The 288358-nt window shown below is 43.2% G+C and overlaps 2 long non-coding RNA genes and 1 pseudogene across 3 annotated transcripts; all 3 read right to left on the reverse strand.

Annotated features, from left to right (window-relative positions):
- Window positions 1-13112: 13112 nt before the first annotated feature.
- LOC110199807 (NADH dehydrogenase [ubiquinone] 1 beta subcomplex subunit 3 pseudogene) lies at window positions 13113-13590 on the reverse strand (annotated as a pseudogene).
- Window positions 13591-33376: 19786 nt separating this feature from the next.
- On the reverse strand, window positions 33377-177639 carry LOC144454981 (uncharacterized). Of its 2 annotated transcripts, none has more exons than XR_013483568.1 (3): window positions 177556-177639; window positions 152022-152120; window positions 33377-35443 (listed from the first exon to the last, which is right to left on the reverse strand). It is a non-coding gene; the product is annotated as an uncharacterized LOC144454981 (long non-coding RNA). The 2 variants fall into 2 exon arrangements; XR_013483567.1 differs by lacking the exon at window positions 33377-35443 and adding an exon at window positions 143210-144865.
- Window positions 69661-73813, reverse strand: LOC144455002 (uncharacterized). Its single transcript, XR_013483635.1, has 4 exons — window positions 73585-73813; window positions 71375-71530; window positions 70613-70715; window positions 69661-69997 (listed from the first exon to the last, which is right to left on the reverse strand). It is a non-coding gene; the product is annotated as an uncharacterized LOC144455002 (long non-coding RNA).
- Window positions 177640-288358: the final 110719 nt, after the last annotated feature.

Consider the following 288358-nt stretch of genomic DNA (forward strand, 5'->3'; position numbering starts at 1 on the left):
GAAGAAACTGAGGCTTACAGACATGACATGAGGTTATATGACCTGGCATTTATATAGTGCTTTAAATTCTGCCAAGTGCTATCTACACATGATGTCTCATTTGATCCTCACAACAACCCTTTGAAGTAGGTGTTATTATTATCTCTGTTTTACAGATGAGGAAACTGAGGCAGACAGAAGTTAAGTGACTTACACAGGGTCACATGGCTAGTAAGAGTCTGAGGCAGGATTAAAACTCAGGTCTTCCTGACATCAAGTCCAGCACTCTCATCCACTGTGCCACCTAGATTATACTCGAATGTCCTGACTCCCAAAGGATCCCAGATTGCCTATCAGTTCTTCCAAAGGGGCCCTTGGCTGAATATCAAACATTACAACTGGCAAACACCTGGACATGCTTTCCCTACAAAGATACATATATATGGACAGAACATGGCTGAAACCTTGGATCTTACCTGGGGACTTTCTGTTCCACTGAGGCACACTGACTCATAAGAAAAAAATTCAATGAAGAAATACACATGAATGCAAAAAATCTCCATCAATTTAACTTAAAAAAAAAACAAATCTAGAAATTAGACATGATTTGCCTGATCTTTAAAGGAAAAGAAACGTAAAAACTTGTTCAGGTTTTGAAGGAGAGGTTTTAGGACTAGATAGAGAGATCTAGATCATTTGGAGAGATATAGAATTAAATCCTTAGGAGCTTATAATGTTAGGATAGTATATGTATGTATATATATATATATGTGTGTGTGTGTGTATATATATATATATATACACACATATATATAATTTATAAATATATATTAATAAATTTATAAATGTATTTTATTATCATATATTTATATATAAATACAAATACAATAGATATTTTAAAATTTTTTAACTTTCCACTGGGCTGATTTGAAAAGACAGAAAAGAAGCAAAAAAAGGTAGGTTAGAAAGAAATGGAAGAGCACGGGGCCTTTCTTGTTGCTTATAAACACTCTGAAGTCTCTCCCATTTGTTAAAACCACCAACAAAACCCAAAACCCTTAAATGGATCCTGTCAACCACTCATGCATTCTTCCTATCTCTCCCTTTTCTCAGCCCAAATCCTACAACAAGCTGTCTACTCTTGCTGCCTCCATTTCTCTCTTATCCCTTTTCTCACTAACCTTTACAGTCTGATTCCACTTCATCATTTAACTGAAACTGTTCTATCCAGAGGTAACAATCATCCCTTAATTGCCAGATCCAATGGCCTTTTCTCATGACTCGTTCTTCGAACCCTTTGACACTGCTGACCCCCCCCCCCTTCCCCCATGGTTACATGCTCCTCTCTGGCTCTTATGTAACCCAGATCTCTCTTGGTTCTCCTGACCAAAATTGTGACTGTCCCTTCTTGGTTTTCATGGCTGGATCATAATACATATTATATCCATTCATTTCTAGTGTTTCCCAAAATTATGTCCAGGGCCCTCCTTCTATATTCTCCCAACCATATCAGCTCCTAGGGGTTTAATTATCATCTCTATTCAGATGATTCTCAGATTCCCAGAGATCCATTCCTGAATCACCCACTGCCTGGTTGACATTTCTCAATGGTTGTCTCATGCATCTTAAACTCAACATATCTAAAATGGAACTCCTTATCTTTACCTCCAAATGCTGCTTTCAAACTCCCATATTTCTTTCTTTCTGCAAGGCAATCTGGGTTAAGTGACTTGCCCAGGGTCACACAGCTAGTTAAGTGTCAAGTGTCTGACGCTGGATTTTAACTCAGGTCCTCCTGACTCCAAGACTGGTGCTCTATCCACTGCACTACCTAGATGCCCCCAAACTTGCATATTTCTATGGAGGGAGCCACCATCCTTGTCTCCCAGGTTCAAAATTTCAGTACCTTCCTCAACTCCTCATTCTCCCTCCTCCCATGTGTCCAATTAGCTGCCAAATTATGCTTCTTCTACCACCACAACATCTTTTGCAACCATCTCTTGGTCCCTGCTCACACAGCCACAACTCTAGTCTCTCACCACTGACCGTCTGGACTATTCCAGTAGTTTTCTAACTGGTTTCCCTGCCAGAAGCCTCTTTCCAATCCATGTTCCACATCTTCCACATGTCAAAGTGATTTCCTTAAGTACAGATTTGACCATCTCTCCTCCACTCAAACTCTAGTGGCTCTCTATTACCTCTAGGATAAAAGATGAACTCCTCTGGCATTTAAAGCCCTAACCTCTTTCTAATTATATTATATATCACTCCCTTCCACACATTCCGAGTCCAGCCAAACTAACTTTCTTGCTGAGCCTTTAACATGGCTCAACAGTCTTTCTATGGGAAAGCGTAGCTTATTCCCCACAGAAACTATTTCACCTCTTCTCCCTGTCTCCCATCTAGGGCCACCCCAAATCCTACACTTAAAGAAAATGACCTAGCCTCCTACTTCCAATTTAATAATTGTTTTTATGAAAGACACCGAGGATACAAAGACATACATTCCATTGAGTGAAATCAACACATTCAAAAACAAGTATAGCAAATGCCAAATATATGCAAAGTTATTATGAGGAGAAGAGGGGCACTAGAAACCAAGAGGCTGAAGAAAGGCCTAAAAATGTAGGAAATGGCATTTGAAGAAAGCCACACCAAGAGGTAGAAGTGAGGAAGGATAATCACCAGCTGTCTAATGGACATTTCTCTGTTTCATAGACATCTTAAACTCAACATGTCCAAAACGGATTTTGTTATCTTTCTCTCCAAACCCCGATTTCAAACTTCCTTATTTCTATGGAAGGAGTCACCATGTTAGGAGGACAGTCTATGCAAAAGTATAGGGGCAGGACATGGAACACTGTGCCCAGAGAATTGTAAGTGGGCAGTAAGTGACTCCAGCCCAAAGCACTCTTCTTAGTTCTAGACCCATAATGAGCATCTGGCATGAGCTCACTTGTCAAATCCCTCTCTCTAATCCCTGTTTCCAGAGTTCTACTGGTTAACTATGCACACATTTTACCATTGGCCTTTGTCAGTTACTTCTCAATCTCTCTTTTTTTTTAAATTTTCTTTTATTTTCAGTTCCAAATTCTCTCCCTCCCTCCACCCATTGAGAAGACAAGAAATACAATGCTCATTATCCACATGAAGTCAAGCAAAACATTTCCATACTTAGCCATGTTCTGAAAAAAAAAAAAGAAAGAGGGAAAAAAATATTGTTTCAACCTTTACCTTGAGCCTATCAGTTCTCTATCTGAAGGTGGATAGCAGTTTACATCATGAGTCCTTTGGAATTGTGGTGGCTCATTCTACTGAGGAAAGTTACTAAGTCTTTCACAGTTGATTATCTTTACAAAATTGATATTAGGGTATAAATTGCTCTCCTGGTTCTGCTCACTTCACTTTGCATCAGCTTCCAGATTTTTCTGAAACCATCCCCTTCATAATTTTTACAATGCAATAGTATTCCATCATATTCATATGCCATAACTGGTTTGGTCGTTCCCCAATTGATGGGCATCCCCTCAGTTTCCAATTCTTTGCCACCACAAAAAGAGCAGCTATAAATATCCTTGTAAATACAAATCCTTATCCAGTTTAAGCCTATTTTTCTAAAGCTTTTAAACTTATTTTTAGAAATTAAACTATTTGAAAATATATTAGAACGTGGTAAACAGTATATTAAACTCTGAGAGCAAATAATCTCAGAGCTGGCCAATTCAGGGTCTTTATTTTTCAAATCTTCTTCACAGACTTTGACAATGACTGAAAAGCTGGACTCTTTCTAAAGGAGGGTCATTTTTCTTTTTTTTTTTTCCACTCCTTGTTAATGTGAAATTAAAATAGTAATTATTCAAGAGCTAATGCAATATTAGGCACAGCAGTTTACAAAACACTCTATTCATGACCAAACAAGGGATCAAGAGAATCACAAAAGTTAAGCCAGACAATTTTGATTACTGTATAGTATGACATAAAAGATTTTGCACAAACAGAACCAATGCAGCTAAAATTAGAAGGGAAACCATTAACTGGGGGAAAATACCTTGCAGCAAGTTTCTCTGATAAAGGTCTCATTTCCAAGATATATAATGAGCTAATTCAAATGGATAAGAATAAGAGCCATTCCCTGAGATATGGTCAAATGATATGAATAGGCAGTTCTCAAGGGAAGGAATCCATGCTGTCAACAGGCACTTGAAAAAAATGTTCCCAGGAACTAAAAATTACAAAAATACAAATTAAAACATCCTTGAAATTTTACTTCATACCCACCAGTTTGGCAAATATGACAAAAGAGGGAAATGATGATCATTGGATCATGGATATGGGAAAAGAGGCACATTAATGCATTGTTAATGCCATTGTGAATTGATGCAGCCATCTGGGAAAGCAATTTGAAACTATTACTCCCCCCCCAAAAAAAATCACTAAACTATGCATGTCCAGGGATAACTCTACTACGTCTGCATCCCAAAGAGATGAAAGAAAGTATAAAAGAACCTATATGTAAAAAAAGTAGTTGTAGCCGTTCTTTTTGTGGAGGCAAAGACTTGGAAACTAAGTAGATACCCATCAATTGCAGAATGCCTAAACAAATTATGGTATATGAATGCAATAGAATACTATAGTGCCATATAAAATATGAAAGGGACAGTTCCAGAAAAATCTGGGAAGACTGGAATGAATTGATACAGAGTGAAGTGAGTGGAACCATGGGGAAAATGTATACTATAACACTATAACATTCAACACTATAAAAATGAACAAACTTTGTAAGACTTAAGGACAATAACAAACCATGATTCCACAGGCCTAATGAGAAAACAATGCTACTCATCTCCTGACAGAGAGGGGATAGATTCAAATATGCAAAATGACAGACATTTTTGAACATGGCCAATATGGGAAATGGTTTTGTTTGACTACGCATATTTATAATAAAGGTTTTGTGGGTTTCTTTTATTTTCTTCATGGGGAGAATTAGCAAAAAAAAAATGATTGCTAATTGAAAAGAATTTCTTAAAAAATATTCTGCTTACATTTTGGAGACCTAGAAATTACCTGAGAGATTATCTAGCCCAACACCCTCATTTCATAAAGGAGGTAACTGAGGCCCAGAGAAGTTAAGAGTTGCCCAAATTACACAGCTAATAGGTAGCAAACTCCAGGTTTGAATCTAGATCCCTTGACTCTAAATCCAACAGAAGGTTATATTCTAGTCCTGACTCTGCATGAACTAATTGTGTGACCTTTGGAAAGTCTCTTTCCTTCTCTGATCCTTAATTTCCTCCTCTAAAATGGGCAGGTCTCTTTCAGTTCCAAAACTGGATGAGGATTTGTTTCATACAAGGCTCTTTGACAAATGCCTAACGTGAAAAAATGCCAAGAAACAGTCACATTGGCCATCTTTAGGTTCTCTAGTTAGTTTCATTCTCTTTTACTTAATGCGTTTTAAGCACATAAGCAGCCATCAACCATGAGGACTGTTTTCCATGAAGAATGCTCTTCGAGTGTATTAGACAGCCTTTCTGCCAGACTGACAAGAGCCACAAGACCCATATCAGTTTGCTTTGTGTTGTCTGCCTCTCTCCCCAGTCAACACTCCATAATGCCCTTTGAGAAGACATGATACTACACTGCCATTGCACTTCAATGCCAACTCTGGGCATTCAGAGGGGCTCCAGGAACTAACCAGCTCCTATGGGCCTCCCTTCCACCACTAGTTTCCTATCCCTCAAATGAATGCGATGATCAATAAGCCCTGGCCTGCCTACCACACTGGCTGGATGGAGTGTCAAATGATATCATATATATAAAATTCTTGGCAAAATGTAAAGTTCTGTTCACATATAGAGGTTATGATTGAGTCATAGGAGTAAGACCTTTGAGATTATTTAATTCAACCCTGAGGCCCAGGAAGTGGAAAGCTAACTGCCCACGATTATAAAGGCAGTATAGCACAGAGCTGGAATTTGGACCCATTTTCTCTGACATCAAATCCACTGCTCTTTCTACTACATTAGTTTCCCTTGAGTGGAAATCAAGCCCTTAAAAGTAGAGGCAGTTTTCTTTTCATCTCTGTTTCCCCAGGGCCTCCCACAGAGCCTGCTAATAATCACTTAATAAATTTTTGCTGAATTCAATCGAGTTGAATAGATTGTCAAATATATTGTCTTAAGTAGACTGTAAGTTTCAAGGGCGGAGACCCAGTCCCTTGTTTTTTCAGAATACCTGATAGAGTCTGGCACTTTGTATACTCATGTACCAGTCATTTATATGCTGAATGAATACAGAGTAAACAATTTCCATGAGCTCTGCCCTACGAGATCAGGAGGGGCATCTGGGTTATTACTTGGGTGCTGCACCAGTCCAACATCTTGTCTAAGCTATATTTCTTTTCCTCTGGCCAGCTATCTTTATCCCAGCATTGGAGAGGAGTAGTGGCTAGCCACAGCCCTGAAAACCTTTGTCAATAGGGGAGCAAATTATCCATTAACAGTCTTCCAAAAGGAATGCACTCCATCACCCATTGGCTTAACAATCATTTACAAGTTTTTTTAAGTAAAATTGCTTCAGGTGGGATGCAGTACAATGTGTGAAAAATGTCAGATTACATATAACACCTTTGAGGCTGCCATGAGATAGCTAACTTCAATCTAAGGAAGGGAAGAATTTGGACTGAGGATGGGGTGGGGTAGAAAAATCTATTAGAAGAAAGGGTCATTTGAGGTCATTTCAGTACATAATAAATCATTATTGCAGGCTGGTAATAAGGAATAAGGAGGTTGGGAAGACCAAGACAGAAAAGCAACGATCCTGACTTTTTCATGTTGTGTAACTAGGTATTAGGAACAGATGGGAATGGTACCCTCAGCCAAGACTCACTGAAGAGCAAGGTGCATTCTAGATTTTAGCTTTTCCTTTCTTAATTTCCTAAATTTGTTCCAATTCTTGGCTGCCATTTAACTTAGATCACGGGATTAAGACATGAGAGATGATGTAAGCCAAACCCCTCACTTTACAGAGGAGGGGTATGTAAAGTGCTGTACTTGGGAGCCAGATGGCTGAGTTCCAAATCCACCGAGGATACTAGCTGGGAATCTTGGGATAGGTCACTTCTCCTGAGCCACAGATTCCTCATCTACAAAATGGGGAACCAGGGGTAGGGAACCTGCAGCCTCGGGGCCACGTGTGGCCTTCTAGGTCCTCAATGTGGCCCTCTGACTAAATCCAAGCTTCACAGAACAAATCCCCTTAATAAAAGGATTTGTTTAGTAAAACTTGGACTCAGTCAAAAGGCGGCACCCGAGGACCTAGAAGGTCACATGTGGCCCCCGAGGCTGCAGGTTCCCCACGCCTGGACTAAACACTCACAGCATCTATATCATAGGATTGCTCTGAGGCTGAAATACACCAGTGTATGCAATGAACTTTGTAAACCTTAAGTCACTAAGTCAGTTGCTATTGATTCAGGTGAGCAAAGTGAGGCCCAGAGAAGCAGGTGATTTGCCCAAGGTTCCATAGCTATTTAGCTATTCTAGTGGACCACTTATTTTGCACTTGTAAAGACAGTACCCTGTGGGGAAAAAAATGTTCAAATCACTAAAATAAGTGAAATGCAAATTAAACAAGTGTTAGGTTCCACCTCACACTCATCAGGCTTGGTGAAGAGGAATGTGCCAATTGTTGGAGAGTCTTCGAAGAACATCCATGCACACAGATGTTGGTGGAACTGTGAATTGGCCCAACCATTCTGGAAAGCCATTTAGAACTATGTCCCCAAAATGACTAAACTGTCCAGACCCTTTAACCCAGCAGTACCACAACTGGGCATTCCCTAAAGAGGAAAAGGACTCATATGTTCAATAATATTTATAATAGCAATTTTTGTGGTAGGAAAAACTGGAAATAAATTAGATGCCCTTCAGTTGGGGAACAGCTGAACAACCTGGGGTTTATGAATGTGATAGAATAAATTTGCATCATAAGAAATTACAAGCATGAGAGATTCAGAGAAACTTGGGAAAACTTGCATGAAATGATGCAGAGTGAAATGAGTAGAACCAGGAAAACACAATGACCACAGTAACAGAAATGAAAACAACTCTAAAAGACATCCGGAACTGTGATCAAAGCAGTGACTAATCTCTGTGCTCGGATAAGTGATGATGACTCAGGCTTCCTGCTTCCGGCTTCCTGGCAGAGAGGTAATTTATTAAAGGTGCAGATGAGAAAATACATTCTCAGGCAGAGCCAATGTGCTACTGTGATTTGCTTGACTCTACTTGTTAGAAGGGAGGAAGGGCTTCTATTAGGGGGGAGGGAGAAGCAGGGAAGGGTGAGTTAAATGGTGATGATAGATGCAGAGGAAAAAAGCATCAAGAAAACATTTTAAAACACAGAAAAAAATACAAGAAAATTAGGGAGGGGACCCAAATAGAACAATTTTGTTCAATTTTACCATTGTACACAGGTGTATAGGCTCAAATAAAATCCTCATTTTTGTTTTGTTCTCTGTAAATTGAAATGTTTGTTTCTGTTGATAACTAGTAAGTTCACAATTTGACAAAGAAAAGGAAAAAGAAAGAATAAGAATATTTCCGGCTTAATCTAACACACCAGTTGTTTCTGTGAATCCTAGCATCGCCGTCTTATAGCTGGAAGGGAACCACTGTATAACATCCAGTCTGAGTCTGACTCTTTCATTTTACAGATGAGGAAACTGAGACCCAGAAAGGTTCAATGATTTATCCAAGGACACACAGTATTCATTCAGTGCCAGAGCCAGGATTCAAACCCAGGGCTTCCAACTCCAAGGCCAACATTTTTTCCGACTTGCCACACACCAATCCTGGCCCCTTGGGAACAGAAACCCTTCATGATCATTTACAACAATTTAAAAATCGGCAAATGATTTTCAAGTTTCTTATTGTACCCTCTCAAACTGAGGGGTCCTCAACAAATTTATTTTTATTTTTTATTTTTTTATATTTATATTCATTTATATTTACATAATTTATATGATAAAAGGATTTATTATCCTTTTATTTTTCTTGCCATGAGTGCCTGTATCCCATCTGTGCCTTACAAGCTTTCTATCTTAGTGGCTTCAATACCAGCCCTTTATATGTCCATCCGTCAGTTCTCATTATTTTCCGCTCCCTTTTTCGCCTCTAATTATTCTATTTTGTCTTAAGAGCTGGCTCCCATTACTGCTCCATTACTTCAAATGAGCTGTCTTTTAATGTCAGCCTCCCTGTTTCCCTCACCACCAATCCTTAAGTGACAGACATATATTAGAGAGGAAAAAAAAAAGCTTTGTGGTTAGGGTTTGTCTTCCTCCCCATATTTCTGGAGTTTTAGAAAGCTTTCCTCTTCCCCCAGGATGTCCCGTTATTTCACCTGCTCACTATCAGAGTCCTTTGCCTTCCTCTTGCTGTGTGCCTTTATTAGACAATCTCTTTCTGTGCCTGGGGCCTTTGGCAATGTAAATTATCCAATTTGCTACATTCTCCTGGCCAGGAACGCCGAGGTATCAAAGATGGGGTCCTTGGCGCACGCACCCGCACCAAGACCCCTCAGGTCATTTTCCTTCAGAGACTCCCAAGTAGGAAGGTTAATGAGCTGCAGCCACAGCCCTCTGAGAGCTCAGACACTATACTCCTGGCATTTGCTGCTTTTGAAGGTTCAGCTCCCCTGGTTTCCATGACAATCACTCCAGCTCTTTTAGACCCTTAGTTAAAGACTGACTCCCACCATCCAAATCGCCCCCACATTCTACTCACCTACTACTGCTTTGGTCGAATATCAGGCAAAGATAACTCCCTTTTTGTGGGCTGGACAAATTCAAAATAGGAAGAGTCTCCCAGGGCAACCTGGACACTTCTCTATTCCCACCCCCCAAATGGGGATTCTGTGCAAATGTTTCATTGCCTTCTGGGATAGCCCAACCTTCCGGGTTTTCAGGAGACTTGAATCAGCTGGGTCATCAGCTGCAAGGTCATGATTGGAAGATAAACAACACCCTTGCTTGCTGGCTCTTAAGGGCTGAGGAAGAAAGATTCCCTTTTGTAAATACAGGCTGATGGGCTGAATTCACCCATGTGGGAACAAAGAAGGTTTAGCAAGGTCCTCTAATGCCAAACCACTTGACTGAGTTTCCAGAGATGCCAGTGGATTCTTCTGCTATCTTCTCTGCACCCTCCCAAAGTGGGAAAGGTGATAAGCCACCAGGAATAAGAAGAGCCACTGCCCTGGGGGAAGATGGGCCAAAATGAACTGTCCTGCAGACCTCCAGGCTCAAACAGAGAATGAGAAAAGGATTTCCTGGGCAAGCTTTTGTCCTTCTCATCTTCTGTGTAATCAGAAAAAGAAAGGGATTCCTTCCTCCAGGTTGTTTTCTGGGAGTATGGTCCCCTTTTGAAAACAAAAACACAAAACTACAGAGGATCACAGGGGTTAGAGCCGGAAGTGACCTTAGAGATGATCTGGTCCAGGGGTTCTCTACCTGGCCTCTCTGAACTTGTGTCTTAAAAAATATTTTGTTAACTGTATTTCAATACAATGGATTTCCTTTGATAATATCACACACACACACACACACACACACACACACACACACACACACACACACATTTTATTCTATCCATTTAAAACTATTATTATGACGATGGATCCGCGGATTGCACCAGACTGCGAAGGGACCCAAGACCCACACAAAAGTGAGGTGTCCCTGATCTAATGTGATCTCCATTTGACTGAGGAGGAAACAGAGAACCAGACAGGGGAATGGCTATGCTCAAGGTCACACAAGTAGTAAGTGACAGAGCTAGAATTTGAATGCAGGTCCTGGGACTTGAAATCCTAGAAATTCTTCCTACTGTATTGCTCTGCTTCCATCTTCTGGCCCTGGCTCACAGTCTTTGTCTCTACCCCAATTCCTTTCCTCATTCTAGGGGATTTCAATTTAGATGTTGCTGCTCCTTCAAATGTCCTACCTTCTCTGTTTCTCAGTCTATTCAATATCCACAACCTATCCCTCCAACCCATCTAGGCTACACAGAGGGATGGTCACAACTTTGATCTTGCATCATTCACAGGTGTTCCATTTCCACACTCAGGAACTCCAAAATTCCTTCATAAAACATAATATTTTTATCTTTCCTTCTCTCCTCACCCTGAACTTCTCCTAAACCTATTCTTTATCCTTGCCCTCTAATTTTTCCAGCTCTCAGCATGATCCCTGGCCCTCACCTCTGCTCTGGCTATAGCTGCCTACTGCTGAGCCCATTCATCTCTACTCTAACCTCTCCTCTGGAATCCCTCATTCCCCTGTCCTAGCACCAGTTAAGCCTTGCCAAACCTCGATCCTGGATTCCTCCTACAATGCCTTCTGGAGGAAATTACAAAATTGTGCCGACTGCATCCACTACAAATTTATGCCAGCTAATCTCAACCACCAGACACTCATAGTCCTCCAGAATCGCTACCCTAGCATACTCACCATGGTGGCTATTCTAAACCCTCTCTTCTTTCCTCAAGACTCCCAAGTCACCCCCTTCTCCCACTAGCTCAGCTGAGTGATTCACCTTATACTTCACTAAAAAAAATTGAAGCTATTCACCAAGATCCTTCTCTTCTCCCCTCTTCCTTTTCTCACATCTCTGTGACATTATCCCCAACCATTTCATCCTATGCTCTGGTATCTGATTAGGAGGTAGCCCTTCTCACCAAATCTAAGCCCCCCTACATACACTTTCTATCCTTTTCCTTCCACTTCTTCCAGCAGATCACTCCAGTCATTATCCCTACTTCTTGTTGTTCAGTAGTTTGTCAGTCATGTCTGACTCTCCATGACTCCATTTGAGGTTTTCTTGGCAGAAATCCTGGAGTGGTTTGCCATGTCCTTGTCCAGCTCATTTTGCAGATGAAGAAACTGAGGCAAACAGGGTAAAGTGACTTGCCCAGGGTCACCCAGCTAGTAAGTATCTGAGGCCAGATTTGAACTCAGGAAGAGCCAAGTTCCTCCTTCCTTAAAAACCATCCCTATCTAGATGCTAACAAGCTCACCAGTTACTGCTTGTATCTCTCCTCTCCTTCTCAGCTGAACTCCTTGAAAACAACCTGTCTACATTTGGTGCCTCAATGTCCTGACTTCTCACTTTTAAATCCTCTGTAGTCTAGCTTCCAACTGCAACTGTGCTCTCCCAAGTTACCAATGAACTCTTATTTTCCCAAGCTAACGACCTTTTCTCAGTCCTCATCCTTCTTGTGCTATCTCTAGGGTTTAACAGTGTGGAATGCCTTCTCCACCTGGCTACTCTAGTCTCTGTGTGTTTGGGGACATTGTTCTCTCTTGCATCTTTTCCTCCATTTCCAACAGCTCCTCAGTCATCCATATCACACCCCTGAACCATGGGTATCTCCTAAGGCTCTGGCCTAGGCCCTCTTCTCTTTTCTGTCTCTGCTCTCTTGCTTATCAGCCCATTAGCTCTCATAGCTTTAAAGATCTCTACACAGATGATCCTCTGATCTATTTATCCAGCCCTAGTTACTCTCCAGAGTCCCAGTTCTGAATCATCAGCTGCCTAGTGGACCTTTCCAAATGCATGTCCTGTAGAAATCTCAAATTCAGTATGTCCCAAACCACACTCATCATCTTTGCCCCCAAATCCACCCCTCTTCCAAACTTATCTATGACTATGAAGGACAACCCCATCCTTCCTATTGCCTAAGCTCAGCCTTGGTGTCATCCTCAACTCTTTTTCTCTTGTTGGCCCACCAATTACATCAGTTTCCACGTCTTTCTCTCTCGGGCTCATTTTCTCTTTTCTCCATGCCCATAGCTATCGTGACCAAATGTCACCTGGGCTATTTTTATAGTTTTCTAATTTGATTCCCTGCCTCAAGTCTCTTCTCACTCTAATACATCTTCCACACAGCTTACAAAGTGATCTTCCTAAAGCACAAGTCTGATCTGACCATATAACTCTTCCCCAAACTCAATCAATTTTTTTTTCTTTCACCAAGTGAAATTTTAATATTAATCTTTAACATGGCAAGGAAGCAAACTACAGAACAGCAAACATTCACTCTAAATAACTAGCTATGATTCCTCTATGTCTTAACTTCAGTGTTCCTCCTCATTCTTTGGTGCAGTTAGGAAATATTCTACTCCAACAGCTAATAAGAATGCTCCAGAGGCAGCTAGGTGGCGCAGTGGATAGAGCACCAGCCCTGGATTCCGGAGGACCTGAGTTCAACTCTGGCCTCAGACATATAACACTTACTAGCTGTGTGACCCTGGGCAAGTCACTTAACCCCATTGCGTAGCCAAAAAAAAAAAAAGAAAGAAAACAAAAAAATGCTCCAAAACCCCATTTGAATCCTCTTGTCAAAGCAGCCCACAAAGTAGCAGGTTTTCCATAACGACCCATGTATCCCCAAGCTTCATTGCGGCCCCATGGATCCCTGAGACCTTGTCTAGCCAACCTCTCCTGGACTCGCTATAGTGGTGTTCCTTGTATCTTCCACTGTTTGCAATCAGGGAGTTCAATTTTTCCATGACCATGTCCATGTGCCATGCCTGACAGGAATCTTGACCTCCCAGGGACACTGGAATCTCAATACCACCCCCCGCCCCCTCCCCCAGCCAGAGCCAAGAGCAAACTCAATCAATTTTAATGACTCCCTATTACCTCTTGAATCACATATAAACTCTTCTGTTTGTAATTTAAAATTTTTATAATCTGGTCCCTTCCTATGTTTACAGCCTTTAATATGTATATTAATCCTCTCCACAATTTCCTGTCTTTGCATTAATTGTTCTCCATTGCCCAGAATGTTCTCTCTCCTAAGACCAGAATCTTCGAATCCCTCAACAAGTGGATTTCAGACACAACCTGGAAGGACTTACATGAACTGATGTTGAGTGAAATGAGCAGAACCAGGAGAATAATGTACATAGTAACAGCAACACTGGGCAATGATCAACTTTGATAGACTTAGCTCTTCTCAGTAATACAATGATCCAAGACAATTCCAAAAGACTCACGATGGAAAATCCTATCCACATCCAGAGAAAGAATTTTGGAGTCGGAACGCAGATCGAAGCGTACTATTTTCTCTTTTTTTTTTTCATCCTCGTGTTTTTCCCTTTTGTTCTGATTTTTCACTCACAACGTGACTAATGTGGAAATATATTTTACATGATTATACATGTATAACCTATATTAGATTGTTTGCTGTCTTAGAGAGGGGGAAGGGAGGGAGGGACAAAAATTTGGAACTCAAACTCTTATAAAATGAATGTTGAAAACTATCTTTACATGTAATTGGGAAAAAATAAAAATACCATTAAGAAAAAAAAAAGACTCAAGTACCACCTTGAGAATGAAGGACCACCACCACCCCCTGTCAATTTGTCTTCTATTTATATGCATCAATTTATGTATAGGTTGTCTAATTTATTAAAATGTAAGCTACTTGAGGGCAGGAAAAGGTTTTGCTTTTGCTTATCTCCAGTGACTAGCACAGTGTCTGACACACAGTTAGCGCTTAATAAATGCTTATTTTTTTTATTAATGGGTTGATTATTCTCCTATACAGTCCTCTAGGGGAAAAGCAGAGAAATTGAATCCTGTCTATACCTGATCATCCTTTAACGAGAGGCATCACAGTAGAATGGAGAGATGGTTCTCTAACACACACTGGGCCTGTGACTTAAACCAGGGGTGGGAAACCTGTGGCCACCACTTCTAGGTCCTCAGGTGCGGCCTTTTGAGTGAGTCCAAGTTTTACAGAACAAAGCCTTTCCTTAAGGGGATTTGTTCTGTGAAGTTTGGATTCAGTCAAAGGGCTGCACTTGAGGACCTAGAGGGCTGCACATGGCTCCCCACCCCTGGCATAGTCTCTTACAGATGAGGAACCTGTGGCTCAGGAGAAGGGAAGGGACCTATCCCAAGATCCCCAGATAGTATCTTTGGTGGATTTGGAACTCGGTCCTCTGGCCCCCAAGTACAGCACTTTACATACCCCTCCTCTGTAAAGTGAGGGGTTTGGCTTACATCATCTCTCATGTCTTAATCTTGTGGCCTACGTTAAATGATCTAAGTTAGTGTCTTAGTGCCCCCAAACCATTCTCAGAGGCCATAACTTGCAGATCAAATTGCCAGTTTGTATTGGTAGAGGGGCTTTCCTTGCCAGGAGCTTTCTGTACTAATGAAAACAGAGGTTGTGACTCAGATCCCAAGAAATACAGAGACAGTTATCATGTTCTCTCTGAGTCTTCTCTTCTCTGGACTGAACATTCTCAGTTCCTTCAACTGATATTCACATGGTATGATCTTGAGACCCTTCGTGGTCCCTTCATGATCTCCCTCCTCTGGATGCTCTTCAGCTAGTCATTGTCCCTTCCTACCTTTTATATGTGGGAGAAGGCAGGAGGAGCAGGTGGAGGGATGCAACTTTCCTAATGTGAAGGCATCCAGGGTTTCCTAACAAGGATTTGCAATGCTCCTTGCCTCTAATCATCCAGTCCGTGGAATTTGTTGTTCATCCTTCATTTTCAAAGAGATCCAATGACATCAGGGCATGCAGTGGGTAAAGTGCCAGGCCTAGAGTCAGCAGCACCTGAGTTCAAATCTGGCCTCAGATACTTACTAGCTGTGTGACCCTGGACAAGTCACTTTACCCTGTTTGCCTCAGTTTCCTCATCTGTAAAATGAGCTGGAGAAGGAAATGACAAACCACTCCAGTGTCTTTGCCAAGAGAACTCAAAATGGGGTCACGGACAGTCAACAAGCACCTGGCCTACAAATCAGGTCCCTCAGGCCAAGATACTTAGTTGGTGGAATAGGGCTATGATGAATAAGCACAAGGCTGGGGAGCCCCTATAGTCAGTCAACTAATCAGTCAATAAGCATTTATTAAGTGCTTACTATGTATGAAGCACTGTGTTCATCAAAGGAGATTAAAAAAAAATAAAAATATAGTGGCCACAGGAGAGGGAGACATGGCAACAGGAAGGCCCCTTTTTCAGAGGATCAGATCTCTTGAAATTAACAAAGGGCAAGAAGGACTCTTGAGAAGTGCATGTTGGGGGATCCAGAAATAACAATGATATTTGTTTATGAGTTTCCCACAGCCCTATGGCCTTATGCCAGTGGGCATTCAGACATCCCCCATTTGCAAATGCCAGGGTAAAACTTTATCTTTTGATGCTCTTTATACTTCCAAATGTCTAATATCTACCAGTAGCCTGCGTCACTCATTGGGATGATAAGAACAAGGTCAGGTGACACATTAAAAATATGAACTGTCTCAGAAAGTGCCTAAAAAAATGTAAAGATGAAGCCTTCAGTTAAACCATGAATCATGTGAGTTTTTTTTTAAAGCCCTGCTGTACTAGTATAATACGTGAAACAAACTTCATCTTCTATTTTGTGTTGGCTGACCTCCGTCATCATTTCACAGGACCTTGGAGATTCACTCCATCAGCCCCCAAGACCTTCTTCCTCATTTCTTAAGGAGTTCAGTATATGGCATGCAGTCTTCTTCTCTACAGCCCCTACCCCTGCCCTTATACTTGGGGATTTCAATATCTGCACTGATGTCTCCTCAAACGCCCTGGTCTTCCAGTCTATAATCTCATGAATTCCCATGACTTATATTTTTAGGCCATCTCAGCCACATAGAGCCCTTGGAATTATGAAGACCTGAGTTCAAAACCTGCCTTGAAGACTTACTGGCTGTGTGACCCTGGGCGAGTCACTTCAGCTCTGTCTGCCTCAGTTTCCTCAACTGTAAATAGGGATAATAGTAGCACCTACCTCACAAGGGTTGTTCTAAGGATCAAATGAGACATGTAAAGCACATCGCAAACCTTAAAGCATTATAGAAATGTTGGCCATCATTATCATTAGCCCTGACAAGCGGGGGATTTTTATTATCACCATCATCCCCTACAATTCCACCTCCTTTATTCAAAACTCTGAAATTCCTTGATCTTACCACAACCTCATATCCTCTCATCAATCTTGGTTCTCACTTAGTATACATGGCAAGCACTTAATAAATGCTTGCTGGATTTGATTATTTTAAGTCCATCCATAGTGTTGCCTGCACATCTACAACGTCATATGTATGTACAGGAGGGGTACAAAAGAAGTTTGTCCAATCTCCATTGCTCTGAGTAGCTTTCCATGACCCCTACCTTTCCAAAGCTCATCAGAAACCCCATTATAGGCTCAGAAAATCTAGGGTTGCAAGGCATCTTAGAGATCATCAGGTTCAACCCCCTAATTCTACAGATGATCAAAGTGGGAGCCCAAGGAAGGCAAGTGACTTGCTCAAAGTCACACAGATAAATAACAGGACTCCAATGGTCGTGGTTTCAACCCAGGTCCCTCTCCCCCGCCTCACAATCCAGTGGACTCTGCCACCACACCAAACTACTAACTGATCTTTTTCCCCTCTACTATTTGCCACACTTTCACGTTTCCCTTTCTCATATTTTTATTTTCTGCTCTTATTCATAATAAAGGGATAAGGATTTATACAACCTAGGTTACACCCATAAGATGGGATCCTTCAGTAGTCAATCAACATCTATTAAGGGGATTAAAACACAAAAGAAAGAATTACATATAGTTGTTGTTTGTCCGTCCTTCTCTAAGAAGGCCATGATATCTGGAAAAGTGATGTCATGATTTGCAAGTGAATTGGATTTAAGTAAGGGAGGTCTGCATAAAGTTACCAGCCTCACTTTCTCCTCCAGGGCCATCTGGGTCCAGTGGCCAGACACAGATCAGGACGACTGGAGATGGCCCTGGATTCAGTGGCAGACCTCAGCCTCTTTAAGCTAAAGTCTTTCCCAGATCTCAGTCTGTCTGAGGCAATGCCCATTCAGTGATTAAGGCTAGTAAAGAAATGACTCAAAGAATGGGATGGGAAGACCCTCATGAGTCTTCTTCCAGTATGAGCATATAAATTTACACTGGAAGAGGACATTGATTTATAGGCCACTTTCAGGTATCATACAGGCCAAGTTTGCAAGAGGGAAAGTACAGCCTATATTCAGACTTAAAAAGTTATTTCCCTGGCATAGTTTTCCACACACATTTATCTACTGCCAAGATATTCTGAAAGGAACATGAGCTGTCCTTTTCAGGGTAGACTGAGGATCATTACAAAGGAAAGTCAATTGCTTGCCACTGATAAAACTACATTTATTCCTCTACCCTTACCAAGATGCCTCTTTCCTCCCACCTCCCCTATCTCCACTAGGCTGGAAGGACACAGTTATTATCTTCAACCCCTCCAACAGGTCTGCAAACCAAAGAGCAGATGCAAGCAGTGAGCTGGGACTGATGAAGCTGTCTGGTCCTCCTTCAGGAACAAAACACAAAAGTGTGCAAAGCCCAAATGGGAAAAGGAATGGGAATCTGAAATGGGAATATGAACTTTGAATCATGTCTCCCCCTCTCTTTTACCAAGACAGGAAAGCTTCACTAACTGATAAAGACAAGCAATTCCATGGGCCCCTCTGGCTGTCTGGCAAAGCATATAGACCTCTTCACAGGAGCTTCTTTTCAAATAATTGAAGGAAATGCTCGATTTTAGTGGAGCTTACTAAAAATAAAGATGTAATTTTTCCCATCCAAATTCACAGACCCCCTAAAATCTATCCATATACCATGAATTAAGAATCCTTACTTTAAGAGATCTTCAAAAATGGAGAAGAAACAAGAAGGCATCTAGATTCCAATTAGCTTTGCCACCAAATGCTGCATGATTCTAGGCAGGTCATATCTCATTACTAAACAAGAATAAGGAATTCAAAGATGAACAGAGGCTACTGAAGGTGGCAGGTTACCAGGGCACTGAAACTTTTATCCTTTCTCTTATCCCTATTTCATTTATTCTTTAGGAAAATCACTTTGGCATCTGAGTGAAGGAAGGAGTAGAGACAGATTTGAGGCAGGGACATCAATTAGCAGCTATCGCACTAGTCTGGTTGGAAGATGATGGGGGCCTGTACCAGGGTGGTAGCACCAGTAGAGGAAAGAGAAGGGGGAAAAAAGCAGAGATGTTAGGAAGATAGAAACCACAGGATTCAGCAACTGATTGGATATAGAGGCGAGAGAGAGCAAGGAAGGAGTTGAGGATGATGCTTAGCTTGCCTGCCAGGATGACAAGTCATTAATCTTCAAGAAGAGCCTTGAATACTTTCAGATGGTACTTTGACATGCAATAAATCCAATTCCAATTGACTCGCTTACTTCTAGGGATGATAACATGTAGCTTCTTTCCTTCTAATAATTTTATAGTTTTATTTATTTACATTTCTCACCTAACCCATGACATATATCAAAAACCCAGGTACTCAAAGGCAGTTACCATTTAGGTGTATTAGAGGTAAAAACCACTGTCCTTAGTTTCCTCTTTCTTTCTTTACTTTTTCTTCTCTCTCCTTTTCCTTCTCCTTCTCCCTCCCTTCATTCCTTTTTCTTCTTTCCCTCTCCCTCTCCCTCCCTGCTTTCCTTCCTCTTTCTTTCTTTTCTCTCTCTTCTCTCTCCTTCTCCCTCCCTCCCTCGCTTCCTTCCTTCTTTCCTTCCTTCCTTCCTTCCTTCCTTCCTTCCTTCCTTCCTTCCTTCCTTCCTTCCTTCCTTCCTTCCTTCCTTCCTTCCTTCCTTCCTTCCTTCCTTCCGGCTTTCTTGCTTCCTTTATACCTCATCCAAGCCTGTGATTTCATTGCTTTAAGGAGCTCCCAGTGAGGAAACTCCCCCTACCAAGACACAAATATATGAAAGCTACTGATGCAATTTCTAATCTTAATAAGTTGCCTCTGGGCACTGCAAGGTTTCATTTAGGGTCAAGCCCACACAGCCAGGATGTGTCAGAGGTAGGGTTTGGACCCTTCCTAACTGAGGCAGACTGGTTATCCACAAGGTTATGCTGCCTTTCATTTCATGGAAGCTTTCCATTTGGATATCTATTAAGATACTGTTATTATTACAGCATATGTGTAATTGATTTAAAGTGAAACCAGAAAATTTTCAAGCGCTTGCTGCTAATGCCATCTGGCCCTTAAAGACATCCTCCCTCATGCCAGTCAGTTAACACCATGCCCCCCCCTCCAAGGCCAAAATGTCTGATTAAGAAAAGTCAATTACTGAACTATGTGAAATAAAGACAGAAGCCCAGATCATTTCTGAGCTATTTCAAAAGATACTTGAGAATCAGAAAAGAAACTAATACTTCATCTGAGTAGAATATGATTTTGACCCTAATAGTGATTTTTCTGTATTGCCTGGAGACCTGATTCTATCAACTGAGGTTCAAGAACTGAAACAAGAAATGCAAAGGGAGGGAAAACATAGTGAAATTTGTCTAATAAATCTAGAGTAGTCTGAGGGGAGGAAAAAGGCCTGATCTATACAATGAGTTTGGCTAGCCAGCCCCACATTTCTCTTTTGCACAAAATGCCATTCATTTATGCCAAATGGGGTCTAGCATCTAATAGCAGGATAATTGTTCCCAATTTGGCATAGTAAGAATATCAGCTAGCTAATATTAAACATTCGAAGTGACAGTCTGGTTTTGATCATTTTCCCAGGGTTTAATTAATTCAATTGAGAAATAAATCTTCTTAACTTCTAAAACTATACAAATCAGAAAGATGTAAAACGAGCTAATATACTTTTAGCAATATGAAAATGCACGTGGTCATTGTATGGTGTCTTACCACACCAGAGACCCCATTAAAATGGTGGTCAAATCATGTCCTCTCTATACATGGTGATGTATCTTGTCTCTCCGTGTCTTTCTGTCTCTCTATGTCGGGATCCTGTGACTGACAGCCATGGACCAGGTACTGCTGGCCCAAACAGGCCTTATGGACAGGAAAGTGGCATATTCATTAAACCCAAACATCCCTAGCTTTTGGCCCACAGACATGGGAAGAGATATCTGTACACGTCCCTTCAGGGAATACACTTCACAACCTCCCCTTACACCATGCTTAAAAGCAAGATAATCGGCAGAGCATATGAAGGGCACGGCATCTGTGCTACCCAGTTAAGCCCATAAACCTTGCCTGCCTGCTCCTGTACTCTGGTCTCATTTGCAACTCAACAGCCTGGAAGGTGGTTGGCTTAGTCTAAGATACGTGAATAGTTTTCATTCTTTCCCCTTTCCTTAAATACCCTGGGCCAGGACACCTGGACAAGGAAGGACCAACACAATCAGCTGGCCTTGGCCCAGCTGCTCCTGGGAGGCCTTGTTATGGTATCACCTTTCCAGGGCAGTATCCAGATAGAGGAGCATGTGGTCCAATTTGCAATTGTTTCTGGGGAGATTCTCTTCTCACCTACCCTCCACCATGCTGATGCTCTCTTGCTAGAACTACTGCACTGGGGAGCAAGCTATAAACTCCAATGTGTGACAATGAAGTCAGCAGTCAGTTTGGGTTATAGGTTGGCTGTATCTCTAAGAACATACTGGAGGTCCAAGGAATGACAGGAAAATCGTGCATACCACAGAGTGAAATAAATTGTAACCAACATCGGGGCCATATTTGGATAACCTCATGGAAAGATAGGAAAGTCCCACAAGACATGCAGGTATGGATGGCAAGTTATCTGCACCAGTGAAGGGAATGCCTAAATCATGAAGGCCACACATCTATTGGCGGTATGTGAAAATATGAGAGTTAAAGAAATAACCAATGAAATGAACCTATTAGAGAATATGTATAGGATATATGGACATTGAGGACTTTGCTGATGGGACTTTGAAAGACAGAGAAAAGCTTAACTTCCATATAGGTGTCTCATGGTTAGGCCAATCATGATTTATAATCACCAACTACTCTCCTATGCCACTAACCAAACATCATGACAATCCCACAAGCTAGCTAGTGCAGGCATTATTAAGGCTCTTTTACGTATGAGGAAACTGAGAGAAGTTAAGAAGCTTGTCTAAGGCCCAAGTTAACTTGGTAATGACATGACTAGTGACAGATCTATCTTCTTTTAAAATATATTGAAGTGGGGGCAGCTAGGCAGTGCTGCAGTGGATAGAGACCAGGTCCTGGAGTCAGGAGGACCTGAGTTCAAATGTGACCTCAGACACTTACTAGCTGTGTGACCTTGGGCAAGTCACTTAACACCAACTGCTTCCCCCCAAAGAAAACCCCAAAACCAAAAAAAGAAATACTAAATTGGCAGTTAACTTGGAATGGCCCTATGAATTTAGAGTCTTATCAGTTTGTGAAGGAGGGGGTTTCTGCGTGTGGGACATACAGAAACAACCTGCACACTATGAGAGACCATATGGGATTGAAAAGTAAAGGAAGCAGAGGTAAATCTGAGTTCCAGGCTTGCCTCTATCATTTCTTCCTGGATGACATTGTACAAATCATTGCAATTCTCTGGGCCCTATTTTTCTCATCTATAAAATGAGGCAGATGGGTCAGATGCCCTCTTGGGTTTCTTTCAGCTCTTAACGGATGATTCTATAAGAGATACAATGGAGATCACTCTAGCTATATGTCCCTCCAATAATTTTCATTTAGATGAGAAGGCTGGCCTGTTTTGTTACCATCATAGAAATAAGGAGACCTAGGTTCTAGGTGAAGATCTGCCCCTCACTAACCATGACCTTGAGGCAATCTGCTCTCTAAACTATAACTACTTCATCTATAAAACAGATCTCTAAAGTAGAATTGTGTTTAAAAAAAATCCAAGAAAATTGCATGAATTTTCGGCCCCAAATCATTGTCATCTTCTCTTGCTCTATAATTTGAGCTCCATCCCAACAGGACCACTCTCTGTTGCCTGATCTTACACTGCACTCCCCTCTTCCTAAATCCACACATTAATGTAGGTCTATCCCAATGCTTCAAAGATGCTCTTTCCTGTACCTCTGGAAATACTCTTTTTTGAGGCCTAGTTTATGTCCTATGAAACCTCTTCACCCTCCTCCACTTCCTAATGGTGGTGGGGCAGGCTCCCACCTCCACTTTATTGAGTAGACATAATATCTTCACATCATTTGGATAATCAGGGAGTCACCACTAATAATCCAGGTAAGATGGAAGATGACCACCTGCCCTGCCATTACCTCGTAAGATTCTCTGGTCCTCCATAATCCCAGGTGCTGCTCTCTGACCTTCCAATGCACCCGGAGCCCTGGGCCTTGCTCTCCACCCTACTCATGAACCCTTAGAACTTCCAGGCAGAGACCCTGTAGCTCTGATCCTCAGTGCTAAGGAGAGTGGTTTGCACATAGTAGGCATTTCATTCAGCTTTGATGTCAATGCCTTTTCTTAAGGACATGTCATCTTCCCAGTCAGATCATATTCTATTTCTGAAGATGAAGCAAGTTCATCCACTCTTTTAATTTCTTCAGTACCTAGTATGGAAGTATGTGACAGAACCATGGTGTCTGAGATGACTGCTCCCAGAAAAACTTAAGAATAACATAAAGTTAAATGCGCCACTTGACTTTGGAGACCTCTCTAGACCCAAGTGGTCTTTGGGCACAGAGCCTCAGAGCTCAATATAAAAAAAACAAAACCCTCCCCCCAAAAAACCAATTACATATTTGCCTTATCAGAGAGAGGCATTTTATTAATATTCATTCTAATTTATTTCCTAAATCCTGGAAATAAAGCTTTGATCCTTTAATACCAAAGGTTCCTGCGGATTTTTTTCTTATGAATCATGAGCTATACTTTATTATTGGTCGTTCAGTCATTTTGGTTGTGCGTGACTCTCTGTGACTCCATTTAGAGTTTTCTTGGCAAAGATACTAAAGTGCTTTGCCATTTCCTTCTCCAACTCATTTTACAGATGAGAAAATTGACACAAACAGGGTTAAGTGATTTGCCCAGAGTCACATAGCTAGTAAGTGCCTGAGGCCAGATTTGAACTCAGGTCTTCCTGACTCCAGGCTCAGTGCTCTATTCACTGTGCCACCTACTTGCCCTTTTATTATTTGGGATGGGGTTGATTTTTATACATTAAGTCTGAAAAATCAATCAATGGCATATGAAGTAAATAATTATTTTTTAACTGGACAAGCTGTTGTTCAATCCTTCTTTCTCAGAGAGGACCACTGATGTCTTGACTTGCACATGAATTGGATTTCAGTGAGGCAGAGTTGGCCTGACTCATCCTTTTGTGACCTATGACCCAAAGGGACCCAGTTACTTATTCACAGGTCATGGACATAGGGATGCTTCCTGAAAGTAGGCCAAAGACCACAGTATGGTACAGTAGAAAGGCTGCTGGGATTGGAAATCAGATGACCTGGGTCTGAATCTTGACTCAGCTACTTGCTACCTTGTGAACTTGGACAAATCACTTCACTTTTCTGGGCTGCAAAATTCATCATCTCTAAAATGAGGGGGCTGGGTGAAATGATCCCCAAAGTCTCTTTCAGTCACACATCTATGATTCTGTGACAGAGGTGGTAACTTTTCTATCTGGATGATCTTGCCACTGACTAGATACACCCTACATCTGCATTCACAAGGCAAAGAGGAAAACAGAGGAAATCAAACAGATATTCCAAAGAAAGATTGGGGAGAGAAGGGTGGGAGTGGCACAGGAGTAGAATTGCCTTTTTTTTTTAATGTACCTGTGATTTCATTGGGATAAAGAATTGCAAGAGAGGAAACTACCTCTACCAATACAGATTAGCAAACTGCTTTGTGACTTCAAATCTTAGACAGTTTCTCAACTGATGAACACACACTAAAATCCTAGAATCTTATTTCATATCACCCCCTTCCATATATTCTCTGATTTAGTAAAACTCCTCTACTCTCTCGCTCTCTTTCCCTTCTCCCCAAATGCTCTGTATTCTCCCACCTCCCTGCTTTTGCTCACACCGCTGCCTTTGCCTAGAATGCCTCCCTTCCACCCCTTCGACTCTTGAATTCCTATCCATCCTTTCAATACCAACCAAAATGTCACTCCTTTTCTGCTTCCTCCATCCTCCCCCAAGAGAAGAATGATCTTCCCACTTGGACCTCAAATAGAATTTTGTCTTGCACCTCTTTAATATACTTATGTAATGGTACATTCTAGGTGTCCAGGTCTTACTCCCCCCAAGATGGCACGTGGTAGAAAGAACACTGGATTGGGAATTAAGACAAACTAGAAATCATGGTATCTAGGTCCAGATCCTATCTCTGCCACTTACTAGCACTGTCACTGTGGGTAAACCACTTCTTTCTAGGCCTCAGTCTCCTTGTCTGCGAAATTACATGTGCTGACTAAATGACCTCTAATCTATAGCTCTAATCTATATCCCTCTGACTCCCTAACTCGACTAAGCTCCAAGAAGGCAAGGGCCAAGTCTCATCTGAAGTTTGTAACTCCCCCTAACGCCCCATGCAACATTCTGCCTATAGAGCAGGCTTTCCATTTGTGAGCCTTAAGCTCTAGACCACGGGTAACGCGAGGCTCTGAGGTTCAATACATGGGGCCTTGTTGAGCCAGGGCAACGGCACAAGGTCCAAACATTACCTGGATGTTGGATGTACTCACAGAGTGGAATGGGCATTTGATTTGGTCGCAGAGGACATGGGTTCAGGTTCCAGTTCTACCACTTACAACCTCTGTGACCTTGGGCAAATTATTTAACATCTCCGTCTCTCAATTTCCGCATTTGGAAAAAGGGAGTTAGAGTGGCTGGCCACTATGTTTCCTTTCATCTCTGAATCTACAATCTTATAATCCCATAAAGTTTCTTGAACAAATGACTGGAAATCTTAGAGCTACAAAAGGGTCTTAGAAACAAATTATCCAACTCTGGTTTTACAGAGGATGAAACTAGAGCCATGGGTGAGTTGACTTCACTGGGCCTACTTATAAAATAAGGGGATCATAGTGGATGCTTTCTAAGTACCCTCCCACTTCTCAAATTCTAAGAGGTCCAGAGAAGGATAAGTGACCAGCCCTAGGTGACAGTAGCTGCTCAGTGAAAGAGCGGGGAATCACCCCTAGACATCCTGATTCCTCATGTGACATTCTTTCTACTATTGGAGGAGAGACCTAGCTCTATCTTTGATCCTCAAGATAGCGCTGGGGGGGGGGGCGCTGTCAGGAATGAAATTCTAGTCTGACAAGGGGAATGAAACTGACCCAGAACTACTTTCCATATGATAGCATCTGAACCTTAACCAATATCTAGATTTTACCCATGGGGGCTCCTGAATGTAATAGACCAATACCAGTTCTGCAACACTATTTGAAGGAAATGAGCAAAGAAGCCTTTTGCAGGGAAATCATAGGATTAGAGATTTAGAGATGAAGGGGAAAGTAGATATTATCTTGCCAGCTCCTCTTATTTTATACATGAGGAAAAGGAGGCCTGGAGAGGGTGACTGACCCAATATCATACTATTATTAAGTAGCATGATTGGGCAGAGACATAAGTAGGAATATTTGCAGCTGGGGCAAGCACAGTTGTGTGTGTGGTTGGTGGGGGGAGTGTGGTCGCAGCACAGAGGATAGTCTAACCATAGACATAGAGACAGTCACATGAGGGCGGTCCTACCTATGCCGCTTTGGAGGCCCAGGGGAAAGACGGTCTACTATGCTGCAGGGACCCTGGGGAAATGGCCCTGGGTTAAAGGGGGATAGTCACACCTTAAAGTAGTCCATGCCAGCACTGGCCTGGGAGACAAAGCAAGGGAATGGAGCTCAGCACAGATAAGAAACTGCATACACCTCCCTCCCCAGAAAGAGTACATGCCCCATAGATGCTGGCACCCTAGAGTCATTTGATCAAGCTGGTTACATCTCTGTAGCCAGGATGGAAATTCAGGACCTTGACTCCCCAAATCAGGAACTCATTTTGCTATGCAGTGTTCATAGACAGAGGACTACATGTCCTCGGCAAAATCCCACATAAAGAGGGCTGCTTTAGCAGAGCTCAAAGCAAATCAGGCAGAAAAGCAAGAGCGACAGCTTTGGCCTCCAGGAAACACAGATAACATTCATTTAGTTGGAAATAGATTCCTTAGCAACTCCTGCACCTTTAGGGAACAAGCTGCATTTCCCCCCCCCTTTAGATAAATGCTAAATAATGAATGTGCTCACCCCAGCCACCACGCTGCTTTTTATGCAATAGAAATAAGCTACTTCATTGCCATTTATAAACAAGATAAAGAGGTGAACAAACAGCACCTTACAACATTTAGTCAATTTCAGCACTGACCAGACACAATGCATTAGTCCCAAATAAAAGAGAACAGAAATAGTTTTTCGAGGTCTAAGAAGAGGAACACACTCGTGTGGAAATGCCATGGTTTCAGCTTTAGGTTACCTATGGAATCGCTAGGTATGGCATGGGCACATGCCCCCAGGCATGCCTGCTATTTCTAAAGTTAGAGCGAAGCAGCCAAGAAACTCGTCTTGGAATTCTAACCCAAGGCCCCGATCCTGCTTCCCAAGAGAGACAAAAGTGAACAAATTAGGAGGGCTTTTCGATGGTTGGGATCTGCTGCATGGAGGCAGGAGCACAGCCTAATGACCTATTCCTTTCCCAGTTTTAAGGGCTCTTTTGTTTGGGACTTAAGGGGAATCTTTTTTGCCAATCAGTTCAAAGAAAAAAAGTCATTTCACCTGCAAGGCTTCTACTAGGCAGAGCCCCAAAGTGGGACGATTCTTGCTGAATGAGGCTGCTTTGGATGGTCACGTGCCAACACCATGCCTTCCCCTCCTAGCAATTCCTTTCTTCCCACTTCCTTCCTTCCTTCTACTTCCTCCATGAAGACACAAGGCTGTGCCTGCAAATGCCGTAAGCAGAGAACCGCCCTCCCCCTCCAGATTCCCATGGAAACAGGAAGGAGCAGCAGAGACAAACACCCTTCGATCCTTCGGATGATCTGCTATACTTCCCTGATGTGGGCACCCCCTCCCTGGAAGCCAATCACCACTCCCTCCATGGCTTAGCTGACAGTTTGGGGAGTTGCTCTGCCCCCAGGAAAACGACAAAAAGCGTCGCCTGGTGGCCGACCTTCTTGTAATGAGCCCCTCTGAAGCTGATCCTTAGATGAAAGCACACCCGCCATCTCTCAGCCTGCACTTAGTAGATGCTATCAGAGCTTGGGCTCCACTGACAGAGCCTTTAAGAAGCCAGGGTCATCTCCATGACAGGAGGAAGCCATAGAGTTCGACTTGAGCTGAATGCATCTATATCTCTGTGTATGTATATATGTAACATACACACACACACAATAAGAACTCTGTACCTTTGTGTACATGATTTGTGTGTGTGTGCATGTATATTATATCTATCTATCTAGATATTTTTGTGAAGGTCAGTCATCAGGTGATGTATGTATATACATATGCACACATACTAATACATACATGTATATACACATGTATATACAGATATGTGTGTGTATACATAGATACCCATATATACATGCATATACACATACATATATGCACATATTTCAGGAACTTGTATTCATTCTTTTTAGGTCTGTTTTTTTAGCCCTGGGCATATGATGACTTGCTTATTTTCATTTCTGATAAAAAACAAAAGGAAATCAGCCCCCCCCCCAATGTGCCTAAATGGGGGCAAATGCTATTGGGTTCCAAACGTACAGCCAGAAAAGACTTTCAGTGTAGGGAACAGGTGGGGGGGAGGGGTATATTGGAAAGATCGGGAGACTGAGTCACAGAACCTGACTCTCAATTAGATGGCATCTCATTGACACTTTAGGTAAACTGATATCTGAAGAATCCTCTGTAAAATGAGTGGCCATCCAGCCCTTAGCCTAAAAACATCCATTGAGGTGCCCCAGCCTGCTTTTTTGAGGCAGCCCCTTCCATTTTGGGACAGCTCCAACGGTTAGGAAGCTTCTTTGGACATTAAGCCTATTTGCATCAGGTCCATTACTCCTGCTTCTGCTACCTGAAGCTGAACAAGGCAAGTCTTACCCCTTTTTCCTATGATGGCCCTTCAAAAACTTGAAGACAGCTATCATCTCCCCCCACCCTAGTTTTCTCTTCCCCAAGCAAAACATCCCCAGATCCCTCCATTGATCTCCATTTGACTTGTACTCAAGGCCCTTCAACAGACTGATGGTCCTTCTTTGGATTCTCTCTAGCTAATCAATATCCTTCCTAAACGACAGTGGCCAGAATGAGGACAGTTCCTCTATCTAGGCTCTGATCAGGGCAGAGTATAGAGGAATGATTGCCTTCTTACTTGTTTTGTGACTGCCACAGCTGGAGACTTGGGCTCTAGTACTGGCTCTGCTTTGAAGCAGCTCTCATAACTTTATGCAAGATACTTTCTATCTCTGGGTCTCAGTATCTGTTCTAAAAGAATAAGACATTTGGGCTAGATGATCTCAAAGTTCCTTTCTGACCCTGACTTTTTGGAATTCTATGATTAATGAATCACCCATACTACCCTTGCAGACTACAGAAAGCTCATTAAATCTGGACTGGGTGCTGAGACTCAGATTTCCTATGAGATAATAGTATAATTAGATTGGCAGTGACATTCCTCTTCCCATTTGACTCCAAGAGAACCTTTCATCTCTACCTGCATTCTACTGTCACATGCTGGGTGGGTAGATGGCTGGATACAGACAAATACACATGCGTACACACACACACACACACACACACACACACACACACACACACTTATACACACACACACAACCCTCCTGAAAATTCCCTTTTCTTTAGATTCCTTGCCTTCGGACTGGAGGCAGGCTGGTGACGGTGAGATAATGAATGTGACACCCACAGTATTTGTGTTGTAAGTAATTCTGCATCCCTCCAGGTACTCAGCCCAACGTTAATTAAGTATGTCCTATATAGATCCTCAGTGTGGAAAGAATTAGCAGTTCGACCAAATCTACTCTCTCACTCAAAATGAATACAAAAGGAGCTAGAGAGGTTAGCCACGTACCCAAGAATTCACAGAGAGATGCTCAGCTTGAGAAAAATGTGTGATAATAAAGCAAAAGGATAATTAGCCAGGTCCGGTTATATAACTGCAAGGAAAGGAGCAATGTTACTGAAAACCAAAGGGTGGCAGTAGAAAGCCAATTATATCTGAGGTTGTATAGAAAACCAGCCAAGAAGAAGGGAGGAAATGGAGACGGGGGGTTTGGAGCATAGACAACATTTCATAAACCAAGCATCCGGCCTCCTTACGATATTTAATGACAGAAGAAGCCTCATTTTCGATGTGACTGAAAGCTAGATCTCTATAATTGGTGAGAACTCTGCTACCAATCTGGGCCTTACAGACTAGCCAATATCTTCCCCATCGTTCAATTAGTAAACTTAAATATAGAACAGCTAAAGATATATTATATTACTCCTGGCATCGGCCCATGGGGGTGGGTGGAGCAGTGGGCATGGGAAGGAACCTAGCTAGGGGAAAAAAAGAGAAACCGTTCCATCAACTCCAAAATTACCCTAGTAGCTAATGGGTTGTCTGGCAACAAAGGAAGTTTTCATTTTAATGAAATTTAATGAGAATTTCTTCCACCTCCCAACTTGACATGTGGAATTGTCTTTTGAAGAAACAGAATGGTACCTAGCTGGCTTTTCTGGGAGACAGACATTTTATGAGTAGCCAGGAGTACCTGGGCCCAAATGCCAACAGGTGCACATGGAATGGAAAATCATTTGGGGGAAGGAAATAAGCATTTGTGCAGTATCTACTATGTACCAGGCGCTTTACAAATATTGTCTCAGTCGATCCACCTGTGATGCAGGTGCTGTTTTATCCCTATTGCACGGAAGAGGAAACAGAGGCAGAGAGAGGTTAAGTGACTTCCCCAGCTAGCAAGTATCTGAGATACAATTTGAACTTGGCTCTTCCTGACTCCAAGCCCAGCCCTTCATTCACTGTGCCAATCAACAGCATCATTGCTTCAGGATAGGGCATGTCAACTGACTGCCCTTTCACCATCCCTCTGACTTCCCAGACCAAAACACCGTTGCTCCATGCTCCCGTATAATGCATGTGGTTCCCTGCCACCATCTTTGAAAATAGCTCCTTAGAGTCTACAGAGACTGTTGGTTTTATACTTGCAGGCCCACCTGCACAGTCATTGATACATACAAAAGATAACAATGCTTTTTTTTCCCCCCAGTGACACTGAATGGTTCTAAATAAATGCCTTTTCATTCATTCATCTATCTTTCGATCCATTCGGTCACCTGCTTGGATTAGCGTATGTTATATGCTTTACATTATTTATTAAGTACATACTATGGGCTCAATCATAGAGTACTAAGTACAGCTGGAGAATCTAAAGGAAATGGGGGCATGGACCCTTTAAGCAGAGAGGGAGATAGTAAAATCCCAAAAGAACTAGAGAGGATCTGGGTTCATATCCTGCTCAGATGTAAGCTTAATTAGCTGTGTAGACTTGGGGAAGTTACTGTCACTGGGTTTTATAGATGAGAGGGGACTAGCTCTAAATCAATGACCCTTTAAGGACTGGGGCTGGATATGGGATTTCAGATGAGGAAACTCCTCCCTCTTACCAATGCAGGGCAGTATCTTTTCTATAACTTATGTCTTTGAGCGTCTTCTATACCAGTGGTATCAAACTCAAATAGAAATGGGGGGGGCACTAAGCCTTACCTAAGAAAAACACATATTAGCATATCTGTGTTCTACTCTATTTTTATTTACTTTGCTAAATATTTCCCAACTACATTTTCATCTGGTTCAGAGGGAGTATGGTGGGCACAGCAGGCCCTGTTTGACACCTCTGTCTAGACAGTGGAAGGATAATTTGCCTACGACTGGACTCACCCAGACAATATTTGTCAGAGGCAGAATTTCAACTCAACTCTGGCCTTCCTGGCACCAAGCCCAGAACTCTTCCCACTATGTAACACTGCCTCTTTTTAAAAAATACAATTTTATTTTATTTTCAGCTCCGATTCTCTTTCTCTTCCCACCTACTCTACACTGCCTTTCCAGATCCTATATACCAATAAGCATAACAGTACAATCTTACAGACTGAAATATATATAGTGCTGAGTTCTCGCAAAGCACAGGCTTCCCAGTTAAGGATTCATGTAGGTAGGCCAGGGAGTCTAGAAAACCGGTTCACTTCCTCATTCGATCTTTCCCTGATATCTGTAACATTTGTAGACATGGAGGCAGTTTGTGCAGGGCTGGGGGAAAGCATTAAATAGACAAACAGGTAAAGGAAGCACTTTTTGAAGCTTGGAATGAGATCAGAGGACCAGGGTCCATGTCTTGGCTCTGTCACCTGGATGAATTTGGGTGAATCACTTATTCTCTGTACCTCAGTTTCCCCACCTGTAATGTATGGCAACATTTGGACGAGGTGATGTGTCATTGGCTTCTCTTTCAATGGAATGGGAAAACACTAAGTGTGACTCCCCCCAGGGGCAATAAAATGTGCCTGGGGTGTTACAGGAGGAAGGTTTGAAGGGGAAAGGAAACCTCCCTCCTGACAAAGCTTTTCTTGTGTTCATCCTTTCCTGTGCAGTGCTAGGACAGCATCAAGCTTGTTGTCCAACATTCCAAACTGAAATGTTACTAAGGTTCTAACTTTCCTGAGGGATGAGGGTGAAGCAGAGCCAAGTCATGTAACCCTAAGAAAAGTGTTAGTTTCAAGGAACACATTGAAGTCAGAAAGACCAGGTTTCCTGGCTCAGCTTTCTCTAACCTGCTGTGAGGTTCTTCCTGTACAGAAGTAAACTGTCTTCCCAACAAGAAAATTGGGGCGGGGGGAATAATAACAATATAATAATAGCATTTATCTCTCATTGTGATCCTAATTTAATACCCTATGAGGTGAGCCCTGTATTATTCCGTTCCCACCCACACTTACCCATTTTACAGATGAGGAAATCTAAGGATGAAAAAAGTCATTACATTCATTGCTTAAGCTAATCTGACTTCTAGTCACACTTTTGGAGTCCCTATATTAGTGCTGTTGTGATATGATAAAAAAACTCACTAAAAAAGCAAAACAAAAATCATGTTTTCTTTGGTTTTCTTGAAAAGGACTTGATTTTTGAAATAATGAGCATGGATCTTAGATGATAGGATGTTTTATAGCCATGGTCTCAGAGGACACAATAATTCCCTGAAAGATCCTAGAGACAATTCTATTGGAAGAGGCAATCACAATAATAATATAGCTAACATCTGAGGTTTACAAAACATTATACACATATACATATATATATATATATATACACACACACACATACATACATATATACACACACATATATATGTGTATATGTTTCATTTGATCTATTCTTATCTCCATTTTACAGATGAGAAAACTGAAGTAGATAAAATTAGGATGATTTTTATTGGGCATGTATTTTAAATGAAAGACTATATTTACAAGCCTTGGTCCTAGGGTACAACAATTCCCCAAGAAATCTCTGAAACAGTTGGACTGGACTAGTCGATCTCATATTAAGAGCTGGCATTATTTACATAGTGTTTTATTGTTTGCAAAGTACTTTACATATGTTATCTCATTGGATTTTTACAACAAGCCTGAAAAGTAGGTGCTACTATTAGCTCTGTTTGATAGGTGAGGATATTAAGACTGAAAGGGGTTGGGTGACTTGATCAAGGTCACATAGCTAGTAAGGACTTTGAGGCAAGATATGAACTCAGGTTCTCCAGATTCCAAATCAGCACTCATTCGTTATACCAGCCATATGTAGCAGGGGCTACATATTAATTAATTAATTAATTAATTAATTAAGGAGTATCTTTTACATGTTTAGTCAGATGAGATGAACAGGAAAATGGCTAGCGAGAATATCTGATATATTAATGGGGCTGCTTATCTCTACCCCACTCTGGCTGCTGCAAATGGACACAATCTCCCTACCCTCAGCTCCAGAATTCAGAGCCTCTCACCATGTCCAAGACAGAAGGGACTTCTGAGCTCATCTAAGTCATTCTATCAGCCTGGCTCATAGTCTCTCTCTCCTCAACTCTTGCCCCCATGACTTCAACACATATACTGATACTCCCTGATATACCTTAAGGGGCTAGCTAGGTCGCACTGCGGTGGATAGAGTGCCAGGCCTGGAGGCAGGAAGATTCACCTTCACGAGTTCAAATTTGGCCTCAAACATTTTTTAGCTATGTGACCCCTGGGAAAGTCCCTTCACCCTGTTTGCCTCAGTTTCCTCATCTGTAGAATGAGCTGGAGAAGGAAATGGCAAACTATTCCAGTATCTTTGCCAAGAATACCCCAAGAAAACACAACTGAACAACAACACTGAAGCCACCCGCCCACTCTGTTCTCCCCTTGTCATCTCTCAAAACCCAGATGCCTTTGGCCACTATCCCTACCTTCACCACTGCCTCGTATGTAGAACTGGATCTGCTTCTTGCCAAGTCAAAACTCTCTACATGCACAAAGGGGAAAGTAACAATAAACACGGATGACAAGGATAAGGATGATGATGATGATGATGATGATGACGATGATGACGATGATGACAGCATTTTCTTGGTAGCCAAATATCTTCCAAACCCCAAATTTTCTAGAATTATCAACATCAATGTTTCACAGACTTCATTTTCTCTTTGACAGGAAATGGAAATGAGTTACGTTCACTGATAACACTTTAGCTGCCAACATCAGCAGTGTGTGGCATCCATTCGTGAGGTAGGCACATGCCAATTTTTAATGTGTGGAGGAGGATTCAGGCAGCAAATGGCCCTATTGTGGCACAACTGACTCCCTCCAAGATGATCCTTCTAGCTTTTATCCGGGTCATGACCTCTCCAAACCTTAAAAGTATATTGAGATGAAGAAGATACGGAACAGCTAATTCTGTGGATACGAGTCGGAGGCATCAAGGTAGAGGTTTCCTAAAATCACTTCTAAGGCATGCTGGTACCAATGTGGAATGTGCAATTGGTAAAATAATGAAAAATGAATTTCCAAAAGGTTCAGAATTCATGAATATGATAATGACCCATATGGCCTGCTTCTCATCCAAACTACAAAAATGGACAAACTATATTTATTCTACCATGCCTCCTAGGCATTTTCCATTGACCAGGACACATCAGACTCCTCCCCAGTAACAAATCCTCACACCTCTTTCTAATCCTTAGCATTAATGATTGTGATAGAGGCATGTCTTCTTCTTACCAACAATAAAAATTGGGAATTTTTAACCCTTTCAATCCCTTTTATTTGATGATGTGAAGGGGCCCTTAATACTTAACTGTAGATAACAAGCGATAGAGACTTACTCTTGACTTGCCTCAGCAGGTGTCCCAAAGATGATGGTATCTGTGACTCTCTTCCCCATGAAGCATGCTGTTCAGAGCATCTCTGCTGTTGTCCAAGATAACAGGTGTCCACAGCCTATGAGAGCAGTTGGCAGCAGACAGAGCACTGGGGTCCAGAAAGACCTGATTTTAAATAAAGTATCAGAAACTTATCAGCTATGAGACCCTGGCCAAGTCACTTAACTTCAGTTTCCTCCACTACAAATTGGGGAAAATAATAGCACCTACCTCCTAGGGCTCCTGTGAAGATTAAATGAGATAATATTTGTAAATCACTTCTTACTATGGCTGGCACATAGCAGGCACTATGTAAATGCTAGTTATCTCACTTCAAGAGGACACAAAGCCCTGGGGTGCTTGCTGAGGGTAGGGCACTGCAGCCCTGATTACTGGGCTTGTCAGTGCCTAGACTTTGAGTAAGCCTGGCCTCCAGGCTTCTAAAGCTCTCCCTCAGTCATTGTGACCTGACTTTGCCCCCCACCCTGCTCAAAAAATCACCTCAAATGTGCTGATATCACCAGCCAACAATGTCACCCTGAGGAAGAAGCTGTAACATCTTTGATTTGGGCTGGGCAGAGGGAGGGAATTCTGGTTTGGGGCTTGTTTTTTCCCCTCCAAGATGAAAGACACTAAGAAATCTCATTTATCTATATTCTATATTACTGTACAAAAATGCCAGCAGAAAGATGATTTTCAGGGAAACAACTGAAACAAAAGGGAAAGAAAATATAATTTAAGTTGGAATATATTTAACCAGGGCACCTGGGTGATGCAGTGGCTAGAGTTCCAGGCCTGGAGTCAGGAAGACTCATCTTCATGAGTTCAAATTTGGCCTCACATCCTTACTAGCTGTGTGACCCTGGGCAAGTCACTTCACTCTATTTGCCTCAGTTTCCTCATCTGTAAAATGAGCTGGAGGACGAAATGGCAAACCACTCCTGTATCTTTGCCGAGAAAACCCCAAATGGGGATACAAAGAATTGGACATGACTGAATAACGTCAGAACAACCACAAATACTTAACCAGACTTTGACTATAATAACCATGATCTCAAGATCATTGTCATCCACAAGCCTGCAACCTCCACCCCACCTTTTAAGGAATTCTGGAGTCCCTGGTGGGGTGGGATAAGAAAACTTTCACTTTTTACTAAAGTAGGCCTTTCTCCTGCTCTTCCAGAAAGGTCAGTATGTTCTGGGGCTTGTGAGGTAGTGCTGAGCTCCATGAGGTCATCTGTCCAGGACTTAGCCCCTTCCCCAAATCTCCTCAGAGAATCTGTGTTAAGCCCAGAGTATGTCTATTTCCATTCAGACCTCCTGCTGGGATGGACGCTCCCTTCTCTGATGGAGAACATGCCATTCCCTTAGTCTGTTTTACCCAGCCTGGTCCCCGTTCTGGCTCTTGTCCTTGGAATGGTGGTAAGCACACCCAAGGGAAGCTTTCTTAAAAAACACAGCCAATGGCAGAATATTAAGAGGAAGGGCAGAGATTTAATCAAGCAGGTTCAGGATCCTAACCCTTAGCTTCCTGTCCCTCAGTAGGGATCATCAGGGACACAAGGGTGGCTAGGAGGGGGAGCACAGATATACTGATAATCTTTTCAAATGTGAAGCCTTGAACTTCTCCCAGGCTATTTCTGGACTAACCTGGCCTCTATAACAGAAGCACCCACTGACCAATCTCCAGAATTCTTGGGTGGGGATGAGGGGCAAGAAGGAGGGGGTGCTCAGGTACTGGTATGTTTCTGGATTGTCTTCTCCTCCTTAATCCATTCTGTCAGGAATTCTGGAAATGCTATGTCTGCCCCCTAAGAGCCATCGGGGGAGGCATAGGGGAAGCCCCTCCCCAACTAATTCCCTCTCGTACACCCACAGTGAAATGATGCTACAAGTGTGTGTGTGTGTGTGTGTGTATGTGTGTGTGCGAGAGTGTGTGTGTGTGTGTGAGAGTGTGTGTGTGTGTGTGTGTGTGAGAGAGAGAGAGTGTGTGTGTGTGTGTGTGTGTGTGTGTGTGTGTGTGTGAGAGAGAGAGAGAGAGAGAGAGAGAGAGAGAGAGAGAGAGAGAGAGAGGGAGCGTGAATGTGTGTGTGAGAAAGAGTGTATGAGTGAGAGTGAGTGTAAGAGAGATCAGCCAGAAGGTGATGGAGGAGGGGGTGGGAGTTGGGGGTCCTTGGGGATTAGGTGGCATGAGGTCAGGTTGGAATCAGCGCCAAAGAAGGGTGATGGTTGGAGACAATAAGGATGATGGAAGCCTGAATATACCTATCCCCCCCCAGATACCTGGCAATCCTACGTGCTGCTCATCCTTGTCTTAAAGGAGCCATATTCTACAAGCAGAGACCACAAGCACTCACTGGATGCCCACTGTGTGCCACTACCTCTGTTGGGTACTAGGGAGCCCAGAAAAGGCAGAAAAGCTTGGACCCTGGCCTCTGGGAGCTCAGTCTAAAGGAGGAGGAGAGAACCAATTTAAAAAAAAAAAAACAACTATGTGATCTAGGCTGGATGCCAGAGAGGCCATCACAGAAGATGAAGGCACTAGCACCCAGGGGGCACCTGGGAAATCCTCCTGCTTCTAGAAGGTGATGCATGAGCTGAAACATGAAGGAAGTCAGGGAATGACCCTGCTCCTTCCTCCATCCCATGGAGCTCAACTCCTACATGCCACTCATAGCCACCCTCCAACTGTACCAAGGCCCTCCCAGTTATACTCTGGGAGCTGGTGGGGGAGGCTGTAAACGGTTTTCCATTTGGATAGCGATCTTTCCAATCCCCCAGAGAGGCTGATGGGATAGTGAGAAACTACCTGGGTCCTCTTTAGTGGACTTACTGGTGGGGAGGGGGTGGGGTTGTGAGGGAAAGGAAGTGAGAAGAATTGGGCCTAGGAAGTAAGCAGCCTCAGCACTTGCTTAGAACATTCAGAACATAATGAACTTTCTACAAGATCAGAAGAAAGGTATGGCATGGGGGAGGAGGCCCCCGAGAGGAAAGATATTCCTCATCTACCAAGGTGTCATCACACCATTGCTCTCTAAAGGGAGTGTTTAGCTTGGGAGAGTCAGGGCAATGCCTGACAGGGATTACCATACCATGAGACAGGTTCATTCAGATATTTTCATTCTTAAACTATCTTCCTTTTTCACTTTAATTTTAGCAGTTTCCACAAAAAAATCCTCTTGCTGCTGGCTTTTTTTGTGTAACACATGAAAGGAGGAGAAATAAAATTGCTTGGATTCCTCCTGCAAGGAGTGAAGAAACCAAAATCAAACTTGTCCCCCTCCTTTTCTGGAAATTATACAAAGACTGTTAAAAGTATGGCAAAAAACCTTTTGTGTGTGTTTTGGCAAAAATCCTTCAAGAAATAAAATTTGCAAAGCCTCTCTTATCAGGCTGACATGTCTCTCTAGTGATGTCATAGATTTTTAGCAAGTCAGGCCTACTGTTGGGTAGGGGATGGGGCAAAATGACTGAGAGATCTAGAGAAGGAGGCTGGAGGCCAGGCTTGTTTGAAGCCCAGACACTGACAAGCCCTGAAATCAGGGCTGCAGGCCTCTACCCTCTGCAAGTACCCCACGACCTTATGGTCTTTTGAAACGTGCAGTCCTAGGGATGGATTTTGTATTTTGTAGGGAGGACTCCAGCTGGTACCAGATCAGAGGCACTCTATGAAAATCTACCTTTTTCTGCTGGGATTCTCAGTGACTGATTTGGACACAGAGTCTCACTCCCTCTGGCCCACCTTTGAGAGCTACTTCCCAATTTAGAGGCTTGCCAGCCTGTAGGACAACAACCTAGAATCACTGCCTGAAAGTTTGCTCCTATGGGTGATTTGCAAGCTGATCCAGTACAAGGTGGCCCTGGAGCACACACAGTTAACCTGGCCAACCAGGGGGCACAGATGACTTTCCAGAGACACCCATGAAGAGGGTAGACGTCCCTTGGGGAGAGGTTCAGCCTCATCAGAGCTTCAAAAAAGGAAGCCCTGATCCCCAGGCTTTTTGGCTGCTCCAAACAGTAGGCAAAGATGGTTTCCCCCAGGCACCCATGGAGAGGGCTCCAGCAAACATCCCCCTGGGGCAGCTCTGTGCTCACCATCCCTTTCAAAAGGAAGCCCTGATCCTGAGGTTACTGGCAACTGTCATTCAGGTGATGCAGAGCTGCCCCAGATGCCAGGTTTTAAGGGGAAGAGAGCCACAGGCACTGACCTCCTTAGGGCACTTACTGAGACAAGGCAAGGTTTGTCTACGTAATTGATCCTCCTGCAGATCTGTTATAAGGCCCACTTTATTCACATTATCAAATAAAGGGATTGAAAGGGCTCAGAGATTGTAGGTGTGTATCATTCTTTTTGGTGAGCCATAAGACCCATCTCTAAAACAATCCTTAACGCTCAGGCCCACAATAAAGAGAGGGTCTGTTACCAGAGGCCTGATCAGACCTGTCTGAAATCCTTAACACTTCTGCATGCACATCATCTTCATCCTCTGACATCACACAGCTAAGGATCCGCTCACACAAGGCAGACCAGAATCTACATCAGGTCTACATTGGGATTCCTTCCCTTATTAGGACTTGGTCCAATCCTGAGTTTGGGCCATTCAATCTTTGAGGACAATCAGATGGCACTGCCATCATCCCATCCCCACAGGAATAGTGATGTTTGAGTTCAGACACTTCAGTATATCCTCAAATGCCTAATTTCAAAACTTCTCTCGTCATTTCCTGACATTTTTTTCCCCCAGAAAACAGCTTGGTAGGTGGATTCCAGAAAAATCTGGAAGGACTTACATAAATTGATGCTAAGTGAAGTGAACAGAAAGAGGAGAACAGTGTGCACAGTAATAGCAACATTATGTGATGATCAACTATGATGGACTTAGCTTTTCTCAGCAATGCAATGATGTAAGACACTTCCAAAAGACTCATGATGGCAAACGCTGTCCACATTCAGAGAAAGAACCATGGAATCTGAATGCAGATGAAAGCATAATATTTTCACTTTCTTCCTTTCTTGTGTTTTTCCCTTTTGTTCTGATTCTTCTTTCACAACATGACTAATGTTGAAATATGCTTAACGTGACTGTACATGTATAACCTATATCAGATTGCTTCCTGTCTTGAGGAGGGAGGAGGGAAGGGAGGAAGGGAGAAAAATTTGGAACTCAAATTCTTACAAAAATGAATGTTGAAAACTATCTTTACATGTAATTGATAAAAAATAAAACACTATCAAGTAAAAAACAAAAAGACAAAAAATAAAACTAAGCTTGGAATAAAACCTGGAGATTACAGTTCTCTGCACCCCATCTGCAACTCAGCTTTTAGAGACCTCCAAAGTACATGGGGGTGGACGACTTTCCCTCAAAATCAGAACTTTCTTCTGCTCTCCCAGAAAGTCTAATGCTCATTTCTCAGATGCAAAAAAGTAATCATAGCCCTCCCCTCTCCTCAAGCCCCCAAACTGCAATTGCACTGTTTAGGCACTGTCCTGGGGGTATAGGTGACTGGATTGGGCTGCATGAGGAGGAAGGCACAGAGTCATTCTCTGATTTCTTTCATGTTTCTGCCCAGGTACCATCTTCCTGAGGCAGGAGGACTGCCCTGGTACCCCTAGATGTTAGTGCCTTCTTCTCCCCTGAGGTCACCTATCATCCAGTCTTGCCTACATCAAGTCTGCACCCAGGTATTTACATTTTATCTCCCCCCCCCATTAGTGGGTGAACCGTCTTAGGGTAGGGACCAAGTGGTTCTGGTTTTCCTGTATTCTCCAGGGACTGGCACATGCTGGGAGCCAAGTACACGCCGGTGGTCTCACTGCTTGCAAGACATGGCACCTCGAAGTCAAAGATGGGCAAGTACCAGGGATTAAGGGGGGAGAATGGTGGCTTGGAAAAACAGAAGTATTCATGCCTTCTTCATTCTCAGTGCCTTGACCTCCCCCCACTCTCATTCCTCCTTGGCCATCCTGCTCATCTGATCACAACAGTCCCCAATCCCTTAACACCTGCCCTACGGGGCCTCCTCGAGCACCTTCAGCCCAACCTATCCAAACCAAGACTGCACCCACCTTGCTCCCCTCTTCTGAATCCTGCGGGTGTCCAACCCCGCCCCACCATCTCACACCTAGCCTAACTCCACCTTCCAAAGCAGCGGCTTCTTGCTCCCGGGGAGCCTCAGCAAATGCACAAACTAGGGGCGAGGCAGGCCCCTTTCCCGCATCTCCTCACCCAGGGGAACAACAAAGCCTTCCCACAATTCCTGATAGAATGAATTCAAGAAAAAAAGCAATCCAGAAGCACCCCAATTCTGGAGAGCCACCTCCACCCCCCAAATTAAACCAAGAGGTGGGTCCTACATGAGAGAAAGGGAAAATTAGCCCAGAAATTGCCAGGCAGAAGTTCAGGGTCTCCCATTCCATACTTACATCAGTGGGTCCCTGCCCACGTACCAGCCTTACTTGATGGTCCCCTCCCCCCCACCAACTGCAGGGACCCTAAACCAGCTTAAATCTCGGACCTTCCCCTTACTCTCCTACTAAACACTATATTAAAAAAATAAAGAAGAATCCCTGGCGTCTGCTTGCCACCACCCAGAGGAAAACCAAAACCGGGGCCAGGCTGGGCAGGACGCATTAAAGGAGGGGCAGCATATTCTCCATCAGGAAAGAGAGCTTAGCTTCCAAACCACCGAACGGGGGTAGGGTGCGGCAGTGTTGATTAGAAAGAGAAAAAATTCAAGGTTCATCTACACAGACTTCTGGGGCTGGGTTGAGGATAGAGGTTTTAGGGAGGGGCGTAAATCCTTGGTAGATGACCTAGATAAGTTCAACACAACCTCGAGACCCCCAGAACACACTGCTCTCTTGAAGATCAGTAGAAAGGCCTGGATTGGTCAAAAGACAAAGCTGGCTCATTCTCCTCCCCATCCCCACCTCAGAGACACCCAAAGATGAGAGAAATGCTTAAAAAGGCAGTGGAAGACAGTGGTTTGGTGACCCAAGCACGTGACCTTCTAGGTCTGGGGTCCAGCCTTTTGACTGAGTCCAAGTTTTACAGAATGAATCCTTTTATTAAGGGGATTTGTTCTATGAAGTTTGGATTCAGTCAAAGGGCTGCACTTCAGGAACTAGAGGGCCTGGGTGCCTCAGGCTACAGGTTCCCCACCCCTGCTCTAGATCATGGTATCACAGGAAAACTGGTGAATGGGATGTCCCAGTAAAGACTGCTCAGTGTAATTAAGGTAATGAGTTCAGAAGTAGTAGTGAGAAATGAACTCTCAGAAGTGAAGGCTCCTCAAAGGGTCAAATAATTCTTGATTACTACTTTCAAAATCCTCCCCCACTCAGACCCTGTTTTTAAGCACTTAACAGAAAGAATAAGCCCTGCCCCACTCCCAACCTGAGCCTTTTCTCCTTGGCTTGAATTTTGAGCCTGGAATGTAAGCCCCACCTCCTGGTTAAGGGGATTGGAAGAAACTTTCAAGCTTAGAATGTAAGCCCACCCCCAGTCAAGGGAGTAAGGGATAGTGTGGGTGGAGACTTGTTTCGTGGTGGGGAAGATTTGCTTTAGGTGGTCTCTCTCTCCACGGTATGGGAGGAGCAGACAGCCATCTCGCGAGATTGTAATAAAGGTAACCTTTGCTTTCCACCTTGAGAAGTCTCTGAGTTTAATTTGGGTTGGGGGTCGCTGTCCCACACACTGGTAAAATACAATGTAAATTAATTCTATTTTCTTTCCCTTTTCTTTCCTCTTTCTCCTGGATTTTTTATATAATACGCTTGAATGTAGACAAATGAAATGTCTTGGATTCTTCCAGCTTGAGGTTAAAAAGTATATGACAGGAAAAAATGAATCAATTACTTAAGAAAAAAAATTCAAAGGGGATTTTTCTTTACACTGATTTTTTTTTTAGAGCCTCATCCTTCAGAATGGCACCAGGGCCAATGATATGATGGATTTTCAGCAAGTCAGAGCAATCGTTAGATAGAAGGCAGGTTACAATGACTGACAGGAGATCTGGAGAGGAGGTCCCAGGGATAGCTTCCTCATTGGATACTAGATCACATGGCCTGAATGAACACTGACCTCCCTCTGCTTTGTTTCTCATGGTTGATATGGACCAGGATCCTCGTTGAGGCTTATTCCCCGATTCAGAGGAGTGGAAACAGGAATGGAAGAAGGCTACAGAATCAGAAGTACTGCCTGAAGGCTTTCTCTTGGGGATGGGTGCCCCTAGACCCTGTGAAAGATGGCTCTTATTCCTAGGTTTTCTGGAAGGTCCAAATAATAGTCACATCCAAGAAAGTGGACCTGCCAGGATTTTCCTCTGTGTAGGCAATAATGAGTCCAAATGGAAACAGGGCAGCTAGGCGGTAGAGGGCCAGGCCTGGAGTCAGAAAGACTCTTCTTGAGTTCAAATCTGGCCTCTGACACTGACTAGCTGTATGACCCTGGGCAAGTCACTTAACCCAGTTTGCCTCAGTTTCCTCATCTGTAAAATGAGATAGAGAAGGAAATGGCAAACCACTCCAGTACCTTTGCTAAGAAAACCCCAAACAGGGACATGACTGAAAAATGACTCAATACCTTGACAGGGTCAAGGGACCCTGTCTTGCTCACATCTACCAGCCACAATTACTGACCAACTGTTATACATATGCAAATAATATCACAAGACCCCTTGTGGAAGTAGCAAGCAAGCCCACCCCATACTGCTTCTGACCCAGCTCTGACAGTCATCTTCCCAAGAAGCAGCTCCTGTGGAAAAGGGACCTGTGCTCTCCACTAACTGTCAACCAACCACTACAAGTAAGCCAGGCAACCCAGGCTATCTGGAGCAGCAAGGGACCCTGGGGAGGCCAGGCAGGTCAGGCCTCACCACCACCTTGCCCTCCATCTTCCCTCAGGCACTGATAGAGAGAGCCCAGGACTCTTAGCCCAAAAGCCTTGGGAAGAATAATGGTTCCAGCCTGGTGCCCCAGCCCTCATTCAGGGACAGACCCCCTGTGGAGATGTGCCTGGCAGCAGCTCCTGCAGGGCCTACAGCCTCACCTAAGGAGGACCCAGAAAAGCAAGTTCTTGCCCCCAAAGTCTTTGGCTCTGTCCAATGGGTTAAGCTCAGATATGGACATGACTTTTATCACTGAAAATGACTTTAAATTAGTGGCATTAGCATCTGCTTTGCTGCTGTACCCCAAGGTCCATGGGACCTCTATAAGGGAAGTGCAGCTAAAACCACCCCTGTGATCACTCCCCATTAAAATGCAAGCTCCTTGAGGGCAAGGTCAGTCTTACTTTTCTATTTGTATCCTCGGTGCTGAGTCCAGTGATTTGGCCATGAAAAGGGTTATGAATATAGATGTCATTCATTGGTTCGTTCATTCATTCAAACACCCAGTTCATCTGCCCAGGAAGGGTTTGTCCATTTCCAGTCAGACACCACCCCCATGCCCTGCACCAAAACAGAAGTTCACATTCCAGGATGGAGGAAAGGGCAGCTTCTTAGTCCATCCTGCCCTGGTTCTACTTTTGGTTCATGTCCTTGGGGTGTTGGCTAGCAGCTCCAAGCATCCTATTTTATCTATCTATCTATCTATCTATCTATCTATCTATCTATCTATCTATCTATCTATCTATCTATCTATCTATCTATCGCCTGTAGCAGTTGAGGAGGGGAAGGGCAGGGACTTAAGCAGGTCCAGAGGCCTGACTCTCAGCTTATATCCCTAGGGTGGTGGGGTCATTAGGGACCCAAGGATGGCTAAAAGCAGGGCAAGGACCCTTTGATGTAAGGATTGGATACAAGATCTGGAACTCTAACCAGATGATTTTTTGAGGAACTTGGCCTCTGTCCCATGTACCCCCATTTCATCCAGACCCTGGGGATTAAACAGAGGGAGCTTGGTCACTGGCATGTTTCTGGATTTTTTCTCTCCTCTTTTATTTAATGCAGCAGGAATTCTGGAACCCTAAGTTGTGCCCTGGTTTGGGGAGTCAGTGGAGGGGGCCCTCCTTGCCCCACTTCCTCATGCAAATGCAGAGAACAGCTGCCTGGCGTGGGTATGGAGGATTATGGAGGATGAAAGGGGCATGGCCCAAGTGTGAGATGGGAGGAAGGGCGGGTATGAGTGGCAGAACTGACAGAGGCCCATGGACCTGACAGATTGGGGGCATGAGGGCTCAGGGTCAGGAGAACAGAAGAGTCCAGGAAGGGAGGACATGGTGAGGATCATAGAAGCCAGGATAAAACTTGTCCCCCATCCTCCCTGGCACCTCTCATTGCTGCCACATCCCAGATGTTGCTTACCCTTGACTTTGAGGTGCCATGTCCTACAAGAAATTAGACTGCTAGCATTACTGGGCACCCAAGACATGCCAGTCCTGGTGCTGGACACTAGGGATCCCATGACAACCATAAAAGATTGTTCCCATTCCTAACAGAGCTCACAGTCTAAAGGAGAAGATAACCTGTAAACACAGGAGGTACATGTGTGATCTGGGCAGGATGCCAAGGGAGACCTTCTCAGAGGGAAAGAAAGCCCAAGCATCCAGGAGTACCTGGGCAGTCCTTGGGCTACTAGAAGGTGCTGCTTGAGTGGAAGAATTAAGGAGGTCAGGGAATGACCCTGCAACCTTCCTCCATGCCCACCATGATGCAGCCCAACCTTTACACCCCCAACTCCCAACTGTGCCAAGCCTGAACACCTGCACTTTGAGGCTGGTGGGAATGGCCTGGAAATCTTCCATTGGAGCAGGGAGCTTCTGGCCTTCCAAGGGGTCAGATGGGAAAGAGATAAACTACATCCTGGTCACAGGCTGAACTATGACTGGGCACTCTGGACCAGGCCCTCTCTGGACTTCTTGGGGTACGGGACTTGGCAAAGTCAGGGGGAGAGAAGAAGTGGGCTCATGGAGCAGCCCACTTCATCAAAACATACATTACACATGAACTTTGTGGAAGACCAAAAGAAAGGCCTGGCAAGGAGAGAAGGCCCCTTTGGGGAAAGATGCTGAAGCCCAAGCCTATTAGCAGTTTCAATGCCTACGTAGAGGTTGAGGCTTGGGGAATGGGGTGGGGATGACAGTGATTTCTATATCATGGGGGAGCTTTAATCAAATATTTTTAAAACATGTATCTGGTTCATTTTTCAATGCTATTTTAGTTTTCCTAAAAATCCTTTCTGCTATGTTTTTTTTTTGTTATTGTTGTTAATGTTTGGTTTGTTTTAGTTAAAAATCCATCAATCGATAAACTTGAAAAAAGCCTCTTCCTTCAGGCTGACATCATTCTCAATAATGTCACAGATTGTTAGCAGGTCAGGCCTATTGGGGCAGGTCACAATTACTGAGGGAGATCTAGAGAGGAGGCCTGAAGCCAGGCTTACTTAGAATCTGGACACAGAAGTCAGGGCTACAGTACTCTGTGGAAACCTCTAATCTCAGTGGCTGATCTGAACATGGGTTCTCATTCCCCCTGGCCCACCTTTGAGAACTATTTCCCAATTTAGAGGCTTGCCAGCCTGTAGGACAACAACCTAGAATCACTACCTGAAAGTTTGCTCCTATGGGTGATTTGCAAGCTGATCCAGTACAAGGTGGCCCTGGAGCACACACAGTTAACCTGGCCAACCAGGGGGCACAGATGACTTTCCAGAGACACCCATGAAGAGGGTAGACGTCCCTTGGGGAGAGGTTCAGCCTCATCAGAGCTTCAAAAAAGGAAGCCCTGATCCCCAGGCTTTTTGGCTGCTCCAAACAGTAGGCAAAGATGGTTTCCCCCAGGCACCCATGGAGAGGGCTCCAGCAAACATCCCCCTGGGGCAGCTCTGTGCTCACCATCCCTTTCAAAAGGAAGCCCTGATCCTGAGGTTACTGGCAACTGTCATTCAGGTGATGCAGAGCTGCCCCCAGATGCCAGGTTTTAAGGGGAAGAGAGCCACAGGCACTGACCTCCTTAGGGCACTTACTGAGACAAGGCAAGGTTTGTCTACGTAATTGATCCTCCTGCAGATCTGTTATAAGGCCCACTTTATTCACATTATCAAATAAAGGGATTGAAAGGGCTCAGAGATTGTAGGTGTGTATCATTCTTTTTGGTGAGCCATAAGACCCATCTCTAAAACAATCCTTAACGCTCAGGCCCACAATAAAGAGAGGGTCTGTTACCAGAGGCCTGATCAGACCTGTCTGAAATCCTTAACACTTCTGCATGCACATCATCTTCATCCTCTGACATCACACAGCTAAGGATCCGCTCACACAAGGCAGACCAGAATCTACATCAGGTCTACATTGGGATTCCTTCCCTTATTAGGACTTGGTCCAATCCTGAGTTTGGGCCATTCAATCTTTGAGGACAATCAGATGGCACTGCCATCATCCCATCCCCACAGGAATAGTGATGTTTGAGTTCAGACACTTCAGTATATCCTCAAATGCCTAATTTCAAAACTTCTCTCGTCATTTCCTGACATTTTTTTCCCCCAGAAAACAGCTTGGTAGGTGGATTCCAGAAAAATCTGGAAGGACTTACATAAATTGATGCTAAGTGAAGTGAACAGAAAGAGGAGAACAGTGTGCACAGTAATAGCAACATTATGTGATGATCAACTATGATGGACTTAGCTTTTCTCAGCAATGCAATGATGTAAGACACTTCCAAAAGACTCATGATGGCAAACGCTGTCCACATTCAGAGAAAGAACCATGGAATCTGAATGCAGATGAAAGCATAATATTTTCACTTTCTTCCTTTCTTGTGTTTTTTCCCTTTTGTTCTGATTCTTCTTTCACAACATGACTAATGTTGAAATATGCTTAACGTGACTGTACATGTATAACCTATATCAGATTGCTTCCTGTCTTGAGGAGGGAGGAGGGAAGGGAGGAAGGGAGAAAAATTTGGAACTCAAATTCTTACAAAAATGAATGTTGAAAACTATCTTTACATGTAATTGATAAAAAATAAAACACTATCAAGTAAAAAACAAAAAGACAAAAAATAAAACTAAGCTTGGAATAAAACCTGGAGATTACAGTTCTCTGCACCCCATCTGCAACTCAGCTTTTAGAGACCTCCAAAGTACATGGGGGTGGACGACTTTCCCTCAAAATCAGAACTTTCTTCTGCTCTCCAGAAAGTCTAATGCTCATTTCTCAGATGCAAAAAAGTAATCATAGCCCTCCCCTCTCCTCAAGCCCCCAAACTGCAATTGCACTGTTTAGGCACTGTCCTGGGGGGTATAGGTGACTGGATTGGGCTGCATGAGGAGGAAGGCACAGAGTCATTCTCTGATTTCTTTCATGTTTCTGCCCAGGTACCATCTTCCTGAGGCAGGAGGACTGCCCTGGTACCCCTAGATGTTAGTGCCTTCTTCTCCCCTGAGGTCACCTATCATCCAGTCTTGCCTACATCAAGTCTGCACCCAGGTATTTACATTTTATCTCCCCCCCCCCATTAGTGGGTGAACCGTCTTAGGGTAGGGACCAAGTGGTTCTGGTTTTCCTGTATTCTCCAGGGACTGGCACATGCTGGGAGCCAAGTACACGCCGGTGGTCTCACTGCTTGCAAGACATGGCACCTCGAAGTCAAAGATGGGCAAGTACCAGGGATTAAGGGGGGAGAATGGTGGCTTGGAAAAACAGAAGTATTCATGCCTTCTTCATTCTCAGTGCCTTGACCTCCCCCCACTCTCATTCCTCCTTGGCCATCCTGCTCATCTGATCACAACAGTCCCCAATCCCTTAACACCTGCCCTACGGGGCCTCCTCGAGCACCTTCAGCCCAACCTATCCAAACCAAGACTGCACCCACCTTGCCCCCTCTTCTGAATCCTGCGGGTGTCCAACCCCGCCCCACCATCTCACACCTAGCCTAACTCCACCTTCCAAAGCAGCGGCTTCTTGCTCCCGGGGAGCCTCAGCAAATGCACAAACTAGGGGCGAGGCAGGCCCCTTTCCCGCATCTCCTCACCCAGGGGAACAACAAAGCCTTCCCACAATTCCTGATAGAATGAATTCAAGAAAAAAAGCAATCCAGAAGCACCCCAATTCTGGAGAGCCACCTCCACCCCCCCAAATTAAACCAAGAGGTGGGTCCTACATGAGAGAAAGGGAAAATTAGCCCAGAAATTGCCAGGCAGAAGTTCAGGGTCTCCCATTCCATACTTACATCAGTGGGTCCCTGCCCACGTACCAGCCTTACTTGATGGTCCCCTCCCCCCCACCAACTGCAGGGACCCTAAACCAGCTTAAATCTCGGACCTTCCCCTTACTCTCCTACTAAACACTATATTAAAAAAAATAAGAAGAATCCCTGGCGTCTGCTTGCCACCACCCAGAGGAAAACCAAAACCGGGGCCAGGCTGGGCAGGACGCATTAAAGGAGGGGCAGCATATTCTCCATCAGGAAAGAGAGCTTAGCTTCCAAACCACCGAACGGGGGTAGGGTGCGGCAGTGTTGATTAGAAAGAGAAAAAATTCAAGGTTCATCTACACAGACTTCTGGGGCTGGGTTGAGGATAGAGGTTTTAGGGAGGGGGCGTAAATCCTTGGTAGATGACCTAGATAAGTTCAACACAACCTCGAGACCCCCCAGAACACACTGCTCTCTTGAAGATCAGTAGAAAGGCCTGGATTGGTCAAAAGACAAAGCTGGCTCATTCTCCTCCCCATCCCCACCTCAGAGACACCCCAAAGATGAGAGAAATGCTTAAAAAGGCAGTGGAAGACAGTGGTTTGGTGACACAAGCACGTGACCTTCTAGGTCTGGGGTCCAGCCTTTTGACTGAGTCCAAGTTTTACAGAATGAATCCTTTTATTAAGGGGATTTGTTCTATGAAGTTTGGATTCAGTCAAAGGGCTGCACTTCAGGAACTAGAGGGCCATGGGTGGCCTCAGGCTACAGGTTCCCCACCCCTGCTCTAGATCATGGTATCACAGGAAAACTGGTGAATGGGATGTCCCAGTAAAGACTGCTCAGTGTAATTAAGGTAATGAGTTCAGAAGGTAGTGTGAGAAATGAACTCTCAGAAGTGAAGGCTCCTCAAAGGGTCAAATAATTCTTGATTACTACTTTCAAAATCCTCCCCCACTCAGACCCTGTTTTTAAGCACTTAACAGAAAGAATAAGCCCTGCCCCACTCCCAACCTGAGCCTTTTCTCCTTGGCTTTGAATTTTGAGCCTGGAATGTAAGCCCCACCTCCTGGTTAAGGGGATTGGAAGAAACTTTCAAGCTTAGAATGTAAGCCCACCCCCAGTCAAGGGAGTAAGGGATAGTGGTGGGTGGAGACTTGTTTTCGTGGTGGGGAAGATTTGCTTTAGGTGGTCTCTCTCTCCACGGTATGGGAGGAGCAGACAGCCATCTCGCGAGATTGTAATAAAGGTAACCTTTGCTTTCCACCTTGAGAAGTCTCTGAGTTTAATTTGGGTTGGGGGTCGCTGTCCCACACACTGGTAAAATACAATGTAAATTAATTCTATTTTCTTTCCCTTTTCTTTCCTCTTTCTCCTGGATTTTTTATATAATACGCTTGAATGTAGACAAATGAAATGTCTTGGATTCTTCCAGCTTGAGGTTAAAAAGTATATGACAGGAAAAAATGAATCAATTACTTAAGAAAAAAAATTCAAAGGGGGATTTTTTCTTTACACTGATTTTTTTTTTAGAGCCTCATCCTTCAGAATGGCACCAGGGCCCAATGATATGATGGATTTTCAGCAAGTCAGAGCAATCGTTAGATAGAAGGCAGGTTACAATGACTGACAGGAGATCTGGAGAGGAGGTCCCAGGGATAGCTTCCTCATTGGATACTAGATCACATGGCCTGAATGAACACTGACCTCCCTCTGCTTTGTTTCTCATGGTTGATATGGACCAGGATCCTCGTTGAGGCTTATTCCCCGATTCAGAGGAGTGGAAACAGGAATGGAAGAAGGCTACAGAATCAGAAGTACTGCCTGAAGGCTTTCTCTTGGGGATGGGTGCCCCCTAGACCCTGTGAAAGATGGCTCTTATTCCTAGGTTTTCTGGAAGGTCCAAATAATAGTCACATCCAAGAAAGTGGACCTGCCAGGATTTTCCTCTGTGTAGGCAATAATGAGTCCAAATGGAAACAGGGCAGCTAGGCGGTAGAGGGCCAGGCCTGGAGTCAGAAAGACTCTTCTTGAGTTCAAATCTGGCCTCTGACACTGACTAGCTGTATGACCCTGGGCAAGTCACTTAACCCAGTTTGCCTCAGTTTCCTCATCTGTAAAATGAGATAGAGAAGGAAATGGCAAACCACTCCAGTACCTTTGCTAAGAAAACCCCAAACAGGGACATGACTGAAAAATGACTCAATACCTTGACAGGGTCAAGGGACCCTGTCTTGCTCACATCTACCAGCCACAATTACTGACCAACTGTTATACATATGCAAATAATATCACAAGACCCCTTGTGGAAGTAGCAAGCAAGCCCACCCCATACTGCTTCTGACCCAGCTCTGACAGTCATCTTCCCAAGAAGCAGCTCCTGTGGAAAAGGGACCTGTGCTCTCCACTAACTGTCAACCAACCACTACAAGTAAGCCAGGCAACCCAGGCTATCTGGAGCAGCAAGGGACCCTGGGGAGGCCAGGCAGGTCAGGCCTCACCACCACCTTGCCCTCCATCTTCCCTCAGGCACTGATAGAGAGAGCCCAGGACTCTTAGCCCAAAAGCCTTGGGAAGAATAATGGTTCCAGCCTGGTGCCCCAGCCCTCATTCAGGGACAGACCCCCTGTGGAGATGTGCCTGGCAGCAGCTCCTGCAGGGCCTACAGCCTCACCTAAGGAGGACCCAGAAAAGCAAGTTCTTGCCCCCAAAGTCTTTGGCTCTGTCCAATGGGTTAAGCTCAGATATGGACATGACTTTTATCACTGAAAATGACTTTAAATTAGTGGCATTAGCATCTGCTTTGCTGCTGTACCCCAAGGTCCATGGGACCTCTATAAGGGAAGTGCAGCTAAAACCACCCCTGTGATCACTCCCCATTAAAATGCAAGCTCCTTGAGGGCAAGGTCAGTCTTACTTTTCTATTTGTATCCTCGGTGCTGAGTCCAGTGATTTGGCCATGAAAAGGGTTATGAATATAGATGTCATTCATTGGTTCGTTCATTCATTCAAACACCCAGTTCATCTGCCCAGGAAGGGTTTGTCCATTTCCAGTCAGACACCACCCCCATGCCCTGCACCAAAACAGAAGTTCACATTCCAGGATGGAGGAAAGGGCAGCTTCTTAGTCCATCCTGCCCTGGTTCTACTTTTGGTTCATGTCCTTGGGGTGTTGGCTAGCAGCTCCAAGCATCCTATTTTTATCTATCTATCTATCTATCTATCTATCTATCTATCTATCTATCTATCTATCTATCTATCTATCTATCTATCTATCGCCTGTAGCAGTTGAGGAGGGGGAAGGGCAGGGACTTAAGCAGGTCCAGAGGCCTGACTCTCAGCTTATATCCCTAGGGTGGTGGGGGTCATTAGGGACCCAAGGATGGCTAAAAGCAGGGCAAGGACCCTTTGATGTAAGGATTGGATACAAGATCTGGAACTCTAACCAGATGATTTTTTGAGGAACTTGGCCTCTGTCCCATGTACCCCCATTTCATCCAGACCCTGGGATTAAACAGAGGGAGCTTGGTCACTGGCATGTTTCTGGATTTTTTCTCTCCTCTTTTATTTAATGCAGCAGGAATTCTGGGAACCCTAAGTTGTGCCCTGGTTTGGGGAGTCAGTGGAGGGGGCCCTCCTTGCCCCACTTCCTCATGCAAATGCAGAGAACAGCTGCCTGGCGTGGGTATGGAGGATTATGGAGGATGAAAGGGGCATGGCCCAAGTGTGAGATGGGAGGAAGGGCGGGTATGAGTGGCAGAACTGACAGAGGCCCATGGACCTGACAGATTGGGGGCATGAGGGCTCAGGGTCAGGAGAACAGAAGAGTCCAGGAAGGGAGGACATGGTGAGGATCATAGAAGCCAGGATAAAACTTGTCCCCCATCCTCCCTGGCACCTCTCATTGCTGCCACATCCCAGATGTTGCTTACCCTTGACTTTGAGGTGCCATGTCCTACAAGAAATTAGACTGCTAGCATTACTGGGCACCCAAGACATGCCAGTCCTGGTGCTGGACACTAGGGATCCCATGACAACCATAAAAGATTGTTCCCATTCCTAACAGAGCTCACAGTCTAAAGGAGAAGATAACCTGTAAACACAGGAGGTACATGTGTGATCTGGGCAGGATGCCAAGGGAGACCTTCTCAGAGGGAAAGAAAGCCCAAGCATCCAGGAGTACCTGGGCAGTCCTTGGGCTACTAGAAGGTGCTGCTTGAGTGGAAGAATTAAGGAGGTCAGGGAATGACCCTGCAACCTTCCTCCATGCCCACCATGATGCAGCCCAACCTTTACACCCCCAACTCCCAACTGTGCCAAGCCTGAACACCTGCACTTTGAGGCTGGTGGGAATGGCCTGGAAATCTTCCATTGGAGCAGGGAGCTTCTGGCCTTCCAAGGGGTCAGATGGGAAAGAGATAAACTACATCCTGGTCACAGGCTGAACTATGACTGGGCACTCTGGACCAGGCCCTCTCTGGACTTCTTGGGGTACGGGACTTGGCAAAGTCAGGGGAGAGAAGAAGTGGGCTCATGGAGCAGCCCACTTCATCAAAACATACATTACACATGAACTTTGTGGAAGACCAAAAGAAAGGCCTGGCAAGGAGAGAAGGCCCCTTTGGGGAAAGATGCTGAAGCCCAAGCCTATTAGCAGTTTCAATGCCTACGTAGAGGTTGAGGCTTGGGGAATGGGGTGGGGATGACAGTGATTTCTATATCATGGGGGAGCTTTAATCAAATATTTTTAAAACATGTTCTGGTTCATTTTTCAATGCTATTTTAGTTTTCCTAAAAATCCTTTCTGCTATGTTTTTTTTTTGTTATTGTTGTTAATGTTTGGTTTGTTTTAGTTAAAAATCCATCAATCGATAAACTTGAAAAAAGCCTCTTCCTTCAGGCTGACATCATTCTCAATAATGTCACAGATTGTTAGCAGGTCAGGCCTATTGGGGCAGGTCACAATTACTGAGGGAGATCTAGAGAGGAGGCCTGAAGCCAGGCTTACTTAGAATCTGGACACAGAAGTCAGGGCTACAGTACTCTGTGGAAACCTCTAATCTCAGTGGCTGATCTGAACATGGGTTCTCATTCCCCCTGGCCCACCTTTGAGAACTATTTCCCAATTTAGAGGCTTGCCAGCCTGTAGGACAACAACCTAGAATCACTACCTGAAAGTTTGCTCCTATGGGTGATTTGCAAGCTGATCCAGTACAAGGTGGCCCTGGAGCACACACAGTTAACCTGGCCAACCAGGGGGCACAGATGACTTTCCAGAGACACCCATGAAGAGGGTAGACGTCCCTTGGGGAGAGGTTCAGCCTCATCAGAGCTTCAAAAAAGGAAGCCCTGATCCCCAGGCTTTTTGGCTGCTCCAAACAGTAGGCAAAGATGGTTTCCCCCAGGCACCCATGGAGAGGGCTCCAGCAAACATCCCCCTGGGGCAGCTCTGTGCTCACCATCCCTTTCAAAAGGAAGCCCTGATCCTGAGGTTACTGGCAACTGTCATTCAGGTGATGCAGAGCTGCCCCCAGATGCCAGGTTTTAAGGGGAAGAGAGCCACAGGCACTGACCTCCTTAGGGCACTTACTGAGACAAGGCAAGGTTTGTCTACGTAATTGATCCTCCTGCAGATCTGTTATAAGGCCCACTTTATTCACATTATCAAATAAAGGGATTGAAAGGGCTCAGAGATTGTAGGTGTGTATCATTCTTTTTGGTGAGCCATAAGACCCATCTCTAAAACAATCCTTAACGCTCAGGCCCACAATAAAGAGAGGGTCTGTTACCAGAGGCCTGATCAGACCTGTCTGAAATCCTTAACACTTCTGCATGCACATCATCTTCATCCTCTGACATCACACAGCTAAGGATCCGCTCACACAAGGCAGACCAGAATCTACATCAGGTCTACATTGGGATTCCTTCCCTTATTAGGACTTGGTCCAATCCTGAGTTTGGGCCATTCAATCTTTGAGGACAATCAGATGGCACTGCCATCATCCCATCCCCACAGGAATAGTGATGTTTGAGTTCAGACACTTCAGTATATCCTCAAATGCCTAATTTCAAAACTTCTCTCGTCATTTCCTGACATTTTTTTCCCCCAGAAAACAGCTTGGTAGGTGGATTCCAGAAAAATCTGGAAGGACTTACATAAATTGATGCTAAGTGAAGTGAACAGAAAGAGGAGAACAGTGTGCACAGTAATAGCAACATTATGTGATGATCAACTATGATGGACTTAGCTTTTCTCAGCAATGCAATGATGTAAGACACTTCCAAAAGACTCATGATGGCAAACGCTGTCCACATTCAGAGAAAGAACCATGGAATCTGAATGCAGATGAAAGCATAATATTTTCACTTTCTTCCTTTCTTGTGTTTTTTCCCTTTTGTTCTGATTCTTCTTTCACAACATGACTAATGTTGAAATATGCTTAACGTGACTGTACATGTATAACCTATATCAGATTGCTTCCTGTCTTGAGGAGGGAGGAGGGAAGGGAGGAAGGGAGAAAAATTTGGAACTCAAATTCTTACAAAAATGAATGTTGAAAACTATCTTTACATGTAATTGATAAAAAATAAAACACTATCAAGTAAAAAACAAAAAGACAAAAAATAAAACTAAGCTTGGAATAAAACCTGGAGATTACAGTTCTCTGCACCCCATCTGCAACTCAGCTTTTAGAGACCTCCAAAGTACATGGGGGTGGACGACTTTCCCTCAAAATCAGAACTTTCTTCTGCTCTCCCAGAAAGTCTAATGCTCATTTCTCAGATGCAAAAAAGTAATCATAGCCCTCCCCTCTCCTCAAGCCCCCAAACTGCAATTGCACTGTTTAGGCACTGTCCTGGGGGGTATAGGTGACTGGATTGGGCTGCATGAGGAGGAAGGCACAGAGTCATTCTCTGATTTCTTTCATGTTTCTGCCCAGGTACCATCTTCCTGAGGCAGGAGGACTGCCCTGGTACCCCTAGATGTTAGTGCCTTCTTCTCCCCTGAGGTCACCTATCATCCAGTCTTGCCTACATCAAGTCTGCACCCAGGTATTTACATTTTATCTCCCCCCCCCATTAGTGGGTGAACCGTCTTAGGGTAGGGACCAAGTGGTTCTGGTTTTCCTGTATTCTCCAGGGACTGGCACATGCTGGGAGCCAAGTACACGCCGGTGGTCTCACTGCTTGCAAGACATGGCACCTCGAAGTCAAAGATGGGCAAGTACCAGGGATTAAGGGGGGAGAATGGTGGCTTGGAAAAACAGAAGTATTCATGCCTTCTTCATTCTCAGTGCCTTGACCTCCCCCCACTCTCATTCCTCCTTGGCCATCCTGCTCATCTGATCACAACAGTCCCCAATCCCTTAACACCTGCCCTACGGGGCCTCCTCGAGCACCTTCAGCCCAACCTATCCAAACCAAGACTGCACCCACCTTGCCCCCTCTTCTGAATCCTGCGGGTGTCCAACCCCGCCCCACCATCTCACACCTAGCCTAACTCCACCTTCCAAAGCAGCGGCTTCTTGCTCCCGGGGAGCCTCAGCAAATGCACAAACTAGGGGCGAGCAGGCCCCTTTCCCGCATCTCCTCACCCAGGGGAACAACAAAGCCTTCCCACAATTCCTGATAGAATGAATTCAAGAAAAAAAGCAATCCAGAAGCACCCCAATTCTGGAGAGCCACCTCCACCCCCCAAATTAAACCAAGAGGTGGGTCCTACATGAGAGAAAGGGAAAATTAGCCCAGAAATTGCCAGGCAGAAGTTCAGGGTCTCCCATTCCATACTTACATCAGTGGGTCCCTGCCCACGTACCAGCCTTACTTGATGGTCCCCTCCCCCCCACCAACTGCAGGGACCCTAAACCAGCTTAAATCTCGGACCTTCCCCTTACTCTCCTACTAAACACTATATTAAAAAAAATAAGAAGAATCCCTGGCGTCTGCTTGCCACCACCCAGAGGAAAACCAAAACCGGGGCCAGGCTGGGCAGGACGCATTAAAGGAGGGGCAGCATATTCTCCATCAGGAAAGAGAGCTTAGCTTCCAAACCACCGAACGGGGGTAGGGTGCGGCAGTGTTGATTAGAAAGAGAAAAAATTCAAGGTTCATCTACACAGACTTCTGGGGCTGGGTTGAGGATAGAGGTTTTAGGGAGGGGGCGTAAATCCTTGGTAGATGACCTAGATAAGTTCAACACAACCTCGAGACCCCCCAGAACACACTGCTCTCTTGAAGATCAGTAGAAAGGCCTGGATTGGTCAAAAGACAAAGCTGGCTCATTCTCCTCCCCATCCCCACCTCAGAGACACCCCAAAGATGAGAGAAATGCTTAAAAAGGCAGTGGAAGACAGTGGTTTGGTGACACAAGCACGTGACCTTCTAGGTCTGGGGTCCAGCCTTTTGACTGAGTCCAAGTTTTACAGAATGAATCCTTTTATTAAGGGGATTTGTTCTATGAAGTTTGGATTCAGTCAAAGGGCTGCACTTCAGGAACTAGAGGGCCATGGGTGGCCTCAGGCTACAGGTTCCCCACCCCTGCTCTAGATCATGGTATCACAGGAAAACTGGTGAATGGGATGTCCCAGTAAAGACTGCTCAGTGTAATTAAGGTAATGAGTTCAGAAGGTAGTGTGAGAAATGAACTCTCAGAAGTGAAGGCTCCTCAAAGGGTCAAATAATTCTTGATTACTACTTTCAAAATCCTCCCCCACTCAGACCCTGTTTTTAAGCACTTAACAGAAAGAATAAGCCCCTGCCCCACTCCCAACCTGAGCCTTTTCTCCTTGGCTTTGAATTTTGAGCCTGGAATGTAAGCCCCACCTCCTGGTTAAGGGGATTGGAAGAAACTTTCAAGCTTAGAATGTAAGCCCACCCCCAGTCAAGGGAGTAAGGGATAGTGGTGGGTGGAGACTTGTTTTCGTGGTGGGGAAGATTTGCTTTAGGTGGTCTCTCTCTCCACGGTATGGGAGGAGCAGACAGCCATCTCGCGAGATTGTAATAAAGGTAACCTTTGCTTTCCACCTTGAGAAGTCTCTGAGTTTAATTTGGGTTGGGGGTCGCTGTCCCACACACTGGTAAAATACAATGTAAATTAATTCTATTTTCTTTCCCTTTTCTTTCCTCTTTCTCCTGGATTTTTTATATAATACGCTTGAATGTAGACAAATGAAATGTCTTGGATTCTTCCAGCTTGAGGTTAAAAAGTATATGACAGGAAAAAATGAATCAATTACTTAAGAAAAAAAATTCAAAGGGGGATTTTTTCTTTACACTGATTTTTTTTTTAGAGCCTCATCCTTCAGAATGGCACCAGGGCCCAATGATATGATGGATTTTCAGCAAGTCAGAGCAATCGTTAGATAGAAGGCAGGTTACAATGACTGACAGGAGATCTGGAGAGGAGGTCCCAGGGATAGCTTCCTCATTGGATACTAGATCACATGGCCTGAATGAACACTGACCTCCCTCTGCTTTGTTTCTCATGGTTGATATGGACCAGGATCCTCGTTGAGGCTTATTCCCCGATTCAGAGGAGTGGAAACAGGAATGGAAGAAGGCTACAGAATCAGAAGTACTGCCTGAAGGCTTTCTCTTGGGGATGGGTGCCCCCTAGACCCTGTGAAAGATGGCTCTTATTCCTAGGTTTTCTGGAAGGTCCAAATAATAGTCACATCCAAGAAAGTGGACCTGCCAGGATTTTCCTCTGTGTAGGCAATAATGAGTCCAAATGGAAACAGGGCAGCTAGGCGGTAGAGGGCCAGGCCTGGAGTCAGAAAGACTCTTCTTGAGTTCAAATCTGGCCTCTGACACTGACTAGCTGTATGACCCTGGGCAAGTCACTTAACCCAGTTTGCCTCAGTTTCCTCATCTGTAAAATGAGATAGAGAAGGAAATGGCAAACCACTCCAGTACCTTTGCTAAGAAAACCCCAAACAGGGACATGACTGAAAAATGACTCAATACCTTGACAGGGTCAAGGGACCCTGTCTTGCTCACATCTACCAGCCACAATTACTGACCAACTGTTATACATATGCAAATAATATCACAAGACCCCTTGTGGAAGTAGCAAGCAAGCCCACCCCATACTGCTTCTGACCCAGCTCTGACAGTCATCTTCCCAAGAAGCAGCTCCTGTGGAAAAGGGACCTGTGCTCTCCACTAACTGTCAACCAACCACTACAAGTAAGCCAGGCAACCCAGGCTATCTGGAGCAGCAAGGGACCCTGGGGAGGCCAGGCAGGTCAGGCCTCACCACCACCTTGCCCTCCATCTTCCCTCAGGCACTGATAGAGAGAGCCCAGGACTCTTAGCCCAAAAGCCTTGGGAAGAATAATGGTTCCAGCCTGGTGCCCCAGCCCTCATTCAGGGACAGACCCCCTGTGGAGATGTGCCTGGCAGCAGCTCCTGCAGGGCCTACAGCCTCACCTAAGGAGGACCCAGAAAAGCAAGTTCTTGCCCCCAAAGTCTTTGGCTCTGTCCAATGGGTTAAGCTCAGATATGGACATGACTTTTATCACTGAAAATGACTTTAAATTAGTGGCATTAGCATCTGCTTTGCTGCTGTACCCCAAGGTCCATGGGACCTCTATAAGGGAAGTGCAGCTAAAACCACCCCTGTGATCACTCCCCATTAAAATGCAAGCTCCTTGAGGGCAAGGTCAGTCTTACTTTTCTATTTGTATCCTCGGTGCTGAGTCCAGTGATTTGGCCATGAAAAGGGTTATGAATATAGATGTCATTCATTGGTTCGTTCATTCATTCAAACACCCAGTTCATCTGCCCAGGAAGGGTTTGTCCATTTCCAGTCAGACACCACCCCCATGCCCTGCACCAAAACAGAAGTTCACATTCCAGGATGGAGGAAAGGGCAGCTTCTTAGTCCATCCTGCCCTGGTTCTACTTTTGGTTCATGTCCTTGGGGTGTTGGCTAGCAGCTCCAAGCATCCTATTTTTATCTATCTATCTATCTATCTATCTATCTATCTATCTATCTATCTATCTATCTATCTATCGCCTGTAGCAGTTGAGGAGGGGGAAGGGCAGGGACTTAAGCAGGTCCAGAGGCCTGACTCTCAGCTTATATCCCTAGGGTGGTGGGGGTCATTAGGGACCCAAGGATGGCTAAAAGCAGGGCAAGGACCCTTTGATGTAAGGATTGGATACAAGATCTGGAACTCTAACCAGATGATTTTTTGAGGAACTTGGCCTCTGTCCCATGTACCCCCATTTCATCCAGACCCTGGGGATTAAACAGAGGGAGCTTGGTCACTGGCATGTTTCTGGATTTTTTCTCTCCTCTTTTATTTAATGCAGCAGGAATTCTGGGAACCCTAAGTTGTGCCCTGGTTTGGGGAGTCAGTGGAGGGGGCCCTCCTTGCCCCACTTCCTCATGCAAATGCAGAGAACAGCTGCCTGGCGTGGGTATGGAGGATTATGGAGGATGAAAGGGGCATGGCCCAAGTGTGAGATGGGAGGAAGGGCGGGTATGAGTGGCAGAACTGACAGAGGCCCATGGACCTGACAGATTGGGGGCATGAGGGCTCAGGGTCAGGAGAACAGAAGAGTCCAGGAAGGGAGGACATGGTGAGGATCATAGAAGCCAGGATAAAACTTGTCCCCCATCCTCCCTGGCACCTCTCATTGCTGCCACATCCCAGATGTTGCTTACCCTTGACTTTGAGGTGCCATGTCCTACAAGAAATTAGACTGCTAGCATTACTGGGCACCCAAGACATGCCAGTCCTGGTGCTGGACACTAGGGATCCCATGACAACCATAAAAGATTGTTCCCATTCCTAACAGAGCTCACAGTCTAAAGGAGAAGATAACCTGTAAACACAGGAGGTACATGTGTGATCTGGGCAGGATGCCAAGGGAGACCTTCTCAGAGGGAAAGAAAGCCCAAGCATCCAGGAGTACCTGGGCAGTCCTTGGGCTACTAGAAGGTGCTGCTTGAGTGGAAGAATTAAGGAGGTCAGGGAATGACCCTGCAACCTTCCTCCATGCCCACCATGATGCAGCCCAACCTTTACACCCCAACTCCCAACTGTGCCAAGCCTGAACACCTGCACTTTGAGGCTGGTGGGAATGGCCTGGAAATCTTCCATTGGAGCAGGGAGCTTCTGGCCTTCCAAGGGGTCAGATGGGAAAGAGATAAACTACATCCTGGTCACAGGCTGAACTATGACTGGGCACTCTGGACCAGGCCCTCTCTGGACTTCTTGGGGTACGGGACTTGGCAAAGTCAGGGGGAGAGAAGAAGTGGGCTCATGGAGCAGCCCACTTCATCAAAACATACATTACACATGAACTTTGTGGAAGACCAAAAGAAAGGCCTGGCAAGGAGAGAAGGCCCCTTTGGGGAAAGATGCTGAAGCCCAAGCCTATTAGCAGTTTCAATGCCTACGTAGAGGTTGAGGCTTGGGGAATGGGGTGGGGATGACAGTGATTTCTATATCATGGGGGAGCTTTAATCAAATATTTTTAAAACATGTATCTGGTTCATTTTTCAATGCTATTTTAGTTTTCCTAAAAATCCTTTCTGCTATGTTTTTTTTTTGTTATTGTTGTTAATGTTTGGTTTGTTTTAGTTAAAAATCCATCAATCGATAAACTTGAAAAAAGCCTCTTCCTTCAGGCTGACATCATTCTCAATAATGTCACAGATTGTTAGCAGGTCAGGCCTATTGGGGCAGGTCACAATTACTGAGGGAGATCTAGAGAGGAGGCCTGAAGCCAGGCTTACTTAGAATCTGGACACAGAAGTCAGGGCTACAGTACTCTGTGGAAACCTCTAATCTCAGTGGCTGATCTGAACATGGGTTCTCATTCCCCCTGGCCCACCTTTGAGAACTATTTCCCAATTTAGAGGCTTGCCAGCCTGTAGGACAACAACCTAGAATCACTACCTGAAAGTTTGCTCCTATGGGTGATTTGCAAGCTGATCCAGTACAAGGTGGCCCTGGAGCACACACAGTTAACCTGGCCAACCAGGGGGCACAGATGACTTTCCAGAGACACCCATGAAGAGGGTAGACGTCCCTTGGGGAGAGGTTCAGCCTCATCAGAGCTTCAAAAAAGGAAGCCCTGATCCCCAGGCTTTTTGGCTGCTCCAAACAGTAGGCAAAGATGGTTTCCCCCAGGCACCCATGGAGAGGGCTCCAGCAAACATCCCCCTGGGGCAGCTCTGTGCTCACCACCCCTTCCAAAAGGAAGCCCTGATCCTGAGGTTACTGGCAACTGTCATTCAGGTGATGCAGAGCTGCCCCCAGATGCCAGGTTTTAAGGGGAAGAGAGCCACAGGCACTGACCTCCTTAGGGCACTTACTGAGACAAGGCAAGGTTTGTCTACGTAATTGATCCTCCTGCAGATCTGTTATAAGGCCCACTTTGTTCACATTATCAAATAAAGTGGTTGAAAGGGCTCAGAGAGTCAGTATATGTATGTGTGTTCATTGTGAAAGACCTGCCCCCAAAACTTTGGACCACAATAAAAAGAGTTTTTTAGAAGAGAGGGGCTCTGATCAGACCCATGTAAAATCCCCAACACTCTCGAATGCTCATCTACATCTTCATCCTTCTCATCACCCACACCATCCCCTGACACCATATGGATGAGGATCAGCTCACACAAGGCAGACCAGTGTTTCTATCAGGGCTACATTCAGATTCTTTCCCTTATTAGTATAAAATCTGGTTTGGTCCCCTGTATCTTTCAGGACAACCACTGGCATCAGATTCCTATGGGAACAGAGATGTCTTAGACCCCAGTTTATCCTGCAAAGTCTTATGCCAAAGCCTCTCTGCTTACTCCCTGATAATTTTTTTTCTTAAAACTAAGCTGGGGAGAAAATCTCTTGATCAATGTGCTCCCATACCCCCCCACCTGAAACTCAGCTTTTAGGGACTTCCACCATCCATCATGGAGTAGGGAAAAAGGGCTTTCCCTCATAACCAGCACTTTTTCCTCTTCTGCCAGAAAGTATAATGCACGTTTCTCAGCTGCAAAGAGAGGTGCATCCTCGTGTGAGAGATCCTCCATAGGACCTCCACACCACATGATAGGGAGGTCAACGGAGGCTGAAGGACACCTTTCTACCTCTTGGTTACTGCCCTTACTGCATGAGTTACATATCTCATTTTCCAGACAGATCTGTTTTTTAAAATACAAAAATGATCCCCAGAAGTCAGTATTTGTGTGTAAGATGAACTGAGAACCTTGCCTAATATTTTACAGATAAAAATGAGGCCATTCTCCACAAACTCCCTCTTCTCCCCTAGCCAAATTTCCACTGCACTGTGGGGGAGGGGTGGGTGGGTTGGGTTGCGTGAGGATGAGGATAGTAGAGAGTCATTCTCTGACATAACGAAACAATCATGTTTCTGCTCAGAATCCATCTTGAAGCAGGACAACTACAAAGTTGCCCCCTAATGTTAATTACTTCTCCCCTGAGAATGCCTCCCATGCCATCTTGCCTAGATCAACTGTACACCCCTATACTCACACTGTTAACCCCTTTTTCTTCCATTAGTGGGTAAGCCCCCTTATTAGGGTAGGGACCAAATGTTTATGGAATTTCTGGGCTGCCCAGCACTCAGCAAAGGGACTGCCACCTCCTGGGAGCCCAGTATATGCTGGTGGTCACAGGGCTTACAGGCCATGGCAGGTACCTGGGACTGGGGGGGGAAGGCAGGGCAAGATGTTTGTATTCATGCCTCCTTCATCCTCACTGGCTCCACCTCTCCCAGCTGCCCTCTATCCCTCCTTGGCCATTCTGCTCTTCTGACCCCAAGGCCCCTCGCCCCCATAATACCTACCCCACATGATGCTTCCTCCAGCACCTTCAGGCTGACCAATCCAAACCAGGACTGCGCCCGTGCCGTGCCCCACCCCCTCCCGCCTTCTGAATCCTGCGCGTGCTCTGCCTCCCCCTTCTGAATCTTGTGCATCCCCCCCTCCCCGCCCCGCGCCATGTAGCTCCAGGGCACGCTCTTCCACCTTCCAAAGCTGCTGTTTCCTCTCCAGATGGACAACGGAATTATTCTGCACGTGCACAGGCAGGGGCGAGGAAGGCCCCCTCCCCACGTCTCCTTGCGCAGGGGAACAACGAAGCCTTCCCACAATTCTTGACCGAACCAATTCAAGGGGAGAAAACAATCGAGAAACATCCCAATTTCAGAGGGTCACTCCCACCCCCCACTTAAACCAACGGATGGGTCCTGCGAAATGGGTGTATGTGGGACAGAGGCACCGTAACCCAGAAATAGCCTGGCAGAAGTTCAAGGCCTCCTGATCCATACCCACGTCAGTGGGTCTTTGCCCTAGTACCAGCCGTCCTTGATGGTCCCCCCACCCCCCACCAACTGCAGGGCCAGCAAGCAGAGTGTTGGGCATCCAGACCCTAAGCCTGCTTAAAGCTCAGCCCTTCCCCTTACTCTACTACTAGAGGCTGTATTAAAAATTAAACCATCACCCAATAAAAGAATCCCTGGGGCCTGCTTGCCACCACCCAAAGGAGAATTAACAACACTAGGGACAGGCTGGGCAGGAAGGACTGAAGGGGGGTGGCATGTTGCCCATCAGGGAAGGGAACTTCCAGCCCAGCAGGAGGGCTGGCTGGAGAGAGGTGAAATCCAGGCTCAGTACAAACTCCCTGGGGAGTGATGGGGCAGGGGGGAGTGGGGAAATCCTGGGCAGATGACCTAGCTGAACTCAGTACAACCTTGAGACCCCCAGGACACCATGCTTTCTGGAAGATCAGAAAAAGGCCTAGTTTGGTCAAAAGGGAAAGCCCTCTCTTTCTACCGCCCCACCCACAGACACCCCAAAGACTAGAGAAATGCTTTAAAAAGCAGTTGAGGACAGTGCTTTGGTGATAACAATGATCCCCAGATCATGGTTATCATAGGAAAATTCTGGAAAAAAAAGTTAATTCTATTTTCTTTCCCTTTTCTGTCACTTGTTTCCCTAAAAATCCTCCTTCTCCTATAATACCATTGAATGTAGAGAAATGAAATGTCTTAGATTCTTCCAGCTTAGGGTTAGAAAGCACCTGACAGAAAAATGAGTCTATTATTTTACAAAAAAAACCAAAGAGGTATTTTTGTTGCAAGGATTGTTTTAGGGCCTCATCCTTCAGCTTGGCCTCATGGCTCAGTGACATCAGGTACCTTTAGCTAGATATCACTCATTTCTGGATAAAGAGTGGGTCATAATGATGAGGGAGATCTGGAGAGGACGTCCTAGGGATGGCTTCCTCATTGGATACTGAGGCCCCCAGGATGTTCCAGATCACATGGCCTAAGTGAAACTCAACCTCTCTCTGCTTAGCCACTGGTGGCTGAGATGGACCAGGGCCCTACTCCCCTTTGAGGCTTGTTCTCCAGTTCAGACGACTGGCAACAGGAATGGAAGGCCACAGAATGAGAAGTACTGCCTGAAGGCTTTCTCCTGGGGAAGGGTGACCCCTAGACCCTGTGAAAGATGGCTCTCCTTCCAACGCTTTTTGGAAGATCCAAAGAATGGTGACATGTAAGAGTGGACCAAACAGGAGTTTCCTCTGTGTGGGCAACAATAGGACTCCCAATGGAAACAGGGAACAGGTGCTGGTCTAACATCTGGCAGCTGTTGGGGAAGGGGGGGGCTCAGAAGAATCAGGTCCCATGTCTCACCCACAGTCAGCCAGGGACCCTGAGCACAAGACCTTTTAGAATAGCAGGAGTTCCAGCAGACTTCCTTGTTGTACACTGCCCCCAGCCATCACTGAGGGGAAAATCATTGCTCATGGGGGGCTACCTTCCTCACCTCCCGCGTGCACAACTACTGACCATCTGGCTTTCCCTCATAACCAGCCCTTTTTCCTCCTCTCCCAGAAAGTTTAGTGCCCATTTCTCAGAGGCAGAGAGTCAGCACAGTCCTCACCCCACTCCCCAAGACCCCTAACTGCAATTGTCCTGGCTGGGTGGGTAAGTGGGCGGCTCTTTGGGCTGCTTGATGAGGAAGGTACAGAGTCATTCCCTGACTTGTTTCATGTTTCTGCCCAGGCACCATCTTCCTGAAGCAGGACGACTGCCCAGATGCCCCTGGAAGTTACTGCCTTCTTCCCTGAGGTCACTTCTCATGCCATTCTATTTAGATCAGTTGTACACCCAGGTATTTATACTTTACACCCCCTCCTTTCCCCCCATTAGTTGGAGAGCCCCCTTAGGGTAGGGACCAAGTGGTTCTGGTTTTCCTGGGTTCCCCAGTGCCCAGCAAGGGACTGGCACACCCTGGGAGCCCAGGACATGCTGGTGGTCTCTCTGGTGGTCTCACTCTTACCTCTCCCTCTCACACATGACACTTCATAGTCAAAGATGGGCAGTACCTGGAACTGTGACAGCAGTGGGGAGGAGTGGGAAATAACAGGGTGGGGGCAATATGTATTCCTGCTTCCTTTTTCCTCACTGCCTCGACCTCCCCCATCCCCATATCTCCCTGGCCATTCCATTCTTCTCACCCTGTAGGCTCCCACCTCCATAATACCTGCCCCATATGGGTCCTCCCGCATGTTCAGGCTTTGGCCCGCCCACCTAGCCTTCTGAACCTGGGTGTTCCCCACCCTTCCCCACCATCTCACTTCTAGGCTTGCTCCTCCAACTTCCAAAGCAGCTTTTCACTCTCTCTTGCTGGACGATTCGGCTACTCTGCAGATGCACAAGTTGGGAGAGAGGAAGACCCCCTCCCAGTGCCCCCCCCCGGGAGAACAACAAAACCTTCCCACAATTCCTGACAGAATTCAAGAGGAGAATATGATCCAGAACATCCCCACCACCCAAGTTAAACCAAGGGGTGGGTCCTGCAAAGTGGATGTATGTGGGACAGAGGGCACATTAGCCCAGAAATCACCAAGCAGAAGTTCCAGGTCTCCTGTTCAGTATTCTCATCAGTGGGGCCCTGCCCAGCTACCAGCCAGTCTGGATGGTCCAAGTGCAGAGCCAGCGAGCTGAGGGTCTGTATGCTGAGCCCAAAAGCTCAGCCCTTCCCCTTCCTCTTCCTCTTCCTGTTGGTGTTCAGTCATTCCATAGTGTCAGTGGATCAAAACTTCTCCTCCTGGTGGTGACAAGCAGGGCCCAGGGATTTGCTTTTTACTCTTCTACTAGAGGCTATATAAAAAAGTAAAGGATTAAATTAAATTTTTTTAAAAACTCCCTGGGGCTTGCTTGCCACCACCCAAAGGAAGAGAACCAAAGCTGGGACCAGGCTGGACAGGAAGGATTAAAGGGGGTGGCATGTTCTTCATCAGGGAAGGAGCCTCCAGCCCAGCAGGGAGTCTGGCTGGAAAGACACACACTCCAGGCTCAGTACAGGTTCCCTGGGGAGTGATGGGGACAGGGGGGAAAGGAGAGTAGGTGATCCCCATAGCTCATTACATTTTTTGCAAGAGCACAAGAAAGGCCTTCTTTGGTTTATCCCATCCCACTACAAATTGGAAAAATCCTTACAAGATGAAATGGAGGACAGGGCTTTGATAATGATGATGAAAATGATCATGGTTACTATAGGCAAAGTCTGGTAAAATAGATTGCAACTCAACTCTATTTTCTTTCTCTTTTCAGTTCTTTCCTTAACAAATTTCTTTCTTTTGGCATTTTTTTTTACAATAAAGTGGATGGTAGACAAAGAAAAGTTTTTTGGATTTTTCCTGCTTGATATCAAGAAGCATATAAATTTTAAAAATAGAATCAGCTCTTTCACATAAAAAGAAATGTAAGGTAGTGGTTTTTTTTTTGTTCATTAAACTGAATAGTGTCATTGTTGTTTGGTTGTCTACCACCCTTCGTAACCCCATGAACCATATTATCCATGGCGTTTTCTTGGCAGAGATGCTGGAGGGGTTTGCTATATCCTTCTCCAGTGGATTAAGGCAAACAGGGTGAAGTGACTTACCCAGGGTCACATACAGTGTCTAAGGCCACATTTGAACTCAGGTCTTCCTGACTCCAGGCCCAACACTCTATCCACTGAGGCATCTAACTGCCTTACACTGAATATTAGCTTTCTTTCTTTCTTTCTTTCTTTCTTTCTTTCTTTCTTTCTTTCTTTCTTTCTTTCTTTCTTTCTTCTTTCTTTCTTCTTTCTTTCTTTCTTTCTTTCTTTCTTTCTTTCTTTCTTTCTTTCTTTCTTGTTTTAATGCCTCGTCTTTTTGCTCTGCCATCACAAATCACTAATTTTATGGATTTTTAGCTAGTCAGGTCTCTTGTTGGATAGGGAGCAGGTCACGATGACTGAGGGAGATCTGGAGAAGAGTCTAGAGGCCAGCGTTGTTTGAAACCTGGACACTGACAAGGCCAGAAATCAGGACTGCAGGCCTCCAGCCTCTGCAAGCACCCTAAGACTTTGTGTCCCCTTGAAGCCTGAGGCCCTAGAGATAGCATCCATATTTTGTAATAAAAGCTACAAGTTAATCCAGATGAGATGCCATGGAGGAAAATAGACCTCCCTCTGCTGTGCTCCTCAGTGGCTGATTTAGACAAGTCACCCATCTCCAACCCCAGGTCCCATCTTTGAGCCTTTTCCCTCTATTCAGAGGAGTCCGGCATGACTGCCAGGGCGATCCTGTAAAAAGTGGCCATTGTCCCCAAGGTTTTTGGCAGGTCCATAGAATAGGCACAGATGGCTTCCCAAAGATGCCCATGAAGAGGGCTCTAGATGCCCCTCCCTTTGGGTAACCTAGGATCTCACCAGTGCTTCATAAAAGGAACCCCTGACGGCCAGGTTTTTGGCCTCCCTTTGAGTCCTCTCAGTGCTAGCCACAACTTCAGAAAGAAGACCCTGCAACATAAACAATGGGTAGCTGTCATTTTGGTGAAGCAAGATGCCCCCAAACGCCAGGTTTCAAGGGGAAGACAGCTGGATCTGGCTTTATCCTTGGGACACTTACTGAGAGAAGGCAAGAGCATTTCTGTATTGCCCATGTTCCTACTTATCTATCACAAGGCTGCCCGTTATTCAGATCATCAAATCAAGTGACTGAAAGGGCTCAGGGATTTTATGTGTGTGTGTGTTTATAGAAGGAAGGAAGGAAGGAAGGAAGGAAGGAAGGAAGGAAGGAAGGAAGGAAGGAAGGAAGGAAGGAAGGAAGGAAGGAAAGATTTATTCAACACTTCTTATGTACAAAGTTCTGTGTCAAGCACAGATAGAAAAGTAGGACAGTCCTGGCTCCAAAGAATTTTACATTCTTCGGGGAGAGACAAAAATTAGGGGGGACAGCTACAATTCAGATGGAGAGGTCCCATGGTACTTAGGGTACAGCAGCAAAGCAGATGCTAATGCCTCTTCTTCAATGCCATTTCTCCTGATAAAATCATACCTATTTCGGAAGGTGAACCATTTAATATTTGCCTACGACTTTGAGTGGAAGAACTTTCTTTTCTTTGTCTTCGGTAGCTGTTTCGGGAGCTACTACAGGCTCATGACCAGGAAGCATCTCCCCAAGATGGTCTCTGGGGACCTTGGGTGCTCTTGGACTCCAGGGCCTGGGCTGTCTCTGTCAAGGTCTGAGAGGAGATGGTGGTCAAGGTGATGATGAAGCTTGACCCTCTTGGCATATGCTGGCCCCTCTCTCCCCCCAGGGGACTTTGTTCTTTCAGCTGAGCTGGCTTCTACTCTGCCCTGTGGGAAGCAGTTGGGGGGGGATGGCTGGGCCCTTTTCTATGGGAGCTATTTCCTTAGATGATGATTGTGAGGGCAGGTCTGGAAGCAGAACATATGGTCTGGTGACTAACGCCACTCCCTGGGACTTTCTGTCTATATGCCCATTGGTGGCAACTTGTCAGGACTTGGTGGTGGTTGCATTAGTAAGGAAGGTAGGCCCCATCTCTACAATCACAACTCCCCTTAGTGATAGCTCTGGGTGGTGGCCTAGAAGAGTTCCATGACAATCTCAATATCTCTCTCTCTCTCTCTCTCTCTCTCTCTCCCCCCCCATATATATATCTCCTCCTCTCACTTCTACTCTCACCAGTGATTTGCAAATAGAAAGGATTCATTCTTTGGTTCATTCATTCCACTTATCAATCACCCAGTTCATCTGGCCAGGAAGGGTTTCTCTGTTTCTAGTCAGCTCCTCCCCCCAGCCCCCAGCCCCCAGTCCTCTCCGAAGAGAAGCTCACATTCCAGGATGGAGGCCATGGCAGCCTCTTAGGTCATCCTGCCCAGCCTGCTTCCAGTTTGGGTTCTCCTCCTTGGTGTGTTGGCAAATAGGCCCCAGGGATCCTATTTCAAAAGAAATATAGCCTGTAGCACTGACTGAGAGGAAGGGCAGGGCCTTAAGCAGGTTTAGGGATCTGACCCACCTTCTATGGGGTGGGGGAGTCATCAGAGACCCAAGGGTGGCTGGGAGGACAGCAAGGACCCACTGACATGAGGAAGCAATGTGAGACCTTGAACTTTCACTTGGTGATTTCTGGGGGAGCTTGGCCTCTGTCCCACATACACCCACTGGTCACTGGGTTTTTGGGAATTGTTTTTCTCCTCTTAAATTTATTCTGTCAGGAATTCTGAGGGTGCTTTGTTGTTCCATGTCGGGGAGGTGGGGAAAGCAGGCCTCCCTCGCCGCACCCCCATGTGACAGTGAAGAAAAGTCCAGTTGACTTGCAGGAGTGTGAACAGCTGATGAAGGAGTGACAGGATGAATGGGACATGGAATAAGCATGAGACAGGAGGAGGGGCAGGTTTGGGGGGCAGTAGTGGGAGGGCCTGGTCAGCCTGATGGTGCTGGCAGAAGTACATGAAGGTGTTAGGTGGGGGGCATGGGAGCTCAGGGTCAGGAGGACAGAAGAGCTGAGGAGAGGTGAAGGCAGTGAGGATGATGGAAGCCTGAATATACCTTGTCCCCCCTTCCTCCCCTCCACCTCTCACTGCTGCTTTAATACCTGTTGCTGCTTATCCTTGATTTTGAGGCCATGTTCTGCAAGAAATGAGACCACTCCCATTTACTCGGGGACCAAAATGAGCCAGTTTCTTTACTGGGCACTGGGGAGTCCAAGAAAGCCAGAAATGCTTGTGCCCTGCCTTCAGGAGCTCATAGCCTAAAGGAGGAGGAGAAAACTTGTTAAAAAACTAGATGCCTAAGTGATCTTGGCAGGATACCAAGGGAGGCCTGCTCAGAGTGGACAAGGTACTAGCATTCAACAGCAACGGAGCTGCCCTCAGGATTCTAGAATGTCATACTTGAGTGGAAATGTGGAGGAAGTTATATCGTGATGTTGTCCTTTCCACCACCCTGCAGCCCAACTGGCATATCCTCTCCCACAATCCCAACTGTGCCAGCCTCGACACTTGGGCTTTGGCAGCTGGTGGGAAGGGGCTGCAAACACTTCTTCCATCTGGTCAGGGTGCTTCTGGCACCCAAAGATGTCAGTTGGGGAGACACAAACTATATCCTGGACAAAGAATCCCTGGATAGGGCCTTCTCTGGACTATGAAGTTTGTGAGCTCTGGAGTTCCTTAAAATACTCACTACACATAAACACCATGGAGGATCAGAGGAAAGCCCTGGAAAGGACAGGAGGACAAGTGAGGCAAAGACCTTACACCCACAAGCCTTTCAGCAGCTTCAACCCCCATGGAAGAGTGGGGTGTGAGGTGGAGTTGGAGTAAGGATCACAGTGCTGTCCATATGACATGGTATCTTCAATCAAGCATTTTCAAATTCATGACTTCTTTTTTTAAAATTCATCTCAGTCGTTTTCCTAAAAAATTCTCTTTGCGCTACAACGTTTTTGTTTTTGTTTGTTTTTTGGTAAAAATTCATTGACTTTAAAAAGCCTCTTCTTCCTTCAGGCTGAGATCCCTCTCCAACAGCATCATGGATTGTTGGCTATCCCCTCTCCTGTCACCCATGCTTTTTGCCATTGGTCAACAGACATAAGATACTGAAAAAGTAAGATACATCTTGACAGAGAAGCAGAGACCCGGTGAGGGGAGCAAAGATCCTTACGGATGTTGAGGAAGAAGCAGGGCAGTTATTTCAGAGAAGACCAGGGCTGTGTGGGGCAGAATGGGCTGGGAAGCCCTAGAACTCATCACCAAGGACTGTACTGCTAAACAGCTGTGCAGGAATGTGGAGAAAGGCATTTCCCATATGCTTCCTCACTGTATTGGGGACTGAATGTAATAAGAGAAATACTGGCATCCAGAAATTAAGAAGAAATGGGAAGAACACAGGGTAGTGTCAGGTACTGAGGATACTCTGCTGCCCTAAACAGTAGCTGTAAGGCTCCTTAAACAGATGGCAGCTGGCCCAAAGGTTCTGCACCTCAGCAGCCCCACCTCAGCATATACCCTGCTGCTGACAACAGTGACTCACTCCTGAGTCTCCTCTCCACTGCACTGGTCCACCTCCTTGTCTGTCTCCTCTGCACGTGGCCCAGCAGGTCCAAGGCTGGTCACTGACATTTGGGGATTAGTGAAGGGTGATGGCATGGCCCACCCTTCAGCTTCTGGGAGGTGGGAGTGACCACAGCCCTCCCTACCCGCTTGCTCTTGGGGCAGAGCTCTCAGGCAGAGACCCTCAGACAGCCTCAAAGCCCAGCTCTGAGGCCTTTGCAGAGGGCCCTTCAATCACTGCCTACTAAGAAGATTTGGATGAAATGATTCTGAATCAGAGAAGGACCCAAAAGGAGGCTGTGTGGAGAGGGATGTCAGGATTAGCTGGGCTCCATGTGAAACCTGACTTGAACATCTGCTCCCAGAGGGACAGGATGGGAATGTCACCTGGGGGTGCTCAGAGACAGAATGGACCAAAGAAGAATTTGGAGTGTGTCAGCGATAGATAATAGAAGGAATCCCAGTACAAACAGGGTACAGACGCTGGTCTACGTTCTGGCAGCACGTGGGGAGAGGGGGAACCTCAGAAGATGATGATGATGATGGCACTGATGACAAAGCAAGAGCATCTGGGAATTTTAACAGGACAGATCAGACCCCTGCCCCGTAACAGATCCTCACTGTGATAGAGGCAAGTCTTCTTCTCACCAACAGTAAAGAGGCCGGGAGTTATTGATCCCTTTCAATCCCTCTATTTTATGATGGGAAGGGGCCCCATTACATAATTACTTTATGACAAGCAATGTAGACATACTTTTGACTTGCTTCAGCACGTGTTCCTAGGATGATAACGTTTGTGACTCTCTTCCCTCTGAAGCATGCTGTTCAGAGCATCTCTGCTGAGTTAAAATGACAGGTGCCCATTATCTGTGGCAGCCTGGTATTGCAGTGGATAGAGTCCTGGACCTGGGGTACAGAAGAACTGAGGTTAAATGTGGTCTTAAACTTAGTAACTGTATGACCCTGGGCAAGTCCCTTAAACTCAGTTTATTTTCATTGTCATTCCCAAGTCTCTGAACTTCAATTCAACATTTAAAGAGTTCTGGAGGTAATGGTGGGATGGAATAAGAGGATTTTCCCTTGCCAGCAAACCAGCCCCTGCTACCTTTTTTTTTTTTTTGGCTCTTCCAGAAAATGTAATGGATTCTGGGGGTTTATAAGGCAGAGATGAGTTCAACCAGGTCACGTGCCCAAGAATTACCCACATGCCCAAAACATGCCCATACATTCCACTACTCACCAGGGAGTCTGTGGGAAGCCTGGACTTTGTTGATCTCCAGTGAGACCCCCTGCTGTGGTATACATTCACTTTCTTGACGGAGAAAATGGCCCCCTCTTAGTCCAATCTGCCCAGCATGGGTCTAGTTTTGGTTTTTGTCCTTGAAATGCTGGTTAGCAGGCCCCAAGGATGCTTTTTCATTTCTTTCTTTTTACTTCCTTCCTTCCTTTTTCTCTTTCTTCCTTCCTTTTTTCCCTTCCTCCTTTTTTCTCCTTCCTGCCTTCCTTCTTTCTCATTCAGCCATACATACACTTGAGCTTGGACTGTAGCCTCCCTGGAGATCTCCCTCAGGAGTTGTGACTGTGTGGCCCTACCTAGCAATGGGCCTTACTCACTCAAATTCCATGACACTATTGGCCCATGATGTCAGGTCCAAGAATGAAACTTAAGAAAATATTCACCTTTGATTTCTTGTGGGGTAAAATTTTTTTTACTGAATTGTTTTTAACCTCAAATAGGAAGCCTCAAAGAAATTTCATTTGTTTCCATATGTCATTACAAAAAAAATCAGCAGAAAGAAGATTTTTAGGGAAAGAAATAAAACAAAATGGAAAGGAATTTCAATATAAGTCTGAATATATTTTACTAGCCTTTGCCTAAGATAACCATGACCTCAAGATCAGTGTCATCTGCAAGTCTCTGATTTCTACTCTATATTTTAAGGAATTCTGGTGTCCCTGGTGGGGTAGAATGAGAGGGCTTTCCCTATTCCCCAAACCAAGCCATTCTTCTGCCCTTCCAGAAAGTGTAATGGGTTGTGGGGGTTTACAGGGCAGAGCTGAGCTCTGCCAGGTCCTCTGGCTAGGAATTACCCACCTGCCCTGAAACTCTCCCCACCCTCCACCACTCCCCAGGGAATCTGTGTTAAGCTTGGAGTATGTCAAGTTCCAGTAAGACTCCCTGCTGTGTAGGGCACTGACTGCCCTGATGGAGAAAATGGCCTCCTCTGAGTCCACCCTGCCCAGCCTGGTTCCAGGTTTTGGTTTTATGCTTAGGATGTGGTAAGCTGGACCATGGCAATCGATCCTTCCTCTTCTCCTTTTTCTCCTCCTCCTCTCCTTCTGTCTGTCTGTCTGTCTTTCTCTCCTTTCTTTCCCTCTCTCTCTCTTATTTCTTTCTGTCACCATCTTTCTTTTTCATACATCTTGTAACAGGGGAGCACGTTTTGAAAGGCCCCAGATTTAAGCGGTGTCAGGGATCTGACCCTTAGCTTTCTGTCCTGGGATACGGCAGGTATCGCCAGAGACATAAGTATGGCTCTGAGCCAGGCAGAGTGCCCATCTGGCCAGTATGGCATGTGAGACCTTAAATCCTGTGTTTCTGGATTTTATTCTCCTCTTCGATTCATTGTTTCAGGAATTTTGGAAAGGCTTTTTTTTTCCAGGCTGTGGAAGTGTGGCAGGAAAGATGGGGAGGGCATTTAGAGAGATTCTTGGCCTCCTCTCCCACTCATGAGCAGGTACAGAATAGACTGGTTGCCTGGTGGGAGTGAGAATGGCTTCTAGAGGAGGTAGGGTTCTGGTGCAGGCAGGAGATGGTGGGGGCAAAGTGTTTGGGGTGGTGGTGGTTCTGAATGTGTCCCATGTTGTCATGTTGTGGGGAGAAGGAATGGGCAAAGGGTAGGTAGGGCAGAATGGCGAAAGAATGGGGGGGGTGGATTCAGTGAGGAAGAAGGAAGGCTGAATACACCTTGCCCAGACTTCCTCCCCTCTCCTTCTGATTGCCACAATCCCACATACAGCCCATCCTTGACTTTGACTTACTGTATCCTACAAGTACTGAAACCAGAAGCATGTACTGGGCATTCGTTCTGTGCCAGTTCCTCTATTAAATATTGGGGAGCCGAGGTAGAAGAGAAAGATTGGCTAACTGCACTAAGGGCCTCCCAATCTGAAAAGGGATGGAGGAGGAGGAGGGGTAGACGGCCTTTAAATATCTGTGTGTATACCTGATGTGTCTCTAAAGACGTCAGCCTGATGTGAGAGGCCGTCTCAGGGGGAGAAGAAAGCACTCACATGCAGGGGCCTCTGGGCATTCCACCTGTTTGAGGAAGGTAGTACCTGAGTGGAAACATGAAGTCAGAGAAAGACTGTGCAGTTTCCTCCCCATCATGTAGCCCAACCCAACCATCTACATCCCCTGCCTACAGGGCCCAGCTAGTGATAACAATTTGGGGGCTTGGGGAGTGGGAGTGAAAGTCGGGGGGCTGTGATTGCTTTCTGAATCTGAGAAATGAACATAAATTTTCAGGGAGAATATAACAAATTGTTGGTTCTGAGGGCTAATGCTCTCTCTCAGTTGCTCCATGGATCATGGAAGTCTGTAAAAGGTGGGTGTGTGGGGAGAGGAAGGGGATGACCTTGCTCTTGAGATTGTCTTCCCTTAGCATTTTCCTGAAGAAAATAATTCTCATCAAAAAGTAAATCCCAAGAGAGACTTTGGGATTAGGCTTTTCAGGATAAATTGAGGTCTCTGTGAAACCTGACTGGGACATCTCTGTTCCCAGAGATTAGATGGCAATGCCATCTGGTTATCCTCAAAGTTACAGGGGACCAAACAGGGTTGGACCAGGTAGGTAATAAAAGAAAGAGTCCCATTCTGACCCCAATATTGTCGTTGTTTGATCTTTGGTGACTAGACTGCGGATGTGGAGTGAAGGCACAATATCGATTATGATGTGAATGCAAGGGAATTTGGACATGTCTGATCAGGCCCCTTCCCCCTATAAAAAACCCTAACTCACAGAGAGGTGATCGCTGAGATTCTCTTCCACTTCAGACCTGGCATTGGGGGTCAGCTCTGCTTCAGGATGACGACAGTTGCCAGTAGCTTATGCACCTGCGCGTCCTTTCTGAAACTCTTCTTCCTAGGTGTTTAAGGAAACAGTCTTTGCCCACTGGCTGCAGCAGCCAAACAGCCTGGTGATCTAGGCCTGTTTTGTGAAGCTTTGATGAGAACCAAGCTCACCCAAAGGGACGGCCAAGTGGAGCCCTCTTCCTGGGCATCTCAGGGGTGCCCTCCATGCCCACTGGTTGATCAGTCTCCCTGGGGTCATCTCCTTCGCATCATCTGTGGGAGAAAGCCTTCAGGCCATACAGGCCACCACACCTCTGGATAGAGAAACAGTGATTCAGGATGGACCAGGGAAATGAGAACCTGTGTCCAAATCAGTGAAGAAGAATCACAGCAGAGGAGCAGCATATCTGGAACCACCCGTAGCCCTCAGAATAAAAGGGGAAAAGCATCCTGGGGGATTCAGGCTTCAAGGGGACAGCAGGTTGGGTGGGGGTTGGGGAGGGTGGAGGCCTACAGCCCTGACTTCTCAGATTGTCTGTGTTCAGGACTGAGACCAGCTTGGACTGCAGCCTCCCTGGGGATCTCCCTCAGGATTTGTGACCTGTGTGGCCCTAACTAACAATGGGCCTTACTCCCTCAAATTCCATGACAGCATTGGCTCATGATGTCAGGTCCAAGGATGAGACTTAAGAAAATATTCACCTTTGATTTCCTTTGGGGTGAAAAAGTTGGGTTTTCACTGTAATGTTTTGAACCCCAAACAGGATGACTCCAAGAAATTTCATTGGGTCTCCATGAGACATTATTATACAAAAAATATCAGCAGAAAAAGGATTTTCAGGGAAGGACTGAAACAAAAGGGAAAGGAAATAAAATTTCAGTTTGATTATATTTTACCAGACTTTGCTTTGATAAACATGGTTTTGAGATTCTTGTCATTCCCAAGCTGTTAACCTCTACTATTTCCTCTAAGGATTTCTCAAGTCCCTGGTGGGGTGCTAGGAGGCAAGGGGCTTTCCCTTTTCACCCAACCAGGCCTTTCTTCTGCTCTTCATAAAGGGTCATGTTCTGGGGGCTGCAAGGTCTTGCTGAGCTCAGCCAGGTTGTCTGTCCAGGACTTCTCCACCTCCCCAAAACCTCCCCTCCACCTTCCATGCCTCCTCAAGGAGGCTCTGATAAGCCTGGAGTGTGCCTCCTTCCAGTGAGACCCCCTGCTGTGCTGGACACTGACCTCCCTGGTGGAGAAAATGGCCCCCTCTTAGGTTACCTAGCCCAGCCTGGTCCCAGTTGTGCTTCTTGTCCTTGGGGTGATGCCAAATAGGCCCCAGGGATTCTTTGTTGGAGTTGTTTTTAACTAAATCCTCTGACAGAAGAGGAAGCCTGCAAGGTCAGAGATTTGAGCAGGTTCATGGTTTAAGCAGATTCCCTCTCAGCTTTCTCTCCCAGGGGAGTGAAATGGGGGGATCATCAGACACAAGGGTGTCTGGGACCTGTGTGGTGATGGGACAGACAGGAGGTTGGGAGCAGAAGAGAGACTATGGGGGGCCTGTAGGAAGGAGATGGTGGTCTGTCTTGGGGGGCACCAGGAGTGGGGCAGTGGCTGGTCAGCTTGAAGGTACTGGAGGAGGCCAACAGACATGGTGTTTTGGGGGTGCAGGGACAAAGAGTCAGGACAGCAACAGATCTGAGGAAGGGCATAGGCAGAGAGGATGGTGGCAGCCTGGACACACCTTGTCCCATCTTGCATCCTTCCACCTGTCACTGCTGCTGCAAAGCCAGGTGCTGTTCCCCCTTGACTTTGAGGTGACCTGTCCTGCAAGAAAAAAGGCCACTAGCACTTCCTGGTCACCCAAGAGGTAAAAGTCTCTGTGCCTAGCCTAGAAAGCCCAAGACATCCAGAAAGGCTTCTTCCCTGCCTTCTGAGAGTCCAGAGCATAAAGAAGGAGGACACAACCTCTAAAACTCTAGGTCCCTGTGTAATTCAGGCACTCTCTCACAGTGGACACAGGCACTAGCATGCAGGGGGCACCTGGGCAGTCCTCAGGCTCCTGGAAGCTGGTGCTGGAGTGGAAACATGAAGGAAGTCAGGGAATGAACTTGGACCTGCCTGAGTCCTCACCAGCCTGAAGCCCAGTCCCCACATCCTCACATGCCCTCACTCCCAACTGTGCCAGACCTGTACACTTGTACCTTAGGGACTGGAAACAATTCTTCTATCCGAGGGGGGAGTTTTCAGCCCCGCAAGGTGTCCGATTGGAGAGATACAAACTACACCCTGGACACAGCTTTTCTGGAGTGGGCCTTTCTGGATTTCAGGGGATGGGGGGGGAGAATTTAGGGAGATCAGGGGGAGAGAAGAACTGGGCCCATGGAGTAGCTGAGCTCAGCATGTCCTTAGAACACTCATTACAAATGAACTCTGTTAAACACTCTAAGATAGGCCCAACAAGGGGAGGAGGCCCCTTTAGGGAAAGACCCTGTACCCTAAATCCTTTTCCCAGTTTGTACTCCTAATTAGGGGGTGTCGCCTAGGTTAGGAGGGGGTGATGACATTCATCTCCAAGTCATGGAGTAGCTTGAATGAAGTAATTTCACACTTAAATGTTCTTGGTTTTTTCCCACTTCTATTTTAATCATTTTCCTAAAAATCCTGTGCTCTACCTTTTTTTGGTTTGGTTTTGGGGTGTTTTGGTGAAAATTCATCAATGAATGAACTTTAAAAAAGCCTCTTCTTCCTTCAGGCAGAGATCCCTCTCCAACGGCATCACAGATTGTTAGGCTAGTCAGGCCTATTGCTGAGTAAGGGGCTGGTCACAGTTACTGAGGGAGGTCTACAGAGGAGGCCTGAGGCCAGGCTTACTTAGGGTCTGCAGACAGACAAGGCCAGAAGTCAGGGCTTCACCTGTTCCTTCACCCCAACCAATCCCATTAGGACCTAAGGTCCCTGGGAAGCCTGAGCCCCCAGGGAGAGCAGGCTCACTTCAGAGGGAGGTCTGCACATTGTCCAGCTCATCAGATCCCCGGGATGAAACCCCACCTGCCTCTGCTTTGCTTCTTCTTGGCTGAGTTAGATCCAGATCCAGGATCCTTCTTCTCCTGGTTCGTCTTCCCATCTTCTTTCTCATCCAGAGCCACGGCTACCTGCACACACAGCAGCCACAGCCCCAGAAGCAATCCTGGAAATGATTCTCCTAGGGATGAGTACCCGGAGGACCCCATGAACAAAGGCTGCAGTACCGACATCCTGTGGGTGGTCCAACCAGTGGGCGAGGCAGAGCTGCCCCCAGGTGCCAGTTTCCAAGTCAATGTGAGCAGCAGCCCCAGTGACCCTTGGGACTTGCTGAGACAAGTCAAGGTTATTTCTGTAATTGCTCATCATCCTACAATTCTGTCATAGGGGCCTCCTTGATTCTGATCATCAAATAAAGTGATTAAAACTTCTCTCTACGTGTGTGTGTCTTGAATGAATGAATGAATGATGCATTTACTGAAGCAGTTCAGTGTACAAAGTTCTCTGCCAGGCACTGGGGTGACTGACAGAAATGTAAGACTGTCCTGGCTCCAAAGAATTTTAAATTCTCATAGGAGAGATAAGACTTAGAGGCGGTGACAGCTACAATTCATGGAGAGGTCCCATGGTCTTTAGGGTGCAGTGGTTAGAGCACACACTAATGCCTCTTCTTTAATGTCATTTCTACTGGTAAAATCATACCCATTTCCTAGGCTGACCCATTTCACTGTGTCAAAGGCTTTGAGTGTGAGAACTTTCTTTTCTGGATTTTCAGTAGCTGTTTCTGGAGCCCTGCAGGAGCCTTGGCCAGGCTGCTTCTCCACAGGGCTTCTTCCCACAATGATCCCTGGGCACCCTGGGCTGCTCCTGGATTCCAGGGCCTGGCTGTCTCCACCAAGGTCTGAGAGGAGGTGGTGGTCAAGGGGTGATAGAAGCTTGACCCTCCTGGCACATGCTGGCCCTTTCTCCCCCAGGGGCCTTGATTTTTCAGCTGGGCTGGCTGTTTCTCCATCCTGTGGGGGGCAGTGGGTGGTCAGGGCTGGGCCCTGATGCATGGGAGTTATTTCCTTAGATGATGACTGAGGGCTGAGGTGGAAGCAGGACTTGTGTTCTGGGGGGCTGCTGTCATTCCCAGGGCTCTTCTGTTTACATACTGGTTGGTGGCAACTTGTCAGAAGTTGCTGGTTGTGATGAGGAAGGTGACCCCCATCTCTATAATCATGTTTCTCTTTAATGATGCCTATGGGGGCATGGCCAAGAAAGCTGTATGAGAAAATCAATCTTTCTCTCTCTCTCTCTCTCTTCTCTCTCTCTCTCTCTCTCTCTCTCTCTCTCTCTCTCTCTCTCCCTCTTCCATTTTATTCCTATCATATCTTTCCTCTCTTCTCACCTGTCTTCTGTATCTTCTCTCCTCTCTGTCTCCTCTAATCCTTTGATGTTAGATTTTTCTGCTCAAATGATATCTTGAAGAATTCCTCCCTAACATCTCCCACATCACCCTTGTTTCTGAGCATCACCCAACAGACAGAAGACACTGAAAAAGTAAGATACAGCTTGACATGGAACCAAGGACCCAGTAAGGTACAGCAAAGATCCGTGTGCTGAGGAGCAAGCTTGGCACTAATTGCACAGAAGAACAAGAGAGTGCTGGGCAGGAAGGGCTGGCAAGCCCTTCAGAACTCTTCACCCAGGACTGCACTGCTGAGCACCTCCCCATTTTATTAGGGATAAGAATAATAACTATACTTGGGACTGAACATACACACACACACACACAAACACACATATACAAGCAAATATAAATGACATACTGACTTCTGGAAATCAAGAAGAAATGGGAAGAACATAGGGTAGTGTCAGGTACTGAAGACACTCTGCTGCCCTAAACGGTAGCTGTAGGGCTCCTTAAACGGTAGCTGCAGGTCTCCTTAAACAGATGGCAGCTGGCCCAAAGGTTCTGCACCTCAGCAGCTCCCCCAGCATACACCCTGCTGCTGACAACAGTGACTCACTCCTGAGTCTCCTCTCCATTGCACTGGTCCATCACCTTGTCTGTCCCCTCTGCACGTGGCCCAGGAGGTCCAACGCTGGTCACTGATATTTGGGGATTGGTGAGGGTGATGGCATGGGCCACCCGTCAGCTTCTGGGAGGTGGGAGTGACCACAGCCCTCCTCATCCCCTTGCTCTTGGGGCAGAGCTCTCAGGCACAGTCTGGCCCCAAGACCCTCAGACACCTTCAAAGCCCAGCTCTGAGGCCTTTGTAGAGGGCCCTTCAATCACTGCCTTCTAAGAGGATTTGGATGAAATATTCTGAATCAGAAAAGAACCCAAAAGGAGGCTGTGTGGAGAGGGATGTCAGGATAAGCTAGGCTCCATGTGAAACCTGACTTGCACATCTGCTCCCAGAGGGATGGGATGGGAATGTGACGGGATGATCCTCAGAGATAGAGTAGACCAAACCAGCGTTGGGATTTCGAGGGTGGTAATAGAAATCCCAGTACAAACAGAGAACAGGTGCTGGTCTAACATCTGGCAGCTGTTGGGGAGAGGGGGGAGCTCAGGGGATTCCTGTTGATGGTGATGCAGAGATGTTGGGGGATCAGGACAGGGCTCACCAGGTTCCCCCCTGGTTACAAAGCCTCACATCATTCTGAGCCTGAGCATTAATGATTACTGAAGAATCAGGTCCCATCTCTCACCCACAGTCAGCCAGGGACCCTGAGTACAAGAACCTTGGAAATAACAGGAGTTCCAGCAGACTTCCTTGTTGTACATTGCCCCCAGCCATCACTGAGGGGAAAAATCATTGCTTAAAGGGGGGCTACCTTCCTCATTTCTAGTAGCCACAACTACTGACCAATTGTCCCCCACAGACAATATTCCAAGACCCCTTGTGGAGGCAACAAGCCCAGCCCTGTCCACTGTGCTTCAGGCCCAGCCCTGACAGTCATCTTCCCAAGAAGCAGCTCCTGTGGAGAAGAGACCAGCCATCCCAGCTAACTGACAGCCAATTGCTCCACAAATGAGAGGAAAAGCAAGCTATCTGAAACATAAGGGACTCTGGGGAGGCCAGGCAAGTCACGCCTCACCACCACCTTGCCCTCCATCTTCCCTCAGGCACTGATAGAGAGAGCCCAGGACTCTTAGCCCAAAAGCCTTGGGAAGAATAATGGTTTCAGCCTGGTGCCCCTAGCCCTCATTCAGGGACAGACCCCCTGCAGAGATGTGCCTGGCAGCAGCTCCTGCAGGGCCTACAGCCTTACCTAAGGAGGACCCAGAAAAGCAAGTTCTTGCCCCCAAAGTCTTTGGCTCTGTCCAATGGGTTAAGCTCAGATATGGACATGACTTTTATCACTGAAAATGACTTTAAATTAGTGGCATTAGCATCTGCTTTGCTGCTGTACCCCAAGGTCCATGGGACCTCTATAAGGGAAGTGCAGCTAAAACCACCCCTAACTGTGATCACCACCCATTAAAATGCAAGCTCCTTGAGGGCAAGGTCAGCCTTACTTTTCTATCTGTATCCTCGGTGCTGAGTCCAGTGATTTGGCCATTGAAAGGGTTATGAATATAGATTTCATTCATTGGTTCATTCATTTAATCAACCACCCAGTTCATCTGTCCAGGAAGGGTTTGTCCATTTCTAGTCAGACTCCTTCCCTCCAGCCCCTGCTGGGATAGAAGCTCACATTCTGGGATGGAGGAAATGACAACCTCTTAGTCCACCTCACCTAGCCCCATTCTAGTTTCGGTTCTTATCCTTGTCATGGAGGCAAGTAGGCCTCAGGGATCTTAATTTTTAAAATGTATATAAATATTTATTATATATAAATACATAATATAAGTAATATAATAAATATAATATTATAATAAATATATAATATTATATATTTATATAATGTAATTTATATCTAATATATAAGTATATTAGATATATACATACATATATATATATATAGCCTGTAGCAGTAGAGTAAGAGAAAGTGCAGGGACTTAAGCAGCTCCGGATTCTGACCCTCAGACCCTGCCCTGGAGGAGCATTGGGGACACAAGGGTGGCTAGAAGCAGGGCAAGGACCCCCTGATGTGAGTATGGAACGTGATACCTGAACCTTTGCCCTTGTGATTGTGTGAGGAACTTGGTCTCTGTCCCAGGTACACCCATGTCACCATGTCCAGACCACTCGAGTTCCGGGGGGGCTTTGGTCACCGAAGTGTTAAGGGATTTTTTCTCCTCTTTAATTTATTTCATCAGGAATTATGGGAACACTATGTTGTCCTCTGGTTTGGAGAGTCAGTGAGAGGGAGCTCTCCTTGCCCCACCCCCTCATGCAAATGTGCAAAAGACTAGGTGATTGGTCTGAGTGTGAATGGCTACTGAAGGAGTGGGAGGGGATGGAGGGGGCGTGGCACAAGAATGACATGGCAGAAGGGGCCCCTCTGATGGGCAGTAGTGGGAGGGCCTGTTCAGCCTGATGGTGCTGGCAGAGGCAAGTGGAGCCCTTAGGTTGGGATCACAGGGTCAGGGTCAGGAGGGCCGAAGAGCAGAGAAGAGATGGAGGCAGTGAGGAGGAGGGAGGCCTGAATCACCTGGCTCCCCCCCCACACACACACTTCTCACTACTGCCACAATCCCTAGTGCAGCTCATCTGGGACTTGGAGATGCCATGTACAAGAAATGCGACCACTAGCATATACTGGACACCCAAGAGGTACCAGTCTCTGGACTGAACATCAGAGATCCCAAGACAGCCAGAAAAAGATTGCTCCCTGCCCTCAGGGAACTCACATTCTAAAGGAGGAAATAACTTGTAAAAACAGGAGGATGCCAAGGGAGACCTTCTCAGAGGGGAAGAAAGCCCAAGCATCCAGGAGCACCTGGGCAGCCCTCGGGCTACTAGAAGGTGCTGATTGAATGGAAGAATTAAGGAGGTCAGGGAATGACCCTGCAACCTTCCTCCATGTTCACCATGACACAGCCCAAGCCCTACATCACCATGTCTCCACTCAAACCCCCAAACATACCAAGGCTGTACACTTGCATGTTTGAGGCTGGTAGAAGGGGGCTGGAAGACCAGAAGAAAGGCCAGGCAAGGAAAGCAAGTACCTCTGAGGAAAGACCCTGTTTAAAAAAGGCTTTTATCAGCTTCAGTCCCTATAGAGGGGTTGGGGCTTGACCTGGGCAGTGGGGATGATAATGACCTCCATGTCACAGGGAAGCTTCAATCAAATATTTTCACACTTATATCTTGTTCCTTTTTCATTTTATTCATTTTCCTAAAAATTATCTTTCTGCCTTGGTTCTTTTTGTTACTGTTACTGTTTGTTTTGGTAAAAATCCATCAATGAATAAACTTTAAAAAGCCTCTTCTTCCTTTAGGCTGACATCACTCTCCAGTTGGCAAGTCAGGCCTACTGTTGGGCAGGGGCAGGTCACAATTACTGAGGGAGGTCTACAGAGGAGGCCTGAGGCCAGGCTTCCTTAGAGCCTGGACACAGACAAGGCCAGAAGTCAGGGCTTCAGTCCTCTGCCCACCCACCAAGCCCCTCTGCCCCCAGAACTTTATGTCACTGTGAAGCCTGAATCACGGGGAGGGCTTCCTTATTTCATAATCAGGTCTTCATCTGATCCCTTGGATACAACCCCCCTCCCTCTGCTCTACCTCTTGGTATCTAAATTAGACCCTGGCTCCTGCTCCTCCTGGTCTATCTTTTTTTTTTTCCTCCTGGTCTATCTTTAGATCTTCTTTCCCAATTCAGAGCCACACCAGCCTGTATGTACATACACCACAGAGTCGGAAGCAAGGCCTGAAACATTCTCCTTGTGCATCCCCTGTGAATGGAGGCTGAGGTGCTTAGATTCTGTGGTTGGTCAAAAAGGGTTTCCCAGAGGAGCCAGTGAGGCCAGAAAGGAGGCCCCAATTCACCTGCCAATGCAACTGTCGTTGTCATGAAGCACAGTTGCCCCCAAATGCCAGGTTTCAAGTAGAAGTGAAGGGAAGAGGATGGGGCAAGGGGGAAGGAGCAAGAGGGAAAGGAGAGAAGGGAGAAGGTAAAGGGGCAAGGGGACAAGCAGAAGGGGGAAAAGATTAAGGGGAAGAGAGGGAAGGGAAAAAGGGGGAAAGAGAGAAAGGGGAAAAGGGAAGGGTAAGGAAGAAACAATAAAGGGAAAAGGGGGAAGGGAATTAAGGGAAACGGGGGAAGGGGAAGTGAGAAGGGACCAATGTAAAAAGGGCCAAGCGGAAAAACGGGGGAAGAGGAACAGGGAAAGAGACAAGGAGGGAAGCAGGCACAGTTGTCCTTGGGATGCTTTGCTGAGACAAGTCAAGCGTATCTCTGTATCACTCGTCATCCTACAGTGCTGTCTTAGGGGCATCCTTCTGATCATCAAATAAAGGGCTCAGAGATTATGTTGGTGCTTTTGTTTTGAAGGAAATACAAGAACTGCTTCTAGAGCAAACCTCAATGCTTAGGACCACAAAAAAGTGAGGGATTTTTTTTTTTACAAAGGAAATATCTGATCAGACCACACTCTGGCATCCACGTCTACATCTTCATCATCCTCATCATCCTCTGACACCACCCACGTGAGGACCTGGGCACACGAGGCAGGCCAGTGGCTAGGTTAGGGTTCCATGGGGATTCCTTCCACTATTGGGAGTTGGTCCAAACTTGGCTTGGGTCCACTCTACTTGATCTTTGAGGACAACCAGATGGGATCCATCCCTTTGGGAAGAGAGATATTGAAGGGAGGTTTCAGAGCAAACCCCAGTTTATCCCCAAACATCTAGTGCCTCTCTCTTGCTTACTCCCTGATGAGAATTTTTTTTTTTTCAGAAAACTAAGCTTGCGGAGACAATCCTGCAATCCCTGTTCTCCCCTACCAATCACCTGAAACTCAACCTGGAGGGGTGGGGACAGAGGGCTTTTCCTCAAAACCAGCACTTTTTCCTCCTCTCCCAGAAAGTTTAACGCTCATTTCTCAGATGCAGAAAGTGATCATAGCCTTCCCCTCTCCTCAAGCCTCCAAACTGCACTAGTACTGGCTAGGCACGGTGAGGGCCGGGTGGGACTGACTGCATGATGATGAGGAAGGTACACAGTCATTCCCTGACTTCCTTTTTCTGCTCAGGCACCACCTTCCTGAAGCAGAAGCACTGCCCAGGTGCCCTGGGTTGTTAGAGGCTTCTCTCCTGAAGTCACCTCTCCATCCATCTTGCCTAGACACCAGGTGTGCACCCAGGTATTTACACATTATCTCCCACCCCCCATTTCCCCCATTAGTTTGAGAGCCCCCTTAGGGTAGGGACCAAGTGTTTCTGGTTTTCGTGGGTTCCCCAGCACCCAGCAGAAGGACTGGCACATCCTAGGAACCCAGTGCGTGCTAGTGGTCTCGCTGCTTGCAGGACTTGGAGCCTCATATTCAAGGGTGGGGAGTACCTGGGAATGTGGCAGCAGGGAGGGAGGAGGAGGGAAAAAGGTATGGGAGCAGGATGTATTCATGCTTTTTTCATCCTCACTGGCTCGACCTCTCAACCCTCCCCTCCATTCCAACTTGGCCATTCTGCCATCCTGACCCCAAGGCCCCTCGCCCCCATAACACCTGCCCCACATACTTCCTCCAGCACCTTCAGGCTGACTAATACAAACCAGGCCCGCGCCCGTGTCCCCCCTCCCCCGCCCCCGACTTCTGAATCCTGAGCGTACCAAGCCGCCGCCCATCTCACTCCAGGGAGCGCTCCTCCACCTTCCAAAGCCGCCGGTCCCTCTCCAGCTGGACAACGGAATTACTCTGCACATGCACAGGTGGGGGGAGGATGGCCCCCTCCCCACGTGTCCCCGCCTAGGGGAGCAACAAAGCTTTCCCACAATTCTTGACCGAACCAATTCAAGAGGAGAAAACTCAGAAACACCCCCATCCTGGAGGGTCAACCCCCAATTAAAACAAGGGTTGAGTCCTGCAGACTGCGTGTACATTGGACAGAGGCAACATTAACTAAGAAACTGCCAGGCAGAAGTTCATGGTCTCCCCTCCCATGCCTACATCAGTGGGTTTCTATCCACCTACCAGCCGTCCTTGATAGGTCTTCCACTCACCCCCACCTCCCGCTGCAGGAACAGGTAGCTGAGGGTCAGGACCTAAGTTTGCTTAAAGCTCAGCCCTTCCCTTTATTCTCCTACTAGAAGCTGTATTTTAAAATAATAATAAAGAATTCCTAGACTCTGCTTCCTTCCCCCGCCCCCATTCTTTCCCCATACCAAAGGAGAAGAACTCAAAGCTGGGGCCAGGCTAGGTAGGCTGTCATAAGGGGGCAGCATTTTTTCCATTGGGGAAAAGAACTTCAGCCCAGCAGGGGGTCTCACTGGAAGGAGACAAACTCCAAGCTCACTGTACAGATTCCCTGGGGAGTGATGGGGGCTGTGTAGAGGCAGGAGGTTTGGGGAGTGGGGTAAGTCCCTGGCTGCTGATCTGCAGATGAGGCCCAGAACTCATTACACTTTCTGGAAGAGCACAACAAAGACCTGGTTGGGTTGAAAAGGAAAGTCCTCTCATCCCACCCCACCACAGATGGGAAAAATCCTTCCACAATAAAGTGGAGGTCAGGTTCTTGGGGATGATGAGGATCTCCAGATAATGGGAACCAAAGGCAAAGTCTGGCAAACTATACTGCAACTCAATTATATTTTCTCTGTTTCAGCTGTTTCCCTGAAAGGATGGAAGCCACAGATGACTTCCCAAAGGTGCCCGTGAAGAGAGTTCTAGGTGCCCATCCCTTTGGGTCACCTAGGATCTCATCTTCATTCATAAAAGGATTCATAAAAGGAGTTCACACTGGCCAGGCTTGTTGTCTGGTCAACCAGTGGGGAAAGATCGTTTCACTAAGGAGCCATTGAGGAGGGCTCAGGCAGCCTTCCCTATGGGACAACTCAATGCTCACCACAACTTCAGAAAGGAGATCTCAATACCTAAGAACAGACAGCTGTCATGTTGGTGAAGTAGAACTGACCTCAAAAGCTAGGATTCAAGGGGAAGAGGGCCGGATCCACCTTCACTCCTGGGACACTTACTGAGACAAGTCAAAGGGATTTTCCTGTATTGCTTACCTTCCTACAGCTCTGTCACAGGGCTGCCCATTATTTAGATCATCAAATCAAGTGATTGAAAGGCCTCAGAGATTGGATGTGTGTTCAAGGAAGGAATGAAGGAAGGAAGGAAGAAAGGAAGGATTTATTAAACACTTTCCATGTGCAAAGCCGTTTGGTAAGCTCTAGGGACACAGACAGAAAAGCAAGACTGTCCTGGCTCTCAAGGACCTTAAACATTTAGGGGCAGTTTAAGCTGTGATTCAGATGGAGAACTCCCATGGTCCTTAGGGTACAGCAGCAAAGCAGATGCTAATGCCTCTTTCCACTGATAAAATCATACCTATTTCTGAAGTTGAAACATTTGATATTGCTTACGGCTTTGGGGGTAAGAATTTTCTTTTCTGGGTCTTTAGTAGCTGTATCTGGAGCCCCTTCCAGAGTTGGGGCCAGGCTATATTTCCACAGGGATTCCTTCTCAGGGTTACCTCTGGGGGCCCTGAACTGTTTTGATAAGAATCTGAGGAAAGATGGAAGTCAAGGTGGCTGCCTGACCCTCCTCATACATGCTACATCTTTTCTCCCCCCAAAGGACCTCACTGCTTGACCTGGGCTGGCTTCTCTGTCCTGTGGATAGCAGGATCCTTCTTCACGTGAGTTGTTTCCTTAGATGATGAATAAGAGGAGTGGTCGGGAAGCAGGACAGGTGGTGAGGGGGGGCTGCTGCCACTCTCAGGGCTCTCTCATGTTCCATTGGGAGGCACTTGTCAGCAGTTGTTACTGATGGATAGGAGGAACATTGGCCTAATCTTCACAATTCGTCCCTTTAAGGGAGACTGGGGGGGGGGTAGCTCAAAGTTCCATTGAGAATCTCTCTCCCTTCTTTCTCTGTTTGTCTTTGTCTCTCTGTCTCCTCCTCCTCTTCCCTCTCCTTCTTCTCTATCTGTCTCTTTGTCTCCCTGTCTCTGTCTGGCTCTGTCTCTCTTTCTCTCCCCTTTGCCACCAAAGCTTTGGTCACTGTCAATTGGGTAATTGGGTCAACTTCACAAACTGATATAAATATATAAGTAGAAATAACAGTATAGAAGAAGCCTTATCATCTGTTTGCTGCTGTGCCCTAAGGACCACAGGACCCCTCTATTTGAATTGCAGTGAAAACCTCCCCTAAATGTCTCCCCAATGGGAACTTAAGATCCTTGAGAGCCAGAAAAGTCTTGCTTTTTTATCTCTGTCCCCAGAGGCTGGCACAGAGCTTTGCCCATAGCAAACCTTTTATAAATCATTCACTGATCTGTTCCTTCAATCAATCATTCAATACACCACAATCTCAGAGCCCCTTTAATCACTTTATTGTATGATCAAAATAAAGGGGGCCCTATGACAGATCTGTAGGTTGAAGAGCAATAGAAACACATCCTTGACTTTTCTCAGGGAAAGTCACAAAGATGCCGATGGCTGAGGCTCTCCTCCTCTGAAATCTGGCATTCAGGGGCAGCTGTTTCACCAAAAGGAGAGTTGCCAGTAACCTGTGGGTCTGGGCCTCCTTTCGGAAGATATAGTGAGCATAGAGCTGCCTCAAAAGGTTGTCTACTGGATCTCTCTTCATGGATAACTTGGGGAAACTCTTTGCCCACAGGCTGGACCACCCCAAATGTCTAGGGAATTCATTCTCTTTTCACTTCTGGATCAGTGGCCTACAGGCAGGCACACCTCTGGATTGGTAAACCATTCTCAAAGACCCAACAGCTGGAGGAATACCCTTGTCCAAATCAGCCGCTTGCAAGTACAGCAGAGAGAGGCAAATTTTCATCCAGGGTTTCTGAACTGAAATAGCCTGTAGCCCTCATTATCAAATGTGAAAGCCAGCCTTAGGCCCTCAAGCTTCAAGAGGACACCATGTTCTGCAGGGGTTGGGGAGGCTGCAGCCCTACAGCCCTGAATTCTGGTCTTCTCAATGCCCAAGCTTAAAACGAGCTTGATCTCAATCTCCTCTTTAAATTTCCCTTAGTGATTGTGACCTTCCCCCTAGCTTAATAATGGGCCTGATTTGCTAAAAATCTGTAATGTCACTGGCCTAAGAATGACGCCTTAGACGTGGTAAAATACGTTATTTAAAAATCTCATTTGATTTTGTTATTGATAAAGGAGATGATTCTGTTTTTTTCTATTATTGTCATGTCACTCAAAGCAGGAACAGTCTAAGATATTTCATTTGTCTACATCTCAGTGTAAAAAAATGCCAACAGAAAGAATTTTTAGGGAAACTACTGAAACAAAAGATTGATGAAACATAATTTGAGTGTGAATATATTTTGGCAGATTTGGCCTATTAGAAGTACAGTTTTTGGTCACTGTCATTGCCAAGCCCTTCCTTTTAGGCATGTCTCTAGTTTGGGGGAGGGGCTGTAGGGTGATTAGAAACTTCTCCTTCTTATCACTAAACCAGGCCTTTCTTCTGCTCTTCCACAAGGTACGATGTGTTGAGGGGGTTGCAGGGCAGTGCTGAGCTCTGCCAGGTCATCTGCCCAGGAATTACCCACCTCCGCTAACCTCCCATCCCCTCCATCCCTCCTCATAGAGTCTGTGTTAAGCCTGCAGTGTCCAGTTCCAGGCAGGCCCCCTGCTGGGCTGGACACTCCCTTCCCTGATGGAGAACAGGCCATCCCCTTAGGCCATCCTGCCCAGGCAGGTCCCAGTTCTGGTTGTCCCTGGGATGGTGATAAGGAGGCCCCAGGGATCCTTTTGTTCTTTTAAAAAATAAATACAGCCTCTGGAAGGAGAGTAAGAAGAAGGGCAGAGACTTAAGCAGATTTAGTCCTAACCCTCAGCTTTCTGTCTCTCAGAGGGGAATCACCAGGGACATGAGGGTGTCTAGGAGCAGGGAAATGCCATCAATAGCATCAAATGTGAGGCCCTAAACTTCTCCCAGGCTCTTTCTAGATGAATTTGGCCTGTGTACCAGCTGCAGCCATTGACCCACTTCCAGAAGCCTTGTCATAAGCCCCTCTTTAGTCATATTATCACATAAAGTGATTGAAAGGGCTCAGAGATGGTGTATCTTTATTTTTGGTGAAAGATTAAGACCCACTTCTAAGGCAATCCTTAATGCTTAGGACAACAATAATGTGAGGGCTTGTTAGAAGGGAGGGGCCTGATCCAACCCATCTGAAATCTCCAACTGTAGCAGCAGCAGCAGCATTCTCTGACACCACACAGGTAAGGACCTGCTCACACAAGGCAGACCAGTGTTCACACCAGGCCTACATTCAGATTCCTTTCATTATTGGTTCAAACTCTGCTTTGGTCCACTCTATTTTGAGGGCAACCAGATGTCACTGCTATCCAATCGGTATGAGAACAGAGATGTGCAAGTCAAGTTTCAGACAGACCTCAATTTATCCTGACATGCCTACTGCCAAAGCCTCTCTGCTTACTCCCTGATGAGAATTATTTTTTTCCAGAAAATTTAGCTGGGGGAACAATCCTGGGATCACTGTTCTCCCCTACCTCCCACCTGAAACTCAGCCTTGTGGGACCTCCACAGTGTATGAAGGCATAGGGAGAGAGGGCTTTCAATCAGCAGCAGCACTTTTTCCTCCTTCCTTAGAAAGTTGAATGCTCATTTCTCATATTCAGAAAGTAATCGCAGCCCCCCAACACCTCCCACTCCCCAATCCCACTACTTGCAATTGCACTGGCTAGGCACTGTAGTTGAGGGGGGATGGGTGGGTGGCTGGGTTGGGCTACATGATGGTGAGGAAGGTCCAGAGTCATTCCCTGACTTCATGGTTCTGTTCAGGCACCACCTTCCTGAAGTAGGAGCACTGTCAGGTGCCCCTGAATATTACTGCCTTCATCTCCCCTGAGGTCACCTCTCAAGCCACCCTGCCTAGCTCAAGTGTACACCCAGGTGTTTACACTTTACCTCCCCTCTCTTTTCCCCCATTAGTTGGTGAGCTCCCTTAGGTTAGGGACCAAATGTTTCTGGTTTTCCCTAGAAACCCAAAATAGGGACTGGCACATCCTGGTAGCCCAGGACATGTTTGTAGTCTCTCTGCTTGCAGAACAGGGCACCTTGAAGGTAAGGATAGACAGTATTAGGGATTGGGGGGGTAGAAAAGAAAGGAGGGAGTGAGATGTATTTATGCTTCATTTATCCCCAGTGATTCCCCCCCATCCCTTCTTGGTCATTTTGCTCTCCAGACCTGGATGGGGGAGGGGGACATAATACTTGCCCCACATTTCTCATCCAGAACCTTCAGGCTGACCAATCCAAACCGAGACTGTGCCCGTATGCCCCCTTCTGAGTCCTATTTGTGCCTCACCCCGCCCTACCATCTCACTCCTGGGCTCCTTCCTCCACCTTCCAAAGCCACCATTCACTCTCTGGCAGGACAAGGAGGCTGCTCTGCACTTGCATAAGCTTGGGGCCAGGAAGGCCCTCTCTTGAGATCTCCCCACCCAGGAGAACAACAAAGCCTTCCCACAATTCCTGACAATGAATTCAAGAGGAGCAAACAATCCAGAAACACATGGATTCTGAGGGGCCACCCCCTATTTCCTCTACCCCACTCAAACCAAGGGGCAGGTCCTGAAAAGTGGGTATATATGGGACAGAATCAAAGTTAGCCCAGAAATCACTAGCTAGAAGTTCAAGGTGTCCTCTTTCATACCCACATCAGTGGGTCCCTATCTTCGTACCAGCCAACCCTGACAGTTTCCCCAATACCCACCAACTGCAGGGACAGCAAGCTGAGGGGTTGGGCCCTGAGACTACTTAAATCCTAGGCTTTTCCATTACTCTGCTACTTTTAAACACTATATTAAATTTTTTTTTTAAAGAATTCCTGGGGCCTGCTTGCCACCATGCAAAGAAGAAACAACACTAGGGTCAGGCCCAGCAGGAAGGATTAAAGGGGGGTGGCATCTTTCCCATCAGGGAAGGGAGCTTCCAGCACAGCAGGAGGGCTGGCTAGAGAGAAGTGAAATCTAGGCTCAGTACAGACTTTCTGGGGAATGAGGGGGGCAGGGTGGAGGGGACAGGTTTTGGGGAGAGAGGAAAATTCTGGGCAGATGACCTGGCAGACGAACACATTTGAATTTCTAGAAAAGAAGAAAAAAGGACTAGTATGCTGCAAAGGGAAGGCCCTCTCAGTCCACTGAAACTCTCTCCCGTCCTCCACCCTCCCCATACACATAAACATTCACATACACGCGTGCACACACACACACACACACACACACACCCCACAAACTACAGAAATGCTGAAAGATGAAGTGGAGGATAGTGGCTTGGTGATGACAATGATCATGAGGTTTTGGTTATCATAGAAAAACTCTAGAAAAATAGATTCCAAATTAATTATATTTTCTTTCTCTTGTTTCCCAAAAATCCTCTTTCTGCAGCATTTTATATACTACAATAGATTGTAGGCCCACCATATGTCCTGCATTCTTCTAGCTAGAGGTTAAAAAGTATGAAACAAAAAAAATCCATTGTTTTAAGCAAAAAGAAAACAAAAGACGATTTTGTTTTTCTTTACAATGTTTTTTTAAGCTTCATCGTTCAGACTCATATCAGGGCCCAGTAATATCACAATGACTGAAGGAGATCTGGAAAGGAAGTCCTTGGGATGACTTCCTCATTTCATTCTGAGGCCTCCAGGTTGTTCCAGATCAGACATCCTGAGTACAAGTTGACCTCCCTATGCTTTGTTACTAGGTAGCCACCTTTGAGGATTTTCCTCCAGTTTAGAAGAGTGTTACTAGGAATAAAGGAAGGCCATAGAATCCGAAGTACTGCCTGAAGGCATTTTCTTCGGGATGGGTGCCTGGGAGACCCTGAGAATGATGGCTCTTCTTCCAAGGCTTTTTTATTTTTGAAGGTCCAAAGAGAGGGAACAGGTGACTTCCAAGAGACACCCATGAAGAGGGCTACCGTAGCCCTCCCTTTGGGGTAGCTCAGTGCTCCCCACATCTTCAGAGCAGAGTCCCTGATCCAGAGGCTACTGGCAGCTGTTCTTTGTAAGGAGCAGAGCTGTCCTGGAACACCAGGTTTCAAAGAGGAGAGAATCCCAGCCACAGTTGTCTTTGGGACACTTTCTAAGACAAATGAAGGATATTTCCTTATCATTCATCGTTCTACAGATCTCTAACAGGGTCCCCCTTTATTATGATCATCAAATAAAGGGACTGAAAGGGATCAGAGAGACTATATGCCTTTATTAACTGATTGAAATGACAAAGAAATGAATGAATGAATGAATGATGCATTTACTAAACCAGTCTACAGATAGATAAAATAAGTACCTTGAATCAAGAATCTTAATTTCTCATTGGGGAGACCAGACTTAGGGGCAATTGCAGTTATACTTCAGATGGAGGGGTCCCATAGTCCTTTGGGTGCAGCAACAGAGCTGGTGCTTGAGTGGAAACATGAAAGAAGTCAGGGAATGACCTTGGACCTGCCTCAGTCCTCACCATCCTGAAGCCCAATCCCCATATCCCCGCATCCCCAGCTGTGCCCAATCTGTACACTTGCACTTTGCAGGTCTGGTTAGAGGGACTGCAAACACTTCTTCCATCTGGGTGGGGAGTTTCTAGCCCCTCAAGGTGACACATTGGAGAGAGACAAACTTCACCCAGAACACAGATTCTCTAGATTTGACCTCTCTGGATTTCAGTGGGTGGGGGGGAGGATTCAGGGAGATCAGGGGGAGAGAAGAACTGGGCCCATGGAGTGACTGAACCCAGCACATCCTTAGAATACCCATTACATATGAACTTTGTTAAACACTCTAAGAAAGGCTCAACAAGGGGGGGAGGCCCCTTTGGGGAAAGACCCTGTACCCTAAATCCTTATTCCCAGCTTGTACTCCTAAATAGGGGGTGTCGCCTAGGTTGGGAGGGGCAGATGACATAGGTTTCCATGTGATGGAGTAGCTTGAATGAAATATTTTCACACTTGACCTTGTTGCTTTTTCATTTATTTAAGGCATTTTCTAGTTTTTTGTATTTTTGTTTGTTTTGGTGAAAATCTATTAATGAGTAAACTTAAAAAAAGCCTCTTGTTCCTTCAGGCAGAGATCCTTCTCCAACGGCATCACAGATTGTTAGGCTAGTCAGGCCTATTGCTGAGTAAGGGGCTGGTCACAGTTACTGAGGGAGGTCTACAGAGGAGGCCTGAGGCCAGGCTTACTTAGGGTCTGCAGACAGACAAGGCCAGAAGTCAGGGCTTCACCTGTTCCTTCACCCCAACCAATCCCATTAGGACCTAAGGTCCCTGGGAAGCCTGAGCCCCCAGGGAGAGCAGGCTCACTTCAGAGGGAGGTCTGCACATTGTCCAGCTCATCAGATCCCCGGGATGAAACCCCACCTGCCTCTGCTTTGCTTCTTCTTGGCTGAGTTAGATCCAGATCCAGGATCCTTCTTCTCCTGGTTCGTCTTCCCATCTTCTTTCTCATCCAGAGCCACGGCTACCTGTACACACAGCAGCCACAGCCCCAGAAGCAATCCTGGAAATGATTCTCCTAGGGATGAGTACCTGGAGGACCCCATGAACAAAGGCTGCAGTACCGACATCCTGTGGGTGGTCCAACCAGTGGGCGAGGCAGAGCTGCCCCCAGGTGCCAGTTTCCAAGTCAATGTGAGCAGCAGCCCCAGTGACCCTTGGGACTTGCTGAGACAAGTCAAGGTTATTTCTGTAATTGCTCATCATCCTACAATTCTGTCATAGGGGCCTCCTTGATTCTGATCATCAAATAAAGTGATTAAAACTTCTCTCTACGTGTGTGTGTCTTGAATGAATGAATGAATGATGCATTTACTGAAGCAGTTCAGTGTACAAAGTTCTCTGCCAGGCACTGGGGTGACTGACAGAAATGTAAGACTGTCCTGGCTCCAAAGAATTTTAAATTCTCATAGGAGAGATAAGACTTAGAGGCGGTGACAGCTACAATTCATGGAGAGGTCCCATGGTCTTTAGGGTACAGTGGTTAGAGCACACACTAATGCCTCTTCTTTAATGTCATTTCTACTGGTAAAATCATACCCATTTCCTAGGCTGACCCATTTCACTGTGTCAAAGGCTTTGAGTGTGAGAACTTTCTTTTCTGGATTTTCAGTAGCTGTTTCTGGAGCCCTGTAGGAGCCTTGGCCAGGCTGCTTCTCCACAGGGCTTCTTCCCACAATGATCCCTGGGCACCCTGGGCTGCTCCTGGATTCCAGGGCCTGGCTGTCTTCACCAAGGTCTGAGAAGAGGTGGTGGTCAAGGGGTGATAGAAGCTTGACCCTCCTGGCACATGCTGGCCCTTTCTCCCCCAGGGGCCTTGATTTTTCAGCTGGGCTGGCTGCTTCTCCATCCTGTGGGGGGCAGTTGGTGGTCAGGGCTGGGCCCTGATGCATGGGAGTTATTTCCTTAGATGATGACTGAGGGCTGAGATGGAAGCAGGACTTGTGTTCTGGGGGGCTGCTGCCTTTCCCAGGGCTCTTCTGTTTACATGCTTGTTGGGACTTGGTGGTAGTGGTGAGGAAGGTGGGCTCCATCTCTACAATCAAGTCTGCCCTTGTGATGGGGGTGGCCTAGAAGCTCCATGAGAATCTCAATGTCTCTCTCTCTCTCTCTCCTCTGCTGTCCTCTGCTCTCCCCTGCTTCCTGTCTCTTCTCTCTGTCATTTGCAAACCCTCAGCTTCTCCTGTTAAATCGATGCATTAAAGCACTCCTCACTCGAGGAACTCTTCACAGTTTCTCACTAAGTCAGCCTTGGTTTTAGTCATTGCCCAACAGACATAAGGCATTGAGACAGTCAGATACATCTTTACAGAGAAGCAGGGACCCAGTGTGGGCCAGCAAAGATCCCTGTGCTGAGGAGGAAGCACAGCCATTATTTCAGAGGAGACTGAGGCTGTGCTGGGCAGGATGAGCTGGGAAGCCCTTCAGAACTCATCACCAAGCACTGCACTGTTCAGTGTCTCTACAGAAATATGGAGGGCTCAGGTGGAGGGCATTCCCCACCTCCTTCTCCATTCTTCAGGTAGTGCCACACACTACAGACTGCTGGCCTAAAGGCTTCTTGACCTGCTGATGTCTCATCAGAGAACCACCCAAGAGGGAGGCTTTGTGATGAGGGAAGTCCAAATAACCTGGGCTCCATGGGAAACCTGACTCCAACATCTCTGTTCCCACAGAGCTGGGACAGGAGGGTCACCAGGTGGTCCTCAAAGAGCCAGTAGACCAAACAAGAGTTTGAGCTGTGTGGGCAAGAAAAGAAGGAATCCCAGTGGAAACAGGGTGCAGATACTGGTCTACCTTGTGGCAGAAGGTGGGGGAGATGGGCACATTCAGGGGATGATGCTGATGGTGATACAGAGGTGTTGGGGGATTTGGGCAGGTCTCATCAGGTCCCTCCCCAGGTACAGAGGACTTGCAAATGATGGCAGACAGCCACCACTGGGGGAAGAATCATTGCTTAGAGGAGGCCCACCTTCCTCACCTCCATCAGCCACAACTGCCGACCAACTGGCACGTACAGACAAAGGCTATCCCAAGACCCCTTGCAGTAGAAGCCAGCCCAGCCCACCCCAGCCTGCTTCTGGCCCAGCCCTGACAGTCACCTTCCCAAGAAGCAGCGCCTGTGGCAGAGGGACAGGCGGTCCCCACTAACTGCCAGCCAACTGCCACACACGGGACTGGCAAGCCAGGCAAGGTGAAGCAGCAAGAGACCCTGGGGAGGCCAGGCAGGTCAGGCCTCCACCACCTTGCCCTCCATCGTCCCCCAGACACTGATGGAGAGAGCCCAAAAGTCTCTGTCTCTGTTCAATGGGTCTTCCTCATTAACGGACATGAGTTTATCACTGGAAATGACATTAAAGTAGAGACGTAAGTATCTGCTTTGCTGCTGTACCCCAAGGATCATGGGACCTTTACAAGGGATGTGGAGTTAAAACAGCCCCTAACTGTGATCACCACCACCTCCCGCCCATTAAAATATGAGCTCCTTGAAGGCAGGGGCAATCTTACTTTTCTATTTGTATCCTCAGTGCTTAGCCCAGTGATTCACACATAGAAATTGTTATAAATAAAGGGCTCATTCACTGATTCATTCAATCAATCAATCAATCACCCAGTTCATTTGCCCAGCAAGGGTTTGTCTGTTTCCAGTCAACACTCCCCCTCCCCTCAGCACCCTCCTCCCCCATACACACCACCTGCTGGGACAGAAGCTCATATTCCTGGATGGCAGCCTCTTAGTCTGTGCTGCTCAGCCTAGTTCCAATTTTGATTCTTGTCCTTGGAGTGTTGGCCAGTAACCAATATTTATTCATTCAGTTATCTAATTATGTATGTATGTATTTATTTATTTAGGCTGATCTTTTAAAACATTCAAAATTTTATTTTTCCATAATTATATGTAAAAACAACTTTTAACATTCCTTTTTTAAAAATTTGAATTAAAAATTCTCTCCCTCCCCTCCCATCTCTCCCATCTCTTTGAGAAGGCAAACAATTTGTTATAGGTCACAGATAAGCAGCCATGCAAAACATTTCCATATTTTTTATGGTGTGAAAAAAACATAGACCAAAAAAACAGCAAGAGAAATAAAGTTTTTTAAAAAAAGTATTCTTTGATCTGCATTCAGACTCCATCAGTTTCTTTCTCTGGAGGTGGACAGCATTTTTTGTCATAAATCCTTTGGAATCATATTGAATCATTGTATTGCTGAGAACAGCTAAGTCATTCACAGCTGATTATAGTATAATATTTCTCTTAATCCCCTAGTTCTGCTCATTTATTTCACTTTGCATCAGTCGTGTACGTCTTCCCAGGTTTTTCCGAAACCATCCTGCTCATCATTATCATATACTGTAATTTGTGAAGCCATTCCCCAATTGATGGGCTGAATTTCCAATTCTATGCCATTACTAAAAGAACCGCTATAAATATTTTTGTACATATGGGTCCTTTTTGTCCAGTGATCCTATTTTAAAAAATATAGTTTGTACCAGTTGAGTAAGAGGAAGGGCAAGGACTCAAGCAGGTCCAGGGTCCCAACCCTCAGCTTCTGTTCCCAGGGTGAGAGATGGGTCATCAGGGACACAGGGTTAGCTGGGAGCAGGGCAAGCACCCACTGATATGAGTATGGCACAGGAGACCTGGGAGTTTTACCTGGAGGAGGTATTAGGGAGACCTGGAGAAGAGACTGGAGACCAGGCTTGTTTTAGGCTTGGATACTGACAAGCCAATAAATCAGAGCTGCATGCTTCCACCCTCCCTGACCCTCATAGAATCTAGTGTACCCTTAAAGCCTGAGATCCTAGAGATGGCTTCCACATTTGATAGTGAGGCTTACAGGTTATTGCAGTTCAGAGACCCTGGATGAAACTATATCTCCCTCTGCTGTCCTTCTCAGTGGCTGATTTGGACAAGGGTCCTCCTCCCTTTGATCCATCTTTGAGGACAGTTTCTCAATCCAGATGTGTGCCTGCCTATAGGCCACTGACCCATAAGTATTGCCTTAAGTCATTCTCCTCAGCCTGATTACTGGTGCCAATCTTGTGACAGGAAGCTGCATTCTAAAGATATTTTGACTGGTACAACCAGTGGGCAAACATGGTTTCCTCAAAGTGTCCATGAAAAGGCCACCAGTAGCCATCCCTTTCAAGCAGCTCCATGAGCACCCCATCTTCAAAAGGAGGCTACGTACCACAGGCTAATTGTAACTGTCACGTTAGTGAAGTAGAATTGCCCCTCAATTCCAGATTTCAAGATGAGGATAGTCACCTTTGGGACACTTGCTTTGAAAAGTTGAGGGCATTTCTGCATTGCTCATCCTACTGATCTATAATAGGGCCCCACTTTATTCTGATCATCAAATAAAGTGATTGAAAGGGCTCTGAGACTGTGGGTGTCTACTGAATAATCTATTGAAGGAATGGATGAATGATTTACAAAAGGTCTGCTATGGGCAAAGCTCTGTGCCAACCTCTGGAGCTACAGATAGAAAAGCAAGATTGTCCTGGCTCTCAAGGATGTTAAGTTCTCAATGGGGAGAAAACACTTAGGGGAGGTTTTAGCTGCTATTCAAATATAGGGGTCCCGTAGTCCTTAAGTCACAGCAGCAAAGCAGATGATAAGGCTTCTTTACTGTCATTTCAACTCACAAAATTTTATCAGTTTGTGAGGTCGACCCAGTTGATAGAGACTAAGACTGTAGTGGCAGGATTGGGGGAGAGGGAAAGGGGGGAAGAGGGGGAGGGGGGAGAGAGAGGAGAGGAGAGAGAGAGAGAGAGAGAGAGAGAGAGAGAGAGAGAGAGAGAGAGAGAGAGAGAGAGAGAGAGAGAGAGAGAGAGAGAGAGAGAAGGGGAGGAGGGAGGGGAGAGGATAGAGACAGATAGAGGGGCATACAGAGATAAAGAGAGTAGGGAGAAAGCAGGAGCATCCAGAGAGAAAGAAGAGAGCAGAGACAGAGATTCTTCTAGAATTTGTACGCCACCTCCCATAACCATAATGAAGGGACACATGATTATGGATATTTGGTCCATTTCCTTATCACTGTCAATAACAAGTTCTGCCAGGCTGCCAGAACCAATGATTTAAAGTGAAAAGCACTGGGTGTAGCAACAGCACTGTGGAACACCCATCCTGGTTCCTGACCATCCCTCATATTCATCATCTAAGAAAACAACTAGGGATCCAGCCATCCCCACCAACTGCCATCCACAGGACAGAGAAGCCACAGCAGCTCAAGCAGAGAGACACTTTGTGGGGAGAAAGGAGTTAGCATGTATGAGGAGGATCAAGCTACTACTACCACCTTGACCACCATATTCCATCAGACCCTGACGGAGAAAGCCCAGGCATCCAGAGATCATTCTGGAAGGCTATCCCTGTGGAGATTCAACCTGGCTACAGGGGCTCCAGCCACAGCTACTGAAGACCTAGAAAGGTAAGTTCTGACTCCCCAAATTCTAGGCAACTGAGAATTTAAGGTCCTTGAGAGCCAGGACAGTCTTACTTTTCTATGTGCATCCTCAGTGCTTTGCACATAAAAAGTGGTAAATAAATGCTTCAGTCATTCATTCATTCCTTCGTTCAATAAACACTCTCTCTCTCTCTCTCTCTCTCTCTCTCTCTTTCACACACACACACACACACACACACACACACACACACACACACACACACACACACACAATCCCTGAGCCCTTTCAGTCACTTGATTTGATGATCTGAATAATGGGCAGCCCTGTGATAGATAAGTAGGAACATGGGCAATACAGAAATCCTCTTGCCTTCTCTCAGTAAGTGTCCCAAGGATAAAGCCAGATCCAGCTGTCTTCCCCTTGAAACCTGGCATTTGGGGGCATCTCTGCTTCACCAAAATGACAGCTATCCATTGTTTATGTAGCAGGGTCTCCTTTCTGAAGCTGTGGTTAGCATTGAGCGGACTCAAAGGGAAGGATGCCTGAGCCCTCCTCACTGGCTCCTTGGTGAAACCATCTTTCCCTACCAACAGAGGTTCCTTTTATGAAGCAGTAATGAGATCCTAGCTGACCCAAAGGGATGGGCACCTATGGGAGCTCCTAAGTGCCACAGTTTAGAACACCTAAAAAACCTGGGGACAAGGGCCACCTTTCAAAGGGTCTCCATGGCAGCCATGCCTAGGAGAATGCCTTCAGGCAGTAGTACTTTTGGGTCTGTGGCACACCACTGATGCTGGACTCCTCTGAATTGGACAAGAAACCTCAAAGATGAAACCTGGGGTGAAGAGGGGAAGGATTCTTGTCCAAGTTGTCCCCCAAGAAGTACAGCAGTAGTTCATCCTGAGCATCTAACCTTGAACAACCTGTAGCCATCGTTATAAAATGTGGAAGTCATCCCTAAGGCCTCAGGCTTTGAGAGGTGCTTGGAGCACCTGCAAAGGATGGAGGTCTGCAGCCCTGATCTCAGGCTTTCTCAGTGTCCAGGCTTCCAACAACCCTGGCCTCCAGCTTCCTCTCCAGATTTCCTTCAGTCATTGTAACCTTTCCCCAATCTAACAAGGTACCTGGCTAGCTGAAAATCCATGAAATCAGTGGTTTATAATGCCAGAGCAAAGGGTGAGATTTTTTTTTTAAAAAAGCTAATATTCAGTGTAATACAAAAAAAAATCCACTTTTGATTCCTTTTTTTGGTGAAATAGTTGATTCTATTTTTTATTTTTATATAATTTTTAATCTCAAGCAGGAAAAATTCAAGAAATTTCATTTGTCTATGTTCCAAATGCCAAAAAAAGAGGAATTTTAGGAAAACAAATGAAACAAAATGGAAAGAAAACATAATTAATTTGAAATATAGTTTACTAGAATTTGCCTATGATAACCATGATTTCAAGATCATTGTTACCTTTTAAGGATTTTTCCTGTCTATAGTGGGGTGAGATGCTTTTCTTGGGTTCTTCCGGTTATATGCCCAGGATTTAGCCCCTCTCACCCCACCCCCATCACTCCCCAGACTGTCCCTATTGAGCTTGGAATTTGTCTCCTTCCAGTGAGACCCCCTGCTGGGCTGGAAGCTCCCTTCCCTCATGGAGAACATGCCACCCCTTAAGACACCTTGCCTAGCCTGGCCCCAGCTTTGGTTTTTCTCCTTTGAGTGGTGGCAAGGAGGTCCCCAGGAATTCTTTTTAAAAACATTTTTAAATATAGCCTCTACTAGGAGAGTAAGGGGAAAGTCTGAGATTAAAGCAGGCTCGGGGTCGAGAACTTCAACTTTCTGATCTTACAATTGATGGGGGTGGGAGGTGGGGGGACCATCAAAGACGGCTAGTAGGTGGGCAAGGATGCACTGATGTGGGTATGTATCAAAATATCTTCTGCCTTGTGATTTCTGGGTTACGGTGCCTCTGTGCCACATACACCCATTTCGCAGGACCCATCCGTTGGTTTAAGTGGGGGGTGGGAGTGACCCTCTGAAATTGGGATGTTTCTTGATTGTTTTCTCCCCTTGAATTGGCTCGGTCAAGAATTGTGGGAAGGCTTCGTTGTTCCCCTGCGCAGGGAGACATGGGGAGGGGGCCTTCCTCGCCCCTACCTGTGCACGTGCAGAATAATTCCGTTGTCCATCTGGAGAGGGAATGGCAGCTTTGGAAGGTGGAAGAGCGTGCCCTGGAGCTACATGGGGGGAGGGGGGTGGGGGCGCACGCAGGATTCACGGGGGGGGCCGAGGACGTGGCCCTGGTTTAGATTGGTCAGTCTGAAGGTGTTGGAGGAGGCATGTGGGGCAGGTGTTATGGGGGGTCTTGGGGTCAGGAGAGCAGAATGGCCAAGTAGGGATGGGTGGTTGGTGGGGGAGTCAGTGGGGATAAATGAATACATCTTGCTCCCTCTATCCCACCCCAATTTAATCCCTGGTACTGTCCATCCTTAACTCTGTGTCCTGCAAGCCGTGAGACCACAGGCATGTCCTGGGCTCCCAGGATGTGCCAGTCCCTGTGCTGGGCACTGGGGAATGCAGGAAAACCAGAAACACTTGGTCCCTACCCTAAGGGGGCTCACCCACTAATGGCGGGGGGAAGAGGGGATGGGAGACAAAATGTAAATGCCTAGGTGCACAACAGATCGAAACAAAGTGACATGAGAGGCAATGTCAGGGGAGAAGAAGGTACTAACTTCTAAGGGGCACCTGGGTAGTCCTCCTACTTCAAGAAGGTGGTGGTGCCTGGGCAGAAACATGAAACAAGTCAGGGAATGTCCACACGTATATCTATATCAAATGCTGGCCTTCTCTAATGCAGAGTTAGGAGGGAGAGAACTTGGAACCCAAAATATTACAAAAATATATTTTTTTTAGAAAAAGAAGTACAGGAATGACTCTGTACCACCATCATCATCATACAGCACCTCATCCCCCCACTCTGGTGCCTAGCCAGTGCAACTGAAGTTGGGGTGCTTGGGGAGAAGAGAAGGCTATACCTATTCACCATATCTGAGAAATGAGCATTAGCAGAAGAAGGTGCTGGTTACGAATGAAAGCCCTTTCTCCCCACCCCACCATGGACCGTGGAGGTCCCCACAAGCTGAGTTACAGCTGGAACATAAGGGATAACATTTATCTGGAGACTGTCTCCCCAGCTTAGCTTTCTGAAAAAATAATTCTCATCAGGCAGTAAGCAAAGAGGCCTTGGCATCAGGCATTTCAGGAAAACCTGGGGTCTGTCTGAAACCTGACTTGAACATCTCTGTTCCCATATGGATGAGATGGCAATGTCATCTGGTTTTCCTCAAAGATACAGTCGACCAAACCTGAGTTTGGTCTAGGTTCCAATAATGGCTGGAAGGAACCCAAGGTAGAGCCCTCTTTGTAAGTGTCTCAGGGAAGCCATCTGGCCTACCTATGTGGGTTCCAGCGCCACCTTGCACATGATCAGCTTGAAGATACTGTACAGGAGCAAATGCATAGGCAATAATTCTGGGTTACTGGCCTACAGGCTGACACACTTCTGAACTGGGAAACAAAGCTTAAAGAAGGACATGAAGGAGTGAGAACCTGTGTCCAAATCAACCGCTGAGCAGCCCAACAGAAAAAGGTCAATTTTCATCCAGGGCCTCTGATCTGGAACCACTTGCAGCTCTTATTATACCATATAGAATCCATCCCTAGGACTGCAGGCTTCGAGAGTGCTCTGGGCTTTGGGGTACTTGCAGAGAGTGGAGGCCTCCAACTCTGACTACTGGGCTTGTTTGTGTTCACACTTTGAAGAAACCTGGGCTCTGACTTCTCTAGAACTCCCTCAGCAATTGTGACCCACCCGCTACCCAAAAATAGGCCTCACTTGCTAACAATCTGTGGTATCACTGGAAAGAAATGTCAGCCTGAAGATAATTTTATTATTATATTATGTATTATCATTTAATTATTATTAATTTTATTAATATTTTATTATTGTGGATTTTGTTAATGAATTTTTGGAAAAAAACAAACAAAAAAAGCTTATGATGGACTTTTAAAAACCTTTGATTTTGCTCTTTCCAGAGGAAGAGGAAGAGATTTGGTTTTAGTTTCTCAAGCCCTTATAGGAGGAATCCAAGCAATTTTGTTTCCTTTTTTTCATGTGTTACAAATAAAATCCAGCAGAAAGAGGATTTTTATGGAAAAGGCTAAAATAAAAGTGAAAACGAAAGTTGTTTTAAGAATGAAAATATCTGAATGAACATGTCCCATGATAAGGAAATCCTTAGCAAACCCTGTCCTGACTCTTCCAAGTTTCACCCTCTCTTTTGGGACCACTGATGTGAAGAGGCCTTGTGGGGGGAGGTCTTTCCCCTGGGGGCCTGTTCTCCTTGCCAGAGTTTTCTTCTGAATTTGCAGAAATATAATATGCTATGGACGTTCTAAAATCAGGCACTTCATCAGCCCAATTCCTACCATCCCCCAACACCTCCCCCCCAAGAAGTCCACTAAAAAGGGCCTAATCCCGGCAGGCTGTGTTAAGGTTTCTCTTTCTTTCCCATAAACCATTCTGGGGGATTGGGAAGTGAGCTTCTCAGGGAGACAAAGAGTATTTATAGAGCCTGCCATCAGCACCCAGAGTACATGGGCACAGCTGGAGGCTGGGTATGGTGGTCCTGTGGGGGTTGGCTGCACGATGATGAGGATGGATGAAGAAGCTGGGGTCGTTTCCTGACTTCCTTCATGATCTAGGAGGACCACCCAGATGCCTTCTGGATGCTGGTGCCTTCTTCCCCTCACTGATGCTGTCCCAAGCCATCTTGCCTAGACTACAGGTACACCTAGGTTTTGGGTTTTTTTTAGAACAGATTGTCTCCTCCTCCTTGAGGGCAGGGACCAAGCTTTTCTCTCTTTTCTGGGCCCTTAGCACCCAGCACAGAGATTGGCACCTAGTGGATTCCCAGTGAATGCTTGTGGTCTCAGTGTGGCAGGACATGGCACCTGGAAGTCAAGGATGAGCAGCACTTCGGGTTGGAGGGCAGCAGCTTCCATCATCCTCATTGTCTCTAACCCTCCCCCTGTTGCCCTCCTAACTCTGTGTCCCTTCTCCCCAAACCCTGCCCCCAGACCACGGCTCTTCCAGAACTTTTGGGGTGTTCATCCTAAGCACCCCAAGTCCTGAAGCAGTAGTTCACACTGGCATCAGTGCCAGTGCCCAAGGAGTGGCGAGGAGGAGTTCCTCATCCCCCACCCCTAGGAAGACAACACAATATTTATAAAATTGCTGCCAAAATGCATCAATAAAGAGAAGAATACCCAGAAACACACTAATACCGGAGAAGCCACTTCTGTCACCCCAACATATCTACCCAAGTGATCTGGTGATAGGAGAGTGGGTGCTTCTGGTACAGAGGCCAAGTTAGTCCAGAAATAACCTGGAACATGTTCGAGGCCTCACATTTGAAAAGATCAACAGTGTGTCTGTGCCCTACCTCTAGCCACCTGTGTACCCCTAATGATTCCCTCTGAGGCACTGGCAGTTTAGGGTCCTGACCCCAACCCTGCTTAGGTCTCTGTCCTTCTTCACACTCTCCTTACAGAAGCTGTATTAAAAAAAAATTAGTAAGGATCATTGAAACCTGCTTATCACCATCACAAATACAAGAACCAGAACTAGCCAGGATAGAGTAAAAGAGACCCTTCCCCTCCATCAGGGGACTGAGCTTCCAGCCCAGCAGGGGGTCTGACTGCAACTGGACACACTGAAGGCACAACACAGACTTCCTGGGGAGGGATGGGGGGGAGAGGTTTTTGAGGAGGTCAGTAATTCCTGGACAGATGACTTCGCTGAGCTGAGCACTGGCTTCCCACTAATTATACTTTCTGGAAGAGCAGAAGGCCTGGTTTGGTGAAAAGCGAAAGTGCTGTTATCTCACCCCACCAGGGACTCCAGAAATCCTTAAAAGATGGAGTGGGGGAGGGGCTTGTGGATGCCAACAATGTCAAGATCACGGTTATCATAGGCAGACTAGGCTAAAGTAGATTCCAATTTAAATTAGGTTTTCTTTCCCTTTTGTTTCAGTTATTTCCCTAAAAACTCTCCTTCTGCTCTCATTTTTGGACAATAACAAAGAATACAGACAAGTACAAGTGTTCTTCTGGCCTCAAGGGAAATAAAAGCAAACAAAGAACAAGACACAACCTGTGCCACTCCCCCTCATCACCCCCAAGATCAAACATGAATTATGTTACAGCTTCTTCCTTCTGGCTGATATCATTTTCTGGTGATATCAACACAAATAGGCTTACTTTTGATTCATGCAGCAGGTCCTGATTGCTAAGGTAGAGCCAAAGAGGAGGCTTCAGGCCAGGTCTGTTCAAAGCCCCAGACAGAGACAAAATCCTCCTAGAAGGTTTCTCTGCAGGACCCTCTACAAAGGCCTCAGAGCTGGGCTTTGAGGCTCTCTGAGGTCATGGGGCCAGACTCTGCCTGAGAGCTCTGCCCCAAGAGCAAGGGGGTGAGGAGGGCTCTGGTCACCTCTACCACCCAAGAAGCTGACGGGTGGCCCATGACATCACCTTCACCAATCCCCAAATGTCAGTGACCAGCGTTGGACCTCCTGGGCCACGTGCAGAGGGGACAGACAAGGTGATGGACCAGCCCAGTGGAGAGGAGACTCAAGAGCGAGTCACTGTTGTCAGCAGCAGGGTGCATGCTGGGGGGGCTGCTGAGGGGCAGAACCTTTGGGCCAGCTGCCATTTGTTTAAGGAGCCCTACAGCTACTGTTCAGGGCAGCAGAGTATCCTCAGTCTCTGGTATTATCCTGTGTCCATTCCATTTCATCTTGATTTCTGGATGCCAGTGTATCTCTTCATATGTTCAGTCCTCCAGACAGTTATTACTCCTGCCTTTGATCAGTCAGACAAAGAAGAGAAATGCTCTCCACATTTCTGCACAGCTGTTCAGCAGTGCAGTGCTTGGTGATGAGTTCTAGGGCTTCCCAGCTCATCCTGCCCAGCACAGCCTTGGCCTTCTCTGAAATAACTGCCCTGCTTCTTCCTTAGCACAGGGATCTTTGCTGGCCCTCACCAGGTTGCTGCTTCTCTGTCAAGACTTACCTAACTTTTCAATGTCTTATGTCTGTTGGGCAATGACTAAAACCAAGGCTGACTTAGCGAGAAACTGTGAAGAGTTCCTCGAGTGAGGAGTGCTTTAATACATCGATTTAACAGGAAAAGCTGAGGGTTTGCAAATGACAGAGAGAAGAGACAGGAAGCAGGGGAGAGCAGAGGACAGCAGAGGAGAGAGAGAGAGAGAGAGAGATATTGAGATTCTCATGGAGCTTCTAGGCCACCCCCATCACAAGGGCAGACTTGATTGTAGAGATGGAGCCCACCTTCCTCACCACTACCACCAAGTCCCAACAAGCATGTAAACAGAAGAGCCCTGGGAATGACAGCAGCCCCCCAGAACACAAGTCCTGCTTCCATCTCAGCCCTCAGTCATCATCTAAGGAAATAACTCCCATGCATCAGGGCCCAGCCCTGACCACCAACTGCCCCCCACAGGATGGAGAAGCAGCCAGCCCAGCTGAAAAATCAAGGCCCCTGGGGAAGAAAGGGCCAGCATGTGCCAGGAGGGTCAAGCTTCTATCACCCCTTGACCACCACCTCTTCTCAGACCTTGGTGGAGACAGCCAGGCCCTGGAATCCAGGAGCAGCCCAGGGTGCCCAGGGATCATTGTGGGAAGAAGCCCTGTGGAGAAGCAGCCTGGCCAAGGTTCCTACAGGGCTCCAGAAACAGCTACTGAAAATCCAGAAAAGAAAGTTCTCACACTCAAAGCCTTTGACACAGTGAAATGGGTCAGCCTAGGAAATGGGTATGATTTTACCAGTAGAAATGACATTAAAGAAGAGGCATTAGTGTGTGCTCTAACCACTGCACCCTAAAGACCATGGGACCTCTCCATGAATTGTAGCTGTCACCGCCTCTAAGTCTTATCTCTCCTATGAGAATTTAAAATTCTTTGGAGCCAGGACAGTCTTACATTTCTGTCAGTCACCCCAGTGCCTGGCAGAGAACTTTGTACACTGAACTGCTTCAGTAAATGCATCATTCATTCATTCATTCAAGACACACACACGTAGAGAGAAGTTTTAATCACTTTATTTGATGATCAGAATCAAGGAGGCCCCTATGACAGAATTGTAGGATGATGAGCAATTACAGAAATAACCTTGACTTGTCTCAGCAAGTCCCAAGGGTCACTGGGGCTGCTGCTCACATTGACTTGGAAACTGGCACCTGGGGGCAGCTCTGCCTCGCCCACTGGTTGGACCACCCACAGGATGTCGGTACTGCAGCCTTTGTTCATGGGGTCCTCCGGGTACTCATCCCTAGGAGAATCATTTCCAGGATTGCTTCTGGGGCTGTGGCTGCTGTGTGTACAGGTAGCCGTGGCTCTGGATGAGAAAGAAGATGGGAAGACGAACCAGGAGAAGAAGGATCCTGGATCTGGATCTAACTCAGCCAAGAAGAAGCAAAGCAGAGGCAGGTGGGGTTTCATCCCGGGGATCTGATGAGCTGGACAATGTGCAGACCTGCCTCTGAAGTGAGCCTGCTCTCCCTGGGGGCTCAGGCTTCCCAGGGACCTTAGGTCCTAATGGGATTGGTTGGGGTGAAGGAACAGGTGAAGCCCTGACTTCTGGCCTTGTCTGTCTGCAGACCCTAAGTAAGCCTGGCCTCAGGCCTCCTCTGTAGACCTCCCTCAGTAACTGTGACCAGCCCCTTACTCAGCAATAGGCCTGACTAGCCTAACAATCTGTGATGCCGTTGGAGAAGGATCTCTGCCTGAAGGAAAAGGCTTTTAAAATTTTATTAACTGATGGATTTTTGTTAAAATTCAAGACAAATCAAACCAAAATTTTAAAAATATAGCACAAAGAGAATTTTCAGAAAATGACTATAATAAACTGAAAAAGGAACAAGATATAAGTCTGAAAATATTTGAAGATACCCCATGATATGGAGATTACTTTCATCCTCACCCTTGTCCCAGCCCCCACTCCCTATATAGAGCTTGAAGCTGCTAAAAGGCTTTTGAGTTTGAGGTCTTTGTCCCCAGGGGCCTGTTCTCCTTTCTGGGGCTTTCTTTTGGTCTTCAACACAGTGCTCATGGGTAATGAATACTTTAAGGATGTTTGGAGCTCAGGCACTTCATTGGCCCAGTTCTTCTTTCCTCCTAATTTCACAAGCCCCCTACTCCCTACTAGTATACAGAAGGCCCCATCCAGAGAATCACTGTCTAGGTTAATCACTTCAGGGGGTTCTTGTCCTACTCTGAGCCACCTCTGTGTCCCTGCTGACCCCATCTCAGTCACACTAAGCACAGAAGCTAAGGGTCAGGGCCATGGCCGTGCTTAAGTCCCTATCCTTACTCTTACTCAACTGATAGAGACCATATTAAAAAAAAATTGGATCCCTGGGGCCTATTTTCCACCAAGCCAAGGACAAGGACCAAAACTGTAAAAGAAATGTTAAAAGTTGCTTTCACATGTAGTTGGGGAAAAATAAAATATTAAACTTTTTTCAAAGGGCAGTCAAAATAAACAAATAAATAGGAGCTCTGGGAGCTTCCTGCCAACACTCTGAGGACAAGAACCCAAATTAGAAGCTGCCATTTCCTCCATCCAGGAACACCAGCTTCTGTCCCAGCAGGTGGTGTGTATGGGGGAGGAGGGTGCTGAGGGGAGGGGGAGTGTTGACTGGAAACAGACAAACCCTTGCTGGGCAAATGAACTGGGTGATTGATTGATTGATTGAATGAATCAGTGAATGAGCCCTTTATTTATAACAATTTCTATGTGTGAATCACTGGGCTAAGCACTGAGGATACAAATAGAAAAGTAAGATTGCCCCTGCCTTCAAGGAGCTCATATTTTAATGGGCGGGAGGTGGTGGTGATCACAGTTAGGGGCTGTTTTAACTCCACATCCCTTGTAAAGGTCCCATGATCCTTGGGGTACAGCAGCAAAGCAGATACTTACGTCTCTACTTTAATGTCATTTCCAGTGATAAACTCATGTCCGTTAATGAGGAAGACCCATTGAACAGAGACAGAGACTTTTGGGCTCTCTCCATCAGTGTCTGGGGGACGATGGAGGGCAAGGTGGTGGAGGCCTGACCTGCCTGGCCTCCCCAGGGTCTCTTGCTGCTTCACCTTGCCTGGCTTGCCAGTCCCGTGTGTGGCAGTTGGCTGGCAGTTAGTGGGGACCGCCTGTCCCTCTGCCACAGGCGCTGCTTCTTGGGAAGGTGACTGTCAGGGCTGGGCCAGAAGCAGGCTGGGGTGGGCTGGGCTGGCTTCTACTGCAAGGGGTCTTGGGATAGCCTTTGTCTGTACGTGCCAGTTGGTCGGCAGTTGTGGCTGATGGAGGTGAGGAAGGTGGGCCTCCTCTAAGCAATGATTCTTCCCCCAGTGGTGGCTGTCTGCCATCATTTGCAAGTCCTCTGTACCTGGGGAGGGACCTGATGAGACCTGCCCAAATCCCCCAACACCTCTGTATCACCATCAGCATCATCCCCTGAATGTGCCCATCTCCCCCACCTTCTGCCACAAGGTAGACCAGTATCTGCACCCTGTTTCCACTGGGATTCCTTCTTTTCTTGCCCACACAGCTCAAACTCTTGTTTGGTCTACTGGCTCTTTGAGGACCACCTGGTGACCCTCCTGTCCCAGCTCTGTGGGAACAGAGATGTTGGAGTCAGGTTTCCCATGGAGCCCAGGTTATTTGGACTTCCCTCATCACAAAGCCTCCCTCTTGGGTGGTTCTCTGATGAGACATCAGCAGGTCAAGAAGCCTTTAGGCCAGCAGTCTGTAGTGTGTGGCACTACCTGAAGAATGGAGAAGGAGGTGGGGAATGCCCTCCACCTGAGCCCTCCATATTTCTGTAGAGACACTGAACAGTGCAGTGCTTGGTGATGAGTTCTGAAGGGCTTCCCAGCTCATCCTGCCCAGCACAGCCTCAGTCTCCTCTGAAATAATGGCTGTGCTTCCTCCTCAGCACAGGGATCTTTGCTGGCCCACACTGGGTCCCTGCTTCTCTGTAAAGATGTATCTTACCTCTGTAGTGTCTTATGTCTGCTGACTAACTCAACATTGAATGGGCTAGTGAGGAAGTCTGTAATGTACCAATTTAGCAGTAAATACTAAAGCCAAGGGCTTAGAGTAGACAGAGAGAAGAGAAGAAACAGGAAACACGGGAGAAGAGAGAAAGACAGGAATGGAAAGAGAGATAGAGACATACAGACACACATACAGAGAGAGAAAGAGAGAGAGAGAGAGAGAGAGAGAGAGAGAGAGAGAGAGAGAGAGAAGTAAACAGAGATAGATAAAGGGAGAGAGTGGGAAAGGGAGAGGGATGGGGAGAGGGAAAGGAAGAGGGAGAGAGACAGAAAGGGGGTAGGGAAGGGGAGGGGAAGGGAGAGAAGGACAGGGAGAGGGAGAGAGACAGAGACAGAAGGGGAGCAGGAGAGGGGGATAGGGAGGGAAAGGGAGAGAGGAAAGGAGAGAGACAGACAGAGATAGACACACAGAGAGAGATTCTTATGGAGCTTCTAGCCTCCCCCAGTCTCAAGCATCATTAAGGGGAGACATGATTATAGAGACAGAGCCCACCTTCCTCACCACCACCAAGAAAATAAAGAGAAAATCCCTTGGGAGTGGAGTAGCCCAAAGACTACCTATCCAGTTTCCAGATCATCCATCAGACATCATCTAGGGAAATAACTTTCATGGAGAGAGATCTAACCATCTCTATCAACTGTCACCCACAGGACAGAGAAGCCAGGCCAGCTGAAATAGCAAGACTCCCTGGGGGAAGAGTGAAGTCAGGATGTGTCCAGAGGGTCAGATTACCACCACCACATTGATTACCACTTCTCCTCAGGCCCTAATCTAGACATCCTAGGACCTGCAGCCCAGGGGAAGCCCTAGGGCTCCAAGAGATCACCGTGGGAAGGAACCCCTGTGGAGATGCAACCTGGCCACAGGCTTCTGCAGGATCCAGCCACAGCTCCTGAAGACCCAGAAAAGAAAGTTCTGACCTCCAAACACTTTACAGCTGTCCAAAGGGTCAACCTCAGCAATATGACTTTATCAGTAGAAATGATACCAAAGAAGAGGCATTTGCTTTGCTGCTGTAACCCAAAGGACCATCTGAATTGTAGCTGGAACCACTCCTAAGTGCTGTCTCCCCAGTGAGAATTTAAGATCTTTGAGAACATAGCCTTTCTTTTCTCAGCACAGAACTTTGCACGTAGAATTTCTTAGTAAATGCTTCATTTATTCATCCATTGATTCAATAAAGACACAAGGACACTTTGAATATTTTCAATATTTTTATTTGATTATCAGTATAAAAGGGGGCCCTAAGACAGATCTACAGGATAAGGATTGATATAGAAATGCCCTTGACTTGTCTCAGCAAGTGTCCCAAGCTCTCTTCCACTTGAAATCTGGCAGTCAGGGGCAGCTCCTTTTCATCAAAACAATAGTTGCCAGTGGCCTATGAAGCAGGTGCCTTGTTTTGGAAGGCATAGTAAGCACCAAGCTTCCCCAAGGGGATGGCCACTCAGGCCCTTCTTCACTTGCTTCACCTGGAAACCATCTTTACCCTCTGGTTGGACCAACCACACAATTTGGGTACTTTAGCCTCCTTTCACTGATTCACCCAGGCACTCATCCCTAGGAGAAGGACTTCAAGCATTGCTTCTAGATTTGCAGCCAACATGCATACAGGCTGGTGTGCCTTGGAGTTAAAAAGAAGCTTTGAATACGGACCAGGATGAGCAAGAGCCTGGGTCTAATTCAGCTTTCAAGAAGCACAGCACGGGGAAGGTGCTTTTTACCTAGGAGATTCGATGTAGGCCAGCCTGCAGACCTCACTCTGAAATAAGCCTGCTATCCCTGAGGACTCAGGCTTCACAGGAACACAGGGTTCTGGGGGGTTAGGGAGTAGGAGGAGGGCTGAAGCCCTGACTTTTGGCCTTGTCTGTGTCCAGGCTCTAAATAAGCCTGGCCTCAGGCCTCTTCCCTAGATCTTCCTCAGAAATTGTGACCTGCCCCTACCCAGCAATAGGCCTGACCTGCTAACAATCCATGATGTCATTGGAGAATGATGCCAACCTGAATGAAGAGGCTTTAAAAACTTTGATTAATAAATCAAAAAAACAAAACAGAACAAAACAACAGCAATGGCAGCACAAAGAATTTTTAGGAAAAAGCTAAAATAAAAGTGAAAAAGGAATAAGTTTTAAGTGTGAAAATATTTGATATGGAGATCACTGACATCCCTAGCCCTATGCCCCAAACTTCACACATCCTACAGAGGTAATGAAGCTTTTCAAAAGCTTTGGGCTACGGGGTCTTTCCCCAAAGGGGCCTATTCTCCTTGCCAGGTCTTTCTTCTGGTCTTCCACAGAGTTTACATGTAATAGGTGTTCTAAGGAAGTGCTGAGCTCAAACACTCCATGGGCCCAGTTCTTTTCTTCCTCTGACCTTCCTAAACTCTTCTCCCCATTCCCCAAGACCAGAGAGGGCCCAATCTAGGGAAGCCGTGTCCAGAATATAACTTGTCTCTTTCACATCTGACATTTTAGAGGGCCAAAAGCTCCCTGCCCAGATGGAAAATGTGTTTCTAGCCCATTCCCACCAACCCCCAGCAGGAAAGTGTATAGGCCTGGCCCAGCTGGGGGTCTGGGAGGTGAGGATGTAGGGGTTGAGCTTCAGGATGGTGAGGATAGAGGAATCATAAAGGTCATTCCTTGATTTCCTTCATGCTTCATCTGGCATACCACCTTCTAGAAGCCTGAGAACTGCTTAGGTGCCCCCTGGGTACTAATGCCTTCATATATTCTGAGAAGGCCTCTCTTGACATCCCGTCTAGATCACATATACATCTAGTTTTTCAATATGTTGTCTCTACCTCATTTAGAGTGTGAGCTCCCTGAGAACAGTGACTAAGCTTTCCTGTCTAATGTGTACTGCTTAGCGCCCAGCACATGGACTGGCATATGATGGCATATGATGGTATTCCAGTAAATGCAAGTAGACTCAATGCTTACAGGATGTGGCACCTCAAAGTGATGAACAGTACTTGGGATAGTTGGAGGGAGAAAGAAGGGACAAAGGGGATGAAGTATATTCAGGCTTCCATCATTCTCACTGTCACCAACTCTCCTTGATTCTTCTCACCTCTTGACCCTGAGCCATTGTAACCCCAAATCAACACTTCTGTGGGCTTCCTCCAGCATGTTCAGGTTGACCAGCCTGCTCCCTCCCACACTACCTCATCCTAGGTCCATGCCCACATCCCCTATTAACAATCAATCACAATCCTGCCAGACACTCGGGCTACCCCATTCACACACATCAAGGAGGTGAGGTATGCCCCCACCCCCTGCTTCCCCAATGTGAAGGACAACAAAGTGTTCCCAGAATTCCTGACAGAATGAAAGAGGAGAAAAAATCTGGAAACACAACAACGTCCAAGGGCTCTTTTAATCGTGGGGTTTTAACCATAGGGAAGGGGGTGTACTTGGAATAGAAGCCCAAATACCTGAGAAAATGCCACGTAGAAGTTCAGGGTTTAAAATTCTATATTCACCTTGCTCCTAGCCACCCTCATGTCTCTTAGGATTCCCTCCTTACTCTCCAACTATTGAAAGCTAAGGGTCAAAACTCTGAAACTACTTAAATCTCTATCCTTCTTCTTACTCTCTTGTCAGAAGCTGTAGTTAAAAAAAACTCTGGGCCTGCTTACCATCATCCCAAAACCAAAACTGGCATCAGGTTGGGCAGAGTGGAATAAGATGATGCCAATTTCTCCATCAGGGAAGTGAGTGTCCAGCCCAGCAGGGGGTCTGCCTGGAACCAGACATACTCCAGGCTTAACACAAACTATGTGGAAATGGAAGGAGTAGGGGCAGCAGAGGGAAGGTTGTGGGGAAGTGGGCTATACCTGACCCTATGCACTGTCTGAGCTTAGCACTTCCTTGTAACACCCAGAGCACATTACACTTTCTGGAAGAGCAGAAGAAAGGCCTGGTTTGGCAAAGAGGGAAAGCCCTCTTGTCCCACCGCACCAGGCACTTGAGAAATACTTTTTTGTTGTTGTTCTTTTTCCTTTTTTTGCCAGGCAATGGTGACATGCCCAGGGTCACACAGCTAGGAAGTGTCAAGTGTTTGAGGTCATATTTGAACGCAGGTTCTCTTGACTTCAGGGCCGGTGCTCTATCCACTGTGCCACCTAGCTACCCCTTTGAGAAATTCTTAAAAGGGTGGAGTTGAGATCATGGCCTTAGGGATGACAATGACCTCAAAATCATGGTTATCATAGGCAGAGTCTAGTATAATATGTTCAAACTTAAATTTCTTTCCCTTTTGTTTAAGTCATTACTCTAAAAATCCACTTTCTGCTGGTGTTTTTGTGTAAAAATAAAATTTTGACAACTCAAATTTCTTGGAGTATTCCTATTTGGAGTTAAAAATATAACTGTAAAAAAAGAAAGTCAAATTTTTTAACCAAAAACAAACCAAAGGTGGGTTTTCCCCCTTTACACTGAATTATAGCTTTTCTTTGGGTTTTTTTTTCTATTTTTTAAAGCCTCATCCTTTCCCCTGACATCAGTGGCCAATGCTGTTATGGACTTTTACCAAGTAAGCCCTGTTGTTAGATACAGGCACAAGTCACAATAACTGAGGGAGGTGTGGAAAGGAAACAGGAGGCCAGGCTTTTTCTACACCTGGACACTGACAAGCCCCCAAATCAGGGCTGCACGAATCCATCCTCCCCGATCCCCGTGGCACCTGGTGTTCCCCTGAAGCCTGAGCTCCTAGAGATGGCTTTCGAATATGACAGTGAGGCTATAGGTGGTTCCAGATCTGAGGCTCTGGATGAAAACTGATCCACCTCCACTGAGCAAGAATTCTTGTTCACTGATTTCGACACAGGGTCCCACTTCCCCTGGTCCAGCTCTGATAAATGTTTCCAATCCTGATCAACTCAGAAATGGATGCATTTATACACAGAAATTCCAGTAAAAAGGCTTTAATGTCTGCTTGGCTGCTGTCCCCTGAAGACCTCTCCATCTCAACAGCAGCTGAAACTACCCTCAAGTGTTGTTTCCCCAATTAGAATTTAAGATTTTGAAGAGCAAAGGCAGTCTTACTGTTCTATCTGTAACCCCGGTGCTTGGCACACAGCTTTGTACATGGAACTTATTTTGTAAATAATGCTGCATTCATTCATTCATTAAAGACTCAAACACTTTCAGCCCTTTTCATTAACTTTTATTTGATGATCAGAGAGAAAAGGAGACCCCTACGACATATCTATAGTATGAGGATCCATACAGAAATATCTTGGACTTGTCTCAGGAAGTGTCCCACGGATACCAGAAGCTGTGGCTCCCTCCTCTTGAAATCCGGTAGCTTGGGGCAGCTTTGCTTCTTCATGACAAGAGTTATCAACATTGCCTACAGATTTGGGTCTCCTCTCTATATGTGTGATGACCACTGAGATGCCCCGAAGGGATGGCTGTTGGAATCTTCTTTGCTGACTTCTCCTGGCAACCATTTCTGTTCGCTAGTAGAAGCACTCACAGAATCTGGATACTACAATCTCCTCGAAGAATGATTTCAGGAATTGCTCCTGGATCTGTGGCCAATGTGGTCTGGCGTGGCTCTGGATTGCGAAAGAAGCCTGAGGCTAGACCAGAAGCAGGAACCTGTGTCTAATTCACCTCCCAAGAAGCACAGCAGAGGTAGGTTGATTTTCATCAACGAGATCTGATGTAGGACAAAATTCAGACTTCACTCTCAAATGAGCATGCTATCCCTGGGGACTCAAGCTTCTCAGGAACATAAGGTCCTGGGAGGATTAAAGAGGTGGGTAAAGGGCTAAAGCCCTGACTTCTGGCCAGATCTGTGATCAGGCTCTAAATGAGTCTGGCCTCAGGCTTCCTCTCTAGATATCCCTCAGTAATTGTGACCTAGCCCCTACCCAACAACAGGCCTGACTTGCCAACAATCCATGATGTCACTGGAGAGTGATGTCAGCCTGAAGGAAAAGGCTTTTAAAATTTTATTGATTGATGGATTTCCTACCACCCCCCCCCCAAATAGTACAAAGAGAATTTTAGGGCAAAAACTAAAATAAAAGTTAAAAAATAGTATTTAAGTGTGAAAATATTTGACTAAAGTTATCTGATCGTATGGAGATCACTGTGATCATCCCATGTACCCCTAAGCCTTATCCCCTCTTTATGGTCTGAAGTTGCTAAAAGACTTTGGGGAATAGGGCCTTTCCGTAGAAGGGCCTGCTGTCCTTGCTAGGCCTTTCTTCTGATTTTCCACAAAGTTCATGTGTTATGGGTGTTCTAAGGAAGTTTTGAGCTCAGTTACTTCATGGCCCAATTCTTCCTTCTCTCTGTCTCTCTGTCTCTCTCTGTCTCTCTGTCTCTCTGTCTCTCTCTGTCTCTCTCTCTCTCTGTCTCTCTCTCTGTCTCTCTGTCTCTCTCGCTCTCTCTCTCTCTCTCTCTCTCTCTCTCTCTCTCTCTCTCTCTCTTTCTCTCTCCCGCTCGCTCCCATGACCCGTTCCCCAAATCTCCCCCATTGCCCTTCTAAGGGAAGTCAGAAGAGGTCACAATATAGGGACCCTGTGTCCAGGATGTACTTGGTCTCTTTACCATCTGACTCCCTGGGTAGCACAATGGAAAGTGTTTATAGGGCCCTCTTACCAACCTCCCAAGTGCAAGTGCACAGGCTTAAAAGTCAGGTTTGTGTGCATGGTATGTCAATGTGGGGGTAAGCTCTGGCAGGATAAGGATGCAGGAAGGTACAGGGTCATTTCCGGACTTCCTTCACGTTTCTGTTCAGGCATCACCTTCTAGAAGCAGGACTTCCTGGGGCCCCTTGGAAGCTTTTGTTTTCATCACCTCTGAGATGGTCTCCCTTGACATCCTGCCTAGATCACATATGTATGTATTTTTTTTAAACAAGTTGTCTCCTACTACTTTGGAGTATGAGCTCCCTGAGGGCAAGGACCAAACTGTTTTGCCTTTCCTGGGGTCCTCAATGCCCAGTGCAGTGATTGGCATATTGTACCTATGCAGAAAATTTTGTGGACTCAGTGATTATAGGAGGTATCACCTCAAAGTTCAGGATGAGCTACAGCTGGGATTGGGGCTATAAGATGGGGAGAGGAAGAAGGAGGGACAAGGTATATTCAGGCTTCCAATACCCTCTCTGCCTCCTTGGCTTTTCTTCACTTCAGACTCCATGGGCCCATACCTCAAAAGTACCACTTCCACTGGACCAGGCATCACCCCACTCCTGCCCCCCTAAGACCAACCATCACATCATTCTTACTTTCGCTCTGATCATGTCTCTTCAGCAGCCAACCTCCCTTCCCTCTTCACAATCCACAGGTAGGTGGGGTACTCTGCTCATAAACATGGAGGGGGTAAGGCATGACTATTTCCTGCCCCCCCCAACCAGGGAGACAAAGTTATCCTGATAGAATGAATTAATAAGGAGAAAAATGATTGGCAGAAAGACACCAATGCTGGAGGAACACCTTTCAATCTAGGGTTCTGGAGCCACGGAGCAGGTGTACTTGCAATAGAGTACAAGTTACTCCAGAAATTGTCAGGTAGAAGTTCAAGGTCTCACATTCCTTACTCATCTCTGTGGGGCCCTGTTCTTTTCCAAGCCACCCTTAGGTCCCTGATCACCCCTCTTCACCTCACTCCCCCGTGACAAAAAGCTGAGACAGACCCCGAACCTGCTCAGATGTCTGTCCACTGTATTACTTTACAACCAGAGGTTGTAGTTTAAGAAAAGAAAGAATCCTTGGGGCCTATTAAGCAACGCTGCCGGAACAAGAACCAAAACTTGGACCAGGCTGGGCAGGGTGGACGCAGAGGGGGCCATCTGTCCATGAGGGCAGCCAGTGCCCTGCACAGCAGGGGGCCTCACTGGAACCTGACACACTCCAAGCTTAACACAGATGCCCTGAAGAGAGTTTCTGGGGAGGTGGGTGATTCCTGGGCCAGAGTGAGCTCAGCTCTGCCCTGTAAACCCCCACAACACATTACACTTTATGGAAGGACAGAAGAAAGGCCTGGCTTGGAGAAAAGGGAAAGCCCTCTCATTCCACCCTACCAGGGATTACAGAATTTCTTAAAAGATACAGTGGAATTCAGAGACTTGGGGAGGGCACTGACCTTGAGATCACGGTTATCTTAGGCAAAGGCTGGTAAAATATATTCATACTTAAATTGAAATTCCTTTCTCTTTTGCTTTAGTCCCTTCTCTAAAAATTCTCTTTCTGCTGACATTTTTGTATAACAACATACCATGAAGACAAATGAAATTTCTGTCTTCCTGTTTTCAGTTAAAATACAAAACACTAAAAAGAAGAATCAGCTTTTTCACCCCACAAGAAATCAAAGGTGAATATTTTTTTTAAAAGTCTCATCCTTGGACCTGACATCCTGGGCCAATGCTGTCATGGAGTTTTAGTGAGTAAGGCCCATTGCTAGGTAGGGCCACACAGGTCACAATTCCTGAGGGAGATCTCCAGGGAGGCTACAGCCCAAGCTGGACTTAGTCTTGAACACAAGACAATGTGAGAAGTCGGTGCTGTAGGCCTCCACCTTCCCCAACCCCCAAAGAACCTGCTGTCCCCTCAAAGCCCAGGTAACTCCAGATGGTTTTCAGCTTCTACAATGAGGGCTTCAGGTGGTTCCAGCTCAGATGCTCTAGATGAAAATCCACCCTCCTCTGCTGTGATTCTTGTTCATGGATTTGGCCAGAGGTTTGCACTCCCCTTGGTCCATCTTGGGATAGCTGTTTCTCTATCCAGAGGCTGGCAGCCTGTATGGCTTGAAGACTTTCTCCCACAGATGATCTGCAGGCTGATCCTGTGTGAGATGACCCCAGGGAGACTGATCAACCAGTGGGCATGGAGGACACCCCTGAGATGTCTAGGAAGAGGGCTCCACTTGGCCGTCCCTTTGGGTGAGCTTGGTTCTCATCAAAGCTTCACAAAAGGAGGCCTAGATCACCAGGCTGTTTGGCTGCTGCAGCCACTGGGCAAAGACTGTTTCCTTAAACACCTAGGAAGAAGAGTTTCAGAAAGGAGGCCCAGATGCATAAGCTACTGGCAACTGTCGTCATCCTGAAGGAGAGCTGACCCCCAATTCCAGGCAGCAAGAGAAAGAGATCATTCACAGTTGTCATCTTTGTGACATTGGCTAAGACAAGTCAAGCATATTTTCTATCATTCATCATCTCACAGATCTGTCATAGGGCCCATTTTTATCAGACCAACTAATAAAGTGATTGAAAGGGTGAGGATATTGTGAGTGTGTCTTTGTTAGTGGTGAAAGATAAGATTTATGTCTAAAGCTATCAACAATGCTTAAGAAATGAGGGTTTGTTCCCAAGGGATTGGCCTAATCAAACTTGCCCCAAATCCCCAATATAGCCCTGCATGCACGTCCTCATTATGGACATCATGGCTTGACTCCACTTGCCTACCAGGTCACAAGAAAAGAAAATCAATGTCTTCATTGGGTTTATATGGGGATGACTTCCATTACTGCCCACCTGGTATCCAAACTCCCGTTTGGTCCCCTGCATCTTTGAGGAAAACAAGATGACACTGGCATGTAATCTCTATGGGCAGAGACCCCGATTTGTTTTGAAAAGCTTAATCCAAAAGCCTCTCTTTCAACTTACTATTTTATGAAAATTTTTGCTCTTCAGAAAAATGATCTGGGAAAACAGTCATGAGACCAGGGTTAAACTCTTCCTCTCTCCTAAATCCCACATTTTAAGGACTCTATAGTCCATGGAACTGCTGGAAGAGAGGACTTGCTTTCATTACTAGCACTTTCTTCTCCTCCTGCAGAAAGTTTAGTGCTATTTTCTCAGATTCAGAAAATTATTCCAGCCTTCCACTCCCACCCCCTAAGCTCCCAAAATGCTAGCACTGGTTGGAAATGTAGGAAAGGGAAGGGGTATGGGTAGATGGCTGGTTTGGGCTACATGATGGGGACAAGGTGCACAGTCATTGTCTGACTTCCTTCATGTTTCCACTCAGGTACTACCTTCCTGAAATAGGACAAATGCCCAGGTGCTCCTGCATGTTAGTGCCTTCTTCTCCCCTAAGATTGCCTCCCATGCCATACTGCCATCTTTACAGACACATCAGACATATGCCAAGGTATTTACAGGTTGTCTTCCCCATTGCCTTTAGATTGGGAGCTGCCTTTGGGCAAGTATTTCTCTATCCTCCTTTTCCTCAGCTCCCTAAGACCTAACAAAGTGACTAGAACATTGTGAATGCCCAGTACATTCACGTGCTCTCAAGGCTTTTGGGACATGGCACCTCAAAGTCAAGGATCATCTGTACCTGGGACTGTGGCAACAGGGAGGGGAGGGGAAGAAGTCTGGGCAAGGTGTATTCAGGCTTCCTCAGTCCCCACTGAATCCTCCTCCACCCATCAAGCTTGGCCATTTTCCTTACCTACCCTAAGCCTCCCCTTTTCCCTAACACCTTTAGTATGACCACCATGGTCAACACTTTGCCCCTGACCCCTGCCCCTGTTGCCCTCCCAGGTGCGCCCCACCACCTCCTACAGAAGCAGTTCACACTCCTGCCAGGCATCTGATCTATTCTGCACTTGCTCATGGAGGGTGGAGGAGGGCCCTCTCTCTGCCTCTCACCTCCACACCCAGGATAAAGACAAAACCTCTCCAGAATTCCTGACAGAATGAATTAAAGAGAGAAATATTAAAAAAAAAACCCCACTACCGATTCTGGAGGGACACCCCTACCCCACCTCCTTTAAACTAACTGGTCTGGAGATGGGCAAGTAGGTGTAGAGAGGACAGAGGCAACCTTGGAAATCCCCAGGTAGAAGCTCAAGGTCTCCCATTCCTTACTCACCTAAGGGGGTCTCTGGTGACTCTTAGCCACCCTTGTGTCACTGATGATCCCCTCTCCCAGGGACAGAAGGCTGAGGGTCAGGACCCTGAGCCTGTTTCATACCTGCCCTTCCCATTACTCTTCTGCTACAGAATGTATGAAGAAAGGAAAAGAAAAAGGGAGAGAAAGGAGGAGGAGGAGGAGAAGGAGAGGGAGGGAGGGGGAGAGAGAGAGAGAAAGAGAGAGAGAAGAGAGACAGGGGAAGACTGTATCAATCCATCCTTGGGGCCCAATTACCACCACCCCAAGGATAGAAACAAGAACTCTAACCACGCCTGGCAGGGTGGACTGAGAGGGGGCCATTTTCTCCATCAGGGCAGTCAGTGTCCTGCACCGCAGGGGGTCTCACTGGAACTCACCACACTCCAAGCTCAGCACATACTCCGTGAGCAGGGATGGAGGGTGGGGAGAGAATTTGGAGAGGAGGATAACTCCTGGGCAGGTGACCTGAATGACCTCAGCACGGCGCTCTAAACCCCCAGAACACATTATACTTTCTGAAGTACAGAAAATGCTGAGGTTTGGTGAAAATGGAAAGCCCCTCACCTCACACCAATTCCAGCATCTTCAGATTGGCCTGCTTCTTCTGCCCCCAAACTCTCCCTTGCCAAACCACTGGGATGCTCTGAACACCATGGAGGATTCAGAGAGGGCTCCCTCCTGTTGCCACCCCACTCAGAGGGAAAGCAAAATATTCCCAGAATTCCTGACAGATTTCAATGCCCACCCCCCACTCCCCACCCCTGACCCAATTCAACTAAGGGCTCAGGACAAAGGGAAGAAGTATTGGCATGGAAGCCAAGTTTGCCTGGAAAAAGCCTGGGTGAAGCTCAAGGCCTCATGTTCCAGGCTCACATTAGTAGGTCCCTGTCCCATACCTAGCCAACCTTGGGACTCTGATGATCACCCAGAGGCAGAGGATGCTAAGGGTTAGGACCTGCTTACATCTCTGTCCCTACTGTTGAAGGATGTTTGAGAAGAAAGAAAAAAGAACCCCTGGGGCCTGCCTTCCACCACCCTAAGGACAAGAACCAAAACTGGGTCCAGGCTGGGCAGGGTGGCTTAAGAGAAGGTCAGGTTCTCATCAGGGAGGTGAGTGTATGGCACAACAGGGGGTCTCACCGGGAAAGCAACACACCGCAAGCTTAAAGACAGACGCCTTGGGGGGCAACTGAGCACAGCGATGAGGTTTCAGGAATTTTTTGGCAGATGACCTGACTGAACTCAGCACTTCCTTGCAACTCCCAGAACCCATTACATTTTCTGAGGAGCAGAAGAAAAGCCTGTTTTGGTGAAAAGGGAAAGCCCCTAACCCCACCCCACCAAGGACTCAAGAACTCTTTCAAGGATGGAGGGGTGGTCAAGTGCTTGGGGATGACAATGACTTTGAGATCATGGTTATTCTAGGTAGAAATCTGATAAAATATATGCAAATTTAATTATAGTTTCTTTCCCTTTTGTTTCATTTGTTTTCTCAAAATTCCTTTTTCTGCTGGCATTCATGGATGGTAACATAAAATGAAGACAAATGAAATTTCTTGGAGTCTTCCTGTTTGAAGAAAAAAACAGTCAAAAAAAATAGAATCAACTACTATACCTAAAAAGAAATTAAAGGTGGCTTTTTCTTTCTTTACACTTTTTAAAAAGTCCTTCAGCCTGTTATTTTGGCCCAGTGATATAAATATATTTTTAGCAAGAGGTCTGCTGACAACTACTTCACTGATAAAGAAATCAAATGGGATTTGTTTTTCTTTAAACTGAATTTTAGCTTTATTTATTTATTTTAGACTTCACCCTTTGGCCTGACAGCAAGAGCCACCGATGTTATGGATTTTTAGCAAGTAAAGTCCACTGTAAGATAGGGGTCAGATCATAATTACTGAGGGAGATCTGCAGAGGAAGCTGGGGGCTGGGCTTGTTTTAAGCCTGGCCACGAAATCAGGACTGCCTCACCCTGTACAAGCACTCCAGGATCTTGGATCTCCTGGGGACCTGAGTTTCTTGGGAAGCTACAGGTGGTTCCAGATCCGAGGCTCTGAATGCAAATCTACCTTCCTCTGTTGTGATTCTCATTCAGTGATTTGGACACGGCTTCTCATTTCTCCTGGTCCATCTTTGAGGATTATTTCCCAAACCAGAGGCTGACAGGCCTGTAGACCATTGAGCCAGAATTACTGCCTGAAGGCTTTTTTCCTACAGGAAATTTTCAGGCTGAACCAGCACAAGGTAGTCCCAGTTCCCAGAGAGTTTACCAGGCCAACCATTGGCACAGATGGCTTCCCATGAGGAGAGCCTCCAAGTAGCCATCCCTTGGGGTGGGGTTAGGGGCTTTCCCTTTTTACCAAAACAGGCTTTTCTTCTGCTCCTCAGAAAATATAATGGGCTCTGGGAGTTGCAAGGAAGTGCTGAGTTTATTCAGGTCATCTGCCAAAAAATTCCTGAAACCTCATCCCTATGCTCTGTTGCTCCCCAAGGATTCTATGTTAAGCCTGAAGTGTGTCTCTTGCTGATGAGACCCCCTGCTGTGTGGACACTCACCTCCCTGCTGGAGAAACTAGCCCTCTCACAGGCCACCCTGCCCAGCTTGAGTCTCCTCATAGCTTCAAAAAGGGAGGCCCTTATCCCTAGGCTTTTTGGCTGCTCCAACCACTGGGCAAAGATGGCTTCCCCTAGACTCTCATGAAGAGTTCTCTAGTAGACCTCTCTTTGGACCAGCTTGGTGCTCACCACTTCCAAAAGAAGGCCTTCATTGACAGGCTCTTGGAAACTTGGAGGCAGATGTGCCTCCAAATGCCTGTTTTCAGGGAAATAGAGCTATGAGCACAGTTATCTTTGAGACACTTGCTGAAAAAAAGTCAAAGCTATGTCTGGATCACTCATCATCCTCCAGATCAGATCATCAAATAAAGTGACTGAAAGGGCTCAGATACGTGTCTTTATTGTTGGTAAAAGATCAGATCTGCCTCTAAAGCAGTGGTTAGTTCTTAGGATAACAAGGAAATGAGGTTTGTTACAAGGGAGGGGCCTGATCAGACTTGTCCAAAATCCCCAGCCTTCCATCATCATTATCATCATCCAAACCACACAAGTGGGGACCCACTCATACAATGTAGAGCAGTGTCTACATTCAGTTAACATTGAGACTCCTACTATCACCCACCTGGTCCAAAGTCTTGTTTGCTTCACTGTATCTGAGGACAAATGGAAAATTGCAATCCCTTGTCTACGGGAACAGAGATGGGCAAATCAGGTTTCACTTAGACCCCAGGTTACTATGAAATGCTTAATTCCAAAGCCTGTTTCCTTAATTTCTAATGAGAATTTTTTTTCAGAAAACTAAGCTAGAAAGACAGTCTTGAGATCACTACCTACCTTCTACCTGCAACCCACCTTTTAAGGATGTCCAGATTACATGGTGGGTGGGGAGAGGAGACTTTCCCTTTTTAACCAGCACTTTCTTCTGCTTTCCCAGAGAGTTTAATGTTGATTTCTCATATTAAAAAAAAAAAAAACAAAACCAAACCCTACCAACTCATGGTCTCCCTGCCCTGTACCAAGCATCTAAATTTCAAGTATACCGGCTAGGCACTGTAGGAGGTGGGGATGGGGGTACTTGGGTTGGGCAGCATGATGGTGAGGACCAGACAGTCATTTTACCGATTTCCTTTATGTTTCTTCTCAGGCACCACCTTCCTGAAGGAAGAGGCCTGTATCCAGATGCCTCTGGATGTTAGCACTTTCTTTTTTTTTCTTTTTCCTTTTTTTTTTTTTTTGGCAATTGGGGTTAAGTGACTTGCTCAGGGTCACACAGCTAGTAAGTGTCAAGTATTTGGTCTGAGGCTGGATTTGAACTCAGGCCCTCCTGACTTCAGGGTTAGTGCTCTATCCACTGCGCCACCTAGCTGACCCCAGATCTTAGCACCTTCTTATCCCCTGAGATCACCTTCCATGCATTTTATCTAGATCAGGTATTTATACTTCTCTCCCACTCCCTTGTTATCATCTGTTATTTGGTGTGCCTCCTTAGGCTAGGGATCAAGATTATGGAGGGAAGAGGAAGAATTGGGGGAAGCCAGGTGTACTCAGGCTTCCTTCCTCCAAACTACCTCCACCCTCCACCACTCCTTGCTCATTCTGCCCTCTTGACCTATGTCCCACATCCCCAAAACATCACTACCACCTTCATGAGCCTCCTCCAGCACTCTGAGGACACCCAGCATCCCACCCCTCACCCCTTGTGGCCGTTCTCACTTGGGTAAGGTATCTGGGCTACTCTGCACCTGCACAGGGGGGCCCCCTTCTTGCCCAAGAGGAAAACAAATTATTCCCAGAATTTCTGAGAGACTGGATTAAAGAGGAGGATAAAATCCAGAAACATACTGATGCCAAAGGGCCAGCTGCACCCCTTCAGACCAAGGGGTCTGGACATGGAAAAAGTGGCTATAACTGGGAAAGAAGCCAAGTTAGCCCAGAAATCCCCAGGTAGAAGTTCATGGTCCCACATTCCATACTCGCCTTGGTGGCTCCCTGCTCTGCTCCTTAGGTCCCTTATGATCTCCCCTTCCAGGGACAGAAAACTGAGGATCAGGACCCTGAGCCTGCATAAATCTCTGCCCTTAGTCTTTCTCTCCTGCCTGAGGCTGTATTAAAAGAGGGATCTCCGGGGCCTATTTGTTGTCACCCCAAGGACAAGAACCATAACTAGGACCAGGCTGGGCATGGTGGCCTAAAAGGGGTCCATTTTCTCCATCAGAGAAGTGAGTGTCCAGCCCAGCACGGGGTCTGACAGGAAACAGACAAAGCCTAGGCTTAGCAGAGACTCCCTAGGGAGTGATGGGAGGACTGAGGGGTGTTTGAGGGAAGTAGGTGATTGTCTGGCAGGTGAATTGGCAGAGCTCTGCACTGCCTTCAAATATCCAGAACACATTATACTTTCTATGACAGAAGAAAGGCCTGGTTAGGAGGGAAAGCCCTTTTTTCCCTCCCCACCATAGACTCTGGAAGCTCTTAAAAGGTAGGGTGAAGGGGAGTGGCAGGGAGGACAGCCATCAGGACATCATGGTTCTCATAGCCAAAGGATCCTCAAATATTTTTGGATTCCAATTATGCTTTCTTTCCTTTTGTTTAAGTCTTTTCCCCCAAAATCCTCTTCTGCATTATTTTACAACATAGAACAGAGATAAATAAAATTACTTGCATTTCTCCAGGTTTGATGGAGAAAATATAAACCAAAAAGCAGAAACAATACCCACTCCATTAAAGAAATAAAACATGGGTTATTTTAAAGACAATCCTAGCTTTTCTTTCTTTTTAGCCACTTCATGATGACGTCACTCTGTAGTGATATTATAGATTGTTAGTATATTAGGGAAATTAAATTGGTAGGTGGGGGGAGCAAGTCACAGTATCTGAGAAAATTCTACAGAGGAGGCTGGAGCCCAGGCTTATTCAAAGCCTGGATACTCATAAACCCAGAACTGAGGGCTTGTACCTCTGTACCCCCACAAACTCCCAAGAGCTTAGATCCCTGGGAATCCTGAGTCCCTTAAGGATGGCTTCCTTGTTTCATGGTGAGAGCTGCAAGTTGTTCCAGGTGAGATTTCCTGTGGAAATCTATCTCCCTCTGCTATGCTTTTACGGGGCTCAATTAGACAGAAGTTCCTGTGCCCTTCAGTCCATCTTTGTTTCCCAGTCCACAGAGGGGCCAGCCTACAGAGTACTGACCCAGAATTACTGCCCGAAGGCTTTTTCCTCCAGGTGATTTGCAGGCCGATCCTGTGCGAGGTGGCTCAGGTCCCCAAGCAGTTTGCTTGGTCAACCAGTCGGCACAGAGAGTTTGCCAGAGATGCTCATGAAGAGGGCTCCATGTGGCCACCCCCCTGGGTGGGCTTGGTTCTCATTGTAGCTTCAAAAAAGGCCTCTATCCCCAGGCTTTCTGGCTGCTCCAGCCAGTGGGCAAACATGGTTTCCTCCAAACACCCAAGAAGAAGACTTCAGCAAACATCCCTTTGGGGCAGCTCTGTGCTCACCACACCTTTCAAAAGGAGGCCCTGATCTTAAGGTTACTGGCAAGGGTCTATCTGGTGATGCAGAGATTCTCCGCGTTGCCAGGTGTGAAGGGAAAGAGCCTCAGCCACCATCATCCTTGGGACACTTGCTGAGACAAATCAAGGGTACATCTGTATCACTTTTATCCTACAGATCTATAACAGGCACCCTTTTATTGAGATCATAAAACAAAATGTTTGAAAGGGCTAAGATTATGTGTTTGTATCATTATTATCTGTGAAAGAGAAGACCTGTCTTCTAAAGCAATCCTTAATGCTTAGGACCCCAACGAAGTGAGGGTTTGTTTCTCAGGAGGGGCCTGATCAGACCTGCCTAAAATTGCCAACACCCCTGCATCCTCCTCCTCCTCCTCCTCCTCCTCCTACCTTGACACCACACAGGAGAGACCTGCTCCCAGTATCTACATTGAGTTTACATCAGATTCCTTCTGATATTGTCCACTGGTCCAAAATCTGGTCTGGTCCACCAAATGATATTGTTATTCCTAAGCAATGAGAACAAAAAGGTTGAAGTCGGGTTTCACATAGTCTCCAGTTTACCTTGAAAAGTCTAATCACATGGCAAAGAACTAGAAATTGAGGGGATGCCCATCCATAGGGGAATGGCTGAACAAGTTGTGGAATATGAATGTAATAGAATACTATTGTGCTATAAGAAATGATGACCAGGCTGACTTCAGAAAAACCTGGACTTACATGAACTGATGCTGAGTGAAGTGAGCAGAACCAGAACACTGTACAGAGTAACATCAACACTGTGTGATGATCAATTATGATAGACTTAGCTCTTCTCAGCAATGCAAGGATCCAAGGCAATTCCAAAATACTTGTGATGGAAAATGCTAACCACATCCAGAGAAAGAACTATGGAGTCTGAATGCAGATCAAAGCATGTTATTTTCACTTTTCTTTTGTTTTTTTTTCTTTCTCGTGGTTTTTCCCTTTTGTTCTGAATCTTCTTTCACAACATGACTAATGTAGAAATATGTTTAACATGATTGTACATGTATTATAACCTGTATTAGATTGCTTGCCATCTTGGGGAGGGGGGATGGAAGGGAGAGAGGGAGAAAAAAACTGCAACTCAAAATTTTACAAAAATGAATGTTGAAAACTATCTTTACATGTAATTGGAAAAAAATTAAATGCTTATAGTGAAAAAAGTAACCACAAGCCCTTTGTTTTTCATTATTGCCTGATGACAATTTTTTGTCAGAAAAATAGGGTGGAAATAAAATTTTGAAATTGTTGTTCTCCCATATACTCCACTTGTAACCCTCCTTTTAAGGACCTCCACAGTTCACCTGGGATGGGGAGAAAGAGCTTTCATTCATAACCAGGACTTTCTTCCCCACTCACAGAGACTTTAATGCTCATTTCTCAGCTGCAGCAAATTAAACACATGCTATTCGTGTTCTCTCTCTCTCTCTCAGTGGGTGATTGTTGGGCTACATGACGATAAGAAACGTATTCACATTTTTGCTCCATCACCCTCTTACTGAAGCAGGAGGACTGCCCAGGCACCCCTGGATTTTACTGCTTTTCCCCCTGAGACACACTTCCATTCAATCTTGCCTAGACCAGGTGTGCACACACCGTGTGTACAAACACGTTGTCTTCCCCCCCCCAATCCCCTTTCAGATTGGGACCCCCCTCAGGGCCGGTAACTCTTGGTTCTCCTTTTCAGGCTCCCCATGCCTAACACTGGGACTAGCACATCATGGGCACCCAATAAATGCTGGTGATCTCTGCGCTTGCAGGACATCGCACCTCCAAGTCAAGGATGAACTGCACTTGGGACAGTAGCAACAGGAAGGGGAGAGGAAGAACTGTGGACAGGGGCCCATGTGTATTCGGGGTTCCTTTATCCTGCCTCCACCCCTACCCCTCCTTGGCCATTCTGCACACCTGACCCCGAGGCATCCCATCACCTATCCAATCACCACCTCCTTCTGCCTCCTCCCGCACCTTCAGGCTGACCAATCAAAGCCAAGATTGCGCCCCCACCCCATCTGCCTCCTGCATTCTCCCCGCCCCCCTCTCCACGTAGCGCTGAGCACAGGCTTTGTAGCCGCCCTTTAAGGTGGAGCCCGACCAACTGATTACTCCTGCACGTGGATGGCCCGCCCAGAGAACAACAAAACTTTTCCAGAATTACTGAAAATGAATTCAAAAGGAGAAAATAATCCAGAAACACACTAATGCTAGAGGGCTTCCCCTACCCTTTAAACCGAGGGGTCTGGACATGAGATAGTGGGTGTAGAGGGGTCAGAGGAACCCTAGAAATCGCCAGGTGGAAGTTCAAGGTCTCACATTAAAGAAAAAAAATTGAGGATGGAGTAATCCCAAAGAGAAGGTCTCACATGCCATACTGGTCAAATGGGCACTCTGCCAGGCCACACTTTTGTCCCTGGTGATCCCCATTGTATCCCAGGACAGAAAGCTAAGGGTCAGATCCCTGACACCACTTAAATCTGGTGCCTTTCAAACCTTGCTCCCCTGTTATAAGATGTATGAAAAAGAAAGATGATGACAGAAAGAAGGAAGAGAAAGGAGGGAAACAGAGAGAAAGACAGAGAGAGAGAGAGAGAGAGAGAGAGAGAGAGAGAGAGAGAGAGAGAGAGAGAGAGAGAGAGAGAGAGAGAGAGAGTGAGTTGAGCACAAAACCAAAACCTGGAACCAGGCTGGGCAGGGTGGACTCAGAGGGGGCCATTTTCTCCAACAGGGCAGGCAGTGTTCTGCACAGCAGGGGGTCTCACTGGAACTTGACATACTCCAAGCTTAACACAGATTCCCTGGGGAGTGGTGGAGGGTGGGGAGAGTTTCAGGGCAGGTGGGTAATTCCTGGCCAGAGGACCAGACAGAGCTCAGCTCTGCCCTGTAAACCCCCACAACCCATTATACTTTCTGCAAGGGCAGAAGAAAGGCCTCATTGGGGGAAAAGGGAAAGCCCTCTCATTCTACCCCACCAGGGACTCCTGAATTCCTTAAAAGACAGAGTGGAAATCAGAGACTTGCAGATGACACTGATCTTGAGATCATAATTATCTTAGGCAAAGGTTAGTAAAATATATTCAGATTTAATTGAAATTCCTTTCTCTTTTGTTTTAGTCCTTTCCCTAAAAACCTTCTTTCTGCTGATTTTTTTTATAATGACATATGGAGATAAATGAAATTCCTTTAAGGCTTTCTGTTTGGGGTTAAAAACCATTCAGTAAAAAAAAAAATTCACCCCACAAGAAATCAAAGGTGAATGCTTTTTTTAAAAGTCTCATCCTTGGACCTAACATCCTGGGCCAATGCTGTCATGGAATTTGAGTAAGGCCCATTGTTAGGTAGGGCCACACAGGTCACAAATCCTGAGGGAGATCTCCAGCGAGGCTACAGTCCAAGCTGGTCTCAGTCCTGAACACAGACAATCTGAGAAGTCAGGGCTGTAGGCCTCCACCCTCCCCAACCCCACCCAACCTGCTGTCCCCTTGAAGCCTGAATCCCCCAGGATGCTTTTCCCCTTTTATTCTGAGGGCTACGGGTGGTTCCAGATATGCTGCTCCTCTGCTGTGATTCTTCTTCACTGATTTGGACACAGGTTCTCATTTCCCTGGTCCATCCTGAATCACTGTTTCTCTATGCAGAGGTGTGGTGGCCTGTATGGCCTGAAGGCTTTCTCCCACAGATGATGCGAAGGAGATGACCCCAGGGAGACTGATCAACCAGTGGGCATGGAGGGCACCCCTGAGATGTCCAGGAAGAGGGCTCCACTTGGCCGTCCCTTTGGGTGAGCTTGGTTCTCATCAAAGCTTCACAAAAGGAGGCCTAGATCACCAGGCTGTTTGGCTGCTGCAGCCACTGGGCAAAGACTGTTTCCTTAAACACCTAGGAAGAAGAGTTTCAGAAAGGACGCGCAGGTGCATAAGTTACATACATATGTATGTATGTACATTCACATCACAAGTGATGTCATCCCTTGATTCCACACCCCCAATGTGGTCACCAAACCAACGTTGAACAATGTCTATATTGGGTTGACATTGGGGCTCTTTCTTTTATTGCCCACCTGGTTCAAACTTGGTTTGGTCCCCTGTATTTTAGATGATACCCAGAAAACAATCCCAACTTATTTCAATAGGAACAGAGATAAGGGAGGGAGACAGAGGGACAGGAGGGAGAGTGGGAGAGGAGGGAGGATAGGAGGGAGACAAGGAGAAGGGGGATAGGAGGGAGAGGGGTGGGAGAGGGAGGGCGAGATGAGGGAGAGAAGGAGGAAGGGGGATGAGGGAGAACAGGGAGGAAGAAGAGGGTGAGAAGGGGGAGAGGGGAGCAGACAGAAGGAGGGGGGAGAGAGGAGTAAGAGAGGGAGGGAGAAGGGGGGTAAGGAGGGGGAGGGGAGGGAAAGAGAGGGAGAAGAGGGAGAGACAGGGAAGAAGGGAGGGGACAGGAGGAAGGAAGGAGAGAGGGGAGGAAGAGAGGGAACAGGAGGGAAAGGGGCAGGGAGGGAGAGGAGGGAGAGAGGGAGGGAGATGAGGGGGGAAGGAGGTGATCAGAGGGGGAGGGGAGAGAGACAGAGGGAGAAGGGGGAAGGAGGGGAGGGAGAGAGAGAGAGACAGCGTCTCTGGGAACTACTTGCCTCTAGGACAAGAAACCAAACTGGGTCCTGGCTGGGCATAGTGGACTCAGTGGGTGCCAGTTTCTACCTCAAGGTAGTGAGCTCCTAGGACAGCAGGGGTCTGCCTGGAAGTGCACATACACTCCAGGGTTAACACAGATTCTGGGGGTAGTGACGGGGTGGGGGGAAGTTTTGGAGAGGTGGGTAGCTGCTGGCCAGATGACCTGATGGTGCTCAGACCTTGCAACCCACAGGACACACTTTCTGGGACAGCAGAAGAAAGGCCCGGTTTGGTAAAAATGGAAAGCCCTCTCTAATAGGTCAACGTCAGAACTGCATATGATTCTATCAGTAGAGATGACTAATAAAGATGAGGCATTAACCTCTGCTTTGCCACTGTACCCTAAGGACCAAGGGACCTCTCCAACTGACTTGTAGCTGAACATGTCCCTAAGAGTTGTCTCCTCAATGAGAATTTAAGATCTTTGAGATCAAGGACAGCCTTACTGCTCTATGTGTACCCCCAGTGCTTGACCACCAGCACACCAAAAGGGTTATTAATAAATGCTTCATTCATTGAACACACACACACACACACACACACACAGAGCTCTTTCACTTTATCTGAAGAGCAGTATAAAGGGGGTACCCTATGACAGACCTGTAGGATGGTGAGCAGTACAGAAACACCTTCTCCCTTAAAATCTGGCAGTCAGAGGTGATTCTGCTTCATCAAAACGACAGCTGCTAGTCACTTAAGAATCACAGCCTCTTTTTGAAGGTGTGGTGAGCACCTAGCTGCCCCAAAGGGAATCAGAGAACCATTGGTGAAGTCATCTTTCTGCACCAGCTGGACCAACCACAGAATCTGGGTGCCACAACCACCTCTCACTAGGTCGACCAGGCACTCCTCCCCAGGCCAGCAATTTTAGGCATTGTTTCTAGGTCTTTGGCTGATGTGCACACAGTCTGGTGTGTCTCGGATAGGGAAAGAAGCCTTGAAAACAGACCAGGAGGAGCAGGAACCTGGGTCTTAATCCTCCACCAAGAAGCACAGCAGAGAGAGGTAGATTTTCATTTAAGGGATGTGATGTAGGACAATCAGCAGACCTCCCTCTGACAGTAGCACGTTACCAGGGCCTCAGGCTTTATAGGACCTCAGTCCCAGGATGATTAGAGGGATAGACAGAGGGGACCTCCCCTTACCCAGCAGATGCCAGTCTGAAGGAAGAGGCTTTTTAAAATTGTGACTGATGGATGTTTACCTTCCAGAAATAAGTACTGGCCATCACAAAGAGGATTTTTAGGAAAATGACTTAAGCCAAAGTGAAAAATGAACATGTTTTAAGTATGAAACTATTTGACTGAAGCTAGCCCATGATGTGGAGACCACTGTTGTCCCCACTCCCACTCCTCACCCCCCTCTACAGGTTGGGTTATGAGATCCTACTCCAGAAGGATTTGCTCTCCTTTCAAGGCCTTCTGGCCTTTTACGAAGTTCATTTGTGATGACTGTTCTGAGGATGTGGTGAGCTTGGCCACTCCATCAGTCCAGTCCAGAGAGGCCCCAATCCAGGAATGCTGTACCCAGGGTGTCATTCGTTTCTTTTCCATCTGACACCCTGGGGAGGGCGGAAGCTCCCTGCCCAAATGGAAGAAGTGTTGCCAGTCCTCTCCCACAAGCCTCCAAAGTGCAAGTACACAGGCCTGGAGGCTGGGGAAGTGTGTGTGTGTGTGTGTGTGTGTTGGGGGGGGGGGTTAAGCTGCATCATGGCAGAAAAGAGGAAGGTGCAGGGTTATTCCCTGAGTGTCTTCATGTTTTCAGCCAAGCATCAACTTCCAAAAGCTTGAGGACTGCCCAGGTGCTGCTGGACATTTTTGCTTTTTTCTCCTCTTAGATGGACTCCCTAAGCATCCTGCCTAGACCATCTATGCACCTGCTTTTTTTTTTTTAACAGGTTTGTCTCTTCCTTTTGACAGTGAGGTCCCTGAGGGCAGCTTCCAAGCTTTTCTGCCTTTCCTGGACTGCTTAGTATCTAGCACAAGGACTGGCATATCATAGTCCCCCAATATATGCTTGTGGACTCGATGCTTACACAACATAGTACCTGAAAGTTACTGATGAGCAGCCCCTGGGAACACAGTGCTGTGGAGGTGAGGGAAGGAAGGTGGGACAAGGTCTATTCAGGCTTCCATTATCTTCACTGCCTCCGGCCCTCTTTGGCTCTTCTGTCCTGACCTTGAGTCCCTGCACCCCCAAATCACCACTTCCGTGCACCTCCTTCAGGACCTTCAGGCTGACCAAGTCTTCTGACTGCCAGCCATCTCCCTTCCCCATAGCAGCCATTCTCACAGCTGCCAGGCACCAGTGTGGGTCGAGGAGGGCACCCACCGCATTCCTCCCAAACCAGGAGGACAACAGAGCACTCCCAGAATATCTGACAGAATGAGTTAAAATCCAGAAACAAACCAAGGTTCAAAGGAATCCCTCCTTTAAGCCTAGGGGTCTGGACCCAGGGAAGAGGGTGTATTTGAAACAGAGTCCAATTTACCCCAGAAATCATCAGAAGTTCAATGTCTCATGTTCCATACTCAACTCAGTGGGTCCTTGCCCCACACCTACACACCCTGTGTCTCTGATGACCCACCTCAGGGACAGAAAGCCATCAACCTGCTTTAATCTTTTCCTAGTGGGTCTATGTGCCACCATCCCAAGGACAGGAACCAAAACTAGGACCAATCTGGGCAAGACAGAGTAAGAAAGTGGGATTTTTCCATTAGGGCAATGAGCTTCCAGCCCAGCAGGGGGTCTGACTGGAAATGGACAAACTTTAGGCTTCATGCAGGCTCCCTGGGGAGCGATGGGCTGAGGGGAAATGGATAAGGAGGCTTTCAAGGATCTGTAGGACACCTGGGCCAATGAATGGGCTAAGCCCCACACTGACTTGGAGCCCCAGGGCACACTACATCTTCTGGGAGATGAGAAGAAAGCCTGCTTTGGTGAGAAGGGAAAGCTTTCTCATCCCACCCAGGCAGGGACTGAGAAATCCTTACAAGATGGAGGAGGGGTCAGAGGCCTGAGGATGACAATGATCTCGAGATCCTGGTGGCTATCACAGGAAAGTCTGGGAAAACATATGCCAACTGAAATGTTTTCTTTCCCTTTTGGTTCCATTGTTTCCCTGAAAAATCCTCTTTCTGCTGGCGTTTTTATACATGAACATAGAATTTAGACTACTGAAATTTCTTGAAGTCTTCAGACCATTTTGGAGGGAAAAAAAAATTCAGAAACCCTACCGCCCCACATGTCACCAAAAAAAATCAGATATGGATTATGGTACTGTAGACCTTCTTCCTCTGGGCTAACATCATTCTCTGATGATATTTAGGTTTATTTATAAAGAAGGGGCAGTCACAATTACTGAGGGAGCCTAGAGGCCAGGCTTCTTCAAAGCATGACACTGAGAAGCCCAGAAATCAGGGCTGTAACACTTCTGCCTCTGCAAGCACCCCAGGGCTCTGTCCCCTTGAAGCCAGATAATTTGCATTTACGTAGTGCCTACTATGTGTTGACATAGGGCTAAATGCTTTACAAATATTATCTCATTTACTCCTCACAACAATCCTGGAAGGCAGCTATTTTTTGTAAGGCAATGGGGATTAAGTGACTTGCCCAGAGTCACACAGCTAGAGGTGTTATGTGGTCTGAGGCCGAATCTGAATTCAGGTCCTCCTGACTCCAGGGTCAGTGCTCTATCCACTGCACCACCAGGCTGCCACAGGCAATGGGCAACTGTCATTTTGACACATGCTTTGGAGGGAAGAGAGGCACAGACATCATCATCGTAGGGACACTTAATGAAGAAAATCAAGGGTTCTATGTCGGTTGTCATCGAACATTATGTAATGGGCCCCTTCATATCGCCAAGGAAACTGATTGAAAGGGTTTAAAAATTGCCAGTACCTCTGCTCTTGGTGAAAGTCAGACTTGACTCTAGAATAATTTTAATGCTAAGGATAGAAAGGATTTAAAGATTTGTGACTGGGGAAGGGCCTGATGTGTCCTGTGAAAATTCCCAAACCTCCTGCATCACCACAGCCTCTCCCCTGTTTGCAGAGGAACTCCTATTACGGCCCCCGCTTGGTTGGTTAGTTCTATGTCTGAGCACCACCCAGTGCCATTCCCATCCTATCCTTCTGGGAGAAGAGATTTTTATGTCAGATTACACACGGAACCCAGAATATCCAGACTCTTTCTGGCTGGTCTTGGATGAGGAATTTTTTCATCAAAAACAGCCTGTGTTTGCAGGACCCTCTAGAAAAGCCACAGAGCTGGGCTCTGAGGTTGTTTCAGGGTCATGGAGCCAGACTCTGCTTGAGATCTCTGCCCCAAGAGCAAGAGGGTTGGGTGGGCTTTGGTCACCTCCACCTCCCAGAAGCTGAAAGGTGGTCCATGGCATCACCCTTCACCAATCCCCAAATTACTGCGACCAGACCCAGACCTGCTGGGCAACATACAGAAAGTACATACTTGGTGAGGGACCAGTGCAGTGGAGGGGAGGCTCAAGTGTGAGTCAGTGTTGTCAGCAGCAGGGTGTATGCTGGGAGGCTGCTGAGGGACAGAACCTTTGGGCCAGCTGCCATCTGTTTAAGGAGCCCTACAGCTACTGTGTAGGGCAGCACAGTATCCTCAGTCCCTGGCACTATGCTGTGTTGTTTCCATTTCATCTTAATTCCCAGAGGCCAGCATGGCTCTGGATATGTTCACTGCCAGTATATTTATTTCTCCAACCCCAGAAGAATGAAGAAGGAAGTGGGGAGAGCCCTGCTCCTCAAATTCTTGCAAAGGTATTCAACACTACAATCCTTGGTGATGATTTATGAAGGGGTTTCTAGCTCATCCTTCTTAGCACATTCTTGGTCTCAGAAATCACGGCCATATCTTCTCCTTAGTACAAAGTTATTTGCTAGATTTATCACATATTTGTAATATCTTACATCTACTGACTAACGGCCAAAACTAAGGTCACATGGAATGAGATAGTGAGGAATTCTTTAATGTACCAATTTTGCAGCAAAAGCTAAAGCCAAAGCCTTCAAACGGGCAGAGAGGAGAAAAGAGACAGGAGAAAGGAGAGAAGAGAGGCAAGAGAGGAAGGGGAAGAGATATAGAGATAGACAGAAAAAGAGGGAGACAGAGAAAGAGAAGGAATGGAGAGAGTGGAGAGGCATACACAGATGAAAAAAAAAGATGGGAGAGACAGAGGAGAACAAGGGACAGAGAGAGGGAAATATAGAGAGGAGGAAGAGGAGGAAAAAGAGATAGAGGATAGAGAGACTGACAAAGATAGACAAAAAGAGAGTGACAGAGAGAGGGACATTCACAAAGAGCTTCTAGGCCACCCCCTCCACCACCAGACAACATTATGGGGAGAAATGATTGTAGAGATGGGGCCCACCTTCCTCACCACCACCACAACCAACTACTGATAAGTTGCCACAAACATATGTCTAAACAAAGGAGTCCTGGTAGAGGTAACAGCCTCCCAGAAACCTCTTAGCTTCAACACCAACCATCAGGGTCAATATCTAGGGAAACGACTCTCATGAAAAGGGGTCCAGCTATCTCGATTTTATGGTACCCACAGCACAAAGAAACCTGCCCAGCTGAAAGAGCAAGACCCCCTGGGGGCAGGGTTGGCATGTTCCCAGTGGGTCAGGCCACTACTTTGACCATCTCCCTGTAGACCCTGATCCAGACAGCCCAGACACTGGGGCCCAGGATCTCCAGAGATGCTGGTGGGAAGGATCCCTTGTGGAGATGCAGCCTTGCCACAGGCTCCTGGGGCTCCAGACACAGCTGCTGAGGATCCAGTAGAGTTCTGACCCCCAAACTCTTGGTTACTGTTCAATGGGTCAACATTAGAAACATAAGTGATTATATCAGTAGCAATGGCAATAAAAAAGAGGCCGACGTCTGCTTTGCTGGTATAACCCAAAAGACCTCTCAGGACTTCTTCATTTGAATATATTAACTGAAATTTTGGGGAGACTCTCTGATCTAGATAATCAGTTCCCTGGCATTTCCTGTATCACATCGCCTGATCCAGTCCTGGTGTCCTGAAAGTACCCCTGCTCCTACAGCTGGTTTCCTATTCATTTCTGACTCACCATATTTACCAACACGAACCGCCATCAAAGGCAAGCCAGCTTCACTGAAGCAGCAAGGTATCTTGAAGGAAAGACAGCAAACAGCATGTACTAGGTAGGCCAAACCATAGCTACTTGCTTGACCACCACCTCCCCTTAGAGCTTTATGTAGACAGCCCAGCCCTAGATGGAAATACTAACCTTGCTTCTTTTTCATCGGAGGCAATATGGCCCTAAGTGTTGAATTTCCAGTGAAAATTTAAGAGCTTTGAGAACATGGACAGTCTTTCCTCTCTATCTAAATCACCAGTGCTTGGCACACAGCGCTGCACACAGAATTTGTCACTAAATGCTTCATTTATTCATTCCTTGCTTCCATAAGACATACAGGGACGCTCTGAGCCCTTTCAATCACTTCATTTCATGATCATATAAAGGGGGACCCTAAGACAGAGCTGTAGGATGATAAGTGATACAGGGGGAAGATGGGACAAAGTACATTCAGGCTTTTCTCATCCTCACTGCCTCCACTCTCCCCGATTCTTCTGACTTCATGACCCTGAGCACCCACAACCCCAAATCAACCCATCTTTGGGCCTCCTCTAGCACCTCTGAGATGACTAGCCCCCCCCTCACTCCTGCCACCCCACTTACCTCCACCTAATGCCTATCTCCTTCCTCTGGCTGCTCCCACACCCACCATTAGTAGTCAATCACACTCCTGCAGACAGTGGGGCTATACTGTTCACACACATAGGACAGGGGAGTCAGGAGGCACTCACAGCTGTCGCCTGACAACAAAGTTTTCCAAGAATTACTAAAAGAATGAATTAAAGAGGAGAAAAACATTCACAAAACTCTCAAGAGAGAAGGTGCATGAGCTCATGTGTGTGCATATAACACAGACACACTTTTTAATACTAGTGGGTCAGATAGTGGATATACCTGGGACAAAGGCCAAGTTAGCTCCTAAGTCCCCAGGTAGAGCTTCAATTCCTCACATTCCTTACTCACCTCAGTGGGGCCCCAGGCACTCTGAGCCATTTTTGGGTCCCTGATGATCCCCATTCACCTCAATCCTCAGGGATAGGAAGCTGAGACAGACCCTGAACCTGCTTAGATGTCTGTCCATTGTATTACTTTACAACCAGAGGTTGTAGTTTAAGAAAAGAAAGAATCCTTGGGGCCTATTAAGCGTCACCCAAAGGAGAAGAACCAAAACCGGGATGATGCAGGGCAGGGTGGACTCAGAGGGGGCCATCTGTCCATCAGGGCAGTCAGTGTCCTGCACAGCAGGGGGCCCCACCAGAACTTGACCCACTCCAAGCTTAATACAGATTCCCTGGGGAGTGGTGGAGGGTGGGGAGAGTTTCTGGGCAGGTGGGTAATTCCTGGCCAGAGGACCTGACAGAGCTCAGCTCTGCCCTGTAGACCCTCAGGCCCTGACCCACAGATTTTGGTCCCTGATATGGGGGTGTATGTGAATCATTGGGAACACAAGGGTGGCTAAGGGATGGGCCTACTTGCAACCATCCCAAAGACAAGAACCAAAACTGGGGCCAGGATGGGCAAAGTGGACGAAGAGGATGACATTTTTTCCATCAGGGAAGGGAGCTTCTAGCCCAGCAGGGGGTCTGCCTGGAAATAGAAAGAAACTCCAGGCTTAACATAGACTTTGAGAAGAGTGCTTGGGGCAGTTCTGAAGGGATGATATGGTTGAGCACAGCACTGCCTAGCAACCCCCAAAATACTTTATACTTTCTGGGAGGGCAGAAGAAAGACCCAGTTTGTTGAAAATCCTACCCTACCACAGACTCCACAAATCCTTAAATGAGGGGGTAGAGATGAGTGGTAGAAGATAACAGTGATAACAAGGCTACCTTCCCAATGGATTTGTTTAAAAATAATCAGAAAATAGGCAAAAAAGAAAGGATTTGTGTTGAGGCATTTCAGGATAAACTGGGGCCTAAGTGAAACCTGACTTGAACATCTCTGTTCCCAAAGGGATGGGCCAACAACATTATCTGACTGACCTCAAAGACACAGGGGACCAAATTCAAGATTGGGCAAGGTGAACAAAAACAAAGGAATTTAACATAAACCCAATTCAAGATTGGGCAAGGTGAACAAAAACAAAAGAATTTAATATAAACCCAATGCAGACACTGGTCTTTCTGGTGTAAGCAGGTTTCACCTGTGTGGAGCCAGGGTATGAGGAAGAGGAGCAGAAGGAGGAGGAGGAAGAGGAAGATGCAGGGGTGGTGGAGATTTTAGGCAGGTCTGATCAGGCTCCTCTCTTGGAACAAACCACTTGGAACCACTTCATTTGTGGCCCTCAGCATTAAGGGTTACTTCAGAGGCAGGTCTTATCTTAACTAATAAAGACACAAACACACAATCTCTGAGCCCTTTCAGTTTATTTGATGAGCATAATGGAAGGCCTATTACAGAGATATAGGATGACAAGCCATGGAGAAGGATATGTGATTTGTCTTGGCAAGTGTCCCAAGGATGATGGTGGCTGAGGTTTTCATCTCCTCTACTCCTAGAATTTGGGGGCAGCTCTGGATCACCAACATGACAGTTGCCAGTAACCTCAAGACCACGGCCTCCTCTTGGCAGGGGTGGTGAGCACAGAGCTGCCCCAAACAGATGTCTGCTGGAGACCTCTTCATTGGCTCCCGGGAGTAACCATGTTCACCCTCTAGTTAACAGCCACAAAGTCCTTTCTGAAGATCTGATGAGACTAAACCTCACTCCAAGGGAAGGCCATGTGGAGCCCTCCTCATGGGCGTCTTGAGGACCCACCTGTGGCCACTGGTTGACCAAGCCAACGGTCTGGGGACAGGAACCACCTTACACAGGATCAGCCTGCAAATCACCTGCAGGAGAAAGTCTTCTGACAATAATGCTGGCTGGCTAGATTGGGGAACAATCTCCCAAGATGGCCCAAGGGGAGTGGGGAGCTGTGCCGAAATCTCTGAATGAGAACCTCAGCAGAGGATGGGAGGTGCTCATCCAGAGCCTCTGGTCTAGGACCACTTGTGCTCCTCACTGCAAAGTCTGTAAGGCATCCCTAGGGATGCAGTCTCCAATGTGCTGGGGGATCCTGGGTGCTTGCAGAGGGGGGGACACAGCAGTCCTGCCTTCCGGGCTGGTGGGTGTCCAGGTTCAAAACGAGCCTGGGCTCTGGCCCCTCTTCACCAGACCAACTAACAGAGTGATCAGAAGGTAAGTTCGTCTTTATTGTTGGGGAAAGATAAGACGTATTTCTAAAGGAACCAGCAATGCTTAGGACCACAGTGAAGTAAGGGTCTGTTCCAAGGAGTGAAGGAGAGGAGATAGTACGAGTCAGTATTGACATCATCAGTGCATGTGCTGTGGCTACTTAGGGACAGAACCTGTGGTCAGTCAGTCAACACACACTTATTACATGCCTACTATGGGCCAGGCACTGTGTTTTGCTCTCAGGATACAAAGAAAAGCCAAAGGCAGTCCCTGATCTCCAAGGGCTCATTTTCTAATGAGGAGACAATATGCAATCAACTATGTACAAACAATAAACACACAAGAGATATTTGAAGTAATCAACAGAGAGATGCAACTAGAATTAAGAGGGATTGGGAAAGGTTTTTTATATAACATGGGATTTTTCACTGAGGCTTCAAGTAAAGCCAGGGAAACTAGGAGGCAGAAAAAAAAAGTGAGCATTCTAGTGTGGGACAGCCAGTAGAACTGCCAGGATCTGGGAGACAGGGTGTTTTGTTTAAGGAACAGCAAGGAATACAGTGTAGTTAGACAGCAGAGTACATGAGGAGCAGCCCAGGGGCAGAGTGAGAGGTGTAAATGACTGGAAAGTCAGGAGCAGATCACGTTAGAGAAGATTTTATATTTGATCTTGGAGGCGACAGGGAGCCGCTGAAGTTTACTGAGGCAGTGACATGGGCAGAGCTGTGCCTTAAGAAGATCATCCTGACCGCTGAATGGAGGATGGATTGTAGTGGGCTGAACAACTCGGAGGATAATGCAACAGTCCAGGTATCTGATGATGAGAGCCTGCACCAGGAGCAAAGGGGGCACATTTGAGACATGTGACAGTGGTAAAAGTCAACAGGCCTTGGCAACAAAGGACTAGGTAGGGAGAGACAAGGAGAGAAAGAGGAAGTCAAGGATGACACCTCAGTTGCAAGCGTGGGTGATGGGGAGGATGGTGTTGCCCTGAACAGTAAGAGGCAAATCAGGAAGAAGTGAGGGTTTAGGAAGAAAGAAAAGCAGTTCAGTTTTAGACATGTTAAGTTGCACATGTTTACGCTATCTCCAGTTCAAGATGCCTATGACATAGAGACATGAGATCAGCAATGAGGACAGGACTGGATTAGTCAATTTGAGAACCATCAGCTTAACGGTCAGGAATATTCTTCCTGTGTGCCTCTAATTCAGCTCTGCACAATTCATCCATTCCTTGGTCATCCCTGTGCTGTTTGGGGCTCCACAGTGGCCTTTGATAGTCTAGAGATGCTCTGGATCCAACTTGGATAGACAAGTCTTCTCTTTATAGTACTTCCTGACCTTTCTGCAGGAGCTCAGACCATTCACCATCTTTTTTGCCCCTGGACATTCTCTCCTCTCTAGAATTTTGTGATCGTGCTCTCTCCTGGATCTATTTTTCTAACCCCTCCTGTGCAGTCTCTTTTGCTGGTTCTTCATCTCTTATACCCACTAACTGTGGTTGTTCTTGAACGTTCTGTCCTGATACCCCTTCTATTTTCTACCTAAAATATGTATATGATATACATCTTGGCTATCTCGTCAGCTGTGATGCCTTTAATTATTGCAGATAATTATTCAGAGCTCAGCTCCAGTCCCACATCACCAATTGACTCCTGGATATCTCAGGCTGAATTGGTGTCTCATGGGTGTCTCAAACAGAACTGATCATCTTCCCCCCTGTCCCAAACTCTCCTCTCTTCCCAACTTTGCTATCATTGCTCAGTCTAATCCATAGGGCTTGGCCTGTTTCTTATGTCCTAGTTCAATTCAATTGACTCCAACAAATATTTATTGAGAGCACACTATGAGTCAGGCTTTAGACTGGGAGCCGGAGATGAAAAATAGACTGCTTTTAGAGGAAACAACATGTATACAGATTAGTAAATAAAAAAGAATTATAGAATAAAAACAAAGTAATTTCTACCAAGGGAGAGCATGAACAAACGAGGGTGGGGCAGGGGATTTAGACACAGATACAGAAATTCAAAGTTTTACAAAATTCAAGACTTTTTGTTATTATCTTAGCTCAACTCTCATCCCTTTTCTCTCTGTCCAAACTCGTGAGTTCATTAGTATAGGCTCAGCTTGGAAATCCTCTCCCCTTATGGAAATAGACAACTGGTCTGAAATGGTATAGTGAGGTTAAATGACTTGACAATGGTCTCACAGTCATGCCTGGAGCCATTCATCCCCTACAACTAGTGGAATCAAACTCACATAGAAATCACGGATTACTGATCCTTACATAAGAATCCTAGTGGGCCGCATAGAAAACCACAAATTAACAGTATCTGTGTCATGACGTATTTTTATTTACTTGATTAAACATTTCCCCATTACATTTTAATTGGCTTGGGCCACCTGTAAGCTTTAACCAGCCTCGAGTCTGACACCTCTGTCCAATACCACACTGCCTCCAGCATTCCATAGATACTCCAATGTGAAGCTGATTCTATAGCTTCCATAATCACTTAGCTACCACTGACTAGAAAGCCAAAGCACAATTCACTCACTGACTTCTGCTGATCAGGGGTCAGACTTTCCAACCCAAGCCAGAAGGTTTTCTGGCTATTATACCTTCCCCTTCAGTGAAGCAAACAGTAGACAGTGGCAGGATACATTCTCAATCTCATCTAAGAAAATACACTGGTTGAAGTCTTGGGTATATTATTTACTTTCAGGATTCTTTTATTGCCAGTGAGAAGTAAGAGGTTTGCAAGGGGGAAAAAAGTACTCAAACCAAAGTACAACACAAAAATAATATATGAGTTACAAGAAGAAAGAATTAGCTCTTTGTGAACAGAATTCAGGGAGAAGAACAAGGACCAGGATTCCTGAGTCAATTTCCACATTTATTACGGCATTTTGAAATTATTATTTTAGTATATTCATTGGCAAACCAGATTAAGTAATTCCACTACAGCAAACAAAACTCAGACCCTGCATATGACAAGCATGATGAGGAAAATAAAAAAAAAAACCTTCTTATTTTAGTTTTCAAAAACAAAATTAAGAAATTGTCATAATTAACTTACTATAATGGAATGCTTCCTCAGGGTTATAACAATACATAACTACATGTTGTCTTTAGCATGAAAAGAAACTCAACACCATTAATCTTAACAATTTCCTCTAACACCCTGTAATCTTACAGCAAAGGCTGAAATTAGCCGAACTATCACGAAATTATCTGGAAGAGAAATTTCAGAACAGGCAGGTAGCGTCCACTCAACTATGTAAAAACACACCATGTGACACTTTACTAAGAATGGATTCCATAAGAAGGGGAAATCTGGTTCCTTTTCAGAACACATTTCCAAGTCAATGGGAAATATTGAAACAATTTGCCAAATGGTCAATCACACATTTTTAAAAATGCCACCATGTGGCAACGAATTGGAAATTGAGAGGATGCCCATCCATTGTGGAATGGCTGAACAAGTTGTGGTATATGAATGTGATGGAATACTATTGTGATATGAGAAATGATGAGCAGGCAGACTTCAGAAAAATTTGGAAGGACTTGTATGTTCTGATGCTGAGTGAAGTGAGCAGAACCAGGAGAACGTTGTACACAGTAACAGCCACGTTGTGCGATAACTAATATTGATACACTTAACCATTCTCAGCAATACAAGGATCTAAGACATCTCCAAAGCCCTCAAGATGGAAAATGCTATCCACACACAAAGAAAGAACTACAGAGTTTGAATGCAGATCGAAACATACTATTTGCTTCTTCTGTTGTGTTTTGTTTCCTCTTTCTGGTGGTTCCTCCTATTGGTTCTAATTCTTACTTACAACATCACTAATGTGAAAATATGTTTAATAGGAATACATAGCCTATATCAGATTGTGTGCTGTCTTGGGGAGGGAGGGGGAGAAAAATTTAAAACTCAAAAGCTTGTGGAAGTAACTGTTGATAATTCAAAATAAATTAATTAAATTTAAAAAAAATTTAAATGCCACCATGATGGCTAAGGACCATGAGCCAGGATGACATTTCTTTGGTTCTAAGTGCTTTAATGTTCAGTAAAAGACTCCACTAGCTTAGAGGAAAAAAAAAAAAAGAAAAGAGAAGAGAATGCGACAAGTTGGCAAAGAAAAAGGAAATGTCTTTCGCATAGTAGGCACCGAAAAATAGTTGTTCAATTGAATAGTACAGCAAGTCCTGATAGAAAAGACTCACGCTGTAGGAGGCCACAAAGTGAGTCAAGAACTCATATCTCCTGACCTCCAGTCCAGTGTCCAGGTTCAGTCTCTCGGTTCTGTATGAAGCTCACCTGACAATTAGCTGGCTAATACTCTCCAAATTCCAATGAGATTGTTTTATATCAGAAAAACAAAGCAAAACAGCTAGGAAAGTTAAATGTAGAATATGACACAGACACATTCACATACATTCAATGCATTTGCGGTTCTGCCCTCTCCATACTCCATCCCTACCTCCTACTTTTCCATCTTTCCCATGGAGACTACTGTGGGCTCAGAACTACATCAGTTAGATATAGCATCTCTCAGGGTTTATAATCACAGAATCATATTGCCTTGGGATGTAATAAACTCTGGAAGTGTTTAAGTAGAGGCAAGACAGTAACTTTTTAGGGGTGTTACAAGTCAGGTATAAGTTGGACTATGTAGCCACTTCCTACAATAAGATTATGTGATTCTAAAAGGCACGAGTGACTTCTGAAGAGGACTCAGGGTTCAAGTCCCAGGAAGGTTGTAGAGCGGATAAGGGAGAGAGTTAAATGTGGTTCATGAAAATGAGTTCAATGATATCTCACCAAGGTGTTAATAGCACTGGAACCTTGAAAAAAATGGGGGAAGCAGACAACAGTGACAGTCCAATATCCAAAATTGCCAAGGAAGCTGCCCTTTTCCAATTTTATCCACTTCTAAGATTTGGCTGATACTGACTGTTAGCACCACTGACCCCTCTTGATTAGCCATGTCTAAAGGCCAAAATGAAGTCTTTTCCATATCAGTGATATACTTGATTTCTACTTCTCAACCACATTCACTAGACCCCCAGCAACTAAAAGCTCTCTTGGCTAGGGTCTTCCTGACTCAGCTAACCCCTTGTTTCCCAGGATCCCCTGGGAAAATGAGTTTTACATGAAATCAAATACCCTGAGATTTTCATCCTACCTAGCTCTTTCTTGCAATTCTGGAAAGGACTGGCTGCAGCCATGTATCACAATCACTGATATCAACTAAAGATAAGCTACTCCTGTATAACACAAAATATCATTCAGGACAAATGACTGAGAGGAAAAATACATTTAATAATTTCCAGTGGTTGAGAAGGAGCAATAATTTATTTCCACATTAAATGCTAAAATACTTCCACATAACATAAAAGTAGATTTCTTATAAAGTGAATTCTTTTAGCAGGTAGGAAGACCAGGCAGATTAAGGATCTACAAAAGTATAATCACAGCCTTAGCAAAGAAAATAAAATTAATATTCTTTGCATCTAAGTGCTAATAGAGTGGATGGTTGAAGGTTACTCTTAAACACCTATTGCTACAATGGATGGGAAATATTCATTTGAAGCACAAGTAATAGAGAGCGGAAAATGTCATAGGTGTAGAGAGTCTCGAATCAATATTATGCCACTGAGGCAATGCCTGTGGGTAATGGCAAACATTTTAGGAGAGAGAAGAAATTAAATAGAGTTTGAAACAATAATCATTAGGTAAATCCTCATATCCATTTTAGGCAATGAAAGCTCTTTACTTCCCAATCTCGTTCCATAAAAATGAGACTGAATGGAAATACAACCGATCCCCGTTATTCACAAATTCCATATTTGCAAATCTACCTACTCACTAAAATACATTTGTAACCCCAAATCAAAACTCCCAACACTTTGCCTGTTATTTGCAGCCTTGTACAGAGCAGCAAAAAATTCAAGTTGCCCCATATTCACATTGCCAACTAAAGTCGAACAAAGCCCTACTCAGCCTTCTTGTTTCAGGTCTCATGTAAACAAGTATTTTTTTTGCAGTCTACTTAGTGCCACATATTTCCCACATTTGTGCTTTTCGCTTGTGCTTCTGCTGTCTAAAATGGTTCCCAAGTGCAGTGCTGAAGTGCTATCTAGACAGCCTAAGACGACTGTGATGTGCCCTACAGAAAAAATATATTATGTTAGATAAGTGCCATTCAGGTATGAGTTATAGTGCTACTGGTTGGGAGTTCAATATTAATCAATCGACAATATGGCACACCCAGAAAAAGGAAGAGGGAATTTGCATATAATTAGTCATTTGTAATATATACATTAAATAAGGTGTCTTTAAACAGAAACACAAGCAGCTAGGTGTTGCAGTGGATAGAGCGCTGGGCCTGGAGTCAGAAGGTCTAATCTTCCTGAGTTCAAGTCTGGCCTCACACACTTACAAGCTGTGTGACCCTGGGCAAGTCATTTCATCCTGTTTGCCTCAGCTTCCTCATCTGTAAAATGAGCTGGAGAAGGAAATGGCAAACCACTCCAGTATCTCTGCCAACAAAACCCCAAATGGGGTCATGAAGAGTCCAGACAGGACTGAAAAACAACAAACAGAAACACCCACAAAACAAGACTGGCTGATGAAAATGTGACCAGAAGCTTGCAATAACCCAACTCTTTATTTCCCTTCAGACCAATGCTTCAGAATTCAGTAATTTAGTGTTCACAGCAACTTAATAAAATATAAGTATGGCAAACAACGAGAATAGACTATAAATCCCCTTGTTCACTGTGACAAAATTGGATAATACATAGACTTTAAAAAAAGTTTTAAACTGGGCATTTATTGGATTATTGTTTCAAAATATTTCAATTAGATCTAGTAGTCAGACAATTAAAACATTAAGCATTGTATTGACTAATTATGAAAACCTGTCTTGTTTATCCCGATTTAAATAAACATCAACCACAAAGACGTTCAGTACGAACTTTGAAAAATGCTCCACACATACTTATCAGCTCTCAAGAAGGTGGGGAATCTTCCTAGGAATTCCTGGAGAATTCCGACAAGCCATAATCTTTACTAAGCATCTTTAGTGTCCGGTCAAGTGTTTCAGAATAAGAAGGGGAAAGGGAATGACAGCAAGCAAAAGAAATAAACAACTCCATGGCCTCTCCTCTACCCAAACAACTTTTCTACAGAATCAATTGGGGAATACCAGCCTGAGTCAAGCTAGAGAGGGAGGGACGTTGAAGGCAGGGCAACTCTGCTCAGCCCACCAGTGTCATGAATCTCACTCCAAGGAAACCAAAGCCTACTCAGGGATAGAGTGCAGGTTCAATATGTCTACAGGAAGCAAAAGTGGTGGAGTTTCACAAAACTTTTTTTTTTTTTCTGGTCTAGCCAAGATGTCGTCTCTGACCCAGTATTCTGTCTCCCTTCTACCCTGCCTGTTCTCAGAAACACCTTATTTTTAGAAACTTGGACATTCCAGGCAAGAAACTTCCAGATTCCTAGGTGATTGGCAACTCTGCAGGGGACCTAGGACCTCAGGGGTAGAAAATCAATGAGACTCACTGGGCAATCCTCCCCCTCACCACATACACGTACTTAAAACACCTGAGTTAGTCTGATCACAACAAGTCATGTCCAGAGAAGTCTTTGATCTGCCCAACATCATGGACTCAGGAGTCCTAGACCTTCTTGGTCTCTCTTCCCAAAGCCCAGAACTATGTGGCCATACCTGGCACCATTCAGTTTTTGATGGAGTCTTTTGGAGCTAGTCTGGTGTCAACATTTTTTAGATTTCATACTAAAAAACATTTTCCCATAAAATAGCAGCTCTTACCATAGCGGTTAGAGAAGGAACTACGAAGCGTCTAACCTCAATTTTTTTCTTAGCTCTTTTACAAAGTAATTGGATTCCTTTGCCTGGTATTTCCCAAGAGTGTAGATACAAGTGTATGAAAATATCGATTTCTTACCTTTTGGAGGATCTTCTTTAATTAAAGGAACTTTCCATTCTTAGGTTTGTTGGCCAGAGTGAGGCCCAGATTTTCAGCTGATCAGAGATGAGGCCTTACCTGAGGAGAGAGGGAAAGAAAATGAGGTTAAGTACAGTGATGGTGTCAGTTTCATGGTGAGTTATCACAGCTACCCTCCTGCTGAGAAAAGAGGTTGGACTGGGTTTCCTCTTGTTGGAGGAATGGCAGCCAGTACCAGTCATTTCCTTTTCCCGACCATAGCCTTTTCATGTTTGGTAATTCCCCCGCAGTGCTAGTGAAAGAGTCTCCCACACAGTGCTGATTTTATCACAATCTGTGAGGATGGCAGTGCCCAGAGCCATCACTAGCAACTTTAGCACCAAAGAATGTAGCAGAAAAGCCATCCCTGATTCAACTTTTTAAAACCAATTCAGCTGGGTGGCACAAGGTCCCAAAGTAGGAGGCAGAGATCACAGGATACAATTCATGGCAGAGGTCACAACTGGGGAAGGGAAGATGGTCACCTGATAGTTTCCTATTCGAATGCCTTATTCTTACTCAGTTTTTTCTACTTTTGTAAAGAACAACTACTGTTAGGGCCCTGTAAATTTCAGTGTCCTGGCTAGGTCTTCATACCACAGCAGGAGGAACATGGTGGCATATACTGCTTTGAAAACTGAGGGTTCTGTTTAAAGAGGACAGCGGATGCATATTTTCCTGTTAAGATGGAACAGAAGCAAAACAACAACACTCCCCTAGTCAGTTATTAATGCCCAGGATGGAAGCCCTGTCTACAGTCCCCCCTAGGAGGATCAAACAGTAAGGTATTCCCTTTCTAACTGAATTCCATGCACTCCATTAGGGTTTGATTAGAAAAGAGCTTCCCAATCTCTGGCTCATGACAAACTTTTATGCCCAAGGTCCTTACTTCTCAAATTAGCCAAATTTATATGAAGTCAATATAGACAAGCGGTACAGTGAACAGAGAGGGGTAGCCTTAGAGTAAGAATAACCTGTGTCCAAGTACCATCTCTAACACCTACTACCTGTGCGATCATGTTCTCAGGTCCTCAGTTAGCTCCTTCAGACCAGAAGATGCACAGAACTGAAAATCTGCATAGGTGGAGGGAGTTTCCCCATTGGAAATTCCCTACAATGAAGCACAGGCCTGGACTGAACCAACAGAAAAGAATCAAGTCAAAACTAGGTCCTGCTTTTCCCCACATCTTCCTCCTTACACTCCCCACCTCTCTTGCCCAGCTCCCCAGCCCTGCCTCTGTGAGTCATTGTGTAGAAGTTTTAGAAGGTGGACCAGTTTATAGGAGAAAATGTAGGTCATTTACTCTCCCACATACAATTTGGCACATACTCTGCCCTTCCCCTGAGGCTGCTTAACATTTGCTCTTTATATATTTTTATATTTACTGATCTATGTTCACACTGTCTCCTCCTAATAGAGTGCTTCCATAAGTATAGGGTCTGGCTTTTTTTGTTTCTATATCCCCAGTTCCTACCACACAGTAGGTGCTTAAGAAATGCTTCTTGAATCAAAGTCGAGTGAACCTTTGAATTAGATGGTGTCTAGGGTTTCTTTGAGCCCTCATGTTCCAAGTCTTAGACCCAGGAGTCCTCAAGGAAAACTTGGATTTCCTATACCTAACCCATGGAATGGACCAGATATGAGGAATTCCTACCACCCTTACCCAGTGGGTGGTGCCTTGTCCTCCACCTCTGACTTGAAAGATTCCCTCTTGAGGCTAAAACAACCCACCTCCTCCAGTGGCCCTCCAAAGTATACCATCTGGCTACAGGGTTTGTACAATTTGTTGGAATGAGAAAAAATAAAATATTGAACATTGTTTATCTAAATCTAACCAATTAAGCTCAATTCCATGCTGTCTACCTCCAGACAGAGAACTGATGGATTTTGAGTGTAGACTGATGCATTTTTTTCTCTTTATTTTTCTTGCTTCTCTTTTTATGCAACATGGCAAATATGGAAATATGTTTTGCAGGACTTCATACGTCTAGTAGGTATTGTCTTTTTTGCTCTCTCAGTGAGTGGGAGATGGGGTGGAAGGAGAGAATTTGAATTAAATTAAGTTAAATTAAAGCTATACAAAAGGCTTAACCCACCTCCCTCTTCTAAATTCTTGGGTCATATCTGTCTAGCACAGTAGCATGTCACAGGTGCCTCAGCCTGAGCTCCTTGGTCCCCACTCCTGCTCATTGAATCAACTACCATATGACCACTCCCTAGATCTACTAACCTCCATACATGAGCCAGTAGGCCCCACTGCCCTCACCCAACCATGGTCCTGCTCTACCCCCAAAGGATAGAAGTTTAGAAAAGTTGGCAGCACTTGTAAGTATTAAAGGCAGCACCTTTAACAATTAGGGAAGAGTGATCCAATTAACCATCAAAAAAATGATGAATACAAGGAATCCTGAGGAACCCAAGAAGACCTGTAGAAACCAATGGAGTAAAAGGAATAGAACGATACAAGCAATGACGCTAATAACATAAATGAAAAAGCAGGCTAAAAAAAGCCAAACTCTGAGTGACTGGAAAGACAGACCTTGGCCACAGAGATGATAAAATGCACTCTTCCTTCCCCAAAAGAGGCAGGGGACTGTAGGTACAGAATGAAGCCTGCACTATCAGACATGGTCACTGTGTCAGCTGGTTTTGCTCAAAAGGTTTTCTTTGTTCAATGTGTATATGCAGGGGTGAGGAAAAGATATATGCAGGAATGAATGTGATCTAAAAGCAAAAAGTTATCAAAGAAATATATTTTTAAAAATGAAAAACCCATCTTGTCCTCCTGGCTGGCAGTGTAAGGGCCAAGTCCCTCACTGATTAAAAAGGATTCATCTTTGGCCTTCCCATTTCATAGTACTTTAAGGGGTAAGGCAAGCACGTTGTCACAGTGCCCAAATTTTGCAGCTGAGAAAACTAAGACATGGAGAGAATCTGAGTCACACAGCAAGTTTTCCTAAGAGCAAGGATTAGAATTCTGAGTTTGCTATGTTACAGCAAAGTCAATTTGCCCTAGTACAGAAGCCCTCTGGGGTCATGTTGTTATTCTGTATGGGTGCATGTCCTGACATTATATGGACAAAACAGGCCAGGCATAACATCTATCATAATGCCTTGTAGAAGCTCAATAAGTATGAACTGATCTTCTGTGGAACATAAGCCATTCTCAAGCAGAGTTTCTTTGAGAAACTATCTAGGTCCAATTTTATGATGGCTCAAATCTTTCGCGTCCAACTGGTTTTTATGAAGATGCTATCAGAAGCTGCCTGAAGTGAAATCCCCGATGATTTCCAGGGTCTGAATTTTTAAATTTGATCTCTCTGTGAAGTGTTAAATGGGGAAAATATTGTTTTTATGGATCTAGAGGGACTTTTCAAAAAGAAAGAACACTTGAGAAAATGGTTGATGGCAGACCACACAACTTTCCCAAATCAAACAATGAATGGGGCCAAAGCTGGCTAGAGGACGTTGCTGTTTGCACTTAACTTAATCCTTTATTTGTGCCAATGGTGGTGGGGGGGGGAGCTGGCAGACATGTGTAGAGCTTGTGCATGAAAAGTGTCTTATTTTCATGATTTGCTGTTATGTAGACACTTATAAGAGCCCTTCAAGTTTCTATAAATGTGATTGATGAGGAAAGCTTGTGAAATGGAGTTTGGCAACTTAAGTAGACTCAATAAAGAAAGTCTTTCAGGAATAGGCCAGGTTAGCCACAGTTGACTCTTTAAGACTGCACACTTGGACCAAAGATACCCCTGCAAAGAGATGGAGTTGACCTCAAAATGCCAGCTGATGGTTGAAAATAAAACTCTGCTTTTGTTACATGGGAAATGGATACACTGGATTGAATCTCACACTTAGCAGACCAAAACCAAGACTATTAAAGAAAGAACGTTCTGGTGATTCCCCTCTACCTCCGTCTCCCACTGGAGCTTCAGCAGTGGCAATAAATCATGGCCTGGTGATCAGACTGCCCTGAGCTTGATATAAGTCTGCCCTTAGGGCCCACAAACTGACACTCAGATGCCAACATTAAAGCTCAGCCCCTTCAAATCAGAAAGTGTTGGGGAAAAAACCCTATAAGGTTGTCTCTATTAAAAATCTCTAATTTACATTAATCTGAGTGAGATTATAAAACATATATATAGTTTTATGTGTATATACCTATACGGATATTTACATACACACATGTGATTCTTAATGGCAGCTAGATGGCACAGCAGTGGAGCGAGACTGGCCTAGAGTCAGGAAGAGTCCTCTTCCTGAGTTCAAAGCTGGCCTCAGACACTTATTAGCTTTGTGACCCTGGGCAAGTCACTGCATCCTGTTTACCTCAGTTTCCTCATCTGTAAAATAAGCTACAAAAGGAACTGGCAAACTGCTCCAGTATCTCTGCCAAGAAAATCCCAAATGGGATCACAAAGAATTGGACATGACCAAACAACAACAAAATGTTAACTTTTTAAAAATGTCACCAAACTCAAGATTATCTCCTGTAAACACTGAAATAGGCTCAAATGGGATCTTAGTACCATAGGATTAGAGATCCAGAGTTGGAAGAGGCCTTAGATGTCATCCTGTACAATATCCTTATTTTACAGATAAAGAAACTGAGGCCCAGAGAAGTTAAGTGACTTGCTCAAGGACACAGGCAGTAAATGGCAAGAGCTACCATTTAAACCCAGGTCCAGTGACCCCCAAATCCAATATTCAAGGAATAGCAAGTAGGCCAGTATAGCTAGAATGTAGAACGTGTCTAGGGCATGAAATATTAGAAAACTAGAAAGGGAGGAAGAGAACAGATTACAAAGGTCTTTAACTCTCAAATATTTGTTAAGTTGTTTTTCAGTCATGCCTGACTCTTTGTGACTCCATTTGAGTTCAGTGAATATAGGGAGTGACAAGATCAGACTATGTTATACGAAAATTGCTTTGGTAGCTGTATGAAATAGGAAATAGAGTGGGGATAGACCTGAGTAAGGAAAAACAATTAGCAATTGTTCAGGGGAGAGGTGATGAGGGCCTGTTCTAGAGAGGCAGCTGTATGAGTGGAAAGGAGGAGGAACACATTAGAAATGTGGAGAATGTACAGAGGACAGGATTTGACAACAGATTGGATGCGTGGGTTAAGAGTTAGGCATCAAGGGGGCAGCTAGGTGGTGCAGTGGATAGAGCACCGGCCCTGGATTCAGGAGGACCTGAGTTTAAATCCAGCCTCAGACACATAACACTTACTAGCTGTGTGACCCTGGGCAAGTCACTTAACCGCATTGCCTAGGCAATAAAAAAAAAAAAAGAGTTAGGCATCAAGGACGACACAGAGGTTGTTAATCTGAGTAATTGGGAAGATGGTGATACCCTCAGCAATGACAGAAAAGTTGGGAAAAGCAGAGGGTTTTGGTTGGAAGAGGGAGGAGATGATAATGAGTTTTGTTTGGGACATGTTGAGTTAGACATCAACAAGACATCCAATTTGAAATGTCCAGAAGGCAGTATTGTAGCTCAGGAGAGAGATAAAGGTTAGAAATGTAGAACTGGGAATAATTCTACATAAAATGATAACTTAATCCATGGAAGCTAATGAAATCATCAAGTGAGATAGTTTAGAGTAAAAAGAGAAGAGGTATCAGGACAGAACCTTGGGGGATGCCTGTGGCTAGCCAACATGACATGAATGAAGATCCAGCCAAGGATACTGAGAAGGAATGGTCAGATAGGTAGAAAGAGAACTGGGAGAAAATGTGGTCATAAAAACCTAGAGAGGAAAGAATATTCAAGAGAAGAGGGTGAGCAACACTACAAAAGACCAGCAAGTATACACTGATTCTTCAAGGAGTTTAGACATGAAGAGAGATATTAAATGATAACTATTACAGGTGGTTAGACCAAGTGAGATATTCTTAAAGATGAGGGAGAAATAGGAGTATTTGTAGGTAGCAGAGAAGGAGCAAGTAGATGTGACTACCATGTGGAAGAAGTTATATATATGGGGGTAGAGTCAAGATGGCAGAGTAAGAGTAGTTACTTGCTTAAGCTCTCCCCCAAGCCCCCCCAAATACCTGTAAAAAATGGCTCTAAACAAATTCTAGAGCAGCAGAACCTACAAAAAGACAGAGTGAAACAAATTTCCAGCCATCCAGTTGATGGGAAAGGTCTGTTGCTAGGCTGGGAGAGGAACACTGTTTAGCGTGGACAGTGCAGGTAAAGATGGGTCCCAGGGAACCTGGAACAGGCCTCAGGAGACTGAATCACTAGCAGCTGTGGCAGTCTCCAGACTTCTCAACCCACAAACACCAAAGACAGCTTAGAAAGTCAGTGGGAAAGGTCTGTCAGACCTGGGTAAGAGAGGAGTACAGTTCAGCCCTGGCTCTAGTTCTGCTCCAGGGTGGTGGCCACAGTGGCAGCTGCTGCTTCTAGAGCTCTCAGCCCACAGACAGTAGCGAGGATCGAGTGGCTGATCACAGCAGGATTGCAGGGATCTCTCTGCTGGCACTAGGCAGGATTCTCTTGCTTTGCTCATGCTTGGATCTGGGTCTCAGTCCTGGGTGACAGTCTTGGGGCAAGGAGGAGCACTGGTGTGGTGGAGCTTGTGGCGGTGGGTGGTGCACAGACAATCCTACTCACAGTTCCAAGGCAAAAAAGAGTGCTTGTGGTCACTCACAGACCAGAGCACAGGCCAGGAAAGGAGTAAACACCTCGCCTTTGATCATACCACCCTGGAAAAACTGAAAATTTACAGGTTTTTCTGAAATTCAAGTATCTCTGAAAACAGCTGCACAAAACCTCTGAAGCTTGGGACTGTACATCCTCCACACTGGAAGCAGGGCTTTACCTTAACAAAGAGTTAAAAAGTCAAGCAATTGGCTGAAAACATGAACAAACAGTGGAAAAAAGCTCAGACTACAGAATCTTACTTTGGTGACGAAGAAGATCAAAACATACAACCAGAAGAAGACAACAAAGTCAAAACTCCTACATCCAAAGCCTCCAGAAAAATATGAATTGGTTTCAGGCTATAGAAGAGCTCAAAAAGGATTTTGAAAACCAAGTAAGATAAGTAGAGGAAAAACTGGGAAGAGAAGTGATGCAAGAAAATCATGAGAAACAAGTCAACAGCTTGCTAAAGGAGACCCAAAAAATACTGAAGAAAATAACACCTTAAAAAAATAGCCTAACCCAAAAGGCAAAAGAGATCCAAAAAGCCAACAAGGAGAAGAATGCTTTAAAGAGCAGAATTGGCCAAATAGAAAAGGAGGTCCAAAAGCTCACTGAGGAAAATAATTCCTTAAAAATTAGAATGGAGCAAATGGAAACTAATGACTTTATGAGAAATGAAGAAATTATAAAACAAAGCCAAAAGAATGAAAAGACAATGTGAAAAATCTCACTGGAAAAACAACTGACCTGGAAAACAGATCCAGGAGAGATAATTTGAAAATTATTGGACTACCTGAAAGTCATGATCAAAAAAAAAGAGCCTAGACATCATTTTTCAAGAAATTATCAAGGAAAACTGCCCTGATATTCTAGAATCAGAGGGTAAAATGGAAATGGAAAGAATCCACCAATCATCTCCTGAAAGAGATCCCAAAAGGAAAACTCCTAGGAATATTATAGCCAAATTCCAGAGTTCCCAGGTCAAGGAGAAAATACTGTAATCAGCTAGAAAGAAACAATTCAAGTATTGTGCAAACACAATCAGGATAACACAAGATTTAGCAGGTTCTACATTAAGGGACCAGAAGGCTTGGAATATGATATCTCGAAGGTCAAAGGAGCTGGGATTAAAACCAAGAATCACCTACCTAGCAAAACTGAGTATAATCCTTCAGGGGAAAATATGGATATTCAATGTAACAGAGGACTTTCAAGCATTCTTGATGAAAAGACCAAAGCTGAATAGAAAATTTGACTTTCAAATACAAGACTCAAGAGAAGCATGAAAAGGTAAACAGGAAAAAGAAATCATAAGAGACTTATTAAAGTTGAACTGTTTATATTCCAACATGGAAAGATGATATTTCTAACTCATGAGACTTTTCTCAGTATTAGGGTAGTTGGAGGGAATATACATACACACACACACACACATGTATATACATACATACACACACACAGAGGGCACAGGGTGAGTTGAATATGAAGGGATAATGTCTAAAAATAAAATTAAGGGGTGAGAGAGGATTGTACTGGGAGAAGGAGAAAGGGAGAGGTAGCATGGGGTAAATTATCTCACATAAAAGAGTCAAGAAAAAGCTTTTACAGTGGAGGGGAAGGGGGAAGGGAGGTGAGAGGGAATGAGCGAATTTTATTCTCATGGGATTTGGTTTAAGGATGGAATAACATACACACTCAATTGGGTATGGAAATCTGTCTTACCCTACAGGAAAATGGGGGCAAAGGGGATAAGGAGGGGTGAGAGAAGGGAGGGCATATTGGGGAGCGGGTAATCAGAAGCAAACACTTTTGAGAAAGGTCAGGGTCAAAGGAGAGAATAGAATAAATGAGGGGGCAGGATAGGAGGGAGGGAAATATAGTCTTTTTTCAATTTTTTTTTTTTGTGATACAATTGGAGTTAAGTAACTTGCTCAGGGTCACACAGCTAGTAAGTGTTATGTGTCTGAGGCCAGATTTGAACTCAGGTCCTCCTGACTCCAAGGCCAGAGCTCTAACAACTGCACCACCTAGCTGCCCCTGAAATATAGTTAGTCTTTCACAACATGACTATTACGAAAGTGTTTTGCATGACTACACATGTATAACCTATATGGAATTGCTTGCTTTCTCAATGAGGGTGGGTGGGGAGGGAGGAAGAGAGAGAATTTGGAACTTAAAGTTTTAAAAATAGATGTTAAAAATTGGGAACTGGGGAATAAGATATACAGGCAATGGGTATAGAAATCTATCCTGCCCTACAGGAAAATAGAAGTTGAAGTGGATAAGAGAAGAGGAGGTGATAAGAGGGAGAGCAGATTGGGAAAAAGGGTATTCAGAATGCATGCTGTCATGGGGGTAGAGGAGAGATGGGGAGAAAAATTAGAACTCAAAATCTTGTGTAAGTGAATGTTGAAAATGAAAAATAAATTTAAAAAAGAAAAAAAAAAGAAGTTGTATATACCTCCTTCTCCATTTTGTACCCCCCACACAAAGAAGAATCAGAGAAAGCCTTGCTGGCTTTGGCTATTATGAAGAAACAGAAAGGACCTCACAATGCCATTTCTGCTTAATGTAGAGATTCACTTGGTATCATTAGAGCCCTTGAAATATATTATAAATAGACATGTATTATGTGGTGGATGTTTTTTAAACACAGCATGATGTAGTAAAGAGAGCCAAGGAGATTGCAATACACAACTCACAGCTCCCTTCTTGGTAGCTGCTAATTCCATACCTTGCCCCTACTTGCCACTACTCCCCACCAACTGTTTGCACCTCAGGTAACATATTCCTAATTCCAGCTCTGAGGGCAGCCTGTGAATCTGTTTGAACCTCAAATAAAATCAGTCCATTTATGTCACTTTTTGACTTGTTAGCCAAAATGAGTACTGTTCACTCAAAGTGAGAGGCTGGGGGTGGTGATGGGAAGAGAAGGAATCAGTTGGGAAATGTGGCTGACTATAGTTCTAGAGAGTGACTGAGGCACAGGGACTGGAGTAGGGTTCACAGGAGACTGGTAACTGTAGGGTTTTGGAAGGATGATTAAAGGGGTTACCTAAGCTGGAAAAAAAAAGCAGGGTGCAGGGCAGGTCCAAGCTATGATAAGATGGGGCCAAGTTTGTCATTGGTACAGTGAACCAAATGGCTGAGAGGGAACAGACAGGAACATGGTCATCAAGCCTGCTTCCACCCACTACTTGGAACTTCTCCCAAGGCCCTGTCCTGGACCCTTTTCTCTTTTCACTACACACTATCTTGGTAATCTTATTAGCTTCCATAGGTACAATTATTATCTTTATGCAGAAGATTCCCAGATCTATATATCCAGGCCTAAGATCTTTCCATCACCAACTGCTTCTTGGACATCTCAAACTGGATGCCTCATAGACATTTTAAATTCCACACATTCAAAACAGAACTCATTATCTTTCCCTTCAAATTTCTCTTTTTTTCTAGTACTGACATCTTTCTATAGTTAATATGGTTCACATCTGAAAAGGTATACTCAGTTTCACTTTCCCTCCCCATCTCCATAATAATCAGTTACTAAGTCTTGTCAATTGCACTTCTACAACATCTCTTAAATCCATCCTCTTCTCTCCCCTTCTTTAGACCCTCATCACCTTTCACCTGGACTATTAGAATTACTTCCTAAGCAGTTTTCTGGATTCCAGATCTCTTTCTAATCTATCCTGTAGCCACGGGCTATATCTAGGTGTTGTTTCTTGCCCTCTCCTCAGCAGAATATAAGTTTCTTGAGGGCAGAGACTGTTCTGTCTTTGCACCTCTTGTACCTTGAGAAGTTCCTTGCTCATAGTAAGCATTTAATAAATGTTTTTCTTGAATCAAAAAAAACAAAAACAAAAACAAAGAAATGGGAAGCCTCTCTCCTATAAGCATGGAGTGATAATCTTTGAAATATGGCCACTTAATGGCATGGTGGCACAGTGGATAGAGCACTGGGCTTGGAGTCAGGAAGACCTGAGTTCAAATTCAGCCTCAGAAGCTTCTCAGTTTTGTGACCTTGGGCAAGTCACTTAACTTTTGTTTGCCAATGGAAAAGAAAATGGCAAACTACTCCAGTATCTGTGCCAAGAAAATCTCATAGACAGAGGTCCACAGAGTGAAGAAGAGCCAGACACGACTGAAATGACTAAACAACAACAACCATAAGTCTTTGCTAGCCTGCATCATTTCCAACAGCAGAAAATTTGCTCCTCAGCTTTAAAGAGGTGACCTCTCCAGCTTCCTTGCCTCAAGAATCATCTGAGTCAAAAACAGAAAGCCAATGGAGGCCCCAGGGGGATAATTGTCCTTCTGCATCCCTGGGGCCCCTCCACAGGATGGCTTGGTTCACTTGAGGGAAATAAAGGTACTTGTTGTTGGCAAAGAAGTAGAATGGTTTGCCATTTCCTTCTCCAGCTCATTTTACAAATGAGAAAACTGAGGCAGTCAGACTTAAGAGACTTGATCAGTCACATAGCTAGTAAGGGTCTGAAGCCAGATTTGAACTCAGCACTTCCTGACTCCAGGCCCTGGGCTCTATCCACTGTGTCACCTGGCTGCTCTTTAGTAAAGGTATGAGGAGTTTTATAAGTCATGTCCCACTCACAGGTATGAATGAGGTCTGCCTCTGATGTGTATAACGAAACATTAAGACACCGTGAGTTGTCCTAATTTTTACACAGAAACTCATTTTTCTAACATTGCTGGAAATCAGTCACTAGCAGATCCCAGGACTCAGTGCTCTGTGATTATGTCTGCCTCTACCCTATCCATTGCAATTCATAGCAATTGACTCTAGACTACTGGTGCTTAGAACAAATAGTTGTCAGATGTTTCCAAGAGCCTGACCCTGATCATGTGAAATCCGATGACTGCTTGTTTGGGCCAGCAATTCAGTCATAAGATCTTGAGTGGGACCTCAAGCCAGATCTCCCCAATTTTCCAGGATAACGTCAAAATACAAGGAGCCTTGAAATGCCTGATTAGTTTTCCAAAGTAGTGCTGTCCAATCATAATTACTAACTGCTTTAGTAGTTGACATCTTTGAGGGTAATGATTTTTGAGGGATGAAGAATTATGTTTGAAGATGGTTATATTAGTTAACCACACTATAATTCTCTTTGTTGGTTTGTAGGCATAGATTATGTTTTGCTGGATCGTGTAATATATTGGAAATTAGTTCTTATGATCTCCCAACAAAAGAAGAATTTCCTCCTGGGCAAATCAGCATTCTGCCCGATATGATTCTTCTATGTGGCCTTCTGGGAAGGGCTTCCTTGAGAAAGGAGTAGGAGCCTCTTCCCAATTACAACATTCTCAGCCAGGCAGGGATACTCTCACATACACTTAGAATCTACAAGAGGACACTGGATTATTTGTGTTCCATGGAAAAGAAATACATCTGTCACTGTCAGATTTGACATGATGGATGTGTTCAATTTAGGGGTTCCTTAAGTTGGGGGAGCCCAGTGGAGCAGCCCCACAATTATGTAATTATGATACAATATGAAATAGCAAGGAATATGTTTAGCAAGATAGAAGAGCCTCATCTCCTGAGTTCTGCTTTGTTTCTGCACCTTTTTCCCCATTTACTCACTTATATGGGAGAAAAGAAGAGATTTGAGGTTTGCAAACTAGGAAGCCCAAATCCCAGGACTGTTTTGTAGTTATTAGACAAATTTCAACTATGTAGTACATAGCTGAGCCTTCCAGGATTAAAATTGGGAGGCATTGGGAATGCTCACTATAATCCAAAGCTCATGGACACCCAAGGCCCAATGACTAAGAAGACTGGCCCAAAGAAAAGACAGCCTGGAGGGTGAAGGCACTAGCTACTTAGCCTGCACTTTGTTTTAAATACTTTGGCCCATGGGGCCGATGATCTCCCAAAGAGATGAGAGGACTCCTCACCAAACCCACAAGGCCCTTCCATTCTCTCCATAATATAAAAAGTCTTCTTCTGTGGAGGAAACATTCACTGGACTAAGGCAAAGACTTCAGTTTTTTCTAAAAGAACGTTGGCAAGAACAACCCTATGGCTTTTAGACTACAAGAATATTGTAACCCTTACTGAAGAGTAAGGTGGAGGCAGCCAATGATGTTAGCTTAAGCACAAGCTGGAGGCTTTTGGAGGCATCCAGCCAAGCAGCAGGCAGCAGAACTTCCAACTGAGACTCTGAATGGATAAGAAGGAGCTAGGAGCGCAGTATTCAGCAGAGCACCCAGCAGAAATGATGCATCAGTTAGCTGAGCAGTGTCTAGCAGAGCAAAATCTGGGGCAAACACGTGTGACTGAGGAGCATTGTTAGGGGGAGAATACAAGACCAGCAGGGAGAAGGCCTGGCGGAAATAGCAAACTGCACCCCTGGAAGACATGAGTGGCCCTGCAACACAGAAATTATGACTTGCCCTCCATACACACACCCTGGCCCCATGATTTCCTCTACACATGTGTGCCCTGGCCACATGTGTTCTCTGCATGTGTGGCCCTCCAAAGCTTAGCTCAGTGCCTGGAACATGTGCTTAAGAAATGCTTACTACCTAACTTCGTGTATGTTCCCTATGTGTGTTCACTCTTCCATCGAATGCTATGTGTATTTGTTGGTGACCGTATCCCTGGATTAGAGGGGAAATGTTTTGTTACTACATTTTCTTTCCATACTTTTGCTTTGAACCAAATGTGTCCTCTCACTGACCATTAAGATAAATACACTGGTAGGAGCTCATAAGTTATCATTTTAGGGGATGCAGACTCACAGAATACCTTGAATCTATTTTCTGAAAGACCTGTCTAATGAGTTGGGGGGAGGGATGCCACCAGGTGCTACAGCTAAAATGAGCATAATTAAAATAGCTATATAACTACTTGGGGCTGCTAGGTGCTGCTGCAGTGGATAGAGTGCTGGGCCTGGAGTCAGGAAGATTCATCTTCCTGAGTTAAAATCTGGCCTCAGATCCATAGTAGCTATGTGACCCTGGGCAAGTCACTTCACTCTGTTTGCCTCAATTTCCTCATCTGTAAAATGAACTGGAGTAGGAAATGGCAAACCACTCTAGTATCTTTGCTAATAAAAACCCAAATGGGGTCACAAAGAGTCAGATACAACTGAATAACAACATGTAACTACTTGACTACAAGGGCCTCATGGAATTTAGACATTCTCTACAAAACTGGATTGTTAGTTATTCTCTAAGCATAATGCTCCATCTCCCAACTATGCGTCTGCACAAGCCATTCCCTTAAAGCCCGGAACACACTGGAATACTTCTTTTTCTGAGGGGCTCTACTCAAATTAAGCCTTCCCTGATCCTCCTTGGTGTTCACTCTGTCCATTTCTGAACTACCTACTATTAAACCTATTTATGTACTGGCTAGGTTCCCCTATGCTTTTGGTAGACTGTGAGTTCCTTAAAGGTTGGGCCTGATTTCATTTTGATATTTGTGTTCCAAATACCTAGCACAAAGTTCTACACAAAGTAGGTGCTTGAAAATGTTGAATTTTTTACCTACCATCTCTGGCCATCTGGGCAGGTGATGTCTGCCCCCCCATCAGTTTTCCAAAGGTTACCTGTGCATGAATAAAAACTGACTTTACATACTTTATTCCCAGTCTTAATGAAGCCTCACCACCCTACCCTTTACAGCAGAGAGGCTTTGGAGGGTCACAGGACATATATACTTCATATCTGTCACTTTTGAAGTTTTGGGAAGGGCTGAGAACTATCCCTATTGAATCCCTTTCTGTCACTGGCAACACCTCCCATTCCTTATTCTTCCATATCTTGGAGACGACTAACATTTATAAATGGCATTTTCCCTGCTTGCGAAGCTATAATGACTCCCTGGTGCCTCATACAAAGTCCTAGCTCTGATATCAAAAGTCCCTCACAATCTGGTTTAATTTGCTTTCCAGATACCCACTCCATCGCCCAAGCATTTTATCTTTTCCCACATATTCTCTCACCACATATCATCTCTCACCTCCAGGCCTTTACATAGGCTTTATGCTGGCCATGTTTTGCATAGAGCTCTCTAGGTTTCCCCTGGCAGTTGAATATAAGATCCTCAAGGGCAGGAAAGCTGGCCTCTGAGGGTTGAAGCCCTAACTCTGAGATGTCCTGGCTATATGACCCTAAGCAAATCACAACCTCTCCATGTTCAGGTCAACCTTTCTTAGCAGACAAAAATCCTCACCAGGCTGATGAAATTACAAGGCTGGTCCCTAACCCCTATTCCCTTTCCCTATACCCAATGTCTAAGATAAAGTAGGCATTTAATACCTGACTTGACTTGACTTGAATTCAGGGTTAGATGAAGAAAGAGAAGGAATTTGTTCATGAACCCATTTGAGTAGTAAGTGTGCTCCACAGAGTTAGGCCTGCCTTCTCTGAGTTCCCACCTCTTAGTTTTGCATCTCTAAGGCAATTATATAATTTTTTAATGTTTAAGTTACCTATGTATGTGTCTGATCCTTTTACTAGACTATAAGCTCCAAAGGGATAGAGACTGGGTCCTTTTCAAACTTTGCATCCTCCCCCTTCCAGGATCTTGAATAGAATTTAATAAATGTTTCCCATATCAAATCCCCAAACCACAGAACAGAGTAATGTCTAAGCCAGGACTAGCATCATGTCTCCTAAGTCCCAGCGCAATCTTGCCATCCCATCTGAAACAACACCCTGAATGCCCCTAAAAATGAAGTATTCATTGGCATGCTGTTTAGAGTCACTAGGTTTAAGAAAACTGTGGGGGAAAGGGTATTGTAGAGTGGTCACTTAGAAGCTGTGGGGAGCAAATCCCAAGATCATTTTGCATAAGAAGAACAGAATCATCTGAAAGCAGAGTCAATGTGGTGGAAGTAGAAGAAGAAATGACAACCATTAACAAATAATCTCAGGAATAAAAAGGAGGAAGTTCAACCAAAATGTTTCCAGAATAGATGAAAGTACTAGCTAATGTTAAACACACCCACATCCATACCACCCCCTCCCCTCCCCCCAAGAATCATGGGAAAAGGAGTGAAACAACGTTCTCTGTATTGAATGGCTCCTTCTTGCATCCACTAGTATTTTTGCCCCAGAAAACAATTCATGTGGATTTCTAAGGGATGTAATATAGTATAACTAATAATATAGACAGAAAAAGTACTGTGTTTGTGAAGCAGGCCAGAAGGCGAGCACAGTAACTGGGCCTTTTCACCAATCAGTGACTCAGCCTCTGGGTAGAATTGTCCCCAGGGGCCTAGAAAGCCTGGGTAGTAGAATTTGTTTTGCCATGCCTTTGGGGTCTTCTCCTTCTTCAGATCCATGAAAAGCAATCCAACTCCCTCACAAATATGTTGCCTTCAGTTCATATCACCTCTGTCTACACTTGATCTAATACAACTACTTTTCCCAGCTTTGCTCTCGTCAGTGTCATTTCTAACAATTTTATAAGTGTATAGAGAAGCAATTACAGCCTAGTAGATAAAAAGCTCACCTTGGAGTGGGCAAGCTCTGGGCTCAACCTTTATCTCAGACATACTGGCCATGTTATCTTGGACAAAATCACTTAGCCTCTAGTGTTCTAGAAAGTTCTCTAAGCCCATGAACAGTAGACATGGTGCCAATCTGCACTGGTAGAAGGAGTTTCCTCACCTAAGAGTTCCCTATACCAGCGAATTTACAAACCCAGTCCTTATCTCTTCTAAGTGCATCTGAGACCGTGATGTTAGAGTCCAAATTTGGTGACTCCACTGTCCTTGACCATGAGAAGAATTTGTTATTAAAAACTCTAACACTTGTCCATTAATTGATGTATATCTTGGAATAACACTGCACAGTATGCTGAGCTCAAATTTGAAAAGGGGGTGAGCTAAATTGTCTTGCAGAAGTCACAAAATTCTTTTAATGACCCCAAATCTGTCCCTGAAATCAAGGCCTAAACTTGTACCATCAATAATCTTCGGGCAATTTTGTATGACTACAAGCCATGACACACTGCAGTGTGTCGCCCAGCGGGCCATGGGGAGGTGCAGGGTGGCTGAGAACAAGCTTCAGTCCTTTGCAAATAGGATTCGGGAAGGAAAAGCTGGGTAAACAATGTCATCAAAGAAATATATGAGGGGGAAAAAGATAGACTGGTCACGTGGGGAGAAAGCATGGGATTACAAAAGACAAATCCATGGGGACTCTCATGATGTCAAGAGGAAGTGGGGAAGGCACCCAGCAGGGCGGGAGACCTTGTAGCAAACTAATAAGAGAATACAGCTGAAAGCAGCACAGGATGGGCAAGAAGGGATGAAATTAGAGAGGCCCTGGATTATTGGCATATGATGCAAAGACTCTAACCACAGCAGTTACACTGTTGAGAAGGAAATATTATTCCAAAGCCTACATGTAAATGTGGAGAGCCATATCCCAGTGTATACAAGTGCACAGTCACATGGCAAATTATTACTTACAATATTCCCAACAGATGACAAGGTCAGCATTATTCCTTGAATGAAAATTACAACAGGGAATTCGCTTTTCTGAAGGATTTTACTCAATTCCTTTAATCAAAGCCAATCTGTGTTTCCATGGCCCAACAAATTCCATTCCCTTCATTGACTGAATAGGAAGATTCAGCCAAACAAGGATACTTAGCCAGGCTACCATGGAAATTCAGACCAAGCAAGCTCTGACTGTCCCCCAACCGGCTCTTTTGGCATCATGCAAATATATCTACAGTCAATGGGACTCAAAGTATCAAACTGACTTCCTGTGCCATTCTAGACCCTGGTGATGCCTGTCAGGTTGGGACTCTCAAGGGGTGATGTTACAAAGTAGCTCTATCATGGTACTGGTCTGGCATCCTTCAAGACTCAGCTCAGGTCCTACCTTCTGCAAAAGGAATTTCCGTTATGGTCTTCTGCTAGTGCCTTCCCTCTAAGATGCACTGAGGCAGCTAGGTCCCTCAGTACATAGAACATTGGACCTCAAGTCAAGAAGACCAGAGGTTAAATCCAGCCTCAGACATAATTTGGATATGTCACTTAAGCTCCATCTGCTTCAGTTTCCTCATCTGCAAAATGTTAGTTGTAATTGTACCTATATCCCACGGTTGTTGTAAGGATCAAATGAGATATCGGTAAGGCATTCTGCAAAACTTACAGCTCTGTATAAATACCATCATGATCATCATTATCACATAGACATAGTTGTTTGCATGTTACCTATAGCATTAGAATGTGAGCTCCTTGAAGGCAGCGATCGTATTTTTACCTTTCTTTGTATCACCAAGGATTTACTAGGTACTTAATAAATGCTTTTTGACCGACTTGCTGACTGATTACAATAGGACAAGATCTGTACTATTTTTTTTAGAAAAAAAGACATCAACTTCAGCTACCCAGAGAGGAGTAGCACCTCACTAGCGTCCCATCAACCCCAGTGTTTTTTCATCGCATTAGTTCTAGCATTTTTATCTTTATTTGATTATGGGACTGGGAGGCTCAGTTGTTCACAGGCTCCCTTGTCCCGAGTCCTCAGTGCAAAAGGACTTGGGGAACAAGATGCCCGTGTAAAGCCCTGAAGAGCTTCTCCCTAGGTTGAGAGGCCGGAGCTCCTCTGCCTCTGCTACAAAGGCCGTTTTTGTGGTTCCTTTTGCTACTTAGCTCCAGTATTAGGCCGACACAACTGAGGTTTTCAGAGTGTTCCCACTTACAAGGAAGTCCCCTTAGAGTCAGAAGACTCAGTTCCTTCTACAATCAATATTTTAGCCTCAAAAGGACCCTGTGAAAAATATTAACTTCACTTTATAGGTGAGAAAACAGAGTAGAAACAATTTGGCCAAGGTCAGAATGACACAGTTGTATTTGTTTCTTTTTTTTAATACAAAAAAGTCAACCCTCTGAGAAATAAGTACGTGCCAGGACTTATGGTATACTGGGTAAAGCGCTGCGGTGTCAAAAACCCTATGCATTACTCCCAAGCTTGGCCACTTACTAGCTGTCAAAGCATATAGCTCTTTTGAATCTTAGTCTCTTCATCAGTAAAATGGACATAAAAATCCCTGCTCTGCCAGCATATCCTGCAGAACTGCTATTAGGAACCAATGAGATGATAAGATTACAGATACAGAATGTCAAGAGAATTTAGAAGCATGTAATCCTACTTCTTCGTTTTACAGATAAGGAAACTGAGACACAGAGAGATGAAGTGACTTCCTAAGTTTCTCCATAGTATGTCACCTGCACCCTCTTCTCATGATAGCCTTGAGTTCTATTCCTGGGACGTCAGTTTCTGAAAGGTGAGTTTTCACCTTATTTTGTCATATCTCCAAGTCACTTCTTAGCCATCTCTACACTATGTTGCCATTTGTGCCCTTTTCCCACTTCCCTTTATGAGCTGTCTTCTTCCACTCAAATGGATGTAAGTAAGCTCCTCGAGGGTAGGGACTGTCTTTCTTGCTTGTATGTATACCTTCAGTAATTAGCACAGTGCTTGGCACATCGTAAGTACTTAATCAAAGCTCTACCTTGCAGGTATGAAACTGAGGTCCAGAGAACTCATGCCTTAGCCAAGTTCCAATCCTGAAACAAAACAAAAGGTAACTTTCCCTTGATCTTGCCATTTCCTTCCCTTTTGATGCTAGATGCTGATCTCCTGGAAGGAAGAGTCTTTGTCTCACTTGCCACTTACTCCTCGATTCCTCGTAATTGGATTTCTGACCTCCTCATGCCACTGAAACTTCTCTCTCAACAGTCATCAACGACCTCAGTTGTCATACCTGACAACCTTCTCTCCTCCCTCATCCTGGACCTTTCTGTGTCTTTATTCCTGTTGAATGCCCCTTAATTGTGGACACTTCACTTCCCTGGCTCTGCTTTCATGGATTCAATTATCACCTCTTTGCCTACAACTCGCAAATCAATATAACTCACCTCAACTTCCCCGAATTTTGATCTCACATATCCTGCTTCTCCATCTGTATGTCCCCCTGGTCAGTGCAAACTCCACCTGTCTGAAATTGAACTAATCCTCTTCCCCATCCCCCAATCTAGCCATTCTACAAACTTCCCTACTGGTGTTAATATACTGTACCATCATCCTATCCTCCCAGTTGCCCAGAAGTGAAAACTAGGAGTAACCTTTGACTCCTATCTCCCTTACATGTCACACTCATTCAGTTGCTAAACCCAGTCATTACTGCCACAATGTTTCTAGCACCTATTCCCACCCTAGTTCAGGCCTTGATAGCCTTTAAAATTAAGACCATCCTAACAACTTCTTGGTTGAGATGTTTGCTTCTGGTCTAGCCCCTCTCTAACCAACCAACCGACCATCCTTCACACAGCTACAAAAATGATTGTTCCTACAGACCTGGCCAAATCATTCCCCTTCTCAAATGCTTTCAGGAATACCCTATAGACTTTAGAACAAACTTCTCTGCATAGCATTTAAAGCCCTCTGCTATCTGGCTCCAACTCATCTTTTTCAGATTCATTTCCAAATTTCCCATTTTCATGAGATTGCTCTTAAAGAGCAGGGACTACACCATTTTGCTTTCGTATCCTCCGCACTGAGTACATGTCTTGGCACATGGTAGGCATCTAAGATATGTTTGTTGATTGATTGTGCTTCATGGTCTACATTTCAACTCAACTAGAGTACCAGCTGTTCTCTGAACTCACCCTACTAGCTGGCACCTCTATGTATTTACACAGACCATCTCTCATGGCTGAAATGTCCTCCTTCATCTATGCCTTATCTGTACTCAAGGCTCAAATCTGAAAATTTAAAACATTCCTCCATATGACTTTTTTTTAATAACTTGTGATTCTTCTTTTGAAAACTGTTTGTCTATATCCTTTGACTACTTCTCTTTTGGTGAATGGCTTCTGGTCTTATAAGTTTCCATTAGCTGTCTATACAGCTTGTATATCAAACCTTTAGCAGAGATGTTTTACACAAAGATTTTTTTCCACCAGTCAGCTGCTTACGTTCTTATCCTAGATGTATTGGTTTTGTTTATTCAACAGCTTTTCAATTTCATTTAAACACAATTACATATTTTATCTTTTGTGATAGCTTCTATCCTTCATTCACTAAAGAATTTAGCTGTATAATCAAGTGTTTGACAACCTTGAAAAATAAATTAGTAAGAAAGAACTCTTTATTTGAGAAAAACTGCAGGGAAAGCTTGAAAGCAGTCTGGCAGAAATGAGGCTTGGACCAACACTTTACAACACATTCTATGATACATTCTAAAAGCATACGTTACCTAATACTAAAGATCATACTATTACAAAAAATTAGAGAAGAAAGAGATAATGTACCTTTCATAGCTATGGAAAGGAGAGGCATTCTTAACCAAACCAAGGGATAGAGGCAATTGCAAATGATAAAATACTTAACTTTGATTACATGAAATGGAAAGGGATAGAGGCAATTGCAAATGATAAAATACTTAACTTTGATTACATGAAACAGAAAAACTTCTTCACTACCAAAATTGATACACCTAGGATAAGAAACAAAGTGACTGAAAAGGAAAACAAAAAATCTTTCTATCAAATATCTCTGATAAGGGTTTGGTATCTAGGATATATAAATAATTAATAGATATTTACATAAGATCAAAAGCCATTCCCCGATAGATAAGTGATCAAAAGACCTAAAAATTGCAAACTATGAACCACAAGAAAGAATACTCCTCCTCATCACTACTAATAAGAAATATTCAAATCCAAACCAGCCTGAAATTTCACCACACAGGCTGAAAATTGGCAAATACGACAAAACATGGGAAGATTCAGTGCTGGAAGATCTGTGGGAAAAGAGGACAGTTGGACATTGTTGGGTAGAGCTATGAATAGTAATAATGATTTTGGAAAGCAATTTGTAATGATGCACATAAAGTACCTAAAACGTCTGTACTCTTTGACCTAGAATTTCCATTACTAGGCTTATGCCAAAGACGTTATTGATGAGAAAGTTGTCATGCACACCAAAATATTTACAACAGCACTTTTTTGTGATAGCAAGGAATTAGAAACAAAGCAGAGAAGCAATGAATGGGATGAATATATAGAGAAGCGTGGAAAGATCTACACGAACTGATGCAGATTGAACTAAGTAGAGACAAGAAAACAAAATACATATTGACAACAACAATGCAAATGAGGAAATAAGTACACACACACACACACACACACACACACAATATAAAATGAATGCTGAGAAGCCGTTCTCATTCTAGCCTTATGCATAAGTGGGAGGACCACAAGTTTTGCACGTTACACATATTTTCAGACTTTTTGATGCATGAATCAGTTACGGTGATGTTTTTCCTCTTTTCCTTTTTCCTCTTCAAAAAATACTATGTTTATATGGGAGAGATTTCTGGGAGGGATTGGGGAAAAATACTTTGGGAAATAATCGTTAAAAACAAAGATACCAGGGGCAGCTAGGTGGCACAGTAGACAGAGCACCTGCCCTGAAGTCAGGAGGACCTAGGTTCAAATCCAGCCTCAAACCAAACACTTGACACTTACTAGCTGTGTGACCCTGGGCAAGTCACTTAACCCTGACTGCCTTACCAAAAAAAAAAGACCACCAAAAAAACCTAATTAGAACAAAAATATTACTTTAAAAAAAGAAGAACTTAGCCCTTACCCAAAGCTATGCAAGGTATAGGATCTAATTTTCTTCTATTTTTTTATGGTATAATCTCTATTCAGGACACATATACATTTTGAATTTATTAGAGAATATATTCCTCAAGTATTTAAGATGTTCTTTATTTGTTTAAAGAGCATTTGAAATTGAATCTGTACAAATATCAACTGTACTTTCACTGACTCCCAAATATTTTATGCATTTTGCAGCTATTTTGAGCGAGATTTCCCTATTGTTGCCTCTCAGAATTTGTTATTATTATACAGAAATGTAGTTTATTTCTGTGGGTTTATTTTATAGCCTGCAACTTTGCTGAAGCCATAAATTGTCTCAATTAGTACATTAGTCTAAGCCTCATTTATGCTTTTTAGGTTTTCCAGTAGTTCTTATGAGATAGTCCTTTCCCAGATAATATACGTTTTGGGTTTTATCCAATTCTAGGTGACTGAATTCCATTATTTGTTATTCTTCCTTTTTTAGTTAGTTCTATTGATTAACTTTTCTATTTAACAATCAGCAACAAATGGTTTTGATAATTGTTGTTTTATAGTACAGTCTTAGGTCTAGAAATGTTCTTTCTCTTTCATTCTTTCTTTTCTCATCTTTCTCTTGATATTATAGATCTTTGGTTCCTCCAAATGAATGTTCTTCTTGTTATTATAATACAGCTCTTTAAAGTATCCCATTCATGGTCTGATTAGCATAACATGAAATCTATAAACTAACTTTTGCAGGACTATTATTTTTATTATATTGGCGCCTAGCCATGAGTGGTGATTATTTCTCTAGCTAAATTTTTTTTTCTTTTTTCCCCAAATATTTTATTTTTTATAACTACAAGTAAAATTATTTAACATTCATCTTTTTAAAATTTTGAATTCCAATTTTTCTCCCTCTCTCCTTCCCCTCCTCCCTCATTGAAAAAATAAACAATTTTATACAGGTTTTACATATGCAGTCATGTAAAACATATTTCCATATTAGTCATGTTGTAAAAAAAAATATGCCTCAATCTGTATTCAGATTCCATCAATTCTTTCTCTGGAGGTGGATAGCATTTTCCATCATAAGTCCTTCAGAATTTGTCTTTGATCATTGTATTGCTCAGAATAGTTAAGTCATTCATAGTCGATGGTCATACAATATTGCTGTTACTGTGTACAATGTTTTCCTGGTTCTAATCACTTCATTTTGCATCAGTTCACATAAGTCTTTCTAAGTTTTTGTGAAAAATATCCCCTTCATCATTTCTTATAGCACAATAGTATTCCATCTCAATTATATACCACAGTTTGTTCAGTCATTCCCCAACTGATGGGCATCCCCTCAATTTCCAATTGTTAGACACCACAAAAGAGCTGCTAGAAATGTTTTTATACATATAGGTCCTTTTCCTTTTTTAAAAATCTCTTTAAAATACAGACCTAGTAGTGCTAGGTCAAAGTATTCTTTATTTCTTTAAGAAGCAATGTATAATTTGATCTATAGAAATATTGAATGTAGATTGACTCTTAAGTATTTTCTGCATTTTATAATTATTTTGAATGGGTCTTCCTTTTCTATTATCATCCCTTGGACCTTGCTTATTGTTGTTATATAGAAATGCTGTTGATTTCTATGGATTTATTTCACAGTCTTCCACTTCACTCACGTCTTTGTCTCAAATAATTTCTTTGCTGATTTCCTAAGATTCTGTATGTAAACCATCATGCTATCAGCAAATAGGGATCATTTTTATCTCCTCTTTGCTTATCTTTATGCCTTTCATTTTTAACACCTGTTTTACTACAATTGCTAACATTTCTAGCACTGTATTAAATAACAATAGCAGGGAAATGAGGCATTCATGTTTTACTTTCACCATATACCTTTCTCTGGATAATTATATCACCTGAAATTTTAAATCTTCTGGGATCATGATAATAATACTCATTACTATAGCACTTAATAGTATGCAAAGCACTTTACGTATACTATCTTAGTGAAACCTCAGGATGGCCCTTAGAGTTAGCTTTATTATCCCCATTTTACAGATGGGGAAAACAGGCTCAAGCTGATTAAATGAGGTCACACAGTTTGTAAAAAAAATATATATATATGTTACATATACATATTATATTATATATATATATATATATTACATACACATATTATATAATATATATATATATGGCCATAGGGCATTGCTATAAAATTATTTGAATCATTAAAAATTGGGCTTTTGAGGCAGGAAACAGCTTAAGATCAATGAAATGGCTGTGAAGAAGCACAGTTGTTTAACTGTCTTGTAAAACAGACTGTTAACCATTCAGTGTGATTCCAACACAGTGACCCAAAGAACAAGAAACCAAAACCCAACTCTAATCCACTTGTCTGAGACCTCTCAGGAATGACCAGGGTAGAGGCTTGAGGGAGACTCAGGGAGCTCAGAATTGTGTGCAGGTGTGCACTTCACAGATCCCTAAGGTGTCCCTTTCCTTTTCCTGAGTTTTCAGGGGCTTGGAGCAAAAGGGGAAAGTCACCTTCTCAGTTCCACCTTGGGACTTCTTCACCAGCAGCTGGAAGGTGCACGGTACATCACATGACTGCCCTGGCAACTCAGAGAAAACTGAGCTAGGTCTGGGAAGATGTCTGGGAAGCCAAAGCCGACTGCAGGAAGTAGAGGCAGAAGGTGGTTACAGAGAGCAGCTGAATAGACCCATCTAGTACGGGGGCGTGCCATCACCGTGAGATTCAACAAAACCCTGCGTCCCCATTTCTCCCCTTCCCTCTTTCCTCGGAGCACTTGCTAAGGAAATGTCTACTAGTTTTGACCTTGCTTGTCCTTTTCTGCTCTCTCCCCCCCCTCCCCCCTCCCCCCTCCCCCATCGTTGGGAGGAAGGCTAGAGGAGAAGGGGACAGCCAGTTTTCCATTTGACCATCTTTTACTCTTTTTTGGGGGGGGGTGGGGGGGTTGCAATGCTATCTGAGTCTGTGAATATATTACACTGTCATTAACAGTGACTTGTTCACTCCTATGAATTTAGCAGGAAGTCGTGAGTGTGAGGAGCAAATCCAGTCCAAGCAGTGGGGCCTGCTCCACTTCGGTAAGGGAGGGGTTTTTGGTTTTATTTTTCAATCTGAGGTAACTTGTGGGTATATTCTAGGTCATATCGCTATACTCTAGCGAACGTGAGGCCGAGCACTTACCGGCGGAGGCGAAAGAGAGTAGAGGGATGAGAAGGCATGAGCAGGGAGAGTAGGCCATTCACGGGTAGCTGGAGCACCATCTGGTGGCCAAACAATATACTACACCCTCCCACCTGGTTAAGGCCTTTGTGGATCACATGACAGCCTGCGGCTGTCTGTGAGAACAACTATCAGGGTTATGTGTATTTCTAGCACTGGCCACACAAACATACCACAATGGGTGCATCGTGGAGGTTTGCCTGGGATTTTACAATTTTGATTTTCCTTCTCATTATTTTTGTTTCTTTTAAAGCAGGTCACAGGAGTGGTAAGCACATTCACCCTAGCCGGTTTTTTTTTTTTGGCCTTGATTTTGAGTTTTGTAGGAAAATTTCAGCAAGAAGACCCTTCCAGCAATGATCTATGAAGGCTGTTCTATATCTGATTTCACATGTCCTGGGAACTTCTGTCCCTGGTACATAGAGGTCATGTGACTCAATCAGAATAAGATTTAGAGTTGAAGGGGACCTTTATTTTACAGGTGGCTTTTTCTGAGTTCCAGAAAAGTGAAATAATTTGGTTGAGATAGGGAGGATTAACAGACAAATTAGTTACAATCAGGTCATGTGACTCCAAAGCCAGCATTTTGTCCACTTTATGCCAGTGGCTCTTAGGAACTTGCCCAGATTCACAATGCTGCTTACATGTCACAGTTAGAATATGAACTTAGATTTTCCTGGTACCAACACTAACGTTTTACCTATAACATCCTGCTACCTGTACTACTATCCTATCGTAAAAAAAGAAAATACATTGATTACTGTTAATTTATGAACCTGGCCTTGATTCATTTCAAGATAGCCCTCAGATCACAAGAGACTTAAGATTATTCAAATTTTGCATCAACTTTTAATAACAACAAGACCTTTTGTAGTTGAGGTCCCAGTATATTGCAAATATTATTGTCTCACAGTGGATGTGATCTCATCAATGTGTGCTCCATTGATGTAGGTCCCAACTCATCCTCCTTATCTAGCCTGTAAGACTCCCATCCATGGTCTTTCATAAGTTCATCACAAGGGGTTCACCCAACGTCTTTGTGGCCCTTCTAGTTTTCTCTTGATATGGCACCCACTAGCAGTATTCTGGATATCTGTTATCCCTTCTTGCCACATGTTTGGCCTGTCTTCTTTTTCAGTCCTATCTGCTATGACGTTTTCATAGTTCTTAATTTGTGATGTGTTGCAGTCTGCTCACACCCCCAAATGTTATTCAAGATGCCACCTTTTCAAGGCTTCTAGGCAATCTAGGCATGACCTTTCCTCATCCCCTAATCATTCACAAAATCAACACATCATTAGAAGCTGTTCTCTTAATCCTTCCAGTGTCCAAATACCATCTCAACATGTGTGCAAACCAGCTGCTTGGAGCCAGTTTTATTTTTCCTAGTTCAGATGCTTTTCATAAAAGCAAGTATTTGTTTTCTTCTCTTCTTAGAAATCAACAATGACCTTGTGGCATCAATATGTGAGCTAGAAAGTAAATAAATAACAGTTATGATTTCTGGTCCATTCCCATTCTGGCCCAGAGACTTAAAGCTGCTCCTGACTTTGGATGATTTGGGACTGGCCAATTTGCAGTGTTGTCATGTGAGATGCGTCCAAAGGATTCCTGGGAAATGTGTACCATAAGCTTGGTCTCTGGAGCCCCCAGTGGTCCTGGGCTCCTTATAAAAAGCCTCCAGGACAATTGGTATCTCTCTTGGCTTTTGCTTCACAGGGGCCATCTATATCAGGCAGGGGCAAGCCAGAAGAGCTCATCCTGCTGTTAGCCACCTGCTCCAGCCTGACCTGGTCTGCACCTGCTGTCTTTCCAAAGCCTGAAATACCTACTCTCTTGGAATGATAAAACTGAAGGCCTTTACAAGCTGCAGAAGAGAAACTGAAAAGTCTACTCCTCTGTACAGATGGCGGGGGGAGGGGGGCGAAGAGGGATGAACATTAACTAGAAATATAGTTGTTGACAATTTTCAGTTATCGATCAAAGGCAGACTTGTGCCTGCATTAGATATGCATGTATCCCCCACATTTTATATAATAATCATATTGAAAACCAGGCAGAGATTCCAGTGACAAGAATGAACATGATCTTCAACTCTGATCCTGACTTAAATTTGTTCTCAGAGCTGAGAATATGGAATAAAGCCAACTCCCACTGATTCAGACTAAATGGTATGAGGTCAGGCTGAATTAAGGAAAAGTTTGAATTATGGACTATTTTTCAATAAAATGCCATTCCAAGTTAGTAACTCAGGATGGTCTAGTGTATAGAGGGCAGATGTGGGAGTCAGGATGACCTGGGTTCAAGTCCTTTCCCTGACACACACTGGCTGTGTGACCATGCCTAAGATTACAAATTGGAATAATGTTGTCAACGTACATTGGTTGCAATTTCCACACCACGGGTCTCCCCATCCTGATGGAATCATAGGTCAGGACAAAACCAAGAAATAAACACCACTCCAAAACAAAGTTTTTAAGAAACAGTATCTGAAACTAATAGCTCTATTCTGTTTTTGCTATTGCAATTCCTAAAAAGTGCTATTTATACAATCTTCTATTTGTAGAGAAAACAATCAAGGAAGTCCTTTAAAACAATTACTAAGTAGCTTAAACATTCCCACTTCAGTCTTTTTTAACACTAGCCATTAAATCACCAATGCCTTTATTCACACTAGTACAGAGGTAAACAGGAGCCTAGAAAAAGTCGAATTGTAACAAATTCTCAGCTAGTATATTTGACAATAATGAGAATTTTTTTTTTTGCAACTTGCTTTATTAGGATTAGCTCTCCATGACTGTTGTTGACTGGGATAAGGACTCATAGACATTGTCATCCAGCAATGTGGCTCAATGTAAAGAAAATAATAATAATAAAATAATGATGATGATGATATAGTGCCTACTATGTTCCAGGCACTATGCATCCTCGCATCAACCCTGGGAGGTAGGTGCTGTTATTATACCCAGTTCATAAATGAGGAAACTGAGGCTTAGAGGTTCAGTGACTTGCCCAGGGTCACATAGCTAGCAAGATTTGGAATTCAGAGACTTTCAATCTGGCTTGAATGATTTTTACCTAAGTGACTGTTGACAAATTGCAACTTTGTATCTTCATCTGTAAAATGTGTATAATAACATATAAAAATAATAACAATAAATAAAATGTGTATGATAATACTCTCACCATGTACCTCACAGAGTTATCTTAAGGAAAAAGCTGTAAATCTTGACGCATTCCAGACTTAAGGTCACCATCATCATAATTGACCTGTAGATAATGCTGTAATGTTTGCAAAGAGCTTGACATTTATTACCTCATTTGAGCCTCAAGGTAACATTGTAAAGTAGGTCCTGTAGGCATTTTGGCCATTTTACAGATGAGCAAACTGAGGCTCAGAGAGGTGGCATGACTTGCCCAGGGACACACAGCAAATAAGTAGCAGGTACAAGATTTGAACCAAGGTCTTACTGCCGCCAAAGTCCAACACACTCCGTGATGCCTCCACCTTCTCTTCAGTCTATGCCTATGCTCTAGCCACTTAGCTTTCTGGTTCCTCAGGAGAGATTCCACTAAATATTGCTTTCATATTCCCTGCCTCCCCCCCCCCCCCCCCCCCCCACACACACACACACACAAAACCATATAGAGTTGACAAGTACTTAAATTTTACCAGGACCAATTTAATCAGGATAAACAAGGCTATGTCAATTTAAACAAGCAGTCTAATTGATTTTTCCCCCTCACTGGACTGACTGGCTGTTTGACTGAATTGACTCAATTGAGGGTTTGCTGTGGCTAGCCACTGCTCTTAAACTGCAAATTAGAGAGTTAGAATAATCTCAGAAAATGGCAAGGAATGACAATAAGGAAAAACAGGGGATGGCCACTGGTTCACCTACCCATCCATCAACAAATACTGACAGCTTGTAAGGTATTCCAGTCACTATATCTGATACAGGAATTACATGGCCCTTGCCTTTAGGGAACTTCCAGTCAATTCCAGTTAGAAAGATTGGTGGAGTTTATTTTGGAGGAAGAGGGGGAAAAGGGGTCTGGACCTGTGTTTTCACTAGTGTTAGGAGTTTCTTTTCACTCCAATAAACTCATATAACATCATAGTCTCAGGGAGCTACTTGGGAATCACTCCATTTGAACCCATGTCTCCCTAAGTCTAAGGTCACTTATGGCACCAGCTTCCAAAGTGACAAACTTGAAACTGGAACTCTTGCAGTGGACTGATCAACCTCCCTGAGCTGATAACTGGTTTTTCTTCTTGTCTTTTTGTATAAGCCCTGGATTGTGTTCAGTTTTCTTAGCCAATAACAAGATGTTTACTGGGTAGTATCATTTGCCTTTAGCCAATGGGAAAAGCTCTATAATTCTCTGTACCTGATTAAGGACTCATTCACAGCACAGGGAGACTGCAGGAAATTTCCTTAACATCCAATACTTTGTGTGTGCAATTTTCACATGATGTCAAGTCTTTTAAAAAAAATATTTTATTTTTTCTCAATTACAGGTAAAAACATTTTTAACATTTGTTTTTTAAAAATTTGAGTTCCAAATTCCCTTACGCCCTCCCTCAACTTCCCCCTCCTTGAGAAGGCAAGCAATTTGACATAGATTATACATGTGCAGTCATGTAAAACATTTTTCCATATTGGCCAGGTTGAAAAAAAAACCAGTCCCTTCCCCCCCAAAAAAAAACCCCAAGAAAAATAAAGACAGTAAAAAAAAAATATGCCTTGATCTGCTTTCAGACTCTGTCAGTTCTTTCTTTGGAGGTAGATAGCATTTTCATCATAAGTCCTTCAGAATTGTCTTGGATTGTTATATTGCCAAGAATAGTTAAATCATTCACAATTGATCACTGTACAAAAATGTGTTACTATTTTCCTGGTTCTAATCACTTCACTTTCCATAAGTTCACATAAATCTTTCCAGATTTTTCTGAAACCACTCCCTTCATCATTTCTTATAACACAATAGTTTTCTATCACAATCATATACCACAATTGTTCAGCCATTCCCCAATTAATAGGCATGCCTTCAATTTCCAAGTCTTTGCCACCACTAAAAGAGCAACTTTAAATATTTTTGTACATATATGTCCTTTTCCTTTTGCTTTCATCTCCTTGGGATACAGACCTAGTAATGGTATTGCTGGGTCAAAGTTTCACAGCTTTTTGCACTCCAAAACGGTTGAATCAGTTCACAACTCCACCAAGAATGCATCAATGTCCCAATTTTTCCATATCCTCTCCAACATTTGTCATTTTCTTTTTCTGTTATATCACCAGTCTGAGAGGTGTGAGGTGGTACCTCAGTGTTGCTTTAATTTGCATTTCTCTAATCAATAGGGATTTAGAGCTTTTTTTCATAGGACTAGAGATAGCTTTGATTTCTTCTTCTGAAAACTGCCTATTCATGTCCTTTGATCATTTATTAATTGGGGGAATGAATTGTATTCTTATAAATTTGACTCAGTTCTCTATGTATTTGAGAAATGAGGCCTTTATCAGAGAAACTTGCTGTAATTCCACCCCCCTCCAGTTTCCTGCTTTCCTTCTAATCTTAGCTGTATTGGTTTTATACGTACAATTTTAAAAAAATTCAATGTATTCAAAATTATCCATTTTATATAGTGTAATGCTCTCTATCTCATTTGGTCACAAATTCTTCCCTTATCCATAGATCTGACAGGTAACATATTCCATGCTCCTCTAATTTACTTATGATATCACCCTTTATATCTAAATGATGTACCCATTTTGACCTTATCTTGGTAGATGGTGTGAGGTGTTGATCTATACCTAGTTACTGTTCAGTTGTTTCAGTTGTGTCCAACTCTTTGTGATCCCATTTGGGGTTTCCTTGGCAGAGATACTGAACTGGTTTGCCATTTCCTTCTTTAGCTTGTTTTACAGATGAGGAAACTGAGGCAAACAAGTGAATTGCCCAGGGTCACACAGCTAGTAAGTGTCTGAGGCCACATTTGGACTTAGGTCTTCCTGAAGCTAGGTCCATGCTCTATCCCCTGCAGCACCACCTGGTTTCTACCAAACTGCTTCCCAGATTCCTAAGCAATTTTTGTCAAATAGCTATTTCTTGACCTCAAAGCTTGGATCTTTGCCTTTATCAAACGTTAGATTACTATGGTCACTTACTACTATGTATTGTGTACCTAATTTATTCTACTGATCTACCACTCTATTTTTTAGCCAGTATCAGATTCTTTTGATGATTACTACTTTGTAATACAATTTGATATAGGGTCCTACTAGGCCACCTTCCTTCACATTTTTTTTTTCACTGATTCCCTTGATATTCTTGACCTTTTGCTCTTCCAGATGAATTTTGCAATTATTTTTTCTAGCTCTGTAAAGTAATTCTTTGGTAGTTTGGTTGGTACTGAAGAAGTAAATTAATGTAGGTAGAATTGCCATGTTTATTATATTGGCACAGCCTACCCATGAGCAATTAATATTTTTCCAGTTGTTTAGATCTGACTTTGTGTGAAAAGTGTTTTACACAACTCTGAGGTACCACATCACACCTATCAGATTAACCAACATGACAAAACAGGAAAATGATAAATGTTGGAGAAGATGTGGGAAAATTGGAACCCTAATGCATTGCTGGTGGAGTTGTGAAATGACCCAACCATTTTGGAGAACAATTTGGAACTATGCCCAAAGGGCTACAAAAATGTGCATACCCTTTGATCCAGCAATAGCACTTCTAGGGCTATATCCCAAAGAGATCAAACAAATGGGAAAAGGACCCACATGTACAAAAATATTCATAGCAGCTCTTTTTGTGGTGGCAAAGAATTGGAAATTGAGAGGATGCCCATCCATTGGGGAATGGCTGAGCAAGTTGTGGTACATAAATATAATGGAATACTATTGTGCTGTAAGAAATGATGAACAGGCTGACTTCAGAAAAACCTGGAAAGACTTGTATGGTCTGATGCTGAGTGAAGTGAGCAGAACCAAGAGAACACTGTACACAATAACAGCCACGTTGTGCAATAACTAAGATTGATAAACTTAACCCTTCTCAGCATTACAAGGCTCTAAGACATCTCCAGAGGCCTAGTGATGGAAAATGCTGTCCACATCCAAAGAAAGAACTATGGAAGTTGAATCACTATCTTTTTTTTTCCTCTTCTGTTGAGTTTTGTTTCCTCTTTCTGACGGTTCCTCCTATTGGTTCTAATTTTTACTTACAACTTCACTAATGTGAAAATATGTTTAACAGGAATGTAAATGTATAGCCTATGTCAGATTGTGTGCTGTCTTGGGGAGGGTGGTGGGAAGGAAGGGGGAGAAAAATTTTAAACTCAAAAGCATATGGAAGTGATTGTTGATAAATCAAAATAAATTAATAAAAGAAAAGTGTTTTATAATTGTGTTCATGTAGTTCCTGGGTTTGTCTTGGCAGTTAAACTCCCAAATATTTTGTAATGTCTGCAGTTATTTTAAATGGAATTTCTCTATCTCTTCCTGCTGTACTCTGTATATCCTGCAGCTTTGCTGAAGTCGTTAATTATTTCAACTAGTTTTTTGGTTGATTCTTTAGGATTCTCTAAGTATTACTATCATATCATCTGCAAAGAGTGATAGTTTTGTTTCTTCACTACCTATTCTAATTCCTTTAATTACATTTTCTTCTCTTATTGCTATAGCTATCGTTTCTAGTACAATGTTGAAATAATAGTGGTGATAATGGGCACCCTTGCTTCACCACAATCTTATTGGGAAGGCTTCTAACTTATCTCCATTACAGATAATGTTTATTAGTGGTTTTAGATAAGCACTACTTATCATTTTAAGGAAAGCTCCATGTATTCCTATGATTTCTAGTGATTTTAATAGGATTGAGTGTTGTATTTTATCAAAAAGCTTTTTCCACATCTATTGACATAATCATGTGATTTTTGTTGGGTTATTAATACGGTCAATTATGCTGATAGTCTCCCCAATACTGAACCAGTTCGGTGTCCCTGGTATAAATCCCATCTGGTCATAGTGTATAACCCTGGTGATATATTGCTAGTACTGTATTTAAAATTCTTTGCATCAATATGCATTAGGGAAATTGGTCTATATTTTTCTTTCTCTGTTTTTACTTTTCCTGCTTTAGATATTAACACCATATTTGTGTCATAAAAGGAATTTGATGGGACTCCTTTACCTATTTTTCCAAATCATTTATATACCATTAGAATTAATTGTTCTTTAAATATTTGGTAGAATTCACTTGTGAATCCATCTGATTCTGGGGATTTTTTCTTAAGGAAGTCATTTATGATTTGTTCAATTCCTTTTTCTAAGATAGAATTATTTAAATATTCTATTTCCTTCTGTTAATTTTGGCAATTTATATTTTTGTAAATTTTCATCCATTTCACTTAGCTCTTCAGGTTTATTGGCATGTAACTAGGCAAAATAGCTCCTAATGATTGCCTTAATTTCCTCTTCATTGGTGGTGAATTCGCCCTTGTCATTTTTGATACTGGCAATTTGGTTTTCTTTTTTTAAATTAAATTAACCAATAGTTTTCTTTCATTAGCCAACTGTTGTTGGGTTTTTTTTGGTTTTGTTTTTGTTTTTAATAATACCAGCTCCTAGTTTGATTTATTGGTTCAATGGTTTTCTTACTTTCAATTTTATTAATCTCTCCCTTGATTTTCAGGATTTCCACTTTGATGTTTAATTGGAGATTTTTTTATTTGTTCTTTTTCTAGTATTTTTTTAGTTGCATGCCCAATTCATTGATCTGCTCTTCCTCTATTTTATTGATTTAAGTTTTTGAAGATATAACTTTTCCTCTAAGTACTACTTTGACTGCATCCCATGAGTTATGACACATTGTCTCATTGTTGTCATTCTCTTTGATAATATTGTTTTTTTTTAATTGTTCTTTGACCCATTCACTCTTTATATTTAGATTATTGTCTAATTAATTTTAATCTATGTTTCCATGGCCCTTTATTGAATGTAATTTTTACTGCATTATCATGTGAAAGGGATGCATCTAATATTTCTGCTTTTCTACATTTAGTTGTGAGGTTTAACGGCCTAATACGTGGTCAATTTTTGTGAAGGTTCTATGTACAGCTGAGGAAAAAGTATACTTCTTTCTATTCTCATTCAGTTTTCCAGAGATCTATGATATCTAAATTTTCTAAAATTTCTATTCATCTCCTTAACTTCTTTCTGATATTTTTTTATCTAGTTCTGAGAGGGGAAAGTTGAGATCTCTCACTAGTCTAGTTATACCATCTATTTTCTCCTGTAACTCATTTAACTTTTCCTTTAAGAACTTGGATGCCATGCTATTTGATACATATATGTTTAGTACTGATGTTACTTCATTGTCTATGGTAGCTTTTTAGCAAAATGTAATTTTCCTGCTTATCTCTTTTAATTAGATCTAGTTTTGCTTTTACTTTTTCTGAGATCATGATTGTGGCTCCTGCTTTTTTCTTTTTTTTTTACTTTAACTGAAACATAAATAGATTCTGCTCTAGCCCCTTATTTTTGTTCTGTGTGTACTTCTCTATTTCAAGTGTGTTTTTTGTAAATAACATATTGTCGGATTCTGGCTTTTAATCCAATCTGCTATCTGCTTGCGTTTTATGGTTGAGTTCATTCCATTCACATTCACAGTTGTGATTATTAATTGTGTATTTACCTCCATCCTATTTCCATCTGTTTCTCCTTCTCTCTTTTTTTACCTTGTCCTGCCTCAAAATTTTGTTTTGCTTCTGACCAGGCCTCACTTAAGCTGCTCTCCCTTCTATGAGCATCTCCTTCTCTTATCCTCCTCTTCTCCTATTTGCCTGTAGGGTAAGACAGATTTCTATACCCAACTGACTGTGCATATTATTCTCTCTTTCAGCTAATTCCAATGATAATAAGGTTCAAATGTTGTTCATTCCCCCACATCTTCTCCTGCACTGTAAAATCTCTTTCATACCTTTTATATGTCAGATAATTTTCCCCATTCTACCTCTCCCTTCACCCTTCTCCCAGTGCATCGCCCTTTCTCACCCCATAATTTTATTTTTTTTAATCATCCCATCATAGTCAACTCATACTCATGCCTTCTTTCTATGTATACTCCTTCTAACTGCCCTAATAATGATAAAGTTCTTATGAGCTACAAGTATTTTCTTCCTTTATAGGAATGCAAACAGTTTAACCGCATTGAATCCCTTATGATTTCTCTTCCATATTTACCTTTTTATGCTTTTTTTTTTTTTGGCCAGGCAATGGGGTTAAGTGACTTGCCCAGGGTCATACAGCTAGCAAGTGTTATGTGTCTGAGGCCGGATTTGAACTCAGGTCCTCCTGAATCCAGGGCCGGTGCTCTATCCACTGTGCCAGCTAGCTTCCTCTTATGCTTTTCTTGAACCTTGTATTTGAAAGTCAAATTTTCTATTCAGCTCTGATCTTTTCATCAGGAATACTTGAAAGTCCTCTGTGTCATTAAATAGCCATTTTTTCCCTGAAGGATTATACTCACTTTTGCTGGTTAGGTCATTCTTGGTAGTAATCCTAGCTCCTTTGCCTCCTGAAATATCATATTCCAAGTCCTCTGATCCTTTAATGTAGAAACTGCTAGATCTTGTGTTATCCTGACTGTGGCTCCACAATATTTGAATTATTTCTTTCTGGCTGCTTGCAATATTTCTCCTTGATTTTCCTTAGAATTTGGCTATAATATTCCTGGGAGTTTTCATTCTGGGATCTCTTTCAGGAGGTGATAATTGGATTCTTTCAATTTCTATTTTCCCCTCTGGTTCTAGAAATTCAGGAGAGTTTTCCTTGATAAATTCTTAAAATATAATGTCTAGACTTTTTCTTTTTATCATGGCTTTCAGAGAGTCCAATAATTCTTAAATTATCTTAAATTATCTCTTCTGAATCTATTTTCTTTTTTAAAAATTTTTTTTATCATTTTATTTTGATTTATCAACAATTACTTCCATAAGCTTTTGAGTTTTAAATTTTTCTCCCCCTCCCTCCCGAAGATAGCATGCAATTTGAGATATGCTTTACATATACATTCTTATTAAATATATTTCACATTAGTCATGTTATAAGGAAGAATTAGAACCAATAGGAGGAACCACAAGAAAGAGAAAACAAAACAAGACAGAAGAAACAAAATAGCAAATAGTATACTTCAATCTACATTCAAACTCCATAGTTCTTTCTTTGGAGGTGGACAGCATTTTCTATCATAAGACTTTTGGAGATGTCTTAGATCCTTGCATTGCTGAGAAGGGCTAAGTCTACCAAAGTTAGTCATGGCACAGTGTGGCTGTTACTGTGTACAACATTCTCCTGGTTCTACTCACTTCACTCAGCATCAGACCGTACAAGTCTTTCCAGGTTTTTCTGAAGTCTGCCTGCTCATCATTTCTTATAGCACAATAATATTCCATTACATTCATATACCACAACTGTTCAGCCATTCCCCAATTGATAGGCATCCCCTCAATTTCCAATTCTTTGACACCACAAAAAGACCTGCTATAAATATTTTTGTACATGTGGGTCCTTTACCCATTTTTATGATCTCTTCCTGAATCTATTTTCCAGGTAATTTGGCTTTCCAGTGAGATATTTCAGTTCTATTTTCTTCTATCTTCCATTCTTTTGATTTTATTTTATAGTTTCTTGATGTCTCATCGAGTCATTAGTTTCCATTTGTCCGATTCTCATTTAAAATTTCTTTTTTTATTTTTAGGCAATTGGGGTTAAGTGACTTGCCCAGGGTCACACAGCTAGTAAATGTCAAGTGTTTGGTCTGAGGCCATATTTGAACTCAGGTCCTCCTGACTTCAGGGCCGGTGCTCTATTTACTGTACCACCTAGCTGCCCTTCCAACTCTCATTTTTAAGGAATTATTTTCTTCAGTGAGCTTTTGTATCTCTTTTTCCATTTGGCCAATTGTGCTTTTTAAGGAGGTCTTTTCTTCAGTGGACTTTTATGCCTCTTTTACCACTTAGCCAATTCTATTTTTTAAAGTATTATTTTCTTCACATTTTTTTGTACCTCTTTTCCAAGCTGTTGACAGTTTTATGGCATCACTTTCATTTCTTTTCCCATTTTCCCTCTACCTCTCTTATTTTATGTTTAAAATCCTTTTTGAGCCCTTGTAGGAATTCTTTTGGGGCTGTGTCCGATTCACATTTATCTTTGAGGCTTTACACGTAGCTGTTTTGACTTAATTATCTTCTTCTGAGTTTGTATCTTGATCTTCCTGGTCTCCGTAGTAACTTTCTATGGTCAGGTTTTTTTTTTAATTGTTGTTGTTGTTTGCTAAGTTTTCCCACCTATTCACTGACTTTTAACTTTATGTTAAAATTGGGCTCTTCTCCTGGGGTAGAGGAGGCATGGTCCCAAACTTCAGGTTGTTCATGCTGCTGTTTTCACAGCTAGCTCTGGGGGTCTGCTACCCCTCAGTTCTTCCAAGGTGGCATGATCTAAGGAAAGGGATGGTCACTGCTCTCCTGGCCTGTGCTCTAGTCTATGAGCAACCACAAGCATTCTTTTCGACCCTTGAACTGTGACCAGGGTCCCCACTCCCCTGTGGCCACAAGTGTTCTTGTTTCTTATGGCCCTGGAAATGTAGCTCAGGCCCCTGCCCTCCTATGGCCACAAGTACCTAAGACCAGGGCCCCTACTCCCTTATGAGCCACCCTGGAACTGTGACCAACGCGCCTGCTCTCCTGTGACCACTGTTTATGGGTAGTTCAACAGGTGCCTGCACTCAGTACAAGCAAGGGGTCCCCTATCATCTCCTTCTGCCCAGCTGTCCAACCCCCTTACAATCTGTGGGCTGAGAGCTCAGAAAGTTGCTGTGGCAGCTGCCTCCAAGGCCTGCTGCTGGCTCGCCCAGGTGGGCCTTCCTTGTGCTATGCTCTAGGCCTGACCACCACTGCTATGAGACAGACCTTTCCTGTCGACCTCCTAAGTTGTCTCAGGCTGGAAAATTGTTTCACAATGACCTTCTGTTGGTTCTGAGACTCCATAATTTGATTTGAGTTGTTATTTTAAAGTTGTGAGGGGGAGAATTTGGGAGAGTTTAGGTGAGTTCCTACCTTTACCCTGCTATCTTGACTCCGCCTCTGAAAGGGTCAAGTCTTAATTTTGCTTACAAGTTAAAACTGAATCACATGTCACCACTCTTACTTTTAAAGCAGGTGATGAAATTCAGAGTCCTTGGTTTATTACATCAATTGAAGAGGGAGGCAGACTGCCCTCCCCCACAAAGTGATGACCATCTTCACCAGCAGAGGTTCAGAGATGGGGAGGGGCAGATCTGGATTGTACTGAATTTAAATTATGTGACTAAGGGAATAGATTAACTCAAATTCACAACTGCCTGACAACAGGCCCCTCCCCAAGAACATAACAAGAATTCAACAGCTTAATCTAAAAAAAAAAAAACAAAACCTAGATTCATAGAATCACAGGACTCAAGAATTGTAAGGGATGTCAGAAGCCACCTAGTTCAAGAGCAGCACAAAAGGAATCTCAAATATAGCATTCCTCTCCTTAAAGTCCTCCAAGAAGGGGAAAGCTACTACTCTCATTTCACTTCCAGCTCTGGTAGGAAATGTTTCTTGACACCAAGCCTTAATGGGCCTCTTTGAAACCTCCCCGCTTGCTCCTGGTTCTAGCCAGTTAACACGCCAGTCAACAAAAAATTACTAAGTGCTTAGCTCTCCAAGTGTCAGAAATTTTGCTAAGCACAATAGATACAAAGAAAGACAAAAGAACAAGTCACTGCCCTCAAGGAGCTGACATCCTAATGGGGGAAACAACATGAAAATATCTAGGTATAGTCAAAATATATACAGAGTAGAGGGAAGAGAAGTTCAGAGGAAAGGCCTCCTCCAGAAGTTGGGATTTGAACAGTCTTGACAGATGCCACAGAAACTGAGAGGTGGAGGCAAGGAGGGAATGCATTCCAGCCATGAGGGGCAGCCAGTACAAGGAATGGAGGTGGCAGGTGGACTATGCTGGGCCAGAAACATCAGATAGGTCAATGTAGCTAGATGTCAAAGCCTGTCACAATATAAAACCAAGAGTTGGCATTATTTGCAGTGGAGAAATACTTATATTTTACCAATAAATACAAGGGTAATATAAGGATGCCCCCTCTCCCCACTATTATTTGACACAGTTCTGGAAATGCTGCCAATAGCAATAAAAATGTCCAGAAATTAAAGGCCTAGACACTGGAAACAAAAAGACAGAATTGTAGATGACATGAGGTTTTACTTTAAAAAGTCGAAATAGTCAAATAAACCAATTGAGATAATTAAAAGCATCAATAAAATATCAGGAGACAAAATAAATTCACAAAAGTCATCAGCAGTAATTTTTAAAACTACTAGCCCCAGTCACTGTTCTACCCCATTGCCAGCAGCCTTCCCACCCAGGAGATGCTTCTGCCTGACACCTGCTCTCCTGTTGATCTGCAGCCTGGAACATCATTTCCTGAGGGTCCCAGGCCATGCTCATTTCACCCTCATCACCTCCACTTACTCTCCAAACTTCTCTACCCCCCTCACCAGTGGCCTTACCCTCTGGGGTTGGACAGAGCCAAGCATGAGAGCCTAAACCCTAGACCAGGGGTGGGGAATCTGCATCCTCAAGGTCAAATGTGGCCTTCTAGGTCCTTGGGTACGGTCTTTTGACTGAGTTTAAGTTTTATAGAACAAATCATTTTATTAAGGGGATTTGTTCTGTGAAATTTGGATTCAATCAAAAGGCCCCACTTGAGGACCCAGAGGGTCACATGTGGCCTCGAGGATGCAGGTACTCCACCCCTGCCCTAGACTAAAAGAAAAATTCCATTAAAAATAACTAGAGAATATAAAAAATATCAGGAGTTCGGGTACCATGACACCACCAAGGACACATATCAATATAACTAAAATACTCTATGAAGGAAGACAAAGAATTAGAGCGATATTAATTACTCATGCTTGGGCCACAGCAATAGAATAAAAATGACAGTGCTACCTAAAATAAATCTATAGATTCCCTGTCATAACTCCCAAACTACCAAAGGGTTACTTAACAGAACTCAAATAGAGGGAGAATTCTTTACCAACAAGAAAGAGTGATAATCAAAAAAGCTCAAATGGACAATTTTAATTACATAAAATTGAAATGGTTTTACTTGAGCAAGATATATTTCGTTTACAAGGAAAATGGTCAACAGAAAAAACTCATTGAAACAATTTTCTCTTATAAAAGTCTGATATATACACACACACACACACACACACATATAATACACCAAGAATCATTTCCAAACACATAAATGATAATATGATATGGAACAGCAGTTGGAAATGAAGCAATAAAAGCTATTAGATACCATATCCAAATTTTCTCATTCAAAAATAACAAGAGAAATGAAAAAATTTTGGTAAATAGTATTATTTTATAAATATTGTTATATTTGTTATATTTATATTACAAATTATAAATAATAGCACTTATAAAATACTATTAAGTACAAAAAAAAAGAATTGTCTTGGATTACTGTACTGCTGAGAAGAGCCCAGTCTATCAAAGGTGATCATTGTACAATGTTGCTGTTACTGTATACAATATTCTCCTGGTTCTGCTCACTTTACTCAGCATCAGTTCATGTAAATCCTTCCAGGTTTTCCTGAAATTCACCTGCTCATCATTTCTTATAGCACAATAGTATTCCATTATATTCATATATCTAAACTTGTTCAGCCATTCCCCAGCTGATGGGCATTCCCTCTATTTCCAATTCTTTGCCACCACAAAAAGAACTCCTATAAATATTTTTGTACATGTGGGTCCTTTTCCCTTTTTTGTGATCTCTTTGGGATATAGACCTAGTAGTGATATTGTTAGATCAAAGGGTATGCACAGTTGACTGACCTTTGGGCATAGTTTCAGATTGCACTCCAGAATGATCGGATCATTTCACAACTCCAACAACAATGCATTATGGTCCCAATTTTGCCACATCTTCTCCAACATTTATCATTTTCCTTTTCTGTCATATTACTAATTTGAGAGGTGTGAGATGGTACCTCAGAATTGTTTTAATTTGCATTTCTCTGATCAACAGTGATTTAGAGCATTTTTTCATATGACTATAGATAGCTTTAATTTCTTCCTCTGAAAACTGTCTGTTCATATCCTTTGACCATTTATCAATTGGGGAATGACTTGAATTCATATAAATCTGCCTCAGTTCTCTACATATTTGAGAAATGAGACCTTTATCAGAAACATTTGCTGTAAAATTGTTTCCCATCTTTCTGCTTTCCGGGAAATGAAAATTAAAGCAAATGTAACATATGATGGAAAAGCTGTGAGAAGCTAGGCACACTGATTCACTGCTGGCGGAGTACATTGGTCACACTATTTGTAGAAAACAATTTAACTATAACCCCACAGTCACTAGACTGTGTATACCCTTTGGCCCAATGATAATACTACTAGGAATAGATTCCAAAGAGGTTGAAAAAAGGAACCATATATATAACAGAAATTTATAGCAGCGCTTTTATTGTAGCAAATACCTGGAAACAAAGTGGGTGCTCATCAAATGTGGAACAGATGAACAAAACTGTGATCTATGACTAGATGTAATGTTATTGTGCCATAAGAAATAATGAATGTGATGTACTCAGAGAAACCTGGGAAGATTTTTATGAACTGATGAAGAATGAAGAGAGCACAGCAATTTATATGATGACCACAGCATAAAGGGAAAAAAAAAAGAACTTTGGGAAATTTCAAAGCTCTGATCAATGCAGTGACCACCTGAGGAAGACTGATGATGATGCAAGCTTTCTGTCTCTTAGCAGAGAGGTGATGGACTAGAGGTACAGAAAGAGATAGATATTTATGGACACAGCTAATGTGTTCATTTATTTTCCTTGACAATATTTATTGGGTACAAGAGAGGGTTTCTATTTGGGGATATAAGAGATAATGGTATTGATTACAATACAAGAAAAGGCCATCAATGAACCACCATCAAAGAAAGTACAGAAGAGAGCAGGAGAAGTTCACAAGGGGCCTGAGCAAAGCACAGCAATTTTGTTCCTCTCATGTTAAATTTAATAGAAGTTTAAAAAACTGTGAGGTTTCATTTACCATACTGTTTTCTGTTCTTTGTGTGTTGAACTGTTCATGTCTGTTGCTGTCTGCTAAGTTCATAATGAAAAGAAAAACAAAAGAAAACCTGACAGATAGTTTGAGAGGCTTGGGGGTTTAAAAGTTTAGCTGCAACGTGGAAAATGATTGTGCAAAGAACTCAGAACTAAGAAGGAAGGGATCTGGGTTCCTCTCATCCTGACTCTGTCATCAGGGTGCTAGGGGCCCAGAGGCAGCCCACTGCCCTTCCCTGGGTCTCAGTTTCCTCTTCTAAAAATAAGAGGTCCTGACGAGACAGTTTCTCACAGGTCTAACAACACTGTTCCACACATGGTTTTCGAAGTGCTTGCTGCACAGCGATGACATTGTCAAATGTGGAAGAACATAGCATAACCAAAGAGATGGATTCTCTTTGAGGGGATGGCTGTTTGGTTTCTGTCCTCGTATCTCAGTCACCCAGCATAGTACCTTATGAACAGCATGTGTAGAAATAATTTCATATCTACCATTGATTATACATTCTTGACATACTCTGCCGCCCCCCACTCTGCCCACACCAGTGTGTGCACTGACCATGTATCTTCAATACATGTGTCCACCCAAGTGTGTGTGGGGGAGGGTGGCCACACATCTTCCCTGTGTGTGTCCCTTACATTCATGTCACATGTATGTGTGACCATGTGCCTCTGGGGTATATTTACTCTCTACATGTGTTCCAGCTATGTGTTTCCTACATGTATGCATAGCCACACATATCTCCTTTACATGCCTCCTCTTGGTGAATCCCACACGTCTGCCACACGTACTAACCACATATATTCCTTCTGCATGTATCTCCCTGTGTGCCCCCTCCCATCATCCTCTGTATGTCCACTCTTTTCACTGATTGTGTATATATTTGTGTAACTATGTGCCCCAAGTCATGGAATAGAGGAAGGGATGGATTCTGATTTAGTACTTTTTTTACTATGCTTTCTCATTACGTACCTTTGTTTTGAACTCAATGTATCCTTTGGCTGGCTAGAAAAAAGTAAGCACATTGCTGGAGTCTTGTGAGCTATGCTTTTGAGTGGTGATGGAGCCACCCTTAAACCCAGGGCACCTTGCATCCCAGTCCACATCTGAGTGGGAGTACCCCAGGTGATAAGAATTCTGAAGAATGTCTAAAATAGGGGCAGCTAGGGGGTGCAGTGGATAGAGCACCGGCCCTGAAGTCAGGAGGACCTGAGTTCAAATCTGGTCTCAGACACATAACACTCACTAGGCTGTGTGACCCTGGACAAGTCACTTAACCCCAATTGGCTAAAAAAAAAAAAAGGATGTCTAAAATTCACTTTTTCACTAATATACCTTACAAAATCTATTCGGTAAGACTGTCAAGGTAGTCAAACTGAAGATGAGTGATAACACATGGGAGCTCCATATAGAATTGAACAGTTTTATCTGTGGTTAGTGGGAAATAGAGACTACTGTAAAAAAGGCCGGACACCTGGGCATTCATAGCACTTCTACCACAAGCACATGATGTCAACTTAGGAAAGTCACTTCTCCACTCTGTGCCTCAGTTTCCCTATCTGTAAAATAGGGCTAATTCTTACTCTGTCTACCTTATAGGGTCACTGTGAGGATACCATAAATTTATGCACATAGAAAGCATTTTGAGTTTAAAGGATCATCCCAACTCAGAGCAAGTGACTTTAGCACTCTGAGCTCCAGTTTCCTCCTCAACAGAAGGAGGAGTGGAGGCGTTTGAAGTAGATGATCTCCACAGTTACTTTCTGGCTCTAATGCTGTCAATATCAACATAAAGTATGATCACTATTTAGTCAAATGGTTAAAAAGAGTTTTTCATTACCAGTTGTGAAGAAAAATCGATTTTTCCATCAAGTAAAAAAAAATAATTTATTTACAGGCACTCAAACTATCTCTGGGAGGCAAAGGTCCAGTACTCTATCTTAATCCTCTCCATGTAGCTAGAGAAATGACAGTGCAAGAATGTTAACTGAGTTGACCTCATTCCCATTATAAGCCTGTGGTCAAGCTAGTCCCATAACACCAGCTCTTTGCTTCGTGCACAATGCTGTATTCACGGAGCCAAATTGCCTACCCAAAAAAGTCCCAGAATCAGTAGTGTAGCATGATTTGACATGGCATCTTTTAATCAGCCTACTATAGCACTTATACTAGCAAGCACCAGGCAGTGGACTTCATGTCACTTCTTGTCCAATGGAATCCAAGAGAAACTTTTAGATGATCTTTTTAGATTTCTAGCATAAGGGAAGTTGGTATGAAAGAATGTCTTGCTTCCCACATAGACCTAAAAGAGCTTATCTGGCTTGTGACTCTCTATCTTTGAAGGATAATTAAAGACATTATGTGCACAGCCAAATTGAACTTTGGTACCCATGAGACAAAGTAAGAAGAAGGTTTCTAGCATACTGAGGAGATTCTCCATGAGGAACTATGCAAAAACATGAATAAACAACCACCACTCAGGATGGGAGAGCATGGACCATTTCCATTCTAAAGAGAGGACCCAGAGGCAGTCTATCATAATGGATAGGGCACTGGACCTTGAGTCAATAAGACTCAGTTCAACTCCCACCTCAGATACTTACTAGTTGTGTGACCCTGGATAAGCCACTTTACTTATCTGAGTCTCAATTACCTCATCTGTAAAATGGGAGGAAGGATGTGCTTTTGGGACTAAATCTAAACTAAACAACAACAATCAGAATGATAACAAATATTTACACGGTGCTTTAATACTGCTGTTGTTTTGTCCTTTTAGTCACGCCCAACTCTTTGTGATCCCTTCTGGGGTTTTCTTGGCAACGATATTGGAGTGGTTTGCCATTTCCTTCTCCAGCTCCCTTTACAGATGAGGAAACTGAGGCAGAGTTAAATGACTTGCCAGAGTCACATAGCTCATAAGTATCTGAAGCCAGATTTGAACTCGGGTCTCAAGACAGGCATTCTATGCACTGTGCCACCTAGCTGCTCTGTGCTTTAATATCAGCAAAATATTCTACATGTATTATTTCATTCAATTCTAAATACTTGATTATTATGATTGTCTGATTTTACTAGAGCAGACTTATTTAAGAAGATGCCATTTTCCAAATCTTTCAGGATGAAAAATTAACAAAATGAGCTAATAGATGGCAGATGCAATGAAGTGTGTTACTAACCACAACTGCTACTAACTTCAGAATCTTAATTCCCTGCCTTTTGGTGGGTGCCCTGGGAAAGAAATGTCCTAGGACTTTCTAGGAAGATGTATAGCATCACTTTTCCTCTGTAATGTATTCCACTGATTCTTGGGCTTAGGGAGTTCCTGCTGATTTCAGTCACTTTCTTCTGCTCTGTCTTCTGTGCAAATTAGGAATAGGCCATCAACATCTCTTTACATATTTGAGAGCTGTTTCAGCCACCTCATAATAAGCCTTTTGCTCTTTAAGCTCAAGAATTGGGTTTTAAATTGACCTCCCAGAAAGATCATTGTCTTCCACAGAAGAAAAAGGGGAAGATATAGAATGTCAATGCTGGAAGGGCACTTTGACTCTGACTGACTCATTTCACAGATTAGCAAAGAAAAGGGCAGAAAGACTGAATGCCTTGCCTTTGGTTACAGCTAGATAGTGGTAGAATTCAGGCTTAAACCCCATGTCTTCCAATCCTAAGCCCAGTGCCCTTTCTAATATACCACAATGCCTTTATCATTTAGGTCTAATGCTTAATATTTTGGACTCTCTCACATTATAGAGTTCTATCATCTAGTCAAACACTTAGCTGTTGATTTCAATTGAATCTTAAGTGAATGCTGGACCTTGCTCCCTTCTTTGCACAGGCAGGGGACTGTGGATGTGGAACATTGCACAAATTGTTGGATACGTTGGTTGGTTTTTGCTAAACAAGGGTATTTCCCTGGGTTGAGGAGACAGGAGGGATGTATTGGAAAATGAAAGTGATATAATAACAGAAGACAGCAATACATTTAAAAAATCAAATCTTGGGCGTGACTTCCCAATTAAAAAACAATTTTTTACATTACTTTTACTTCCCAAAGACTCACCCCATTCCCCAACATTAGACTCCTCTGTCATAGCAAAGAAATACAATTTAACAAAACACATCAAGCCATTGGCCATGTCTGACAATGTATAGTCATTTTATAGTCCACTGCAAAATGTCTACTACTCCTTTGCTGAGAAGCAGAAGGCGTACTTCACCATCAGTCCTCAAGTCAAGTTAAGAACCATTTATTAAGCACTTACTGTGTGACAGGCACTAAGGTCCTCCAGACCTTTCAAATTCTGAACATATTTGGAGAACTGTTTTATGTTTTTCACACAATTTTCTTTTTTTTTTTTTTAATACAATCAGGTTTGGGGAGACAGATGCGTTGTAGCCAAGGGTGTGGTTATAAGCATAATCCTAGTTTGCTGATATTTAGGCTGTGATCTGTTTTGATTACTAGAACCCTAGAAGTACAGAGATAAAGGGGTCTTCAGTGTTCACCTGGGTCAACATGAACAGGGATTTCCTCTATAAAGTCCTCAACAAATGGTGATCTAGTTTTTTCCCAAACATTCCGATCAATGGAGAACTCACTACTTCATGAACATTTTTCCCCAGCTGCTGTTTTCACCGCATCTTATTCTTGATACGTTGCTCCCTATTGATAGTGACAAGCTATCAGCAACATGAACTATTTTTCCTTTGTAAATGCCCCTTCAGAACAGATACAGCACCTAGTTATAGGAATACCAACCCATTCGGATATGTTTCAGAGTTGCCAGGCACCATCCCTGAGCAAGCATCTCCTCTGCAAAATGTGTGACCATTCACGTTCTGGGTGAAGTCCTCCAGTGAGGGGGAGATTCACTCCCTCCCCAGTCTGCCCATTTCCCTTTTGGACAGCCCTATTTCTAAGTACATTATTCCTTCTATCGAGGCCCCAATGGGCCTCTCTGCATTCTCAACATTGCTCTTCTGCTCGATGGGGCCAAGCAGAACAAACTAAATCTCTCTTCCCCATTATACCTTTTTATGAACTTGAACAGAGAGACATGACTCTTCAGTTTAAACCACTCTGCCTCTTTAGCTGCTCTCCGTATAGCATAGTCAGACCAGGGCAGTGAACAACAGGCCGTCACCTCCTTATTCCTGGCAGCTGTGCCTCTGTTAATACAGCCCGAAGATCTCATTAAGAAGAATGTGAATGGGTCTTCTTTAGAGTTCCAAGCAAGAGAAACTTCAAAACTGTCTTAGGCTAATAAGACTAAGAGACCTTCCTCTCTTCTTTGTAGAGGCAAGGGACTTAAAGTGTGGGACAATGCATATACTGTCAGATTCCACTGGATGAGTGCATTCGTTTCATTCATCTGTTTCTCTCCTCTCTTTTTTATTCTTTGTTACAAGGGATGGATCTCTGAGAAAGGAAGGGGTAGAAATATATTGGGAAGGGAAGGTGATGCAAAAACAAAAGAGGGCAAAAATAATTTGTAAAAAGACTAAGCAGGCTGTTTTCTTTGCCACCTCCTATTTTTCTCTTTTCACTGAAGGGCAGCATTCTTTGAGAGCAGCTACCCAGATGTGTAGAGGGTAAGCATGGATTTCCCACATAAGAAAATGGCAAGTTGTCACTTTCCATCTGGAATTGCTACTTAATTTGACAGATCTTTAGGGGAAAAGACAAATCTACACATTTGTACCTACAGATATTATCAATGAAAAGCCCCAAAGACTCTTCTAGGTGGCCAAGTGATGAAAAGCCTTTGTTCAAATTCCCAAGAAAAAAAAAAGACAGGCATTATATAGCGCCCTCCCTCCCTGCGCTCATCCACACTTGTTCAATTGAACTCTGATCTCCACTAATTGAGGCAAACGTGGGGAGTCCAGAAGGATGGATAATCCCCAAGCCATTTTTATTTGGCTTACGAAAGCATTTTCGCACTAACATTTCAATATGAATGTGGCTAGCATTCTGGGTGTTCATTTTAAACCAAATTATGAAAGAACAATGTGGAGACTTGACTCAAGAAGAGTGGGAAAGTCCTCAAGTTTCCTTCCCATCAATTTCTTCAAGTTTGCTTTTTCATAATGAACTTAATTAATAAAGACACACATATGCAAAAGAGGCTCACATATGAAATTGTGAACTTGTTATACATAATTTTTTTATTAAAGTATATAGTATATTTAATTGAACACAACAGTAACAAAATTGGCCCATTTGTGTCCATTTTAGGCCAGGTCAGGTGCATGCTAGCTCTATATACAGGTTCAGGATCTGAAGGAATTGAATCAATGGGGCAAATAATAATAATAATAATAATTTTTAAAACCCTTTTCCTGAATGCAAACAATCACTCAGCAAAACCTCTACACTGAGAGGCACAACATTTCAGGGCCCTGTACTTGGGAATGAACCCATGTTGATAAATAATATCAATGTCCCACAGGAGAAAAAATGTGTTTGTGAAGTTGAAAGAGCTATACCCATGGCACTACCGGCCTTACTGCACTTAACTTGGCCCCATTCCAGTCGTCCAAGACTAAGGATTAAATACAAGCTTTATATCAATAAAATGTTAGATGACTGAGAGGCATAGTGGATAGATTATTGTGCAGAGGGTCAGGAAGACCTGAGTTCAAACCCTGCCTCAGAATTCTTTTCCAAGCGTGTAACCCTGGACAAGGCACTTAATGGCTCTTAGCCTCAGTTTACTTATCTATAAAATGAAGGGGTTGCACACAATGACCTCTAAGGATCCTTTCAACTATAAATCTATAATTATAATATGACCCCTTAGGGCCTAAGCTATGGAAGGAACAAATATTGCCTAAGATGGAGCTTCCTTCTGGACTTTTTTATTTACTTCTGTGTATTTTTAAATGGTTCATGGATACTCTTTTTCCATCCTTCTCACTCCCCATCAACTCACCCCCTACCCCCAAATAGAAACTCTCTCCCTTCTAACAAATAAGTATAATCGAGCCACATAAAGTCAACACAGAAACTGCTGCCTGAAAACATACATCTCTACCCCTTGTGCCTAACCTTGCTGCCAGCCTGTGAGAGACGAGTTTCGTTATTAGTCTTCTGAAGCCATGGTGCGTCCTTGGGTTCATCAGAGCTCCCTAGCCCTTGGAAGCAACTGTCCTCTGCATTATTGCAGCTTTCTTAGTAATCATGTTTTGGGTCCTGGTCATTTCACTCTGCCTCAGTTTATATGAGTTTCCCTGTATTTTCCCTAATGAGTTACCCTAATTGTCACTGTGTCTTTATTACTCATCATTTCTTCAAGTAGAAAGCATTCCATTATAATCACAGACCACAATTTGTTCTGCCATTCCCCTAGCTGATGGGCTGGGCACCCGCTTTTCTTTCCAGTTCTTTGAAACAACAACAAAGTGCTGCTAGAAATATTTTTTTTTTGTATTTCTTCACCTTTGTCATTTCTCTGTCGATCAGAGTCAAAGAATCTTAGAGCTGGAAGGCGTCTCAGAGATCTAACCTGACCTCTCCAATTTACAAGCCCAGAGGGGTTGATTTCACATGTCCAGGCTCACTCAGCAAGTGAGCAGCACAGCCTTAATGAGAACCTAGATGATGATAATAACTGCTTACATTTATAAAGAGCTTTAAGGTTTGCAAAATGTTCACTCTCTATTATCTCGCAATGAGGAAGGTATTATTATCTCGCAATGAGGAAGGTATTATTATCCCTTAAAGAGATGAAGTAGCTTGCACCTAAATGGGGATTTGAACACATGTGTTGCTGACTTTGTGTCTACCACTTTATCCCTAAGGTCATTCTGCCTCTTAGCTAGACCTCTTAGCTCTCTGAGCAATGGGTTTTGGTTTGTTTGTTTGTTTGTTTTGCTATTACAGGATAGTCTTCATTCTGAATGTAGCTGATTGCTGGAGAAAGAGAGCAGAACTACATTTAGATGAGGATTTTAAATTGCTACGTCCTTTATGTTATGATCTCGTATAATGGAGGTGCCATTATGACCATCTTACAGATGAACAAACTGAGGCTGAGAGAAGTATATGACTTGCCTAGCTCCTTCACATACTAAGTGTCCATCACAGGATGTGAACACAGGGTTTCCTGACTCTATGTTCTACCCATTACACCATTCAGACAAACAAAACGGTCCCAGAGAAAACAAAGATTTCAGATCAAATAGATGAATTTTGGTCAGACCCAATATTTCCTGGGTGGCTTTCGCCCACCGGGGTAGTTTCCAGCAAAAGCAGGAATGAAGTAAGAAGAAGGATAACATGAATAGTTTGGGAACATGAATTCTCAAGTTTAACATGTTATTGCTTCCATATAAGTTCCTCTTCCTGGCTTTCCAGAGCCTCTGTTATGTTTCAGTCAAAAGGTTTTGATTAAGCATCTGTGTGCCAGGTGCTGTGCTAGATGCTGGGCTATACTGAGACAAAATGAACCCATCTTTGCCATCAATGGAATACAGGAGCTGGAATGAAGACTGCATGAAGAGGAAGCAACATGAAGTGAGATTGGGAGGCAGGTTTTGCAACGCCAGGCTGAGTGGTCTCCATTTTATGACAAGGCTCCCACCTTACCTGCTACTATTCCTCTAACAAGCGTTATCTGCTCTACTAAGACAAATCTTCTCAACTTCCTGAAAACATCTTGCTCACTCCTCTCTCTATACTTTGATCTCACATGACCTACCAAGTTTTATGTGGTGCCTTTCTTGACTAGGCACTTCTATGAACTCATGAATCTGTACTACACAGTGCAGTAGGTAGGCATATACGTGTTTAACATCATTCTAAAATTCACACATGTTGGCCCCATCTCTCAACAGAAATCCTTGAAGACAGGGACCATGAATGAATGAAAAAGCATTAAGGAGAGGGCAGAGGGCGAGAGATACAGAGACACAGAGATAGAGACATAGAGAGTGTGCCAATATGAAGACGGTTGGGAGATCTGAGGACAGCTAGACAGAGTGGGCTCTCACAATCAGGACAGTGTGATCCCAAGGCAGGTACTCCAAAACAATCGGGTTTAGTTCCTCCAGATCATGGTCTACCAACTCATTTTGGAAATGCCATATATCTCAGAATTGGAATTGGCCTTATTGTTAAACTAGTCCAAGACATATTTGATAAGACTTCACTTCTACAACGAGCCCAATGAGAGGTTATTTAGAACACCTAAAACTCTTCAACTGAAGGGGAGACCACGACTGTTCAAGGCAGCCAATTCTGTGTTTTTAACAGTCTTTTCCTTACCTCAAGCCTACATCTGCCTCTCTGCCCCTACCACCTCTTGCCGCTAGTGTCACACCCTAGAATCACCCAGAACAAGCTCAATTCCTCTACCACATGACAGTCCTTCAAATATGTGAAGGCAGATGCCTTGTTCCACTGTCCCCTGTGCCAAGTCTTCTTGTTTTCAGGCTAAACATTCCAATTATTTCAATTGGTTTTCATATGGTGCAGCTTCCAGTCCCCTCGCTGCACTGGTTGCCCTCCAGTGGACAAATTAGAGTGTAGCAATATTCTTAAAATGCCTAATCTAGAACCAAAAACAGTACTCCACATATGGTCCGACCAGTCAGAATGCAGTAAGAAACGTTAGCCTCCATAATGGTGGACTCTGTGATTCTAAGTTTGCAGCAGCTGTTTTTCAGTTGCCATAAAAACACTAATGATTGATACTGAGATTTAGGTTCATTAAAACCCTTGGATATATTAAAAATCAATTGTTAGCTATCCACACAACTTCCATTTTGTACTTAAAGTTAGATTTTTTTAACCCAAGTGTAGATTTTGATAATTTCTTTATTAAGTTGAATCTAACCAGATTTATTTCATAATTCTTCTAGATTGCTGAAGATTTGGGGCTCATGATTCTGTCATCAGCCTGTTAATGTCATCTTCATCGATCAACATGTCTTCTATGACCTTATCCAAGTCACTTGCACTGCCGAAAGGGACAGCAGAGGGCCAAGGACCTGTCTGCAGCACTTCATTGGAGAAATCTAAGTTGGCACTGAACCAGTGATGACTCCTCTTTGGGTCCAGATATTTATTCCAAATCCACCTAACTGTACAGTTATCTCCCTCCATCTTTTCCACAAGGATAGTGGGAGAGACTACCAAATACTTTGCTGAGATCGACTAGGTATAGTACGTCTATACTATTCCTCTAATTAGTCCAGTTATCTTGTCAAAAAAAGAGATGAGGTTAGTCTGCTATGAACTGTTTTCTATTAAGTCAGTAGCTTTCAGTGACGATTCCTTTTAGTTCTAAAGCTCACAAATCATCTCTTTAATAATATACTTTATAATTTTGCCAGGAACTGAAGCCAAATTCACTGGACTATAGCTGATATACCCCAGTCTCTTCCTTTTTAATGTAAAATGAAAACAACATCATTTATTGTCTTTTTCCAGGGCTACAGCACCATTACCATTCTTCAACATATTTTCAAAATCACTGATGGCAGCTCCGTAATTACATCTATCTATTCTGCTCCCTGCCCTGCCCCCACCTATCCACCACCCCAGTACCCTCTGAGCCTGATGATTTGCACTAATTGAGGACAGCTAAACACCCTCTCTTCACTTGTTAAACTCCATCTCCGCTAGCCACTTTTTTTACTCTATTCTTCCCCATTATGACAATCATTCTCCTTTTCAGACAAAGGAGAAACAAAATCATGGTTGAGTAGTTCTTTCTTCTCTCTGTCACCCATTATTGCCCCACCTCTGATCCCCCCTGCTGCCCCAAGACCAGCAGCAGCCTTCTCCATTCTTTGTCCCTTCTCTTATACCCAGCATAGCCAGAAAACCCTTTTCATGGTCCTTAGCATTCCTTGGCAGTCATGACTCATTCTGAGCTTCAGTGTCCCTGATATTGTTCTTGTAGCGACATCTTACTCTTTTGTAACCATTGCCCATTACCTACCCTTGCTTCCATCATCTGAACACGTCTCATAAGAATGTGAATTCAATGAAAAACTCCATCTACTTGTCTCTTTAGACAGCTGCACCTGACCCTGTCCCTTTCTTTTCAGAACAGTTTCTCTTTATGCCTTCAGAATTTCTTTCTTGAGAGTTTCCCACTTTGGTTTGGCTGACCTCCATAGCAGAATTTTAGACCATGGGATCCTACCAATGCTTTTTGGGAAGTCGGAGAAATTCACCCCAAACCCACGTTGCACATCAACTGATATTCGGCTTTCCTCTCAGTTGTTTTTTTTTTTTTTTACAGATTCTAAAATGGAATGATGACTTCCCTCTAAGGATCCCATTATCCATCATGTCTTGAGAAAGTGGTTCTTCCCTGTTGCTTAAACTTTTTTTTTTTTTAATGAGCTTATCATTAAGGAATGCCTCATATCTATCAGCTTTCTGCCTTTGGCTGAAATAATGCTCCAGTAGATGAATGGATCAGTAGAGAAAAATATCACCAGCATACATGTGTCAAGTGGAGCTTATGATTTCATTCTCAAATTTATCTTTTTCCTCCTTTTATTTGGATGGTCTGTAGAATGCTTTCATGAAAACATCAGTCCTATTTCTTTCTCCAGTGAGAGTCATACAAATGCTCTCTACCATCCTCTCTTCCTACTTCTGGTTCCTCAACATGCTCCTATGAGTATGTCATCTAAGTAAATAATGAAATTTGTCCCACTTGATCATGTTTCTCTAGAATAAGGCATACCCTTTCATGGATATATTCCAGTCATGAATTGAATCCTCATCTAATCTTGGTGCTAGGAGAAGAAAGAGGAGTCTCTGCGTTGGGCTGCCTAGTTAACTTTGTTTACTCTCCATGTTTGGCTCATTTCTGAACCAAAGATATCTGAAGCCATGGGATATGCTGCTGGATCCCCTCTTGCATTTTGTGTCCTGTGAATGGCTGGGTGTTGTAGCTGCTACTCTCTATAGTAGCTTGCTTGACAAGCAAGTGGGGCAATTTTTACCTTCTTACTTCATTTTCAGTTTAAAGCTTTCTGGATAAAATTAGCAGGATTCAAGGCAATGTGATTATACTTTATTAGTCCTTATTATGGGCATTCCAATGCAGGCCGAGAGACTACTATATCAGGGGGAAGTGACTTGCCCAGGGTCACACAGCCAGTAGGTGTCTGAGGCTGGATTTGAACTCAGGTCCTTCTGACATCAGGGCCCGTACTCTCTCCACTACAGCACCACCTAGCTTCCCTATTATCTCTTTATTTTAAACCATGGTCTAGAAACCAAATCTAGCTGTTCATTCCTCTCTCTTCTGAAGCTTCTCTATTCAGTAAGCAACAATGAGGAAAGCATTTCCTGTTCACCTAAACTGATCAGTTTCTTGCCAAGGATTTCATAATCCCCAGCAATGCTTTCCACATTACTTCTAGTGATATTATTTGCTTCCACAAGAATCAACAGAAGCCTAGAGGTTAATATTTCCAACTCCTACTATTAATGTCAAGTTCGGCAGCCCTCTGCTGCAGGTCATGAACTATCACCTCCTGTCTCTGTCTTCTGACCCTTATTATATGATCTTTCTCCTGATGTTACCTATGGACACATATCAAAATTCCTCTATTTCCTGCTGAGAGGATCCAGATTCCCTTTCTGTTGGATGTGTTTCTTACGTATTGTTTAGCTCTGGTCTTTTCCTTTTTTTCTTTTGGCCATGTTCTTCTATTCCCTCATTTCCTGATGTAGGTCAGGATTCCCTTCTGCCTCTCCAGATCCTCGTCCCCCTGGGCAGTGACTTGTCAACATTGGGAGGCATGGTTGCCTAATATATTATAAGCTGAAATTGTTCATGGATAGAACTGAAGTTGAATTCTACCTCAAACTCTTACCAGCAGGGTGACCCTAGGCAAGTCAAACCCTTTCTGAGTCTCAGTTTCCTTGTCTGTAAAATAGAGATAATAACAACACCAGCCTCAGAAATTGTTGCGAGAATCAAATGCAATCATGTATGTAAAGTGCTTTGCAATCTGTAAAGTGCTATACAAATGTGAGCTATTATTATTATTATCAGTAGATTCGTAAAGTAACAGACTCACTTTTTTGAAGTTGTGCGATGCTCCTGTTTAATTTTTCTTTTTCTTTAAAAATGTTTTTGATCTCACAGAACAATGTAGGTTGTGTTCATGCTAGAATTAACTTGTCCAAAGTAAAGGGAACGCAGGCCGTAATGGCCCACTGAGCAGAGGGGAAGGATGGGAATAAGTTGCCTGAGAGCATATCAACTAGTCACCATGGTAATGGAAGCAAGAATTCTCATGAGAACACAAGGATGCAGGCATATAAATTTTCCACAGCATGGTTTTTTAAAAAATTAAAAGGGACTCATGTGGGGCCTGATCTAGGATGAAATTACCCCCCTCACATTTTGAGGGACCCCCCTGGAAAGATTCCAAACATGACATAGGGCCAGCAGACCACCTATCCTGCTGCTGGATTGCTCCTCCAGTCTGTGCCAGGCAGGCTGGTTACCTCTGGGCCCTTCTTGGGGTCCAGTGTCTCTGCTATACATATCCACTGGTCAGTTTCCTGGAGTTACTCTGATCAAATAACTACGGTCTTCTTCTACCTTCAGGTACTGGCTGGACTAAATGCACTTTCTTAACTAGATGGAGTTACATTGCTCTTTTCAGCTTGTTCACCTAAGGCAATGATTTTTAGCTAAGGATTGACTGAAGCTTAGTCTCACTGACTCCCTCAGAGTCTCATCTCTGAGACTGTCACTTCCAGGCAAGAGATAGGAGAAGGCTTTCCTCTGAGGGTTATGCTTTAACAACTGAGTCCTATATTTTGATATTTCAAAGGGCTAGAGAGCTCATTCACATACATATGCCCTCCAAAAGTCGGGTACTATAAGCTCTCATTTTATGCCTTTCTGACAAATCATCCAAAAGGTGTCTACTTGAAATCTTCCTCTAGGTTTCTTGACAGGGCCTGGATACAATAGTACATGAAGGCCACTGGTCACCTTTTGTCCTCACCACATCATATTCAAATTTCCCACCTGAAGGCTTATCTGAAGTCAATACAGCTCCTTAATCTTCTAATAGGGTGCGAGGATGTGTTAGAGCCAGCTAGCACCAGTTCCCAAGAACTGAAAGTTAAAATTTTAGTGTAAGCATTTACACTTTGGAAATAACAAACACTATAAATCAGCCCTTGACTTACTGTTTTGTCGATTTCTATATTTTAGAAAGGGATGCATAAAATAGTAATAATGTAGATTAAACTGAGAAGTGTGTCTTGTGCATATTGCCCCTTCCCCAGAGCTGGTTGTTAAACATTTAGTGGCATACCACTGAGTGGGTTGGGGTTATAAAGGCACACCTGAAGGACTTAGCTTGAGCCAAGGTCTAAACCTGGAGCCCTTGAAGATTTGGGGAGTAGAAAGCTACATTTATGCACCAAGGGATAGGTTGATTATTTAGAGAAATATAAATAAGTTTAGAAAATATGATAACTGGGTAATTATTATAGCTTCAACATGGGCTAGTGGATCCAGAGATTTGCGTCCTTGTTCCTCCATTTAATAGCTCTGTGACCTAGATAAATTGCTTCACCTTCTTTAGGCAAGCCTACAAATACCACCTACATCCCCCAATTGTCTCAGCAGAGGCATTTCACTCCTACTTTACTATGAGCATAGAGGCCATTAACTATGACCTTCCTCCTGACATCATCGCCCATGCTCTCTTCTTTCACTTCATTCTCGACAAAGAGACAGGCCTTCTAATTAAGGCCACCCTCATTTCTCGTACCCTTGATCACATCTTCTCTTGTCTCGGGTGTGGGCAGCAAGACAAGTGACAAGGCAGCTAAAGAGAGGTTATTAGTGAAGTGAAGCATGGATGAGGCTTTCCTGAAAGAATTATCCCAGGGAAGTAATTGCCAATCAAGACAAGGAAGCCCAGGGGAGAAAGTTTTAGAGATGAAAACTCTAGAGGCACAGTCTCTCCCCAAAGGCCTCTTCTAACTGGAAATCCAAGATGCTATGACTTAGCCATGTGACCTTGGGCAAAGAACAACCTCTCTGAGCACCAGTTTCCTCATCTGTAAAATGAAGGTAAAGGTACCTACCTCACAGAGTTGCTTGCTGTGAAGATCAAACAACGTAATGTATATAAAGCACTTTGTAAAACTTGCAAAAGCTAGATAAATGTTAGTTATTAGTATCACTATTATTCTCAGTAAGTCAGCTCCCCCTGGGGGCTGAAGGCAAAAAACACACTTCAGCCTGCGAGCTAAGCTCGACCTTAGACCATGAAATCTTGGTGTGCAGATTGGTGTAAAAAAAAAAAAAGGCTACAGAAGGGAATTGGGAAGACTCTTCTCAGTCTCTGAATGGATAAGTGTGTCTAGGGCCTAAGCGTTTTCCCTACAGAGTGCTCCTTTTTCTCAGATCTTTTGTTTTAGGGGAAGTTAAAGTGAAGGGCCCTTTCTTCTACCTCTCCTCTTCCCCTCACAACAACCCAACATGTCTATCAAAAATGACTGTCAATATCTAAACAGGTAGGCTCCCACCTATAGAGGACAAAATATAAGATACCGATCTTCTACTTAAAAAAAGCCTCACATCTTAATCTGATGGGATAGATATCTTATATGCTTAACAAAAAACAAGAGATCAATTTCTGCTAAGCGACTCCAAACAGAAGTCTAAAAACTTCTTAGGATAAATTGTTCATGACAATAAGAATTCTGACCTCCTTGTTTATTTCACCAGCCCCCCAAGACACTTAGCTCTTTTCAGGTCATTACTCGTTAGATCAAAGATATCTACTGAATTTAGAAATCAAAGACTCTCTGAGCTTTACAGTCATGTTCTCAAAAATTAATCCTTTAAATTAAAGCCTTGCAAGATTGGGCATTCAACCAAAGGAACCTACAGATCTTGTTGAGGAAGATCAAGCAGGGCTTATTTTTATTTAAATTATCATTATTTTCAACCCCAGTGTGAAGCCATTATTTTCTATGCTGCTCCTCTGACTTCTGTTTGTAGCTCTGCTACAATGGTCCGGTTACTGAAGAGTAACAAGTGAAAGAGACAGCTGATACCTGCAGCACTGAAAACGGAAGATCGAGCTTTAGGGATAGATGAGAGATATTCCCATTTAACCCATAAAAAGGCCCACAGCTCAGGCTGACTCCAGGTGGAAATCTGTTCCAGCTTTCCACAAGGCTCAGTACAAAGGAGGGCACCTTCAAAGGTCACTGATCCTTCACAATTTGATAAGCAATTGCTGAAAGGGCACGGGCTGACACGCAGCCCCTCCTTTCCAGATGAATTCTGAAGCCTTCTCTACATTCTCTACGCAGAGGAAATCTTTTTCAGCATTCATCTCATTCAGGGTAAATATCCGCACATAAACCCACCAGGGACAGCTGCTACAGCCCTGAAGCCAATCGGAAAGAGTGAACCAATTCATTTGGCAAATATTCCAATCATCTTCAAGAAAATAATAATAATACATTGAATCTTTAATAAGACACGGCAGTAAATAATGTTATAAGTATTGGCCCTTCCTTACAGGAATTCTTCTCCCCCTGTGAAAGATGTCATGTGCTCATTCCAAGCCTTTAACGTTTTTATTGGTATGTTTTGCTTTTAAATTGCCTTTGTTCCTGAATATATCCCTCTCCCTAATCAGGAAACCATCACTTGTAGCTTGTAGCAGGGAATACAAAAAGAAAGGGGAAGAAAAGCAAAGCAAAACTAACACATAAACCAGAGGGGAAGGGAAGGACCAACAATGCACCGCGCAACGTTTCAGCACTTCTACGTATGGCTGTGCTCCCCCATCAAGCATCCCCCACCTTTGCAAGGAAGAGAGTGAGGTGAAGAAGAAGAAGAAAGAAGAAAGAAGAAGAAGAGGAGGAAGAGGAGGAAGAGGAAGAGGAAGAAGAGTTAGCATTTATATAGCTTATACTAAGTCCTAGGCACTTTCCTAAGCACTTTAAAAATATTATCTCATTTGATCTTGGCAAGAACCCCGGGAGGTAAGTGCTATTATTATTCTCATTTTATAGATGAAGAAACTGAGGCAGACAGGCAAAATGATTTGCCCAGGGTCCCATAGCTAGTGTCTGAAGCTGAATTTGAACTCAGGTTGTCCTGACTCCAGGCCCAGCACTGTATCCATTAAGCCACCAGCTGTCTCCAAGGCAAACAGAGGTTAAGTGCTTACCCAAGGTCACAAAGCTAGTAAGTGTCTGAAGATGGATTGAACTCAGGTCTTCCTGACTCCAGATCCAGCACTCTATCCACTGCAGAGCCACCTAGTTGTCACCTATTCTTCAAGGCCAACCTTGGTCACTATAATTAGAGCTCGATGTTACCTTTTTGCTCTATTTATATCATTGCAGTCATCACATACAGTGTTTTCCTGCTTTTAGCCATCTCGGTATACATCCATATATATAAGTTCTTTCCACACTTCTCTGAATTCTTCGTATATGTTTCCTACAGTTCAATAATATTCCATTACATTCATGGCTCATAATTTGTTTATCCATTTTCCAAATAATGGGCATCTACTTTATTACCAATCCTTTGCTAGTGCTAAAAGTCAAACTCTAGATATTTTGAAAGATATTTTTGAAATATTTTGAAACCCTTCTTTCTGTTGTTGACCTCTGTGGACTTTGTGCCTGGTATTACTATTTCTGAGTCAAAGGGTATGGACATTTAAGACCCTTTCTAAGTATAATTCTAAATTCATTTCTAGAAAGACTGGATAAATTCACAGATCCACCAGCAGGGTATTAGTGCGTGCTAGAGTCTAAAACTGTGTGTGTGGGTGTACATGCCTTTTCTCTAAGAAGATGGTACATATTTTTTCACTCTCTCTCCTCTCAACAAAACCCATCACAAGGTCCCAGTTTTTATTCCCAACTTACACCCCTTCTCCAATAGAATTGTTCTTTAGTGTCTAGAACGTTTCTCTTTCTGGGCTATGACCCTCCCTCCTTCTACTCTCCCTCCATATAAAATTATGGGGATATGGATTATATGAATTCATATAATTATGTGGCTATGGAGGGAGACTAGATGGATAAAATTATATGGAGGGAGATATGATATGGATATATCTAATTAGATATAGATATATATCTATATATGTAACATACATATAGATATATCCATCTATATTATATATATATATATATATATATTATATATATATATATATATATATATATATATATATATATATATATAATCCATATGGATAAAACTATATGGAAAGAGATATATGGATAATTCATCCAATCATGTCCTATTTTTCAATAGCTACTTCCCCCACTAAAAAAATTCTTCCCCATTCACCCATTGAGTTGGATATATTATTTGCTCCCCTCTGTCCCTTATGACCCTTATCAATATTCATGCATCTTTCCACTGTGTTACTCCTTCCCACAAAATACATTGATTTACTTATAGGGGATTAGGAGGAGGAGCCATGGAGCATTCAACTCTTTAGCCCGCCCAGTCTTTTTTGTCTCTCAACGGTCACTTTTTGTTCTTTTCTTGTACTAGACAGATCAATTTTCATCTTAACAAAAAGCAATAACCTATAAAATGGAGAGAATGAATTTCAATACTTAGTCTTTTCTTGATAATTATGTTTATCTTCTTGTTCTTCTGCCGTTTGTCTTGTTAGCCAGTCAAACAATCAGAGAGTTACAGAATGTCTCAAAGTCTGCTCTTTTGCTTTAACTTTCATCTTTTGTTATTTTGATGATCAGGCCCAGGTCATTCTGGGATACAGTTTGAGCTCCCTTGCTTTGGGGAATATATTCCATTCTCTCTTATAATTGCTAATGAATGTGGAATAATTTGGTTTTATTTGAATTGCCTTTCCTATACTTTTGAATAGCTTTCTCTTGATTGCTGGCAAAATTTATATGTTTAAATTTTTAATTTGTTAAATTTAACTACTATATATATATATATATATATATATATATATACATATAGTTTTTGAATTTTAAGTGCATGTATATATGTACGTGTGTGTATTTCTTGTGATGATATGTGCATTCTGTGTGCTTTGTTGTTTGTATTCTGAGATTTTGCATAATTCTGTTTGTATGGTTAGCATTATTTCCTACATTATGATATACGGGGTTTTTTTTGTAATTTGCTGTATTCTCCTGTAAGACTTATGACCTTAAAGTAATTTTTATACATTCTATCTTCAAGGTCAATTCCTGTGGTTTCTATAGAGTTCGCATGTTATTTTCAAATTGCATTTTACCTAGATTGTGTCTAATTCTCCTCTACTTTAGGGTTTTTGTGCTACAAATCTGTTATTTTCTCTTTCGTGGTTTCTAATCCTTTGGAGAGTATCTCCATTAAGTATTCAGCTCTTTCTCTGCTGTTTGCATCTTTTAAATTTTGTATTAGCAGGAGCATCTAGGTAGTTCACGGACAGAGCACTGACCTTGGAGTCAGGAAGACCTGAATCCAAATATGGCCTCATACACTTACTAGCTGTGTGACCCTAGGTAAATCACTTAACCATGACTGCCTCCAAAACTTAAATGAACAGATAAATAAACAAATGAATAAATAAATAAATTTTGTGTTAGCAGATGGTGGCACAATGGATTAAGCACTGGACCTGGAGTCAGGAAGACCAGAGTTTAAATGTGCCTCACTAGCTGTGTGATGCTGGGCAAGTCACTTAACCCTTGTTTGCCTCAGTTTACTCCTTATAAAATGGGGGTAATAACACTTACCTCCCAGGTTTATGGTGAGGCTCCAATAAGATGATATTTGTAAAGCACTTAACACAGTAGCTGCTACATTGTGGGTGCTATATAAATGTTAGGCCTTATTATTATGTCTCTGACTTAAATTCATTCCTAACTTATTTTAACAGTTATAAAGGGTGTCCCAAGTCTTAGTGCATTTTAAGCTATTAACAGCTTAAGAGAGACTTCTGGGATACCCTCTGTTTCTCTTTTGACCCATTCTGGAGTGTCCTACTATTGTACCATGACCTGAAGGGAGTCTTCAGCATCCTCATTCTCACGGAACAATATTGCTTCATTTTTCTTCAAAGTGTTTTGGTTTCTTTTTGAAGTTTTATTTATTCTTCTTTCTCATTATGTGATCCTCCATGTTGATTTATGTGATTTGGGGTTAGTGGTTTTTCCCCCTGGAATTTCCTGGACGATTTTCTGTTTCTCAGCTTTTCTCTTCTTTCCCCGATGGCCTTTTCTCAATCTTCGTCCTTCTTCATCTTTCTGAAGCACATGACACTGGTGGCCACCTTCTCTTCCTGAGCTCTCTCTCTCTTCTCTGGGTTTTCCTGTTTGACTGTTGCTACCAAGTGTCCTTTGCTGGTCTGTCATCCAGATAGTGCCTCCTAACTGGGGCTGTTCCCCAAAGCTTTGCCCTGAGCTCTTTTCTCTCCAGTCTTTACATTCTCTTGTAGGTTTAATAATTACTTTTATGCACATGATGTTCAAACCTGTGTATCCAGCTCTAGCCTGACACTTGATGAGGGTCTTGGAAGTATCTTAAACTCATTATGTCCCAAACAGAACTCATTCTCCATCCCACTCCCCACCCTCCAGTACTTACCCTTCTTTAAAACCTCTCTATTTCTACTGAGGGCATCACCATCCTTAGAGTCATTCAAGTTCTCCATTTCGGTGCTCTCCTTGACTCTTGACTCTTTTCCCACATACCCAATCAGAAGCCAAATTAGAGATTTATAGAACTTGTCGTTTCCCCCTCCACATTATCTCACAGAGATCCCCTTTTCTCTGCTCACACAGCCAACACACAAATAAATGCCATTATCAACTCTTGCCTATACTATGGCAACAGTCTCTAAACTCATCTCCTTGACTTACTTCTTTCTCTTTTCCAGTTCACCCTCCACTCAGTACCCAAAGTGATTTTGTTAAACCATGACACTAACTGTGTCACTTAACTATGTGATAAGCTCCACATGGCTCACTCTTGCCTCTAGGATTAGGTATGCACTCAGCTACCCAGCTTTTACAATTCTTCTGAACTCGCCACCAACCTACCTTTCTGCCCGCTACAATCCAACCAAATTGGCTTTAGTGCTGTTCCCCGTTCTTCATGCTGCATCTCCGCATTGTTGCTCTGGTTGTTCCTATGTCTGGAATATATTCCCATCTGCTCTTTCACATAGGAAGTGCTTAGTGAATACTTCTTTAATAGATAGAATTTTAGCATCTGAGGGAACTGTTGATATCATTTATTCCAACCTTTTTCTAAAGTACTAATCCTGTTTCAAATGAAATTCTGGTGAGTGATCACTCAGCTTCTATTTAAAGAGACAGGGAGCTCACTATTTACTCCCAAGACTCCCGTGTTGAAGGACTATGTGAGTCTGGGCCCAGGCCTGGGGGTGTCTGTCAGGTTCTGTGAAAAAGAATCTGCTCAAAGACAAGCTATTTGGGAATGATAATCATCTCTGACAATGAAGATAATTATGATAGTGATGACTTTGATGATGTGGAGGAAGAGGTCCAGGAGAAGATGGAAGGCCTTCTCTTTGGAAAACAGCAAGAGGGGTAACAGGCAAACCAGGTGCAGATCACTACACTCTACAGGACCAAGTAGGAACACACCCAAGTCTGCAGATTATGATGTGCATTGCTGTGACAGTGGAACTGGAACGAGAGCCTGCCTGGCTACTCATCACCATAAAAGAGCCTGAGGCTCAAAAGATCTCCATCATCATCCTCCAAGACCTGCCCAGTGGGAACTGTGAAAGTGGGGTATAGATGAGCTCATCATCACCAAGGGAGCTTCCATATCTACCTCTCACTCCCAGCAGTTAGGTTTTCTGTTTGTTTTTACTATGGATAATAAAGCCTAGTCAATCTCCTGAAGAAAGAAAAAAGAAGATAAATGCGTATTTTTTAAAATATAATTTTTTAAAAATGTTGAATATGGTAACTATGTCCCCTCAAGTCTTCTCTTCTCCAGAATAAACACCCCCAGGACCCTAGCCTTATTTGCTTTGATTAGAAATACCCATCCTGGCTAACTTCTGCTGGACATTCTTGCATGTACTTCAGTTCATCAAGTAATGCTGTTACTTTCTCCATCGGTACAGATCAAAACCTATCTGTGCCTTCACAAATTACAGACTTTTTGTCCATATTCTTCTGTAGATTCTCCATAGGAATTGTTAGGCCTTGCCTCTCTTGCATAATCATAGATCTCATTAAGAAGGCCCTATAATGGTCAAGGGCTGGATTCAACAATATGATTCACATCACCCAAGAGCACTTCTGTGCACCTACAATGTGGTACCCAAAAATAAACACAATGCTCCAAATGGGTTCTGGCTACAAAGAATACAATGAACTGCCTTCAAGGACACCATGTTATTCATGCCAGGTAAGATGAGATGCAAACAGATGGAGCTGGGTTTTTTTTTTTATTTTTCTCACCCAAATTTTTGGATATAAAGGACAGCTCTCTGGCATGGGGGGAGCAAGGAAGAGGACATTGGGAAATGTAAGAGACACAAAAGAAGCTGACTTTCTTCCATAATACAAGTGCAGAATTTGCCATTTATCCCCATCAAGTTTCATGTAGCACTCTTGACCACTCTGGTTTTTCATTCCATGACGTGAGGGTGATTTATCAGGAAAAGTTTTACTTGGTTGTGTATTTCACCCAGTATTCCCCATCAAGAGCTACAAAATAGCTCTTTCCCTCTTTGTCTCCCTTGGCTCCTATGGTAGTTTAAGACAAACTATTTCAAAACTTTCACATCTGTTCATTGTTTTTTTAAATTAGAGTACAGAGTAGTTTTGTGCATTTCATGTGTTGCTACAAGATCTTATTAATTTGTAGTTTTATTTCTGGAGATGCATAGATTCCTGAGGTATTAGTCATATTTTAAAATACATCCTAAAATAAGCTATATTGCTACTACTGAACCATACTACCCACCTTCTGGCAGAAAGAAGATGGATTCAGGACACAGAATTAGATACATTATGGACAAAGGATAACCATTTATGATGCGAAGAGAAAATAAGGAAGGACCCTTGCCCTTTCCACACTGGGTAGAAACCCTGTAGTAAGCTTACAGGAAGACATGGATGAGACCTTCAGCAACAGACGGGTCACAGCCTACATCACTGGAGGGTATGTCCACGTTGATGAGAAGAAAGATCTACTAGAAGATTTGAGATTCCCTAATGTATGAATGTCTCCTGTTAGAAAGAGCTCCTTGGAGAGCCTAGTCCTCTGCTAGTACTACAAAGTATCCACAGAGTATCCACAAAGCTTTGTCTTGCTCCAGAGAGTAAGCCAGCCTTTAGCCACAGTCAACTACATGAAGAAGAGTACTTGAAACAAGATAGAGGTAGGAGATTGATGTCCCTGGATTATGTTAAAATATAATCAGCTCCCACTGATTCAACTATCATTTCAATGCAGATTCTTCTCAGATCTTATTTCCAGGCCTAACTTCTCTCCTGACCTCTCCCATCTCCAACTGCCTACTGGACATCTCAAACTAATTGTCCTGCATATATCTTAACCTCAACTTGTCCAAAACTGTACTAATTATCTTTGCTTCACTCCTGCCCCAAACCCTCTCCTCTTCCTAACTTATATCACTGTCAAAGGTACCATCAACCTATCAGTCACCTAAGTTTGTAACCTAGGTGTCATCCTCAGTTCCTCACTCTCACTTCTCATATCCAGTTGCCAAATCCAGTCATTTCTACCTTAGTAACTACTCTCACATATGCCCCCTTCTCTCTGCACAGCCCCCCCCCCCATACAACCATCATCACCTCATGTCTATATTATGGTAATAGTCTGCTGGTTGACTTCTCTGCCACAAGTCTCTCCCTACTCCATTTCATCCTACATCTTGCTATAAGATGTATTTTTTGAAAGTTCAGATCTGACCATGTTTCCTAACTATTCTGTAAACTCTAGTGGCTCCCTATCACCTCCAAGATCAAATATAAAACCCATGGTTTAGCATTTAAAATCCTTCATAACCTGTCCCTCCCCTCCCCTTTTCAGTTTTCTTATACCCTAATCACTTCCATATAATCTGTCATCCAGGGACACTGGCCTCCTTGCTCTTCCTTCTTAACTGTGTTTTTTCACTAAGCTGTAAATCAAGCATGTTCAATATCTGGAACTCCCTCCTTCCATACCTCTACCTCCTGGCTTCCTTCAAGTTTCAGCTAAAGGCCTACCTTCTACAAGAAGCCTTTCCCAGGCCTTCTCTCTGAGATTATGTCCAATTTATCTTGTATATGGCCCTCCTGTATGTAGTTGTTTATGTGTTATCTCCCCAATAAGACTGGGAGCCCCTTGAGAGGAAGGCCTGATTGTTCTTACATTTCCCTTTATCCATAGTGCTTAGCACAGTGCCTGGCACATAGTACATGTTAAATAAATGCTTGCTGACAAGCTGACCAATGAGCAGAGGACAAGGTGGTCTCGTGGCAAGATTCTACCTGCCTATACTAGATACTGGTCTTGGTTTCCCTATCTGAGCATCAGTTCCCATCTGTCCCTCCCAAGCCCAATTTGAATCCTGGAAGCCAAGACCCACCTGTGGCTAAGGATTTTGCTCCCAGATTCCTTAAAGACAAAATCTTAAAGCACTATATGCATGCTAGCTATTAGTATAGAGACAACTATTTGGGGAAAGGGATGGAGCACTGGGCCTAGAATCAGGAAGACCAGTTCAAATCCAACCTCAGATATTAATAAGGTGTGTGACCCTGGGCAAGTTACTTAACCTGCCTGCCTCAGTTTTTTCAGTTGTAAAGAGGGGATAATAATATCACATACCTCCCAGGTTTGTTTTGAGGATCGTAAGACATCTGGTTACTAACCCTGCCTCATGTGCTGGATTCTGCACTAAGCCTTTTTCTTCCTATTTGTAACAGCACCCCAGATCGCAACCTTGGCTCTATGGTGGAGTGTAGTTACTTGAACAAAAAGCTCTTACAATATAAATTTGGTAATACTTTAGGAATCATCTAGTCTAACCCCTATCCCTAATCCACTGTCAACCCCTCAGATCAGGAAACTGAGGTAGAGTGATGTGAAATGAATGACCTACGATCTGAAGAATATTAGGCAGAAGAGCTCGTATCTGAACTCCACTTATTCAAAAAGCAGTATTCTTTTCATGAATAGGATCAGAAACTGGAAGGCCAGTTTCCTGACCCCTGTTAGGGCTCTTATCACAGCATCAGGCTACTTCCAGAATTTCTCTGAAATTCCTATGTGACCTTGGAACATATTACATGCTTTTCTTATAGCAGACTTGCCTTCTTAATTTGATTTGCTCAGGTAAACATTAAACTGAGTCTGCATTCCCTGGCTATATACACACCAGATGGGCAGTGGACAGATGTCGCCTGGGGCCATATTAGTGGAGTAGAAGGAATGCAACCAAGGAGATACCATGCATATTTTGAGAAAAAAAAAAAGGAAATACTCAGTGTTAGGGTGGAGGAGGGAAGAGTGTTACAGCTAATGCTTTTAAGACCAAACAGCATGAGAACAGGCACTTACCATGGCACATTTCTGAAAACTTCAGGCATGTTAGGAGGAAGGCCTTTGGTTAGGTAGCATGGTGACGGGAAAAGTGCACTGATGTGGTAGTCAGGAGAGGCTGGGCTTAAAGCCCACCTCTAACACTTACTAAGTTGGTGTCCACAGTCAAAGCAGGACTTTTACACCTCAGTTTCCTCATCACTACATTAAGAATAATGATACCTGCAATGTCTACCTTAGGCACATGTACACTGGGGAATGTTTAATAAGTGGGTCTCTGAAAAGCAGGACACAATTTCAAGCTGTATGGGCACCATTAACATTTCTCTCATCACTTCCTTAAGTCTAGATGATTGACAAAAGAAGAAATCAAACCTTTGCTGCATTTGCCAACGTCTAAGATGTAGATGTTCACACTGAAGATTTAATAACCAGCCCTCCTGAGCCATATGAGCTGTCTCCAGCACTTCCTTGTTTATAAGGCTGTTATGAGATTCAAGTTAAATTATGTAAGGCACTTCACAAATGTCAGCTGCCATTAATAATATCATCATCATCATCATCATCATCATCATCATCATCATCATCGTCATCATCCACAGAGGTGCTGACTGAATGTTCCCCCAATCTGGCACACACAATTGTTCAGGAACAGTAACACTAATGCCTTAAACCAGATTCTCGGGGCCTCTTGATATTGTATAATATAGGGGTGTGGGGCTCAGGAATGTGACTATTTATGATCTGTTCTCCATTTGCAAAAGAGTGCTAAGCCAAGATTTCCTTGAAATGGTTTGAAGCCTCAATACTATGCCCCCCAAACCACAGACAAACCTCTAGGCTCCCATTTCAGGTCAGCCCTACCTTGGTCATCATATATTCCATCGATGATAATAGATTCTGGCACCTGAAGGTTTCCTAGAGTCATAGATCAGCACTGGTAAGGAGCAATGCGTTATGGGCCACATGCTGATATTTACAAGGGCTCATAATCCTTATAACAATGGGTCTGATATCCATCTACCATTTGGCCACAAAGTCCTCATCCAAAGGGAAAGAGGCTCTTAAAACTGAGAATCAAATGCTAATTTTTCTCCTTGGGTTGTCATGAAGTCCATTCAAACCACTCAAATGTAAACTGGCACTAAGATAAAACAGGAACAATAATGAAAATTTAAAGTGTTCCCATCTCCTCTCACTTCTGAAAGCAGCCATCTAGTCAGATAAAGAAAGAACATAAATAGGCTGGAGTGACTAGAGAAGGACAGTTGTCTCAGCCACTTAAGACGATCTAAATAATCATAAAATCATTTGTCACATTTCTTACCTTCACATAGCAAAGAAATAGACCGTGCTTAAGAACAAGAAAGAATCCTCCACACACTGGCCAGCATTGAGCAATTCTGTTGAACACCAGCACACACCAACATACACATTCAAACAAGTTCTTGAAGAGAGTTTAGGACAGAATGGAACCAAGCCAAGAGAAGGAAATCAGAATAAAATGAGTCAGACCATTCACTTGTTATGCATTCCTAGGACCTAGGACAGCACCAACATAGAACTCAAACAGTATTTACCAGTGCTGGAGGATAGATGTCAGTGGGCTAGTAACAACAGTGGATTTGAATTCAGAAGAGATCTGGGTTCAAATCTCACTTCTGATACTTCCTAACTATAATTGTAGGCCAGTCACATCACCTCAATAAGACTCAGTTTCCTCATTTGTAAAATGAAGAATAATACTTATACAATCTTCTTCCCACAAAGGGGGTTGTAAGGATTTGGATGAACTAATAAATGCAGAATGCTTTGCAAACCTTGAATTGTTCCATAAATGCCAAACATTCTTATTAGGCTAGGAGGACCCAGATTCACATCCTGGTTGGCATCGCCACTTTCAAAAAGTGAGAAAATTTGACACATACAAGCCATGTGTTCATGGACAACTCTTGATCTTCTGTTTCCACATCTCTAAAATGGAAACACTAATGTTACTAGTAATCACCTGCAAATAATAAAATACTTTGTATAACTTAAAACACTATGACAGTGGCCACATGATGGCGAATACAGAAATCTCTTGTAAGACTCAGACCGAACTCTTAAAAGACTATAGAACAAGCTCCTTATATCTGCAAAAATGTTTTCATGAAAAGAATATCAATGGACTATTAGGAAATTCTATGTAGACTGTGTCTCAACACAGTCTTTTATCACTTTTGTCACTCATTTGTTGGTGTGAGCTTCCTTTGAGCCAAGTGCATGCAAGGCCCTGCCCACAGTGCTAGGAATACGAAGATGGGAAATGGCTCTGGTCTTACTCTCAAGGGCTCCCAGTCTTGTATGGGGGTTAAGGCACATATGCAAATAAAGGTAACACAAGGCAGGGTGTAGTCAATATCACGTAAGTGACACATACAGGAAATACAATTACATAAAGCAGATTAGAGAGACATCACTTCTGACTGGAGCACTGAAGGAAAGCTTTCTGGAAGAGCTCTGAGTTGGGGCTTGGAAGATGGGCAGAACTTTGATATGAGAAAAGGCATTCCAGTAGAAATAACTGTATGAGAAAGGGGTTAGAGGTGGGGAAAAAAGACAAGATAGTATCAGAAGTATCAGAGCAGCTAGGTAGCTCAGTGGATAGAGCACTGACCCTGGAGTCAGGAGGACTTGAGTTCAAATCCTTTCTAAGACACTTACTATCTGCGTGACTCTGAGCAAGTCACTTTACTCTGAAGAAAGGAAGGAAGGAAGGAAGGAAGGAAGGAAGGAAGGAAGGAAGGAAGGAAGGAAGGAAGGAAGGAAGGAAGGAAGGAAGTTCAAGCATGATGAGAACATTGGGTTTTTGGAAAGAATAATGGGAGATGATAGGACCGTAGATATAGAACCAGAAGGTGCTGCAGAAGTAAAGTCCAATGCCCTGGTTTTACATGTGAAGAAACTGAGACTCAGAGAGACTGAATGATTCATTCACAGTCAGACAAATAGGAAATATTAGGAGAGGTATTCAAACCCAGGTATTTGTGGCTCCAAGTTCAGCATTCTACCTATTTTGCACTGTCTCTAAACAGCCTGAGTAATTAAAAATCATTTACTAGGCACTTATTATGTGTCAGGCAATGTGCTAAATAACAAAGATAAAAAGAAAGGCAACAACAGCCCCTGTCCTCAAGGAAGTCCCATTCTAATGGTGGAGACAATATGGAAATAGTGAGATACATATAAGATATGTACAAAGTAGATGGAAGAACTAGCAGCTGTGGAAACCAGGAAAAATCCTCCTGAGGAAAGGGGGATTGGAGCTGATATTGAAGGGAGCCAGGGAAATGAAAGGGTGGAGAGGAATGGAGCAGAGCATTCCAGGCATGGACGACAATCACTGCAAAAACAAAAGGATGGGAGACGGAGGCTTGTATATGAGAAACAGCCCAAGAGTGGGGAGGGGAATAAAGTGAGCTGAAAATGTAAGTAGGGGCAAGTTTATAAAGGGCTTTAAATAGGAAACAAAGGACTTTCTCTTGGATCTTAGAGGTTATAGGGAGACGTGAGAGTTTATTGAATGGGGGCAGGAAAGGTCAGTCTTTAGGAAAATCATTTTGGCATCTGAATAGACAAAAGATTGGAAGGAGAGATAGGCTTGACGCAAGGAGACCAATTAGAAGTCTATTGTAAGATTCTAGTCAAGAGGTAATGAGAGGCCTTGAAAGAAGGTGGTGATTGTGAGACTGGGAAAAAAGGGTCATAGACAAGAGCTGTCGTAAAAGCAGAAGTGACAAAGGTTGCAGTGGACTGCATGTGTGGGATGACTGAGAGCGAGGGGATGAGGCAACACCGAGGCTGGGGGCCCAGGCGGCTGGGAGGATGGTAGTGCCCTGAACGGGAACAGGGCAGGGCTCGGGGACAAAGATAATGGGGTGGGTTTGGGACAGATTGAGTGTAAGATGCCTGTCAGGCACAGAAATCTACTAGTGAGACTATCAACGTCAAAGGAAAGAATCATGGGAGAGGCTCATGTAGGAAAATACTTGTCCTCTCTCTAAGGTTTCAGATACTATTTCTGAGAACAGCACAGCATCTCTGGCACATTTCTACTTGTAAGAGTGCAGAGTCATCATTAGCATGGACATGTAAGCTCTATGTATGGAAAATGAAGTAAAGAACTGGGGTGAGTGGACAGAAAATTGGAGCCAAAGCACAATCCTAGTCCACTTATTGGGAGGTCAGTTTCCTAGCAAGGACGCAGAAGTGGCTTCTAAGCAGAATTAGCCACCCCTCTGCTGCCATATCCCTCAGAGGCTTATGGACTCACATTTAACATACAGTTCTAATGAGCCTGATCGTCTAGTTTTCCAGCCCAAATCATGTGAGAAGCATCAAACTGGAAAATGGATAAATATGGCAGGTAATAGTCTAACATGAAGGAACCAGAAAAAATTTTAAAACCCATGCAGCGGTATTACTGTACAACAAAATAATGGCTGGCCATAGTAATGACCCTAAATCATCAAAAAATCTTACATTATATTCAAATTACTCTGTTTCAGAAGGCAGGGAAAAGTTATAAGGTAAAAATGTTCCTATTGTAAAATGGGTAAAAATTAAAAAAAAAGAAACCCTTAAAAACTTTGGCTCTTGCCTATGGCTTCAGGTATCCAGAATATTCACTTACAAGCCATACAAAACAATGAAGAGATTTCTTGCTGTGTTACTAGCTGATGAGCAAATGTCTTTTAGCCTATAGCTCATGGATGGCTCTTTTAAATTCTGATTTTCCTTTGTGAGTACAGGTCATTCATAATACACAATTTGTTACTAAAGATTTTATAGGTTAGGAAACTGATTCAGTGTAGATCATCTGAAGACTTTATCAGACTCTTAATGTGCCTCCAGTCGTGGGCTTGAGCAAATGTGCTCTGCTATCGAGCCATTAAGAAGTGCGTGTTATAGCAAAGGCAGTCCCTTGTTGGCCATTTGCTGTTTCTTTTGCTCTGTTTTCTGCGTATCTAGTTCCCCCTTTATCCCAGATCATCATTTCAGTTCATCACTCAAAGCTAGAAGCTTCCAAAATGGCTCCGGTGGACCAACAGAGCTTCCTATCCTCCCACTGCTGAGCCTTGGAGACTGGTTGGAAGCAGCTGACAGAGGAGTCCTTAGGTACAGAAGACATTGTTTGTCCAATCAATCCACAAGCTCTTAGGTCCAAAATAAAAACAACTCTATTTTTTTTTACATTTATTTAAACAATATTAATCTTGTAGCAATGTCTCACATTTTATCTGGAATTTTTATAATCTGTCAAATATATGCAAAATCCTTCCTCCTTCCTTCTTTCTTCTTTCCCTCTCTCCTTCCTTCCTTCCTTCCTCCCGTCTTTCTTCCTTCTCTCCATCCTTCCTTCATTTCTTTCCTCCCTCCCTCCTTTCCTTCTTTCCCCATTATGTGCCAGGTACTGGTCTAGGGGATGGGATTGCAGAGACAAGACAGGAAAGTCCCTGCTTTCAAGGAGCTGGGGGTGGGGGAGGTGGAGAGGTGAGAAAGTATCTATAAAATTACATAAATACAAAAACCCAAAGAGAGCAAAAATACAAAGTAATGTTGGGAAGGTACTTCCTAAGCACAGTCTTTTTTTTTTTTTAAGAGACAGTCTTTGGTCTTTACTTCACAATCACTTCCCTCCCTATAGCCTTCCTTCCCATATAGCCCCACCACCAAAGAATCAGCCTTTGAACCTTCCTCTACAAGAAAGAGAATTCTGTTAAACAAACCAATGTCATGTCAGAGCATGATAGTACATTCACCACTCCACACTTGCAGCCTCTCTCCTCTCTGCTGAGAGGATCATAGAGGGTGGCATGAAAAACTCTATGTTTTAATCTGGTCTCTCTCACTTACTAGTATAATCTTAAACAAGTTGCGAAGCCTCTTTAGGACAGTTTCCTCATCTGTTTTTTTTTTTTTTTGGTTAGGCAATGGGGTTAAGTGACTTGCCCAGGGTCACACAGCTAGTAAGTGTTATGTGTCTGAGGCCGGATTTGAACTCAGGTCCTTCTGAATACAGGGCCAGTGCTCTATCCACTAGGCCACCTAGCTGCCCCCAGTTTCCTCATCTGTAAAATGGGAATAATACCACCTGCTTTGCTTACTTCACAGCTTTTTATAAGAAATAAATAGAATGTTTATATGAAAATGCTTTGCAAATATGAAGGCTCTATATAAATGTGAAGTGGTACTATTATTATTTTATTAACAACAACCACAATAATAATTCATTTTCAATAATAACGCACTTTCCATGAGAGAAAGCATGGTTTAATGGAAAGGATGTTAGATTTGAAATCAAGAGACCTGTCACAGAATCTGGTTTAATCATAAATATTCCTTCATTGGTATCATACTAAAACCTAGGTGGCATTAGGCAGATGATTTTCCTTCCCTGGACCCTAGTTTTCCTCATTATTAGACTGAGCATGTTGGACCCAATGACATCAAATGACCCTTCTACCTCAAAATCAATGGTCCAATAATTCTTCATGCACCTAAACAAACTAGTTTTAATTTTCATATGATCCAGGCAGCTTCACATAATAAATAAACCTCTATTTTGTGGTCACTAATTGGTCTCCTAAACAAAAAAAATGGCCCTGTCACACGTGTGTATTATTGATTCCAAGTGAAACTAATCAAGATAGCATCCCACCTTCAATACTGGAAAGAAAAGGGCAGCTAGGTGGCGCAGTGGATACAGCACCAGCCTTGAACTCAGGAGGACCTGAGTTCAAATCCAGCCTCAGACACATAACACTTACTAGCTGTGTGACCCTGGGCAAGTCACTTAACCCCAATGCCTAGCCAAAAAAAAAAAATTGGAAAGAAAAAAAAATAGCCTGCATATTCTATTCACAGCAGATGAACAGTATTAGTTTTATGATGAAAGGATAGTACAAATTTTTATTTCAATGCAGCTGGTGATTGTGGTTTTTTTTAAATGTACATTAAATGGAATCAAACTGTTTGATTCACTGGATTAAATGAAGTATTTTGGTTAATAAGACTGTAATACAAACATGATCTATTAATTAACGGAGTAAATATTGGAGAGAAACACTTCGTTTGCCCAGCCCTCCATGAAGAAATGACTTCACAAAAAGATACATGCTTTTGAATTCTACAATCCAAATCATGATTGCAATTACATTTCACATTATATACTAAGTAGGGTGTTAATATGACTAGCCATTGAGAAGACCATAAAGAAATGAAGAAGAGAGGGAGGAAATAAGGGAATAAGCAGATGTGTTGGCTTTAGAAATAATTTACAAACATTATGTTCTGAATGTTTGCATACATCTCAACCCCTAGAGTAGAAATCTGACATTACAACCAGAGAATGAATACAAGTCCCTTTCTTCTATCTGCTTCTTATCCTTCCCATTGCTCCTTTAATTTGGAACATGTCTATTAGCATTTATGCAGGAGATGTTCATTGCTGAATTCTGTTGTAAGTTTTATAGCAGCTAAGGGTAGAAAATATTTTCAGGTCTTTTTAAATAAATGCTAGTTCTGAAGTAGGAGTTTTGAAACCATTTTTAAGCAGAATCAATATTCTGTGATCTCAAATACTCCTTAAACTCTTGGCAACATTGGAAGTGACTATTTAGATTGTGACTTCAGTCTTTTTTTAAATTTTTTTTCCCTGCTAAATTTATAAATTTATTTAATTTTAGTTTTCAACATTCACTTCCACAAGATTTTGAGTTCAAAATTTTCTCCCCATCTCATCCTTCCCCCCATCCCAAGACAGTATGCATTCTGAATAACATTTCCCCTAATCTGTCCCCCCTTCTATCTCCCCCACTTCTCTTATCCCTTTCCCCTTCTATTTTCCTGTAGGGCAGGATAGATTTCTATACCTCATTGCCTGTATATCTTATTTCCCAGTTGCATGAGAAAACAATTTTTAGTATTTGTTTTTAAAACTTTGGGTTCCAAATTTTCTCCCTTCCTCCCTCCCTAACCACCCTCATTGAGAAGACAAGCAACTCAATACAGGTTATACATGTGTAGTCACCAAGCACAGTCTTAAGGAAAGGCTTTATATAGGAGGAGTTATCTGAACTGAACTTTACTGGAAGCTAGTGATTCTAAGATGTGGAGGCAAGGAAAGAATGTACTCCAGACATGAGGGACACAGCCTGAGCAAAGGTGCAGAGATGAGAGATGGAAAATGTGTATGAGGAATGGCAAGCACATTACTTTTATTGGAACATAGTAGGCATGACAGGGAATCATGTGCAATAAGGTAGTGTGGAGTCAGATCACAATGGGCTTTAAAAACAGGATTTTCGGAGTTCTGCTTCTGGGAGCCAAGATGGCGGAGTAAAAAGGTAGTCACTCTCACCCTCCCTTATCAACCTCTGAAAACCCAGAAAATATCACCCTAGGGAAAAAAAAAAAACCTCTGGAGTAGCTGAACTAGAAGGAAGATGGGGAACAGCAGTGTAGCAGCCCAGCAAACTGGTCTCCCAGTGCCTCAGCAAAAATAAGGGAAGCAGCACTACAAAGGGCCCCAGGTGGATAAGCACCCTGCAGCACTCATCTGAAAGGAGCTGAAGAAGGCAACCTAGAGTCTTCCTAAAGTCCCAGCCTTGATGATTCCAACCCAACACCAGGTAAGCTGTCAGAACCCTACAGCCTCCAACTGTCAACCAGGAGGAGATCCTGATGCCCAGGTGGTAGAGCAGGCAAAACACCAACACCTGGACCTCTGAGTGCCTCAGCGAGGGCGGGGGAACTGGTGGAAACCAGCTCAGAAAACCACCAGGTGCCTTGGCACTCTACCACAAAGGAATCTCCCAGTGCATTAGCAGAAATGAGGGAGGCAGCATTGCAAGGGGCCCCAGGCAGATAAACACCCTGCAGCACCCATCTAAAAGGAGCTGAAGAAAGCTAAAGGAAAGGAAAAGCAGGCAACCTAGAATTGCCTGAAAGTGCCAGCCTTGCTGATTCCAGCCCAACATGAGGTAAGCTGCCAAAACCCTACAGCCTCCAATTGCCAACATAAGAGGCCCCAGCACACAAAGCCAGTGACCAAGACCTAGGCTCCCAATGTAAGAAGCTTGGGTCAGTGCCCTCTTTTCCCCAGCAGGAGAGCTCAATCTCTTTAAAGGCCAGGGATTAAAGAAACCATGATTAAAAAGAAACGTGCCATAGACTCATATTATGAGAAGAGTGAAGATCAAGACAAAAATTCTGAAGAGGAGAACAGTGTCAACAAACCCACATCTGCAACATCAAAAGGGAATACGAACTGGTCAGAAGTGCAAAAAGCCTTCTTAGAAGAGCTCAAGAAGTATTGTAAAAGTCTAATGAGAGAGGCAGAAGAGTCCTTAAAAAATACAATTAGCCAATTGGAGAAAAGCACACTGAAGAAAACAAGTCCCTAAAAAACACAACTGGCAAACTGGAAAATAAAGTACACTGAAGAAAACAAATCCCTTAAAAATACAATTGGCCAATTGAAGAAGGAAGTACAAAAACTAACAGAAGAAAACAATCTGTTAAAAACTAGAAGTGGATAAATGGAAACTAATGACTCTGTGAATCAGTCAAACAGAAACAACAAAAAAAAAAACAGATGAAAACATAAAATACCTCATCGGTAAAACAACCAACCTGGAAAATTGATCCAGGAAAGACAACTTAAAAGTCATTGGACTATCTGAAAATCATGATGAAGAAAAGAGCCTGGACAGTATCTTTCAGGAAATCATAAAGGAAAACTGCCTTGAAGTCCTAGAACCAGAAGGTAAAACAACCATAGAAAGAATACACTGCTCACCACCTGAAAGATCCCAAATTGACAACGCCAAGGAATATAACAGCAAAATTCCAAAATTACCAGATGAAAGAGAAGGTGCTGCAAGCAGCCAGAAAGAAACAATTTAAATATCATGGAACCACAGTCAGGATTACACAGGACCTTGCAGCTTCTACATTAAAAGACCGCAGGGCATGGAACATGATATTCCATAGGACAAAGGACCTTGGATTACAGCCAAGGAACAACTACCCAGAGAAAATGAGCATGATTTTTCAAGGGAGGAGATGGATATTCAACAAAATAGGGGACTTTCAAACCTTCCTCATAAAAAGACCAGAGCTCAACAAAAAAATTGAACTTCAAGTACAAGATTTAAGAAAGACATAAAAAGGTAAATGGGACAGAAAAATACAAAACGTTGTTAATAAGGTCAAAGTGTTTACAACCCTACAAGGGAAGATGACACTTGCAACTCTTGAGAACTGTATTGTTATTACACCATGTTAAAGCACTATACATAAAGGGGGTGGATATTACTTGACTTTGATGTAATGACAAAAAAAAAGCTAATCAAGAGGGTTAAATGGATCCAAGTAAGTGGATTAGTCTGATCTGAGAAAATGTACTGAGAAAGGAGGAGGCAGACAAGGGTAAATTACATTACAGGAAAAGACACAAAATCCTATTCCAGCAGAGGCAAAGAAGGGAGGGGGGTGAGCATTCTTTGAACCTTACTCTCATCAGATTTGGCTCAAGAAGGGAATAACATAATCAGTTAGGTACAGAAATCTAATTTGCCCTATAAGCAGTGGGAGGGAAAAGGGGAAAGAAAAGGGAGGGGGATAATAGAAGGGAGGAGAGACTAAAGAAGGTGGTGGTCAAAAGCAAAACACTAGTGGGGGGGAAGGAGAAAGGAGAAAGAAAAGCATAAATGGGGGGGAAAGGATGGAGAAAAAAGACACAGATAGTAATCATAACTGTGAAAGTTGAATCACTATCTTTTTTTTTTCTCTCTTCTGTCGAGTTTGGTTTCCTTTTTCTGATGGTTCCTCCTATTGGTTTTAATTTTTACTTACAACTTCACTAATATGAAAATATGTTTAATAGGAATGTAAATGTATAGCCTATATCAGATTGTGTGCCGTCTTGGGGAGGACTGTGAGGAGGAAAGGGGAGAAAAATTTTAAACTCAAAACCATATTGAAGTGATTGCTGATAAATCAAAATAAATTAATAAAATAAATTTTAAAAAAACAGGATTTTCCTGACATCAAGCCTAGATTTCCCTCTTTGCAACTTCTACCTAACTGCCTGTTCCTGGTTGCGCCCTGTTGGGTCAAGCAGAATGTCTAACACCTCTTCCATGTGACCGCCCTTCAAATATCTGACAACAGCTCTCATGTCCCCACCGAATCTTCTCTTCCGTAACTTGAACATTTGGGATTCTTTCATTCTGTCCTCATATACCACAAATTCAAGGCCCTTCCTAATTACATGGGGACATAGACTTCACAACATTCCCTGAACTCACACCAGCCTCTTATAGGAATAATGTAATGACACTGAAGGCCATACTTTGCTACTTTTGGAGGCAGTAGGATACAATGGAAAGAACATTTGCCCTGGGATTCAGAGACCTGAGTATGAATGCCAGCTCCCAGCTGTGTGACCCTGAGTAAGGTATTTTACTTCTTTGGTCTCAGTTTCTTCATTTGTAAAATGCAGGAGATAATGTCTGAGTTGACTACAGGAAAGTTGGTTATCCTTTCCAGGAGACTTGGTTTCCTCATTTGTAAGATGAGAAGTAAAAATATTTGCACTACCTGCCTCACAAGACTGTCATGAGGATTGACAATAAAAATCTAGGAACATTCCTTAAGAGTTTTAACAGTTAAAAAAAAATTAGGTATGTCATCATTATTCCAGGGCAGTCTGGAAAGCTGGCATTTAACTGAATGAAATCAACAGTCGTTGCTATGCGATCAGGGAAAATGGAGACCTTGGCCAGGCCAGGATGACTTCTCTCAGCAGGATGTTTCTGACAGGCAGTAAGGTGTTGTTTTCAGCCCCTGCTACGTAGCAGCTGCTCCCATGAGCCACACTGATGCAAATGACATGGACAGTATGAAACCTGATGGCTGTCTTAGTTATAATGATGACGGAGTGTGGGGTTTCTAAGCTCTCCTACAGTCTCCCAGTACGAAGGCAGAGGTGCCTAAGCAACTCATTCCTGATGAAGGGCCATCTGTATCTCTTCTGACATGGCTAAGGCTTTTCTATTTGGCAGCCTGGGCACTTGTGTTAGAAATCACACTTTGTAGCTGCGGTTTCTAAAATAATTTGTCCTTGAAATATATTGACAGATTCCCTAAGCTTTCCCTAGGTACCCCTGGAATCTAAGGGTATGGAATATTCTTGGGATACAGGAGAGGCTGGGGAAATTTTAGAACAAAGTGGAGGAAACTAAGTCTAATTTCCTGCTGGAGAATTATCTAGTATCCAGGCAGCTAGGTGATGCAGTGAATAGTGTCATGCCTGGAATCAGGAAGACTTCTCTTCCTGAATTCAAATTTGGCCTCAGATACTTACTAGCTGTGGGACCCTGGGCAAGTCACTTGACCTTGTTTGCCTTAGCTTCCTCATCTATAAAATGAGCTGGATAAGGAAATTTCAAACCAATTGATTATCTCTGCCAAGAGTCAGACATGACTGAAAAGATGATTGAACAACAAAAAACTAGACATTCTAAGGGAACTCATTTTGAACATACTTGCTAGAGGGTGGCATAGGAGAAAAGGCATTCATTCAATCAGTATCACTAAGTACTTCCTATGCATTGAGGGAGACACAAAATTTCAATAAGATGCTGTCCATCATTGCCCTTGACCTCAAGATCAATGTCTAGTAGCATCCAAATTTTCACGTAATCCATAGTCACATGGCACAGAGCCCCAAAGTCTGATGACACACAAGTTCAGGAAATGTACTCCCATCAAAGCTGAATGCTTGGGTTTGTATCAAAGTTTTTTGTCATGAAATTTTTCCTAATTTGCAATAAGAACTGTCTAAATAGCTATAATATCCCCACAAAATAACCATATGCAGTAAAATTCAAGGAATGTGAGCTATTGCTAAAGCAAAAAGGAAGGCAGAAAAAAAGGGGAAAGGGAAAGATAAAGTTTATTAGGGAAAAAGTTGGTTTGGTTTATGTATAATTGATTCCTTATCATAAAAGTAAACCTAGAGATAAATACAACTCTTTTCATTTATGGGCCAATGTACATTATGTATATGAGTTTTTTTTAATGACCATTTTCTCTTTAGTTTTCTACCTGATTTGTCATCAAAGTATCTCTCTGGAGCTACCTCACCAACTCACACTTACAGGTTGGGTACCTAACAGAGGTGATTACCTCCAGGTCCAAGGTCCTATGTGGGTCTACTAAACTGTAGCTCATAAGCCCCCAGTGGTGCACTTATCTTTGACAGTCAGCCAGAGGAAACCATTAGCTCAAAGCAAAGGCATTTATTTACTAAGAATGCTTAGCATGAACAAAGTAATAAAACATTCCCCTCATAAACCTGAGGTCCACTCTTCTACAACTTCCCTTAGTAGGAAGAATAGGCACTCACATAGAGTATACTAGTAAAGAGGAAGATATTCAGGGAACACATGTAGTGAATGTGACTCATACCTCTACTGCCACAGAGCCCAGATGTCTTTTCTCTTCTTGTGCCTCAAATGACTGGGCCTGCTCTCTGCTGGGTGGATGCTATGTCTCCTACTGTGTATTAGCTCTCCTGCAAGTTGATGCAGCCATTGAGGGCAGAGAGAAAAGATATAGGCCTTCTGGCCAAAGAGGGGAGGAATGGTTTCTTCCCAAGAAGTGCGTTGTTCTTTGACAGTTTGCTCTTTTCTCCACTGCCAAAGATATCACTCCTTAGCGCTCTCTCCTGTTTTTTTTTCTCCCTCCTTAGAGCCTTTTGGGTTATTATTGATCCTTTGTCAATCAATGGCTGTCTCTTCATTACAACATTGTCATGAGGAAAAATTCATATCTCATAAGGGATAGCAAAGTATAAGCCCTTGTTTACATTTAAGACCTTAACACCTTATTGTTCCTATTATAGCCCATTAATGCCTCATTGTTCCTGTTATATCCTTATTGTCTGTGATTTCATCAAATGGGTTAAGGTAGGGATGGGGAACCTGTGGCCTTGAGGCCACATGTGGCCCCCTAGTTCCCCAGGTGTGGCCTTTGGCCTGAGTCCAAGTTTTACAGAACAGATCCTTTTATTAAGTAGATTTGTTCTGTGAAGTTTGGATTCAGTCGAAGAGCCCCACTTGAGGACCTAGAAGGCCACATGTGGCCTCGAAACTGTAGGTTCCCCATCCCTGGGTTAGGGAAAAAATAACTAATCAAGGATATCCTGATAACTCTACTCATATACACTAGAGGAATATTTATAGAGCAAATTTGTTTAAGTCAAACATATACAAACTCTTCAGTACAAAATTTGCCATCTAGTCATATTTTTCTATTTTAAACCTAGATGATTATAATGCATCATACTGCTACAGAAAGAATACTAGAGTAAGACACTGGGATTCCATTCAGGGCCTTGATATTAACTAGTAGGGTAATCTTGACTAGGGCAGCTAGGTGGTACTGCAGTAGATAGAGTACCAGACCTGGAATCAGGAAGACTCATCTTTCTGAGTTCAAATCCCATCCCTAACACTTACTAATTCTGTGACCCTGGGCAACTCACTTCACCCTGTTTGCCTCAGTTTCCTCATCTGTACATTGAGCTGGAGAAGGAAATGGTAAACCACTCCAGTGGTTTCTCTGCCAAGAAAACCCCAAATGGGGTCACAAAGAGTCAGATATGACTGAAATGACTTCCCTGCTAACCATGACCATGCCACTTCCTCTCTCCAGACCTCAGTTCCATGCATAAATGAGAAGAGAAAGGAAACCTTTCTAATCTGAGATTATACTTCTAGCCCTTAGGGACAGAGACATAATGGACACATAGTTAACTATGTTGCTGCTTACTCTACTTTCCATATTGTAAAGATAAAAATAAAATTCTTCCAAAGTCAGATTGGGAGTGATATATATGATTAAATATTCATACTTGACTACTTAGGAGCACAGCCATATTGAGATGTTAATTACTATCCTCATGATTGAGATCTTAAGTCAGTTGCTGAACCTAATATAAATATTTTGCACCATTTATAGAATGATAATGGCTGAATTTTAGCAAAGTGCTTTATGGTTTACAAAACATTTTTAATACTCTCATTTGAACTTCTCAATAGTCCTGTGACATTGGGGCTAAAGCTGTTATCTCCATGTGATAGATGAGAAAATTGAAATTCAGAGAGGTTAAATGATTTGCCCAGAATCACATAATTAAGCAATGCCATAAGCAGGATTTGACCCAAAGCTCTCCTGACTCTGAGTCAAATGTTCTTTCTGCTATACTCTTCTGCCTTAGTAGAGAGGAAAGCTTGTAATCCTAGACCAGCAGAGAGAATATGCAAATAGACCAGTCTTTCTTCCTACACTGAAGGATAACTGAATCAGGAAAGGCATGTACAAGGATTAAAATTAAGCAAATTATACCTCCCATGAATCAAATTTATTCTCTGAGAAGTTTCTTCTATACTATGAAATCATACTAGCAAAAGCCTATTGGATTACCAACAAAACATGAATCTGAGAGCTAGAAGGGCCTTGAGCACCTTTTTGCTTGAACACTTAAGGAAACCAAGACACAGAATGAAGTGACTTGCTAATCGTATCCAAGTCTTCTCACACAGAAAAGGTGAGCAAGCCATCAAGGAAAAATATAAATGGAACGTAATGGCAGATACAACTACGTCCAACTATCTTCTAATTATCAGTATAAAGCAATGCATATAATAGGGAGACATATGCTTATGACCGACATTTGCCTCTGTTATGAAGGATATCCAGAGCGTTCTCTAGTCATTATTTGTGGATGACATGGTTTTGATTGCATCAAGTCTTGGAATATTGCAGAGTATTCTAAATAGGTCCATAATCACTCAAAAGATTTTGGTCTAATTAGCTACATAGAAAGTGGAGGAAGAATGCCTATCATCTAGGCCATAACATACTATTGGGAACAGTCCACAGAGCTTTTCCAGTGATGTATCAATGTATGTATAGATATAGATCTATCTATCTGTATGTATGTATGTATGTATGTATGTATATGTATATGTGTATATGTGTGTATATATGTATATGTATATATACATATACATATATATATATATATATATATATATATACATACGTACATGTAGATACATATACAGAGAGAGAAAGATAAAAATACATAGATACATAGATAGACAGATGGACATTGGATGGATACTGCATGGACAATTAACAGGGCCCAGGGTTGAATAGGAAGAGAAGAAGCCTCTGGGAAACTGTATACTGCTTTCACATCTTCCCACTTTCTCCCTGAACAAAGTGTCATCCTGTGAACAGGAATATTCTTCTAGTTAATCTGTATGTTTGGGGTCATGAATTAGCACAGTCTCAGAATAATTTAAGTTGAAGAATACCCAAAGGGTTATAACAAGTAAGGGTAGGCTGAAATACCTTATCAACCTAGAACGGCTTGGAAGAAGTTGAAGAAAGAATATTAGAAGTGGATAAGAGCACTGGCCCTGAAGTCAGGAGGACCTGAGTTAAAATCTGGCCTCATACATATAACACTTACTCGCTGTCTGACCTTGGGCAAGTCACTTAATCTCACTGCCTAGCAAAAAACCGAAACAAAACAAAACAAAAACAAAAAACGTCCAAAAAACAAGAAAGAAAAAGAAAGAATATCGGAGAATTTGGTGACCAGTAAACAAACTGGGCAGGTCATAGAATGAAGCTGAGGGATTACCAGGGGATGGCCTGCATGCTCCACTGCTATGCACAAAATACCAAAAGAGTTAGAGGAAACCTCTCAATATATTGGGTGAACATCCATCCAAGATGGATTTATGAAAAGATACGGACAAGATTCACGGGTAATCACTATGAGATTATAAATTCCTTTAGGGCTGAACAACTGAATCTCAAGCATCTTTGCATGGTTCATGATACTTTGCAAAGACTATGGCATTGAAGTACTATTTACTGAATGAAAAAAAAATAATAACTTTCCACCCTTCTGAACTCTGGACCCTTTTTACTTGTTTAAATCCATGAAACATGTCTTATCTTCTCTGTTTTAGTTGACCTCCCTAAACTTGACCTCTAGGCCTACCCTTTAGGTGGATTATCAGTCTTGGGCAGCCATGCCCCATTGCTTCCTACAGTGTTCTAGGCAAGGCTCTCAAACTACCCATTGCAATGAATATGCTTAAGTGTTCATTCTATTGATCAAATGCAATTTTCTGCTCCAAATTAACTGCATCTGGGAAAACTGTATCCTTAAATAACTATTACGTGTAATTACCTACTTGAAATCTAAGTTAAGTTTAAGTAGTCCAGAAACCAGCACCCAAAAGCCAACAGTTGGCTAATTTCCTGTGTAGTGAGCTGTATCTATTACTTCTCCACCAGAAAGTAATGGTCTATAGAGGATTATATCTCTGAATTACTAAATAACCCTTTGGAAATTTAACCTAAGATAGTAACCAATGCACCATATCTCAATCATGATCACATTTTAAAAAAAATTAAATTTTTTAAGTTTTCTTTTTTCTTTTTTAAAATTAATTTCTTTTGAATTATCAATAATCACTTCCATAACCTTTTGAGTTTTAAATTTTTCTCCCCCTCCCTCCCCACCTCACTCCCCAAGATGGCATGCAATCTGATATAGGCTATACATATACATTCCTATTAAACATATTTTCACATTAGTGATGTTTTAAGTAAGAATTAGAACCAATAGGAGGAACTACCAGAAAGAGGAAACAAAACACAATAGAAGAAAAAAATAGCAAATAGTACGTTTCTATCTGCATTCAAACTCCATAGTTCTTTCTTCTTTGTGGATAGCATTTTCCAACATGAGGCCTTTGGAGATGTTGGGTTAAGTTTATCAGTATTAGTTATTGCACAACATGGCTGTTACTGTGTATAACGTTCTCCTGGTTCTGCTCACTTCACTCAGCATCAGACTATATAAGTCTTTCCAGGTTTTTCTGAAGTCATCCAGTTCATCATTTCTTATAGCACAATAGTATTCCATTACATTCATATACCACAACTTGCTCAGACATTCCCCAATGGATGGGCATCCTCTCAATTTCCAATTCTTTGCCACCACAAAAAGAGCTGCTATGAATATTTTTGTACATGGGGGTCCTTTTCCCATTTGTATAATCTCTCTAGGATATAGCCCTAGAAGTGTTATTGCTGGGTCAAAGGGTATGCACAATTTTACAGCCCTTTGGGCATAGTTCCAAATTGTTCTCCAAAATGGTTGAATCATTTCACAACTCCACCAACAATGTATTAGTGTTCCAATTTTCCCACATCTTCTCCAACATTTATCATTTTCCTGCTTTGTCATGTTGGCCAATCTGATAGGTGTGATGTGGCACCTCAGAATTGTTTTGATTTGCATTTCTCTAATCAATAATGATTTAGAGCATTTTTTCATATGACTATGTATGCATGGCTTTAATTTCTTCATCAGAGAACTGCCTGTTCATATCTTTTGACCATTTATCATTGGGGAATTGTTGTATCTTAAATTTGTAATTCTCTATAAAATTTTAGAAATGAGGCCCTTATCAGAGAGACTGGTTGTAAAAATTCTTTCCCAATTTTCTGCTTTCCTTCTAATCTTGGTTGCAGTGGCTTTGTTTGTACAAAAACTTTTCAATTTAATGTAATCAAAGTTAAACATTTTGCTTTTCATAATATTCTCTATCTCCTGTTTGGTCATGGATTTTTCTGCTCTCCATAAATTTGATAGGTAAACTATTTCTTGCTCTCCCAGTTTGCTTACAGTATCAGCCTTTATATCTAAATCATGAACCCATTTTGACTTTATTTTGGTATATGATGTGAGATGAAAAGATCCATACCTAGTTTCTGCCACACTCTTTTCCAGTTTTCCCAGCAGTTTTTGTCAAAGAGCGAGTTCTTATCCCAGAAGCTGGGGTCTTTGGGTTTATCAAATAATAGATTACTATGGTCATTGACTACTGTGTCTTGCACAGTATTCCACTGATCCACCACTCTATTTCTTAGCCAGTACCAAACAGTTTTGATGATTGATGCTTTATAATACAATTTAAGATCTGAAATAGCTAGACCACTTTAATCTGCATTTCTTTTCATTTGTTCCTTTGATATTCTGGGCCTTTTGTTCTTCCAAATGAATCTTGTTATTGTTTTTTCTAACTCTATAAAATAATTTTTGGTAGTTTGATTGGTATGGCACTGAATAAGTAAATTAGCTTAGGTAGAATTGTCATTTTTATTATATTAGCTCAGCTTACCCATGGGCAACTGATATTTTTCCCATTATTTAGATCTGACTTTATTTGTGTGAAAAGTGTTTTGTAATTGTGTTCATGCAGTCCTTGGGTTTGTTTCAGTAGGCAGACTCCTAAATATTTTATAATGTCTACAGTAAGTTTAAATGGGATTTCTCTTTCTATCTCTTGCTGTTGGGCTTTGTTGGTAATATATAGAAATGCTGATGATTTATGTGGGTTTATTTTATAGCCTGCAACTTTGCTAAAGTTGTTTATTATTTCAAGTAGTTTTTTACTTGATTCTCTAGGATTCTCTAAGTATATCATCATATCATCTGCAAAGAGTGATAGCTTTGTTTCTTCTTTGCCTATTCTAATACCTTCAATTTCTTTTTCTTCTCTTATTGCTAAAGCTAACGTTTCCAGTATGATATTGAACAACAGCGGTGATAAAGGACATCCTTGTTTCACCCCAGATCTTATTGGAAATACTTCTAGCCTGTCGCCATTACATATAATGCTTGCTGAAGGTTTTAGATAAATGCTATTTATTATTTTAAGGAAGACTCCATTTATTCCTATGCTTTCTAGTGTTTTTAATAGGAATGGGTGTTGTATTTTGTCAAAAGCTTTTTCTGCATCTATTGAGATGATCATGTGGTTTCTGTTAGTTTTGTGTTGATATGCTCAATTATGCTGATAGTTTTCCTAATATTGAACCAACCCTGCATTCCTGGTATAAATCCTACCTGGTCGTAGTGCATTATTCTTGTGATAAATTGCTGTAAGCTATTTGCTAATATTTTATTTAAAATGTTTGCATCTATATTCATTAGGGAAATCGGTCTATAATTTTCTTTCTCTGTTTTGACTCTTCCTGGTTTAGGTATCAGCACCATATTTGTATCATAAAAAGAATTTGGTAAGACTCCTTCTTCACCTATTTCCCCAAATAGTCTACATAATATTGGAATTAATTATTCTTTAAATGTTTGATAGAATTTGCTTGTAAATCTATCTGGCCCTAGGGATTTTTTTCCTAGGGAGTTCATCAATGACTTGTTCAATTTCTTCTTCTGAGATGGAGTTATTTAAATATTTCACTTCCTCTTCTGTTAATCCATGTAATTTATATTTTTGTAAATATTTATTCATTTCACTAAGATTGTCAAATTTATTGGCATACAATTGGGCAAAATAGTTCCCAATTATTATTTTAATTTCCTCTTCTTGGTGGTAGAGGATATTATAGTTTTTAATCCATTCTGCTATCCATTTCCATTTTATGGGAGAGCTCATCCCATTCACATTCACAGTTACGATTACTGTGTCATTCTCTCCATCCTTTCTCCCCCCATTTATGCTTTTCTTTTTCCTTTCTCCTTTTCCCTCCTCACTAGTGTTTTGCTTTTGGCCACCACCTCCCTCAGTCCCACCTCCCTTATTAGCCCCTTTCCCTTTACCCTTACTACTTCTTCCCTCCCTTCTTTACCCCCTCCCTTTTCTTTCCCTTTTTCTCTCCTACTGCCTATATGGCAAGTTAGATTTCTGTACCTAACTGATTATGTTATTCCTTTCTTGAGCCAAATCTGATGTGAGTAAGGTTCAAACAATATTCATCTCCCTCCCTTTTTTCCTTCTGCTGTAATAGGTTTTTGTGCTTTTTTCTGTAATGTAATTTACCCTTGTCTGCCTCCTCCTTTCCTTTTCTCTGAGTACATTTTCTTAGATCAGATTAATCCACTTACTTGGATCTATTTAACCCACTTGATTAGATTTTTTTTTTATCATTACATCACAGTCAACTTATATCCACCCCCTTTGTGTATACCACTTTAACATGGTATAATAACAATACAGTTCTCAAGAGTTACAAGTGTCATCTTCCCTTGTAGGAATGTAAACAGTTTGACCTTATTAACAACATGTTGTTTCTTTCTGTCCCATTTACCTTTTTGTGTCTGTCTTGACTCTTGTATGGTGAAGATCAAATTTCCTGTTGAGCTCTGGTCTTTTTATCATGAAGGTTTGGAAGTCCCCTATTTCATTGAATATTCATCCCCTCCCCTGAGAGATCATGCTCATTTTCCCTGGTAGTTGATCCTTGGTTGTAATCTAAGCTCCTTTGCCTTTCGGAATACCATATTCCATGCCCCACAGTCTTTTAATGTAGAAGCTGCAAGGTCCTGTGTCATCCTGACTGTGGTTCCGTGATATTTAAATTGTTTCTTTCTGGCGGCTTGCAGTATTTTCTCTTTGACCTGGTAATTTTGGAATTTGGCTACTATATTCCTTGACATTTTCAATTTGGGATCTCTTTCAGGGGTGATCAGTGGATTCTTTCTATGGCTATTTTACCCTCTGGTTCTGATATCTCAGGGCAGTTTTCCTTTATGATTTCCTGAAACATACTGTCCAGGCTCTTTTTATCAATCGTGATTTTCAGGTAGACCAATAATTTTTAAATTGTCTCTCCTGGATAGATTTTCCAGGTCAGCTGTTTTACCAATGAGGTATTTTATGTTTCCATCTATTTTTTCATTCTTTTGTTTCTGTTTGATTGATTTTTGCTCTCTCATAAGAGTCATTAGCTTCCATTTGCACAATTCTAATTTTTAACAAATTGTTTTCTTCTGTTAGATTTTGTACCTCCTTCCCAATTTGGCCAATTGTATTTTTTAGGGACTTGTTTTCTTCAGTGTACTTTTTTTCCAATTGGCCAATTGCATTTTTTAAGGACTCTTCTACCTCTCTCATTTGACTTCTAAAATCCTTCTTGAGCTCTTCTAAGAAGACTTTTTGGGCTTCAGACCAGTTCACATTCCCTTTTGAGGTTCCAGATGTGGGTTTGTTGACAATGTTGTCCTCTTCAGAATTTCTGCTTCGATCTTCACTGTTCTCATAATATGAATCTGTGGTATGTTTCTTTTTGCTCATGGTGTTTGCTTATTTCCTGGCCTTTAAAGAGATTGAGCTCTCCTGCTGGGTAGCAGAGGGCACTGACTTCTTGTGTTGGGATCCTTGGGCTGGGTCACTGGCTTTGTGTGCTGGGGCCTCTTATGTTGGCAGTTGGAGGCTGTAGGGTTCCCTTACCTGGTGTTGGGCTGGAATTAGCAACACTGGAACTCTAGGGATAGGGTTGGGTAGTCTGGCCCCCTGAAGGTTGCCTGCTTTTCCTTTCCTTTCACTTTCTTCAGCTCCTTTCAGATGGATGTTGCAGGATGTTTATCTGTCTGGAGCCCCTTGGAGAGCTTCACAGAGTTTTGCTGAGGCACCTGGTAGTTTTCTGAGCTGGTTTCCACCAGTTCCCCAACCCTCACTGAGGTACTCAGGGGTCCAGGTGTTGGTGTTTGCCTGCTCCACTACCTCGGTTTCAGAATCTCTTCCTGGTATGCTGATGTGGGGCTTTTTGCTAGCTTGCTGGGATGCCACCCCTTCTGTACTGCTCCCCTTCCCCCAGGGCAAGAGGGGCCTTTCCGGTTAATCCCTCAAGCCACCTGGGCTACCAGACTGCTACACTCTTTCTTCTGGTTCAGCTATTCCAGGGTTTTTGCTGGGGTGATATTTTCTGGGCTTTCAGAGGTTGTTAAGGGAGAGTAAGAGCAACTTGCTTCTTACTCCGCCATCTTGGCTCCCAGAAGCAGAAGTCCATGATCACATTTTACAAAAGGAAAAAAAAAAGTCAAACCTAAATCAAAGCAATGAGGAATGAACAGCACCTCTTCAAAGCATTCAGGGTATTTGTACAAGAAATTGGACAATTAAAGAATTCTTTAACAATTAGGGTTATCCAAGAATAGCATAGGAGGCCTTCTGTGGTACCAAGGTTTTATTCATTAAAATACTAAGCCCTTGGTGGATTGCTTGAGTCTAGGTGTTCTGAGGTACACCACAGCTAGAACTGATTGGGCGTCTGCACTGTGTCTGGCACCAATACCATGATCCCAGTTAAGTGGAGGGCCAGCAGGCTGACTAAGGACTAGCCTAGGTTGAGAAAATGGAGCATTTTAAATTTTGTGCATTGATCAGTTTGGGATTGGCCCTATGAATGGCCCTTGCAACTTGTGGATTGGGCAAGAAAGGGAAACCTAGTTTAAAAAAAAAAAAGAAAGAAATTGAAGCCTGTCAGGAATGCTGTAAAAAGGATTCCTACATGCAGTGTGTATATATGTGGAGAGGGCAATGGGGTTTGAAGAGTGTTAAACTTAAGTGATCACTAAGGTCCCTTACATTGAAGTTTCAATGATTTACCGTGGAAGGTGGATGTCAGCTGAAATCATTTCATCTACATGAAAGAGCCTAGGACCAGGAGTTAGACACATTGGATTCTGGTCTATATCTGTTGCTCACTATCTATGTAACCCTGGGCAAGTCATCTAGGCTTCAGTTTGCTCATTATAAAAATTGACTAGATACTCTCTGAGATGCCTTCTAACTCTCACATCCTACGTACAGGTTGCAACAAAGATAGTCTCTTGACCAAAGGTACACTTAGAGCCAATTTATCTTCTCAGTGGTGATGCTACCCTGCTCCCTATCAAAATTCACCTGCCTGGTGTTCACTTTATTCCATTCCTTTTAGGTAACAGTCCTCATTAGAACACACATTGCCATCAGGCTTTGAATGCCCTAATTTACATACCAATACCTAGGCTCCTAAAATTAATAAATTTAATTAAAGTCAATCTGCTAAATTAATCCTTGCTAAAATGTTAATGAGAGATAATGGATTAACGTATTATTCTTAATGAGATATTTACACCTGAAAAAGAAGGTACAGAGCTTTCTAGCCAAGCTCCACTTCCCTCTAATTCTAATACCCTGTCTCATCCTACATTCACTCATGTTATACTTGCCCTACTTTGAGCACACTTTGATTCCAATCTTCATTTACCAAGTACCTGATGTTAATGAGCCTACCACAACCCAAAGAGTTGAGAACTACTGACTATCTTCTTAGGCAGTGAATGAAAGAATAAACATTGATTAGACACTTACTGTATGTCAAGCGCTATGCTAAGCACTAGGCATAGAAACACAAAAGTGAAGACAGTTCCTGTTCTTAAGGAGTTACAGTCTAAAAGAGGAAAATATCACAAATTAGGGAGGTGGTGGCCTAGTCACGTCATTTAGAAAATTGCAGGGAACTTACTATTAAAATGGCTGCCTGAAAGGATTCATGTACATTGTGTACCTAACCCATTCTACTAATCAACCTTTCTACTTCTTAACCAGTATCATATCTTTTTGATGATTATTTCTTTGTAGTATGGGAGATGCTACAGCAGATAGAGTGCTGGGCCTGGAGTCAGGAAGACTCATCTTCCTGAGTTCAAATCTGGCCTCAGACACTAACTAGCTATGTGACTCTGGGCAAGTCACTTCACCCTGTTTGCCTCAGTTTCTTCATCTGTAAAATGAGCAGGAAAAGGAAATGGTGAACTTCTCTAGTATCTCTGTCAAGAAAACCCCAAAGGGGATCATGAAGAGTTAGACATGACTGAAACAACTGGACAACAACACTTTGTAGTATAGTTTGAGATCTAGTACCTTCAGGTCCTCTTATTCTTATTTCCCACTTTTTTTCATTATTTCCCTTGAGGTTTGTGTCCTTTTGCTCCCCACATGAATTCACATTTTTTTCCTATTTCTGCAGAATAATCTTTAGGTATCAATGGGTATAACACTGAATAAGTTACTTGAGGAAGCATTGCCATTTTTATTAAATTGGCTCAACTTACCCATGAGCACTTAATATTTCTCTGATTATTTAGAACTGTATTTCTGCAAAAAGTGTTTTGTAATTGAATTCATATAGTTTCTGAGTGTCTTGGTAGCTAGATTCCCAAATACCTTATACATTCTGCAGATATTTTGATTGGAATTTCTTTGTATTTCTTCATGCTGGGTTTTGTGGGTAATATATAGGAATGTGGATAATTTACATAGGTTTATTTTTCTATCCTGCAACTTTGCTGAATTTATTTACTGTTTTAATTAGGTTTTTAGTTGACTCTTTAGACTTTTCTAAGTAAATTGTGTCATCCACAAAAATATTTTTTTCCTTTTTGTTTATGTTTATTTTTTAAATTTCTCCATTCTGTGACTCCCTCATATACCTGTTTGTTTTTCACATTAAATGTTTCCCTTGGTTTTTAGTTGACTCTTTAGATTTTTCTAAGTAAATCATATCATCCACAAAAATAATTTTGTTTCCTTTTTGTGCTTATTTTTTAAATTTTTCCATTCTCATCTAATTGCTATAGCTCCCATTTCTAGGACTATGTTAAAAAGTGGTTGTAACAAATGATCATCCGTACTTTGTACCTGAACTTATTGGAAAGGCCTATAATTTTTTCCATTGCATACGTTTGCTCTTGGTTTCAGAGCCATTTATTCATAACATTTGTGAAGCTGTTACTTTCTATGCTGCTATTCTAGTATCTGCTTGTGGCCAAGGTACAATGATCAGGCTACTGAAGAACGACAAATTAAAGAGATGGGCACTGCCCATGACACTGAAAATGAAAGAGTGACATTTCAGGATAGGATGGAAAGGGAAGGGAAAAGCCACTGCGCTAAGTGCTTTACAAATATTTTCTCATTAAATCCTCACAAGAACCCTGGAAGGTAAGCACTATTATTATCCTCATTTTACAGTTGAGGAAACTGCGGCAGACAGCCGTTAAATGACTTGTCCAGGGTCATATGGATAGTAAGAGTCAGAGGTTAGATTTGAACTTAACTCTTTCTGCCTCCAAGTCCAGCACTCTTTCACTGCAATACCTAGCTGCCAGAGAGATGAGGGAATTGTTTTTATTTAACCCATGAACTTGCTCACAGTTTAGTGATGAATTGCCTAATAAGTGTTTGCAGAAGGATTTAAGCTCAAGTCTTCTGGTCTCCATGTCAGGCACTCTGTTGTTCCATGTGGAAGGTATGAAATGGGAAGTCAGTGGTAATGCTAAGCGATATGGCTGTCAAGGTTGTCTTTAACTTCAGGAAACACTTAATTAGTGCCTCTGTCAACGCTCAGCCTAAATGCTGAGTTGACTTCTTTCCATGTATCTCAGAAGAAAGTTCTGAATCTCTTGCCTAGTAAAGCCAATCCTTCAAAGATGTTTTCACTGAGAAAACTCAAAACAGAATTTTTGATAAGAAGATGCAGCCTTCACTGACTTCCTCTGATGACTCCCCATGACTTCGAGGTGACCCTGGGTAGTCAGGGGCTTAGCCAGTAGAGATTTAGCCTTGACAGATCAGGCCAATTCAGAAAAACATCAAATATGAGCCTGGTAATAGACACTCTTCTTGTCAAAGAGCCAGTCTAGCTATGTTTGGAGAGACTCAGCACCAGACCAGTCACTGGGTGATGATTTTTTTCAGTGTAACATGTGGTCTAGCAATACAGAAAGCAATGTAATCCAACCAAGGTCTCCCATCATTTCCCTAAACATGTGCATTACAGTACGACAAAAAGTCAACAATGGCACAGTGGAATGAACATTGGATTTGGAGGTAGAGGACTCTGTTTGGGACTAGATATTACTCCTCGTGTAATTGGGGGCAAGCTACTTCTCTCTGGGCCTCACTTTCCCCACCTACAAAATGAGGAGGCAGGACCAGACAATTTTTAAGGGTCCTTCCAGGTTGAAATCAGATCCTACGATCCAAAGTCTACAGCCTTCATGTGCACATGGACCGACAAAAATTAAACCATTTATACCTTCCCTGCTTGTATTTTCTTCCTTTCGGTCTCATTTGCAATTTAGAATTTGGAGTCTTTTTCCAAGCTCCAAACCAATGATTTGTGTTTCGTTGGCAGCTCCGGTCACTGGTTCAGCATTAATAGCATCAAGGTTTGCTCTGTAAAGTCCTTGCAAATTATAATTCTCCCAGGGAAACAAAAGGCTGCCTGTAAGTAATCCCCAGATGATTCTTTATGGGTAATTAAAAGAAGGGAAGATTGAATGCATGGTGTCCTCATTTTCTGGGAGCTATATTTGAAAAATCTTAGTGCTACGTATGCATATTGGGCCACCTTTGACCTTAGATGCTGCATTCCTCTAATAACGTCGATACAGAAATGAAGATGAAGAAAATCCTCTGCTATTTTAACTAAAGGTTAATAATGCTCTTATTTATGTATTTACTGGCCTATCCCTGTGATTTCTTTGGCAGAAGAAATTTCCAGCAAGAAAATTATCCCTCTCTTATATTTCTAGTCTTCTACCTGAATCTCTGATGTGCACTCTTCTATTCAGTAACTCTGGCCTCCTGGCTATTCCATGAACAATATATTCTACCTCTTAGCATCAGGCATTTTCTCTGGTTGTCCCCCATGCCTGGAATGCTCTCTCTCCCCTGCTGTAGCTACTGATCTCCCTGGCTTCCTTTAAGTCTCAATTAAAACCCTACCTTCTACAGGAATCTTTCCCAACCCCTCTTAATTCTTGTGTTTTCCCTCTGATAATTATTTCCTATTTATCCTGTATGTAGCTTGCTTTGTACTCATGTGTTTACTTGCTGACTGTCGCCCCCCCCCACACACCATATTGTAAGCCTTTTGAGGAAACAGGATATATTCTGCCTCTTTTTGTATCCCCAGTGCTCAGAAGAGTGCCAGGCACATAGGAGGTGTTTAATAAATATTTATTGATCAAGGCTAATAGATGTCAATGACTACTCAGCAACACACAGACTTAGAGACTTGCTTGGGAGCATTGAGAAGTTAAGGGACTTTACTGGGATCAAATCATTAGTACGTATCAGAGGTGAGACCCAAATCCAGATCTTGCTGGCTCTGAGGATAGCTCTCTACCCACTGTCACATGATGTTCCTATTAGGATCCAAATAATGAGAGAATTGATATTTTCAAAATAGGAAATACCATCCTGAAATAACATCCAAGTCTTTGCTAAGAATTCAGTGTTAAGTGGCATCCCCCAATGTTTTCCCATGAGGATATTTGTTTTAATTTTTGTAAATAGTATCTCATTTTTTGCAATTATATGTAAAGATAGTTTTCAACATTCATTTTTTGACAGATTTTGAGTTTCAAATTTTTCTTCCTCCCTCCTTTTCCTCCTCCCTCCAAGACAGCAAGCAATCTGATATACGCTATACACGTGTAATCATGTTAAATATATTTCCACATTAGTCACATTGTGAAAGAAGAATCAGAACAAAAGAGAAAAACCATGAAAAAATACAAAAAAGGAAAAAATAGTATGCTTTGATCTGCATTCAGACTCCATCAGTTCTTTATCTGGATGTGGATAGCATTTTCCTTTATGAGTCTTTTAAAATTGTCTTGGATCCATTATATCGCTGAGAAGAGCTAAGTCAATCACAGCTGATCATCACACATTACTGTTACTGTGTACAGCGTTCTCCTGGTTCTACTCACTTCATTCAGCATCAATTCATGCAAGTCTTTCAAGGTTTTTCTGAAATCCACTTGCTCATCATTTCTTACAGAACAATAGTTTTCCATTACATTTATACACCACGACTTGTTCAGCCATTCCCCAACCAATAGGCGTCCCCTCAATTTCCAATTCTTTGCCACCACAAAAAGAGTTACTAGAAATATTTTTGCACATGTAAGTCCTTTCCTCATTTTATGATCTCTTTGGGATACAGACCTAGTAGTGGTATTGCTGGATCAAAGGATATACACAGTTTGGTTGCCCTTTGGACATAGTTCCAAATTACTCTCCAGAATGGTTGGATCAGTTCACAACTCCACCAACAATGCATTAGTGTCCCAATTTTCCCACATCTTCCCCATGAGGGTATTAACATGGAAATCTGCATATATTCCTAAAAATTACAGCTCTTATTGCACTGGGAAAGACTCAAAATCTCTAAGGTTGGTTATTTCTGGAGTCTATACCCAAGCATTTCAACCCTCTATTAGCCCTTTCTAGACACGAGTCTAAGACTCCCACATCATTTTTCATGGAGGTTATTGGTATTTCTGATATCATATTCTCTCCACTCACCTCCATCTTTCCCATAGGTAACAAATTCATATTTTTAAGACACAGATCTGGCCATATCACTTCTGTACTCATTAAGCTTCATTGGCTAAATATAGCTTCTTCTGTTTAGTATTTAAAACCTTCACAGTCTGGCGTTAGACATTTCTAGCCTGATTGTACATTATTTCCCCTCACAAACTCTATTCTAGCCAAACTGTCCCTACTTGCCATCTTTCATACACAATATCCTATTGCTCCCCCCACCCCCACTTCAGGCCTGGATAAGGGCAAAGTGATTGATTACTCAATCTCTCTCCACTTCATAAAAGTGATAGGATGCCACTCAATAAATCTCACTCGTAAGCCTTAGACTAAGTGTGGAGACATCTGCAGAACTATATAGACACATTGCACAAGAATTGTGTTTAGCCAGGCTAAGGAAATTTGGCCCTGCCTCAGGGTCATATGTAAGTTGCCAAGCTATTTAAAATTACATTCATTACAGAGGTAGAGCAAGAATGGCTTTCCAACACACTCCTGAGTTTAATAGTTATTACTATTACCACCACCACCACCACTACTACCACTACTACTACTACTACTAGTTACCATTAATATAGCACCTACTATGTGCCAGGCACTATACTAAGTACATTTAAATTATCTCATTCGATCCTCACAACAACCCCGGGAAGAAGGTACTTTTGAGGAAACTAAGGCAAGCAGAGGTGATACGAGTTGTCCAAAGTCACACAGCTACTTGAGTGTCTGAGTTGGGATTTGAATTCAGATCTTCCTGATTCCAGGCCTGGTGCTCTATCTACTGAACCACCTTGCTGCCCCTTAGCTGAGGAGAAAGGCAAGAATGACCTGAGGCATAGAAGGGCAACAATGAGAAAGTTTACTGGTTCTACAGGTACCTTGGAGCAGAAGACCAGTCTAAGGAAATTTCTGAGCCAAGGTCGGCTCTTCCCTCAATTTATAATCCTGGAGCCTGTCAACCGACCTATATTGTAACATCATCTGCTATTTTGTTACTCAAACATTTCCAGCAAATTGAATTTAGCTCCCTCCACCCACGAAGAAGCCAGAGGTTAACTAAGGATAGATATAAATGTAACATTAGGCAGATACCTCAACCTCTGCCTAAATATTCATAATTTCCCTGAGGGAAGGAGGAGGGAACCAGGCTTGCAGCAACTGTGGTTAAAGTCATAATTTTTGATCTACAACTCCCTAAAGCTGAAGGGGAGAGAACCATGGGAACCTTAGAGGTCATTATTCCCTAGTCTTAAAATGAACCAAGATGGTAATCTGGTATCACATTCAGAAGGTTCTTCCTCCTCACCTCTGCCTCCCAGAATCCCTAGCTTCCTTCTAAGTATAGCCTACCCCCTCCTAAAGATTACTTTTCCCCACAGTGGTTAATTATGTCCTCTTTTTCCCCAAATAATTTTGCATATATTTTGGCTTTTCTTGTGTTTGTACATATTGTTACTCCCTCCTCTCTCCCCCAACCCCAACCAAAATGTAAACTCCCTAAGGGCAAGGATGGTTCCATTTTTTGTCTTTGGCTTTCCTATCTCCAGTGCCTAACCATGCTGGTACATAATAACTGCCCAATAAACATGGAATGAATTGAACGAGGGAGAGTTCATCTAAGTCAGCAAGGCCTTGGGTGACTTCAAACTTCCCTTTTATTATTTATAATATTGATCACCACCTACTTCCTACCTCACAGGGCTATTATTTAGATCTGGTGAGATTATGGATGTGCTCTGTAATCTATATTCAAATAAAGGTATGATCCATCTATTCCCACACTTAAGCTTTGAGCTCTTTCCTTTGAGTAGACATAGGAAATGTGAAAATTGGGGCTTTAAAAAAATCCTGGAGCAGAAATTGTTGATGTTGATAAAGGGTCCTATTCAGAATAGAATGTCCATTTCTTAAGAAAAATGTGCATAAAAATCTAATTAAATGGAAATTATTTCTTCATTATAGTCCAAATAGCATTGTGCTCCAGAAGGCAATCCTCTCAGGGCTAGATGAAGCCCGAAAGCTGGCTCATATCCTCCTAATATTCTTCACACAATGAATTGCTCCCATTAATCCATTCAGCTGATTCTATCTGCGTTTAAATACCATCGAAATTGAATTTCAACTAGCATTTTCATCAGTTACTTACTCCCTCAGCCTTGTATGCTTCTGTAGCATTGACAAGTACGAATTATAAGACAAGCAATGCCGATTAGGAGAGGCAATAAGACACAAGGATGACTTTTTTTCCCTTTTTTTTTCCTTTCTGCTTTGGAATCAAAATGAAAACCTCAAATAAACTTACTTTGCACTCAAGGCTACCCACAAGCTGAAAGATGAGATGCAGGCCTACAGACAAGCTAGGGATGCACACAATATACAGACTCTTCATTATCATTGCATTCCTGAGCTAGAAAGAATTTCAAAGATCATCCTGTCTGAATAAGTATGCTAACTTGCCCCAGGGTCACATCAAGAGAGCCAGGATCAGAAGTGAGGACTCCTGCCTCCTAGTCCATAAGCTTTCAAACATTATGCCATAATTAAAAGCCTTTTTCCCTAAAAGAGACAGTGTGGTAAAATTCCTAAGCCGGTATCTTTCAAATGTGTACTTCTCTGATGGAATGAAAAAGAAAACCAACTCAACAGTCATATGCGGCAGTTTTATGAGAGAAAGTTAAGAAAAAAAGAGATATGGGGAACAAAAAAAAAGGAGAGGGGAGAAGGAATGACACAGTGGATAGAGGGCTGACTCCAGAATCTGGAAGACCTGCATTTAAATTCTGCCTTTGATGACCCAGAGCCACCCATTGAACCTCTTAGGACAAGTGTCTAAGATTGTAAATTACAGATGAGTTATTGACCTGCACCAGGGGAGGAAGTCTCCCATAGGAGCTCTCTAAACCAATGAAATCATATAGTAATATCATCTGAGTGCATCCACACAACTACATACACAAAATATAGATAGATACACATGGCTGAGAAAGATAGCAGTAGGACCACCTCTCAGTAGGAGATGTCCCAGCAAGTTAAGACTCGACAGTCCCTCTCGACACCAAGGAAGCAGGATGAGGATGAAGTTTGGCCACAAAAGACATGATACCATATTGGTCAACAGAAAGCAGGCTCTGAAGGCTGCAACCAGTTACAGTGTCTGCTGTCATCCTCAGGTACAGATTTCAAATATGAAGTTTGTTTTAACATATAGATGAAAAGCAAAGAATGTGGCATGTCTTTTTGAATCTTATATGTATTATTACATAATTAGAGGGCCTGTTAGTGAAAGCATGGGGGAATCAATAGAGACCTGGCCTTGGAGTTAGGAAAATCCAGGTTCGAGTTCTACCTCTGTCCTATACTATCTGTGTGACCCTGAGTAAGTCACCTAACTTCTTAGTGCTAAACAGCTCTCTAACATTCTAAGATCAGGAAAGCATGCTCAACTGCATTGGTAGAGGAAGCTTCTTCAACAGGAGGGCCTTATACCCAATACAAAAACCATAGTACCATCATCCCTTCCACATCACAAGGTTAGGGGAGTGGTACCTCCATGATCTGGAAGGCCCACAGAAAATTTTTTGGCCCTCCCTTCATACCACAGAAGCCTGAATTTTTTTTCTTTTTATGGGGTGTTTACAGTACCTTATTGTAAAATTTGGGTTAAGTATTTGGTCATAGGCTCTGTGTTGCCTGCTGGCCTTTACATGTCATCTGCGGCTTCTGCAAAACTTACCCCAAATTCCCATTTAATTTCTCATACTGTTCCGAGATATACTGAAACTGCTATAGGGAGAGTTGCGAAGTGGAAGGCATAACTGTAACTTCTGTTCCCTCCAGTAAAATGACCTTTGTTTACGCATCCCATAGACACAGCCTCAGCAAAAAGCGAGATTTGGTCTCAGCACGATATTTTGAAATATCTTGCACACATGGTGCTAGAAGGCCCCTCCTCCCCACCCCACCCAAAGGTTACTGGGCTGTATTCCAAATATGGAATGAAATCTACAAGTCTAAGACTGGGAATCCGAGACTGAGACAGCCATACTATTTGAGCTTGCTTTACTACCAAGCTAGACAAGAAGTCAGGAGGCTTGAGTTTGACCTCAGATTTTCCACTCAAGTCACCCAAACTAGACCTAGGGAGGTAAAGTGATATAGTGGAAAGAGTGGTGGATTGAGAATCTAGGCATCTGGGTTCAAATTCTGGCTCAACTACATACAATATGACCTTGAAAAAGATCCTCCCTTTCTTTGTACCCATGTTTCCTTCTCTGCAAAATAAGGTGGTTGGACTAGAGCAAAGGTTGTTAACCCACTATCTATGAACTTATTTTCTAAAAAATATTTTGATATTTGTATTTCAACATAATTGGTTTCTTTTTTAATCCCCTGTATTTTCTTCTATGCATTTAAGATTTCACCAGACCACACAACAAAAGTTAGGAATCTCTGGAAAAGCTAATCTGCAAAGTCTTTTCCAGCTCTACACCTATGATCCAAAATCCCTCAACCTGCTATGCTGGGGGGGGGGGGGCTCGGTTTCCTCATCTGTGAGATGAGGCAAGTCAAACCAGGTCACTTCTAAAGTCCTTTCTAACTAATTTTCTCCTGAGTCAGCATGTGTTTCCCTCTAATCAAAACATTCAAGTGATTTTCCACTGCCAAAGTAGACTACATCATTTGCCAACCACTGGAGAATAGAGAACAGCATATTCTGATGTTCACGTGCACGTAAACATACACAATGAAGGCACACAACCTTCTACTTTTTTTTTGTTTTGTTTTGAGTGAGGCAATCAAGGTTACGTGACTTGCCCAGGGTCACACAGCTAGTGTCGAGGGTCTGAGGCCAGATTTGAATGCAGGTCCTCCTGACTTCAGGGCTAGAGCTCTATTCACTGTGCCACCTAGCTGCCCCAACCTTCTACTCTTTTTGCAAATACCAGGCAGATTTGCCAGCATGGGAATAGTCATGGTGATGGAAATGAAGCTGGCAGGTGAAAAAAAAACAACAACCTTAGACTGATCTTTGTAAAAAGGCCCTTACGCATGCAATAGCTTTCTCTTGGTCTGGAAGAGATAGAAGACTAAATGTTTTCTGAATGTAAACATTAAAGGATCATAGTTATGGTCAGCTTGAGGAAATGTCAGGGCTTTTTATTACTGAGTGGAACAGCTGTGGGTAATGGTGAGATCTAGGTGTGACCAGCCCTATAGGGGGTTGACACAGAGTGAAGGAAGAGTTTGTGGCATTTAAAGAGACTCAATAACTGGGATGTTACTGAGTTGAAGGAGTAGGGAGATGGAAAATGCATTCCCCTAGTATCAGGGCAGGAGTTAGGGAGGACAGGAAGGTGATGATCCAAGTATTGAACTCTTTAAGAAAGGAGAGAGTGAGCCAAGGGCTGGTCCACAACAGCCACCATGGCTTAACTATAAAATGGACACAAATCTGTAAGATTAAAAGCCATTACCCAATGCATAAGTGATTAAAGGCTCTGAATAAAAAGGCTGCAAAAATAGGAAATGCAATCTCTCAATGGTAATTCTTCAAATTGCTAATAATTCAAGAATCACTTTGGATACAAATCTGCTTAGGATATATTGGTTCTGCATATGTATCTCCGCGGAGAAAATGGCAATTCTTTGAGACTTTGGGATTGTTTCATATTGTGTTTTGGTCTGTCTAGCGTCTAGCACTCTGCCTGGCACATACATGCTACTTAATAGATGCTTGTTGATTCATTCATCAGAAAAATTCACATTATAACTGAGATTCTATCTCACACTCAAATTGGAAAAGATGCTAGATAGAATTAGTCATTGTTGAAAGGACTGTGCAAAGAAAATCACACAAAAATAATGATGGTAAAGCTGTGAATAGTCCCAGCCTCTCTCAAAAGAAATATTGGAATCATAAGGGAAAAGTGATTAAATCGTCATGCCTTTTGACCTAGGATTACCTCTGCTGAACATGTGACCCAAGGAGGTCAAAGACAGAAGGAGAGCAGAGATACAACTAGGGCAGGGCAATCGGGGCTTTGCCTCAGGTATTGAATTTATAGGGTGCTAAGAGCCCTTGCAGTCCCTAAGCAACATAGAGCACAAATAGAGGGATAACAGATGGTCCCTGCCCCCTCGTAGGACTCCAGGTAAACACTCCCTAGGTCAGCCTTACCCTGCTTTCCCCTAGCTCCTCTTGAAACTTCTCCAGTAAGATATCCTAGCTTAAAAAGCTGATCTGTTTTGTGTAGCTTATCCTGAGCAAGATTTATGTTGCTTCAGGTGCAAAGAGGGCTAGTTATAGCTCTGAGGGAAAGGTGCTCCATACGCCATAATATTCTGAGCAGTACTTTCTGCATCAATAAAATACGGAAAACCAAAGTGGCTATCCATAGTATGAGGCGTGGCTTAACATGCTAACGGTAGGATAGGAACGCAGCCATCAGAAATGATGAACGAGGAATTCAAAGAAGTCTGATAGCACACCTAGACTGATGCAAAGTGCAGCAAGCACACCAAGAGAATACAATGTAATAATTACAATAATATGAGGGCAAACCCCCTCCCCATATCAAAATTCAAGTTACCATAATGACTAACCTTGATTATAGAGGGATAACGAAATCTATTTCTATCCTTAGGGGAAAGGTGGAGGACTATGGATGTGGAATGGTATGTATCCTGTAAGATATGGTCAATGTGTCAGTTTGTTTTAACTGTTGATCTATGTCTGGAGGGAGAGTTCTGTCATTGGAAAGATTAAATTAAAAACCCCAAATGGGGTCATGAAGAGTGGGACACAACTAAAATGACTGAATGACAAATCAAATAAATTGTAGAAGTCTAGGAGATATCTTTCACAATTATGTGTATAGGGAGCGTTCTTGACCAAACAGAAGAGATGTGATTACGAAAGATAAAATGGGCAAATTTAAGCACACAATTTCTTTTCAATCGAATAAACAAAATCAACATAGTTAGAATTAGAAGGCAAACAGTGAACTAAGAAAAAGTCTTTGCAGAAAACTTTCCTGGTAAAGATTTGATATAAAAGAAATATAGAGAATTAATACAAATATGCCAGAACAAAAATCTCTTCCCAAAGGATACGCATAAGCATTTCTCAAAAGAGAAAACACAAGCTTATCAATGACCATATGAAGATATTCTTTAAAACATTAAAAAAAATGCAAATTAAGGCAACTAAGAGGTTCTACCTCATACCCATGACTAAAGATGACTAAAGAGGAAAATGACAATTCTTGGAGGGGCTATGCGTTTGATAATACACTGTTGGCATACAGTCCAATTTGATTCCAGGCATAGAATTGGTCCAACTATTCTGAAAAGCAATTTGGACTTAGACACTGCAGACCACTCAATTGTGTATACCCTTTAGCCCAGATATGCCATTCCTAGGCATATTCCCCAAGGAGGTCAATAATAAAAAGAAAGTCTAATAATAATAACAACAAAACCAACAACTAATATTTATATAGCACTTAACATGTACCAAGCACTGTGTTAAGTGCTCTACAATTAGTATCTCATTTGGTCCTCACAACAACGCTGGGAGGGAGTTACCATTAGTATCTCTATTTTACAGATGAGGAAGCTGAGGCAAATAGGGTTTAAGTGACTTGACTAGGATCACATAGCTAGTCAGTGTCTGTGGCCACATTTGAGCTCAGGTCTCCCTGACTCCAGGCCAGATGATCTGTCCACTATGCCACCTAGCTGTCCCATACATCACATATGACAAAGTATAGTGGCATTTTTTGTACTAGCCAAGAACTGGAAAACAGGCAGACATCCATTGATAGGGGAACCTCTAAAACCATTTGTTGTATATGAAGGTAACAGATTTTGATTGCATTGTAAGAAATTATGGGGGGCAACTAGATGGTACAGTGGATAGAGCACCAGCCCTGGAGTCAGCAGGACCTAAGTTCAAATCCCACCTCCGACAGACACATGAAACTCACTAGCTGTGTGACCCTGGGCAAGTCACTTAACCCCAGTAGCCTCACCAAAAAAAAAATTATGAATATGATAAATAGATATAAGCAGGGGAAGAATTATATAAAATGATACAAAGTAAAAATGAGCAGAACCAAAAAACAATACACACAATGACAAAAAAGCATAAATATAAAGAACAAGCAATCTAGTTATATTGTATCTCCTCCCTTCTCAGTTAATAGAATAGCAGAGATTGTTTCTTTTTTGTCTTTGTACTCCCAACACCAAACACAATGTCAGATACATAGTAGGTGCTTAATAAATGTGTGATGGACCTGCCCTACAGGAAAATAGAAGGGGAAGGGGTAAGAGAAGGGGAGAGAGAGAGAGAAGGGAGGGCAGACTAGGGGAAAGGGTATTCAGAATGCATGCCATCTTGGGGTGGGGGGAGGGGCGAGATGGGGTGAAAATTTAGAACTCAAAGTATGTCCTGCAAAAAAAAATAAATTTTAATAAATACATGAATGAATGAATAAATGTGTGATGGACCAATCTGTGAAAGCTGCAGATCATAAAAAAGCAATGGAGAGGCCTATGGAGGTGTCAATAAACTGCAGTATCTTAGGGAAACATAAGACTGAAAAAGGTGATGAGTTGGTCATTACCAAGAGCAAATGATAGCCAATGGACGGTCAGTGTGTTCCACTGCTCGAGGAAAGCCTGCAACCTTTCAGGAAGACAAAGGCAACTGTCACACAGGATGAGAGGGGAGGGCTTGGGTGCAATGCAGACCTGTGAAAGGAATACCTACATGCATGGCATCACTGATTTACTGAAGCACGTCCAAAATGTGGGTAGTCAGAGATTCCCCTGCACCCTGCCCTTATTGGACGATGTCTTGAGCATTCTGTTTGGGTCAAAACATCAAATTTTAGGAGGGAACCTGACAAAAAGGAAGGGAAGGAAGGGAAGGGAGAAGGGAATGAACATTTATTAAGTGCCTACTGTGTTCCAGGTACTACTCTAAGTGCATTACAAATATTATCTCACTTGATCTTGTCCTGAGAGAGGCAACCAGAATGATGAAGAGATCATGCTACATAAGGTTCATCTGAAGGAACTTGGGATGTTTTGTTTGGAGACGAGAAGGCCTCGGGGAGGGAAGGACATGAGAGGTATGGCCACACACCTAAAGGGCTCCCCTAGGGAGGAAGGATCAGACTTGACCTGTTTGGTCACAGAACCAGAACTGCCAGCAAATGGAAGGAAGTAACAGAATTCAATTTGGGCTCAGGAGAAGCCATATCAATGGCGTGATGGACCCATTGAAGTATTAAGCATGTCCATGTTGCTAATGGCCTTCTTATTGTTTTCCCATCTCCATGACTTACTTAACACAGGCTGTGCTCTATGCTTGGAAAGATCTCCCTCTTGACCTTTCTGTCTTGGAATTGCCAGCTTCCTCCACAGCTCAATTCAAGTTACTAGCTCTTACATGATGCCTTGCCTGATCCTAGCCCTCCCACTTATGAACATCCTTTCTCCTCGAAATGACTTTGAATGTATTTACCTACGCACATCTTGTGCTCTCCTGGTAGAACGCAAGCTCCCTGAGGACAGGGACTGTATTTTTTTGTCATGGTATGCCAAGTACCTATCACAGTACCTGGCACATATGATTAAACGAATGGTCAGACTCACACAGGGTCCCTGGATAGCTGTTACTGAATTGCCCTGCAGAGAAAAGAATGTCATTGGCCTCACAATGCCAGAGAGCCTAGAGCATCTAAAGCTTCTGCCAAAGTGATGCCTAACACTGCCTCTCTATCAGCCAGCAGCCAGAAAATCCACAACTGCCAGTTTGCCCAATTCAGGTGCAGGCTCTGAATACATAGCATCATTACAAAAGCAGCTGGGAGGACACGATGCATCTGGAGGCCTTAACACAGAGACAATTAAATAAACGGGGGACCTATGGCTACCTTCTGGAGAGATTTAGGACCCCAGAGAAAGAATCTTGACTTGAGAAGGGACCTTAGTGATCACTTTACCCAGTGATTTTCAGAGATGTGGAAACTGAGGCCTAATACCATTAAATAAATGGTTCAAGGTCACACAGGCAGAACCTTCGAACTAGAACTTAGGCCTATGGAACACATTCAGGCAGAGGTAGGCCTTTGGGCCAAAGACTCACAAATGGGATACTGTGTTTGGGGAATAGCAACCCGTTAGCAGGTAGACCAGTCTAGCAGTGCAAGTAGAAACATTCTTGGAGCCAAAATAAGGATGTCTGAGAAGCCCTAATAGGGTCCAGTAACAATGTTCAGTGTGTTCCAGTTTCATTCAAAATGTTCATAAAGGGGAATGATAGTTGGGCCCTTTAAAATTTCTGTCAGTAAAAGGGTTCATGTTGTGAAAATGCTATGAGATCACGGGGCTGGCAGAAGCCAGGCCTATTCAAGGGTAATTTAAGCATGCTCTGGAGAGCTGTTTGCTGCTGTGCCTTTGACTGATCGGGGCCTGGACCGCAGCTGTTCATTTTGAGGCTCCGGCCTGCTCTCTCTGGCCTCATCTAACCTCACCCCTCCCTTGCAGGACAAAATGCTGAGAGCTGGGAGCTGGGAAGCTGCAGTAAGATCCCACGGAGCTCTTGCTGCCAATTCAGCTGTGGGACAAGCTCCTTTGGAAGGTACACTTAGAACAGACCTATACCTGGGAACTCCCCACCACTGAGCATCAGCTCACCAAGATGCCTTTGGTTTCCCAAGACTTGTTTAGGCCCCTGTTAACCCAGAGCACGGCCCTCTATCTGCTCCAAAAGTGGATTCTTTGATTATTGGATTCATCTTTATTTTTCTGAGTCTTCCAATTTTCAAAACTGCTCTCAGGTCCTTTCCTAGAATTTAAAAGCCATTTTAGAAGTCTCACAATTGTCTTTAATATTATGATTTTATCCTTTTTCTTAGCTTTTAGGGTTCAAGATTTCATCATTTAATCACTTTCTAGTGCTTCAAAATAAAGGGCCACCTCAGACCAAACACTCGACACTTACTAGCTGTGTGACCCTGGGCAAGTCACTTAACCCCAGTTGCCTAAAAAAAAAACCAAAAAATTAATTAATTAATTAATTAAATTAAATAAGGGGCCATGTCAAGATACATCCCTTCCTAGCCTCCTCTGGACCCATTCTCCTGCCTGGCAAGAAACAGAACAAGCAGCTGTAGCACACTTGATCCTCCAGGCCCAAATGGGCACATCCTTTAGGGCTTTTCACTCTTCATGAAAAAAAGCCAAGAACTGACCATTGCCAGCATCAGTGAGATTGACCCGTTCAGAGCATAGAGGAATCTCATTCTCAGGACGGGGAGGCCAGTGATCCAATCAAAGAAGGATGTCGTCAATGTGCCCTGCAGGTCATATTGATAATACCAAGGAAACTGATTCGAGCTTAACTCCTTGGGTGGGGAGGTGGGGAGTAAACACAGTTCCATTTAGTGACTAATATGGTCAAACCAAAATGTGACATGCTAGATACAACTGCAAAAGAAATTAGATTGTGTCCTCTTAACCAATGCAAACAGAAGTAAGCCAGCTGTAGCCAAATATAAACTATTTTGAGAAGAACAAAAAATCAAAAATTTAGTGTTCATCTAATTCCCTTAGAGAGCTTAATTCTTGAAGGAACATTTTTCAACTCTAGCCCTGAGTCATAGTAACCTCTAGATCAAACCTGTTTGCTACAAATATGGGGTGACTGATCAAACTAGGGTTGGGCATCAGACAGTCACATACTATGCTGGTGTTAGCCAAGAGTCTGGATCATAGGACAGGAGACTCATTTACAGAGGATGATGGGATCAGAAGAGGTTCAGCTGAAAGGGACATCAGAGGTCGCCTAGCCCCATGCTCTCATTTTATAGATTAAGTCTCAGACCAGGTAAGGTTTCCCAATGTGAACCTGTGCTCTACTGACAAAGCCTTTAGGAACACAAAGTCATCTCTGCAGTGCCACTATGAGGCAGCAGAGGAAGACTTAAGTAAAGGTTTCTCCCAGCACTCCTTAAACTATGAATTGTGACCCGACCCACAGTTTATGAAGCACTGAAGGTGTCACAAGTGGAAGAAAATTTAAAGAAGCCCTGGACTCTGTACAATATGGCTGATTAGATGGCAGACTGAAACAGACAGCTTTTGGATTTGACTCAATGGTGAGCCTCCTGTACTAGGCCTTGTTAAAGAGCATTGGGCAAGCCTATAGCCTTCTACCTTGACAAATACATATGCCAGAGCTATAGAGCCGTAGTCTGAGAAATACGGGAATCTACTACTTCTCCTTTGACAAACATTTACTCAACACTTGCTGCCCTGTGACACTTTGTCAGGTGCTATGGAGGACAGAGAAGGAGTATGGTACATTGAGAACTGGAAGACCTGGAGTCAGGAAGACCTGGGTTCAAATCTTGCCTCTGATACTGTGTGACCCTAGGCAAGTCATTTCACTTTAATGAAATGAAATAGCAAAACTAAATACAGATTCTTCAAATGTAAAATGAGAATAATAATGCCAGCAGTATTTACCTCCCAGGATTACTGAGAGATTCAAATTAAGATCATTAAGTGCTTAGAAAACTTGAAAACATTATATAAATGTCAGTTATTATTAAATAATTGATGACAATGGTGATGATAATGATGATGATGATGATGATGATAATCTAGTTAAGAAGACATATCTTCCACCAGACCGGAGTGGGGAACCTGTGGCCTCGAGGCCACATGAGGCCCTCTAGGGCCTCAAGTGCCACCCTTTGAGTGAATCGGGCTGCACTTAAGGCCCTAGAGGGCCACATGTGGCCTCGAGGCCACAGGTTCCCCACCCTGCACTAGACTATACCCTCCCTAAGGGTAGGAACTAAGACATATAAGAAAATCTAATCCTCTGAGACTGAGGCTAACTTTTCTCTAGGCTGCTCAAAGTGAATTTTCCCAGTTTTAAAAGCTTAGCTTTCTTATTGGCCACATGCTTACAATAATAGCAGTTACTCACATTAATCCAGCCATTGAAGATATGCAAAAGAGTTCGACCCCCATTCCCTTTTTCAGTCTTCACCACAACCCCCTGAGGTAGTTGCTATTCTTAGCACCTCCTTTTCACAGATGAAAAAATTGAGAATGACAAGGGCTTAGTGACTTGGCCAGGGTCACACAGCTACTAAATGGCAGAGGTTGCATTTGAGCCCAGGGCCTCCTAACTCCAAGGCAAGTGTTTCCACTAGAATTTCAAATTTAGGGGCATGTGGGTCTTAGGGATCCTCTAAATTCTGACTCCTGCAAGACAAAAGCCACAAGTAAACAAACAGCTTGTCGAGAGCCACATTTGTAGAGAGAGCTGCTGATTTGGATTCCCCTCATCCGACCAGGAGAAAGGGCAAACCCTTAGGGGCTGCAGTCTGACTGCAACAGCACCTTAGCATCCACATTTGCAAGACTGGCCTGCTGCCTCTGGGACTCTCCAGCAGTCTCTCAGAGCAATGAGATCACTCTAGTAGAATCCCAGCCTGGGTTAGATCCGAGTAGCTTTATCACAACCGTTCAATTCAATAAGGCCTACACGCAGTAAGAGCTGGGACTCCAGAGATGAAAACAAAACATGGCCTGCCTGCACAAGTACAAACTCTAGATTAAATAAATACAAAGCAAAAGGGGAGGGGGGTGGTGGAAGGAGTCTAACATCTGAGCCAATCGGGAAAGGCCTTTTATTAGGAAGGAGCCAAAAAACCAAAAGAAGCAAGATCAATACAAGATGGGGGTGGCAGGCCAAATCTGCAAGCCGCTATTTTTTTCAGGATTAGAAGAAGGCTCTAAGGGTATTTGTAAGGTGTGGCCAAGTTTCTTTGATATTTGGTGTTTCTAGGCATTGCTAAGGTTCATCAAATAGCTTACAGTTTATCAAGGGTTCTATCTTCTGACCTTCCTCCCCTCAGCCTCCAACAACTCTATCAGGTAGGTAGTACATTTTACAGATGGGGAAACTGAGGCTCAGAGAAGATTCTGACTTGTCCACATTAAATTTGATGGTGGGGCCATCACAGCACTAGAGCTTGGATCTTATGTCGTGCAATGCCAAGTCCTGGTCAGTCATTTTCTAGCTTGGTACCAAAATAATCTCATGAAGTAGAGGCAGCTAGGGGGCACCATGGTGGACAGAGTGCTGGTCCTGGAGTTAGGAAGACCTGAGTTCAAATCCAGCCTCAGACACACACTGGCTGGGTGATTCTTGGCAAGTCACTCCATCTCTGTGTGCCTCAGTTTCTTCATCTGTAAAATGGGGATAAAAATAGCACCTGTCCCCCACGGTTGTTGTGAGGGCCATAGGAGAGAATAATTGTTAAGCACTGAGCATAGTACCTTCCACATAGTAGATGCTACAGAAGTTTGTTTTTGTTGTTGCTGTTTTTTTTTGGGGGGGGTGAGGCAATCGGGGTTAAGTGACTTGCCCAGGGTCACACAGCTAGTATCAAGTATCTCAGGTGGGATTTGAACTTAGGTCCTCCTGACTTCAAGGCCGGCACTCTATACACTGCGCCACCTAGCTTCCCTGGAAGTTTTAACTATCAGAAACCCTTCAGATTCTTGTAGCAATTGTAACTTTGCCTTGATCACAAAGTTCCTTAGTTATCGCAGATGGATCATAGACATGAAAGCCAGAAAGATCTCCCCTAGTATAACTCCTCTTCATCATATAGCTAAAGAGAAACTGAGTCTCCAAGAGGTTAAGTGACTTGCCTAAGGTCACACAAGTGATAAGGGACAGGGATGGGATTTGAAGCCCCGTACCTGGTACCTGGGCTCTTCACACTGCTTCCTTTACCATCCTCTTCCCTTAGGCTACGGGGATCTCTTTTCATGGCCATATTTCACCATCAATTTCCCGCTGTAAATAAAACTAAATTTCTCCAATTCCAAGCCTTTGATGCTTCCCTCTAGTTGTTTTAACACAGTGGCATCTGTGTAATGCTGGGATTTTAATTGTATGTTTAGCATAGAAATTGGTAAGACAACTTGGGGAGGGGGGAGAGAGAGGGGGATAGAAGAGATAAATTTCAAAGAAATCCCTCCTGATTTTGCTAAGATTTGACAGTATTCTGTGAAATTGAAAATTATGAAGATGTCGCCTAAGCCTCACTGATCTCAAGAAAAAAAAATATGCAAATGAGGCTTCAGCTGTAACCTATTCATCAAGATATACCATATTTCACCAAATGCTTTCACAACTGGATTAATATCAAAGTACTAGATCATCAAAGGCCAGAGAATAAAATCTGCTCATGCATATCTTCCAAATAAAAAATGCAGTCACCTTACACTAGGGAAGAATTAGAGCAGCCGCATTGCCCCCTCCGCCTCCGCCTCCGCCCCCGTCCCCCCTACAACAGAGAGATGACTCACATAATGAATTAGGATGCTTTGAAAATCTCTGCCCAGAAAACGATCATTGATGTCACACGGGAGACATGCGCATGTGTGCATGCTGGGAGTGCATAACTGTACATGACTTTACCAGAAAGAACATTTTTGCCAGGAGAAAACTGAGACATTAATGCAAAACAATCCCATTTCTAAAGCTGCTGTCACAAGCAGCCCCTGTACCTGAAGACATTTGAAAAGGCTTTTCTAAAGCCATCATTAAAAGTCATTGCTTCATCAGGACAGAAGACCCTAGCAAAAAAAAAAATAATCATCATCATCATCATCAATAGGAAACTTGGGGGCACAAATGCCTTGGGACATCAACTATGGTTATGTAATCAATAAGATCTTGCCTTCAGTAAGCATCAAAGCTTAACTGAGCTGATGGACCTGTAACAAAGCAGACAGTCCCTGGCTTTCACTGGGTACCACCTTTCTGATCCTGAAGCTACAGTCTATGAAACTGCTAAAAATCAGTCAGAAAGAAGGGACGAAGCTGCCGATAATAGAAAAGGAAAATAAGATTGATCTTGCCCTTGGAGGGCTCACATTCTAATTGGTTCCACTTTGCTGCAGCTAATGAAGAGTTCATAGGTCTCTTGGTAGGCGACAGGTACCCCTGCCACCTGCTGAGAGAAGCACGAAATGGAAATTCAGGCATCTGCTGCCATTCATTTCAATTCAATGTGTCTGCATTCTAAAGGAGAGGGGAAGAATGGTTAAGAAGGAAACACAATCCAGAAACTGCCTGGAATGAGGGAGACCTGAGTTCAAATTTGAACTCAGATGCCCAGTAGATGTTTGACCGTGGGCAAGTTACTTCACTGCTGACTCAGTTTCCCTGTCTGTAAAATGGGGATAATAACAGTTTCCTACCTCCCCGGGTTGCTGTGAGGATCAAATGAGTTAATAGTTAAAAAGTGCTTAGCATAATAGGCTCCCTATAAAATACACGTTCCCTTCCCTTTACCACTATATACAAGTTAATTGGGGGAGAGAGTAATAATAATTTGGAGTAAGGGATAGGGAAAGGTTTGGTGAAGGAGGTGGCACTTGAACTGAGCTACAAGGGGGCACTAGGGGTTCCAAAAGGTAAAGGGAGAGAGCATTCCAAACATGGAAAATAGGAGATAATGTATGCTGTACAGGCAATAGGAAATAAGCCGTTTTGGCTGGAATTTAGAGTGCATAAGGAAAAATGAAGTGAAGTCAGTCTAGAAAGACACGTTGGAGTCAAATTGTGAAGGCCTGTGATGTCAAAGAAACAAGCTAGTGTCTTATTTTAGAGGTAATAGGGAGCCACTGAATCTTCTTGACAAAGGTAGCAACCTGGTCAAACTTCATACTTGTGCTAGAGAGGAATTAATTGGAAAAATTCAGAGGAACTGATGAATGTAGTGGTCCTGCTATTCAAAGATTAGAGTCCATGGACTCCCATTGGATTGGGAAGAGGAACTAGAGCCAGAGAGATTCCTCTTGGTTTGGGGTCAGTGTAATGAGCGAGAGGATGGAGAGTAAGAGGAAGAGGGGCCTAGAAGTGACAAATGTAAATTTCTATATATCTAAATACTTTATTCACTCCATGTATTATTTGCTGAAGGTAACCAGGGTGGCCAGTGGTATACTAGAAAGAGCATTCCCGCCATCTGCCCATGCATCCACTGGACTTCACCCTCACTCTCTGATCCTACATTCCAGCTCCCACCTTGGGGCCTTGGCCTTGTAAATAGTTAAGAACTCACCATATCTAGCCTGGGTCAGACTCAACCATGTTATTTTCCAAAGCCCCTCCTCCATCCTTTCCACCTCTGCCTCTGGGAACAGTAATCAAATAAACTCTCCCAAGTAGCCCTGGAAAGAATTGGCAATCACTCTACACATCCAACGTCCATCTCTGTAACTTCCTAGACCAAAACACCCCTCCCTGGTCACCATCCCCTATATGTTGTCTTTCCTTACTGGAACGTAAACACCTTGAAGGCAAGGACTGGTCTGATTTTTATAGCTGGATCCCCAGAATTTAGCACAGTACCAATCACATAGCAAACGCTTAATAAATGCTTTTTTCATTCATGTATCCATCCATCCATCCATCCATCCATCCATCCATCCATCCATCCATCCATGCATTCTATGCAATCACCAGACATAGACTTAAAATGAAGGAAAGCAAAGAAACACAAGTTAACTAACCCACATGTAAACCAAGTCTGACAACATATGTTGTGTTCCACAGCCATAGCCCTCCATCCCAGCAAAGGAGGCTAAAAGATATATTCTGAAATCTCTTCTTTGGGACCAAAATTGTTCATTAAAATATATAATTATCCCTTCTCGCCTCTCAACACCTCAAAGTGATGGGAAGGTAGCAGATGCCTGCCTCTCCAATACTGTTTCTTGCAGTCAGAAAGCCTCTGGCTCAAGTGTTTTCATGTCTGTCCTAATCAGCTTCTTCTTTCCTCCAGTGACTGTTCTCTGCTCTCCCTGACTACATATATAAAATTGCTTTATTATACCAGACACCTCATTATGTACTTACGGTGCAAAATGTCTTAGGTAGAAAAGTGGAGGTGCTCTGGAACAAACACGGATGAGTCACCCAACATTCGGGGCAGCAGACAGACCCCAGGGGCTAAAGCAGGTGGAAGAACAATGAGTTGGCTCAAGGAACTCGGGTACAGCCAGTGCCCACTACATTCTGAGTCATCCTAAGGAGGAAGATGGGAGGGAGACAAAATAAATGCTAGAGACAGGATTTCTAATAAAACTGGAATTCACCCCTAAATAGAATACAAGCCCTGTTTGTTGTGGTTCAGTCACTTCAGTCATGTCCAATGCTTGGTGACACCATTTAGAGTCTTCTTGGCAAAGACACTGGAGTGGTTTGCCATTTCCTTCTCCAGCTCATTTTACAGATGAAGAAACTGAGGCCAACGGGGGGAAGTGACTTGCCCAGAGTCCTATGGCTAGTAAGTGTCTGAGGCCACATTTGAACTCAGGTCTTCTCTGGAATCAGGAGTGCTGAACCCAGCCCTGGTGCTCTATTCACTCGTGGGCATCTGGCTGTCCATAAGCCCAGTAGTGGGAGTAAAAAGAGGGATCTAGGAGAGAGAATGTACTGTTTGGTCTTACCCTGAGAGTGCCTCTATCCTCTGGCACTGCACTCTGTTCATTGCAAGTAGGCCACAAAACCCTCAGAACTCCAGAAACATTCAAGTTTGATTACATATGCAACATTTTTAACAACATATATAGCGTGGCATTCATGCAATATTATCTGTTTTGTCAAACCTCAACTGATGGGCATACACTTTGTTTAGCATAGTGACCGGGACTGGTCCTCTACCAACTCAGGTTGGAACCTTCTCTCTAACTTTGAAGCACAGAGAGCTGCCTAGAACACTGGCAGGTTAAATGACTTGCCCACAGTCACGAGGCATAGAAGGAGAGACGTGAATCCAGGTCTGCCAGGCCTCAAGGCCCACTCTCTAATCTCTATCTTATACCACACTGCCTTTCATTTGCTTAAAATATATACCCTTGGGGGCAGCTAGGTGGCGCAGTGGATAGAGCACCAGCCCTGAATTCAGAAGGACCTGAGTTCAAATCTGGCCTCAGACACATAACACTTACGAGCTGTGTGACCCTGGACAAGTCACTTAACCCCATTGCCTAGCCAAAAAAATAAACAAACAAACAAAAAAATAAAATATATACTCTTTTTTTCTTAAAAAAACTTGAACTTTACAAATACCAAATAAATGAGCATCTATAGAAGAATATACAGGAAACAGCAAATCTCCATTACATATAGTTTTTCTTTTAAAATATAAGATGCAATTATATTATTATATTACAATAAAATTTGAGAGAAAATGTAGCTTCAACAGATAATTTTCAAAGTTATCCTCGTGTCTGTTATTCTATCTGGCCTTCCTTCTGTTTTCTGTGTATTTCCAAAAGTTCTCCAATGCCCCTCTTTTCCTTTTCCTTTCTTTTATTTTTGCTACCCTATCTCTCATTCCCCTCATTTTCTCACTTGTCCACGGAGAAAATAAACCACTTATAATAAAAATGCATAGTCAAACAAAACAAATTCCCACATTCACTGTGTTGAAAAATAAATGTTTTACTCTGCATCTTGAGTCCATCACCACTTTGGTTTTTTGTTTTGTTTTGGTTTGGTTTTGGCTAGGAAATGGGGTTAAGTGACTTGCCCAGGGTCACACAGCTAGTAAGTGTCAAGTGTCTGAGGCCGGATTTGAACTCAGGTCCTCCTGACTCCGGGGCCAGTGCTCTATCCACTGCACCACCTAGCTGCCTGAAGGAAACAGCATGCTTTATCACCAGCCTTCTGCTGTTGTGGTTGGTCATTTCACTGCTCAGAGTTTCAAAGGCTTTCTAAGTTGTTTTCTTTATCATGTTGATCCTATTGAAACAATTATTCTCTTGGTACTCATGTTACTCTCCATCAACTAATGCAAGTCTTCCCAGGTTTCTCTGAAACTGTTCCTTGAAGTCATTTTTTAATGGCACAATGGTATTCTATTATATTCATACACCTTAGTTTGTTTGGCCATTCCCCAATTGATGGACATCCCCTTAGTTTCCAGTTCTTTGCTACAACAAAAAGATATCCTAAAAATATTTTTATACGTACAGGTCATTTTCCCCTTCCTTTCATCTCTGGGTGAGAGGACAAATAGAAATATTAGCTTTATTGCTAGGTCAAAAAGCATCAGCTCTTTGGGGAATAATTCCAAATTGCTTTCCAGAATATCTGAACCAGTTCACAGCTCCCCAATAACTGTGTTAACGTGCCTATTTTCCTTCAGCCCTTCCAATAACTGCCATTTTTCTTTTTTGTCATTTTTTACAAATTTACGAGTCTGATGCAGAACCTCAGAGTTTCTTTAATTGTGGAGAATTTATATGGTTATTAGGAGCCTGGATTTCTTCCTTTTAAAACTCCCTTTTTACACAATTTAACTATGTATCTATTGGGGAATGGCTCTCATACTGATAAATTTCAATCAGTTCCTTATATCTTGCTTATGATACCTTTATCAGAGAAACTTGCTAAGAAGAATTTTTTCCCATTAACTGTTTCCCTTCTAATTCTTGCTGTATTGATTTTGTTAGTACAAAATCTCTTAAATTGTACATCATTAATATTGTATATTTTATCCTCTGTGACCTTCATTAGCCCTTGTTTGGTCACGATCTCTTCCTCTATGCATTGTTGTGAAAGGTATTTTCCCCTTCGCTCCTCTAATTTATTTATCAACATGTAGACTTTTAATAGAGTTGACACAACTTCAATACTTTTAAAGATATAGGATGTTGTAAGTGTGGAAAGGGCATGTAGCTAGAGTGAGGGCTAATCAATAGTCATCCTATGTGCTTTCTTAATGGCTAGCTAGGCAGTACACTGGACAGATTGTTGGATCTGGAGTTAGGAAGGCCTAAGTTCAAGCTGTGTGGTGTTGGATAAGTCACTTTGCCTCTGCTTGCCTCAATTTCCTCACCTGTAAAATAGAGATAAAAATGGCACCTACCTTCCAGGGTTGTTGTGAGAATAAAATGAGATAATATTTGTAAAGCACTTAGCGAAGTGCCTTGTGCATAGCGGGTGCTATATAAATGCTCACAATGATGATGATGATGATGATATAGAAAGAAATATAGAAGACCCCAAGCATGTTTGGCAGAACCTCCCTTCCAAACTTATCAGAAGACATGGAGACAAAATGCACAACACGGATATGTATAAATGGGTTGTTGTTCAGTCATTCTCACGTCATGTCTGATTCTTTGTGATCCCATTGGGGGTTCTCCTGGAAAAGGCACGGTAGTGGTTTGCATGTCCTTCTCCAGCTCATTTTATAGATGAGGAAACTGAGGCAAACAGGGTAAAGTGACTCACCCAGGGTCACATAGCTAGTCAGTGCCTGAGGCCAGATTTGAACTCAGGAAGATGTGTCTTCTGACTCCAAGACCAGCAGTCTAGCCACTGCACCGCTGGCTGCCCTATAGATGAGTTATAATCTGCATTTTTGGAATGAATATCCAAATCAATGAGATTATAGCTGTAGTAATCAGTAATTCTCAGAGGAACACAGGATTTTTCTATTTCTACAGCAAGGAAGAATGGGGTGAGGCAGGCAGAGTAGCAGGGCCTTACTTATTGTGTAGGGGAGATACATTTCCTTGGACTGTGCTAAAATGCCTTCTAAACTTCAGCACCCTGGACAAAGCCCTGTTTGTCTGATCTTCCTTCCTCCAGTGACTCAGATGGCAACACCTCTATGACTTAGTAGATGATCTTCAACAGCTATTATGACTAAAAATATCCATTAGCCACTAAACAACCTAGTGATAAGCCACTCTGTACTTCACTACAGTGGTTCTCAGACAACAGACATATATTCTTAAAACTATACACTTAAAGTTGAAAGGGACCTTAGAGAGTATCTAGTCTAACCTACTCATTTTATAGAAGTGAAGTGACTTGGGGCAGCTAGGTGGTGCAGTAGATAGAGCACCAGCCCTGAAGTCAGGAGTACCTGAGTTCAAATCGGGCCTCAGACCAAACACTTAACACTTATCACCTGTGTGACCCTGGGCAAGTCACTTAACTCCAGTTGCCAAAAAAAAAAAAGTGAAGTGACTTCTCCAAGGTTACACAGGTAACAAAGCAGAGTCAGGACTTAAACCCAATTTGTCTAGTTATTATCCCCATTTTACAGATGAGAAAACTGACACTAAGAGCAGTTAAATGACTTGCCTATAGTCACAAAGCTAGTAAGGCTTTGAGACAGGATTCAACCTCAGGTCTTCCTGACTTCAAGTCTGGTGTTCTAGCCACTGCACTGCCTGAAAAACTAATAATGCCATAACTTGTTATCCTGGAGTATAAACTTGTGAAAATGATTACTCAATAGCTGAGTTTTCTTGAATTAACTGGTAAAGAGCAGGAATGGTGTGTGCCATTGAGAAACCAGGGTCACTTCCACCCCACAGTGAGGCATCAGAGGAAGATTTGTGAAGGTTATTCATAAGATTTCTTATTACATCATGGTGTTTTGTGAATGAATATTCTTAGCCCTTTTTAACAGCACATACCTATAATTGGAAATCTTGAATCCTAGCAGGGGAAAAAAATGTATGTAAAAAGACGGATGACAAGAGGAATGTTGTTTTTTCCCCATATTGCAGAAATCATCTTCTGCTGAAAGGGGAGCCCACTGAAGCTATATATTTTCTAGTTATTCACGAATAGCAGGTTAGCAAAGTTTCCACTTCAACTTCGGGTAGTAGGGACCACATTTCCCTGACGCTGAAAGAGTCGTCTGTCTCTTGTGATCCTTTAATAAAAATGCAGTAAGCCAGCAGACAGACAATGTACACTGTTTGATTGGTTACATGGCCTGTCACATTAGGGAATGTGACATGACTTTATGAAGCTTAATGGGATGTAAATAGAGCTGTGTCACCTGTCCAGGGAAGAGAGAGATAACTCCATTTAACTCCCATCTATTTTGTAACAAAGAGATGCAATTTGAATGAAGAAAACTCAGCTACCTTCAGCACATCATTAAACGAGTGGCAGTTGTGCATAAGACATTGCAAGTGGGGACAACGATATGGAGGAAATCATAACCTCACTGAACAATGGAAGTCAAAGGGGCCTAAGAAATCAACTAACAGACTCATGCATCTCTTGAGAGAGGAAAAAAAAAGCATAGCCAACATTTGTATGAACGCATTAAGGTTTGCAAAGTAATTTGCCTATAGAGTCTCAGTAGATCCCTCAGTAGTAAGTGCCCTTGTTATATAACCATTTTACAGATGAGGAAAGTAAGCCTGGCAAAGTTATAGGATTTGCCCATGGTCACACAGTCAGTAAGTATCTGAGGCTGGATGTGAACTCAGGTCTTCCTGATTCAAAGTTCGGCTCTCTATTCACTAACCAACCTGGAAACCCTACCCTGCTGAGACTTGTTTGCCTACAATACCGAGTTATGAAAATATGATTTGCCAATGGTTGAGTTTTACCACCTTAACTGTCGAGATCAGGAAAGGTATCTGCAGCACTCATGAGGCACTAAAAATAACCACTGAGTCAAATGTAAACCCCTGAGTCTGTCCTTCAGGTTTCCTATCCCACAATTTCCCAGTAATTTTCCAACAGGGACTCCAGTGAAGCCAGTTCCTATGGGTTTTCCTGCCTCTCTGTCTTTGTTCATCCTGTTCTCAGACTGTTAATGTGTCCCTCGACATTTTCATTCACAGAATAGTTTTTAAAGCCCAACTCAGATGTTCAATACAAACATTGAACGAATACTGGTCTGAAGTCAGAATAGCTGGTTTTAAGTACTGGCTCTGATAGAGCTGTATGTTTGTGGGCAAGTTGTCTTCTCTGTAAGCCTCAGTTTCTTAATCTATAAACGGGGATAATAATCTACACACTCACACAAATATCAGCTATTACACATATAGCATGACTCTGGAATCAGGAAGATCTAGAGGCCAATCTTACCTCACACACTTATTAGCTCTATAACCTTAGGTAAATCTTCAGATAAGACCCTAAGTTAAGAACCAGAAGGGATTTTAGAAACCATCCAGTCTAGGCCTCTTATTTTACAAGTGAGGAAACTGAGGCAGGATTTGAACTCAGATCTTCCTGACTCTAGACTCAGGTTCTATCCACTGTGCCACCTAGCTTCCCCCACAATAAAGCATGCCAACTATTTATTCCTGGATGATATCTCTCTCTGAATCCAACCTAAGATCAACTCTGCTTTCTTAGCTGCCATGTCAAACACATAGCACACCTTCAGTCTCCTAAAAAATTCCTATGGACAGTCCAACAGAAAGTCAATAAGGGAGGGCGGTGGACAGCTAGGTGGAGCAGGGGATAGAGCACTGGCCCTGAAGTCAGGAGGACCTGAGTTCAAATCCAGCCTCAGACACTTACTAGTTGTGTGACCCTGGGCAAATCACTTAACCCTTACTGCCTATCAAAAAAAGTCAATAAAGGAAGAATAAAAAGACATCTAAGTTTCCCTTCTGGCTGTAAATTCAAAATTCTTTCCATCAACACAGATTCCCACCTTCCAACCCCTATGGAGATGAGGTTCAGGATGAAGTGTGAGCCTCAAATCCAACTTCCTGGTAATGAGTCTCTCTGAACTTAGCTGGGCAGGTACTCAAAGGATGACCATACATTTCTCTGCTGGGTCTATACTTGAAGCCTTTACAGATTAGGAAGACCTTCTAGAGCTTATACTCTACAGGCAAAGCCTTTGAGAATCCAGAATCACCTGCAGTCCTGATGAGACAGCAGACTGAGACTTAAATAAAGACACGTGTTGACATAAAAATGAAGCAAAATGTGTTTGATCAGATAATGATGTCTTTAGTACTCTAATTTTTTCCTCACCACCACATCTCAACTTCATCTCTTATGGGCTTTGATTACCAGCTACCAAACTGACATTCATACACCTTCTTCAGGCTTTCAACACCAGGCTCATATCCTCTGCCATCATTCCTCCAGGAGTTCACTTTTGTGGTGTTCCTAACATACTCCCAGCCTTGCCTCAAGGTTTCTTGCCCACCGGTAAGAATAGATCTCTGCTCAATTTGAGCTACCCATCACTGCTTGGCACTCCTCCACCATTAAGATACCTCATGGGAATTAGTACGTGTTAGGAGCTCAGGAAATAGGAGTAAATTTGTTTTCACTTACTGATGATCAAAGCATGTTCTACTTATCCTTCAATTCATTACTGAAATTTTTTATATTAATTTTACATAGATTTTGGATCACAAATCTGATTGTGAATGGAAAGAGACCTTAGCAATGATATCATGTAGCAGTTTTTAACCTGGAGACTTGATGAATGGATTTCAGTATAATTGTTTTCTGATTAGGGGTACATAGGCTTCACCACACTGCCAAAGGGACCTATGATGTAAAAAAAAGGTTAAGAATCCCTGGTCTAGTTCAACGATGTCCATATTCAGGAGAACATTCATTGTACGGTCTTCACTTCAAATCAGATATTCCTTCTCCTTAGCAAGATGCCTATGGAAACAATTTCCAATTTCTTCATTCATAAAATGAATGGTGAGGTAATAGACTCTCTCTCTATTTCCCTTGCGGCTGTAAATCCTAAGACCTCTGATTTGAATTTAACAACCGAATGGAAACAAATCTTCCTGTCAAGTTCTACTATTTTGGCTCATCATGGCATGGGATTGCCTCTGGATTCTCTAAGTCTTTGAGTGTGGCACTCAGGACAGACTGTAAGCCTCTCACCTGATGACCAGCCTAGCTAAATTTGTAGAAGCTCATCAGAAAGTTGGCAGCAGGGGGATGAATTTTTCATCCATTACAGTAGTCCAAGGTGACTTACTAAGGGATGGAAGGGGTAGTAACCTGTCTTGGTAGAGGAAGAGCCCGTACTGATGAAAATAGAAATTTCTGAAGTTTTGGGGTAAACATGAGACCAGACCAGTAGGAGTAAAGGCTACTTTCTAAACTTGGACAGTATTTTTAGGTAGATAATGGTGATGGTGTATCTCAACGGTGTGTTTTGAAGCGTTGACCTGGGATGTATCCAGTCTCTGTTACAAAGCTCCTCTGAAGGGAAAATAAGAGCAATGTAGTTTAGAATAAACACCCTTTAGCACACTCTGAAAACAATGTTGTTGTTTTTTAACACAGCCTCATCAACTGGATGCTCTAACATGGTCATTGCAAGCTCTGTTTGATTTCTCCTGCTTCTGAACTTTACCATCTGCCAACTAAATTCGGACAATTCCACATCCTGCCAAGGATGATTTAAATCACCAAGAGACCAATCATATTCCACTAACAATAAAGACCAAGCAAAACCACTTTCTTACAATGGTCAGCTTGGGGAAAAGCACACCATGCAATGACCTTCCTTAGAAAGGAAGAATGAATTTCATATCACCAGAACGGGGAGGGGTCATTACCCACTCTAACAAATGGAATTCACTTGAGTGTTGCAACTCTTTATGACTACTCCCTCCTCTTTCCCCCAACCCACCCCCCCCATCCCAGAACTCTAAAACTATTTTCTGAGGATCCTAGGAAATAACATTTTCTTGGTTTATGTTTTTTCTTATATCCTCTCTCAAGCATGAGGAGGCAATATTTTACAGATAGAAACATTTGGGGAGTTTGAGGGTCAGAGATTAGTTTTCTTTGACATAGATGAAAGATAGCTGACCATCTGGAGGCCACAGTGATGAAATCTGGAGGGTGAGACCCAGACTAGATATCTTGGTGGGCACAGGGGGCAGTAGAGGTGGCAACAAAGGAACAAAGGGCAGAGCAGGGAAGTTGCTGCCCCCCAATTTTTCTTTCAGGCCCAATACAGAAGAAACCTTAGGAAGTTTAGAGCTAAGAATTGGAAGTAATCTTGGAAATCAGCTAGTCAAAGCCTCTCATTTTATTAGTGATGAAATTGAGGCCCAAAGAAATAGTATTGGAGACAGATACACAGAATTTCAGAATTGGAAAGGACCTTATCAATAAAATAAATCTTATCAAATAAGAAAATATTTGTAAAGTTATATGAAGTTAGCTATCAAAATCCTCTGGCATTCAAAGCCCTTCATAACCTAGCCCCACCCTGCCCTACCTTTCCAGTCTTCTTCTACCTTACTCCCCAATACATACTATTCAACCCAGTGACCCTGGCCTCCTGGCTGTTCCAAGAACAAGATACTTCAACTCTCGGCTCTAGGCATTCTCTCTGGTTGTCCAATGACACACAATTAGTATGCTCTAGCATAAGCAGCTAGGTGGCACTGCAGTGGATAGAGTTCTGGGCCTGGAGTCAGGAAGACCTGAGTTCAAATCCTACCTCAGACACTTACTACCTGGGCAACCCTGGCAAGTCACTGAATCTCTTTCAGCCCCAGTTTTCTCACCTGTAAAATGGGAATAATAATTGTTATAGGTGCTATTGCACCTACATCATAGAGTTATTGTCAGGCTATGGTAATATTTGTAAACTGCTACTGGTAAATTTGGAGAGAAGAGATTCAGTTGAATGATGAGATTGAAGGCAGACTAAGAGTTAAGAAGGAAGTGGAGGCATATGTTAGACTTTATGTTTATTCCTACTGAAGTTCATCTTATTAGCTATAGTCCAAATACTCTAGACCAGGACTTCTTAAACTTTTTCTACCCCTAAGAAGCACCAGCCTGCCAAAATCTTTTCTTGATGCTGATTCTCTCTTCTAGTATGTTGACTAGCCCTCCCAGTTTTGAGTCACCTATGAATTTGACTATCACGCCATCTATGCCTTTATCCAGCAGCAGCAGCAGCAGCAGCAGCAGTAGTAGTAGTGGTGGTGGTGGTGGTGGTGGTGTAGTCAGATGCAACACTTAAACCCAGATCTTTCTGACTGGAATGCCAGCTTTTAATCCACTACACCATGTCAGTCACCTGAGACACAGAGGTCACTTAATGAATACATACTGACTTGAATGGAAGTGAAGGGCACTCAAGTCAATTCTTCCTGACTTTAGGCAGGTAAAAATGTAGAAATAAGTACCCAGTTGCCTTAGAGTGAATAGTCAAAGAAATTCTGGGAGGAAGCAAATAAATCCCAGCTACTCCCAGACTTTCCAAATGTTTCACTAAGAAGCAAAACCACTCTCCTCCTACCTCAGAAATTGGCCATCCTGTTAAAGGGTGACCAATTCTGAAAGCAGCAGCATGTTGTTTTTCCAAATCAGTTCAACTCTCTCCAATTGTTTACCTCTTCTCTCATCAATTTAAACCATTTACGTTGCTTATTTTTTTCCTCTCTCTTTCAGGAAGCCTGACTCATTTCCATTTGAAGTGCCAATTGCATCTATTCCCAAACATACCAAGTTTATCAACATTCCTAAAACGAGTTGATGCTGTACAATTCAACAAGTTTCAATGAAAAGTAATCATTTCCTTCAGGGAAGGATCAAGGCTGAGGAATGGCATCAAACAGTCTTTGAGCTTTTCACACACTTAGCTAAGTAACGTCTTATCCAAATCCTTCCATTTTTCCTCTATTACATTTTCAGTGAGGTCTCTGATCATGGATGTATTTCATTTAAATGTTTTATAAAATCCTAAAGCATAAGATTCCATGCTGTGGATTTTCAGACTTTAAAGTAATACTCGACTACCACTTATTCCAATTTCATGCCATATCAATTTAATGGGCTAATATGACAATATTGTCAAGACCTTCAAGATGTGAATATTTCCTATCTTGAAAAGTTGTATTAAATCAAATAGACAAAGGTATTTCCCCCCAAAACCTGGAGATTTGTAGAAGCTTTCATGGAAACACTTGAGGTCTCATGCTGCAATATGCCTACCACATGCCTTTCCTTAGCTTTAAGAAGTAAACATTTCTGATTATCAAGAATAAATTCAAGAAGCTGCATTCTTATTTCTAAATACTGCATTATAAATATTAAGATCATTAATATTTATATACCAAAGGCCTTATTTTTAAAAATTCTATTTTTTTAAACTTCTACTAAAGTTTTACTCCAATGCCTTCCTACAGTATGGAGGTGACTCTGGGCCCTCAAAGGCTATTTCATCAGAGCATGAGGTCTGGCAGATACTCTATCAACATCCAAAGGCTTCAAGTACAGGCCCAATGATGTGTCTGTCATTAGAGGGCCAGCTGAGTTAGTGCATAAATGAATGAATAGATGCAAAAGTACTCACCAGAGGCTTACTATATGCAAGAGCAGTACTGCTATATTCCTAGGCCCTCAGGATCCAAATGCCAAAGTTACAAAGTCCTTGGGCTTGTCCTGTCTTCAAGGTACTTACACTATAATGTGGGGGGAGGAGTGGGTAGTGATACTTTGAGAGGTGTCCAGGAAGAGAAAGTTGTAGACTGAGTAGTCACAGGGATGGTGGTGAGTGGAACTGTGGGGGAATCAACTGTCATGCTCTCTTCAGAATCAATAGTAGTATTAGAATATATACTTAAAAAAAAGAAAATGATTAAGGTGAGATATGTTATAATCATGGAAAACGTAGCCTTTGTTGTTACTATTATAATAGAGACATTTGAGAAGACTGGAAATGAAAAGAAAAAATCATAAAAATGAATAAAAAGTAGTACCTACCCAGAACAAGAGCTGGAAAAGGAATTGGGAGAGGTACGCACACAGATGACAAGAAGTCTGGGCTGGCTAACCTGGGTTACGGTGAGCTTGTACTTACTCACCAATTGGTTCATCTCAGCCTTAATTCCAGAGCTAAGTGGATCAACTCCCCCAGGGTAGGAAACTAAGTATGGCAAGGCTCTTAACCCAGATGGCTACTGGATGGTGAATTTTGCAACCACAGAAGCTCATGAGGACCATCTACTAAAAAGTGGTCTGTAATCGAGGAAGAATCCACTAACATAATCATGACTCTTGAAAATACTAAAATATTAAATAATTATAATTATTTAATTCTATAAAATAGAATTAAATAATTATGATAAATAAATAATTAAAATATTGAAAAATATTGTCAGTTAAAGACAAGTATCTTTAAGGCAAGGTCACCTGCCGGCAAGCAAATCTACCCAACAGGGTTCATAATTTTAGAGGTGGAAGGAATCTTAAGGGCAATTGACTTATAGATTTCAAGCTGGAAGAAATCTCAGAAGCCATCCAATCTAGTTCAGGTGAGCAAGTTCAGTCCCAAAGAGAGGGTGGAAGTGCCAGGATTTAAACCCAGGTCTTCTGATGGGAAGTCCAGTATGCTTCCCACTGTTGTAAGTTGACCCAAGAAAGACCTGCCGGATCGTGTTTTCTGCTGGTGTCTAGAACACAGGGTCACTTCCATACCATGAGGAGGCATCAAAAAACTGATCAATGCGATTGCATTGCAAATGCAGAAGACTGATGATGAATCATGTTACCCACTCATTAGCATGAGAGTGTTGGACTAGACTGCAGAATGAGACGTTGGCAGATATCATCCATGTGTGAATTCTTTTATCTGACTATTTTCATTTGTTGGGAGGGGGAGAGTAAGAGTGCAGAAAATAGAGAGAATAACACAAAACAAAAGAGAAGATCATCAAAGAAACATTTTTAAAAACAGAAGAGGCCAAAAGGAAGTATAGAAGCGCGCACGCACACACACACACACACACACACACACACAGACGTGGGTTGGGGTTAGTAGAACTGAGGTAAATAGCATATACTTTTAAAAGCTGTAATAGATTCATGATTTCATATACAAGTCTCTTTTCTGTTCTTTGGATCTGGAAATGCTCATGTTTGTTAGTATCTGTCAATTTTGTAATAAAAAAGTTTTTTTTGAAAAAGGAAACTGAGGAGTGATCAGATAGGCAGCAGGAGAGAGAGACGTCACAAAAACCCAGAAAGGAGAGAATATGCAGGAGAAGATGGTCATCAATACGAGATGAGGAATGAGAAGAAGCCATCCTGTTAGATTTTGTGATTAAGAAATCATTAGTAAATTTGGAGACACCAGTTTCAGCTGAGATGGTAAGATTCGGATAGAATCTTGGAGAAATCCTGGATTCAAACCTAGTTCAGCTACAATCTACGCAACCCTGGGAAAGTCACATAACTTCACAGCCTCAGAATCCTGTGAAATGAAGGAGGTGGACTTGATGACCTCTCAGGTATCTTCTAGCTCTAGACTCAACAACTCCTTAATAGGTTCAATAAAATATCACTAAAAATAGCAATAAGATGGTACAGTGGATACAGCATTGGACCTAGAATCAAATGCCCCCCCCCCATTCTGAGTTCAAATCTGGCCTCAGACACTTACTGGCTGTGTGACCCTGGGCAAGTCACTTGACCCTGTTTGCCTCAGTTTCCTCATCTGTAAAATGAGCTGGGGGAGGGAATGGCAAACTACTCCAGTATCTTTGCCAAGAAAACCTCAAATGGGGTCACAAAGAGTCAGACACAACTGAGACAACTCAGAAACAACAACACTGTATAGAATTAGATTTTTTAAAAAAAGTTTTGTCTGTATTTTTACAAATACATCAAAGAGAACTACGAGAGGAAAGTAAAATGTTGATAAAGGTGTACTCCTCCTGCTAGATTTCAAAATATACAATAAAGCCATAATTGTCTGAACTATCTGGTATAGACTAAAAATTAGAAAGCCAGATCAATCATCAGAATAGCAAACACAGAAGCAGGGCTTGTGCTAATAAACACAAGATTACAAAACATTGGGAAAATAATGCTTGTTCAAGAAAAATTGTTGGAAAAATTAAATAATAATATAATTAATAAAAATTAAATAAATAATAAATTAAATAAATAATAATAAATTAAATTAAATAATAATAAATTAAATAAATAAAAATAAATTAAATAATAAGAGTGGGTGACTACCCTAGTGGGATTGAACAAAAGGCACATGTTTCTGATTGAATCACTCCATCAATCAAAGGTGTAAACAAGCCCTTAACCAATTGGGGAGGAGTAAAGGTTTTGGTCCCTGGATTAAAGCAGATGACATCATTCCGGAAATAATTTGTGATTGCCTGGAGACTATCAGTCATGGTTTGTGGAACAACATGTAACTCAAATCAATTCAGTATCTGGGGGGTGAATGGGGAGGGCATAAACCCTAGGAAAGCTTCCCCTCCCTTCTTCCTCCTCCTTTTCCCACCTCTAACCAGGTTTCAATAGTATCAGCTTCAAAAGGTCTACATTCTATTGAGAAGTCAGGTTGGGAGCCAGGGAACCTAAGATGGTGGCGGTGCCTCTTCAAAGTAAGGGAAGGTTAGAAGAGGCGCGGCTTTTGGGGGAAAAGAGAATTCGTTTTGTTTTGGACATTCTGAGTTTGAGATGTCCTTTATAGGCCATCCACTTCAAGATGTCCAAAAGACAGTTGGTAATCCAAAATTGGACTTTAGGAGAGAACTTTAGAGAAGGACTGGGTCATAGTGATAATCTAGGCTAACCACCTCATTTTAGAGATGAAAAAACTGAGTCCCAGAGAAGAAAAGTGATTGGACTAAGGTTGCAACAATGAGTAAATAGGATGGAAATTTGAACCCAGCCTCATAACCACAAATCCAGCACTCTCACTTCTATATCATACCTTCGACACTCATTTTTCAGTTTAAAAAAAAAAGTGAGGCATATCTATTTAGCAGCAGTGCCAGCACTGGAAGCTACAGTTCTTGGATATAGTGAGCATCAGAGGAACTGAGTTCAAATCCTGACTCTGCCACAGTTTTCTCCTATGTAAAATTATGATGCTGGCCTAGATAACCACTAAGACTCCAAACTGTTCTAAGTCTCATGACTGTACTATACATGCTGCCACTCCAACTTCAAGCTTATAATTGAGAGGTAGAGTCACGATAAAGCTGTGGACTTCATACGTCACTAATTTTGTAGGAGGCTTATCATTATTATACTTATGCTTTGGGAATTAAGAAGTTAAACCATCCAGTTGATTTTGCTATTGTCTACTCTTTTTATGGGCCAGAGTCACTTCCTGAGGAAAGGCTGCTCAAGTAATCATCTGTGCCACTCAGACAACATTGAAGGGAAGGAATGAAGTGAGTTACAGATGCCATGGACAGAATTCCCAAGTGTTTCTCTGTAAGCAATTTTCAAGTGTGAAAAATATGGATACTCCCTTCCCTTCCCCCAGTAAATGTACTGTGAAGAGCTGAGAATAGAATTTTGACTCCAACTTTTCAAGAGCTGGAAATTTCTTTGCTACCACAACACTGCAAAACACAGGAAAATGTCCAGTTAGCAAAGGAGACCAAGGATGAAGATCAAAATGTATAAGTTAAGGGTGGGAAAGGAGTGCCCACCATGCAGACATTTGGATGGGATTCTTCAGATCATGAGGACAAAGACTTCTGATCAATGAAAAAGAACACTCATCCACAGCTATGACTACAGAAGACACCCGAGATAATCATCCCATTTGGGATGGGGCTTCCAGTTTTTAGTTTTATAGATGGTTGCCAGCCCAGCTTTTGTACAAACCAATACAAAAATTAGAAGCATGCAAATTACTATGGTTTTTCTGGGTCCCTATCAATTGCTGCTGTCCAATCTGTTGTACGTCAGTCCTTCAAATGCACCAAATAAACAATTGGCCATGCTGTAATGACATCAGGCCAGGGAGAGCTTTCATTTGTGGGGCAATAGGGCTTTTTCTCAGAGCACAGACATTTAGAAAGCACATATACACCTTCAACAAGTAAAAATAACCCAACCTGGCACCTAATTAGCAAAGGTACTTATTTAAAATTGGAAGCTATCAGATGGCAGTATCCTTCCCACCCCCTCACATATAGACCCAAAGCAAACACTTCCCAGGCCCAGCCTTGCCCTTCCCCCTCTCCTCACAGTAGTCTGTCCAGCAACAGGTTCTTGCTGTTGCTGTTTTTCAGTTGTTTCAGTCACGTCCGACTTTTTGTGACCTCATTTGAGGTTTTCTTGGCAAAGATACTACAGCGGTTTGCCATTTCCTTCTCCAGCTCAATTTACAGATGAGGAAACTGAGGCAAACAGGGTCAAGTGACTTGCTTAGGTTCACACAGCTAATAAGTGTTGGGGGTGGGATCTGAACTCAGGAAGATGGATCTTCCTGACTTCAGGCCTACCCCTCTATCCACTGCAGCGTTACCTAGCTTCCCCAAGCAATTATAATAGGTATTAAAATGGCCAGTCACAGCTCTGATGCTACAGGTATGGAGTGAAATATTTAAGGAAAATAGGGTTTTAACTATATACTATATCCCCCTTAGGGAATGTGGAGTCCAAGGTGAAAGTCTCTACTATTTCTTTCCATACGCCAATTACTTTCACTGTAATAGGCCCCAGATCTTTCTCAGGAGCCCCATTGGTTCAAAATTAGCAGGTGATGGTGCCTGAGCCATTGTTTTACTCCTGCCCAGACTTTAATCCTAAATACACCTCACAAAGAGGAAGTGTAACTCAGGTGGAAAGAACACAAATCTGGGAGTCAGGAGACAAGGGTTCTACTACCTTCTAGCCCTATGACCTGGGACAAATCTCTTTGCCTTTTTAAGCCTGAATTTCCTCATCTTTAAAATTGGAATAATAATAATAATAATACCTATTTCACCTACCTCTCAGGGCTATTATAAGGAACATATAGTTTACAAAGTACCGTCTTCACAAGGGTTGTGTAAACTGAGCAGAATACATGAAATCATTCCTATTTTACAGATGAAGAAACTGAGGTTAACGGTGTGAAATAGCTTACCCAACATCACATGGCTATTTGTAAGAGTAGAAGAGTTGAGACTAGACTCAAGTCTTTTTGCTTCCAAATTTAATGTTCTTTCCACTTCACTGTACTGAAAGAGTTAATCCACCTCTGAAAAATAAGCAATTATTCTTATTCAAGGAAAGAATGAGACTTAATTTGTAAATTTTATAGGAATAAATGGCCTAAAATAATCTTTCATAGCGCAGTGAAGTTATCCCCATGTGCCAAAGTCTCTTCTAAGCTTTTTGTGGAATACTTAGATACTGTAATAATGGAAAATACTGTGTGTAGGGGTATGTATTCAGCTGAATTTTTAATGAAAGAAGAAAACGAAAATGTTTTAATAGGGGTTCATTGTAATTAAGTTCCAAAATAGCTTCATAAATATCTCCATTTCCAGAATAATTTTTGGCAAAAGTAATAAATAGACAGTAACATTTTTAAATGATTCTTTTAAAAAATCTTTCCCTTTTTTTGTGCCCATCACAGACCACATTTAGATACTTTTATAAATAATTATATACTTTAGCTTTTTTCTTGCAAAGTTCCTTTGGACAAAATATCAACTGAATGAAGCCCTAGTTGGTTTCAGATGGCTAGTTTTCTGACAAGTATCTAAAGTTCTCTTGGCTATTCAGAGAATCATATAACTACAAAATGGGGTGGAATTTGAGCAAGTCCACTAAGCTGTCTCCCTGCCTCAGAACAAAACTATGTAATTCTTCCTGAACTGAAGCGATGGGGAGTGATCCTTTTCCAGGACAAGAGATTGTGATACTGCCTTATACCAATCAAAGTGGCCACAGAGAACATAGACTAAAAGCTATTCAACTATGTCTATTCAATGGATACTGAATGGAGAACATAGACGTGGGGTTTATGAACGATGGTATCACAAGTCTCAATCTATCAGGGTCATCCATAAGTCAGTTCTTAATGGCACAGTAGTCAACCATCGAATGGGCACCCATTACCCTGCCAGTGTCAGCAAAAGATTGGGTGAATGAGTCCATAGGGGGTGCAATAATCGTATCTAACCCAAATTTACTCGTATTATTTTAATGATCACCAGCTCCCCTCATACCCTAATGGAGACAGCCTATGACCCAAAAACCTTGAGAAGAGGCTCCTAAGGAATGTTTCCATCCCTGTGACCTTAGTCATCATCCTGGGATGGAACCTTTATGCTAATGCAGCATGGCAGCAGCTCCCGCAGGGCCTATGGCCTCAGCTAACGAAGTTCCAGAAAATCAAGTTCTTGCCACCGAGGTCTTCGCTACTATCAAATGGTTCAACATCAGACATGGACGTGATGTACCCTAAGGATCATGGGACTTTTCTATCTGAGGTACAGCTGCAATCTTCCCTAGGTGTTGTCTCCCCATTAGAACATGAGCTCCTTAAGAGTAGGGATTGTCTGACTTTTCTATTTGAATCCTTGGCACTTAGCACCATGCTTTGCACATAGAAAAGGCCTAATAAATACTGCATTCACTCCTATCACCAATTAGTCACATTTTTCTTACTCCAGCTACATTTTTGTCACCAACCTTCACATATAAATGTGTGCTTATGTCAGGATATTTATATTCTTGAGGAATAACGTACTCATTTTTTTACATATACATACACAGACATTGGTTTATACACATATAACCCAAACACAATTTCTTTTTGCATCTTTTAATGTAGATTTCAGCACTTCTGTTCACAGGTGTCTAAAATGTTCAAGTGTGGAAGGGCAAGAAAAATGTTGCTCTGAGGCAGATTTTAAAACTTGAAGAAAAATTATTTTTATTTCCCTTTAATTAAAGGTTAATAAATCATCTGATAACATGCAAATTTAACATTGATAAAAGGGGATAATTGCCTCCCCACTATTAATTGACATAGTTTTAGAGACATTTACAATAGCACTAAGATAAGAAAGCGACGTTACAGGGATAAACATTGTAAATTATCATATTTGGAGGTGAAATGATGACTTAGTAAATGCCAGGGAATTAGGGAAGAAATTGATTGCAATGAATCACAGCTTTAGTACATGCTATTGAAATTGTCCACGAAAATTCATCAGCATTTCTATGTAGTACTAACAAAGCCAGGAGGAAATAAAAGAAATTTGATTTAGAATAACTATTTTGTTATTGTTTAGTTATTTTTCAGTCATGTCCCATTCTCTGTGACCCCATCTGGATTGTTCTTGGCAAAGATACTGGAGTGGTTTTCCATTCCTTTTCCAGCTCATTTTATAGATGTGGAAACTGAGGCAAACAGGGTTAAGTGACTTGCCCAGGGTTGCACAGCTAGGAAGTATGTCTGAGGCTGGATTTGAACTCAGGAAGATGAGTCTTCCTGATTCCAGGATTGGCACTCTTTCCGCTGCAGTGCCACTTAGCTGCCCCTACCAAGATACATGTAGGTTTATATAAATACAACTACTAAACTCTCGTTACAGAAATAAAAGAAAATTTCAATAACTGGAGAGACATTCAGTGCTGATGGTTAGGATATGTCAATACAACAAAATTTCTGCTATTACTTAAATTAATTTACGGATTTCAATGTTATACTAATCAAGTTACCAAGGGGGTGGCCATCGCCAATCATCTAGACTTTGTCTTGCCAGTGGACTCTGATGACTGAGTGGGGCTGATGACTTTGCACAGCTCTGCCTCACTTAAATCTAATTCACTTGCAAGTCAAGACATTACCTCCTGATGTCATTGGTCCTCTTCAAGAATGGAGAATGAAGAACAAACAATAACAACCACCAAGGGGATACTTTATAGAACTAAGAAAAATAATAAAATTCAGTTGGTGAAACAAAAGGTCTAGAATCTCAGGCAATGGAGAATGACTTTTTCAGTCAGGAACACATGAGTTCAAAATCCCAACCTCCTCTAAGGTCTTTTCTAGTTCTAAATCTATGATCTACTCAATAAACTTCAGAGGCTCCCCATAGCCTCTTGGATAAAAATATAAACTCCTAGTTGACATTTAAAGCCCTTCACAACTTGACTCCAATCTGCCCCTATAGTTTCACTAAATATCACTCCCATTCCTATATTTTTGGTCTACTCAAACTGACCTTCTCTCAGTTCCATACATAGCACTCAATCTCCCATCTCCATACTTTTGCACTGGCATCCCCTCAAGACTAGAACGTCCTTCCTTCTCACCTCGACCTCATAAAATCTCAAGACACAGATTAAGCACCACTTTCTTTCTATGTGATGACTTTCTTTATTTCAATTGCCATTGGCTTCCCTTACTAACTATTTCTAATACAGGGATAGAGATAGAGACTAGACCTGTGGTTTCATCAATGCGGGGAATTTCAATGTGAGGAACTCCCTTTACTAAGGCAAATTAGCACATTCTCTGCCACTCATGGCCTTACTGAGTTATCTGAGCAAGGAGCAATCCTAGCCACTTGTCCAGGGTCACATAGCCCATATTCATCAGAGGTGGAACTTGAACCCAGAGCTTTCTTGTTTCAGGGCTGGCACTCTAGTCACCATCCCACACTACCTCATATTCAGCTACCTTTTATTTCTATTTCATTCATTCTGCATGTATTTATATACATATTAATATAAGAATAAATTTCTCCTAATTGACAGAAAACAAGCTTCTCAAGAGTAGGGCTTTTTTTCCTTTTATCCCCAGTGCCTAGTATAGTACCTGACACATAGTAGGCATTTAATAAATTACTTGTTGATTGACTGGAAATGCCTGTTGAATTGACTTAAATTAGTTTGGAGCAAGTCCCAAGCTCATCTGTTTATATGCCTTAATGGTTGGGTTCTCTCCCTCCCCACTAAGCCACAGAGCCAGCCACAGAAGTGTACGGCATTGCCAGTCTGCATGGGAAAGAGAATGATGTTTGCCCTGTG

This window comes from Phascolarctos cinereus, unplaced genomic scaffold (genome assembly GCF_003287225.1).
Source record: "Phascolarctos cinereus isolate Bilbo 61053 unplaced genomic scaffold, phaCin_HiC Scaffold_8;HRSCAF=390, whole genome shotgun sequence".
Taxonomy (NCBI): Eukaryota; Metazoa; Chordata; class Mammalia; order Diprotodontia; family Phascolarctidae; genus Phascolarctos; species Phascolarctos cinereus.